Source organism: Pimephales promelas, chromosome 21 (genome assembly GCF_988280905.1).
Source record: "Pimephales promelas chromosome 21, fPimPro1.hap1.1, whole genome shotgun sequence".
Lineage (NCBI taxonomy): Eukaryota > Metazoa > Chordata > Actinopteri > Cypriniformes > Leuciscidae > Pimephales > Pimephales promelas.
In genome coordinates this window covers 12,669,160-12,957,400 of record NC_142789.1, presented here as the reverse complement: position 1 = coordinate 12,957,400, position 288,241 = coordinate 12,669,160, and the positions used below count along the sequence as shown (strand labels likewise).

At 37.6% G+C, this 288,241-nt stretch overlaps 16 protein-coding genes, 2 long non-coding RNA genes and 4 other non-coding genes across 30 annotated transcripts; 11 read left to right on the top strand and 11 right to left on the bottom strand.

Moving 5' to 3' along the window:
* Nucleotides 1-430: 430 nt before the first annotated feature.
* Nucleotides 431-43,318, top strand: ly75 (lymphocyte antigen 75). Of its 2 annotated transcripts, none has more exons than XM_039657533.2 (35): nucleotides 431-709; nucleotides 5,215-5,583; nucleotides 9,411-9,584; nucleotides 10,202-10,360; nucleotides 12,081-12,197; nucleotides 18,939-19,073; nucleotides 19,154-19,354; nucleotides 19,453-19,610; nucleotides 19,707-19,814; nucleotides 20,011-20,099; nucleotides 20,399-20,568; nucleotides 21,934-22,145; nucleotides 22,229-22,371; nucleotides 22,485-22,563; nucleotides 22,719-22,790; nucleotides 28,553-28,676; nucleotides 28,952-28,987; nucleotides 29,078-29,247; nucleotides 29,884-29,951; nucleotides 30,078-30,139; nucleotides 31,662-31,798; nucleotides 31,878-31,986; nucleotides 32,079-32,242; nucleotides 33,748-33,877; nucleotides 33,966-34,186; nucleotides 35,677-35,839; nucleotides 35,971-36,129; nucleotides 36,379-36,501; nucleotides 37,015-37,203; nucleotides 37,686-37,909; nucleotides 38,000-38,183; nucleotides 38,275-38,433; nucleotides 40,437-40,559; nucleotides 40,700-40,882; nucleotides 42,083-43,318. In XM_039657533.2, the coding sequence occupies exons 1-35, from the start codon at nucleotides 616-618 to the stop codon at nucleotides 42,253-42,255; spliced, it is 5,181 nt and encodes a 1,726-aa protein (XP_039513467.2). In that variant the 5' UTR covers nucleotides 431-615; the 3' UTR covers nucleotides 42,256-43,318. The 2 variants fall into 2 exon arrangements, with proteins under 2 accessions (XP_039513467.2, XP_039513468.2); XM_039657534.2 differs by having other exon boundaries at nucleotides 432-709; nucleotides 19,157-19,354.
* Nucleotides 15,527-18,295, top strand: LOC148970437 (uncharacterized). Its single transcript, XR_016148566.1, has 3 exons — nucleotides 15,527-15,958; nucleotides 17,027-17,139; nucleotides 17,316-18,295. It is a non-coding gene; the product is annotated as an uncharacterized LOC148970437 (long non-coding RNA).
* Nucleotides 43,319-48,098: 4,780 nt separating the features above from the next.
* Nucleotides 48,099-73,594, top strand: myom2a (myomesin 2a). Of its 2 annotated transcripts, XM_089125148.1 has the most exons (38): nucleotides 48,099-48,193; nucleotides 50,137-50,229; nucleotides 50,388-50,523; nucleotides 50,720-50,871; nucleotides 51,530-51,622; nucleotides 54,418-54,506; nucleotides 54,599-54,640; nucleotides 56,375-56,539; nucleotides 56,616-56,777; nucleotides 57,531-57,672; nucleotides 59,247-59,440; nucleotides 59,810-59,866; nucleotides 61,207-61,334; nucleotides 61,582-61,765; nucleotides 61,905-61,922; nucleotides 62,196-62,370; nucleotides 62,482-62,603; nucleotides 63,791-63,808; nucleotides 64,169-64,356; nucleotides 64,493-64,619; nucleotides 64,738-64,916; nucleotides 65,796-65,910; nucleotides 67,356-67,515; nucleotides 67,788-67,894; nucleotides 67,978-68,022; nucleotides 68,121-68,257; nucleotides 69,378-69,522; nucleotides 69,639-69,698; nucleotides 69,797-69,864; nucleotides 69,951-70,064; nucleotides 70,177-70,264; nucleotides 70,637-70,675; nucleotides 70,776-70,881; nucleotides 71,028-71,191; nucleotides 71,464-71,500; nucleotides 71,599-71,621; nucleotides 72,478-72,533; nucleotides 72,666-73,594. In XM_089125148.1, the coding sequence occupies exons 1-38, from the start codon at nucleotides 48,114-48,116 to the stop codon at nucleotides 73,161-73,163; spliced, it is 4,506 nt and encodes a 1,501-aa protein (XP_088981274.1). In that variant the 5' UTR covers nucleotides 48,099-48,113; the 3' UTR covers nucleotides 73,164-73,594. The 2 variants fall into 2 exon arrangements, with proteins under 2 accessions (XP_088981274.1, XP_088981275.1); XM_089125149.1 differs by lacking the exons at nucleotides 61,905-61,922; nucleotides 63,791-63,808.
* LOC148970436 (small nucleolar RNA snoR97) lies at nucleotides 52,937-53,044 on the bottom strand. Its single transcript, XR_016148727.1, has one exon. It is a non-coding gene; the product is annotated as a small nucleolar RNA snoR97 (small nucleolar RNA).
* Nucleotides 73,595-73,782: 188 nt separating the features above from the next.
* On the bottom strand, nucleotides 73,783-78,086 carry lgsn (lengsin, lens protein with glutamine synthetase domain). Its single transcript, XM_089125222.1, has 3 exons — nucleotides 76,759-78,086; nucleotides 76,488-76,654; nucleotides 73,783-75,179 (listed from the first exon to the last, which is right to left on the bottom strand). Exons 1-3 carry the CDS (start codon nucleotides 77,435-77,437, stop codon nucleotides 74,001-74,003), a joined length of 2,025 nt encoding a protein of 674 aa, XP_088981348.1. The 5' UTR covers nucleotides 77,438-78,086; the 3' UTR covers nucleotides 73,783-74,000.
* Nucleotides 78,087-78,896: 810 nt separating this feature from the next.
* On the top strand, nucleotides 78,897-82,830 carry ptp4a1 (protein tyrosine phosphatase 4A1). The gene is made up of 6 exons (XM_039657597.2): nucleotides 78,897-79,033; nucleotides 80,720-81,212; nucleotides 81,362-81,454; nucleotides 81,538-81,668; nucleotides 81,754-81,828; nucleotides 81,918-82,830. Exons 2-6 carry the CDS (start codon nucleotides 81,108-81,110, stop codon nucleotides 82,033-82,035), a joined length of 522 nt encoding a protein of 173 aa, XP_039513531.1. The 5' UTR covers nucleotides 78,897-79,033; nucleotides 80,720-81,107; the 3' UTR covers nucleotides 82,036-82,830.
* A 574-nt stretch (nucleotides 82,831-83,404) lies between these two features.
* On the bottom strand, nucleotides 83,405-100,626 carry col9a1a (collagen, type IX, alpha 1a). The gene is made up of 32 exons (XM_039657596.2): nucleotides 100,537-100,626; nucleotides 99,959-100,033; nucleotides 99,775-99,813; nucleotides 99,631-99,693; nucleotides 98,277-98,330; nucleotides 98,039-98,074; nucleotides 97,743-97,766; nucleotides 97,574-97,627; nucleotides 97,431-97,484; nucleotides 97,293-97,325; nucleotides 96,745-96,801; nucleotides 96,600-96,653; nucleotides 96,391-96,444; nucleotides 95,461-95,514; nucleotides 95,325-95,378; nucleotides 95,074-95,127; nucleotides 94,209-94,262; nucleotides 94,074-94,127; nucleotides 93,933-93,986; nucleotides 93,773-93,817; nucleotides 93,093-93,146; nucleotides 92,955-93,008; nucleotides 92,821-92,874; nucleotides 88,273-88,344; nucleotides 87,615-87,650; nucleotides 87,193-87,237; nucleotides 87,058-87,090; nucleotides 85,627-85,773; nucleotides 85,340-85,394; nucleotides 85,059-85,247; nucleotides 83,744-83,821; nucleotides 83,405-83,619 (listed from the first exon to the last, which is right to left on the bottom strand). The coding sequence occupies exons 1-32, from the start codon at nucleotides 100,609-100,611 to the stop codon at nucleotides 83,420-83,422; spliced, it is 2,058 nt and encodes a 685-aa protein (XP_039513530.2). The 5' UTR covers nucleotides 100,612-100,626; the 3' UTR covers nucleotides 83,405-83,419.
* Nucleotides 100,627-101,332: 706 nt separating this feature from the next.
* hyls1 (HYLS1 centriolar and ciliogenesis associated) lies at nucleotides 101,333-108,924 on the top strand. Of its 3 annotated transcripts, none has more exons than XM_089124962.1 (12): nucleotides 101,333-101,447; nucleotides 101,675-101,774; nucleotides 101,882-101,998; nucleotides 102,094-102,167; nucleotides 102,600-102,844; nucleotides 102,948-103,003; nucleotides 106,943-107,097; nucleotides 107,967-108,012; nucleotides 108,111-108,174; nucleotides 108,342-108,423; nucleotides 108,532-108,558; nucleotides 108,650-108,924. In XM_089124962.1, the coding sequence occupies exons 2-12, from the start codon at nucleotides 101,675-101,677 to the stop codon at nucleotides 108,779-108,781; spliced, it is 1,098 nt and encodes a 365-aa protein (XP_088981088.1). In that variant the 5' UTR covers nucleotides 101,333-101,447; the 3' UTR covers nucleotides 108,782-108,924. The 3 variants fall into 3 exon arrangements, with proteins under 3 accessions (XP_088981088.1, XP_088981087.1, XP_039513514.2); XM_089124961.1 differs by having other exon boundaries at nucleotides 106,937-107,097; XM_039657580.2 differs by lacking the exons at nucleotides 101,333-101,447; nucleotides 101,675-101,774; nucleotides 101,882-101,998; ... (1 more) ...; nucleotides 102,600-102,844; nucleotides 102,948-103,003 and adding an exon at nucleotides 103,356-105,843 and having other exon boundaries at nucleotides 106,937-107,097.
* Nucleotides 108,894-114,042, bottom strand: mrpl4 (mitochondrial ribosomal protein L4). The gene is made up of 9 exons (XM_039657607.2): nucleotides 113,871-114,042; nucleotides 113,684-113,765; nucleotides 113,064-113,232; nucleotides 112,934-112,985; nucleotides 112,722-112,839; nucleotides 112,527-112,633; nucleotides 111,452-111,561; nucleotides 109,203-109,276; nucleotides 108,894-109,084 (listed from the first exon to the last, which is right to left on the bottom strand). The coding sequence occupies exons 1-9, from the start codon at nucleotides 113,916-113,918 to the stop codon at nucleotides 108,939-108,941; spliced, it is 906 nt and encodes a 301-aa protein (XP_039513541.1). The 5' UTR covers nucleotides 113,919-114,042; the 3' UTR covers nucleotides 108,894-108,938.
* A 1,378-nt stretch (nucleotides 114,043-115,420) lies between these two features.
* Nucleotides 115,421-119,015, bottom strand: c21h6orf120 (chromosome 21 C6orf120 homolog). The gene is made up of 2 exons (XM_039657523.2): nucleotides 118,856-119,015; nucleotides 115,421-116,496 (listed from the first exon to the last, which is right to left on the bottom strand). The coding sequence occupies exon 2, from the start codon at nucleotides 116,456-116,458 to the stop codon at nucleotides 115,898-115,900; it is 561 nt and encodes a 186-aa protein (XP_039513457.1). The 5' UTR covers nucleotides 116,459-116,496; nucleotides 118,856-119,015; the 3' UTR covers nucleotides 115,421-115,897.
* Nucleotides 119,016-119,606: 591 nt separating this feature from the next.
* Nucleotides 119,607-119,894, top strand: LOC148970435 (signal recognition particle RNA). The gene has a single exon (XR_016149021.1).
* Nucleotides 119,895-122,643: 2,749 nt separating this feature from the next.
* Nucleotides 122,644-122,942, top strand: LOC148970434 (signal recognition particle RNA). Its single transcript, XR_016148840.1, has one exon.
* A 946-nt stretch (nucleotides 122,943-123,888) lies between these two features.
* On the bottom strand, nucleotides 123,889-127,225 carry LOC120468895 (keratin, type I cytoskeletal 19-like). The gene is made up of 8 exons (XM_039657520.2): nucleotides 126,428-127,225; nucleotides 126,186-126,268; nucleotides 125,290-125,446; nucleotides 125,030-125,191; nucleotides 124,725-124,850; nucleotides 124,402-124,622; nucleotides 124,291-124,304; nucleotides 123,889-124,172 (listed from the first exon to the last, which is right to left on the bottom strand). Exons 1-8 carry the CDS (start codon nucleotides 126,917-126,919, stop codon nucleotides 124,051-124,053), a joined length of 1,377 nt encoding a protein of 458 aa, XP_039513454.2. The 5' UTR covers nucleotides 126,920-127,225; the 3' UTR covers nucleotides 123,889-124,050.
* An 858-nt stretch (nucleotides 127,226-128,083) lies between these two features.
* LOC148970433 (signal recognition particle RNA) lies at nucleotides 128,084-128,382 on the top strand. Its single transcript, XR_016148785.1, has one exon.
* A 2,060-nt stretch (nucleotides 128,383-130,442) lies between these two features.
* LOC120468896 (keratin, type I cytoskeletal 19) lies at nucleotides 130,443-133,476 on the bottom strand. Its single transcript, XM_039657521.2, has 8 exons — nucleotides 132,921-133,476; nucleotides 132,684-132,766; nucleotides 132,433-132,589; nucleotides 132,188-132,349; nucleotides 131,872-131,997; nucleotides 131,229-131,449; nucleotides 131,110-131,123; nucleotides 130,443-130,697 (listed from the first exon to the last, which is right to left on the bottom strand). The coding sequence occupies exons 1-8, from the start codon at nucleotides 133,386-133,388 to the stop codon at nucleotides 130,636-130,638; spliced, it is 1,293 nt and encodes a 430-aa protein (XP_039513455.1). The 5' UTR covers nucleotides 133,389-133,476; the 3' UTR covers nucleotides 130,443-130,635.
* A 28,275-nt stretch (nucleotides 133,477-161,751) lies between these two features.
* On the top strand, nucleotides 161,752-167,692 carry krt98 (keratin 98). Its single transcript, XM_089125366.1, has 8 exons — nucleotides 161,752-162,116; nucleotides 163,542-163,624; nucleotides 163,703-163,859; nucleotides 165,636-165,788; nucleotides 166,519-166,644; nucleotides 167,153-167,382; nucleotides 167,490-167,500; nucleotides 167,604-167,692. Exons 1-8 carry the CDS (start codon nucleotides 161,802-161,804, stop codon nucleotides 167,690-167,692), a joined length of 1,164 nt encoding a protein of 387 aa, XP_088981492.1. The 5' UTR covers nucleotides 161,752-161,801.
* Nucleotides 167,693-167,992: 300 nt separating this feature from the next.
* Nucleotides 167,993-170,619, bottom strand: krt15 (keratin 15). Its single transcript, XM_039657518.2, has 7 exons — nucleotides 170,060-170,619; nucleotides 169,690-169,772; nucleotides 169,444-169,600; nucleotides 169,118-169,279; nucleotides 168,908-169,033; nucleotides 168,327-168,547; nucleotides 167,993-168,223 (listed from the first exon to the last, which is right to left on the bottom strand). Exons 1-7 carry the CDS (start codon nucleotides 170,558-170,560, stop codon nucleotides 168,100-168,102), a joined length of 1,374 nt encoding a protein of 457 aa, XP_039513452.2. The 5' UTR covers nucleotides 170,561-170,619; the 3' UTR covers nucleotides 167,993-168,099.
* Nucleotides 170,620-192,086: 21,467 nt separating this feature from the next.
* Nucleotides 192,087-202,994, bottom strand: krt99 (keratin 99). The gene is made up of 9 exons (XM_039657579.2): nucleotides 202,710-202,994; nucleotides 200,047-200,175; nucleotides 199,264-199,346; nucleotides 198,283-198,439; nucleotides 198,015-198,176; nucleotides 197,197-197,322; nucleotides 193,040-193,260; nucleotides 192,804-192,919; nucleotides 192,087-192,707 (listed from the first exon to the last, which is right to left on the bottom strand). The coding sequence occupies exons 1-9, from the start codon at nucleotides 202,992-202,994 to the stop codon at nucleotides 192,601-192,603; spliced, it is 1,386 nt and encodes a 461-aa protein (XP_039513513.2). The 3' UTR covers nucleotides 192,087-192,600.
* Nucleotides 202,995-205,053: 2,059 nt separating this feature from the next.
* On the top strand, nucleotides 205,054-205,898 carry LOC120468925 (uncharacterized). Its single transcript, XM_039657576.2, has 3 exons — nucleotides 205,054-205,108; nucleotides 205,466-205,693; nucleotides 205,773-205,898. Exons 2-3 carry the CDS (start codon nucleotides 205,468-205,470, stop codon nucleotides 205,844-205,846), a joined length of 300 nt encoding a protein of 99 aa, XP_039513510.2. The 5' UTR covers nucleotides 205,054-205,108; nucleotides 205,466-205,467; the 3' UTR covers nucleotides 205,847-205,898.
* A 1,709-nt stretch (nucleotides 205,899-207,607) lies between these two features.
* hap1 (huntingtin associated protein 1) lies at nucleotides 207,608-224,221 on the bottom strand. Of its 3 annotated transcripts, XR_016148374.1 has the most exons (16): nucleotides 223,667-224,221; nucleotides 220,968-221,044; nucleotides 220,757-220,873; nucleotides 219,676-219,767; nucleotides 219,490-219,598; nucleotides 219,310-219,388; nucleotides 219,085-219,215; nucleotides 218,925-218,999; nucleotides 218,594-218,805; nucleotides 217,468-217,683; nucleotides 217,048-217,367; nucleotides 215,984-216,178; nucleotides 215,677-215,779; nucleotides 214,234-214,283; nucleotides 214,035-214,136; nucleotides 209,078-209,211 (listed from the first exon to the last, which is right to left on the bottom strand). XR_016148374.1 is itself a non-coding variant. In XM_089124868.1 (15 exons), the coding sequence occupies exons 1-14, from the start codon at nucleotides 223,809-223,811 to the stop codon at nucleotides 214,250-214,252; spliced, it is 1,905 nt and encodes a 634-aa protein (XP_088980994.1). In that variant the 5' UTR covers nucleotides 223,812-224,218; the 3' UTR covers nucleotides 209,077-209,211; nucleotides 214,234-214,249. The 3 variants fall into 3 exon arrangements, 2 of the variants coding, with proteins under 2 accessions (XP_088980993.1, XP_088980994.1); XM_089124868.1 differs by lacking the exon at nucleotides 214,035-214,136 and having other exon boundaries at nucleotides 209,077-209,211; nucleotides 223,667-224,218; XM_089124867.1 differs by lacking the exons at nucleotides 214,035-214,136; nucleotides 214,234-214,283 and having other exon boundaries at nucleotides 207,608-209,211.
* Nucleotides 224,222-232,051: 7,830 nt separating this feature from the next.
* Nucleotides 232,052-250,930, bottom strand: LOC148970432 (uncharacterized). Its single transcript, XR_016148375.1, has 3 exons — nucleotides 250,761-250,930; nucleotides 242,813-242,956; nucleotides 232,052-232,191 (listed from the first exon to the last, which is right to left on the bottom strand). It is a non-coding gene; the product is annotated as an uncharacterized LOC148970432 (long non-coding RNA).
* Nucleotides 250,931-256,077: 5,147 nt separating this feature from the next.
* Nucleotides 256,078-287,606, top strand: jupa (junction plakoglobin a). 3 transcript variants are annotated; one of them, XM_039657571.2, is made up of 16 exons: nucleotides 256,078-256,277; nucleotides 274,237-274,291; nucleotides 276,859-277,023; nucleotides 277,169-277,422; nucleotides 277,572-277,810; nucleotides 278,052-278,253; nucleotides 278,762-278,906; nucleotides 279,206-279,309; nucleotides 280,024-280,362; nucleotides 280,870-281,022; nucleotides 284,472-284,591; nucleotides 284,730-284,880; nucleotides 285,323-285,444; nucleotides 286,296-286,335; nucleotides 286,462-286,616; nucleotides 286,725-287,606. In XM_039657571.2, exons 2-15 carry the CDS (start codon nucleotides 274,279-274,281, stop codon nucleotides 286,611-286,613), a joined length of 2,199 nt encoding a protein of 732 aa, XP_039513505.2. In that variant the 5' UTR covers nucleotides 256,078-256,277; nucleotides 274,237-274,278; the 3' UTR covers nucleotides 286,614-286,616; nucleotides 286,725-287,606. The 3 variants fall into 3 exon arrangements, with proteins under 3 accessions (XP_039513505.2, XP_039513506.2, XP_088980969.1); XM_039657572.2 differs by having other exon boundaries at nucleotides 256,122-256,277; nucleotides 276,862-277,023; XM_089124843.1 differs by lacking the exons at nucleotides 286,462-286,616; nucleotides 286,725-287,606 and having other exon boundaries at nucleotides 256,122-256,277; nucleotides 276,862-277,023; nucleotides 286,296-286,340.
* Nucleotides 287,607-288,241: the final 635 nt, after the last annotated feature.

The window sequence follows — 288,241 nt, the reverse complement described above, 5'->3', positions numbered from 1 at the left end:
TTATACATTACACACACACACACACATACATTACACACACACACACACACACACACACACACACACACACACACACACACACACACACACACACACACACACACACACACACACACACACACACACACTATTGCAATTATCATAATATTTAAAACTGTTTAAATTAAAATATGAAAGCACAATTGGGCTGATTAAATAGTCAAATACACGAATATGAATTATTTTAAACCGTACTGACTACGTTACTAACCCCCCAAGCTAAAGTAATACAAAAAAAAAAAAAAAAAAACAGCTTTAATAATCAATGTGGCTAATATACAAAGAGGTCGATGAGACACACGAAGCACGATCAATAAGCGCAGCAGCACTTGCTATTAAGGGCGTGGCGTTTGCACCATGACGTAGTCTACTTGACAGCTGACACACACACAACCGCGGCCCCCGTTTGGATAGCAATAAACAGAAACAGAAAATGTTTCAGGAGAGTCGAGGCAATATAATCAAGGGGGATTTTCTGCCGCTTAAAGCGTGAGAGAACTAACCGGCTTTTACAGGCATATGTAGTCTAGGGAAACGTATGACTGCAGTCAGGAGGGGTTGTTTACATTTCTCATCATGGATTGGAGCACACAGAAGTTGTTTTACACAATTATATTCCTACTTTTAGGAGAAAGCGTAGCTCCAAGTTACGCATCAGCGGTAAACGGCGGTAAGTCTGTCTTTCTGTTCTGTATACTCACTGTAATATAATCTGTAACATCATACTAACTGCCGTTACAAATATTGGACCATTTAAAATTTAAAACTTGAAATGCCTAAAATGACCGAAGGCAGTCTGACTTATGGTGAAGGTGCTGTTACCTTGAGAGGGAGTTTAGAGAGGCAGGTTTCAGTTGGTAATGCGTTCTGAAGCATATAATACACTCCATTTGTTAAATTCAGTTTACATGTGTGAGTTCGTGGGTGGGTCTGGTGTGGTGTGTCGTTCACATGCTGTTTAGACTCGGGTTATGACCAATTTTTGACATTGATACACATTTTTTTTAACTGCACCACTGACTGACATATTAACCCACTGCATTGCCTCGTGCGATCACGGCTCATATTCACCTTTTGCAAAACACCTCCTCATATTTCTGCTTGATGTGTGTGTGTGTGTGTGTGTGTGTGTGTGTGTGTGTGTGTGTGTGTGTGTGTGTGTGTGTGTGTGAGTGAGTGAGTGAGAGAGAGAGAGAGAGAGAGAGAAAATTTGCATTACAACATGTTTTGCCCTTTAGCCTTCAAATTATGAAGTCCATATTCTTTTTTATATACCACATCCGCTATATTTACTGTGTCATTTATGTTTAAGTTGTCATTATATACCCTATATGTAGGCCTGTGTATTTATAAATAGCCTAATTGATTAAATATTCTAATGAATTAAATATTTGAAATGCAATATGTATATTACGTCGTATAGTTATATTGAATACATATTTATATATTTATAAAATATTTATTTGAGTTAGTGGGGGAAGTGAGACATAGAACCACTTGAACTTTAATGACACTTTTTTGGCCTTAAGCCTTTAAACTGTTTTCCTTCAAGCCTTCAGGTTTGCCTAGTATTTACTAGATTATTTTTATTATGCTCATAGACAAAATTCAAACACATCATTAAAAACAGTTTATGGTATTATAATAAATATCAAAAAGTAAATATGATTACTTACAAGCATTTGTTTATATCATATTGTATTAACATTTTCAAGTTAATTATATAACTATAATAATTTTTATTTGTTATTAAATAATCTATAAATTTAGAATAAGATTATGTTAACATTAAAATGTGTACTTATATTGAATATTAGTTAACTAACTGCTTCAGTTAACTAACTGAACTAAGAATGAAAAATACTTCAAAAAAAGTATTGTGTTTGTTAACAATTAATGCTCTGTAAGCTAACATGAACAAACAATGAATGATTGTATTTTTATTGACTAATATTAACAAAGATTTATAAATACAGTAACTCACTGTATAGTTGTTAGTTAATACATTAGATAATGTTAACAAATGAAACCTTATTGTAAAGTGTTAACCGAATAGATTATTAATTTCTAGCATGTCCACACATATTGGTTAAATATGTAAACAGACTGGTTAAATAAACAATCAAACAAAGATTTGCAGCCGTGTTCTTCAGAGAAATGTTGATGTAGTGTTTGTTTTGTTGGGCCTGCAGTGACGCGCCACCCTCAACAGAGCACTCCATGACTCAAAAAGCCCTTTGTTTTCTGCCTGTTGTTCCAAACAGCAAAGTGCAAAGCAGAGTGCAGACACCGTTATGACACGACTATGACACTTGATCAGATGTTGTGGAAAATAACTTCACTTTGGCAAGAGAGAAATGCCAATTTACACAACTTTTTGCCAATAATTTGCCAATAACACAACACACTGCTGTATAAACATACAGCCGACTCTAGATATTCTGCACATCTATACAAATAGATATGTCTTGATTAACCCATAAACGCATACCTCGGGTCTTTAGTGGCTCGGGACAGTCACTATCTTTCTCTTCTTTAGTTTTTTTAAAGTTAGACATCATCCTTCTTCGTATTCCTCAATCAATTCATTCTAATATAACAAGAAAAATAATAAAATTATGTTTTTTTTTTAATTCATTGTTTTTTGTAAAAACGACCCAAGGTGTGTAAAGAACATTTTTTTTCTGCACAACAATAATTGAATCTTTGCAATTCACCTTTATTCCACAAGGTGATACACAATGATGAATTGATGTTTCTCTTATAGTAATCGCAGGCAGAAAACAAAAGAATAGGAAGTATCATCAGCAAAACGTGAAATGGCTCAGCGATCAAATATACGCAATCAAATATTAGTGTCACTGTCATTTGATGGTGGAACTGGTGAGGAAACTGAAGATCATTTTGAGAATATGTTTGAGCCATATGCTGAATGTACTGGGAAATGAGCTCTGACGAGGACAGTGATGATTGTGTAAAACACATGCTAAAACTGAACCCTTCCAAACTCCAAAAGTTAAAGGAGCTGTTTGCAAGAATTGTTTTTTCAATTAATCATACATTTTCCCTGATATGTCACTAGACATTAAGAAATCATGTTCATTTCAAATATTTATATCACTGACAACAGTAGTCCGGCCAGGATATTGTCATTTAAAAAGTGAAGTTGCAGCCCACAACTGATGTTGATGTTGTCATGTTGTGTTTTGTTCTGATGCTCCACCCTCCACCGATCTACCAATCACGGAGTCAGTAGTGTTGTGGCAATCAGGTTGCCAGCTCTTCTCTAGTTACCACAGCTGCAGATACAAACAAAAAATGTCTAACGTTGCGAAACCCCAAAAAATGGGTCGAAATGGATCCAAAATACTTTGTGGCAAAGTCCGAAATAAAGAATTAAAGGGTTAGTTCACCCAAAAATGAAAATTCTGTCAGTATTTACTCACCCTCATGTTGTTCCAACCCCGTAAGACCTTCGTTCATCTTCGGAACACAAATTAAGATATTTAAGATATTAAGATCGCTCCTGTATACTAGTCCATAGGCTTCTTGAGGGAATGACTTGCTGGCCTCGAAAAGTCATTAAAGGACATCGTTAAAATAGTCCAAGTGACTACAGGGGCTCAATTTTAAGTTCATCAAACGACGAGAACACTTTTTGTGCACAAAAACAACAAAAATAACGACTTTATTTCAACTATTTGTTTATTTCTCCCTCTGCCTCGAGTCAGGTTACTAGTTTAATAGCGTAAGCTTCTGTTATTGTACGTCACACGCATCACACACATGACCAGCGTCGGCCAATAGTGATCACACTATCGCTATCACGCTACGTTAACTGACTAGAGGCTCAAAGAGAAGGAAGTGAATAGTTGAAATAAAGTCGTTATTTTTGTTTGTTTTTGCGCACAAAAAGTGTTCTCGTCATTTGATAAAGTTAAAATTGAGCCACTAGTCACTTGGACTATTTTAACGATGTCTTTGATGACTTTTCAATGCCAGCAAGTGTCATTCCCTCAAGAAGCCTATGGGACTAGTATGCAGGAGCAATCTTAATATCTTAAATATCTTAATTTGTGTTCCGAAAATGAACGAAGGTCTTACGGGGTTGGACCAACATGAGGGTGAGTAAATACTGACAGAATTTTCATTTTTGAGTGAAATAACCCTTTAACAGAAAAAAACTCACTGTGTAGGACTCATCACTTGCCATAGAGTGCCGAAGTTATGACGTCACTTTGTAGGCCAAAACGCGGAAGTGAGTTAGCATTTTACTCGCTCTAAAGTCTATGGGATTTTTGAATGGGTTTTTGCTAAATCGCCTGAAATAAGGTCTGTGGTGAACAAAGCCTTTAAATATTTTCACGTTTTGAGCTGACATAAAACACACCAGTTATAACCTACTTGTGTTTTTTTAAACTTTATTGAGTCAGCTTATGTTATTTTACTTTATATAGGCTTCAAAATATGTAAATTTTGGATTAACTTGTAAAGATTATATTGATAGACAAAACGTGTAAGGGTCACAACTCTTTGTTGAACACAAATCTTATTTTTTGCGATTTTCCAAAAGTCTATAGGGAGCATAGCTTTTCGATCAAGGGAACCCATGCACCGCTAACTTTCGAGTTGTCCTACAAAGTGACGTCATCACTTCGGCACGCTATTGGAAGCTTCTTGTAGCAACCAACATTCCTACTGGATCCTACTGGCAACCTCGAGTCAAGGGGGAAAGGGAAGGAATTTGAAAGTGATTGCAGTACCAGTTTTGGCCACAATCTCGCATACGGCTCCTTTAACAAAATATGCCTTATTTTATTCTTCTGTTATTGTTACTCTAATATCAGGAAAGTTTTATATTATCGGCACATGTAGAGGAGATCCATCCATGTCAAATATAGACCCGAACATATAATAATGATTGGCAAAACATTCATTCATTTAAGGGTTAAAAATGTGAATATGTGTGAATAATGTGAATAAAAAGGGCATCTAAGGACAATTGGATCTTAATTATCTTTGTTGATTTAACTAAAGCAGTGATTAAAAGCACATAGTGGTTATGAGACATAATACAGTGTTTGTTTTTTGTACGTTAGATTTCAGAGTCGATTTCTCTCCACTGTCATCTTCTCTCAGATAATCATCAAATTACAAACTGTTTTATTTACGCAGGAGATGACACGTTTACTATCCAGCACAATGGGAATGGGAAATGCCTCCTGGTCCAGAATGAAGCCTTGATGTTGGGAGATTGTTCATTAGTCCCAGCCGTGTCGTGGAAGTGGGGTTCGGCCCACAGGCTGTTCCACGTGGAATCGTCTAAGTGTCTGGGCCTGGAAGTGCGCTCCAAAACGGTGACCCTGTCCAGCTGCGACTCCACGGAGATTCTGCGGTGGAAGTGCTATGAGGACGTCATCTACACAGAATACCAAATGAAACTCAGCGCCGGGCCTAACAACTCCGTAACTGCCAAGAGGGATGGACAGGACACTTGGAAAAGAGGAGGGAGCTCGGATAACATCTGTCAGTGGGCGTATCAAAGTATGACACTACCGCTTTTTTTATATACCTACGTTACATGTTAGTAGTTTTTGAAAAAAAGTCTTATGCCTGGTTCAGATTACACGATTTTAGCCTGATTTTGGCATGATCCGTTTGATGTAGGGTGTCGTGGGGATTCGTATTATCTCGTATAGTGCCTCATAGTGGGCGACAACCTATGTCGCGTCTGCTATGCTTCACGACATCACGACAAAAAGACTAGCATGTTTAATTTTTTTAACCGTCGTCCACGACGGTTCCGTCACATGTATGAGGTTGACCAATAGGAGGACAAGCTTTTCCGTACACAACTTTCAAAAATGGCGAAAAGAAAAGGGAGACGAAGGTGCTAAAAGTAAAAATATATAAGAAGACAATATTTTACCTCAAGTTCTCTTTGGAGGATTGACAGCCCATACTGTCCTCTTCGAGCAATCCAGGAACGTGTCCATTGTCGGGTTTTCTTTCTTTTTTACTTTTTTTCTGAACACAGGAAAGCCAATGCAACACTCACCGCTAGAGGTCGACCGATATGGTTTTTTTTCACACCGATACCGATCTTTTGAAATCTGGGTCGGCCGATGGCCGATTAATGCTGCTGATTTATTTTGGCCGATATTTGCTTGGTTTTTAACCTCTATTTGAAAGATAAAATGTAAAAGAAATGATAATTACTTAACATAGACAAACTTTCTCAACAAAAACGTTTTATCCTCTCAAAAAATGTCCTGAAACATGTATTTTTGGTTTGTTTTGTTTGTTGACAGACAAAGACAAATGGACATAACCTAATTATCACAAAAAAGGAGAAAAAAAACTTAAAATGATTACATTTTATTTTATTTTTTTTATTATTATTATAAGATTATAAGATTTATTATATTTTATTTAATTTAACTTCTAACAATAACGTATTTCTGCTGCTCACTCGGCTGGAAAATGACTCTAGCGGCAGCGCGCGTCAAACACGTGTTCCACGATAACACTAGGCTGCCCACAGATGCACCTGCCTAATAATCGGCTTGATATACTTGGATATTGGCCGATGCCGATTATGTTAAAAAATGCCAAAAATTAATCGGTTAATCGGTCTACCTCTACTCACCGCTTCATCCATTGTTTGTTTACATATGTTTCCGGAAGTCACTCGCTACTAGTTTCGCCTTCTCGATGACATCACGCGTGCCGTTAAAGACGGCGATGACTGGTCAGGAAGCAACGTGTAGTCTGACATGTCTTGTCCACGACACGACAAGATTTTAGGAGTCAAAATCACGTAATCTGACACAGTGACTATCGTAACAGACAAAAAAAAAATCGTGTAATCTGAACCAGGCATTATGCTCACCAAGGTTGCATTTTTTTTTTTGTAATCAAAAATACTGTAAAACATATAAAAACATAAACATAATACATTATGAAATGTATAAAAATAACTGTTTTATATTTTCTATTTCAATATATTTTAATATGTAATTAATTCCTGTGATGGCAAAGGTGATCCTTGATCCTTCAGAAATGGTGATCCTTGATCCTTCAGAAATCTGAAGGATCATGTGACACTGAAGACTGGAGTAATGATGCTGAAAATTCAGCTTTGCTCTCACAAGGATAAAGTATATTTTAAAATATATTTAAAATTGTATAATATTTCACAGTGTCGCTCGCTGTTTGCACTGCATTGGTGAGTATTAGAGACTATTTCAAAAACATTCAAATACTTTAGGCTTTAAGTGGTCATGCTGTGAGCGGGTAGCTGAATGGTTGTACGTTCAAAGCCTTGAAAAGATGATGCATGAACCGTTGTGCCTTTGAAAAGGGTTGACCAGGGTGATTGACCTTATAAATCATTTTAGATAAAGGTATCTGCTAAAAGATGCACAAAAGCTCTTGATCTTATCTTGCAAGCTCTTATCTGATTGTCTGAGTCCACAACTTATTGAATTGAGGCCACACAGTTATTTATTTATTTACTTGATCAGTTTGCCTGAAAACAAAGTTGTGACTTCCTGTCGCTACATTGATGTAGAGTAGGTACATTTCGAAACATTTCTGTGCTTGTTGTGTTTATGTGGTTTAATAAGGGGGAGGATTGTGGTTTAACGGTTGTTCAGATCATCCAGTTCATCCGATTTCCGTTGCTCTGCCCTCCAAGAATAATTTCAGGTTTTGCTCTGGATGTTTGCTTACTGGTTTAACCACTGTTGAATCATGTGACTGTAGCAATACAGGAGTGGAGTTCATGGGAAACTCCACCTGCTCGTACAGTTTTATGTGCACAGCGATTGCTTAATATCTGGCAGTATACAAGTTAATAACGACTCGTCTGGACGGAGTTACTTTCTGTTTTTCTTTTGACTAACTTTTGTTGCCATGTGCCCAGCAAATCTGCACATTCTCACATAGTAAACATTTCGAGAGAAAAAAAAGAGAGAGAGAATTTGATGTCACAGCTGCAGAATGTGGTTGTCAAGTCTGCTAAATACGTTTCTATTTTTATCTTTTAAATATGTTCCTGTTCAATTCAACACCATTCAAGTGTTTTTTTTTTTCTCACTACCATTTAAGTTTCTTATGCTCACCAAGGTTGCATTTATACAAAATACAGTAAAAACAGTAATATTGTGAATATTACATAAAATGTAGTCTATTTCTGTGATGCAGGTGACTCATTACGCCAGTCTTCAGTGTCACATGATCCTTCAGAAATCATTCTAATATGCTGATTTAGTGCTTAAGAAACATTTGTTATTATTAGCAGTGTAACACAGCTGCTTAATATTTTTGTGGAATTTTAGGGATTTCAGGATTTATTTGAAACAAATCTTATGTAACATTATAAACATATTTACTCTCGCTTTCGATAAATTTAATACATCCTTGCTGAATAAAACTATTAATTTCTTAAAACAAAAATCTTACTGATCCTAAATATTTTAATGGTGGGGTTATTTTAATTTATGTTATATAATTTTAATTAAAATAAATGTATTGAATTTTATATACAAAATTAAAGTAGTAAATTAATAAAATAATTATTTAAATTAATATATATTAGGGCTGTCAAACGATTAATCGTGATTAATTGCATCCAAAATAAAAGTTTGTGTTTACATAATATACTGTATGTGGGTGCACTGTGTATAATTATTTTGTATATATATAAATACACGCACACACACACACACACACATGCATGTTTATTTAAGAAAAACATATTATTTTTATATATATATAAAATATTTATATATAATATAAATTATATATAAATCTATATACAGTATATACATGAAAATATTTCTTAAAGCATGTGTGTGTATTTATATACCTAAAATAATTATACACAGTGCACCCACACATATTATGTTAACACAAACTTTTATTTTGGATGCGATTAATCGCAATTAATCAATTAACAGCCCTAATATATATATATATATATATATATATATATATATATATATTTTATGATGATTATTATTATTACTTTAATTTTTATGAAAGTTAATTTTACTTCATTTTTTTTAAACAATAGATTATTTGAATTTTATATTGTTTATTTTTATGTAATTTTATATAATTTATATGTTTTGGGGGAAAAGACTCAAACTAGATTTTTAAACAATTTTTCTTTTTCTTTATTTTGGATCCTTTAACTTGTTATCCTTTAATTTTGTCATATATTTCGTGGTCTGTTTGCGTCACTCTAAAACTAAATTTACCCCATGTTTCTACCCTGAGGAACATTTCCTTTTATGTATGAGTCATTTATTCTTTTGAGAATAAAACCCACAAACATTATAAGTTCCTTTTCTTCTGTCTCTCAGGAATGCACACAAGCGGGGGGAATTCTAACGGGGCACCCTGTGAGTTCCCCTTTCTCTACAATGGGACCTGGCACCACAGCTGCCTGCCTGGCACTGGCGACAGAACGCTGGACTGGTGCTCTACTACAGCAAACTATGATCTAGAGAAAAAGTGGGGAACTTGTCTGAAATACGGTAAAGTTTACATCCACCACAGCTTCTGGGGGATTTCCAGAGAGCAGCTGAAAAGGAGAAAAAAGTGCATTTAAACATGTGACTCATTTTACAAAACAATGTGACATTAAACTACTGACTATTGGAAACTTTTATTTATTCATTCCAATGCAATTACAACTGATGTTGTATCATAACATTGGTATAATAAAGGGATAGACTTTTTGTAATTGGAAGCTGTTTTTCATTTATTCATTTCTTAATAAAAAAAAATAAAAAAAAACAATGTGTGGAGATAAACAAACAAATACATTACCCTAAATTAACTACTTTTGTTAACCGTTTTCCCACAAACACCATGCTGACCTACTTAATGTGGTTTTAAGTGGAACCCATGCTGGTTTAAGCTGCACTTACACTGTTCTGTTCTTGCAAAACCACTTTAAATACAGTATAACTCCTGTTTGTTGCACATTCCTCTATTGTGGCTTCCAATAATTTCTGAAAAAAATACGGAAAACGATTGCAGAGTTGAAGTCAGAGACAGAATGAGAGAATCACAAATGTGAGACAGACAGATGGAGGTCTGAACAGTGAAAGAATTTGAACTAACCCCACACCTGTTTTCTTTTATTTAGTGGAAGGATGTTCCACTTTATGGGAAGAAGGCCCAGTGAAAGGGCGCTGCTATCAGGTGGTGTCCACAGCGGTGGTGTCCTGGCACGAGGCACGGGATGCCTGTCGGAGTCAAGATGGTGATCTGCTTAGTGTGTCTAGCCCTGAAGAGCTTGAGTTCTGTAAGACTCAAATCTCATTTTCACTTGCTTTCATGTTTTTTTTCACCAGCTCTATTTCTGAAACTCTAATCTGCAGCTATAGTATTCTAATATATATACTGTATATCAGTGTTGTAGTACTCGAGACTCGGACTCGTCTCGGACTCGGTCTCGAGACCATATTTTAATGGTCTTGGTCTTGTCATGGACTCGTGTCCATTTGGACTCGGAATTGACTCGTACTTGAAAAATGTTTTTTTTAGGACTCGGAATTATTCCCGAGTCCACTCGAGTTCAATTAAAAATATTTTTCATGATTATTAATGTATGTTAATAAAATATTTCTTTAAATTGATTGACACGCCCAGTGATTGGTGATTTTCTAGTGCGCAACTGCGCATGACAAATTGTAATAAAATTACTTTTAACACCACCTACTATGTGGCCTTTTTACCCTAAACTGATCATATTTTTTAAACTCTAAGTAAATTCAGTAAAAAAAAAAAAAAAAAAAAAGGATTTCTCTAAGTAAATAAAAGTAAATTAGGTAATCAACCCTCACTTGTCTCGGTCTCGACTCAGACTCGACCGTCTCTGGTCTCGGACTCGACTCGGACTCAACTCTCTCTGGTCTCGGTGTCGACTCAGCCTCGAGTGAGGTGGTCTCGACTACAACACTGCTGTATATATATAGTACTTTTACTCTATATAGTACAACCACCCAGAACACTATCCAGAAAACCATAGAAACACTGTAGCAACCACCTATAAAACCCTAGTAACCTCACTGCAACACCCTAGTTACCAAAACACCCTATCAACAGTATAGACTCCTTTTTCGCCGACGTCACAGTTACGTTACGGCGCTAGCTGGAGGCAAAACAAAGTGAAAACTGGAGGCGGCCAACACAAACCAGCACAGATTCGGCTACATAATAAGGAGCTTAAATTATTGTTACTATTATTAAATGTCATCTTGGTGTGTTGTTTGGTGCCAGAATTGATGAAAAATTAATATGCTGTGTTTTTATTTCTAGAAAATATTCACATCATTAAAATCGCACCGTAATGTCACTCTTTACATTGTGGTCGTCTCGGCACTGGCTCGGCAGAACTGCAGATCATACACACAAGTCTTGTACAGGACCATTCAGCACATAGTTATAGGCATCTAAAGATTTATATGCCCTCAGTTTCTCTTTACGATCGGTTTCTCTATAAGGTAGGTGTAGAAGTCAGGCCACTCAACCGAGGTAACGTAACGTAACGTCAATCCTCAGATCGTCCATGCATTGAGTGAGCGTGTAGGCGGCTACGGGTCAGCCAATCTGGTTCCGTCCGTTAAAGATAACTTTTGGAAATAACAATCGCGGTCCTGGATACTGAGTGACCTTACAAATTAAGATAAAATCTGATTTTCCCAAGTCGTTGTTAAAAAAACAAGCTAACAATACTTTCTAACTACCGGCCAGAGGTATCGTTCTGCCTCCACCTAAGCTCCGCCCACAAAAAATGTCACCATGTTTACCAACTGAAAAAGGGTCTATAGCAGCCAAATAGAACACCCTAGTAACTGGCTAGCAACACACTAGCAACAACCTTGAATATTTTAGCAACCAAGTCAACAAAGTTTGTCAGGATCTAGTTATTTTTGCAATTCCATTTGGTGGTGCAAAACACTGATCTCGAAGTTTGTATCCATGCTTTATTTATTGTTCATTCTCTATCTCTCTCCCTGCAGTTAAAGATCGGAAAGACTTGCCAAGCAAGCTGTGGATTGGCTTAAACCATCTGGACTGGATGCAGGGTTGGCAGTGGTCAGATGGATCAGCTTTTTCTTTTGCCCCTTGGGAAACAGGTGATTTCAAGCACACAGTATATAATAACTAATATTATTGTAAATTATTGCTTTTTATTCTATGGTTTAAAGAGATATGTCAACCAAAAATAAAATGATGTCATCATTTACTCAACCCCTGTGTTGTTCTGGCAAACTTCTAGGAGAGGTGAAATGACTGACATACAGTAATACATCTAACATTTCTCTCACTTCTCATTTCTCTCTCATCTAACAATTCACCTTCTGTTTGGCCTTACAGTACATCTACATTATATTTAATGTGTGTCTGTTATTCAGTTTCACAATGATTTAGGTTTAGCAGATCACAGAGGATCTATTCTCCATCTTATCTTAACACGAGTCTGCCGTTCACACTGACAAAGACACTTCTATCACTGTTAATGTGGCAGTGTGTATGGGCATACAATGAGATTTGTTTTGCTGAATAACAAGCTAATGAGTTGAATGGCGTCTTTATGCTGTAAACACAGGCAGAATCAGTCTCTGTCTCTGAGGACAGTGATGACAGCATTGTGTTTGACTGACGGTCAACTGTATGATGTGCTTGTTCTATCTCTCTTCACCCCATGTGTGTGTTTTCAATGTAATGAACTGTCTATAAACACTTTTTATGACAATTATTTGCATAAATTATTGGAGATGTTACTGCAATAATGCAATCTTAATCTAGATAACTAGATTTGAATGGCATTAAAAGTTTTTTTTTTTTATGTTAATTGTCACTAAAATGATAGACACCAAATTGTCATTTCAGTTCTCAATGCAGTTGAGACCTTTTTAAACCTGTATTGTAATATTATTAAACGCAAGCATTATTCTTTCAGATTAAAAAAATTGTAAAAAAGTATAATTCTATGTTTTTGAAAAACTTTTACTTTTAAATTTATTGACTGAAAATATATGCTTGGGCCATCTTGTAAAATAACAACTTTAGTACATACACGTCTGAAAGTTAATGTTTTCATAAATACTATTGATTTTTGGAGAATTGCAACATGTGATATTTTACATCCTAAACTAACCTTACCCTATCATAAAAAAAAATCTGACAATTAAATTGACTTTTAAGATTAAGTAAACTATTGTAATTGATTATTTGGCTAATTCTGTTGCATTTACAGTATTGTTTATTAATGTGCACTGGCCCTGCTAAATAAACTAATATATAAATAAATAAAACGTCATTGACATATTTAATAAAAAAATAATGTATTTAGGGGGATATTAAATTTAGGAATAATACTAAATAGTACTTTTTCGCCATAAAATAAACATTTTTATTTTTAAAGGGGTCATGAACTGGCTTTTTATTATTAATAATTTTATTATTTTGTTGTCTGAGGTCAACTTCTAACGTTCGCTTTGTTTTTGCATTCAAAAACATCAAAATGAATAAGTAATAGGCTATTTTGTACCCAAGTTTTGAACCTACCTGAAAAACGCTTGGTTTTTATGGGCGTCTCGCACTGAAGACTTGGAAGTAAACGCCCACTGCTGTGAATGGATAACAGTTTTGCATATTATAATGAGTTTCAATTCACCCGTCAATGCACTTGGGGGAAATTGTTCTGAAAACGTCCATTGTTGTAAAATGGCTACCGGAATGATTCGACCCAGAGTCTGTGTGTTGCACAATTCCTGTCAGATCCAATATAGACGGCACAGCACCATTCTTTACTCTTAATCGGTCTGCAAATCCAGTCTTGTTTGCAAAACAATCCTCAGTGAAATGAAGCGAACAGACGGACAATGTTTCACCCATCACGAGGTAGGAACCTATGTTATTTCGCTATGCGTGTAATGCGCGAATCGGTGGGCGGGGCTAAACCGGCCGTGTTGAAGTAGGCGGGGGTGGTGTTTTATCCTCTTTGACGTCAAAGTTCACCACTTTGAAAAACGAGTCATTTGCTGCTGAGGCTGGTGTCAATAAAAGCTTTTATTGGACTAACAAGGACGTTTTCAGTTCTGAAATTTACAGGATATTCTTATAATATGATGACCTCTTAGATGTCAAAAGCTCAAGGAAAATTTGATTTCTCAGTTCATCACCCCTTTAAATTATATATATATATATATATATATATATATATATATATATATATACCCAGGTGAAAAAGACGTTGTATTAAATGTATTAAAAATATATTTGAAATACAAATAGTGTGTTTATAATACATTTGTATTTACAACATGCTTATTTAAAGTGTACTAAAAATGTATTTTATTGCATTTTAGTATATTTCTAAAAAGTATACTAGAAGTACATTGGTAATAAATATATATTTAATTACACTTTTAAGAAATATACTATAGAAAAGCATACTTTTAATGTATTTATAAAAAGTATATTAGTAATATATTGGTAATAAATGTATGCTTTATTATATTTTTAATAAATATGCTAATGATAATTATACTTTAAATGTATTTCTAAAAAGTATATTAGAAGTACATTGGTAATAAATATATGTTTAAATACACTTTTAAGAAATACACTATAGAAAAGCATACTTTTAATGTATTTCTAAAAAAGTATATTATTAGTACATTGGTAATAAATGTGTGCTTAATTATATTTTTAATAAATATGCTAATGACAATCATGCTTTAAATATGTTTCTAAAAAGTGTACTAGAAGTACATTGGTATTTAATTACATTTTTAAGAAATATGCTAAATACAAACATATTTTAATTATATTTAAAAATGTTTTACTAGAAACACAATGATAATAAATATACACTTAATTACACTTTTAGAAATATGCTAAAAACAAACATAGTTTTAGTGAAATTTTAGTGTATTTACAGAAAGCATACTTGTTGCTAAATTAAAGTATTTTTGTGTTCACTTCAAGTTTAAAAATTTAAGTCCCTTTAATTCCCTTCCTAACATGAAGGCAATTAAACATGTATCGAAATTAATTGTATATTTCTACAAAGACTAGAAGTAGCACTTTAATTATAAATATGTGCTCAGTTAAGCTTTTAAGAAATATACCAAAAACAAACACACTTTTTGTAATACTACTAACACTTAACTCAATGCATATGTATTTCACACTTTATGTGTTTTAGGTTTAACTTTTTTAAATTAATTTGTTATAATTATGAAAAGCACTAAAATTTGACTAACAAGTAATGCACTTCTATACTTCTGCATTAATTAATCAAATAGTCTTTTCCACAAAACAAGTGAATACCAGTACTTGCACACATCAACATAAAAGATCAGGTGTACATACTAGAAAAACAAAATTAATTTCTTAAAGCTTGACTCTTACATTTGTTTAGCCAAAATGAATAAAAAAACTTGTTATAAAGCATGTTATGTTTATATTAACAGAGTTGTTTCTTTTTTGTGGATGTTAGTTAATATTTCCAGTTGCATTCATTTGGACCAATCAGAGCCAATCTTTTCAAAACAAGCTTGCCGGCAATTGTCCAATCACACACTGCCATTTGAACTTGCATGTTGGGCGGGGCGCGGACAACGGATACTGACCGTCTGTGGTATTCCATTATAGCTTCGGATATTTCAACAGAAATCATGTATTTTCCAAATTTTGCTTTTTTATTTCACTGACTCGGACCTAGTGAATGTGGATAGCACCGATCTAATATTGAGAGAACACACGAGCAGATTACCAGGTCGTCAGCTCCCGCGAACAATTTAGCAGTGAAGAGGACAACGCAGATGTGCGCCGCCACGACATGGACAGAGCAAGATACTGCCAGAAAAGATCTTACTTCTTGGTGGTAAGTTTATTAGTTTAAGTGATTAGTGTAATTGGCTTTATTCTCACTTTGAGTTTAGAAAATATTTTCAGAAGTTGATGACGATGTTGTGTGGATTACTGGCGTTTCTGTTGATTTGACACTAAAGCGAGTTAATCCATTGACGTCTATCAACTTAATTGTTATAGATCTAGACAGTGACATAATACAACTATAAAAACATTGCACACTGTGTTTTCAGAAAAAAGGTTATGGTGATTACACGACAGGCTTGATTGTCCCTAAGTAACTTCTTGTGTTTTAAATATTATAATATATTTTAAGCTCTAATAAAACTTTCACATTTGTGATATTTAATTCATAGTAAAATCTAATTAACTATTAGTAGGCTGTCAGTTTTCATGTCAATTCGATAAATAAATTAAGTTGTAATCACCAACTATAAGCTTTCATAAAACCAATTATTAAATATCTTGCACTGAGAAATTAAAACGATGTTAAATAATGAAATGAGAGTTTTTATATTTAATATTTAGCCTAACCAAGGAATTTGCACATTGCAAAGACATTTTTTTATATTAAACCTAACCGTGAGTAGATGAGGTCAAGTTGAGTAAGTAGTAGTTGATCCTCTTGATTTGTAACTTTTTGTTGGTGAAAAACAACAAAAACAGTCAATAGTGTGTCATGTAGCAGCTAAGTAGCTAAGTGTCCTATATATATTAACACTTATTTGAAAAATTGCGTCCCCCGCATGAATATGTATTTTGCCTGATTATGCATTGAATTATGCAATCGCATAATCGTGTTTTTCTCGAGGGACTGATTTATATGATTTTATGTGTGGTATTCAGCTTTTTTACATTTAATCAAGTCGTTATCAGCTGTCACCAACTTGTAACTTTCAATAGAATGTTCTGTCTTTATTAATAATGAATAATTACTTTAATAATAGGGTGGAAGTTACAGTAATGGTTCATTAAATATGTTTTACCATTTAAACAAAATACAAATTATATATGAAGAACACAAACTAGTGTTTGTTCTGCCATAACTTTGTATAACATGCAACTTTATTTTTTCTTGTAGAGCTTCCAGGGATATTAGAATCTCTCAAAGAGGCCCTGGAGTCCTTGAAACGAGGTTCATTCCGCTCAAGCCCAAGATCATCTGAGCTGTGTCTTCCTGAAACCTCAGAAATGGTTAGAAAATTCTTTATGATAAAGAAAAATCCTATTTGTTATAATAATTATATCTGACTTTTTGTGCATTAACACTTCAATAAGTGTTCTGAATTAAGTAACAAAGTGACAGCTTTTTATTAGAATTATAAATGAACAAGTTTATACTAATGCTTGTTTTTTTTTATTCTTTCCAGATTTCCCTCGGTGGTTCTGATGTCCCCAAAAGAGTCTATGGCAGACTGAACAAGTCACGAACTTCTCTTTTTACTCACGACTTGGCCACTTTACTTTTTGCTATTGTATTTCACTTTGTTTGACTTAAAGGATTAGTTCACTTAAAAAAAAAAAAAAAAAACTTTTGCTGATAACTTACCCACCCCCATGCCAAGATATCCATGTCATTCTTTCTTCAGTTGAAAAGAAATTAAGGTTTTTGATGAAAACATTTCAGGATTTTCTCCATATGGACTTCATTGGGAACCAAACGGTTCAAGGTCCAAAAGGCAGTTTCTGTGCAAACTGTTCAAAGGGCTTTAAACGATTCCAGACGATGAATAAGGGTCTTATCAAGCGAAACGATCGCTCATTTAAAAAAAAAAAAAACAACGTTTAAGTTTTATAAGCTCAAATGGTCGCCATGCTCTGTTCTGTTATGCATGTTCATAACTCTCCTATTCAAACTCGTTCATCAAAATTAACAAATCTTTTTCTGAGTCATTAGGTTCATTCAACGAACGAAATGAATGAATTGACTTGAAAAAAGATTTGTAAGGGCTGCCAACTCTCAAGCATTCAGCACGAGACTCTCGCAATTGAGCAATTCTCATGCTTTCACGACAAATTGACTGTTAGCCATTGGACCTTGAACCGTTTTGTTCCCAGTGAAGTCCATTATATGGAGAAAAATCCTGGAATGTTTTCATCAAAAACCTTAATTCCTTTTCGACTGAAGAAAGAAAGACATGGACATCTTGGAAGACATGGGGGTGAGTAAATTATCAGCAAAAGTTTTTTTTTTAAAAAGTGAACTACTCCTTTCAGTTAGTTTATTTATTTATTTATTTTTTGTTCTGTTTAATACCTCTGCAAATCATTGTATTTTATGTTAATGTATTTTGTTTAGTTTTCATAATGCTTTACTGATGTAGTGCATTAAAGTTTATCTTTCAAAGAGTGTTTGTGTGTTTTGTAGAAATATTTTTTTACTGGGTTTTGTTGAATTAAAATGTTTAACTGTATTTTTAATACATTAAAATATATTATTTTTATATTAAATGGTTTTTGGAAAAAATATATTTTTAATATGTTAATAGTGGGTCCTATAGTGTTCTACAAATACATTATTAATAAGCTGAAATTATATTTAAAATATACTTAGAACGCATTAATGTGAAGCTAAAATATACTAATGATGTATTTCTAAAGTCGATTTAAAGTGTATTAAAATACACTTTAAATAAGTGCTATTATATTACATTAAATGTACTTAAAATGGTTCCATTTTAGCACAATTTAATATAATAAAATATATTACTATTACCTTAAAATTGAACTTAAATACATATTAAAATACACTTAATATACTTGAAGTTGTTTCAATTTAGCACATTTAATACATATTTAATACGGTGCACTTAAAATACATTAAGTATATCAAAATAAGTACAATTTAAATACATTTCCTTTTCACCTGGGTATACATACAAATACGCAAACACACACACACACACACACACACACACACACATTTTATATGAATACAAGTATTTTATGGTTGCTTGAATTGGAATTTTTGTATGACATTTGCCATATGTTAGGCATCCCAATAAGATCACTTTTGTCGGATGAGGACTGTGGGGTTCTGAAGGAGCCGCTGACTTTTGGCGCAGAGACGTGTGAACATCGGCTTCCATTCATCTGCATGAAGAATCACAAAGACAATGCGACTACAGGTCAGAGACTGTTCTCTCTGTACTGTTTTCTTCTTTTCTTTCTCTCTTTCTCTGCACAGTCTCCCTTCCTCTCGTTTCAGCAGTCAGGGAGGTCTATAAGCCCACGTTGTGTAAAGATGGTTGGATCGGGTGGAAAGGATTCTGTTATAAACTCCACAGTGCAACGGAGTCAAGACTGTCCCAGCATGAAGCTCAGGACGTGTGTAAGATGGAGAGATCTCAGCTTGCCAGCATTCAGAGTTTAGAAGAAATAGAAATGCTACACACATACTTTCACGCAGGTAAACACGTCTTATACACATTAGGTATCAACAACATGTTCAACAACAACTCTTTTTTTTTAATATCTGTCCAATTGACATTATAAACTGTGTGACAGATCTGAAGACCGATGTATGGATTGGTCTTTTGGGTAATGGAAGCACCTCAGTCTTCGAATGGGTCGATGAAGTACCAGTGTCTTTCACATACTGGGCCAGAGCTCAACCTCCACCACTTCTACCAAATACCATCAACTGCGTGTACTATGCTGGAGAGGTGCGTGTGTGTTTCATAAAGTGAGATTTTGATTAACCGGTCTCACATGAACAATACAGTAGCGCTGTTCTCTGATTTCTCTATGCATGTTTGTAGCATCACACATGGTCTGTGTCTGACTGTAAAAAGTCAAAAGCTTACATGTGTAAGTTAAAGGGGGATGTGAATGCGAGCGCCCCAGAGGAAGGCTGCCCTCCAGACGGGGTGAGTGACCATTACTGACTGACACATGACAGAGAGGACCACTATTGAACAATTCACTGTAACTCCAGGGGAAATGCATCAATCATGTTTGTGATTCATGTTGTTGTTATTGCCATCCATTTAGATTCCACATGTGAATCTGATTCAGATATTACTGTATAAGCAGACATCTGTTTTTTTTTATTCTACTCTCTAGAACTGGAAGAGACATAGCAATGCTTGCTATAAAGTAGACACTGAGCCTATGTTCTTCAAAAACAGCTGCCACATCACCATTAATAACAGGTAACTGTTGAGTAATTTGCTTAATCGATTAATCGCATCTAGGATAAAAGTTTGTAAATTATATATAGATATATATTGAGGTTTTTGTTGCCACAGTAGATAGTTGCTTTCTTCTCTAAGTGAAAGAAAAATCATATTCTGGTCTCTAGAAATGAATGATTGAACACTTTTGTTCAAATCTCTAACCATACCCAAGTATGATCAATAATAATAGTGAACCCTTAATTACATAATAGGAGAACTCATGCTTATGTTTCACATTTTCTAGTAACATGAAGATGTTTAATCCACTTATCTAGGTTTGAACAGGCCTTCATTAACAGTCTTCTGAAAGAGCATATCAGCTCTGGGGTTTTGAATTTCTGGACGGGCCTTCAGGACACTAAAGGGTCCAGGGAGTACCAGTGGATCAGTCAGGATGGGAGAGCTGATCAGGTCACCTACACCAATTGGAAATGGCTAGAACCAGGTAGTGCATATTATGGATTTGGCTGTTACATTTACAATTTTTTTTAACATTTTTAGCATATTTAGGGCCATTAATGGACAATTTTGTTACTCGTGATTAATCACACGCTTATCGTGATGTCATCAATTGCTATATCCAGCAAAGTAAACCATCAGATTGAATCGTGACTCTCACAAAACTGTATTGTCTGCAAGCTTTTCTAAAGGTAGATTTAGGTGTCGTTCTAAAAAAGGATAACTTGAGACTCTAAAAGGACACCAAACAACCAAATGACGTAAGGAGTCCTTATATTTCATAAATGTATGCACACTGAAGCATGTATTAAAAAAGAATTAACTGTGTATAGTATGTGTACAGTGCAACAGCAAAGAGCTTGTTCACATTTTAGACAAGTCAAGTTACAGAACCCACAGAGATGCCGAAAAACGAAACCTAAACCAATAGCCTTGAATATTACAGTACACTGATCCATTCAGAATTACTAATCTTTGATCTGTCATGTGTGGAAACAACATGAATATGGTGAAATGTGTGCAATATGCATGCAGTCTTTAATAAATGCATCCATTAATGTGTTAATGTTGACTGTGCATCTTATTTTTCATTGGGATATAGGGTAGAGTGGGGGAAAACGGCCCCACCCGTTTTTCCCAAAATATTATTATTATTATAGCTTGTCAAAGTTGCCCCTTTTTGGGTGTGAGGGAAAACGCTCAGTTTTTTTGTGTGTGTCCTTTTAAATGCAAATGAGCTGTTAAAAACTTAGCTAAAAACACTTGGTTCTTTCAAAAATATATGTGCTCATTAATGTACATTTACTTCGTTCAAGTAATAAAGTATTCTCGTGAGTGTATGATATGCCATTGAAAATACATACGGGTAAGGGGTTCTAATGACGGTCGCCATGTTGACCCTCCATCTTGAAAGTACATTAGCCAAAGAGGGACATAGCCGTTAATTCAAGCTTCGCCTTTCGCGTTTACGTTTGAGTTAACACTCATGGACGAGGTCGAACTGGAAGCCATGTTAATCTTGGACTACATAGGCCACCGTAGGAGTTAAAACGAAATCGGAATTGAGAGGAATAGAAATTAATATTCACTGGATGATCATATACCTTTTCACCGCTAGATGGGGTAAAAATCACACAGTGTAGCTTTAAGTTCCTTGTTAACCTGTAATTTTACACGTTCAGTTAATTCCCATATATTCCCGTTAATTCCCATGGAAAGTTTCCAATTTAGAAAATTAACGAAATTTTGCCTTGATAATCAATATATATTTTGGGGGAACACAATATCCTAAGTTTTTAAATATCATACATTTTGATTTTGCATTGAGTTTGAATGTGAATATGTGTTCCAGCTTTCGCCGGTGGCTGTGTAGTGATGTCTACTGGGAATCCTTTGGGCCAGTGGGCTGTCAAAAACTGCACTTCTTTCAAAGCTGGTAATATCTGTAAGAAACCCATACAATCCATGCCAATCCAACCCACCCCAGATCCAATTGTGCCCAACCCCAATGCTTCCTGCGCGCCAGGATGGGTCTCAAGGGAAGGCCTAAACTACTGTTACAAGGTGTGTAGGTGTATTCATCAAGACAATGAAGACATTTTCTAGTAGATCTAACATCTTTTTGAATGTGTTTTCCGGGCCTACAGGTGTTTCACGAAGAGCGTTTGAGCCGGAAGCGCTCGTGGGAAGAGGCGGAGCGTTTCTGTGAGGCACTAGGAGGTCATCTGCCCAGCTTTGCTGAGCCGAAAGATATGCAAGCGTTACATTTCATCCTGAGAGACTCTATCAGGTACAGATCACATAGTTTTTTTTCCCCCATAAATTCCTTTATCATACCCACACACAAACCAAATACTGTTAAATGCATTGATTAGTATTTGTACTGTTTGTTTGCCTTTACAGTGATAATCGTTTTTTTTGGGTGGGACTAAATCGTCGAAATCCAAATAACAACAACTGGGAGTGGAGTGATGGGCGTCCGGTGAGTGATTGACATGTGATGTTTCCAGAACAAAATAAACATATAATTAAGTTGTGAATCAGAGCCATCATTTGCTCCTTTAATAGTTTGTGTAGTAAAACTAATGTGTGAAATGTGTTAGGTGTAGTAGTTTGTTTCTGTGTCTTGGTTAACAGGTCTCCATGATGATCTTTCCTGAGGAGTTCAACGAAGATGATGCCTATAACAGGGAATGTGTTGCCTTTAAGGTGTGGTAAATTGCATGACCTCATTATAATGCAATATTAGCTAAAAAACACACACAAGAAATGCCATTCTGGCCTCATAATTACCATGCTAATACAATACATAATTACAAGTTAAAATCTTTAGTTACTTGACCATAAGAGATATTTGGGTGGCTGTACTCTTTGATATTTCAAATAATTGTAATATTTCAAATTTAATATTACAATGTCTTAATAAATATGATAGTTTTATTTGATACGGATTCATTTTTCTAGATTCATTACAATGAAGTAACAATTAACTATAAGGTTGCATTAGTTAGTTGTATTATTTAACTAACATTGAAAATCTTAGTCAAGGTTCATTTAATTTTCAACACAATTTACTAATGCAACCCCATTTCCACAAAAACATTGGGACATTTTGTAAAATGCGATAAAATAAAGAATCTGTGATTTAAACCTAATTTACCTGACAAAAGTACAAAGAAAAGATTTTCACTTACAGACTTCGGTGTATTTTGTAAATACATACAAATTTTGATTTTGATGGCCCCAACACACTCCAAAAAAGTACTGTTTCACATCTTTTTTCCTTTTAATTACCCTTTTTAAATATTTTGGGAATTGAGGATACTGTTAGATTTTGCTTTATTTGGCCAGGCAGTGGTTTGGGTGGCTCGCCAATGTATTAGATTTATCTAATAAATAAAATAAGTAAGCTTGAGTTCTTTTGGGGAGAAGAATTAATTTAAGGTTTGTAGTGTAGCAGTCCTTAAGCAGTGATGTTAGCATGTCGCATCTTAACCCAAAGTTCGGTCTGTGAGACAAAAGTTAATTAAAGAGTAACTAAACACTAAAACAACTTTTGTAGTCAATGATCTGTTAGAATGGATCTTTATTAATACCAGTCATTGATTCGAGTAACTTTTTTGACATTTGTGTATAAAGTGTTTTATTTCTACAATATATGGTGTATAAACGTCTTCAGGTTGAATGGTGGCTACTGCAGTTAAATTTTCCTATTGGATGTTAGCGGTTCTTTACGCACGTTGAGCTCACCATGCTCTTTGTACGAGCTACGCCCTTGGCAGTATAAAAACCAGCTTGTTTCGTCAAAACCACTGTAGCGAGTCAGGAGTTGGAATTGCGAGTATTGAAAACGACCAGGATAGAGTGTTTTAGCATCTTTTAGGTCCCCTCTATCTCCGCTGGGGTCGGCCCACTTTTTCAGCATTTTTCAAATATTGCCAGTGGGCGGAGTCAGGCTCTGACCAGGGGTTTAGTTACCATTTAAAGTTAACTAAAAATACTTTTTTCGAATTTTTCGATATTAATTGTTACGGTTTGAGTTTTTGTCCAATCTTGCCTGATACAAAACAGCTGCTTAACAGTCTGTGGTCGTCGTTGCCTGATTCTCCTTTTCATGATTGGCCTTGCAGTTTCAGTTGGAGACAGATCTGGACTGTTAGTCAGACACATGGACTCTATGGTGTATTAGAGTGTCTAAGAAACCGCTCGACCACTAGAATGAAGCCTGCCATTATTTTGCTTCCCATGAAAGATGTCATCTTGATGACAGTTTATGTCTCTATACAATCCCATTTGAGAGTGAGGAGTCACGTTCCGATTTGGGTTGATTTGGTCCCAAATTTGATTTGATTTGATTCGATTTGATCCGGTCGGCCACGATGGTTGCCAGGGGCAACGCCTTCAGAACTTCACAGAGGCGCGACTAAACATGCCAGAAATAGCGAAAGAGAGACAGTGCAGGTTGGTATTTACATTTTAGCGATACGCCGCAGTTTCTTTGGAAGATATAGAGAAGATGGAAGAGAAATGAAAGGGGTTCTCTATCAGGAGAGACTAAATAGCAATGCTAGCCAGCTTTATTTAGATAAACTGCTTGTCAATAAACTGAAATCCAGCAACAGGGAGCATGATTTTAAAAGCAACACATTTCAGCACAGTTAACATTTTATTTAACACAGACGAACGAAATGAATACTCTGTTATTCAACTAGAGTTGTTTAATTTGTTATAGATATATCTGTACTGCGAATTGTTTTACAGTTTTTTTTCCAATTGCTAACACACTAAAATGACATGCACAGCACAATTATTTAAACGGACACACAGAGAGCAAAATTTCTTCTCAAGTTTCCAAAAGTCTAAACACATTTTCTGCTTTACACACATTTTGCATTTCAAAATGCCACTTTTTAAATGCACTGAACACGGTTCTCTGCATAAGACAACAATCTGACATAAAGTCACATGTTTGCCATTTCAAAACACTACCATTCAAAATGACACTACATGAGCTAATTGGCCAATTACATGTGCCACCTGGCCAAACACCTCAATGGTTAATCAGGATGTAAGCACTATAAAAACTCAAAAAAATTACTTTTTTTACTGTAATATATTTTCTTTTTCAGTTTACTGTTTTTTGTAAGAGATTTTTGTTTTTCAGTCCCATGTAAATATTTCTGCTGTGCATATGTTGCACTGACTTGTTTACTGTAGTGAAAAAAATACATTACTGTAAAATGAAGTTTCAACAGCATGTGTGTGTCTGCAAATATTTCTGTGCATGTGAACAATCTGATACATATTATTTCATATTATGGCAAAGCATACTAAAGATATGAGTGCTTTTCATTATGCCCAACAGTGTGTAGTTGTTTAGGCAAAAATGTGTGCCATTTCATGCAAAAGTTTGATTTTGATAATGCTATGTGTAGTTTCGGTTGCAGTGCTTCATTTTGCAGGATATATGAGGTATTTTGCAGTTTGGGTGTGTGGTTTTGTGAATTGTGTTAAGTATTTTGATAAAATCAGACTACATGTAGTTTGCAAAATTGTGTGTTAGCAATTGGAGAAAAAACTGTAAAAAGACCCTTTTTAATGACGTACGACTCGCATTGAAAAGGAAATGTCCGATCTGTCCGCTTAAGGTGCAAATGCATGTATCTGATTCATATCATATTTATTCCCACATATGAATGAGGCCTGAAACATCAAGTAAGACTGAACTCTCGCAGTTTAACGTTACAGGTTTGGGAGTTTCTAAGTCTTGCACCCAGCCACAGCAGAATTGTTCATAAGCTTTTAATGACTTAAAGGTTCTGAACTCTTGCATTGTGTAAGCACTGATACCATATTTCAGATAATTGACCATGTCAGGGTATGTGAAAGGAGGGAGTGCTTTGGGTCTTTCGTCCATTCTGTAGCAGGTCGTACGGGTCCATGTTGTTGATGTCAAGTAGTTTCTCTAAATAACGCTGCTTGGTGTTGTTATTTAGTCTCTCCCGATAGAGCCTCTTTCCTTTTGCTTCCCCCTTCTTCATTTATTCCCAAGAAACTGTGCCTTATCGCAAAAATGCAAACAAATTTCAAGCTGCTCTCTCTCTCTTTCGCTATTTTTTTTTGTTCTCATTGTCGAAGTAACCATGACAAAGGCAAAGGATAGTGTATCCTTCCAAGATGGCGACACCTTCCCACAATGAATGAATTGGAGATTGTAATGGTGCCTTCACACCCATACCGTTTGCCCCCCCACACATGACAGATGTTTGCTTTTGCACCTGTCGCTGATGAAAGTCTGGATGGTCCCTTTCGTATTTGGGACTGATAAATCAATTTCTGTTTTTTCCCCTAAAAAAAGCTGAAACGTGGACTCATCTGACCACAGCACACATTTCCTCTTTAGACCATCTGAGATGAGCCCTGAGGCCCTGAGAACTCTCTGTATTGTATAGTGGTATCTCTGTATGGTATAGATTTCTCCTTGTATAACAGAGTATCAAGTTGCATTTCTTGATGCAGAAGGAGATGTGTTAAGTGACAACGGTTTTCCAAAGTATTCCCGAGCCCATGTGACTATTGTTTAACACCAAAGTATGATGGTTTCTCATGCGGTGTTTTTGAGGACTTGAAGGTCACACACATTCAACAGAGGTTTCTTGCCTTATACAGACTGAGATTCTCTGGATTCCCTGAATCTTTCACATAATTATGCATGCTAGATGGTGAAAGACCTAAATACTTAGCTTTCTTGCATATAGAAATGTGCTTTTTGAATTGTTTGACAATTCTCTAATGAAGAGTTTTGGTGGATGTTCCTTTTATACCCAATCACTATAATTTAACCTATTACCGTTAATTGTGGACTGTTTCAAAACTTGGATATTCTATAATATAACTTGATATTCTGTAATCTTTTCACTTTTAGTTTGCCTTTATTTTGTACGGAAACCCTCAACCGCAAAGTGAGAAAAAAAAGAAAGAAAACTTATCTCGTTATTTCGACATATTTCGTTATTTTGACATAATATCTCATTATTACGACATATCTCGTTATTTTGACTTAAGTCGTTATTACGACATAATATCTTGTTATAACGACATAATATCTTGTTATTACGACATATGTCGTTATTACGATATAATAAGTTGCTATTACAACATAATATCTCATAATAACGACTTATGTCAAAATAATGAGATAATATGTCGAAATAACGATGCTGTTATAACGAGATATTATGTTGTTATAACAAGATATTATATCGTAATAACAAGATATTATGTCGTTAATAACGAGATAAGTCGTAATAATGAGTTATTAAGTCATAACAACCAGATATGTCTTAATAACAAGATATTATGTCGAAATGACGACTTATTAAGTCGAAATAACGAGATTTCTTTCTTTTTTTTCTCACCTTGCGGTTCAGGGCTTCCGTAATTTTGCATTTTTGGAGTGTGTTGCAGCCATCATAATCTAGATTTGTTTATATTTCCAAAATACTATTATTTTTGTACTTTCGTCAGTTAAATAAGAGTTCAAGAGAATTAACAAATCACAGATCCTTGCATTTCTCTGCGTTTTAAAAAAAACTTTTCTGAAATTTGGGTTGTACAGTACATTATAAAATCAAAAGTTTTATATTAATATTATTTAATGGACCAGTTGTAGCATGAGCTAACAATTAACACTTGTATTTTTATTAACAAAGATGAATAAATACTGTGGCAAATGTATTGTCCATTGTTAATGTTAGTTAACTTGCATTAACTAATGGGACCTTATTGTAAAGTGTTACCAATAAACAACCTAAAATATTACATAAAACACTAAATTGTATAACTGATCACAAAAAGTAATAAGAAACATAACTATTTAAGTAAAATGTAGTGAAAGCCAATGCATTAAAAGTATGTTTTTTGTATGTAAAAGCTAAAATAGTGCTTAAGGTTATCACATTTTTTGGTTATATAACTTACATTGAACTACATAACAGTTTTTTACTGTGGTATTTTATTCTTTTTTCATTAAAATAACATTATAATGTAACTTATGCAATTCAAACATGCCATGAAAACAGGGTATAGTTAATGAATATGTGAGTTTGAAGTTTTAGTTTCATTGGGATGTGTAAATGTTGAGGAGGGGGCAGTAATTGACACAAAACAGCCTTTCAGCGTTGGCAAACAACAGCCAATCAATAATCAGAAACCTAGAATAGTCACAGCATGACCTACATATGGGCTCCCCCATCTATTAGGGAGTAGATAGAGATGGGAAATAAATCAATCGATGTATTGTCATCAAACAAGATTCAAATACTCAAAAACACATCAGTTATCAAAATGCCAATAATATTAAGAACAAGAAAAACCTGGACAGTAGATGTTACACTGTAGAAATCTAGAAATATGGAATGAAGACCGCTGGTGATAATTATTACTATTCTGTTTTTGTGTTTTATTGTCAGTCTTCGAAAGGAACCTACAAGCCGTTTCTCCTCCTCCTGTATTATAAGATTCTTCCACGGTCTTTTTATCCCAGCACCTTTCACTGTGACGCCAAACTGGAATGGGTGTGTCAGATTCCACGAGGTAAACAACACCCAACACTTTTAAGAACGCTTCCTGGCAAAGTGTAGATTATAGTTTTTGTTAATACTGCTAACATAGATTCTATATTGGCTTTGCAAATTTTTTATTTAAATTTGCAATGAAATGAGTTTGAAAAGTTCAGTCTCCTTCATTGTAATACTGTAAAAGTGTGACAAGTGCGTTCAGAATTGATATGTTCTAAGGAAAAGGCATCTGCATACAGGTTTGGAACAGTTTTTAACAAAAGCTTTTTTGTGATTTGCATAATTCTTTAGGTCAAACACCTAAAACTCCAGAGTGGTACAACCCAGGTAGTGCATTTATTTCAAATTTTTGGTGTGGATTGTCTTTTTTTTTGTGTGTGCGGAGATCAGTAGCATATTTTGTTTCACTACTAACAGATGGGCACCATAACACATCAGTGTTTATAGACGGCCAGGAGTTCTGGTTTGTAACAGAGCCACAGCTGTCGTTTGATGAGGCCGTTTTATACTGCAGCAGCAACAACAGCAAACTCGCCACACCCACCAGCTTTTCTGCTCTCCGCCTCCTTCAGGAACAACTTTTTCAGGTACAATACCAGAGAGGACAGATGTTTGAATTACAGGGCAGTTCAGGGTTGGACTGAGCCCTTAAAGGGACACTCCAGCCATTTGCATTAAAGGGTTAGTTCACCCAAAAATGAAAATTCTGTCAGTAGTTCCCTCATGTTGTTCCAACCCCGTAAGACCTTCGTTCATCTTCGGAACACGAATTAAGATATTTTTGATGAAATCTGAGAGCTGGATCACTCCTGCATACTAGTTCATACTAGTTGAGGAATTGAAACTTGCCGGCCTCGAAAAGTTATTAAAGACATCGTTAAAATAGTCCGAGTGACTTCAGTGGCTCAATCTTAACTTTATCAAACGACGAAAACACTTTTTGTGCGCAAAAACAAACAAAAATAACGATATATCTGTAATGCATATCTGTAGCAACACGTAGCTATGGATGCATTTATTATTATTATATAGTGTACATAATTGGGTCATTTTTATATACTTAGTGTATCAAATTAGACAAATCAGTTTGTTTCTGTTTTTTAAGATGATTAGATTTTAACACAAGAAAGTAGAAAGTCTGTTGGGTAATGGATTAAATATGAGTGAATATGTGATTGTTCATATCAGCCAGTAATGAATTTAATTGTCATGACCTGTTGTAGCATGCAGGAAAAGAGTTTGTGAGGTGGTGGGCAGACCTGCGTTATCCTGGTCCTCATCTTCCCTTCATGTAAGTTGGCTAAGTTGATCCCTTAACTAAACCACAATTACAGGCATGAACCTCTCTTTTATTTATTTTTACCTAGAAGGTATCCTTTATTGTCTTTTTATATGTGTCTATTGTGTGTGCTTGCAGCCCCTTTCATCCAGCGTTCCTGGGCAGATGTCCTTCTCTCACTCCCATGTCTCTTGAACCCGGTATGAGAATCTTATTGTGATTCCTAAAGTAATTTTTACCATCTTATCTTGTAGAAGCTTGATGGGTTTTTCATTTGAAGATGTCTCATGGCTCATTTAAATGTCCTCCCTAGTTGTATAGCACAATAGTAAATGTCTGTGAATGTCGTAAGACCCATAAATCACTTCTAGATTGGTCAGGCTAGTGATTCCTTTTTTTTCTCCTTTTTTTTTTAAAATAGAGAGCCTAAGTCCCACCCCTCTCTGCTTACGGCTCATGGGACCTTATTTGGGTAAAAATATGTATGGTAGTCAATGGCGAGAGACAACTTATCTTTTTATTCCGTCTGAACTGTGACCTGAATTACACATATGATGTTTGTCAATTTAAAAGATAATTCTGAAAGTCAAAAATGTCGCAAAATCGTTTGTCATAAAACAGAAGAGTAGCATTTAGTTTTATGTTAAAATCGCTCAATGAACTACATCTCCCGGTAAGCGAAACAACGAGCAAGATTTCTCAAGAGAGAAAATGTGCGCCTTTGGGGTTTGTAGTCTTTGTAATTAACGTATTTTCACAGTCTTATACCTCAACGGTTTCACATCAAACTACGACTTTCTTTACTTCAAAATGTATCTTTTAAATTGACAAACATCATATGTGTAATTCAGGGCACAATTCAAACGAGATCAAAATATTTGTTGTCTCTCGCCATTGACAACCAAACAATATTTTTCCCAAAATAAGGTCCCATGGTGGTCGACCGGAAGGGGAGGGACTTAGGCTCTCTATTGCCTTGGTGACATTTTCACTGACCTCATACAAAAATTAAAAATGTTGAGTAAATATCATTGTAAATTTGATAAAACATTAAGAGTTTTTAGGTTGTGTTGGTTTGTTTAGTCCAGACGAAAAAGAAAACACATTTAGTCTTGGTCCGCTTAGCATTCACAATGGCATATGTTCACAACCTGATTGGTCGGCTTGTATTGCGTATATTTTCCAACGGATCTTTCTGATCATCCAAAGCAATGCTGTGAGTTGGGCTAATTGCTCTCATTTTATGTATAAATATTTGAATAAATTGTATAAATAAGAGTTTAAATGATTTATTTTCCTGTAGCTCAATAGAGCATAGAGCTAGCAAAACGAAAGTCATGAGTTCCCAGGAAGAGCAAGAAATAATATAACGGCAATGTCTAGCTTGAATCCAATGTTAGTCCCTTTGATTAAGTGTAAATAAATATTTATAGTAATTATTATTTTTCTTTCAGACACACTACTTTTTCTTTCAGAAATACTACATGACCCCTCCCAAATGTTATTTATTAGTTCTATTAAATCATTTTATGGTCTGTTTTGTACAAGAAAAGCCAATAAAGCATTTTTTGATTGCTTTCATAACAGAGAATTAGAAAGACAAACTGAATTGTAAAAGATAAGAAAATTTTCTTAAATAATATCTCTCTGAACTGAAAGCAACGGTTATGATTTATGAAGCAACTCAGATGAACCTCTTTAATCTTTTTTTTCCCCCTGAAGGTTATACCAGAAGCTGTAATGAAAGACAGCCGTTTGTGTGCGAGACCCTGAATGTGACTTCTGCGGAGAAAGGAAGCCCAGAACCGCACCCACCCGGCACCGCATGTGGGGGAAACTCCCAGCACTTCAAAGACAAGGTCTGACATGCCAATCACATCCCTTGAAATTTGAAGATGTGTGTGTTTTTAATGCCATCATTGTATATGTGTGTTGCAGTGCTACTTTATTTTGTATGAGTCTTATTTCCATAACTTCAAAGATGCCAATGAGTTCTGCAAAAGACTGCAAGGCTCGATGCTCACTATATCTGACCAAGTTGAACAGGGTTTGTTTGGTTTTATATCATTAAAATCCACCGAGAACATATTTAAATATATTTAACACACTTAACAACTTTTCCATCTTGCCTCCGTCTAGACTTCATCACTACAATGTTACCGCAGTTATCTGGGCAACCTCAGAAGGTCTGGATTGGTCTGAAGTTCAACCTGCATGACACTCAGTGGGTGGATAACTCGCCAGTTGAATATCTGAACTTCAATCCTCTCCTGCATGGCCAGTTACGACCCATATTCATCAATGCAAGTGTCCATCTGCTTTGAAAGTCTTACTGTAAATTATATTGTTGACCACAAAGATCTGGTCCAAAGAAATGGCTTCCTCATTTTATAAAAACAGGAAATATGTTTAGAATAGTGGAACAATGGAAACCTAGCTTCTTCTTTAAAGGTTAGTTTGCCCAAAAATTAAATTAATGTTTTAGCAAGGATGCATTATATTGATCAAAAGTGACATTAAAGGCATTTATAATGTTACAAAGATGTCTATTTTAAATGTTAAAAAATGATATTCATCAAAGAATTCTGAATTTATTTATTTTTACACAATCCACAAATTATTAAGAAGCACAACTGTTTTCAACATTGATAATTAGGGATGCACGATATATCGGCCACATTATCGGTATCGCCCGATATATGATCATTTTTAATGTTATCGTTATCGGCCCAATAAGAACATTTAGCCGATATCTAAAAGCCGATGAATTATGTATTATTTCTTTCAGCTGAGGCACTTTAGATGTGCACTGTTCAACGTGATGCTTTTGAATTGCTTGAAATATGATTGAAATCACTTTAAAAAAGGAAAATCCAGTTAAAGTGCAAAATGTGCTGCGCAAGTGTGTCATATCATTAAAATAAGAACATCATAATTGTGTTTGTATCTTGGCTTTCAATGAGGAAAATCGAAAATTGTCTAAAAATTGGGATTTAGATTTATCGGCCAAAATATCGGTTATCGGCTTTCAAATATAAAGAATTATCGGTTATCGGTATCGGCCAAAATTGTCATATCGGTGCATCCCTATTGATAATAATAAGAAATGTTTCTTGAGCAGCAAATCAACATATTAGAATGATTTCTTAAGGATCATGTGACACTGATGATGCTAAAATTCAGGAATGATGGTGGGAAGGAATGATGCTAAAATTCAGCTTTGTTACCATGGGAATAAATTACACTTTAGTGTATATTACTATAGAAAATGGTTATTTTAAATTGTAATAATTTTACTATTTTACTGTATTTTTGATCAAATACATGCAGCCTTGACTTATATTTCAAAAACATAAAAAAAAGTCCCTAGTCTTTAGAATGGGACTGTAAAAGCTACATAATATTGATTCATCACATTTGAATGGTATTCTGAAGTCATGCAATAACTTGAAAACAGAAAAATTGTTGTAATTTTTGAAGCCTGACAGCCTCAGTCCCCATTCACTTTTCACTGTATGGAAAAGAGCATCATGAACATTCCCCAAAACATCTCTTTATTTGCTTAATGGGCGAATGAAAAGTTTTCATTTTTATGTGAACTAGTCACTGCAATATGAAAAGTAGAGGAACGCATTTTGTTTTATTCATCTCCCATATGCCACGTCATGTGTTCAGTTGGCTTTACTTTTGATATCATAAGCAAACATTTCATTCAGGATTTTGCTTCAAAACATTTCGAGGCCATAGAGTACTCACAATACATTTAATCTGACTTAATTTCTCCTTTTCCTCTTGAATTGCTTGGCAGACGTTTGAACAAGACTCCCTGGAGCTCTGTGCCTACATGTACAATGATGATCATTCAGACATGATGGGCACCTGGGACTACACCTCCTGCTCTGACCGGCTGAATCTCAGCATCTGCCAGCATTATGCAGGTACGAGCCGCCAGCGACAGTCTCAGTCATCTGAATGTTAAATTAAATAGCGTTCTGTTGATTAACATCCAACTGACAATTTCCCCAGATAAACCGGAGGAACCTAAACCTGAGGATAACTTCACCGTTCATAATCATACATTTAAGGTGGTACAGCAGGACAATTTAACATGGTCAGAGGCTCTTCTGGTGTGCCGGAACAACGATATGGACTTGGCCAGCATACCGAATGCATATGTCCAAGCAGTGCTTACAGTGCAAGTTTCTCGAAGAGGACAGCCACTCTGGATTGGACTCTTAAGTGAAGATGTGAGTGAAAATCACACACTCCCATACACTTCCGTTCAAAACTTTGGGGTCGGTACGATTTTTGAATGTTTTTGAAAGAAGTCTCTTCTCAGCAAGGTTACATTTAGTTGATCGAAAATGCAGTTATATCTTGAAATATTATTACAATTTAAAATAACTATTTCTTTATATTTTACAATGTAATTTATTATTTTGATGGCAAAGCTGAATTTTCAGCAGCCATTACTCCAGTCTTCAGTGTCACATGATCCTTCAGAAATCATTTGGACCATTAAAAAAATGACAAGTTATAGTGCTGCAGAGATATTAACCTGAATTAGCATGCTAATTTACTAGCCCCGGCCCACCAGGCGTCATAATACCAGTTTCGGCCATGGGAAGTGGTATGCGGGCGGGCAACATAACCACAAGTCAAACTGCAATACATGAATAACTCCCACGGCTTGTGGACGTACTTGAATCTGATGTCACTCGTGTGGAAAGTACAGCCCAATACTACATTTCAGTTCAGGGAAGAGTTAAAAAAATGATTGGTGGATATTATGCATGAGGAATACATTCTGGTAAGTTGTAACATACTTTATCTTTCAACAGTGTTCTTTTACCATTATCTAGTAGAGATGATCGGTTCACGTGCGCTGGGATCTGTCGTGTAACATTTACAAGCGCCAAAAGTGTATTTATTGTTTGAATTGAGTAATAAAATTGACAGAATCTGAAAGCTGAGATTTATTTATACATCATAACTAACCTGCAAACTGACTCTGTCAGTCTCCGTATCCTTTTCTGTGCGCAACATAATTGAAATGTGGCGTGATAGCGTGTGAAAAGTGTCAATTGCGTGTCTCACGGTGAATTCGTGGGAGTTGGCCGCTCTGAATGGCGCTAGCTTGGTCAATCAGCGAATGCTGTCTGTCAAATTAATTCAAACTAATGATAAAAATGTAATATGAACAAAACAAATACCATAAAACTACAAATTATAGCCTGGGCTTTTATTTCCCCATATCGTCGAAATGCACCGGCTTGATACAGGCGTCTATGAGACGGCCTTTATAATTTAGTGTTGAGATGTTGTTCATTGAGTCTCTAATATCTAAAAATCTTCAAATGCTCCACGTGAAACTGCGGTCTTCCAACCTTTTACTATCGTGTCAAATGATTTGATTAATATGCACGAGGGAGAGAGAGCAAAACAGTTTGAAGACGTGAGAGTGCACGCGAGCGCGGCCGTGGCACAACTCACTTTCTGGAGGTATGCTGCCCCCATCTGGTATGGAATATGGAGTATGATTTGTTTGCTTTTTTTTTGACAGATGGCACCTTTAAGAAACATTTCTCATTATTATCAATGTTGAACCGTTTTGTGAGTTAATATTGATATTATATAAAAAAATGTAAAAAAAAAAACGTTTTTTACGGTAGTTTATTACATACTGGAACAGTTCAATGTCATGAATACCTTTGATTAATATTTGTTTTTTAACAAGGAAGGGGAGCACTACCACTGGACAGACCACAGCCACACTGAGTTCAACCGCTGGTCCTCTGAAGCCACTAAAGGGGCCTGTGTGTATCTGGACACTGATGGTTTCTGGAAGGCCACTGAATGTGAAGAAGAGCTTTCAGGAGTGATCTGCCACATCCCACACAGTGAGGATCAAAGCTAATTCAATTCATAAATGCTAACTGCTGACCTTATCTGATGATGTTGGCATTATTGGAACTGCTTTTCATTATTTACACACATATGTTTTGCTTTAAAATGCATTTTCCCATAACAGATAAGACCGTCACTCCTGAAGTGCATTCTGTCACATGTCCCCACAAAAGCAATGGACAGAGCTGGATAAGCTTTAAGAACAACTGCTACACGTTACTGCTGGGGTCCTCAAGGTGGGGCAACAACAACGTCAGTGAACAGCAGATCTGCAAGACTCTTGGTACGGATGGTGCTTAATCGTATCTGGGACTTAAAATGGTAGATGAACTATTCTGCAAAACATTATGTTTACTTTTCTGCTGTGTTTTTAAAGTTGTATTGTATGCAGAAACAGGAAGTCTAATCAGCCGTGGTCAAAGCTGTTGTAAAATGCTTATACGTTAGACATAAATGCCCATGTTTAATGATTTCTAAGGAGCATTACATGAATCTCATGATGTTTAATGGTTATCCTTCTTGTATGTTTTAGCTGGGTATGGAGAAATCCTGACCATTCGTGATGAGGCCGAGAATGATTTTATCAGGATGCAATTTGAGCCGTTCAGAAACTTGGTTTCGTTTGTGTGGCTGGGAATAAACCAAAACAAGACCGGTAAGATGATCACTCGTCAAAGTTCAATCTTGTCAGTTGTGTTATCTTAATAGCCTATTATCAGACTAAACATTCACAATTTTTGTACTCTACACAACATTTTAACTGATTTTAAAACACTAAACTTGATACAGTACATTTTCTGACTTTATGAATGGTTAGAAAGAAAACACACTTCCAGACCTTCAAGTAATTCCAAATTCCTGCACAAACATGTGCCTTTTTGCTAGGAGACGAATGACAATTGAAAATAGTTTGTGTTCTAAATTCGGGTAAAATATCAAACCCAATCTCCTCTGGATGGAATCATTCTCCAAATCCCAAAAAAATCTGAGCCCATCATACAATACACAATTTTCTTTAAAATGTGTCAACTCTGACAGGCTGCAGGCTAGCTCTGACTTTTGCTAACTAGCGTTGACTCCTCGAGACTGTTAACTAGTCATGCCAGCCTTTAAAGGGAAAGATGAGTAAGAAAGTATCAAATACGGTAGCTGTTAATTTTTGTTTTAGATGAGCAGCTGAAATGGCTTGATGGAAGCAATGTGCAGTTCTCCAACTGGAAATATGGTGAAAGACCAAACATCACAGAACCCTCAATGGCTGGCCTCAACGTGATTGGAGAGTGGGAAATAATAACCAACCAACATCTTTTCAATGCCTTCAAACAGCAAAGTATTGTGGTGTGCAAGATTGAAAATGGTAAAGCAACACCAATGAGTTTTCAACTTGTTTTACCCTTTATATACTGTACATAAAAGTATATTTTTACATAAATCTTTTTTTTATTTAGGGTTAATCTGCAAAACGAGCAATTGACAAGCAATCCATCTATTAATCAACAATCAATAATAATCAATTATTATTTTCTATTTTTTATCATTAGTATGCATGCCTTTTTCAGGACCTCATATAAATGAAGAAACAACTAAAAAACAACGTGAAATAGAGAGCCAAATGTTAGTTCATTTGTTATAAAGTTTATGCAACACTGCAGAATATTTAAAGACCTCATGAAACCATAGTAGTAATTTTGTAGCTTTATTCTAGTGGACTACTAAAAATGGACAAAACAAACTTTTGATGTTTGAAAAATGGTCGTGGACCTACCCTTACATCTATGTAGATAGCAAGATTATTGATATAGCTTGTAAATTGTCAACTTATGAAGATGTATTTGACAGATCCCAAAGATGAATTCATGAAGGGTGTGGTTGAGGTTAATACTCCAGATGGCATAAGTTACCGTCGAGTGGCCAAGAAAATGGACTGGTATCAGGCACTGCAAGAGTGTGGCAGCAATGGAGGCCATCTTGCCAGCATTGGTGACAAAACGACTAACGACAACATGGCTCTGATCGCCAAAAGGGACGGCTTTTCACTGTGGATTGGCCTCTCCAAACAAGATGTACACAGTTTTTTGTGATAATAGCAACAATTGACAGCACTGTGAGCTCTGAATTGTTATCATTCTGAATTTGTATGGCTTTTTCTCTAGGTAAGCGGATGGCCCTTTGAGTGGTCAGATGGGACCGCGGTAAAATTCCAGCCTGATGGATTTGTAGCTGATGGCCATGAATCAGAGGAAAAGTGTGTGTTTGTTGACTCCAAAGGCACCTGGTCATCTGTCAACTGCCATGCAGCCCAAGAAGGGGCCATCTGCTACAACAGCATCAATGAAAGTAAGACAAGCATGCAATAACACAACACAACACAAAGCAAAAGTTCAGTCCGAAACTGTTTTTTTCTTTCGTTCTTTTTTTCTTCTTCCAGGAACTAGTGCACATCTCCCTTCTCAGTCCAGCAGTAGTTGTCCTGAGAGTGATAGTCAGACCTCTTGGGTCCTCTTTAAAGATTACTGTTATGCTTTCAACATGTACAACTACTCAGTCTTTACCATGGAGGATGCCAAGAACGTGTGTCAGAATCTGGGTGAGTATTCTGCTGGGTGTTTTGCAACTTTCACGTAGTTTCACATTCAGTTGGCAATTTTTTTTTGGCTTTGTTAGAAAGGAAGCGACAACACGCATATGAATGACCAGTTTGTCTAGTTTTACTTTTAATGTATGTTACCATGATAACAGACCAACATGATAAAACACGTTTAAATAACTTCATAAAGGTTTCTACCAGTGGTTTTACACACAAAATCTGCCCTTAAAGGGATATTCCACCGTTTTTTCATATTAAACTATGTTATTCCCTTAACTAAGTCGAGTTGATACGTACCTCTGTTGTCAATTGCTCTGGCGCGCAAGACACTTTGATAGCCCTTAACTCTTTCCCCGCCAGCGTTTTAAAAAAAAGTTGCCAGCCACCGCCAGGGTTTTTGACGATTTTCACTAAATTTGAATGCCCCGCTGAATATTTTCTTCCATGAATATATGAAGATGATATATATAAAAATAAAGATCTGAGCCTCTGCTTTTAGGCAAAAAAAACGTTTTTATTTTATCTTCATCTGTTCTTTTTTTATTGCCTCTTGAACAGAGGTAGGTTTTGTCAAAAACACAACATTTTGGACAAAAAACTGAGAAAAAGGTATTTTTATCAAACAAGTGCATTTAAAAGCAGAATACATTCAGATGTTGTTTCCTTCATATATAAAACTTTCCAAAATAAATTAAAAACATAAAATAAATGTAAAATATATCACATTTCCCAGGATGTAAGGGAAATGTAACTTTTGCAATAAAACTTCTGCCTCTGCCTCTCTGTGTTCTACCTGTGAATAATGAATAATTGGAATTACAATAAACAGGCCTAGACACACACACACACACACACACACAAATACATATTACAATGTGGTAAATGTGCACAAAGAGAGAACTAATTTGACAATTACACCTTCATATTTAGACAGCCACACATAAATGCCTGCACACACACACATATTATAGTGTCATAATATTATACGATCTATCTGCGGCACGTCCACGGCTAGAACTTTCTGTGACAACATGTGCATCTCTCTCACTGACTACTTCGTCCCGATCAGATTCAGAATTATCAAATAAAGAGTGATCGGACTCCGAGTCCATTAACCTCCAGTACTTCAGCCATATACCTCTGCATTGTCTGTCTGATACATTCTCACTACTCCACTGTTTGAGACGATTGCAATCTTTTTCTCTGATCAAAGAGTTGCGCACTCATTCAGGACATGCGCGCGGGTCTTCCTTACCGTATACCACCTAAAACACGGATACCCGGAAAATTCTGTGTTTGGCGCAGATGCGTTTTTTCATTAAACCCGGAAAATTCCGTGTTTGGCGGGGAAAGAGTTAACTAGTCCAGTCATGTAAAATGGATAACTATGTTGTATGGCGGAATAGCACAGCAAGTGCTTGGGAGCACTTCGACTCGGCGCAGTAATATCATCACTCGTGAAAAGTCCTCTTCCCCCTCTCACTCTCCGGAGTGATGATATTACTGCGCCGAGTCCATAGAAATATATGTGCCGAGTCACTTGCTGTGGTATTCCGCCATACAATATAGTTATCCACTTTACACGCTTAGAAAAGTGCAACGTTTTATTTTGTGTCACCGTCCTAGGTCGAGTTACATTACTCGTGTATTTAAATAGGGAAAACGTGGAGGTGTTTGGTCGCTTCTCTGATTGGCCCATATTGAATGAACTGGGCTAGTTGAATGCTATCAAAGTGTCTCGTGAGACGACAGAGGAATGGATCAACCCGTCTTAGTTAAGGGAATAACATAGAAAAAAATGGTGGAGTATCCCTTTAAAAGTTGCAATTTCAGCCAGCTCTTGCCATTTTTCTGTGCAATAGGCATCGGATGATGGGTGAACAGATTGGTTACATGACATAGCATAACAAAACATACAACAACATAATCACTAATATCTGTACAAACCAACCCGAAAATCAACCTGAAAGTGTCTAACAACATCTTGCATTTTTCCTGTATAGATTCTTCGTCCAAGCTGTTAACCATCAAGAGTAAAGAGGAGAATGATTTTGTCTCCAACTATATGATTAACAACCCTTCCATCACCAGCAGAGTGTGGCTGGCGCTCAACTTTGACTCCAAAGGTAAACTAATGATTCATCTACCTTCAAGCTCACCATGTCCATTCTTAGGACTTTTTAAGAGAAATGTTTTCAAATGCGAAGAGATAATCTTTGTGGACTTATTTTAGCTCTGTAAATCTTTTTTTCTTTTTTCTTCTAAGGTAAGCCCAGTGGCTGGCAGGACGGCAGTGAACTGGACTTCTCCAGCTGGGATGAAAAATTAGGGCCGCAATTATCACAGGACACATCGGAGATCTGCGCAGTCATGGTCTCCAGCAAAGGCATCTGGACCCGAGCCAACTGCTTGTACAGTCGCAGCCGGCTCGTCTGCAAAGCACCTGCCTGTGAGTCCTCACAACTTCTCATCTAGAAAATGGCTCATAATATACATAAAATTAATAATATGCACTAAATATAAAATATAATAATATACAATAAAGTTAAGATAATATATTTTATGAATAATTCATAATTTTATTTATAATTATATATTATATATTTTATTTAAAAGATTTATTTTAATTATATATATATATATATATAGAGTTCAGATCCAAAAACCTCTAAGTGCCATTTGAAATTTTCTTCTAGAATGATCATTTTTATCAAGCTTGTATATTTAAGTTCAGTAATTTCACTTAAATGGGAATGAAAATTACCTATGAATTGTCATTTAAGTGAAATTACTGAACTTAAATATACAAGGATGATAAAAATTATCATTCTAGAAGAAAATTTCAAATGGCACTTAGAGGCTTTTGCATCTGAACTCTTTATATATACATTCATTAACTGTATTATAAATATATTTTATTTTTGAAAGTAAAGTGGATAAAAAAATTCTACACACCCATATTAAAACAGCTGTTTTTTGTGATGTAAAAAAATAACATCACATGCACTTTTGCACATTTAATGTAAAAATTAAAACCTATGCAATGCCACTGAAAAAAAAAACATTTAAGAGAAAACCGATAAAAATTAAATTAAAATAAAAACTTAAAATGATTACATCATTTTTCTGAAGTGTGTAGACCTGTTTTTTTAAAAATAAATGGATATGTGGTTGTGTTCTTAACTAATCATCAAGCTCATGTGAAATATTGTACAAAATCTGATTATGTGAATCTGATTAACTCCAACAGGCTGCAACTAACAATTATTTTGATAATTGATTAATCTGTTGATTATGTTTCTGATTAATCGGATGAAAAAAAGTAAATATGTTATTCCACATCCTGCCCAAAGTTGTCCCCCAAACAATGTGTAATATAAAGGCATATTAAAAATCAAACATAGTAAATGTATCTAGGTAGGTTAAGATGTAGCTTATAGGCAAAAAAGGGTTCAAATTCTAACATTACAATCAAAACCTAAAAACAAATGACTAAATTAAAAATAATAAATAAAAACAATATGATGTATGAGGAACACACATTTATTTGACTGTTGATTGTTTTTCATCTATCTATGTATTTCAGTGGCATTGCAAAGTCAAAAAAAAGCATCATTATGGTATAACATGTTGTATATTGCATGTGCAGATCCAGGTAGCCCTGTGGCTTTGATCTTCTTCATCATTGTACTCCTCTGCATCATCGTCGCTGGCGTCTTCCTCCTATACCAGAAAAACAAGCATCGCTTCCATTCGACTGTACGTTACCAGCGCAACTTTGATGACGCGGACAGTACGAGTATAATTAATAATGCAGAATAATGCCTCAAGTGAACGATGTCAAATTAAACGGTAGCTACGATGTGCCTTTTACTACAAACACTCTATGCCATCAACATGAACACCCGCTTCAGTGGTTCAAACTAAGGTTATTTATTATCCACCTCACAGCATGGCTTAAACGGATGACTCGACAGTTTTTGTAAAGGAAAACAGGAGTGGTAATGTTTGAGGTTTTAATGTTTAAATTAAAATGTCTGGGTATATTTTAATAGGAGGACTGCTGGTACTTTCTGTACTATAAAAATTTGATTGTGTTACTTTGGCTTTTCTTGAAATTAAGTCATCAAAATCAGGGTTTTTCACTCCTCTTGAGCTGCACTGAATATTAACTTGCTCTTAGAGCTGGGAAGATTTTAAGATTGTACATTTTGGAAGATTTTCCTCTTTTCTTTTTGAAGATGTTATTTTATCTGAGCGTCAAGGATCCCAAACCTAGTTATTTTTTTTCTAATTTGATTTCTGAAAGCCACTCTTTAAAATTGATAGATTTATTAGTCATCACTCAATAGAACATTCCTATCAAACTTGCCATAACAGTGTTTTGTTTTCCAATGATGATTACCATGTACTTCTCCTTGTATAATAGCTTGGTTTCTGTACAACAGCTTATAGTAACGCAGTGCACTGAGTGCAGTGCAAGATGCTAATGATACAATTACATTCAGAGATTATATCTATGCACTCTTTTGCTTAATTCACTCAAACTACTGAAATCTGATGCACTTTAATGAGCTTTTTGAATCGAACTATTAGTAAAGGAAGTAGTACATGCTTTGTAAATATTTTATTATATTTTTGTTGTTGCTGTTGATTGTTTGTTTGGGTTTTTTTTTTTCTTTCTTTACTCCAAACTACACCAAAGATGATTGGGATTTGATGGTAATATATTGCAAACCCAAACGTGTTGACTAAAGCTGCTTTTGTAAAAAGATTTTTTAAGAGAATCTTTTGTGATCCTTGTCTTTTGATTTGAATACATATCAACTTTCCTCTGTTTTGACCACAGCAGAAGATGCTCAATAAAACTATGTACGTCTTCTAATAGTATGTCCTTTGTTGGTGAATGTTGGTTACACTTTATTTTCATGGTCCCCTTTATACATTCTGTGTGTTGACTGTATTAATGTTGCACCTAACCCAGACACATCTGGTATGCGTTGAATACACATGCACCAGATGTGGTCCGGATCTGGGTCGACACTGTTAGTTGCTTTCTGGGACATGTCTACTAATTCTAATTAGAGTGTTAGTAGACTGTTAGGGTTAGATGAACAAGTTGACATGTAGTTACACTCTAAAAAAATTCTGGGTTATTTCAACCCAAATGTGGATCAAATATTGACAAACCCTAACCTGGCTAACGCCAGACCACGTATCATTGAGAAAGAGACGTGGTCTGGAAACCACATGTTCTTTTTCTCGTGTTTGAGGCGTGGTTTATGAATGCCCAGAGCCGTATTATTGGGTGCTACGAATGTCTATCAAATGCGCCTAGCCAATCGGTTCAATGATATCAGATGACGTATGTAGAGCGACAGAAAATTAGACGATGAAAAAGACGATGGGTCAGAGATTTATGTATACACAAAGGCTGTATCAAAAGGTAACTTCGCGTCCGCTGCCATGATGAATCCATAGATATAAACAAACTGCTTCGGTGTGTCGCATGTACTGTACGTCGTCATCGTCTTGCTGCTCACTCCCCGTTCTGTGATTGGTTCCCTATCTCAGGCGAAAATTAGGTGTCTAGGCTGCATAGCAGCGTGAATAAAATTGAGCTGCGGCAGCATGGGGAAACCCAATTAGACTAACCCAGTAATTGGTTTAACATTTCAAATGACATTTTTAACCCAAAGTTGGGTTTGTCCGCATTTTACCCAAAATTGGGTTAAAACAACCCAGCATTTTTTAGAGTGTACAAAGTTACTTATAGTTAGTAGAATGTCTTTTGGGGGAGCATCAAAATAAAGTAAAACCGAAATGTTTTTGGGTCACGGTGTTAAATTAATTTATATTTTAGTTGCAAAGTTGCAGTATTCATTAGCTGATTTAGTATTTATCCAAGCTGCCAAAAAGGCTGTATTTAATGCACAAGCCATTCACACTATAGGAAACTAATTGTTGAGGGCAAATACTAAAGTGAAGAACAGATTACACAGATGTACTTAAGGTGGCTTGTATGTCTTTCTATTGTGTGTCATTCATTCCGTCATTCATACTAAACTGAATGTTATACAATGCAAATAAATTGCATTATAGAAAAAGCATAATGTAGATAGGTAGGCAGGTGGCACATGTCAAATGTACCTCCACATGAATGGCTGGACCCTGGGTTCATCCAGATCTGACGTTCATGGGCCCATTGGACACCGTTTAGACGGTTGACGGGGTTCATGGGCACTCTGATTGGTCTGACCAACGCATTCTCATCCTTTAGCGTCATATAAACGGTGCTATACTACGAACATGGCACCCATTATCGTTAATATAACACGCGCTGTGATGGTTAGGTTTAGGTGTGGGATAGGGTAGGGTAGTCTACGCTAAAGGATTTATGACGCCTTGGGTTCGCGTGAATATTAACGATAAAGGGTGCCATGTGCGTAGTATAGCGCCGTTTTGTCATATAGCGTTCTATGTGACGCTAAAGGATGAGAACGGGCTGGTCTGACGCTGCCACAAAAAAAAAAACATCATTAAGATTTTGATATGACTTGTGCCACATGTTGACCTTCTTTTGGGTCAAACCAGATGGGACACTCTGTCGCCGGTTTGTAGTTTTGCCCCTCCTCAGACCAACTGTTGGTAAATTCTCTCCACTGTTGACTGGGAGCAACACACAAGCCTTGTCATTTCAGAGATACTCTCACCCAGTCGGCTGGCCATAACAATTTGTGCCTTGTCAAAATTGCTCCGATCATTATTCCTGCATCCAACACAGTGAGAACAAGAACTGATTGTTTTCTTACCATCTAATCTACCCAGACCTTAAAGGGTTAGTTCACGCAAAAATGAAAATTAAGTCATTAATTACTGACCGCCATGTTGTTCCAACCCCGTAAGACCTTCGTTCATCTTCGGAACACAAATGAAGATATTTTTATTAAATTTGAGAGGTGGATCACTGCTACATAGGCTGCCTAAGGGAATGAAACTTGACTGCCCATAAAGTCATTGAAGAAAGTGTTTAAATATTCCATGTGACAACAGCGGCTCAAGTATAAGTTTATCAAGCGCCGAGAATACTTTTTGTGCGGAAATAAAACAAAAATAACGACTTTATTCGACTATTCCTTTTCTTCCTTCTGGGCCTGAACCGACAGTTCGAGAGATTTCCACGATGCAATAAAGTCGTTATTTTTTTTATTTTATTTTTTTCCCCCCCACAAAAAGTATTCTCGTCGCTTAATAAACTTATAGTTGAGTTTAAACATTTTCTTCATTGACTTTCTGGGCAGTCAAGTTTCAATCCCTTAGGCAGTCTATGTAGCAGTGATCCACCTCTCAAATTTAATCAAAAATATCTTCATTTGTGTTCCGAAGACGAACAAAGGTCTTACGGGTTGGTACATCATGGGGGTGAGTAAATAATGACTTAATTTTCATTTTTGGGTGAACTAACCCTTTAATTCGTGGCCTTGTTAGGAAATGATCAACGATATTCGCTTTACCATTGACTGGCCATAATGTTTTGGCTCATCATTATTCTGAATTATTTATTTTTTTCTGGTCTTGGTCTACGTCTTACAGGGGTTTGACAGGCACCATTAATTAGTTAATGTCATATGTAGCAGTACTGTAACTGCAGGGTGTTATTTACAGTCTCTCTCTCTGTTTTATCTCCTGTTAAAAATAGATTTCGGCAACTGTAGCCCAGTAAGAGGGAGGGTAGATTAAACCCCTAAAAAGGGTCTCCCAAGATGCCGACTTAAGCATCATTTTGGAAATCACTTAAAATTTCAAAACTGATAAGAATCTGCCTTGTCATCAACCCAGGGCTTTTTGAATATTTACAAACCCTTTCAGAATTGTGCAGAGGGCTAAAAGATCCTTATTTTGAACAGAACTTAAACCCAAAGTTGCCACGAATGTGCTTCTCTCCTTTAGAAGTTAGTGAGGATGTACACTTGCTTACAACGTCCCAGTGCCGATCCCTCTGAGGTTGTGATTCCAGGTAAAATCCTTTCTTACCCTATTTGTATGTCTCAAGAATCATCAGATAAGTTAAAAAGAAACAAATGAACATTTACCCCTGATAAACTAAATCTGTTGCCTTGTCCTCTTTCAGTCGGTAAAATGGTCTAAAAATTGAGGTAAATGCTATATATAGTCTTAAGAGTATCCTTACATGGGGTGGCTGAGTGAAGGCATTCCCTAAGTGAGCGCATTATTTTTGTTCCATCAGCAGGAGCTTTCCGACTGCTCTCAGGCTGCTCTTCCAACACTCAAAGCTCTTCTTTTCTCTTGGGGTAAGTGCAGCTTTATTTTATTAATCTGTTAACAGATATGTATTGGGACACGTACGTTGTCCAGGTGTGTTTCACATATTGAATATTGTTATAAGATGTTATTGAATACTTGGGGGTGGAAAGACTGTGTGTGACATTATTCTAGACTTAAGATCATTACCCAAACATCTGTGGTCACTTTTGATTCTTCCATATAATATTCATTTTAGTGAGGGGGGGGTGGGGGGGGGATGGTGGTATTACTTTCATAGGTTGAGCTCTAATTTTGAAGAGTTAATGTAAAGCAGAAATATACTCAAGCCCTTAATTTGTTTATTGATTTGTTTGATTCCACATGAAACATAGTCGCCATAGTCATATTCTGTGCAGGTCAAAGGTCAAATCGTAGGGATTTTGCTCAAATTCTTGCTCTGACTTGGATTCTGAGATGTGTGTGTTTGTGTCCATAAGTTGTGCCATTTATTCTTGGGTCAGCTTTTCACTTTCTGCCTGTAATGTGATGCACTTGAGCTCATGGGTGTTGCTGATGGGCTGGAATGTGGGTACAGGCGGTTTTGGTGCTAGTTTACAATAACCAGTACACTGTAGTAAAAAAAAAAAACAAAAAAAAAAACAAAGAATTAAAAAGTTGGTTTCTGCAATACCTTAATTTTTTTTAAGTACTAAAAATTTGGATGTTTAAGTAATTTCAACTTAAATTAATTGAGTTGAATCTATAAATTTGTTGATCTGTAACTAAAAATTGTAAATTGATTAACTTATTTTGATGAGTTAAAGCAATGTAAAAACTCATTGTCATAACTTATTGATCTCATAATTAGATAAAAGCTGAAGTAAAAAATAAACAAGGAATATAAAGTTTGATATACAGTTTATATAGTGATTTATTTTGGGCTGGCAATTCGGTTTTGGTTTTATCTTTGTTTATAGGGTTATTTCCCTTATTACTTTATTATTATAGTATGTAGGTCAGAATAATTTGAATGATCAAATCATACACTCATAAAAAAAATCCCCAAATGTTTTTTTGAAGCTATGCCAAATAAAATTCAATAAACAGTTCCTTAAAGACATTTTTGTTGTTATGTGAAAAACTTTTTAATATCTAAAGAACATTTTTGTCCAATTTTGTCCAATGGAAAGGTTTTTTGGATGTTCCCATGCCAATGTCAATGTATATCATGATTACCTGAGTTATCAATATTACCCAATATATATTCGCAAGCAAAGTAACTCTAGCTCTGTTCCATATTCAGCTTCAGCATTCATATCTGTACATTTTGTCCAATATAAACCCTTTTAAAGGTGATTTAGATTGCACAATGAGTATTGGTGTGGTCATTAGGTCTTTTTCAGAGTGTTCCCGACATGCCTGCGAGGGCCATAACACTTTATCGGCAGGAGCAAACGCAACATCAAAGCTCAAAACATGTTGTCCATCACTCAAGGTATGGGATGGATGTGTTTAAACTCAGTTTGATCAGCCGAGCATACGGATAGCCTTGGCGTGAGCTTTGCTCAGAGGCTTTAGCTGGCCTGAAGAACGGCTTCGCTTATGCTAATGCCGCTTTCTTTGTTGCTTCATAAGACATCTAAAGGTCAAGTGACCTGAATGGATACTCAGATGGCTGATTTGAACCCACAGTAAGGCGTAATGATTAGCAACGCTTGTGTGCGCTGTAAACAGATTAAAGGTTACGTCATGCGTCACTCGTGAGAAAGGAGAAACTGTTGCTTCGCAGTACGGTAGGAAAATACGATGTGAAGCATGGCATTCAAGCTTCTCAGCTGTCGAGAAAGAAAATGGTTTGTATTCAGTGCACATTTTGGGTGAAGAGAAATTCAGATTTGGTTTCCTTCAGGTTAATAAGCATGAATAAATCAGCTTTTACCACATTATAGGGACTGATTCTTTTGCTGTAATTAATTTGGCCCTCAAGATTTTGAAATAATTTGGTATATGGATCCAGACAGCATACTTGGCAGATTAATGACCATTTAATCACGTAATATGCAATTATTTGCATATATTTATTTATTTATTGTTGAAGAGACATTGTAAAAAGTGATTAGTTGACTTAACTTAAAAAAGGGTTTTTTCAAAAAAAAAAAAAAAAACACGTCTTAATTTTTTTAAGTTATATGCAGAACTGGAAAAAATAAGTTATGCGAACTTGACAATTCCACATAACTTAATTTTTTCAACTACGCATGAAGTTTATGTACTTATTTTTATGTACTTACTTTTTTTAAGTTGTCAACTGATCACGATTTACAGTGCAAGATTAAAGCTTTGCTGGCGCTGTTGAATGAAACATGCTGCATTTGTTTAGCATTTCCTGTTAGCATCTGTTCACATGAGCTTATTAGAGTTGTTTAAGAACTGTAACACGCTTTCATATGTTAGTCAACACATCAAAATAAGTGTTCTTTAAAGCGCAACAAAATATTATTATAACATAATTTGATTTCAAATGTGCTTAATATACACTTAAAATTACTAGACATTTGACCTTCCAAAATGTACTTTTTTGAAAACTCATGAAAATGTACTAGCATTAAAGCTACACTGTGTGATTTTTACCCCCATCTAGCGGTGAAAAGGTATATGACAATCCAGTGAATATTAGTTGCTATTCCTCTCAATTCCGATTTCATTTTAACTCCTACGGTGGCCTATGTAGTCTAAGATTAACATGGCTTCCAGTTCGACCTCGTCAATGAGTGTTAAATCAAACGTAAACGCGAAAGGCGTAGCTTGAATTAACGGGTATGTCCCTCTTTGGCTAATGTACTTTCAAGATGGAGGGGCAACATGGCGACCGACATTAAAACTCCTTACCCGTATCTATTTTCAATGGCATATTATACACTCACGAGAATACTTTATTACTTAAACGAAGTAAATATACATTAATGAGCACATATATTTTTGAAAGAACTAAGTGTTTTTAGCTAAGAATAAACTAAAAGAGTTACACAGTGTAGCTTTAAGTACACTTAAGTGGAATTGTATTCAGTACGTATTATATTGTCTGCCAGTTATTAGACACTACAAGTTCACAATCAATACAATTAATTGGACTTTTTTTACAAGGATTAATTTGGTACTAACCTTAAAAATTATGAAAGTGATGTTGGAAATACTGTTTAAAAAAGGTCAGACATTTTTGCAAGCGAAAAGGCTCTGTTGGGTTTATAATATTTTGAATATATAATACATTGCATTTAATACATTTATACTATTAACCACCATATAGTAAATCCCAAAATACTGTATACTACTATTATAAATCAATAATCCATCCTTCAATGCTGTAAGTAAAATGATGGTCACCTGCTGTCACAAAATGCAAACATGACTCAAATGCTGTTCTAATGTGTTTGTCAGGAAATCAAGCTCTCAGGAAGTGAAGAAGAAGCAGGTCCAGGCCACTGAGGCTATGGCGGAACCAGCCTACACAGTGCCAGCCTTCAGGGAGAGGTAAGATTTTACTGGCTCCTGCATCCATTACAGTTCAGAAGGCTATTTAAAGACAGTGTAAACCAGAAGCCCGCATCCATATTAACAAATGATAGTGTCACTTTACTCTTAAGACTAAACCTGTACAGTATGGAATGTCATTTTTTGTGTGTGCGCAGGGCTCCCGAGGGCATGCAGGAGTATCAGAGAATGGCAGCTCACTTTGGAAGAGATTTGGGTCATCTGCAGCAGGAGCTGAACAGAATGAAAGTTGCCACGCATGAGCAAGTGAAAAATATCGAAATTTCTAGAGAGGTGATCATCTTCTTAAATCTCTCGGAAGAATATCTCTACAAAATGCCTTTAAATGGCAAAAATGAAAATGCTCATGCCGTTCCAAACCTCTTGTGGAACACAAAAGAAGATATTTTTAACAATGTTCTCCATACAATGAACGTCAACAAAAGCAGAACCTTTGACTCTTTACTCCGTTCTTTCTGTATTTTATCAGGTGAAAGGAATGTCTTTGAGGAAGGATGTTCCTGTTGAGGTTCCCAAAGCACCAGACTTCCTGGTCAGTCTGAGATCTCACACTGTGTGGGAGAAGACCCCCGTCAAGCTGTTCTGCACTGTGTCCGGCCAACCCAACCCTATTGTTAAATGGTTTGGATTTCCGTTTTAAATTCCGAAACCGTAATCTGTTTTTGATAATGATTAGATGACTGAAACTTAAAGTCCCCCTGTAGTCGATAATTGTACTATCCCTTAAAACTCATCTTTGATCGCCAAAATTACATATTTAAATGTTTTTTTCCTTGAAAATAGCTTGAATGGAACACTACACCCTTGCCTCATTTAGCATACTTGGTACTGTGAATATGCAAATTAGCCCCGCCTCCACTCACTCACACCAGCTCAGAGATCCACTCGTTGACGATCGCACATGATGTGATTGGTTAAGGCAGTTTGTGATGTCAGAAACACCAGCGTGTTTTTGAGACTGTCTTTGGTGGTGTTAATTATGAATTTGCACATGGTTTGTCTTAAAGCATATTAAAAACACCACATAGACATATAACATGTAACATTAAAACCTTAATTTTCACTACCGGGGGACTTTAAACAACATAAACTGTTTGTAATATTATTTGAATATTCTTAGCAAAAAAACAACAACAAAAAAACAATGAAATGAAGACATTTGTTTGTAAATTGTTTGTAAAACCAAGCTTAATGAGGTCCATTATCCGTTTACTGTTACTGTACTTTGGCTCTCTCTTAAAATTGAGTGCAACTGAACTTTATTTCTCTGTATTGGCAGGTATAGGAATGATGTTGCCATTGAACCCTTGAGTGCTCCTGGAAAGTACAAAATTGAGAACAAATATGGGGTTCACAGTCTGATTATTAGCAGGTATGACCTCACACACCCTCAGTTTACAAGTAGGCCTCTAATAGTTTCCTTTTTCTATTTTAAACGAACTTATAGTTACAAAATAAGCAACATAAGTTGATCTTTTTTTACACATACTAATAGTTACTCGTCCTTTATCTTTTGGGACGAGTACCCATCTTTTGATTTCTTTCTTCCATGGAACACAAAACAAGATATTGAGAAGAATGTCCAAGCTGCTCTCTTCCATACAATGAAAGTGAATGGTGACCTGCAGGGCTTGACTCATTTTCCACAGAATAGATACACGATACTAGCTGTGCTTTCTCGCGCTCTCATCTCTCTGACAGCGAGTTGACACACAAACCCGCCTCGCCTCTCTCACTCATTTCATTTGCTATGAATATTGTTAGTGTTACACCACGGTTTGAGTTTTGGAGGGGGATTCGGAGCTGCTTCTTGGACTTAAACAGTCCAACACACAGAAAATAATGTCAAAATGCCGGTCTTGGAGAGTATTCACGTAAACACAGATATGTTTTCACTGAACGTAAACAGTACAATGGATTCATGTGTCTTGTCTTAAAGTGACTGCAGCCTAATATACCTGCTGCCAGATAATAAGGTAATATAAAAAATTATGAGAGCATTAAAAAAAAATCTATATAGCAGTTTTTCTCCAAGGTATTGATGTCAAAATTGTGGCCAGTGAAATTGTGATAGCTAGTAACTTTGGAGAACCACAAGCCACAGTGGCTGGTGGGCAAAAATGGTGGCTTGTGGGCATTGCATGTAATTTCGTATATATGTAATTATACTGTAAATGACTGTCAAATGCGGGTATTTTCAAGAAAAAACTATGAATGTCCTTGTAATTTAATGGTGAAAACAGTAAAAGTACAGAAGGTGTTGATTACCATGTGCTAACTTGTTAGGGCCATTGTGTTGGCCCTATGCTAACATTAAGCAAATACCTTCCCAGAAGTCCCTACTTTCCTATAATGTCACAATATATATTTTAATTCTCTCTCTCTCAAAAAAAAAAAAAAAAAAGGGGGGGGTTTTCATACATTTAATGGAATTTTTTTTTACAGGGCAAATAATGACCATGTCCATGGCTGTGAAGCTAAATTTTCAAGCCAACATTGTCACTTTCTAAGAACTCAAATTTCATTATTTCACTTTCACAAAGCTATCATATAGCTTAAAGGGATACTCCACTTTTTTTGGAAATAGACTTATTTTACCATTCCCCCAGAATTAAACAGTTGAGTTTTACCGTTTTCGAATCCGTTCAGCCGATTTTCAGATATTTAGAAGAATATCAGTAACCAGACAGTTTCTGGTCTCATTGACTTCCATAGTAGGAAAAAAATATACTATGGAAGTCAATGAGACCAGAAACTATCTGATATTCTTCTAAATATAAAAAAAAAATCATCTGAATGCATTCGAAAACGGTAAAACACAAATGTTTAACTCGGGGGGAGTGGTAAAATGAGCCTATTTCCAAAAAAAAGTGGAGTATCCCTTTAATGTAGCCTACAAGCAATATGATCTACTTTTATAATGTTTTTTTTTTTCATTGTTGAAAATTGACTTTGTTGGAGCCCCATTCACTTTCACTGTATGGAAGAGCGCAACTCACCCCTCCCTGTTTGTAACGCCCTGGGAAAGTGAATGAAGTGCTTTTAAAAGTGACACTTTCCTATTTAGTCCCAGTGAGGTTCATCTTGAAGAAGTCTCAGCTGTCGGTTCTGCTCAACTTAGCTATGCGTCATTTGATCCTGAAACGCCTGACGCCAGTGAAGACTCAGAGCCGCCCACCTCTCAGAGATCGCAGGTCATCGCAGTGGCCACTGTTTGATCTAACCAGACACTCGTTCATTCTCAAAAAAAGCTTGTTGCATATTTTACTACAACTCTCAGAGAGAAACAACAAATGCAAATACATAAGAAAATGTCCTTAGTTAGGGCACACATGCCCAATGCATTGCAAAGGAAAAGGAGTGGCTCTAAAATAGTCCACAGGGACTGAAGGTCACATTTCGGTGCTCTGATGATCACACTCCTTCAAGGAGAGCACAGCATGTCTGAGACCAACTCACGGCTGTGAGATCATGTTCTGGATGAATAAGTCTCTCCACTCGTACCAAATAGTTCATGAAATATGTGTGAGGAACACATAGAACACTTTTTACACCCTGTTAACTTGCCATACAACCAACAGCAGATCTTAAAGCAAACTTTTTGTCTCACCATTTAAATACTTTTCTTGTCCCAGTTTAATATGCGTAGACAATTGTCATACATTCGTAAAACGATTTAGCCAAAAAAGGTCTAAAAACTATGGCTTTGTAGCACTTGTAACACTAAAAAATCTGTTTTTTAACATTCTGACCAACCTACAGTAGCATAGCAACAGTGGCTCAACCAATGGCGTGAGTTGGGGGCGTGGCTATCTGATTCACCAATGGCAGAGAGGGGGGTGTTCAAGGAAACCTTTTTGAACACAGTCAAACTTTCCAACAAGAAATTACACACTTGACCTTTAAATGATCTAACAAGTCACTTTACAAAAATGGAATACTATTTATGAGTTTATGTGTGTTCATGTTGTTGTTGATTCAATTGCTTGTTCCTTAAAGGGTTAGTTCACCTAAAAAAAAATCTGTCGTCATTTCCTCGCTCTTATGTCATTACAAAATTTGACATAAAATGGACGTACCATATGGCCACTATAAACTACATTTTGGTTGGAAAACTCATGTTCAGTTTGTTGATTGGTATTGTGAAATCGTGTTGTTTTATTGCAGATGTGCAGTTATTGATTCTGGAGTGTACAGTGCCGTTGCAACCAATCCACAGGGAAAGGCCACCTCCAAGGCTACTGTCTGTGTCAGGAGTGAGTGTCTCTTCTTTTATCCTAATATCTTTTCTCATTCTCTTTTGGTAAATGGTCTTTTAATGATCTACCTCACTTGTTTTTCCATGTAGGGCCACAAGGGGGAGGAGAGCTCTCCCATCTGCCGGGACAAGGTAAGATGGAGCTTGTGTTTGGCTGATGCCCAGGTCTGAAGGACCTTGAGATCATGAGCCATAAATATCTGTTCTGTTCCAAGTGCTAAGTCTTGATAAGACATGGAAACAATGTCACATTTTTTTCCCATGGTTCATTTGTGCTTGTAAACAGAAGGCAGTGTGGTAAACACATCCTAGAGTTGTCAATAAACAAAAAAGTACATATATATTAAGTATGCACAGAACAATTTTCCCTTGTTATGTGAAATTTGATATGAAATGTAATAAATATGAAATAGTGAAATGTGAAAACAGTTCTATAACACAGATGGAGGGATTTACCTCTTGGGGATTTAAGAAAATAAAGTATGGTTGATAAATAAATATAGAAAATTATTTTTTATTAAAATTAATTAAATAATTAATTACATTTTAATTTAAATTAATAGTTAAAATCAATTTAACTTTCAAATATTTAAAAGTCATGGAAATCCCATTAATATTTCGGTAACACTTTACAATACGGGTGCACTTATAAGCATTAATTCATGCTTAACTAATGCACAGATAATACTGAATTAATGTGTTACTAATGATTATTTAAGCTATTCATTAATGATTACCACATTAGGAACTAATTAAGAGTATGTAAGGTTAATGTATTAGTTCATACATGAATTGTTATTAATTAAATATGTAATTGTGGATTAATTCCATAATAACTCATTTTTTTAACTAATGGTGTCAATGAATATGTTAATTACCAGAATGAGCCAAAGCCTTGTATTTCAACTTCCAGATAATATGACAGGTACACTAATATGCATTAATACATGATTAATTACTTCATTGTTCATGTGCGAATTACTACAATTACTAAATGACTAGTTAATAATGATGTGCCCCAACAAGTAAAGTCATAACATAATGATACCTTTGCAAATCGTTATCTAATGATTAATTCAAGCAGACAACTTGAAGTTGAAGTGACTAATTTGACTAATTTGTGGTAATTAACACACTATTAGTTTATAAAATATGTTATTAAGGAATTAATACACAATGGCACGTTGAATTAATAGAAATTCGTGTATTACTTAATCTATTAATCATATAGACTCTTTAGTAGTTGCTGATGCAGTAATCATTAATTAATGGTTTAGTTCTTCATGAGTTATACATTAACTCATGATTATCTGTGCATTAGTTAAGCATGAATTAATGCATATTAGTGCACCCGTATTGTAAAGTGTAGGCTAAGAATTGATAACAGTGAGTGTAATCTCTATAATTTTTATAAATCCTTATCCAATTACCATGAAAAAAAAACCATTCATGCAAATTCATCAAAATGGGTTGGAATAAGTAAATACATAAATAAATATGAGGATTATCTAAACGATTTATATTACGCTAAAACATTTGCAACATTCAATTCAATTCACATGTATTTGTATAGTACTTTTCACAATATATTGTTTCAAAGCAGATTTACAGAAATGGTGTCTACATTACAGTTTAGAGTGATCTGTTATCAGAGGTGACTGACTGTGTCCAAGTTATGTATCTCAGAAATGTACATATACTGTACAAATCACAACATAAGCTAATGATGTATTCATTCAAGGCAGAAACAATGAGAACATTGAAGAAATAATATGTTAATAAATATGTTTTGCAAAAGCCTTTAATGTGGTTTGGTTTAAGGAGCATAACTGATCAACTGGGGGTCTTGGGTTGTGTTTCCCATAGTTCCTCTGCTCAGCGGCATTCATCCCAGTAAGCTTGAGGTGACCCTGCTGGACTCTTTTGGAGTGACGTTTGGTACCGAGGGAGAGTCTGTTAGTCTGGTGGCCAACATGGTGGTGGTGCCGGACCTGCCAAACCTGCCACCTGAGGCCATGTGGTACAGAGATGGTGAGATGCTGCATTTCTCAGTTTAGAACCACTGAAAAAGTTTAAGCAGATTCTAAAACTTAACATATGTGTGTAGATACTTTGCTAACGGCATCCAGGTGGGCTGAGATGTCTATTGGTGGTGGAGTCGCCAAGCTCACTCTTCCTCACCTGAACAAGGATGACGAGGGTCTTTACACCCTCCGCATCTGGACCAAGGATGGAACCACAGAACACAGCGCTTACCTTTTTGTTAAAGGTAAAAAAATAAGTGATAAGTACAGAGCCCCTAATGGGAAAAATATGAGATAGGAGAAACACGTTTTCAAGCAAACACAAAAGTTTCTTGGGTAAGGAGCCACTAGAGAAACATGATGATGGGAAAGAAAATAGAAGATGGAAGAAAAAAGTATTATTTCAATGCTTTGCGTTCGCTCGCAAAAGTCTCCCATTTCCCCAAGAAGCTTTAAGTTCCCTCGCAAAACTTTTACGATCCCCTATGAAACTTTGCGTGCGCTCGCAAAGAACCCTCAGGGAAACACAAAACATTTGCTAGAGAACGCAAAAGCAATTACATATGATTTTTCCTATCATGTTCCTTTAGGGACTCCGTACATGGACATACTGTACATGGACGTACATACAAATAATATGAGATGTAAGGAAAATGATCACGTTCCCCCAAGAACCTTTGTGATTGCTTGCAAAACGTTTGTGTTCCCCTGAGGGAGTGAATGCAAAGTTTCTTGAGAGACTGAAAAAGTTCTGGTGATGGAAATAAATTGAGTTTGGACAAAAAATGGCAAATGCAAAGCTTTTCGAGTCTACACAAACGTTTTGTGAGCAAACGCAAAGGCATTGAAATATAATTTGTCCTATTGTCTCAATTGTCCTCTACCATGTCCACTTAGGTGTTCCATGGAGGTATTACGTTTAGTGTAACACATAAATGAAAAAGAGATTCATAAATGTTTTGATATTTTATAAATGTGTGAATGTATTTGTTTCACAGATGCCACTCCCACAGTGGCCGGGGCCCCAGGAGCCCCCATGGATGTTACCGTCTCTGATGCCAATGCGGATTACGTCCTGGTCTCCTGGAAACCTCCAAACACCACCCATGAGGCTCCCATCACTGGATACTTTGTAGACAGGTAAACATAGATTTAATTTTAATGTATAAATAATTCAAATGCATTCAATAATTTAAAGGTGCATTGCGCAACATTTCAAGTTAAAAATACCTGTTTTTCTAACCCATACATGCTTAAACAATTGCCTGATGGGCTGAATGAGCCCGTCTCTGATCACTGCGGTTGCCTCTATAATCTTGTACAGTAAAATAAATAAGAGGGATTCGGGACTGGGCGTGACGTAATGCGCGTTCACGCTCACCTGGCAATCTCTGGCAGGTTTGTGTATTCACCGCCATTCTCTGTATCAGCGAAGACATCTTGAGCGAAAAAACTTTAGTCAACTTTCCACAAAAGTAGAATATGGATTCAAAGAGACCCGCTTCCAAACCCCAACGTAAACTCCACATAAGACAAAGAAAATAAAACTTTTGTCTAGTGCCAGGCGTCGGAATAAGACGAGAGTCAACATCGGGAAGCTTTCAACAAACGGAGAGATCTCCGGTCTCCTCTAGGGCTCAAACGGGATCCTATACAAAGTAATAACTTATATTGTTCATGAACGTGTTCCCATAATAATAGATCATAAGTGGATACAGTAAGCACATAAAACAGTTCAACATGGAGATAGATGGAAACAAAAACCGAAATTTTCTACTACCCCCGTTTCCCCCTTACACATAAGTGTGTAATACTCAAAATGCCTTTCCTCTCATATATTTAAAATGACTTGCAGATTTATAACTTTATTACCTCTGAAGACATTATGACTGTAGTCTGTAACAAAAGATGTGTGCGGCTGATGCTCCTTTGGTTATGAACAGCTTGTGCAAGCGTGCGTGTGGTCCATGCGTGTGGTGCATAGGGTTGGGTATCGTTTGAATTTGAACGATTCTGATTCCGATTCCGATTCCTTGTTTCGATTCCGGTTCCTAACGATTCTCGATTTCGATTCTTTTAAGAGGCAGGGTCAAAAAAGTTTAGCTAACCTTGCTAACCAACGGTCTTTCTGAAGGAAATACTCCTTCTGTCACAAATACTTGTCACAAATTTTGCATTTTGCCGAGATTTCGTTAATTTTTAGAAAAGTGAAGCCACACTTTGGACCGCCGACGTAAGCTACTCATGTTCGACTCGCGCGGTTATGCCAACACTTCCGGTAGACGCTTCTTCGTTGGTGTTGTCCAGCGGTTTCTAAACTCCCTCGGCGGACTGTGAATATCGAAACTAGGAATTGAAATTTTAACTTTTGAACGATTCCGGGAAAAAAGAAAAGTTAGTCCCGGTTCCAATCGATACTCGATTCTCGATACCCAACCCTAGTGGTGCACACCTCTGGTTGCAGTTTCCCTTGTCGCCAGAGGGGGCGTAGTTCTGCAAAAACTCAGAGACTTGCGGAATGCACCTTCATTTGAAAATAATTTCAATTATTTAAACAAAAACTAATTTATTTTTTAATAACTCAAATTAAATAAAAAATATAATTCAAAAAATACAACTTTACATTGTTGTTATTTACATTAATAATAAATTCATAATTATTTTTGTATACTAAAAAAAATCTTGTGTGGTCATTTTTCTTGTTGTCTTGGCAGACGCAAGTCAGGAACTAAAGACTGGGTCCAGTGCAATGACTCCCCTGTGAAAGTGTGTAAGCTGCCCGTCCACGGCCTGACCGAGGGAGTTTCCTATCACTTCAGAGTTAGGGCTGTGAACAAAGATGGCATCAGTCTGCCTTCTAGGATGTCCTGTGGAGTGACCGCTGCAGAAGTGGAGAGTGATGTGGAAGGTAGGACTAGAAACTATCAGCATATAACAATATCTTGTGCTGAAACAGGACCAATAGCCCACACACGTTAAGAGTTGATACTGAATGGGAGCAAAGGCTGCTCCTTCCTTCCTACTGTACATGCTCAGTTAGGTTCTCAGATTCAAGTGCCTTTAATAATGCATTTCTATATTGTGCACAACTGTTAGTCATAGTATGTATTTGGTATCGTTTGAAATGCATTCGGTAAGTTCGCTATAAAATATATCTCACATATATATATATATATATATATATTTATATATATATATATGTATAAGTGTGTGTTTAATGTGTTCAAATGGAATCACCCAAGCTGATGGGAAAATGAATGTTTATGTATTGACACAGTGATTAAAATCGAAGGGAAATATGACATTGCAATTCGACAGGAGGAGCTACAAGGAGGTACTTTCGATTTCAGGTTTCACTGAGCCATTAATATCATCTCTCTCCATCCACCTATACTGCATGCTGTCTTGGTCAAAGTATCTTACAACTTAACACTCATTTCATTCATTCATACCATGTAGTAATTATTGAAACCGAAAGGGGTAAACATGAAGCTTTAATCTCTTTTTTTTTAAGATAGACAATTCTTACGTATACATATACATGCAATTGGTGTCAATAGGACATTAGGATAAAGAAAAAGGTATGACACTTTTTTCATCTATTTGAGTAAATGGTCCTAAATATTTTTTTTTTTTTAAACAAAGATATTACATGTAATCTCTCAATTAATATGAGGTTATATAAACTGCAAATATAATAAAATAATATAATTAGAAAATAAATAGTAAAATGCTGTTTTTAGATGAAGTACAGCATGATTTCCTAAAGGTATTTAATTTTAGCTACCCAGACCTCTCTGGCAAAAAGTAATTAATAAATACTTGGCAATAATAATAATTTATGATAATAATAGTTGCATATTAAGTGTGAACTTCTTAACCAGCTAACCAGTAAAAATGCTGATTTACCATCATCACCGCATTTAACCCCAAACATGTTTTCTCAGTTTGACTTTAACCAGCAAATAAACGAGTGAAATAATCCGCTAAATGAATTTCATCATTCTGAATTAAATTAATCCAATTAATTAAAGGTCAACGTATTAAACAATTTGTTTTTACTGCAGTGCGGTCAATCAAAATTTTTAATTTACAAGGATATGACACACTGAATTTTTGGCTAAAATATATTTTCTTTCTCTTACAATGCTCAAAATATTCACATAATATATTCACAGAATATTCTGAGGAAATTTCAATTATGTCTTTCAGTTCTTTCTCTACAGTAGCCTACTATGTTTGTCAGCATACAAGTCCTAATAATTTATTTAGTTATTTTGCCAAAAATTCATGTTGTCTCAACACATTAGCACTAAGTCCAGTGTTGGGGAAAGTTACTTTTAAAAGTAATGCGTTACAATATTGTGTTACTCCCTAAAAAAGTAACTAATTGCATTAGTTACTTTTAGGGAAAGTAATCTGTTACATAATATTTGCGATACTTTTACCTAAATTCACAGAGGTTAACAAATGGCAAAACAAAGTAACTTGCGTTACTTATTTGAAAAGTAACTATTTTGTTGTAAAAAAAAAATAAGTAATCAGATTACATAACTCTAAGTTACTTGTTATGCTTCACCCCCAACACTGGCTACTAACACACTGTGAATAAGAGTGTAGTAGATGATGTTTCAAAATAAAATCTAAATAAACATCTGATTTATTCCTGTTTAGTGTATGTTACAATACCAGATCCACCCACCAATGTGCATGCTACAGAAATTAACAAAACATATATCGTTCTGAGCTGGACACCACCTAGCCCTCGCGGACGGGCACCTGTGTGTTACCTCATTGAGAAGGTGTGACTTTTTTTCTTGCATAATGTTAAATAATGTACATTTGTAAATAATGTAAAATAAACATAATTCCACATTTAAAACAGTTATTAGTCAAGAAAATAACCTGTAATATTGTTAAGTATTTATACATGAAGATGAATTGCACAGAGTCATCATATTTTGTAAATAGATTGTTTATCCCATAATTCCTGGGTTTGTAAGGGGAAACTGTCCTCATAATGGTCATCTATGACTCTCCACGGCTTAGTGTGAAGGTGACAGTCACATCTGGCAGAGAGTCAACACTGCGGTCCAGTTACGATCCCCCCGTTACCCAGTTTTCGATATGGAGGACAAGAAATCTTACCGTTTCCGCATAATCACTATCAACAAGTATGGCTCAAGTGAGCCGTCAGAGCCCACAGCACCCATCAAAAAGGTGGACCCTTATGGTAAGAAGGCTCTAACTTTCAGACCTGCTGTTGTAGTTGTCTAACTGTGCGATGCCAAAATAAGCTGTTTGAAAGATGTTCAGTGCAAAGAATTCTACATATGTTGCTTGTGTAACTACTTCCATGCTGTATTTTGCAGGTGTTGTTCTGAACATTGGTATGTATGTTTATACTTTCACAGCCTTCTGCTTTGCGACAAGGAAATCACTTCTTCTCGTTGAAAGTCTCAAATAATATGATCTGAAATGCATCGCTGTCTCCTCCACTTTGTTGTTGTTGTTTGGCTCACATTTGCTGTTTCGGTTCCACTTCCACATCCGTCCACCATAACATGTTCACTTTCAGCACTGCAGAGTTCACTTCCTATTAAATCTGTGGCAAAATCGTATGACGAATCTGATTTTTAAAATAGTGTGTTTGGTTTGTGCAGGTGTTCCCTCTGCCCCGGGACAGGTGATTGCTTCCAGAAACACCAAAACGTCTGCTTTTGTGCAGTGGGAGGCCCCAAAACATACCAACAACCTGATGGGTTACTATGTAGATGCCTCTGTGATCGGCTCCAAGGCCTGGTTCCCTTGTAACCACAGACCTTATAAACATAACAGGTAAAAAAATATACACAAAAATGTACAGATTTAGTTCAACTTTGTCACAAAAAAGTTGTTTCTGAATGTAGGTTTACATTGGGCCTGTCTGTCTGGACTTACATTTGTCAGGTTTGTGGTCCACGGTTTGATCCCAGGAGATACTTACGTGTTCCGTGTGCAAGCCGTGAATGCTTACGGATTGAGTGAAGAATCACAGGAATCTGCTCCCCTCTTCATTGATGCTGCACTTTGTAAGTACACAACTGACATCTTTGTAATGGCTTTATAAAAAATAGTAATAAAAGGAATGGAAAGTTAGTATGAGACAACTAATTAACCAAAATCGTGACTATTTTAATTTTTGAGGGATTCATTGTTGACTTAAATAATTTAATAATACTTTTTTTTTCCACTGGCCAGAATACAACAGTGATCTTGTGGTTTATACTGACATCTAGTGGCGTGAATGTATTATCATGCAAAAAAAGTTTCAGTTGCAGATGCGAAAATATGCAAACGTATCCAACAACAGTGGACATATAGTATAACATTGAAGGTGTATATAATTCTAAGCATTATATATATATATATATATATATATATATATATATATATATATATATATATATATATATATAAGGGCTGTGCAAAAATTTATTGCGATTAATTGCATCCAAAATAAAAGTCTGTGTTTACATAATATATTTGTGTGTGCTGTATATAATTATTTTGTATAAATACACACGCATGTATATATTTAAGAAAATGTGTTATTCATATATAAAATATTTATATTTATATAATATAGATTATATATATATATATATATACAGTATATATATACATACAGAATTTAAGCGCAAATAATTCTTAAATATATACATGCATGCATAGGTATTTATATATACAAAATAATTATATACAGCACACACAAATATATTATGTAAACACAGACTTTTATTTTGGAATCGCAATTAATTTTGCACAGCCCTTATATATATATATATATATATATATATATATATATATATATATATATATATATATATATATATATATATATATACTGTATATAGTCAAACTGTTTTTAAATGGAAAAAGGATAGCACAGGTAGAGTTCTGGAAAACATCTGCAGTGTAAATACATCTGATAAACATCTTAGAAAGAGTAGTTTCTTCTAAATGTCTTCATGAAATCTAAAAGGAGATGTCTCAGAGACATATTGCAGATGAGCAAACACTCTAAAAATACATCTTGCTGACAAAAAATAGAGGTCTCTAAAATGTTTGTGTGCTATCAGGGTAACTTTGTGCATTGAGTGCACTATTGTTTGATTTTTGAAACCTGAAACCATGCAATGGGTGGACATGTAAAATTGCTTAAAAACACATTTAAATAAAGTGTTTTAGCCATAAAAAACTGTGTTATCTTATACAGCAGGTGCAGTGGATTATGGTATGTATAATGTGATATATTTCATTTCTATAGTAATTTAACACATCCACTCCTGATATTTACCCACTAGCCTAATAAAATCAGCTCTTCTTTTACTCAGTATGCAGTAAAGTCATTGACATACACAATAGAGGCACAGTCACAGTCTAGCCTGTTTGTGAATTTATGTATGCTAACCATAACCAATCACTCTAACAATAATATCACAGTATCTAAGTGATTATGCTATCACAGTAAATGATTTTAATCACTACACTTGATCATTATTTGATCCACGGCCCCAGTCCCTTATGCTATATGTGATCCTCGGGACCTTTATTCGTCTCGCTGAATGATTTTCTCTATGTCCCACATAATCAGCTACTCCTTCCGCCCCATACGGCATCAGTCTGCTGAACTGTAATGGATCCTCCATGACCCTGGCCTGGAAACGCCCCAAACACACGGGCGGCTCTAAGATCACGTCTTACTACCTGGACAAGCGCGAGGCAGAATTGGTTGCATGGAAGGAGGTTAGCCCGAGTCCGGCTGTCCACAGGATCTTCACGGTACGCTTTACATGAATATATTTCTTGTGTATTTAAACTACTTTGAATATGAAAATAATATTTACTGATGGATTAAAAATGTACTCTAAATGTATACTTTTGGTGTGTGTTTCCTGGATTTTCCTGGATTTCACAGGTGGAGAATCTGACCAGTGGCGTTTTCTATGAGTTCAAGGTTCAGGCTGTTAACTTGGCCGGAGTCGGCCTGCCATCTGAGCCCAGCAAAGCTTTTGCTTGTGTAGCCTGGACGATGGCTGAGCCTGGTCAGTACCCCGTTTACTCCACTACACTATTGTCTCAACATCAACACTGTTATTGAACTAAAATAAATCAAAATTGAACTGACTCTTCAGTTGTCTAAATTCTTCTCTTTGTCATCAGGCCCAGCATATGACATCAGTTTCTGGGAGGTGCGGGATAGCTCCATTCTTGTGCAGTGGAGGGCCCCTGTGTACAGTGGAGAGGGTCCCATCACTGGATACTTTGTGGACATGGCTAAAAAGGGCTCATCAGATTTTGTCACTGTGAATGCTGAGCCAGTGGGGCATTGTTACCTGAAGGTATGAAACAAAACGGTAACACTTTACAATACGGGTGCACTAATGTGCATTAATTCATCCTTAACTAAATCACAGATAATCATGAGTTAATGTATAACTAATGAAGAACTAAACCATTAATTGATGATTACTGCATCAGCAATTAATAAAGAGTCAATATGATTAATAGATTAAGTAATACATGAATTGCTATTAATTCAATGTGTCATTCTGTATTAATTCCTTAATAACATATTTTCTTAACTAATAGTGTAAATTAATGTGTTAATTACCACAATTAGTCAAAGCTATGCACTTCAACTTCCAGTTGTCTGCTTTAATTAATCATTAGCTAATGATTTGCAAAGGTATCATTATGCTATGACTTTACTTGATGAGGCACATCATTATTAACTAGTCATTTAGTAATTGTAGTAATTCGCACATGAACAATGAAGTAATTAATCATGTATTAATGCATATTAGTGTACCTGTCATATTATCTGGAAGTTGAAATACAAGGCTTTGGCTCATTCTGGTAATTAACATATTAATTAACGCTATTAGTTAAAAAAATGAGTTATTATGGAATTAATCCACAATTACATATTTAATTAATAACAATTCATGTATGAACTAATACATTAACCTTACAGACTCTTAATTAGTTCCTAATGTGGTAATCATTAATGAATAGCTTAAATAATCATTAGCTACACATTAATTCAGTATTATCTGTGCATTAGTTAAGCATAAATTAATGCTTATTAGTGCACACGTATTGTAAAGTGTTACCAACAAAACTAATTCTGTTACAAAATTCAAATAGTGAAGTGGCACAACACAGAGGCTAAAAACATAAAATAAATGTGATTCAAATGTTTATACTCTGATATGTAGGTGACTGGACTAGAGAGTGGAGCGTCATATGTGTTCAGAGTGCGGGCTGTGAACGATAAAGGTGTTGGAAAACCTTCAAATGTGTCTGATCCCGTATGTGCAAAAACACTGCCAGGTAACAACCATTCTTTAACATGTAATATATAGATAGATATCATTCCAAACCCATATTTGGGGGAAATATTTTTATAGTGCCAATAACTTTTGCTGGAAGTATCTGCTTTTTGTAATGTTCACACCGCAGGAACTGGGAATGATTTTAGTTATAGACCATTTTGCAAGATGTAAACAACACTGGTCCAGAAGCACTTCCTGTTTCAGTTTTTTAACACTACATAAAAGCTGGGATAAAATACAACCAACAGAACATATAAAACTGAATCAAAAATTTAAACAAACATCTTTAAGATTTTTTCTTTATGTGTGAAATAAAGAAAACAGTTACAAACTGAAACAGGAAGTGTTTCTGGACCAGTGTTGTTTACATCTTGCAAAATGGTCTGGTGGGACTAAATTAGTTTAAACTTCAGAGTAGGGTCAAACTCAGCACAATAGGAGCTACCAGTGATGTAAGTGTGCATTGATTGGCCTAATGAATGCCTTAGAAAAAAAACAGTACTCACCATTTTTAAAGGTGCTATATGCAACTTTTCTTCTAAAATGAATGAATCCTTTTTTTATTGCCTGTGTGTGAAGGGGTTGTAATCACACATTACAATGATCCACTTTTTGGGTTTTGCTATAGAGCATCACAGTCCCGCCCACAGCCCGAGAGAGCGTTGGTGCCTGAAGTAAATTTCCCATTCATTTCTCTCATTGACATTTTGTAAAATCCTTCTGCCCCATATATATCTGCGTCTCATTTGATGCTAAAGGGTGCCATGTGCGTTGGATGTCTATGCTTTGGCAAAAGACACATTGGGATGAGAACGGGCTCGAGTTTCCAGCATGTCGTGTGATGCTTTCTCCGATATGTTGAAAGTCTCAGTGTGGCCGTGTACCGTGAGGCTTGCTCCTGTGTTCGAGCACGGCCAAGAGCACGAGCGCTCTTGTAAAAATTGGTTGCAATCTGAAACATCACCGATAGAGGCCCCTAAAAAATACATATAACACCTTTAAAAAGCCATGTAAACACACAATTTATAAATACTCAACCCCACAAACATGAAAAATAGCGATAAATGGACCAACGGCGAATCCCGGGAACTTCTCAACCATTGACGTTGTAGAATGCCTCGCTTAAATGGCGTTGCTGTTTGCCAGTTTACGTAACTTCAGAGTTCCTACTGGTGGTGCAAATGCAACCAAGCATATGGCCCTAGGGGAACATTAGTTTTTGGGGACCCACTCTGGTGACTCGTTCCTATAACTACCCAGTCTGAAAGCCCCTTTTCTTTCTTGCGTTGAACTCAAAAGATGTTTAGCAGGATGTCCAAGCTGCTGTTTTCCATACAATTAGAGCGGATGAGAACCAGGGGCAACCTTTCACTTTCATTGCATGCCAAAAAGTGGATTATGATACGTTTACGTTGTTATTATTATTATTATTTTTTTCTTAAGGTACAAAGGAGATCTCATGTGGTGTGGATGAAGAGACTGGAGACATTTTCCTGAACTTTGAAGCTTGTGAAATTTCTGAAAGCTCTAAGTTCAATTGGTCAAAGTCCTACAAAGAAATCACCGAATCAAGCAGGGTCTCCATCACGTCCTCTGGAAGACAGTATGTCTGTTCTGTGTGAATTTGTCATTTTATTCAACCCAATCTCATGAGAATTTGTAGGTATTGAACAAGTTGGCAATTTCATACAATCTGACTCGTGTGATTTGAAGATAAAACGCTATCATGAAGGCGTTTCATGAAGGAGCTTAAGCGAATCATAGTGAGATTTTTCAAATCGAAAAATATAGGAATAGTCATGAGACTTTGTTGCATTTATTAACACAGCATCATAAAACAACGTGGTGTAAAAAGCTGCAACGTTTTCTGCTAAGGTCAAAGCTGACATTTGTAAACCCTGAGACGGAGGATCTGGGCATCTACTCTGTCTCGGTGACTGACACAGATGGAGTTTCATCCAGTTACTCCATCAATGAGGAAGGTCAGACATGATGATCTACTTATCTCCTTTATTTACTTATAAAGATGAAGTTTGATCAATATGATGCATGTTTTCTTTTACAGAGCTCAAAAACGTGCTTGATCTGAGCTACAACATCAGACATCCTAGTGAGTTGCCTGTGGATTGTTCATGGTCTGTGATTGCCATTTCATGAGGATTTTGATTATCTAAGAATGATTTGGTGTTTTTTCTCTTTTTTTTCCAGCTGTTCCACTGAAGACAGAGCTGAACTATGAGATTCTGGAGAAGGGTCATGTGCGTTTCTGGGTCCAGGCTCTGAAGTTGTCCTCCTCTGTCAACTACAGGTTCATCGTCAACGATAAAGCCATCACGAGTGCTGAGGTACAGCCAAACACTCCACTGCTTCAAAATCACACAGAAGACACATAACAGCAAATTACTTTTTTAATTTAAGGGACAAAATAGGCTATTATTATTGTTGTTGTTGTTTACAAAACATAATAAATGTATAAATACTAACTAAATTAGCCACAGTTTGTTATTATTATTATTATTGTTTGTTTCTAATTGTTATTATTTACAACATAATTAACATTTGCATTCAATAACATTTACAAATATTAAAAAATTACCCAGTTATTAATTGTTATTGTAGTTGTTTATAAATAATAATACATTTACAAATAATTAACAGAATTACCCAGTATTATTTATTATTATTTGTTTATTAATCTTGTTATTTAAAAATAATACTAATAAATTTACACATTTAGAAATAATCAATAGAATTACCCAGTTATCATTATCATCATTATTGTTTACTAATAAATGTACAAATATAAAACAAATTAGCCCTAGCTACTTATTGTTTATTATTATTTGTTGTTATTATTTACAAATAATAATATATTTACAAATAATAAATTTAAAAATAATAATAATGCATTTACACATTTACAAACAATTAACAAACTTACCCAGTTATTATTGTTATTATGGTTGATGTTGTTTACTAATAAATTTGCAAACAATTAACAAAATAACCTAGATATTTATTATTGTTGTTGTTGTTGTAGTTTACGAAAAAATAATACATTTACAATTAGTATCCAAATTAGCCACAGCAAGTTATTATTATTTATTATTACTATTATTAGTATTATTGTTATGTATTGTTTGTTTGTTGTTATTATTATCATTATTTACAAATACTTATATATTTACAAATAATTAACAATAATTACCAAAATACTAGTAGTATTTAAAATAATACTAATACATTTACACATTTACAAATAATCAATATAATTATTATTATCATTGTGGTTTACTAATAAATTTCAGATGTTAACACAGCCAGTTATTTTTTGCTTATTATTATTGTGATCTTTGTTATTGTTGTTGTTTACAGTTATTTATTATTGTTTTTGTTATTATTGTTGTTGTTGTTTTAGTCCCATTTGAAAAAAGTACATTTAAACAGATTTTACTGTGTGTTTAGGGGTGCAAAATCAGCCATGATGTATCCACTGGAACCATCCAGATGACTGTTGAGAACTTCACCAAAGCCAGTGAAGGCACTTACACCATTCAGATCCAGGATGGCAAGGCCAAAAGCCAAAGCTCACTGGTTCTTGTGGGAGACGGTAAGGACTGAACAGCATCCAGCCTCAGAGCAGTTATGGGATTTCTGTATAAAAATAAAAAAATAAAAAAAGCAAATGTTCTGTAAGCAAATGTTCTTGGTATGTTTTCATTTTAGCATTCAAAGCTGCTCTGAAAGAGGCTGAGTTCCAGAGAAAAGAGCACATCAGAAAACAAGGTTTGTGAAGCTACACAAACCCCCAAAATCTCAGTATTGTTTGTACTTTGTGGCCAGTTTTCACTTATTAATCCGTTACATTTTTCTGGTTCTCTCAGGCCCTCACTTCTCAGAATACCTGTCTTTCCATGTGACCGATGACTGCACAGTGATCCTTGTCTGCAAGGTAAATGCAACACAACAATTAAAAGAGACTGAAAAGTTGATATCAGAGTCTCAAATCATAATCCTTGTCATATTTTTACACTGTAGCTGGCCAATGTGAAGAAAGAGACGACATTTTCCTGGTTTAAAGAAGATGATGAAATAACTGTCGACGTTCCACCCAACCCAATGTCTGGATCTTGCTCCCTTCCAATCCCCATGGTATGATCACCAGCACTCCAGAGATCAAAGTTTATAAAACATTAACATAACAGTTTAGAGCTTCGTAAATCTAACTGTTCAGTTACAGTGGAAAAATATTTTGGTCCAATAGTTCTCTAGGAAAGACCAGGGAATTTACAAAGCTGTACTGAGCGATGACCGTGGAAAGGACACCTCTGTCTATGATATTTCTGGCAAAGGTATTTTTTTAATATATATATATATATAGTCTGAGTCTATTGTTCAAAGGTTAGGGGTCAATAAATTATCGAAGCATTTATACATGGCTTACTATTCAGCAACAATGCACTAAATTGATCAAAAGTGATGGTAAAGACATGTATAATGTGGGTCATAATGTTTTGGCTCATCAGTGTATATTGAAATAGAAAGTTTGGTTAAGTTAAGAAAAAAGTTGAATTAAATTGAGAAAGAAAGTTGAGTTAAGAAACCAGAATTCTTGGAACGGTATGTTGTGTGTGTATAAATAGGCACATTATGTTATATACAAATTATATTTAAACATTATTTGTCATGTTATTTGATTATTTTTTGTATTATTTTTTTGCCAGTGTTTGAGGATATCATCAATGCCCTCGCCAGTATTGCGGGTAAGTTGGACAATTTTATGAAAATGTAACATGAATTAATTTACTATTATTTTAACACATTGCAAGTACAGTATTATTATTGTATTGTGTTTCACGACAGGATCCTCTGCCTCTGAGTTGGTTCTTCAGTGCACACCAGAGGGTATCAGACTGCAGTGCTACATGAAGTACTACACAGAGGAGATGAAAACCAGCTGGTTTCATAGGTACATCCACATGAAACGAGACCATCCATCTGTTCAGAACTTCAGAATATACTAATCAAATGATGCTGAAATGATATTCATGACAATGTTGTGTTCGGTGGGTTATCGCCAGTTGAAGAGATTTTCTTTTGATGTTTTGGCTTTAGAGACAGTAAGATCTCCTCCTCAGAGAAGATGAGAATTGGAGGCACATCTGAGATGGCCTGGATGCAGATCTGTGAGCCCACAGATAAGGAAAAGGGCCATTATACCATTGAGATTCATGATGGGGAAAAAGCACACTCTCGTACCTTTGACCTTTCTGGACAAGGCAAGTGGAAACTATAGGCTCAGAATTTACATAAAAAATGCAATTCATACATACATTTATTGTCTATGATTGGGGCATAAAGTCTGGATAAAAATGACAGGGTAATTAAACTGATATGATAATTGGAAAGAAATCAGGACAGTTATGATAATGGGTAAAAAAAAAACAAGGACAAAATATTAAACGGTATTTCAAACTATGTTTAGAAACTTTTTTTCTTTATCATGGATTCTGCAATGTGTTACTTATTGTGTTTTCTTCCATTCTAACAGCATACACTGATGCCTATGCGGAATTCCAAAGACTGAAGTAAGATAATCGACATTGCTTAAATTCATTCTCTTTACAGACTCCTATGTTTTCCTATTGATGTTTTACTCTGATATTTTCTCCTCTTCTTTCATCAGAGCTGCTGCTTTTGCTGAGAAGAGTGAGTATTTCTGAACCAGTCACATTAATCCAGTATTCATGCATACTTGAACTCAGGCAGTAATGGAGCATAAAAGCTTTGAGCAATGAAAATAATCTCATTAAATTAGCTTAGGTATGTGTTCAGACCAGAGCCCATCTAACGGAGAGCCTTGGCACTTCCTATTAGCCCCGTTGTGTATCATCCTGGTTGCAGTTCCATTAGAATTCCACTGGAGGTGATCGCGGGCGAGAGCAGAATGAATGGGAGTCTATGGGGCTAAACGGCTAAAAGTGTCTCTTTCACCTGCTTGTCGTTAAAATAACATAGACTTTATTGTTGATTACGCAAGTTCAATATAGATTATAGGCCAAAAGTCGAATGAACGAGTACTTATGTCCTTTTGATTTATTACAGGTTAGGCTGTTGTTGGCCGGAACACGCTAGCATTCTGCTATTGTGTGACGTCATCACATTTTTGAACTGATTTTTAGAACAGATAAGTGAACTTAAAAATGCAATTTTCAGCTGAGTGTATTATCTTAGCCCTCCCTTTTGAATGCAACTTTCAAATTACTTGACAAAAAATTACATCTCGAGAAAAGTGGATTTCTGGGGGTGAAACCCCATTGACTCCCATTCATTCTGCACTCGACCGCGAGCGCCCCCGCATGGACAGAGACGAGTTACTGCAGCCAGTCCAGAACCCGGAAGTAACCAGCCAGTGCCAATTCTATTCAATTAGACATTCTCTGGTTCAGACCAAAATTTTCATACAAGTGGATGTAACCTGTTTATTATTAAATAGACATTATTCCAAAAAAAAAGGTTGGGAATAGTGTCCAAATGTGTTAAATGAACTATTTGCCCTCTGTAGACCGTGGTAGAGTGGTAGGTGGCCTGCCAGATGTTGTCACCATTATGGAGAAGAAGGTAGTATTTCCTTCACTTTTCCCATATTCCCTAGAACTACACTAGATATTTCTTTTTAATACATGCACAACTGTGTTTTCATATTTTATGGACTAATTCGTGCACAATATTTGTGACCTCTCACCTCTGCAGAGCTTGAGTCTCACTTGCACAGTGTGGGGTGACCCCAGCCCAGAGGTCACCTGGTTTAAGAATGAGCAGGAAGTTCTGTCTGACGACCGCTACAAGATCACCTTCGAGGGCGGCAAGTTTTCCAGCCTCACAATCAATAGTGTTTACGTGGAAGATTCTGGAAAGTACAGCATCAATGTGCGGAACAAGTACGGCGGTGAATTTGTGGAGATCACAGTAAGTGTCTACAAACAAGGCGATGAGATCCCTGAGCCCAAACTGGGACAGATGTCCAGGCCAGCCGCCACCCCCAAGCCAGCTACACCCGCTCCACAGTCCGCGAAGACCCCGACTCCTCAAACTCCTACGCCCTCCATAAAGTCCCCCACCCCTACTCCACCTCCCTCCGTGAAGTCTCCCACTCCAACTCCAGCTCCTAAATCACCCACCCCACCAAGGTCCATGAGATCCCCCACCCCGCCAAGATCCATGCGATCTCCCACCCCTACTAAGAAGTAACTAGTAAACTATGGCTTATAGAACCTGAAGATACGTCAAGATAGATAAAGTTAATTTTTAGTGTTTCAAATCAGCCGAAGATGATCGGTTTTAGTTTGCTGCAGAAGTCTACAAATCAGGATCTGTCACTGGTACAATTGCGAGATTAAAGATAATTGTAATAAGATATCTGAGGGAAGAGTCCTTTAAGATCAGCTTCAGACTCCAATGTACTAGTTCATCTCTGAAATTGAGACAATAGGAAAAATAGGAAGATTGTGTTTTATGTGTTGCTTTCGCAGCCAAAAGCTAATGAAGGTTAAATAAATTGCTGTTGGGCCAGTCAAAAATCATCACCAAGGCCACCGCTGTCTTATCTGTCTTTATTCTGTACCCTCCAGATGCTTTTTGGTGCCAATAAAAATCAGCCATCTCCTCTCTGGAGTGGATCTTCAGTAGTTGAATTTTGTCCCTGTTTATTTCCCATAAGGACTTGATTAAGTTTCACATAATATAGGCAGTCTGTGAATTAGTGTTTGACTAGTTGACCTCAGGATTATGTTCAAGGTAATATTCAGCTGTGTGTGCCAAGCCAACCAGACTAGACGCTTTATACCAGGGGTGTCCAATTCAACTCCTGGAAGACCAAGGATGCATATACGAAACCTTAGGTCCAAACTCAACAGATTTGGAAAGTTGAAACTTCAAAGTCACTATTTACTTCTGAAGTTTTAAGTTGAGACTATTCAGACACAGTCAAAATCAGTCAGACAGTGTGCTGAAGATACCAGTCAGATTTTATTTTCAAGAAAGGTATTATCAGATATTTGAAATCCACAAAATTGACCAAATTCCAAGTTAAATAAAATACTCAAGTCCCTTGTTCTTGTCGGCATCCTGCTCTTGGGTCTCAATCTCTACGCGCTTCATGGCAATAAAATACTGCACGAAAGGCTCTCCCAATGCACCACAAATCACACTGTCCTCTGACAGAGCCTCTAAAGCATCGTCCAGTTTAACAGGGATGGGGAACTGTTTCTGCTGAACTGGAGCTCTGCTTAGAACCTGTTCGGCATTGAGATTACGCCTAATACCGTCCAGTCCCGCTGCTATCGTGGCCGCCAACACGATGTAAGGGTTGGCCATTGCCGAACCCAGCTTGTTATCGATGTGCATCTCCCGTCCACCATGAACCTTCACGTTAAAGGCACAGCTGTTGTCATTGCAGCCGCATGTGGCGTAAAGATGTTTCTTGGAATCTTTCTTGCCGAGGTTTCGACAGCTAATCCCTGGAGCCAAGAGGCAGCTCAGAGCGGCTGAGTGCTGGAGGAGACCTGAAAGCCACTTCCTGCCGATCTCCGAAAGTTCCCCGTTGCCTGAGTGGAAGAGGCTTTTTCTGCCACTGGAATCCCAAAGGCTATGGGATAGTAATCCTGAATTGTGGATGTTTTCATCCATGAAAAAGGTGGCGATATAGTCAAACTTCCTGGCCATCTCTTTGATTCCCGTTCGGAAGGTGAAAGCGCTGTCGGCGGCATCGATTCCAAACCTGGATTTGAAGCAAATCTCCATCTGTCCTGGTCCATTTGCAGATGAGAAGCTCTCAACATCAACTCCCATGTAGTACATCCCCCTGACTAACTGCTGAAGGAAAGGTAGATCGTAGTTGCTCAGCAGTGTGGTGGCAGGGAAGAACACAGCTTTGGGTCCCACTCGTTCAGGGGCTCCGAAGATACAGCACTCGTACGTGAAAGATGAGTGGAGAGAGAATCCCATGCTCTGGAGCTGGCCGAGCATCTGCTTGGCTACGAGGCGGGGTGATGTTCGCAGTGGTACTCCTGTGACTGTGCAGGGGTCACAGATAAGACGAGCGGTCTGGTCCGCCCAGGGGAGGATTTGGAATGTGGAGAGGTCTGGGACCAGGAGGACATCACTGCTGAAGTTGGCTGTGCTCTGATGGTCAACTTCATTGACTTTGGGACTTAGGGTTAACTCCAGGTAGCTTCTCGGCATAGGGATGCCATATACAGCTTTTTCCTGTGGCGTCAATAAAGATTCATGTTTAGTATTGATTCAACATTTTAAAAAAGACTATAATTATTACAAAGGGACACTAAACAGTCAAATTTAATACTAACATTAAAGCTGCTGTAAGCAAAGTTAGCCATCTTGCTGACCCATCAACCTCACGCCCTCTTCTCTCCCAAACCCTGCACTCTAATGACATGTCAGCAAACCAAATCACAGTAAACCCAAATGTGCAAATTGATAGATGACCGAGAGGTGCCTTCTAGTTTTCTTATTGGCAAACATATGAGGGGCAAGTTCAATTGATTGATTTATTTACGTCGGATATGGCTGTCATAGAAACTTCGGGTTGATAGCATTGATATCGGTAGCCATTTTAAATTTTGTCAAATTGGTGACTAAGTCACATGATCTGACAGTTTGGTTTGAAAGTGGGGTTAGGGATCAATGAAATTCATATGAAATTGACACTTTGTAAAATACCAACCCGATCGCAAGGCAATTTGTACGCGTTTTCTACGAGGTGGCTAATTCGTACGAATTCATGACATCACTTGTACGATTTGTGTTAAATCATACATATTTTACGAGTTGCCCAGTTTGAATGAATTCGTACGAATGACTTACCCCTGACTCCGCCACTAAACCTACCCATCACTGGGGTTTAGACAAATTACACAAATTCATGCGAGTGAGTATAACCCCTCCACCCAGGTTCAACTCGACCCGCTCCGAGCGGGCCTCGAACCCGGGTCTCCGGCATGAGAGTCGGGCACTCTAACAAGGAGGCTAAAGACTGCAGCCTCTAGTGCTAGAGCGCCTATTGAGATGAGGGAATGAGGTTTACTCGCACAGCAACTACTAGCTGGCCTCCGTTACACTCGCCCCCTAAACCTCACTCTCATCCGGGTCACGGCACCAATGTAACCCCTCCACCCGGGTCCAACTCGACCCGCTCCGAGCGGGCCTCGAACCCTGGTCTCCGGCATGAGAGTCGGGCGCTCTAACAAGGAGGCTAAAGTCTAAAAATCTGTCACTAGAGCGCCTATTGAGATCAGGGGAGTGAGGTTTACTCGCACAGCAACTACTAGCTGGCCTCCGTTACATGAGGTCATGAGATAGCTTTGAAAATAGTTTGACTGAACCAGTGCAAAATTATGCCAGTGTACCATTATAACAAAATACAATTATATTCAAGATATAATGTATGAAAATTCTTGATCCCTTATACAGAGTTAATGTTTTACAGAAAACAGCAGCTTAAGATTGTACCATCATATACCAACACACTCAATAAGAGGCATTTAAAAGATTTACGTGAAAGAATCGAGCCGGAACGGTCTTGGATCGGGCTACGCCATGAAGATCGGTGGCCTCAAAGCGAACAAAGCTTATGTTTTCCCGGGCAATTTGCTGTTTTATTTTCTCAACGTCAGAAATGAAGCTTTGAGATGCAAAAGAGTATGCCTGTGAGCTCTCTTTGTCTGTTGGAAAAATGAAATGATTGACAGAAGGGTGAAAGACAAATTAAAATCAGACAACCATAAATATCCTCAGAGAAGAAGATGACCCAAAGGCGCATACTGACCTGAATGTGATGTGCCAGCTTCATCCCAGTGAGATGTCTCAACAGTGGGGGATTTCACACCAGAGGACCTGACTGGAGGCCCATCAGTACTTGAAGACCTGCCTGAATCCAAATTAGAGCTTAGTCTGGATGCTCTCCTAGCTTCTGAAATTGGCTTGAACGTGCTGAAACTCTTAAAAGGCACTTGGTCTGGCTTACAGTCCACTCTTTGACCAGGAGGGTAGCTCCTTCTTTCACCTTGCACTTTTTCACTCAGTAGGGAGCTCTCGCGCAACACATTTTTCAGTTCATCCATTGTTTGCTTGGGGACGCCACCCTCACTAGTTGGCATGTAATATTGCACGTTTTCCCTTCTCCATCCATGCCTGTTGGCGTAGTCGTCCTCTCTCTCGAAACCCTGGTACTGGGACTCGCTGGAGACAGAGGGGCAACGATGTGGAGGCCCAATGGAAATAAGGATGGTGTCATTTTTGGGGCCTGGAATTGGTGGGTTTGATGGCACTATGGGTACAGATGTCCCTTTTCTGTCCCAGTTAGAGGAGGATAGATGCTTCTCTCTTAGATCTGCACCCTTCTTTCCTGCACTCATACTTCCTCCATCCACTTGGTCTGGAATGTTTTCCTGAAGATGAAATGTATTGCATTCAGACAGAATATAACTCATAATACAGTAACACATAATTTTCCAAAATACAATTTTACTCAACCGTGCATTTGACAAAAAACATTGAAGTAAAAAACAAAACAATAAGTTTTACCGTATCTTTGGATTCCTCTGATTCTTGCATTATGATCGTTTTTTTTTTTTTTTTTTTATGTGAATGTGTGGAAAGTCTTAACCATCTCCCAATCGAAGTGGCTCACACAACTGACTAACAGAGACTGGAAACAAACCAATCTGCTCCCTTTCTCCCCAACCAGATGCATGAACCGTCCAGTCTGTTCAGTCCCACTCATCTATTGTGAGCTTCTGCACATCAGCTGTTTTCAACAGCCCACAACACATCATTCATCAAATCTCTAGAAAGATGCTGTTATTTGACTAAAGGTTATTTAACAGAATGCCAAAGCCATTGATTATAATGTGAACATAACTGAACACTTTGCACTGTTAGTAAATTTGAACTAATAATGGAAGGCATATTTGATAAAAGATGGCTACAAACAAAGATGTATTTTATTCTAGAAAATTATGAGATGATAAATAAACCAAATCTTTGAAAGGGTCAGATGAAAACTTGTATACAAGAATGTTAAATGTAGATTTGATTGCCCTAAATGAAGACAAGACCCATGTTTAGGTCATAATCTTCCAATTTTAGAGTGAGCACCATAGTTGTAGTTAAATATTGTAAATATTCTGGATCTTTATGCGTTTGTTAAAATGATGTTAGTTTGGACTGCTCCTAAAATTAGGCATTGTTAATAGTTCCTTTGTGATTAATTGTTTGTGATTTTCCTTCATTGGAAGTACTTTTGGATAAATGTGTCGGCTACATGAATAAAATAATAGAATTAACTTTTATTTTTAATAATACAAAGTTCTGTCATGAAAACTAGATTGGGCATGGTTGATTGGTTCCAGTTGAATCCGTAACCAATGAGTTATCTTAACCTTCAAATACTTGCTGTAGTAGTTGAAGAGCGCTTTCAGAAAGCTCCACCTGTATCTGCTATGGGTTACTTACAACAGCGCGTCGTGTATGTATAGAAGCCCTTGCCTTGCAGCATCAGCATAGCAGAATTGCCAGAATTATTATTATTTTAATTAAATGTAATTAAATAACCTTTTTTTACATTTATTTAATAACATTTTGAATAAAAGTGTTATTGATAATAATAAATATTATAATGATTTGTAACAAATATAAGATCTTTAGAATTGTAATATATATTATATATATATAATTTTTTATTTTACTTTATTTTTTATTATTACAATTGCAGGAAATGTTTAAAATATATAACTGAATAGAGATAATTTGGGACCCTTTTGCCATTGAGATGACTGTGAAAAAGTGTCCCAATCAACCTGAGTGATAATAAAAAGATGTATGTATGTGTAAACTGTGTAGATGGTAAGTGTGTCAGGCTGTGTGTGTGTGCAGTAGAGTGTGTAGTTGGGTGCGGTTTCTTGAGTCCAGCTGTAACCGGTTACCGGAGACTCTCTCATCATCACATACACGGCAGCGCTGTATGGTCAAACACCACAACAATTATTCTCCGGAGCGGCTTTATGATTAAGCTACAATCTTCAATGAGTAAGCATATTCCAGTAAGTGAAGCCTTTCAACATATATATACATTTAATTGTTTTTCGCGGATTCAGGGTTTATTTGCGTGAAAAGTGCTTATAATCTCGATCTATTGTGAGCTAACGTTAATTGACACGACTAGCTACTAGACCAAAACAGATTTTGTTGTCGACCACAGTTCAACGTTATACATTAATTCGTGTTTTGTTTTGTTTTAACTATCTACAAATCTAAAACCTTGTGTGTGGTTATAAATATTAGATTGCATCGCTATAATGTCGTCTTGGTGACGATGTTAGGTTCGGTTAGCCTCACAGCTAACTTAACGTTAGAACGACATATCGGTCTTTTATTTCTCGTTAATCGATTAGCTACATTAAAAATTAATCAAAGTGTTTAGCTGGGAAGAGAGTGTGTGTTGTGGTGGTGGTGGTGTTGTTGAAAATTACGGTAATATGTGAGCTTTTGCACTATTGCAAATATTAGCCGAGCGGACGTCTTTGTGTCGATCAAGTAACGTTAGCATGTTGATGATGTTTTGGATATGATGTTTTTATAGACGTTTAGGATAATTCGTCGTTTGTACAATTCAAACATTTTACCGCATTTGGTAATTTTAATGGCCTCGTTCGGGGCCTTTACACTTGATTTCCATAAAGTCACGCTTAAAAATAACTCAACCAAACATCTGTGTCTTTCATTTGTATGACGTAGATTTGGGTTACGAATACATGAGGCTTGTCGCGTTTTTTTCTTTTTTTTTTTTTTTAAAGTGGTTTGCTAAAGAGGCTTAGCATCCGATAATCCCAAAGAGCTGATGAGACACGTTTGTGCCTTCACGAGACTGACATGATGAAGATTTCAGCCTTCCCGGAGAACATCCCATCGGAACCGGTCAAGTGTTTTCTCTGATGACCCACATATGCTGCTCATTGACTCATCTCTGAGTCATGATGTATTTATGGAAGGGAAAGAGGGATATGGTTGATTTTTAAAGCTGACACAAATACACAGGTTCAGTTCTTTAGGCTATAGGGAATCGGGATGCATAAGTATTTTTGTGTTTATGAGTGTAACGTTATCAATTTCAGATTATAAAACTGAAATTTGCTTCTGATTGGTAAATATTGTCAGATCTAAAATGATATAAGCTTCTCTGAAAATTTCTTGTTTTATATTTGATTAATATGGAATGTACGTACTAGATGACATGATTCAAAACATACATTTCATGACTTGTAAACTTTTTGTTTTCTGTAGCTGTAAACGAATGGTTGTTAGTTTTTGCCTGTCAGGTTTTGCCACGAATCAGTTAACTTTTTGTAGTACTTTTCTGTATAATTTCCAGCAATTATGGTGCTTTTTTAATGTTTTGGTCTCTTATTCTCATCAAGTCTGCATTTATTTGATCAAAAATACATTGAATAAACAGTAATATTGTGCCTAATATGCCTATTTAATATCAATTTTGGAAACAGTTGTGTTGCTTAATATTATTTAGGAACTTGTACTTTTTTTCAGGATTTTTTTCATATATATATATATAAAAATATGTGTGTATGTGCACACACACACACACACACACACACACACAACTGGACCAGCTGAAAAACATCTTACTGTTTTACGCTTTAAATCAGGAATGAAAAAGCTAAATGAAGTTCTGTTTCCTGACCGCTTGTGCTTCTGTTTTTGTGTTCTTGCAGCAGTTCTGTGGTGTTTTGGGTCACACATTTATGGAGTTTCTGAAGGGCAGTGGGGACTACTGCCAGGCTCAGCACGGCGTTTATGCAGAGAAGTGAACGGCTAGCCTCGCTACCTCATCAGAAGAGAGACTTGTGTTACAGTTTTAACGTTGGCGGGATCGGGCTTGGAGAGCAGGTGTCCACAGCGGTCGGCGGTTCTGGATGGGGTAAAAAAAGTCTCTTGAAGTGCACTGCCCTCGCCGGCCCTACGTCTTTACTCTCACCAGAGAACCAGCCTTGTTTTCTTTAGTTTTTTGGTTGTCTCCTCTGTTTTCCCTGTTGTTACAAGAGAGAGTTTCTCGCACTTTTCTTTAAGATTTTCAAGCTGTTTTATTTTGAAAAGTCCAAAATGGCTCGTATGAATAGACCTGCCCCAGTGGAGATCACTTACAAAAACATGAGATTCCTCATTACCCACAACCCCACTAATGCCACGCTTCACAAGTTCATTGAGGTGAGTGCTGGTTAAAATGGCTTGAACACACTAAAAGTGATGTTTTGGATAGATGATAATAAAAAGCTCATAATGAGGGTCTATTACAATTGCTTGTAATTACAGTAACTGCAAAATATCACTTACATGACATCCCTCCCATCCATTAGGAACTGAAGAAATATGGTGTGACGACTATTGTTAGAGTGTGTGAGGCCACGTATGATACAAAGCTGGTTGTTAAAGAAGGCATTCAGGTTCTGGTACGTCCGTATGAACCAATTAAATGAAAATGAATCATTTTAGGTCATGTTTTAAGCGTTTTTTTTTTTTTGCTGTTGTGCAGGATTGGCCCTTTGACGATGGCGCTCCTCCCTCTAACCAGATCGTTGATGATTGGCTGAATCTTCTTCGGCTCAAGTTTAGGGAGGAGCCAGGCTGCTGCATTGCCGTACACTGCGTTGCAGGCCTTGGAAGGTTGTTTTATTGGACTCAAGATATCATTGCTTGTATCATAAGGCATAAATATGGGTTAAAATATGTTTTGTTTTCTTTCCCATAGAGCCCCAGTTCTGGTTGCCCTGGCCCTTATTGAGTGTGGGATGAAATACGAGGATGCTGTTCAGTTTATACGACAGTGAGTTAACGTTGTACTTGTGAAAATATTATAATGATAGTCCGCATGTTATCTCCATTTTTAAAGAGAAAAGTTTATTTTAATTCCAGAAAGCGCCGTGGAGCATTTAACAGCAAGCAGCTCTTCTATCTGGAAAAATATCATCCCAAAATGCGTCTTCGATTCAAGGACTCCAACGGCCACCGCACCAACTGCTGCATTCAGTAAAAGCTTGCGCATCAGCCTTTATCAAATGTGTAATGGAAATTTGTATCTAGCATAAGTAGTTTGTTCTATTAATTGGTGTGAAAATGGCGTTACAAAAATGAAGCTTATTTCATTACAAGTGTCCCGCTCCCTCCTCTTTGTTTTCTGTATTTTCCTGTGGAGAACCTATCAGCAAGGTGAAGTGCTTGTTTGAACTTTGAGCTTAGTGTTTTGTGATGATGGTGAACATGGTCAAATCTCACCTCTGCCAAACACATAGTATGCTTTATAATCTAAATTGTTTAATTAAAAATACTTCACTTTTTTGTTATCGATATGATTTTTAGTCTCTGTAATAAATGCCTGCCTCCAAAAAGATCTAAAATAAATGCCTTATTACAGCAGAAAAATGCCGTCTGGTGGAGCAGTTCTCAATGGCATTTGGAGAGGTTTCTTGATGTCTTTAGGAAGAAAAGAATTAAATAGAGGAAAATAAAAATTCTTTATAGAAATATATTGAAGGTTGGGGTACTAGTTTTTGTTGTTTATCCAAACTTCGTTTACCTATTACTGCCATGTCAATAGTGTGATGTTTGTTTTGGCTTAAACTGGACCTCAATGTCTGCGGTATTTTTATGCCTTTTTATTTGATGTGCGTAACTTAATATTTTGATAATTGATTTATGTATGGTATTTGAATGTGTATTATTAAATCACCTATTTATATCAGTGGATATGTGTTTTATCATAGCGAGAGACAAGTTGCTACATGTTCGCCAATTTGAGAGTACAATAAAGATACACTGAAGGAAATAATTGTCTCTTTGAAGTCTGATTTTCAATTAATAACGTGCAGCATTTTATCAAAATTATTTTATTTTCCTCCATTTTCACAACTGCAGGTGTCACAGCAATCCTTTCTACAATAAATAAAGAATATAGAAATTCCTAACATTTTTAAACAGCCCCACTGCAAAGAACCGCAAACATTTTCACAAAATCGGAGAATGTCGAGGTTTAAACAATCTGAAAACGATTTAATAAAATGCTTACAATGCTTATTTTTAACTGAATGCAATATTGACAAATTTACAACGTTTGGACCCCCTCTGATATAAAAAGTTTTAACTGCAATTCAATGTGTAAATTGACTAGGGTGTGATGGCATGATTTAAATACTATATGCATCCAAAAGTGTCACAAAAAAAAAAAATGCTTTGTAAAATGGGCCTGAATGAGACTGGGAATCGGATCCAACTTCACACCTGATCTGAAGTACAATAACACCTGCATTTACCAACAACACAGAAATCTCCTCGTAGAGGGAGTCACTTCCATTAGTCTCTCAAGTTTCCCTGTCCAGAGACGCTGGGCTCTGATGTGTGGCTCGCTGATGGCTGTCAGCTCATAGACTGTCTGGTCCCTTCATGTTGGAATCTCTGATTGACGTTGGACCTGCTTGAAGCACGCATTGAGATGACTCGCAGTATCCGTTCAGGCCGGGCGGGCCAGGTGGTCCCGGCACACCTGGCATTCCAGGAACACCTGCTGGTCCTCTCAGGCCGTCACGACCATTACTGCCATATGCGGGAGTACCAGGCATACCTGAGATCAGGTGGAAGAACAGATCAGGTCAGAGCGATGATATTTACAGATTTGCCAACGTCATATAACGCACAGTGATGAAGTAAATTATGGATATTAGATAAGATGTTGGCCTTGCTCTTACCTGGGAGCCCTGGTGGTCCAGGTATACCTTTAGACCCCTCCAGTGTGGGCCCTCTATCTCCCCTGTCACCTTGGTCACCTAAATCAAGAGGAACAAAAGTTTAATAGTGGGCTTAAGGCTCTCAACTGGTGTTTGATGGCCCAAAAACTAGTCCCAGTTGCGTTCTGGTCACAGACGTTAAACGTAAACAAAAACAAAGATTATTGGAGTATACAGTATATTACAATAAAATTAGGGCTGTGCAAAAATTAATAGCGATTAATCGCATCCAAAATAAAAGTCTGTCTTTACATAATATATTTGTGTGTGCTGTATATAATTATTTTGTATATATAAATACACACACATGCATGTATATATTTACGAAAATGTGTTATTCATATATAAAATATTTATATTTATATAATATAGATTATGTATTTATATATATATACAGCCAAAATGTAATGCAATCTTCCTTTGAAACTGAAAATGTAACCACACCTTAAATTTATACCAAAAACGTCTTAGATTACTATAATAACCTTAAGAGGCAGGAACGAGACATTGCGTACCAACACTGCTTGGAACAGCTGGCCAATTTTCACAAAGTATGCAAATACTGACATGCTCGCGGGCAGTATAAATTTCACGGACACAACAATTGCGTCAGAATCACGACTGAGCAATTGCAATGTCGCGTTCCCGCCTCTCAAGGAACCGAGGTTACGATAGTAACTTGAGACGTTCATTTTTAAGAGTGGTAACTCTACATTGTGTTAGCAACGCTGCAGGACTATATTAAAACCCGCCATGAGAGAAGTCAAGAGAAGCCCTGGTCAAGCTACACCAGCCACGGAAGAGACAGACTGTCAGCCAATAGCCGCACTGCTAGGAGTGCTCGCATCTGATAGGCTGACATAGACCATGAGACATTAGCTCCGAGCCTATCCAAATTTGCATATCCAGACACAATTAAAGCGAAAGGGGGGTGGCACAATTATCTCTCTCAGATCCGTGAACCAGGGCTGGTTCGGGCAGTCCGGGGCCTTGAGGATCACTGACGCTCTCTCCTCCCTGATTTTGCATTAAGCAAAGAGCTCTGGAGCGCAAGCCGCCCAGGCGTTTTATGTAAGAAATAACAGACATGTTGTCAGTTCGAATCAGTTCATGCTGCTTCTTCAACCTCGACCGAAAAGCTTCCAGGGCTAAGGACACCGCCTTTAATTCCAAACGGTTTATGCGCCACACACCTGAGGAAGGCGCGCCCAAGCACACTGAACACCGAGTTACCGCTCTTGAAAAGGAACTACAATCAACTTCAGTCTCTTCGTACCTTTGGGTCCTTTTCTCCCCAGAAGACCTGGGGGCCCTTTGAGACCTGGCAGTCCTCTGCTTCCGGGATGACCAGGGAAGCCATTGTCTCCAGCAGGCCCTGTAGGGCCAGGGGGACCAGGAGGACCTGGCAACCCAGAGATGCCCGACTCAGGCCTCGTCAGACTGGCAGCCAACTGGGCAAGCTGCCCTGTGAGGAAAAACGAAAAATCGAAGAACAAGGATTTAACAATGAGTTGAGCTTCCATTTGTAAATATCTGTTCGGATACCAAAACACTTACCATGCAAAACCCTCATGCAGACCTGCTTGATGTGTTCATCTGTTGGTGCTCGGCCCTAGAGGAAAATTAAGTGGACACTATTAATATTGCAAGTGTTTTCCTGTTGTTGTTCCTCCTTGACTGGATGTAAAAAGGGCTTTGGTGGAAAAATCCCTTTAGAACTTGACAAAAACACACATGGTCTGCCAACCATATAATGAGTTTAATACAGCAAAATCAAATTGGAATGACACATTTAATAAACTTTGATTAAGCCGTCAATATTAAGATGATTAAAACAGGCGTACCGGTCGTCCCTGTCTCCCAGCCAGTCCAGGCACCCCTCTGTCTCCTTGCATGCCTCTTGGACCAGGCTCTCCTGGTGGGCCTTCGGGTCCGTGTTGGCCACGTCCACCTTCTGGCCCTTTATTTCCTGCGTCCCCTGGTTTTCCAGTCTGAGCACAACAAAAGATAAACTCGGACTCATTTTCAACAAGGCCAATGTAGAATTTTGTGCACTTTTTCACATTTTATGGATTGAACATCTAGGGAAATATGGACTCCCTGTGAATGTCTAATTTGATCTGCTCTCAAACACTATAGCTCTAGCTGAGGCCTGGAAGATTTAAGTCGAAATCCACTTTTTATGCACTTACAAATGAAAAGGACTCAGGCTCAAATTAATATGGTACAATCTGACGCCATCATTAGGGTTCGTATTACTACATGTGCCATGGAGCGGAAATTCAGATATATTTAGTTTCCGGTGAACTGTAAAGTGGTAGAGTCACAACAGATTCTGCCAACTGACCAATCAGAGCACAGTAGGCTTTCAGAAAGGAACGGTTTATAAAGATCGGATCCTTGGTTTCAGACACTGTGATAAAAGATGTGATGCTACAATGTGTATTATGAGAAAATTAAAGTGTTTTTTGACCTTGGATGCTTGTAAACCTATTGTAGGAGACCTCCAAAACAAAATGAAAATCGAATCATTTTTTTTTTTCAATTAACATTAATTTTATTTCAAGAAACAGAAACATTTTTTGTTGTGGTTTTAACTCTTTCCCAGCCATTGGCGGAAATGTCCGTCATTTATGAGATAACGCTTCCCCGCCACTGACGAAATTTTCCTGATTCCTGTGTTTTCACTGTTATTCGGTAGGGGGTGCTATTACGCATCTTCTAAAAGACTCTTCATCTCCAGATCAAAAGACATGTATAAGAATAAGCAGAAACCAGCAATATCATATGTAAGCAGATGCATATGTAATCTAACATGATGGCATGTAAATCAAAACTGCATTATGTTACTGAATGAAATATTGACCCAGGACGAGCTGTAGGACTGTGAAGCTTTGGGGGTGTTTATGGACTCGATCTACTTCATCTATGTTTTAAACATAGTTCTCACCTCATCTTAGCTTTTTGCTCAAATGTTACTTACCCACATTGATGATGTTGATAAAATAAGAATGCATAAAGCTAGAATAAAAGTTTTTTGTTGTTTAAAAAAGCAGAAGGTCTGTTCTTTATTTGACATATTGCATGTTCAGATATACAACAAAATATTGGGGGCCATGCAAATTTTGTGAAAATGATCAAAAATGCTGATGCAGACTTGCAACTTTTTTTTTTTTTTTAAAAGTTGCTGGTGGGGAAAGAGTTAATTCACTATAAAAACCCTGGAGGACAGTTCGAGAGATATCCACAATAACATCACTTCTAAGCAAACTCACCGATCCTTTCTCGCCTGGCTCCCCGTGTTCACCCTGGGAATATAATTGGACATGGAGTTTTAGATCAGCAAGGGGGTCTAAATGCATAACCAATACATTCTGTGACAAATAAACATCTGCGCTGTTTTTACTTACAACATCTCCTTTGTCTCCCGGTGTTCCCTCTTCACCAGATGGTCCCTAAACAAACATGCATTAAAATAGGTCTAGCTTAGATCTAATTATTTATATTAACAACATCTATAAAATCTATACAAATCTATACTTCTTCACTGTAAAATATAATAATATAAAAAATATTGTTGGTTTATTTAAAAAAAATAAATACCGGTAGGTTAGCTGATTGCCTCAATATTGAGTTTATTGAAATGAAAAAAATTATAGAATAAAATGGAGATTGGTTTAATAAAAATAAACTCATTATTTGTAAATATAAAAAAATGTTATGTTATCTGAGCCATATTAATTATTTAAGTTAATTTGACAAAAGAAAACAACAAAAAATCATGAAAATATATTTTTTTACAGTGTATAGAATATAAAAAAATTTGGCTTACTTGCTCTCCTTTTGAACCAGTGAGACCCACAGCGCCCTGAAGATTTATAAAGATAGGATTGTGTTTTTAATAGTAATTGGAACACATCCGATCCAAACTACCCTAAACATGACTATGTAAAATATAATGATTTTGATTGATTGATATTTTTTTATTTTGCCAGCTTGTTTCTGAGATAACATTGTTACACGATAAAGAGAATAATAATTTTACTCAATTTAACCAATAACAAAGCTCATTTCAACCAAGTGTCTGAGATTCAGAAGTCACATGACATCGCATCACCACATTACATATTTAATTTGGCAATTAAATTAAACATTTAATTCACATTATATAAAAAATACAGGAATTTAGCATTTTAAATTCAATTTGGTCTAAAAATATTTTCAAATTTGGCAGCCTGATCAAATGAGTAAAGAAATAGATGTCAAAAATTGATTTTACTTCCAGGTAATTTGTCACACAGGAAATTGAAGGCTTAATTGCATTATGGGATGCAATACCCAGTGCGTTTTAGCCATTGTTTAAATAGATTTCTATGCGAATTTGATGCAGGTATAGTACATAAAGTAGATAAATAGAGTGAAAGTATGTTGTTAGTAATGTTAGAATGCTATTCTGACCATACAGAATTGATTAGCTTTTTAAATCCTACCCTGTCGCCTTTTTGCCCAATGAAGCCAGCGGGCCCTGGGAGACCAGGGAGGCCCGGATCTCCTTTAGCTCCCTGTAGGATACATAAACACACAGACACACATAAGTAAATACAAATTCATGAACACTACACGGCCTGTGCCTGTAGCTGCCTTACAAACCACATCTGCGCTAAAAAAAACAGAGTCGGCAGCTCGGCGAGCAGGGTGCTGGTGGGGCACGTCTAAGGTGTGTGGATGGATATGGACTATGATTAAGCCTGATGCCCTTCGTTGGCTGCTTGAAGGAATGCCTGTAAGACAGAGGGTTCATTCAAGCCCCCCCTTCCTGCTCTGAATATCCCCTTACCAAAGAAAATACCCCCAGCTACTAGGCCTCAATAACAACAGGCTATTCATGCCCCTACCAGCCGATTACTGTACTAAAGCACTCCAGCGCTTTCTAAGGAGATTGTGTTTCGGTTTGGAGCACTATTAAGCTCCTCGGCATGAGAGTAAGCACATAGGACAGGAATCTGAGAATGAAGACCAACAGGAACATATATCTGATTGTGTTATATTTGTTGTGGGACATCTGAACAGTGTTGTAGTACAAGTCTAAATGTAAGTCGTTGGGTCCCAATATAGTTCCCTACACTACAGGCAAAAACATTGCTTTTTCATGCACTAGTCAATTGTGAGACATTTCCACAACAAGTTTTTAAGACCTTTCTTACCTGGGGTGTCTTTAGAACTAATAATATAGAGCTTATGTCTCAATATATATTGCAATATGACTTTATAGAGTGCTTGTTAAAATAAGATTAACCCTCTGATGGTCTTCCTTTATGAGTCACGTCCTGGGCCTTCCCGGTCAGAAGTGACCGGAGGCCTAAAAATGAAACTTCTTCCATCCCAGTAAAACCAATGCAATTTATTTTTGTTCTATAATATTTATTCTTTTCAATTTAGTATTTTGAGATAATTTGATTGAATTTATTAATATTTATGCAATATTTATGGTATATTTTTTCAATGGAAATTTATATATATATTTTATATATATATATATATATATATATTTATATATTTTTTTTTTGGTAGATTTGAATATATAATTGAAACAATCTCAAAAACTATTTCTTATATAAATTTTTTTTTTAATTTTTACTTTTGTAAATTGTGAATTTTTGTGTTTTTGTCAATTTCCCATTCATTTCCTATGGGGGTTATTTTTGACCAAAGACCAAAATCGTGACTAATTTTTTTACGACCACTTGGCTTGCTCGGATCACAAACTCAATTTTTTTATGTGTTCACATACCTAATGCCAGAAATGTCACCAGGTTTCGTAACATTCAGATGAAGCTGTGATTTTTAAAAATTCAAAACAGATTTTTTGTAGTCTGAATTTATTGGTGTGTATGCGTATAAAAGTGTGTTTGTGTGTGTGTTTTTGTTTTTGCACTCTTGGTGTTGTAGATTGTCACCCCTTTACTGCGGTATACTTCTTTTAAGAATCGTGGCCGATTTGTAGATTGTACAAACAAAAATTCTAAGAATTTTAGTTTTTTTGTAAAGTTCCCATTCATTTCCTATGGGTCGGTCATTTCTGACCGAAGACCACGAGTGTGACTATTTTTTTTACGACCACTTACTTAGCATGCTCGGATCATGACCTCAATTTTTTTTTTTTGTATTCACAAACCAAATGCCAAAAAAGTCACCAAGTATCATAACCTTCCGATGAAGTTGTGATTTTTAATAATTCAAAACAGAAAATTATTCGGTCAGAAGTGACCGAGGACCATCAGAGGGTTAAAAGTGTGAATTCAAGTTGAAGTGATTTCAAATTGTGCAGTGTTATTTGAAGTATTATTTTGGCCTGTCCCAAATTGTTACATCAGCTCTCTTTAAGGTCCCGTTCTTCGTGATCCCATGTTTCAAACTGTAGTTAGTGTGTAATGTTGTTGTTAGAGTATAAATAATATCTGTAAAATTATAAAGCTCAAAGTTCAATGCCAAGCGAGATATTTTATTTAACAGAAGTAGCCTACATCGAACGGCCCGTTTGGACTACATCCCTCTACTTCCTTCTTTAATCACGTCAGTAGAACAGTTTTTTGACTAAGGTCCGCCCACAGGAATGCTCCCTCAACTCCCTCAACTTGTGCACTTCTTATAACTTACTGTGTTTACTCAGCACTTACAGTGATTTTCTGAAATAAAACTGACGCTTTACCTTTTGTGTGATGTACAGTAAACTTTATTGAAGTCATCAGTATATGTTTGATCATAATTCGGACCTGGTCCGAAACAGCAGACTTGTATGTTATTAATAAATAATGGATAGGCTACAAGCAGATGACAAATACGTTATAATAACCGTAATTAAACTACTAAACTATACCTGTTCCATCTCTGTACAGCACTCTGTAGGCATTATTGTCCGACTCGAAATGAACACCGCTATTTAAGAGTTTCGGATATTATCATCATACCGTGAGATGAAATTGAGATGAAACATTTTTCAAAGTTATGAACAAATGTCCTTCCAGTAACAATGTTCTTCCAGGAAAAAAAAATCGTTCAAAAGTTATTTTGTCTTTAATAATGTTCTCAAACCATTAGCACAAAAACGTTATTTATTCATTATTCATGGAAAAAAATTTTTTAAACGTTTTAGTTGGATGTTCGTCTATCGTTTTTTTTTTTTAATGCTACTTGTTTCAGAACGTTCAGAGAACATTCAAAAGTAACGTTCCCATAATCTTTGGAAAATTATCATGGAATGTTCCCTTAACATTCACATAACCAAGAAAGGGAACGTTACCAAAACGTTCTTAAAGGTGCAATGTGTATAAAAATTGAGTATCTATTAACACAAATGCAAAATGACATCCATAACTATGTTTTCAGTGGTGTGTAAAGAACTTACTTAATAAACCGTAATGTTTTTATTACCTTAGAATGAGACATTTATATCTACATAACCGCGGAAATCCCCTTCTATGAAGGTCGACATATTGTGACGACGTTTCTACCGTAGCCGGCAGCGAACAAACAACGCTACAGAGCACGTTTTGTCACTAACGTTACCTTCCCGTCCACACTATTGCGTTTTTATTTAAAAACGGAGACCTTTTGCTACGTTTGCACCTCGCGTCCAGACTAAAACGGGGAAAACGAAGACCTAAAACGGAGAAGTTTAGAAACGCTGCAGCTTCGTTTTGCGTTTTGAATCTCCGGAGGGCGTTTTAGTGTTGACAGGACAAAACGTAGGACTTCAGAAACGCTGACGCAGGGGCTGACGCTTGGCTCCATGATTGGGTGTTATCAGTCATGACGTAACCTTCCCTGATTCGTCAACCACTGTTTACACCGGCACGCACATGCCCAGTGTTGGTGAATGGTCACGTGATCCGCGTTTTCAGTCGTTTTAATGTGGACGGAGATCAATTCTAATACACAGATAAAACGCTGGTGTGGACGGAGATCGTATTCGTTTTAATTGTCCGTTTTTAAACGAAAACGCAGTAGTGTGGACGGGGCCTGAAAGAGAAGCAGCAGAAAACTGGAAGCTACCCAAAAACACCGCGAGTAGTGACTTTTCCCTTGTCAAGTGGTGTGAAATATGAAGTTGGATTGTTTCACGTAACTTAGTTCTCCCTCGCTGTGTTATGGATAAATGTGCTGGTTACGTTCGTGAGACAGCTGATTCGTACTCTTGTCATTGACCGTAAATCAGTAACTTTACAGGAGTCACCAACCCGTCGATCGCAGTCGACAAATCGATCTTGGAAGCATTTTAAGTCGATCGCGAAGAGTTTTCAAAATCAGATTACACCTATACTACACCTTTTGTGTGTAGTAAATGGTGTCTAAAGGATGCGGAGACGCGCATGCTGTTACAATCTTGTCATGTTTGCCGTGCGTACCTTTGGGCTCATGCGGACACGTCGAGTATAAACAAGGCTTTACGCTTTAACCAGCATTTTAACAGCTCATATTAGCCAGCTAAACTTTTACTACCCTGTTAGAAAATAATTATACCTGCATAGTTTCGTGTGGTTCCTCTACCTCGCTGTATTATGGGTTTGCTATGTGGGGAGAAATGTGCTGGTTACGTTTGTGAGACAATCAGCTGATTACTATTATTATATTATATATTAAGACCCTCACCTAATCCTCACCTGACTATAGCTTTGTAAACTTCATCCATGATGTGGTTTATAATGGACTGTGGTACAGAAACAGTGACAATGTTACACACTCTTGGCTTACTCTGGCTATTCTCTGCTGTCTCGACTACATGTTTGTCCCGTTTTAGCCACCGTAGCTTCTTCGAAAGGGAGGGTTGAGTAAGGGCTGAGCCCTTAGTGCAAACTCGCGACTGAACCGCTAGATGTTGCTAAAAATCACACACTGCACCTTTAAAACATATTTTTGTAGTGGCGAGGTTATTCTCAGTGGTCATGAAGCTTCATCTAAGAGTGTTACAATTGTCTAAATGTGTATTTTATAGTTATATAATATAAGGTTAAATTAAATTGTGGATCCTGATAACTCACCCTCGCACCTGGCAAGCCTGCAGGCCCATCTGGACCTCTTACTCCTCTCTCACCCTGGAGAAAAAGAGAGAATATTATAGAAGTGACACATTTCTTTATATGACACGATATGATGTAAGAGGAAATATACTCACTGGCCCACCTCTTGCCCCGACTGGTCCCACTTCTCCCTGCTCACCACGTTCACCCTGAAATCACAACACCAGAAGATGTTCATCCATCCACATGGGCCTGTAGGCTGTGGTGAACAAATGGATAAACGGCAGACTCACTGTTTTCCCATTATTTCCAATCAGACCTGCCACACCTGGATCACCAGTGTTTCCCTGGAGCAAAGACAACACAGGTTATCCTTCCTACTAATGGACACACACTCATCATTTACAGCACTTCAATGAGAATTTTATCATAAATGAGCTACACTACCGTTCAAAAGTTTTTTGTCACTTATTGTCTTATTATAAACTCATCTAGGCTGCATTTATTTGATCAAAAATATAGTAAAACATCAATTTTGTGAAATTCTATTGCTAAATAACTGTTTTCTATTTGAATATACTGTAAAATGTAATTTATTCATGTGATGACAAAGCTGAATTAGTGTCTTATGTCTAATATCTAGTGTCTAATATGCTGACTTGGTGATTATTAGTAATGTTGAAAACAGTTGTGCTGCTTAATGTTATGTGTGGACACCATGATACATTTAATGAGTTGAAAATGTAAACGGACATCATATTTTTTGTGAAATAGAATGTCTTGGTAACAGTATAAATGTCTTTACTGTCACTTTTGATCAATTAAATGCATCCTTGCTAGTTTCTGTATGAAAAATAACCCCACTGATCCCAAACTTTAAAGTAGTTTTTCTCAGCACACTCTTAAAACAGGAATCTATCTCGGATAAACCAAACAAAGATACACTCTAACTCACTCCATTTGAATTACCTACTTTTGCACCCATGTGGCCTTTTGCTCCTGAAATTCCTGGCAAACCCTGCAGGAAAATAAATCAATAATCAATAATGAAAAGTATTAAACCCAGTTATCTTACAAGCAGATTTCACTGCATATTATTTGCATTTTGAAAGGGGGTCAAGGGTCATACGCACTGGAAATCCCTGAAGTCCAGCGTCACCAGGTGAGCCAACTTTCCCAGGAAGACCCTAAAACGACAACAGGCGTATACAGATAAATTCACTTCACGAATAAAGCAATAATAATAAAGCAAATGCACAAATTAAAGTGATTACCTTTACTCCAGGTAGTCCTGGAATACCGTCACGAGCATCTACTGCAGGCAAACCCTACACCACATAACCGTTCAATTAAAAACAATACAATTTGATGGTTTAATAGGTCATTAATAGGCAGCACAGGTGACTTACAGCTTCTCCTTTCGGTCCAGGAAGACCCATAAGTCCCTGCAACCCCGGAGGTCCCTAAAAGGAAGAAGTCACATTATAAATGATTACAGTAAATCAAAAAGTTATTAGAACTTCCCATTTATTAGAACTAGTGCCCATTCACACCAAGGACGATAACAGTAAAGATATAGTTAATAACTGTAAACATTGTCATCAAATGAGTTCTAAAAATTGTTCTAAACATAAAATAATAGCAGAGTCCACACGACAACTATAACGATAACAACACAGAGAAAAAAACGTAGAAAAAATTTTTAGAAGGATTTTTTTTTTTCATCTGATGAAAGATAAAAACTTTGACAGCCAATCAGAATTCATTTAGAATCATGTCAAGCTTATAAAGTGACAGATGAAAAAATGGCAGTGCATGCTTTAGAATAAACAGAACAAAGTCGTCCGCTTGTGTGGATGGTAATAACTAAACTACATTTTATTCCTGGTGTGAACGGGGCTTAAAGGGACAGTTCACTCAAAAATGGAAATTCTGTCATCATTTAGTCACTCTCAAGTTGTTCCAAACCTCTATGAATTCTGCCGAACACAAAAGAAAATTTTTTTTTTTTAAATGTTGGTAATCACACAGTTGACTCCAATTGAAATGCTATGGAAGTCAATTGGGTCCATCAACTGACATTCTTCAAAATATCTTTTGTGCGACAAGCTTTTGTCAACTTGAGAGTGAGTAAATGACAGAATTTTCATTTTAATGTGAACTATCCCTTTAAGGGACTGAAAAAAATATGGCAAGCCTGTTGAATGTTCATGAGCTGTTGATATGACATTATAAAAATAATGTATGTTGTTTTGTAGCTGTATGAAGTCTCACCTGAGCTCCTTTTGGTCCAGTCTCGCCTACTTTTCCTCTTTGGCCCCGATCACCCTTTAAAAATCAGATAAAAAAAAAAAAATGTCTTTATTTACAAAAACAAATCAAGCAGCCTGTAAAGATAATACTACAATGAATGTGGATAAATGGCAAGAATAACTGATGCATATTTTGAAATGAGGTTAAAGGCCAAACCTTTGATGTGCATTTTTATAGGATAAAAATGACATCATTTTGATTTTGCCACTTACAGGAGCGCCCTGAATACCCTGAGAGCCCAGGTCGCCAACATTCCCACGAGCTCCCTAATGGAGAAGAATATACAATTGGTCATTTCAAAACATATCCTTGTTATTGTATTAGATATGAAAACCTTTTGACACTCACCCTGTCGCCTTTAGAGCCCATCATCCCAGTGATTCCTCTCAAACCCTGCCGACCCTACAGTAACAAAACAAGCGACACACTGAACAGGAACACATGGGTAGAAAATATACAAACAAACATCATATGAACTATTAGTATATAGTATATTAGATAACATCAGTCAAAAAGGTAACACTTTACTTAAAGAGGTGTGCATAAGACTGACATGACACCTTCATAACCATGTCTTGAATATGAAATAGGCTGTATGCATGTTTATGACAACTGTCATTAAGTGTATTTCGCTCAATAATGACATTTTGAATGCAAATATGACATTGTTTAAGATGTCTTTGTAATGACATCTTGACATAAACCATCATAACCTATTAGTGTCTTTGTCATGACAACTTGACAATTAATGAAGTTAAACTGTCATGTGGTTGGCTTTGACATTAGCTGTCATGAGGCCATTATAACTGTGTCATGAATATTTTATTTAACTACAGTAGTACTATTTGAATTTGTCATTAAAAAAATTATAATGGCTTCATGACAGCCAATGTCAAAACCAACCACCTGACAGTTTAATGTAAAAAAAGCTAAGTGGTTTCTTAAGTTTGATAATTAATCTGCTATGTCATGTTTATGACAGGTTGTGTTGTCTTACTAATGTCAAGTTGTCATGACAAAGACACTGACAGGTTATATGATATATTGGTTTATGTCAAGGTGTCATGACAAAGACATCTCAAACAATGTCATATTTGCATTAAAAATGTCATAACTGAGCTAATGACACTTAATGACAGTTGTCACAAACATGCATAAAAGACATATTCATAACATAACATATGGCATGATTATGAAGGTGTCATGTTAGTCTTAAGCACACCCCTTCAAGTAAAGTGTGACCGTAAAGGATATTAGATAAGTAATGTATTTTTTTACAGGTAATCCTTGTGCACCCGTCTCTCCATGTGGTCCCTGGTCTCCTTCTTCTCCCTATAAGAAATCGATACAATTACACACCTAGACATGATCTTTGCTCTATAACTAGCTTCATTATTTTAACAATTATGTATTTATGAGCCACCATAAATTAAAAGGTCAACAAATTCCCTAATTGTTCAAAAAAACTTAATTTATGCAACTGTCACCTTATGTCCTTGCCTTCCTGGTTCACCTGATTCACCTTTGACACCTTTGTGACCCTAGAGTGAAAAACAACCCCATTGTGTGTTAGACATCCTTGTGTTTGGCTGGAAGTATATATGAATTGAAATAATGCCATTTAAAAGGCACCTTCATGCCAGGGAGACCTGTGTAACCATTCAGGCCGGAAGTACAGGCATTTGGACACTAAAAAACATAACAAAGACAGAACAATTATTGATGCATACAAGTGATTGGTCCATTGAAATTAAGAGTACTTACTGTATCTATTTTAAAACATTTATCACGTCCTGAAAAAAAGATCAAAGTCAATTTTGGCATGAAATGTGATGTTGTAGAATTGTTATAGTGTGTGATGGGTCATCATAGTGGACAGAACGTTTTTCCTAACCGAAGAATCCCCCAGAAATATAAGACTCTAAGTAATATAAGTAATATATAAGTCCTAACATGTGATGGCAGTTTTGTTGTAGCAATTGAGGAAGTAACCAAGTAGCTGAATTAATTGTCAATACCTTTAACCAACACAAATATACAGTAGAAGAGCAAATATGTGTGGTTGTTTTTTTTTTGTTTTTTTTTACAGAAGATTGCTCAGTTTTTGTTTCCTGAAATCTGAGGAGCAAACACTAGATTTAGTGCAAAGGTAACAGGATATGAGACTTGAGGACACATACCAACTCCTTCCCATCCCAGACTCCAGGAGGGCCCTACGGATAGAAGGAATATATACTTTTAACAATTCTGTTTGTAAAGCCATTTATACATCATGGACATGAGTGAATGGTCATAAAGATCTCAACATTAATACTTACTCTGGGCCCTGGAAGTCCTTTTGCACCAACAGAACCTCTCGGTCCACGACTTCCCTTTAAAGCAGAACCAGAGACGGACCCTTCAAATTATTATTCAACTATTTTATTCTAATTTATTGGATTAATGGAGTAACATTACATACAGGAGGTCCAACTTTGCCCAGCTCTCCAGGTAATCCATCTTCCCCATCAGCACCCTTCAGTAAAAAAAAAGAAAACAATACAGGAGCCGATAACAACAGAACAAAAAAATTATCAGCAAATCCCGCCATTAAAAAATAATAATAATTCAATCAAATATTAAGCACTTACAGCTTCACCATCCTCGCCAACACCCTGTTAACAAAGTAACAGATGTGCAATGATATGAACTTAGCATCAGCCCAGTACAGTACAGCCTTGTATCATTACATCATGTATGGGCTAGAAGGTCAACTTGATCAATGACTGACTGCCTGCAACAGTTCAGAGTGTGAACAGCCATCTTATAATGGGAGGTCACAGATATTTCTATTCATAATAACAAACTAATGGAAGAGAAATCAGTATATAATGATTATTCTAGTGGCACACTGAAATTGTGCAGAGAATCTGAATGATTTACTTACAGGGGCTCCTCTTAGTCCTGGCTCACCCGGTTCACCCTAATAAAGAATATCAACCATACGATCTTTTAAATGAACTTTAATGATTAACTTTTAGAACTTATGTAATTGAAGCATCAGTTATAATACAGCCATTCACAGAATATATCATATATTCAAATATATGTGTGCACTTGCACTTATTTTTAAGAGAAAAGGTGGAATAATACAAAAAACGTATTATTATTAAGTGGAAACTTACTTTCTGTCCAGGAGGGCCAACAGGGCCAGGTACACCAAGGGGCCCAGTCAAACCCTTAGAAAGGCAAAACCATTTAAGAGATACATCTGCAGGATCGCAGAGCTAATTATTTATACTTATTTAATATTTGTATTCAATTAACTGACATACACTGACAATAAAATGATAACCGCTTTCAATAAGAAATGACTTTTACCTTTCTCCTGACTTAGATAAATATCAAACCATGCCCACATTTTCTCTAATATATGTACAGTAGAGCACGATGGACACCTGTGTTCAATAATTCATTACAGGGAACAGGGAACATCTCTCCAAAATGATAGTCACCAAAAACTATTTTCTTTTTAAATAGAATTATGCATAATAGAATGGTTTAGTATGAATGTATTGTTCCCTTTACATCATTAATACCAACATTTAGAACCAAAATCCAGCAAATTTATATTTTATGCTATATACAATTTTATTTATACATACATACATACACACACACACACACACACACACACACACGCCCCTCCCACACACACACACACACACACATATATATATATATATATACTGTATATTTACTTTAATAAAGTTTTTGGGGTTTTTTTTGCAAAGTAATGCTAACATTATATGCTACAATATCAAGCAACCTAGTAACATCGGTATATTTAACTGATGCTAACATAATAGATTATTATGGACAAAAAAATAAATAATTTCCCTTTCTTAATCAGTATTTTTTTTCTTGATTTTCAGGAAACTTAAAAAAATATTTTAAACCATATAAAATTACTTGAGAATTAAAATTGAAGATAATAAAAGATAGTAAAAAATTGTCTTTCTTCATGCGTTAATTAAACCAGAAAATATATCTGCCAGTGGTGTATGAAAAATAAACTTAACCCATGATATAGTCTCTGAAAAAACACATCCTAAACAAGCCTGCTTCTCAAGAAAATGTATCTTATATTAAGGATGCATGGATATTTTTACTGAAAAACATGACTAAAAAACTGATTAAAAAAAATGACTCAAAAGCACTAAACCGTAAAGCTCAGAGGAGTCAAAAAAGAAAAGGTGTTCTTCGTTTTAATGCTCCGTTTCATCAGTACTAGTACACATTTCTGCTCCTGTGGCTTCATACTTGCACAAAAAGGTCTCTGTCTCCACCAGGAAGCTAATATGGGCTTTCTCCTTACTCTCTTCTCCAATCCTTTTTTCCATCTAGGATTTTTTTTTTTAACTCAGACCCCTCCAATACAAACTACACTTGCTCTGATGGTGCCAGTGTTACTTAGAAAAGAAAAGCTGGTTTTATCTCGGTTTCCAGACCTCAACAAAACTAAACAACAATACTCACATCCGCTCCAGGTTTTCCCGGAAGGCCATTTAATCCATCTTTGCCTTTGTCCCCATCAAGGCCCTGCCGAATTAATCAGATTAATGAATTGTAGAATATAATTTCAACTGTGTATACTCATTTGTTTCTTGAAAAAATACTCACTGGAGGGCCATCAGGGCCGGGGCCAGGACCCCTCTCACCCTAAATCAAACAAAATACAAAAAAGGCATCATTCATGGCTACAAACATACCTTGTATATAGTACTTTACCATTTTACTAATTAAAGGACAGACCTTTCATTTGTTCCTGAGAAATTGTTAACAAAATAACTGAATTGTGACTCACATCAATGCCGTCAACTCCAGAAAATCCAGGAAGCCCTGGAGGTCCAGGCAACCCTCTAGGGCCAACTAGCCCCCTCTAAAAAAATAAATAATATTTAAAAAAAACACACACAAAACAAAACATACTTAAAATCTGTCCTAAAATGAAAATATATTTTAAAAGTCCTTAAAACAATGAAGTCATTGTATGCGCGCCTGATGCTGAATTATCATAATGGCTTTTCTCTTATGCTGGGAAAGTGAAAACAGCTGTGCACACCTGGACTAATTTACAGAAAATACCTTCCATATGTCAAGTAATGTTCTGGCTGGCAGATACTTGCAAATTCAGATAATATTAATAAAGAATCTTGGCATCAATTAACATTAGAAATATAAGACAACGTTTGTGAAAATGTATTTGCTGCTAGCCTAGTGGGCTGTTTATTAATTAACAATCTCACATCAAAACACATTCCTGTTTCTGACTTTAGTTAATGTTTTGATATTTTAAGAGCCATACAGTGACTCACTCAACCCATGAACCCAAAAGACCCACACAGTCCATCTCAACTGCTAAAGAAATCCCTTGTTTCCTACCTGTGCCGAGATGACCAGGACTAACTGCAGGAAAATCAGCAGCACGGACATGCGTAGAGTCCCGGCGTGCGCCATAGTCACCTCCGACGACTTGGAGGCAAAATAGTCCTTTTTAGGAGTTTTGTTGGGGTTCACGGGCTTTCTGTCAATATTCCCCAACTAAACCACACCATCTACCAGTCTCTCGATGCAGTATTAAAAAGTCATCCTTATTCATGAGCAGTGTTGGGAACTTGAAAGGTGATTGGATATAAGTTCAAAGGTTTGTGTAAAATGGGCGTGGCTCAAACTCCGGGTACCTGCTGTGGGTACCGCTCGTAAACCCAGATGTCTCCTAGATTTAGATCGGATTCGGTGCTAGTAACTTTTTTTTTTTTTTTTCAAGTACCAGGCTGTCAGTATTTCAAATGTGCAAAATTAATATTGTAAGAACCGTCACCGCCGAGATTTCAATGTAAAACTTAATGTTTTATGCATAGGAAACATTGATAGTGCCCACTAACTAAAAATAAATTCACCTAACTTTTATCAAAAAATAAATAAATAAATAAATTCTTAATCTAGTTGGACGAGATGCCATATATTGTGGAGAAGATTATATTTTTTTACTTGACAATAAAATAAATAGTATATTTGCATCAGACGTTTCCTGATTTTTCTTAAAATATAAATAACCGTCTAAAAAATAAAAAAAAAATTAAATTAAATTAAATTAAATAATTAAATACAATTAAATTAAATTAAATTAACTTGAATTAATGTGGCTCATAGTGTCTCCCAAACACCAGATAGCGCTCTAAACTTTAATTGAAGCGCTTTCTTACTCTGTTATCTTTTTATTTTGAAAACGGAACCGCCGCCGTTGTCCTGGTTTTGTGAAGACAACAACTGTAAAGTCTGACCATTTAAAGGTGAGGAATAATAATTATGCTTTAAACTTCACTTATGCTTTCTTTTCATATGTTGCACAACAGCCTTCTTATTTCAGCACTATGAACGTTGCTGTCAGTGAGCCAGTTTAGAAAGATTTTGTTGAGTTTTGTTTAAACTTAGCAGATAAGCTAGATGTTTTCTCTTGAGTAACGTTAAATACGACGAATTTGACTAATGTCTGATATTTTTATTTTGTTTTTAAAAGATGGAGAGTCTAGACTATTCTGAGGAGGAGATTCAGCTTCAGTTAGCTGCACTTGGATACAGTAATATTTCCAAAGAAAGACTGCGGGAATTCAAGCGAGGTGAGCTCATATTTTGAACTGTTCCAGTCTATATCAGTGCATTTATTTGCGTTTTATAGCATGTCTTGCCTTGAAGTAGAGCTGTCATATTTATGAATCTCCGCCAGATCTAGATCAGCTGATTCGTCATGAAAAGTCAAAGAGTCACAGCTCCAGTGGATGGACTTCTCCAACATCTCACAGCAGTTCCAGCAAAAGTCCACCAGCGCTCATTAAGGAAAAGGGTAAGCAGACACTCCGGCTTTATGCTGTGCAATTTCATGTGACTTTAAAGCATTTTTAACGCACTTAACCTGTTAAAATTGTGTTTTTGCCGCAGTCCAACTGAACAACATTGGTCCCAGTTGTAACTACGTTCTCTTGAACACCAGCTCAACAGGGCAACGGAGAGAGGTATGATGTTTTAAAGAGACAGAAGTTGTGAAAGTGGTTTCTTCATTATTGTGATGTATGTGGGTAAACCAGCTTCTCAAATTAGATAGAAAATGTAGGGCGGAACTTCATTTCGTCCACCGGGAATTGATTGAACTTGTGGTTTGCTATTGCTATGATGTCATGGTTGGTGAGTGACAGGTTGTTCCACCCTCATGCCGGTAAACGCATTATCAAAGAAGAGGAGAAGGGGAGTTATTTTGATCCAAATTATGAGAATACATGAATTAAAAAAGATGGATAAATCAATATAAACTGAAATATTCCATTAAAAAACAAGAATCGAATTGAACTATTTTGATTTCATGGTGACTTAAACACGTCAAAAATAATCATTTTATGACTGTGTACGCACAAAAAGACATGCATGTTTTTCCTATTTTCCATTCCTAGATTTTCACCTCCACTTTTAATGAGGATGATCACAGAGACACTGGTATGAATCACTACTATGATTCATATTCACGGCACTCAGTTGCTCACAGACCAGCTCGGCCCTCCACTGCACCCAACAGGCTGGAGACTGAGGAAGGCCCTTCTGAAATATTTCACTCAGTTTTGGATGGGAGTGAGACAACAAGTCCTGATAGAGATCATCAGGCTCATTTGAAGCCTGTGATTAAAAGGAAAGTGTTAAGGTGGGGACACACATTTCTTGATTTGATCGCTAAAGTTAAAAAAAACAACCTCATCATCCATGCGCATGTGTAATAAAACATTATTTTCTATCTTCTTACATAGAAAGCATCAAGGTCGGTCTCATGTCTGTGATGAGTCCACGCATAGTGAAGATTCTGGTAAGTCCAGTCAGTATGTTTCAGGAATACTAATAAACTACATACTGAATGTTGCAAAGTATCTAATGATGTATACCTTTAAAAAAATAATATGTGAAACAATGAATTATATAACTTTTAATTTCTGACACACTGAACAAATATTCTAATTCTCACCAAGTCTGCATTCATTAGATTAAAAATACAGGGAAAAAAAATACTGACCAACATTTGAATGGTAGTGTACAGATTATATCCTGAAGAGTAGTAATAATACCTCCCATACACCAGGTGGTGCAATTAGTCTATAAACCCAGTAATAATAAACCCAGTAAAGTTCTTATCAGTAATCTTCTTAGTTACATTCCCCCTCCCTCTCAGCAATCTGCTTTGGCCTAGAAGAGGATTTCATTTTCTTACTGAAGGCTAAAAGAGAGATCTGTCCGTCTACCCCAAGATGTATAAAGCTTTTGACAGCCATTTGGAAAATGAAAGCAAGGACGAAGAAGGATCCCTGTCCTCTTCTTTCTGGACGGATCGGGAAAGTGAGGGGGAAGACAGGGACTATGTTAAAAAAGAAAACAAAAGGACTGAAAGAAAGCCTGAAAGAGACAGTAATGATGAGAAGGAAAGATTTGTAATCGGAGATAATAAAAAGGAGAGGATGAAGGAAACTCTTCAAGGGAATGAGAAATATGTACTGGCTGAAACAAATCCCAAGGCAGGTGATGAAGGAAGTGAGGTCGATAGAGAATGTTTCGTGGAAGTTGAAATAGAAAAAGGCATAGAGGTAACAAGAACGGACCAAAAAAAAGAGGAGGACGAGGAAAAAGGCAAAGAGAATGAAGAGGAAGAAGAAAGTGAAGATGAGGAAAGAGAGCTTGATGAGCAGGAAGACAGAGGAGATGAGGAAAAAGAGCTTGAAGAGGAGGAGGAAATGGGACTAGAGAATGAAGACGAGGAAGAAAGTGAGGATGAGGAAGAAGAAAGTGAAGCTGAGGAAAGAGAGCTTGATGAGGAGGAATACAGTGGAGATGAAGAAAAAGAGCTTGAAGAGGAGGAAGAAGAAAGTGAAGACGAGGAAACAGGACTAGGGAATGAAAAGGAGGAAGAAAGTGAAGATGAGGAAAGAGAGTTTGAAGAGGAGGAGCAAAAAGGAAAAGAAAGTGAAGAGGAAGAAATTTTAAAAGAGCTTGAAGAACAAAGTCAAGTGGAGGGAGAGGAGGAAAAGAGAAAGGAAAGTGAAGAGAAAGAAAGTGAAGAGGAAAAAGGAGAAGCAAGTGAGGAGGAGGAAAAGGAAGAAGGAAGTCAAGAGGAAGAAGGAAGTCAAGACGAGGAAGAAGAGTTTGAGCTGTGTAAACAGGGAAAAATGAATAAAAAGAAGGAAGAGGATGATCTAGAAGAAAGTGAGGAGGAAGAGGATAGTGAGGAGGAGAAAGAGAGCTCTGTCAATGGAGAAAACTCTGAGGAGAACAAAGTCCAAATCAATGATTCAGAGAGCGAGAAAAATCAGGTGAGTGTGGAGGAGAGTGAAGAAGAAGAAGAAGAAGACTCAAGTAGTGAAGAAAAGTGTACAGATGAAGATTCAAACAGTGATGAAAAGAAAGAGGGTCTCACCAAGGAAGGTGAAAGTGGGGAAGAAGAACAAGATGAGGAGGAAGGAGAAGAAAACGAAGAAAGAGATAATGTATGTTGTGTATCAGACGAGAATGAAGGCATTGAGGACAAAATAGATGGTGGCAAATCTGTTTTGAAGAAAGAGAGCTCAGAAAACTCTGGAAGTGAGAAACCAAATGAGAGAGAACCTAAAAATGAGGAAGACATGAATGATGACTTTTTCGCAAAAAGGAAGAAAACGGAGGAAAACCCTGACAGCAACGAGGAACAGGAGAGGAATGGGATTGGAGATGGAAACAGTGAAGAGGAAGAGAGAGAATGTTTTATCAATGAATATGACAAAGAGATGGAACTTGGAAAGAGTGATGAAAAAGACGAAGATGTCAGTCTGGCAGATGAACATGAAAGTGGGATGGAAGAGGAGGAGGAAGTATCTAAAGGAAGCCGTGAGAAAAAAGAGGAAATAGACTGGTTTTTTGATGCACCTGTTGGGGAAAAGGAGAGTTGGGACCAGGACAGGAAGTCATGGGCAAGTGATGATGATTATGTTACAATATCCAGTGGCCATTCGCAGAAAGAAGAGGAAGACGATCATAACACGTTACCTGCTTGGGGAGAAGAGCGTGCTGATGTACGGCAGAAGGAGGAAACTAGAGACATCTATGATGAGGATTTTCACGAAAGTCTGGGCAGCCCTGCCGCAAGCATTTTAACGTCCGGTTATGGCACGTACAGACCTGACTCGTCTAAAGATGGAGACCCAGAGGAGGTGGACTATAGAGACGACTGTACTCTGGCTGGTTTAGAAGAAGAGAGCGAGTCGATCTTAGATGCTCATGATTATGAGGATAACAGCAGTCTGGTGTGGTTCGGAGACGGTCCAGCATCTGATGGAGGAGCACCTGCAAAATCACCAGATGATAGGAAAGATGTAGCCGTACACTATACTGATCAAATGCATGATGCTCATCAATTTTCTGACACGCCAAGCAAAGGTCATCAAGCTGACCCGCAGCAGACTCCCACAGGGAATGACATTGGAGCTCAGGATTCAGGCTCTCAAAATGTGGCATATTTCAATGATGGTTTGGAGGTTGAGGGTTTGCGGGACAGTCTTGACCACCCATTTAATTTGAGGCACAGCAAGGGCAGAGTTCAAAGGAGACCCGAGGAGAAACAGAATGATGATGGATATGATGACGGATCAAAGGGTAAGAGGGTCAGAGCTTATACTGGCTGCCTTGGTGTGTTACACGGTTTACAGGGATTTATACTTTTTAGTATAGCTGCAGATGATGTAGAGGGGAGAGATGTATGATCTATTTTATTTTAATCGGAAGAGTCATTATTGTGATTATAATACTCATTGTGAAAATGTGTTCACTTCTTTGAGGCGTGTAACATCCTAAATATTTATATGGTACTATTTTGATCAAAAATGCAGTAAAAAATAGTAATATTTTGAAACGTTATTACATTTTGAAATAACAGTTTTCTGTTTGAATATGTTTTAAAATGTCACAATTCTTGTGATGGCAAATTTACATTTTTAGTATCATTAGTCCAGCCTTCAGTGTCATAATCCTTCAGAAATCATTCTAATATGCTGATTTGTTGCTCAAGAAACAATATTTTCAATGTTGAAAGCAGTTGTGTAGCTTAATATTTTTATGTAAATAATTTTTGTCAGGATTCTTTGATGAATAGAAAGTTGAAAAGTACAGCATTTATTTGAAATAGATTTTTTTTACATCATTAATGTCTTGACTATCACTTTTGTTTATATATATATATATATATATATATATATATGTGTGTATATAAATATATATATGTATATATGTGTGTGTATGTATATATGTGTGTGTGTGTATATATGTGTGTGTGTGTGTGTATATATATATATATATACTGTATATATATATATATATATATATATATATATACACACACACACACAGTACTGTGCAAAAGTCTTAAAGATGTTAGTATTCTCACCAAAAAATGGTTTTAAGTTAGTTATTTATATAGTTTGCTGTAGTGTGTCAGTAGGAAATATAAGTTTACATTTCCTAACAGATCTCCGTGTAGATCTCCATCAGACTCCGTGGAAAAAATCTCACTGGATTAATAAAATGAATGGCAAAAGGAATGTTTGGAAATGTAAACTGATATTTCCTACTGACATACTATATCAAAAGATAACTGGCTATAATGTATATTATTATAGATGTTTAGGATGTATATTATATAGATGTATATTATATGTATATTATATGTATTATATGTTATATGTATATTATTATAGATGTTTAATCATTTACTTATGTTTTGTAGGTACAGTTAGTGAGCTGGAGGAGCGTTTGGACCACATGCGGATCGGTGCATCTCGTGTGCAGTACGACTCAGAGAGTGAAGAAACAGGAAGTTACAGTGGCAGATCCAGCTCTGTGACGGAGGAACCCCCGAGTGCTTTCCAGGAATACATCAGACGCATGGTCAGTACACAGACACCTTCCTACTTATCAGTCTTTTACAGTTTTAAGCTGGAATTTTTTTTCCAAGGGTGTTGGTTTGATTTGAACTGCAATTTCATGCCAAATAAAGACATTAACTAATGATATAGGTAGGATCTCACTTATAACTCTTAACAACTAAGATCGACTAAGGTTTTTAGCTCATATTGACAATTAGTCAATTCTGTAATGTTTATTTTAAAGGTAAGGAATGAAGACAAGGAGGCATAACATAGACTTAACTTTAGAGTAGCCTACATCAGAGTACATGCATATAATGTATGTAGAGGACTTAAGTTACAGGCAGGGTGCTAATTACACAGGTAATGACGTTTATTTGTAGATTTATATTTGGCATTTTTGGGATATGGGTCAGGTTGGTGAAAGGCCTCCGAGCCGGGACTCAAACTCTGATTATACGTTGGAGCGCTGCTGCCCACAAGGCTGTCGGCTTCAACTCATCGCTTTATTTTAATAATAAAAATGAATTGAACCAATGAAAATTCTGAAAGAAAACAAGACCAGGAATGTACCGTTGCTAAAGAAACGAACACAAATTTCACGCGAATCTGTTTGATACATAAATTGGACAATATTTTAAGTTAAGGAGGATAAACTTCAACTTAGCTTATATTCTGTTCATGCATTAAATGCGTGCAGTTTTCTAACTAATTTACTCAGGTAATGTCAGTGGTATGACCCATTTGAGATGCGACAACATTAATTGCATATAAATATATTTTAATAGTTTGATCAAAGTCATTGCTAGGGACAATTCAGTAGTCACTGGATATCGGTAGGGACATGACCCTAGCGTTCCTACTAAATTATACGCCCTTGTCCTCCAACAGACACGATCACAGAGCGAGAGTGACATTCGCCCTCGTCCAAAGTCATGTAAGTTTCATTTTCATGTCTAGTTTCAAATCATACCCGTTTCTTTGACCCATGACTGTCAGTTTGCATGCATTTACAGAATCCAATTCTCTTCACAGTTATACGGCCAGTTTTTGATCATCCTCACACGAGGAACTTGAAGAAAACTGATCCAGTGGCAAAGTATGGCATCCTGCATTGATCTTCATAAATAAACGATTCAAGATTTGAATCTCTTGTGATTGGTTCAGGCTTTTACAGTTACTGTTTAAGATCTAATAATCCTGGAAGGAATTATCCTGGAAATGTGATCGCAACATTGATCTAAATGTGTTTGACTGCTTTTTCAGGTATTTGCAATATAAGCAGGACTGGGAGATGTTTAAACCTCCAGGAGAGAAGAGCAGGAAGGAACTGCACTGGGCCATCAGGGTAATCCTGTACTTGTTTTAATAGTGGCTGCTTGCTAAAAAAAAAAAAAAGAGTATTAATGTGTGCAAGTTTGATTTTTATAACAATTTTTGTATTTATTTTTCTCAGGAACAACTCATGTATCAGCCTCCACCAGTAAGACACACACATATGCATATATAAATTTATTTTTGTAAAGGACCACCTAGATTTTCTCAATCTGAGTGTGTTTTTTTTGTCTTTACAGACGAGACCTCAGAAGACATTCATCCCCAACAATTATGTGGTTCCAACAGAGAAGAAGCGATCAGCTCTAAGATGGGAGATCCGACATGATTTAGCACACGGCATTATCCCAACAAAAATCTCCTATCCCTGAGATGAAGAATGTTTCACCGATGCCTTATCTTTTACATGCTCTTCTTAATGTTATTTATTCATATGATATTGAAGTCTTTTTTACCAAGTGAAATGAGACAACTTGATCACTGTTTTTATGAAATAAACATTTTAATACTCTGACATCAGTGCTGTGTTCATGGCAGGTCTCTGTATGGGAGTTTAAAGGGATGCAGGGGAGTGTAACGCACATCATGCCAAAGAAGCTTCTTTTCAAGAAATTTTACAGCTTCCAGAGTAAGAACCAGGCTTTCGTGTTTCAACATGCTGTGGACATTTAGACCTGTAAAAACAAATAGCATATAATGTTTTTCAACTTCACAGAAGCTTTAATACAAAAGCCACATTCCTTTATGTTCGGTCTACAATAAATGTGCGCTTATGTGGTTAAGTTTGTTTACCTATAGCTGGAATAATATTCACTGTTTTCAGATGTTCAGTTGCCTTGAGAATGTTCTGAGGGAATTCTTCACCTCTGGAATGCAAGCATGCAAAAAAAGAAGATTTTTTTTTATTATTATTTATTTCGCCCTCGTGTCATTCCACAAATAAACACCTTTTTAATGAAATTGGAGTTATTTTAGTCCCTTCATTGACAGTCTACACAACTAACACTTGAATGCTTCAAAAAGTAAAGTGATCATAAAACTAATCCATATGAATTGAACAGTTAAAGGAGAACTCAGGCACAAAATGAACCTTTGGTCTGATAAAACATCGGTACCTAGTCAACCGTTCTCTGAGATTTGTTTTCATGATAATCGAATGTAAAGATCTTTATCTCTAAAAACTGTTTAGCGTATAGGCTATGTGCACAAGCGTAGTTTCAAACTTCCGCTTTTGTCAGAAGTCGGTGTATCAGTTTCCGGTCTACGACTGGTCATCCGCATCCACTAATAAACAAACAAGATGAGTGCTGGCTGCTGTTGTACAAAAAAAAAAGAGTTCTTAAACACATCTAAGTTTCTCAGAACTGTAGGTGGATCTAACGTCCGTTTCACACCCCTTTGCAGTGTGTGTTGCGGTGCAGGAGCGTGCTGTTAGTAGCCTACGTTCACATATTATGATGCGATTCCAGTGAATAACTGATCCGCGGCTGTACAACAAACACATATTATTATTTTTTCGCGTCGCCCAAAATGTCTATTTGGTGCAGCCACTGTGCACGAAGGTTGGTGTTTATCAGGAAGCAGTAGAAGCTCAAATGGCTGTTAGTGACTTGAAGCAGAGGAAGTGCCGCACAGCAGTCTCCTACGCACCATGTAAACAGGTTAGGGCTTTCACTTTTCACTGGCGTGGTACATATAACAGCAGAACAGCGACATTTCCACACTGAGTCTATTTCTGCTGTGCTGCAAACGCTGGTGGTCAAAATGATAAAGATTGAACTGAAAATGTAGTAATTTCATCATAAATGCATCTAATTAAATAAAATGTAGTAATTTCACCATAAACGCACATTTAATCAAGGAAAACTACAATTTACTTCAACCAGGCGACAGAATGAACAACACTCGCAAAAGATGCAAAAGAAAAGGCAAGTCGGCTGCTTTTGTCAGTTTCAAGTTTTATTTTAAATTATTTGCGATTTTAATATAGTAAATATTTGACCACTTGCTTGAGCAACTTAGTAGCCTAATGCATGGAGTAATAGCCCTAACTTACATTGTTTAAATTGTTTTTAAACGTGCAAAGAATCGCATTGCTGACTCAACTTTTTGTTTTTAAAAATAAGTTGCAGCATAACTTCTGGACTTTAAATAAAAATAATAAGTATGTGTTTGTTGTACAGCCGCGGATCAGATATTCACTGCAAACGCATCATAATATGTGAACGTAGGCTACTAACAGCACGCTCCTGCACCGCAACACACACTGCAAACGGGTGTGAAACAGACGTTAGATCCACCTACAGTTCTTAGAAACTTAGATGTGTTTAAGAACTCTTTAAGTGTACAGACCGTTTAATAAGAAGGTACATTATAAAGACAGTTCACTTCGCGTATACAGGCAGGAGCCATCTTAGAAAATAGTCTCGATAAGTCGATTCCCGAATGCCGTTCATACAGTTCAGAAGTTCGCTGAACTTCATACAGTTCAGCTCACTCAGCACCACATTCGTGGTTTGACTTGTTTGACGTGACTGTTTTCCAAGATGGCTCCTGTCCTGTCTGTATACACGAAGTGAACTGTCTATATAAAGTATCTTCTTATTAAACGGTCTGTACACTTACAAATTTCTCAATGCTTCGTTTTGTATGTATGGAGCCTCATTATGTTACTGTGTTAGTGTGGGGCTATTTTGAGCCTTGTTAGTGGTATAAACTAGCGATTTATTTTTACTTAGTAAATGCCCCCAGTACTAGCGTTATACGCTCAACAATTTTTAGAGATAAAATCTTTACATTCGATTATCATGAAAACAAATCTCAGAGAACGGTTGACTAGGTACCAAAGTTTTATTATACCAAAGGTTCATTTTGCACTGGAGTTCTCCTTTAAGTCCAAATTTCCTTGATAGCTTTATATGATGAACTGATTGGAACGACATGAGACTGAGAAATTAATGACTGAATTACTAAACTATCCCTTTAAGGAAACAAATATATCAGGTTTTCAACGGCATATACATCCACTCTTGCAGACTTACACGTCAACGATGAGGACTGAATCCCCCCACTGTCTGTGTTTGACCAGGTCCTGGAGATAGTGGGGGTCTAGAGTGGGAATCTCTAGTGAGTCCACAATATGAAGGTAATCCTGGAAAAATAAGAGACTATTTTGTCAAACAGAACATTTATGAACCAAACCACTTACTGACAAACATATCAGTTTTGCTACTGTTAACTAAAACTTTAAAAAAATGTTTGTTAACTGAGATAAAATAATTACATGAAAAAAAAAGTTTAAGGAAGTCAAACACCGTCGAGTCCCTGGCCAAAAATAGTGGTAGGATGGCATAAATCGGTAAACACGCAACACAGAATAGATAATGTCAAAGATGTCCGTTCTACTTTCATTGTCATTCATCAACTATTTTTTTAACCATGACGGGATGTGTCATAGTGATGTCTTTTTAACTAACATGACATCAAGACTTTTGCATAAACATACACGTCACTTTCGAGTCAAGTGGCGTGTTATCTAAACGCATTTTGAGCTATCCGCGTGTATGTCTACACCGTTAAATGTCCGAGTGATTCCACGTGTATGTTCACGCCGTTAAATGTCAGAGCGAAATGAAGCAAAATGTAGATCTACATCTAGGGAGGGATATTTTTTTTTCCTAGGATGGTAAGGGAACACTCATAAATGGTATTAACCCCAGTGACGGGTAGGTTTAGGGACGGGGTTGGGGTAAGTCATATTTATAAATACATTAATGTAACGTTAAGTCAACGGCGTTGACAAACACGTCTGAAAAGCGATTATGCGTGTTGATAGCACGCCAAAAATGGAAATACGAATTGGCGTGTCATACACACGCTATTTCATGAGATCAGTCTGTTTTAACGGTAATTAAACATCCAAATGTTTGCTGGGTAAAAGCTAAATAGAGCTATAAAAATAAAGCATAAAACGCATAATATAACAAATATTTAAAATTGAAAATGACAACTGACCATTTAAAAATTTAAAGCCTACAAAATATGTAATACTAAAACAGTATAATACTGAAGTGCATTCCAAAGAAAGCAAGACTTTTAGCGCACAGCCCTTCTCACCTGAGCCAGTTTGGCAGTTAGGGCGATTTTCAGCCCTTGCACCCGCACCTTCATGGGCAACATGTAATAATAGCTGGTTGGTCCTCGTGGACCATGAGCTACTCCTCCTGAATGTGCAAGAGGAGCATTTGTTTAGTGATTCAGAGGGTTCACTGCTATCTATGCCTTTAAAACTAAACTTAAATTATATCTCACCTCCCCTCCATAGTGGAGAACGAATGCTTCCTTGTCGTGCCCGCCCACTTCCTTTTTGTTTCCAAGGTTTCCTCCCTCCACCGCTGACTTCAGCTCTTGACTTAACTTTTGCATGGCTCTACAGTAATCACATTACATATATTTATTTAATTTGCAACGATTCAGTATAACTGTAAACCAGAAAGCATATAATGCTCCTCACGGTTACTTACTATCCGTTTGAAATTACGTTGCCAGACCTCTACAGCATGGAGAATGTCCAACCTATTAATAAGAACAGAAAAAAAGACCATTTGTTTGCAGCATAACTCCTGAAATGATTCAGAGGATTAAATGGTTTACCTAACAGGCACTGAGAAGACATCAGGGTGTAGGTCAACCACGCCAAGCGGTTCACTGTCAAGACTGGCCAAAGACTCGAGCCATGTTTGAGTGGGTGCCAGGTGAGCTGGGATATTGGCGTCACATCTGCGCAAAACTGGAAGATCAGAACCGGATGGAGGAGCCCTCTCTGAAACAACAGTTCAGACATGCTCAGTTTGATAACACACGCCACATGCATTTTAAAATGGCATTGTTGCACTTTCATTAACAGCTTAAAAAAAATAGCTTGGAAGTCAAAGTTCCTTCCAATCATTTAATTATTTAAGTTGTTATTACTGTGAAACTACATTAAATGAATATAGGTTGCAACTTGCCCTTGCACTCCATCTGTCATTTGGTTGAATAGCTTTAATTAATAACGGAGAATATAGAAAGATAGAATAATAGAAAGTTCTCAGATTTATTGTGGCAGCTGTTGGTATATTTTTTTTTAAAAACTATTTTTTTTAAAGTGGTGTACTTTTAACTCAAGGATGTAAGTAGGCGTGTAAAGCTGCAAACGCTTCAAAGACATTATTTTTCTTCTCACGAGAAGAATGCATTATAATTCTCTATAAAGCAAACAAAGCTTTGCCTACTTTGTCCTGCGACTCCGATGAGATTTGATGGAAGTCGTAGATTTGATGGAAGCGCGCTTTCTCCAGAGACCGATGAGATGAACTGGTTTAAGAAAAATCATGGGGTAACTTGTCAGTGTGTATCAGCATGGACAGAAATATTGTATGCACAAACGTTTAACATGATGAATTGCATGCGCACACTTACCCTTTTAACAACTGTTCTTCCACATATTGCCAACGTGGTACGAAACATGATGCGGGCTGAATAAAATAAATACTAAAAGCACTGGTGTTATAATTTCAGCTTATTACATTGTTTAGTTTTCCTCAGGAAGGTCGTGATGGCGTGCGCACGCTTCCGTCGCCATCATATGACGTAAGCCACCACGTTGTTGTCACATGTTCCTTCAGAAATCGTTCTAATAACGCTGATTTGTTTCTCAGTTATTATCCATGTTGAAAACTGTTTTGCTACCTAATGTTTTTTTAAAGAACCCGTAATGTTGTTTTCAAGATTCATTGATGAATAAAAAGAACAGTGTATTAGGTATTAGAGTGATTTCTGAAGGATCTCGTGACACTGAATACTGGAATAATAGCTGATGATTCAGCTTTCCTTCACAGAAATAAACAATATTTTAAAGGATATTAAAATAGAAAACCATTAATTTAAATTGTAATATTTCACAATATTGCTGTTTTTTATCAAATAAAATTAAATGCAGCCTTGGTGAGCATAATATACCTTTTTTTAACACACACACACACACATATATATATATATATATTTATATATATAATTTTAATATTTATACATAGATTGAGATGAGCATATGTTATTGTATATGCAGGTGTCTTCACATTCTAAAATATACTTACTGTACATTGTTTCTAAAACAATAATGTAGTTATAATATAGTTGATGTGATTTATTCAGAGACACAGCTGTATCTAATTAAGTATTCATGGAATACTAATTAAAGGGATAGTTCATTTTAAAAATAATTTTTGATATGTTTTAGCTTGCCTCAAGGGCATCAGTATTTTCAATTTTGATATTTTTCGGTCAAACCGTTGTTGTCTTAACAGTCATATAATGGAGGTTTATGGGGTCCACCTCAAAGAGCATGCACAGAGAAGTCCAAATTAAACATGATTTAATGACTCGTAAATGTAAGTACACATTGATGGCCTAAGACATGAAAATGAACACTATTTATATTGTTTTTACCTCTCGTAATCACAGTCACGTCCCAATACTCTGAGGGCGAGGGCACCTAAGCTCGTTGCATTGAAACACATTGAGAACCACTCATTTCGTGTCTTAGGCCATCAATGTGTACTTACATTTGCGAGTCATTAAATCAGGTTTAATTTTGACTTCTCTGTGCATGCTCTTTGAGGTGGACCCCATATACCTCCATTATATGACTGACAGACAATAACGGTTTGACCTAAAAATATCAAAATTAAAAATACTTTGGAAAAAAGATACCAACATCTTGGATGCCCTTGAGGTGAGCTAAAATATATCAAAAATTAATTTCAAAGTGAACTATCCCTTTAAGCGACCAAACCTAAATGACCGTTTTTATCTAGCTCATTCATTTGGTATTTTTGAAATGGAAACCCCACCTTTGTTATTTGCACAAAAAAACATATATCACAAAAGCTGAACACAATCCTAAGTAATGTAGAACACTGTGAAATTTTCAAAAATAAGTGATTCTTTAATTTGTATCTTACAACTACAGGTGCAGAAGTTTTTTTGCTGTTTATTAGCCAACAGACTCTTTACAATAGGCACAGCCATACAGCCTTCATCACAAGGTGATTTGTGTGATTGCATAGTGCAGTTTAAAACCTAGAATTTACATCCCAAGGTCAGTAAAAGACAAAAAAAAAATGCGCCACACAACATTTTTTTTTAACTCAATCAATAAAATGTCAGAAGAGAATAAATCAGGTCAAAAGAAAGACCCTTGTGTTTAACATATCAAGTTGTGTTGATATGCAAATTATAAATGTTAGTCAAATTAGATGACATATTAAGAAAACTATGGCAGAAATGAACATAATCCGTATAGTAGTTGAGGTGCCGCGCAATATTTAAACACAACTTCAGACAAAGAATTTCTAATCCTCTGTCAAAAAAAAAAAATCTGTTTATTTGATCTAAATGGGAAGAATGTTGTGGCAAATGTGATATTTTGCCAGCTGGCACATCAAAAATCAGAACAAAATTTCAAGTATGATCTTAAGAATCCCAATTAGAATAGTCCACAGGATGGATTCCTCTTCTTCCATCACATCATCGGGGCCCTGAGAGTGTTGAGACTGACCAGGAGTCTCATCTGAAGGATAAGAGTTTTTCTCAATTTTACCTTCTTTCAGTGCTGTCTGGTCATAAAACACCTTCATCTCAAACTCACTCTCCATGTAGGAGGGATGTCCATAGATCCCGATTCCAACAGGCCTGAGAAAATCCCCCGGGACGACCACCACATCCTGGCCGCAGGTGGTAGACTGAAGCTTGTAGGAATCAAAGTTTGGCCGCAGCGTCTTGTCCGAGACGTAGAGATCCGCATCCCCTTTAAGGCTTTGCATGTGCAGGATAATGCGTCCTTCGTGGTTCAGACGCAGGTAGCTGTAGTTTCCCGCCCCTATGTGGCCTTGCACGACATGGAGAAGGGCCCATTCTTCTGGCACAGAATGCTCCTCTGAAAGCTGCAGAGAGCCCAGGGCCCGGGACAAGGCCGCCAACACCAACAAACCACCCCAGCACAGCGCCATGTCACTGCTGCCAGACCCCAGCTGCACCTGTAACCTGCCTGCAGTCAAAAACATATATTTTAGTTTAGTGTCATCAGGGCCTAGCAAAAAAAAAAAAAAAAAAGAAGAAGAAAGAAAGGAAAGTATTGTATTTCAGCTATTGGATTGGATCAAATCATGTAAATAGATTGTTTAAAAGAAGATAAAAAGATTCTGAAATCAGATTAGAACACTAAATCTAATCTGGATTTTGATCTAGATCTAGAACTTCAATATGCGTTTAAAACCTTTTTTATAGGAGTGGGATACAAAAAAAAATTGATTATCCTGATCCAACTAGAAGAATGGATATCAGGAACAAAATGTAATATAACTTTACTATTTGTTAACTAATACAGTACTTTAAAATATAATGGATTTATGTGATGCAAAGCTGAATTTTCAGCATCTTTACTCCAGTCTTCACCATCACTTGATTCTTCATAAATCATTCTAATATGCTGATTTATTATCAACGTTTAATGTTTTTTTGGAACATGTGATACTTTTTTTCAGGATTCATTGATAAATAAAAAGTTAAAAAGAGCAGCATTTATTAAAAATATAAATATTTTCTAACAATATCAAGCTTTACTATCACTTTTTATCAATTTAACACATCCTTGCTGTATAAAAGTATACATTTCTTTGATGAAATCTAATGACCCCGAATTTTGAACGGTAGTGTATATCATTAGCCTACAAAGGATTTCAATTTTAAATAAATACTGTTATTTTTTAAATTTCTTATTCATCAAAAAAAGTAAATACATACATATATTCGGAGGGATCATTCATGTGACTGTTTTCTGATCAAAATATAGGTTAAAAGTACATTCAAATAATAAACCATTATTTAAATTGTAATAATATTTAACTATACACAGACACCCATATATATATATATATATATATATATATATATATATATATACACACACACACAGCACTTGATTTAACCATAACAGTACTAAAGTACTGTTTAAAGTAGATAAAGTAGAAGCAGGCTATATATTAAGGCTTTTGTTACCCAACAGCTGGACAATTTCAAACAAAAGCAATACATTTCATTTTAACTATCATTAATTACTATTAATTACAATGACACAAGAGAGATGAACTCTTAAAACTAATTTCTAACAACTGCATCCACCTTCTTTGTGACACAAACAGTTCTCCATGAAGATTTTGATAATGTTCCAGTTGTTTGGTTTGAAAGGGACTCGTGTGTCTGTGTGTGTGTGTGTGTAGTGCTTAAAACATCACTACACTATTGACAATGGGCCTTTTTCTTGTCTGCAAAATTCAACCAAAATATTGCTAATGTGGCCGCACCTTTATTACAAATTATTGTGATTGTTTTTATTATTTTGTTAGAGGTCAGAGAAGGGTCCTGACTGTTTAAAAGAATTTGAAATTGAAAGGGGATGTTTGAACGTTGTTTTTTTGTGCTGTTTTCTGTCTCTTCAATAAAAAACACAACGAGACCCAATGTTGACTATTCTATCTTTATATTATATCTTTATATACATTGTGACACAAAGTCTCACTTAGTTTGTCTGATCATCTGGATTTGGTCATCTGGGAAAAATATGTTATCTGCAGAAGTGTGATTCATTACAATGTTGTTTTGAAAAGCCTTAGAGTGATCCGTTTCCTATAACATATGACCAAGAGACTTTCTCCCCAGAGGCATTCTGAATCTAAACCTTGCATAATGGTGAAAGGGCACCATTTGACACGTCATACATCTGGACTGACTGCTAAAAATATCTCTCTCTCTCGCTATTTTTAAGCAGCCACACACACACACACACACACACACACAGAGCCAATGGTCATGGTCGTGTACTGTCAGTCCTGCCAGAGAAATATGCTTTAAGACCCCATATTCAAATGAAACTGTAAATACTAACCGAATTGTGCAACTTCGTTTCAGGCGTATGCTAAGCAGTCTTAAAGTAGTTATTTTGTTTTTCTTTTAGATAGCTTTTGTTTCATACACAGTCGAATGTAAAAGCAGACATTTAAAGGTGAATTTGTATAACGTTAACAGCGATGTTAAAAATAGACACACGTGTAGCCTCAAAATACCCTAGTATATATATATATACATACATAAATATATATACATACATCAGATGAGTATATATATATAACGTTACTCTACAAAAATTATTTGCACAATGCCACATACTATACACTCTCCGTTTCTAATTTAAAACGGCATCTAATTCTTGAAACTTGCACAAAAGAATAAGTCAGCTATTCAGCTAGCTGGCTAGCAGACCAGTAACGTTAGTTTTTATGAAACTGGAACAAAAGAACTATTCGTCATTCACATAGGTTCTAACAGAGACATGTATTGTTTTGAGTTACCGGTGCATTGTCAAAAATAATCCATGAGGAAGGAGAGTCGGCGTCGTTTTGTTTGGAATTTTCTGTTACAGGTGTTGTTGAGTTGACTTCTGCACGTTCTGGGACGTGATGCCATTATAACGCGCCGCAGCGTCCTCTGTAGGACAGGAGGACAGCAGATCTGCAATGATACACATTATTACACAAAATAATCAGAATTCTCATGTGAGATTTGGATTTAGAAAACATTATTAGCAGACGAGTTCAATAAAATAGTGAGTGGAAAAAGTGTGCTTGTTCTTAAAAAGTCACAAGAATGGTTGAACAATTTTCAGGTTATCAAAAGAAGCACATTATAAGCATTAGGCTAGTTTTATGTGTAATTAGAGCCACCTGACTAACTGGTCTACGGATATCTGAATGTATTTAAGCAATAGGCTTTTTAGAAAGGAACATTTAAAACATGAAAAACAAACAAAAATCATTGTGAATAATATTATAGGCCTACACAATTAAAAAGGTAACTAAAGTCTGATTAAGAGTATTTTAAATTGAAATATAATCTAATTACAATTACTTATTTTCTTAATCTGATTATGTAATTCAGGTTACATGTACCACTTACCTTTAACAATAGCTAGCTACCGAAGAGATTGTAAAATGCTTTAGTTCATCAGATCCTGCCTAATCATTCCCTGGTAATTTGTTTTCATACACTAGAGGGCGCTGTGAGCCACTGGATTCAGTAGCAGCGCTGATTCTCACAGCTCTCGCCGGGTGCAGTGGCGCGCGCCTGTTAGTCCAAGCTACTGGGAGGCTGAGGCTGGAGGATCGCTTGAGCTCAGGGGTTCTGGACTGCAGTGGACTATGTCGATCGGGTGTCCGTGCTAAGTTCGGTATCGATATGGTGCTCCAGGTCGCCTAAGGAGGGGTGAACCGGCCCAGGTCGGAGACGAAGCAGGTCAAAGTCCCCGTGTCGATCAGAAGTGGGACCGCGCCTGTGAATAGACTCTGCAGTGCAGCCTGAGCGATACAGCGATACAGCGAGACTCAGTCTTTTGTGTGAACAGTTATTCTGTGGAATCTAATAAACAACAGCAACAACAAATGAACACAAAATAAAGCCCTTAATGGCCAAATAAAATTATCCAATCCAGTCTTTATTTATTACTATAATAAAGTACATTTGTTATATATATATATATATATATATATATATATATATATATATATATATATATATATATATATGGCTTCTCTCTTAGATACATACCAATGCGTTATATTTTTTGTAAAGTATCGCAAATGTAATTTAGATTTCAGAATTTTACATATAGCCTATAATACGTATTTAATGATCAAACAGCTGAAAACCTATTGATAAAGCAAATGATTAATTGGTTAAACTAAGATCACTTATTTTTAAGTTAACCAATTAGAATAGATTAAGATAAATAGGCTAGTGCTACATGTGTATGGAAGGCATTTTCTGCCGAAATTAAATAAATAAATTAAACGATAAAAAGTAAAAAATAAAACAAGTTTAACCATTTCATTACAGAAAATGGTACGCAGAATATGTGACAAAATTGATAATGAAATTAAATGATTTCATTTTCATGGTGATAGTGCATCATCCCTGTCAAATTGAAAAATAAAATGCAATTGGTGATTTCACGTTTCATTTTCACTACAATCTCGAGACAAGACTGCCAATATTAAAATGAAAAGGCAAAAGTGAAAAGAAACTGCAAATACAGTTTTCACAAAGCTTTTTTATTAACATTCATGCTATAATAGTATGGAAGGCATTTTCTGCCGAAATTAAATAAATAAATTAAACGATAAAAAGTCAAAATAAAACAAGTTTAACCATTTCATTACAGAAAATGGTACGCAGAATATGTGACAAAATTGATAATGAAATTAAATGATTTCATTTTCATTTTCGTGGTGATAGTGCATCATCCGTCAAATTGAAAAATAAAATGCAATTGGTGATTTCACGTTTCATTTTCACTACAATCTCGAGACAAGACTGCCAATATTAAAATGAAAAGGCAAAAGTGAAAAGAAACTGCAAATACAGTTTTCACAAAGCTTTTTTATTAACATTCACGCTATAATAGTGACAGAAATCAAATTCAAATGTAAAGTTTAGTTTTAAATTTTAATCATTTTATTTCCTCTTTTATTTCACAGTTTTGATTTTCGTTTTCATTTTCAAAGACAACCTGTATGCAAATTATATGTTAATGAGTGGGTGTGGTTCGCAACAACGCCGTTGCGTGGAGGAGGGAAAATGTCGGTTATGACCAGTATAGCAGCAGAGTTAAAACCAGCTTGCAAATATTTCGGATGATGATGACTTCATTTTGCTTCGAGTTGAATCTATCTTAGACACACTTGGGCACTTTGCAGCCGTCACAAACTCCGATGTCGATCATCTAGTTGTTAATAATCTAGGTGAGGTTGTGCAGTGCCTTCAGGCAGTAAATTGTCCGGGGAGTCTCGTTTAATGTAGGCCTACATTAAATTACAAATACAGTGCACAATATATATTTTACATGAAAAACGCTTTGCTGACTTTTACGATGTTACTACTAAACGTGGAAATGTAACTTAACCAGTCCGTGAAAACTGAAAAGGGTCCATTTTAAATATAACGTTACGTGCAACAAGGTGAAAGCTGTTCGCTTCAGTTCCGTTACCTCATATGATGCTCTTTCATCCTCCGTCTGATGGTTCTCTCGCTCGCTCCGAATAAGTTTGCTACCTCTTGAGCAGTAAAACCATTTAGAAGATACATTCTTAGCGTTTCTACTGGGATGTCATACCTTGGACGACCCGGGCCGACGAGACTCCCCGGACAATTTACTGCCTGAAGGCACAACCTCACCTAGATTATTAACAACTAGATGATCGACATCGGAGTTTGTGACGGCTGCAAAGTGCCCAAGTGTGTCTAAGATAGATTCAACTCGAAGCAAAATGAAGTCATCATCATCCGAAATATTTGCAAGCTGGTTTAACTCTGCTGCTATACTGGTCATAACCGACATTTTCCCTCCTCCACGCAACGGCGTTGCGAACCACACCCACTCATTAACATATAATTTGCATACAGGTTGTCTTTGAAAATGAAAACGAAAATCAAAACTGTGAAATAAAAGAGGAAATAAAATGATTAAAATTTAAAACTAAACTTTACATTTGAATTTGATTTCTGTCACTATTATAGCATGAATGTTAATAAAAAAGCTTTGTGAAAACTGCATTTGCAGTTTCTTTTCACTTTTGCCTTTTCATTTTAATATTGGCAGTCTTGTCTCGAGATTGTAGTGAAAATGAAACGTGAAATCACCAATTGCATTTTATTTTTCAATTTGACAGGGATGATGCACTATCACCATGAAAATGAAAATGAAATCATTTAATTTCATTATCAATTTTGTCACATATTCTGCGTACCATTTTCTGTAATGAAATGGTTAAACTTGTTTTATTTTTAATTTTTATCGTTTAATTTATTTATTTAATTTCGGCAGAAAATGCCTTCATACATGTGGTTACAGCTCTAATTTAAATGTATTGTGCTAAAATAATTTAGCATTTAAACAAAAATATAAAACAAAATAAGACAATGAATGTACCACTTACCTTTAAAAATATAGCTAGCTACCAAAGAGATTGTTAAATGCTTTAGTTCATCGGATCCTGCCTAATCATTCCCTGGTATTTTGTTTTCATACACTAGAGGGCGCTGTGAGCCACTGGATTCAGTAGCAGCGCTGATTCTCACAGCTCTCGCCGGGTGCAGTGGCGCGCGCCTGTAGTCCAAGCTACTGGGAGGCTGAGGCTGGAGGATCGCTTGAGCTCAGGGGTTCTGGACTGCAGTGGACTATGTCGATCGGGTGTCCACGCTAAGTTCGGTATCGATATGGTGCTTCTGGGGGAGCCCGGGACCACCAGGTCGCCTAAGGAGGGGTGACCCGGCCCAGGTCGGAGACGGAGCAGGTCAAAGTCCCCGTGTCGATCAGTAGTGTGATCGCGCCTGTGAATAGACTCTGCAGTGCGGCCTGAGCGATACAGCGAGACTCAGCCTTTTGTGTGAACAGTAATACCCTGCGTCAAATAAATTTAATTACAAAAAATAATTATTTTTATTTTTAGAGTTTCAATATTGTAAATTAGATGTCAATGTTTTACAACTATGATAATACCAATATTTAACAAACAACATCTGTAAATCTACTTTGATTAAAAAATAATCAGATGTGTTAAAATAGATGAGAACAGGCGAAGAAAAATACGAATGTGAAGTGTGCGTTATATATGCCTGTAAACTTGGTTGTGGTTATTGTGCATCGTTTATTTTTTTAGGCCTAATCTTTTTTAACGTATGTAGGCTTATACCATAAAAAAATTACTCCCCTTGGTTTCCTGTCCTGGGTTTGGAGAGGTTCGAATCACGGGGGGCACCTGAAAACCAGTGACCCTCTAATCGTAACCACATTTCTTCTGCCCCTGGCTGTGGTATCGAAGAATAGGCTAGTTTTTTTGTTTGTTTTTTCTTATCTGAAAAACTATCCTATCCGTAACCCAAAAAGCATTATGGTCTGGATCTCGAGTTCTATGATCCTTTGCCCACCCCCAATGGTAAGTGCACACTATGAAAGGTAAACGATGAAAGTTATTTAGATGCGAATTAAAGCTATATGGTTAAACACTTATTGTTTGATTTCGTTTATTGTGCTTTGTCAACTTTAACCACAAATTTGAGAAACAAAATGTTCTGACGAAAAGTACCACATACTTTTGTCATTGATGTAGCTAAAAGATTGTAAAAGCTTTCAGTTCACCCTGTCTATTTGTAATTGAAAAGTCAAATTAAGCTTGATTAATGATATTCTGTGACTGATGTAAAATAAATTACAGCATCAAGAATATGACTCCCATGTGTTTTGCATCATTTAAAATTTTTGTCTTAGTGTTTATGCAAAAAAACAAAACAAGAAATTATTACTGACAGCACTTTTATTTGCAGAAACAGATTTTTCTTTTACACAAAAATACAACAGTGAGTGTCTTTCAATGCTTTTAAAATAACACTTGTTTCCTTGTTCTTTATCATATCACAAATTATGTACACACTCGTTTTGAATTAAATGTGTGAATGTGTTTTAAATACTGTTTCACAGAGCAGAATGCTGTGTTTAGTAAGTGCGGTGTGAAGAGGTGGTGGTTTGCTTTATTTGGATTGTTGGTCCACCAGTTGAGATGGTGTGGGAACCTGATGATCCAGAGTGAGATCCACCAGAGAAAGAGACAGATCCACCTGAAAGCCAAAATCATGAATGTTATTAATGTCTTTAATACTTAAAATCATTAACGCTTAATGTAAAGCATGCCTAAAACTGACCACACCACCATAAACAAAGATCAATTTCAATTACCTGGTATCTGAGTCCTGGAGGAGTAGAAGGAAGAAAGAAAAAAACATTGTGAACCCATTCCAGGATAAAATCATGTAATTCACATCAACTTTTATACATAAATGCCCTTACTTAATGTCCTGATTTTCCAGGAGGCTTCTGTAGGTGGCGATCTCCTGCTCCAGACGGCTCTTGATGTCCAGCAACATGGCGTAATCTCGCCCCTGTTGCTCAATGCTAGCCCGCATTTGACACAGCTCGGCCTCCAACATGTTGATTTGGTTCTGGTAGCCTGCTAGCATACAGCTGTACCTGTTCTCTGTTTCTGCCAGTGAGTTCTCCAGTGCTGCTTTCTGTTTGAGTAAGGAGAACAAGCACAAAGATCTTAATAAAGTATACTTGGTCATAAAACTGCCTTTGGGTCAGATAATAATGTCATTCCACTTGTTTCTCACCATGCTGAGTTGAGACTGTAGCTCGATCTCCAGACCCTGCAAAGTGCGTCGCAGATCTGTGATCTGTGTCTTGGTTGTTTGTATGATTTCTGTGCTCTGGGTCACCTCTTTGGTCAATCCTGCCGTCTAAAAGAAAGACAGAAACACACAATATGAATTCAAGTATGAATATCGTATGTTGTTTTACCACAGTGCCACTGCTATAAGACACCAGCTGGAATATGTGGTTTATTCTTCAGTAAAGTCAGTTTTTAGTATGGTAGAATTCACAACCACAGAATTTAAAGAGACAGACGGGGTCTTACCTGGTTTTTAAACCAGTCTTCCTGTTCCCTGCGGTGTTTCTGTATGATGTTTTCATAATGAGAACGAATCTCGTCCAGAACCTTGTTCAGGTCTTGCTGAGGAGCAGCATCAACCTCTACATTGACTGTGCCTGTCAGCTGACACCTCAATGCAGCCAGCTCCTGAAATGTCATAATATAATATAATTAATATATTATAATGGTCCTAACTTTCAGGATCAGTCATATATAGCTGATTCTCTCAGTAAGCTACTACAAACCTCCTGGTGGTTCTTCTTCATAAACTCCAGCTCTTCAATCAGATTCTTGATCTGCATCTCCAGGTCGACCTTTGCCCGGTGTGTCTGTTCCAGCAAGTTCCTCAGGTTAGCGATGTCGGACTCCACGCACTGGCGCATCACCACCTCGTGCTCATATCTGATTGGTGAGCAAAGTTTAAACATGACGAGTAATAGGCCTATAGACCTTGTTCAGAGCAGCGCCATGACAGGTATGAAAGTGAGGTTGTGAGGGATAGATTTACCGTGTTTCCAATGGCATCCGCAGTAAAAAGCTGAATAAAGCTCATAGATTACTTACAATTTTCCACAGCTTATATTGTCGGGAGTTTTTTGTCAACTAAAATTTCTTGGAAAGATATTTTTTCCAGTGTTTCATGAGCAGAACAATCCGAAAACACATTAAATAGCAGTACAGCACATTGAAGAGATGCATGTCTATCCCTCACAGCCTCGCTTTCATTCTCATTAAAAATCAAAGATGGCGCTGCCGTGAATAAGGCGTATACACACCATTCAAAATGTTGTGGTAGCTATGATTTTTTTAACGTTTTTGAAAGTCTCATGCTCACCAATGTTGCATTTATTGGAAAAAAAATACCGTAAAACATTATTACAAATACTATGTTTTCCTGTGTCTAAGTTGAATTTGCAGCATTGTAAGTCTTCAGTGTCACTTATTGTTCATAAATCATTCTAATACACTGATTTGGTGCTCAACTTAAGATTGTTATTATTAATATCAATGTTGAAAACAGTTTAATATTTATGTTGAAACCGTAATACATTACATATGGCAGAGATAAACACAGTGAAGCTATTGCATTTTAAGCATCAACAGTTATGTCTAAGTTAGTGGCCAACACTGTTTAACTTACTTCATCCTGAAGTCATCAGCAGCCAGTTTAGAGTTGTCGATCTGCAGGAGGATGTTGGCGTTGTGGATGGTAGCATTTTTAATCTGAAAGGTAGAATATTGATATACAATTTTATTGCATTAGAACGCATAATTCTGGAACATTGCTGTAGATCATCAGAACCGGAAGTGATTATCTGCGTCTGCTTTTCAGCTGCTGTATGCAAAGAAACGTCAGTACACTTCATTTAGAGATCACTGTACCTTGTCCTTCAGGTCCTTGATGGTGTTCCAGTAGGCGCTGTAGTCCCTCTGTGCGATCGGTCCCTTCTTCTCATAGTACTCGCGGATCTGCCTCTCCAGAATGGCATTGGCAGCCTCCAGGGAGCGCACCTTCTCCAGGTAGGATGCCAGACGGTCGTTCAGGTTCTGCATGGTGGCCTTCTCATTCAGCTGGAAGTCCTTTACAACGCAGCCTCCTGCTGTAAGTCCAGCATATCCTCCACCATATCCTCCACCATATCCTCCACCGTATCCTCCGCCAAAACCGTGTCCTCCACCGTATCCTCCACCACATCCAATTCTGGAGTTCAGCAAGGAGGAAGAGATGCGGGTGCTTCCACCATAACCACCTCCATGCACGCTGAAGGCTTTATGTGGGAAGGCGGACGAACTGCTCCGACTCTTGGTGATAATGGACTTTGAGGTCACAGTCTTGGGACCTTTGGAGGACACCGAGCGAACAGAGACCGACATAGTTGAATGGATACGGAGATGAGACAAACCCAGAGAGGACACGGAAGGAAACCGTTAGAGTTGTCCTGGCGAGGATGGCACGTTTGAGCCCAGCTCGGACCTCTTATAGTGATGGAGATCCAGGGTGGCTCCAGCACTTTGTGGGTGGGTGAGGGATGTAAGGTGTGTGTGAGAGAGTGTGTTAGTGCCAGACCCAGCTGTCACCACCAGCATAGCTGAAATTAGTGTTCAAGCTCCACCCTAGTGAGAGAACTGCGAAAGAATTTTATACTCCTTAAATGTACTCACCTTCCAGACTACAATGGAGGGAGTGCAATAAGATGGCTTTCCACACACAAGTTGCATGTGTGTGTAAATGAGCGTGTTTGTAAGTGTTTTGTGCCAGGGGGAAATCGCTTTGACAGTTTGAGGCAGAAAAAAGAGGCTGAGCTGGTCAAGCAAGGATTGAGAATTTATAAATTCAACATTTTAATAATGATAAAGAGGGATTTAGCTGACAGGTAACTCCCTGAGGTGATGTGAGATCATCTGAGACAGTTTCACCACCCTTTTACAGGTCATACGAATCAGCTTGAGTACTTGCCCAGTTTGTTTATTTTATTTTATTGTATTTTATTTATTTTATTAAGACAATTTTATTTTATTATTTTAGGATATTTTAGACTAGTTTATGGTGCATGTTAGCTGTGGTGTATGGTGTACTGAACTTGTATTTACCTATGGGTGCATTGTCAACATTTTTTTTTTTTTAATCAAACTATTAACACAAAAACATGAGTAAAAAGTACAAAAGTTTACACTTTTAACTCAAGTAGCTAATTAAAACTAAAGAGTAAACTTTTTTGAACATGTGTGCATGTTTGTCTGTCTTTAGGATTGGTTATCATTAAACACAATGCTTTAGGTAAAAACGATGGGGAATAATGAGAAATATTGTGGGAGAATCACAAAGTTGTGGTTAATAATATTTAATCATGCTTTTATTCATATAAATTATTTTTTTTACATATTTAAAAAAAAATGTTTGTTTTTTTTAAATTACTGTAAAAAATGAATTTTCAGATTTGAGGAGTAATCTGTTTTCCTACACTAGATGACGCTGTAAGCCACTAGAGTCAGCATGTCTATGTAGATTCAGTAGCAGCGCTGATTCTCACAGCTCTCGCCGGGTGCAGTGGCGCGCGCCTGTAGTCCAAGCTTCTGGGAGGCTGAGGCTGGTGGATTGCTTGAGCTCAGGGGTTCTGGACTGCAGTGGACTATGTCGATCGGGTGTCCGCGCTAAGTTCGGTATCGATATGGTGCTTCTGGGGGAGCCCGGGACCACCAGGTAGCCTAAGGAGGGGTGAACCGGCCCAGGTCGGAGACGAAGCAGGTCAAAGTCCCCGTGTCGATCAGTAGTGGGATCGCGCCTGTGAATAGACACTGCAGTGCAACCTGAGCGATACAGCGAGACTCAGTCTTTTGTGTGCATATTTACCTTTTTGTTTTAATGTAAATGATACTTCTGATAATTATGTTAGACGGCAGCATAATGATGAAAGTTTCAAGTCGCTATTTATTTAGAAAGGTGATTTCAGGTTTGCAGAACGTTTTAGTTATGTAAGAGGACTGAATTACAACTTTGATGTGTAAATTTAAAGCAACATGTGGCACTGGCAACTAACAGAGCAGGAAACAAACAAAACAACTAACAGAACAGGCCAAAAAAAATAGAATAAAAAGAGCCTCCACTGTCTACTCCATCCAATGACAGACTTTTAGTAGCTACAACCTGGTGTTAGGAGCATAAAACGTAACTTCTGACCAATACATAAATAAGTTTTTGTGATGTGTAGGCTACCGCTCTGCTCTTTTGCACTTTTAACATACAGGTAGCTTTTAAAAACAATGGAGAATGTGCACACATATAATCCCTCAACATATTTACATTATCTTACTCTGTCATAGTGTGTTATTAAAATACATTGCCTGTGTATATAATGCTTGAATAAAACATGTTCACTTAAGATACGGGTCATCTTAATATAAATAATTCTCCCTGCACAAACACACACACACACACACAAATTACAGTCTTCTGTTTTAGTTTCATGACTGTTATGTGCATATTTTAAAATACTGTGATATTTAAAAATATATATTTTGGTCACTACTTTTGAAAGGCAATTAGGACAATATAAGTGCTGATACTATAAATATGTGAACAGTAGTTTTATCTTAAGATTCAATTTTAGCATTTTTGAAGTATCACTTTTTTCATCTTTTTGAATGTCTTTCAAAAAGTTTAAATCATGCAGTCCACAAAATTTTCAGTTGTCGATAGCACGTCTCTCATTTCCTTGCCATCTGGGCATGAGGATCAACATTCAACATTTAAATGTGATACATTGTTTCCTGTGATTGTGATTCCAGTACAAATGCATTATGCCACATTAACAAGAGTAAACGAACAACTTCTACCGAGATAAAGGTAACAGCTCTTTCCAGTTATTATAAACTTTTTGCAACACGCAAAGAACTGAAACAGTTAAAACTGAAAGAAAACAGAAACAGTGAAAACCGGCATATAAGTAGGATTTCATTATATTGATGTTAATGATGTAATGAAGTTTACTGTAAGAAATCAGGTACCAAAATCACAGTGAACACACTGAGCAATACACCACTAGCACTTCAGATATTTTGGGTGAAAGTGCAGTAGCACACCCAGCCGAAAACCTCTAAGCATGATTGCAGCAGCTCGTTTTAGGCTTTCTTTTAAGACAGATGATGAAACAATTTTTAACTCAACCGCACTGGAGCAAATGAAACGGTAAAATCTCAGCATGCCCTGAGCAATAATAATGCCACTCTATGTCTGCCAATGAGTCTGCATTTCATGTATAGACATAGTTCCATGAGTTCATTTTATGGTATCTATTGACAACTCTTTTGTTCTTGTTTCTCTCTTTATGAAGATATGACAATTACAGGTCATTCAATGACTTGTTACATCCTGCTTAACACATAAATGTTAGTGTAGAACAAATTTGTGGTTAATCGTATCCAATGCAGATTAAATGCATTCCAAATTGCATTTTCATTAATCCAATAAATGTGTATTAAAAATATAGGCCACATAAAGGTCTTTGGGTTTAATCTCTTTCTGTGCATATTCCTCGTTTTATCCAGTTTACACAATTGCAATTGTTTATAAGGGTTGAAGGTTTTTGCAGATGCAGAGGAAGTCAATGGCCAGCCTTTTTTAACCTTCACTTCACTTTTGTGATGGATCTGTTGCCAGGCAACTTAAACAATATTGTTTCAAGCCTGTTATGGAAGGAACCCATGAGCAACAACCAGGAAGACTGACCCCAAGTTCATTTCCCTCAGAGACTCTTTTCTTGTCAGTAAATATATTATTATGAAATGTGTTACATGAATACGATGTAATCAGACTCATTTTGTTTTAATGAGTATTTGACTCATCTTATATTTAAAACAGACCGTGTGTTCACATAAAGAAAGACAATTAAGTAAAAAGTTATTCATGACAGCAGCATGCAGCTTTATTTTCGGAGACGGGTTTCATCACACACAAAAATACGAATATGAGTATCATCTCTTTCAGTTACACAGGTTTCCTTGTTCTCAATAATACTTTCAAAACACATTCAAAACCAAATGTATGTGTGTGTCCAGACGATGTCTCATAAAGCAATGCGCCCTGCATTTAGTTAGAAGGTATGCTGTGTCTGCTTGATAGTTGTTCCACCTGTGGTGACGGTGATTGTCCCACCTGAAGGCCGAGAGAAAGAGAGTCAGTGAAGCATGATGTACGGCATTCACTACGCTATACCTACGCTATCTCACGACCAATTCGTACGAATTTTACGAATGATTAAAAAGTGGCTAATTCGTACGACCTCATTCATACGAATTCGTACGATTTGTCTAAACCCACGTGATGGGTAGGTTTAGGGGCGGGGTAAGGGGTAGGTCATTCGTACGAATTCATACGAATTGGCCAATTCGTAAAAAATGTACGATTTAGCAAAATCGTACTAATTCGTACGAGTGAGGTCGTATGAATTGTTACGAATTAGCCACTTTTTAATCATTCGTCGAATTCGTACGATTTGGTCGTGAGATCGGGTTGGGTATACTTGAAACTGACCATCCCACAATATGCAAAAACAGATTTCACTCACCTGGAATTTGAGTCCTGAGAATTAAAAAAGAAAAGATGCATTAGTGAATTAATTCCAGAACAAGATCTAACATGATCCACAGATTTTGACAGACAATTATATAAAAGAAATGCCCTTACTTAATGTCCTGATTTTCCAGGAGGCTTCTGTAGGTGGCGATCTCCTGCTCCAGACGGCTCTTGATGTCCAGCAACATGACGTATTCTCGTCCCTGTTGCTCAATGCTAGCCCGCATTTGACACAGCTCGGCCTCCAACATGTTGATTTGGTCCTGGTAGCCTGCTAGCATACAGCTGTACCTGTTCTCTGTGTCCGCCAGTGAGTTCTCCAGTGCTGCTTTCTGTTTGAGTAAGGAGAGCAAGCAAAAATGAAGCCAATGTGTATTTTGAAAGTGAAAAGGGTTGGAGCAAAATGAGGGGTTGTAAATTATGACAGAATTGTCAGCCTTTTTACACATGCTTGGTATCGAAAAACACCAATGTGCTAGTCCACAAATGGACCCTTCCCTTCATATTTCCAGATGTTATATATGGCTTCTCCACATTCCTTTCATTCTACCTCACTTACTATCTGGGATTTGGAGGACTTCAAATAAAACATTCTTGACATATCTCACACTCCTTTCCTTGTTTTTCGCCCATCTTTGCCTCTTCTTGGCCTGCTTCCCTAACCTCTTGCGTAAAATTTTCCTGCCTTTGGTTCAGATAATGAAATCTCTCTCTCTCTCCACACTACAGATCCTCCATTCTACTCGTTTCTCACCATGCTGAGTTGAGACTGTAGCTCGATCTCCAGACCCTGCAATGTGCGTCGCAGATCTGTGATCTGTGTCTTGGTTGTTTGTATGATTTCTGTGCTCTGGGTCACCTCTTTGGTCAATCCTGCCGTCTAAAAGAAAGACAGAAACACACAATATGAATTTGAATATCGCAATCTAAGATATGTTGTTTTACCACAGTGCCACTGCTATAAGACACCAGCTGGAATATGAGGTTTATTCTTCAGTAAAGTCAGTTTTCCAGTGTGTAATGGGAAGAATTCACAACCACAGAATTTAAAGAGACAGACGGGGTCTTACCTGGTTTTTAAACCAATCTTCCTGTTCCCTGCGGTGTTTCGTTATGATGTTTTCGTAATGAGAACGAATCTCGTCCAGAACCCTGTTCAGGTCTTGCTGAGGAGCAGCATCAACCTCTACATTGACTGTGCCAGTCAGCTGAGACCTCAGTGCAGCCAAGTCCTGTAAACCCACAAGGCTCAAGCATCAGTTCACTGAATGGATTCACAAGTTCTGATAACAACTGCATGCAAGCTACCACAAACCTCCTGGTGGTTCTTCTTCATGAACGCCAGCTCATCCTGCAGAGTCTCGATCTGCATCTCCAGGTCGGCCTTCGTCAGGGTCGTCTGGTCCAGCAAGCGACGCAGGTTGCCGATGTCGGCCTCCACAGACTGCCGCATCACTAACTCGTGCTCATATCTGATTGGTGGAGATGCAGGAATGGGAATAAGCTCACCAATCATGTCTTAAACATGACCAATATCATTGGTAACTATTATTTGAGAGAAATTACTTTATCCTGAAGTCATCAGCAGCCAGTTTAGAGTTGTCGATCTGCAGGAGGATGTTGGCGTTGTGGATGGTAGCATTTTTAATCTGAAAGGTAGAATATTGATGTACAATTGTATTATATTAGAACGTATAAAGCTGGAGCATTGCTGTTTCAGAACCGGAAGTGATTATCTGCGTCTGCTTTTCAGCTGCTGTATGCAAAGAAACGTCAGTACACTTCATTTAGAGATCACTGTACCTTGTCCTTCAGGTCCTTGATGGTGTTCCAGTAGGCGCTGTAGTCCCTCTGTGCGATCGGCCCCTTCTTCTCATAGTACTCGCGGATCTGCCTCTCAAGAGTGGCATTGGCAGCCTCCAGGGAGCGCACCTTCTCCAGGTAGGATGCCAGACGGTCGTTCAGGTTCTGCATGGTGGCCTTCTCATTCACCTGCATGTAGTCACAGTCCCCTGAAACTATGTGTCCAGAGCTGAATCCTCCACCATATCCTCCGCCGTATCCTCCGCCGTATCCTCCACCAAAACCATATCCTCCACCACCGCCAATTCTGCTGGAAGAGATGCGGGTGCTTCCACCATAACCACCTCCATGCACGCTGAAGGCTTTATGTGGAAAGGCTGACGAACTGCTCCGACTCTTGGTGATAATGGACTTTGAGGTCACAGTCTTGGGACCTTTGGAGGACACCGTGTGGTAAGAGATCGACATGGTGAATGGATGCAGAGATGAGAAGAATACAGAGGGGACACTGCAGGAAACTGCTGAAGTTATCCCGAAGAGGATTGGTGCCTTTGAGTTGAGCTCGGCCCTCTTATAAAGATGGTGCTCGAGGGCGGGTCCTGCTCTTTGAGGACGGGAGGGGGGAAGGAGGGTGTGTGCCAGACCCCTCTGCAACCTCCAGCTATGTTGAGACTCGAGGACCAGGGTTCAGTTTCCACCCTAGTGAGGAAACTGCAAAGGAATGTCTCTGTGTCTGTATGAACAACTGCAATGTTCTCACCCTTGAGAGTTCAATGAAGGGAGTGCAATTTGACACACACACACACACACACATAGACACACATAGATGTGTGTGTGTGTCTGTGCAATTGATTTGGGCAAGTTTGCCTTTCTCTGTCAGCTTCCAATAGAACAAGGACACTTAACCATGCAGTTATGTGAGGATACCAAGTAGTTTTAAATTCAATATTTAATTATAAAAGTCGAAGCAATCACACATCAGAGTTTCAGAGTTCAAATGTTTGTTCTCAGGAAGCAGTAATGAAAAGGAAAGTCATCATTTGAAACCAAGAGGAGACATGTGCTGGGTCCTGTTTGCTTATAAAGACTCATAAAGACAAATAAGAGCGTCCATGATTAAAAAAAAGTTTTAAACACATGTCTGTTGAGGCAAAAATTCAATAAACAGACATCACTGCGTAAGAGACACTCAGAGACAAATTAATAAAAGGAAAAGAGGTTTATTATTCTTGCTAGAACAATAAGGCTCAGTCACCAACACAGATTACTGAAAAGTGAAATGATTCGCAGAACACAGGCCGGACTTCATTCTTATATCTCTCTCAAGGTTATTTACTTCAGGCCAAGCCTTCTCTGTAAAATTCCACAAGCCATAGGATTCACTTGCTAGGTTAGATTTACCGATAACCCCCTCTATCCTCTCCAGTCTAAGATGACCTCTCTGGTGCCTCACTCCACTCTTGATAAAGGAAAGACAAATTACTTCCTTCACGGATAGCTATAGCTGAAACATAAGACATTCCTCCGTTATTACATATAGGAGAACAGATAATATATAGAAAAACATAAGACCCAATAATGATATGTAATACATGTCCCAAGTTAAATATATTCATGTTGGTTTCATAATTTTTTTTGTCGCACCATTATTGTCTGTTGTACTGAATGACTTTGATTTGTGGACAAAAGATGCTTTCCAAAAACGAATTAACTGTATAACAGTTCGTTTTTTGAGTTACAATAAAATTCAAATGTAAAACAAGTTTTTAAAAAAAACTAATTTAATTCTCCTAATGTTTGAATAAAAATATCAAAATGTATAACAAACTAATACTCTAATGAGAGTTACTTGACATGTAGTTGAAAAGTTACTTAGAAGGTGTAGGGTGGACTATTGAAAAAAGACCATTGGAATTTTTAAATATGAATACATCCAGAAATTAATACATCCATTAAAAAAATAAAAAATAAGATAAAAATAAAAAAATAAAATACCATCATTTCATCCACCATCATATTTTGATGTTTGTAAGTTCATAATTTATTTTTTTTAAACGCCTGTTTATCTGAGCAAGGACAAGCTCAGGCTATTTGACATGACAGTGTTCTGTGATGTTGTGTTGGTTGACAGACTGTTGCTATCCAGTTGCTAGGGTGTTCCAATTGTTTTTATTTATTTCTTTGTTTCTTGCTATGTTTGCCTAAGCACCGGTAAATGAATGTGTTTTCATTGGTTACAGGTCAGGAGAGAGATTTGTGTGCAAAATTACATCATGTGCTTGTTTAAAGATTTGTAATTTAGCAGCTTTTTTAAACATGCACTTGATGTTAAGGGTGGTGACATTTGTAAGATTGTAAGCATGTGTTTTGTGTCAGTTGATGTTTGGAGAAGATTTGCTTTCATTGTGGGCTCCCTGGGGGGGATGTGACGTCATCTGATAATTTCACCATCACCCTCTTAACAGGTCACATCTGGAACTTTGCTTGGATACCTCACTGATCAACAATAGAGAATGGGGAGGGGGCTTTGTTCCTGCGAATTGTAACAATACACGAATCATACAATACACCGTGAGATTGTACCCAGAAACCAAAGGGAAAATGTAAATACATTTACAGGTAAATGACTGCAGTGTGATTTAAGAGACATACAACTATAGCAGTGTGAAATAGGCTACAGTATATCCACGTATAAGTTGTGCATTTGACGCAAGGCTGCTCTTCAGTTTCCAGTTGGGGAGATTTAAAGCGGAGGTATAAGTGGGATTATGGCAGAGTCTTCAAAATGTCCTCCCGTCTTTGAAACGAAACTTTAATACGTTTAGATGTTCTTTTATATATAGTTACATTATGTTTATTTAATATAATAAACAAATAAGCATAAACAAAATGAGGGGTGGCTGTTTTGTCTGTTTTTGTGTCTAATGTTCCTTTAGTATAGCCATAGAGTATAGAAGCCAGTATAGACCAATTTCCAGCTGACGTCACAGTTACGTCACGGCGCTAGCTGGAGGCTAGCCTGACTTCGTCATACTCATATTCTTGTCAGAATGTGAGTCTGAAACTGCTCCATTGGGCTTTGATTATGAGGCGTGTCTTAACCGAACCAGGAAAAAAAACTCTGCACTCAATTGGATAGTCGGTAGACCTACAAGCAGTCAGAGCAACGCAGTCAACTACTTTGCATAGCGCAGATTTCAACTATAGAACTTACTTATTTTAGAAGTAAAGCAAGGAGTGTTGCTTCTTTTACTTGGTCCTCCATGAGTGCGACCAAAGGAGAAACCACAACGACCACAGGCTTTTCATTACGTCCCATCTTCTTAGCGACCGTCAGAGCCAGATGATAAGTTACACTTTTGCCGAATCCTGTAGTAAGGACGGCAAAAATATCTTTCCGATCGACAAATGCCTTGATTGAGTCCAGACCGAACTTCCCGACCAAAAAATGTTGTGGGCGGGGTTCAGGCTGAAATCCAGGCTAGCTGGAGGCAGAACAAAAGGAAAACTGGAGGCGGCAAATACAAACCAGCACAGATTCAGCTACAAAATAAGGATCTTAAATTATTCTTCTTATTATTAAATGTCATCTTTTTGTGTTGTTGGGTGCAAGAATCAATGAAAAATTAATATGCTTTATCTGCAATTTTTTATTTCTATAAAATATTCACCTGATTGAAATTGCACATAATTTCACTCTTTACATTGTCGTCTTCTTGGCGCTGACAAGGCAGAACTGCGGATCGTACCTCACTTTTACTGCGGATCGTCTTTTACATGGCCATTCAGCACTTATGGTATAAGATTTATATGCCCTCCGTTTCTCTATCAGGTAGATGTAGAAGTCAGGCCACTCAACCGGAGGTAATGTTAACGTTAATCCTGTCAGATCCTCAATGAGTGTAAGGGCCGACCAATCTGGTTCCATGAAATGAACTTTTGCAAATAACAATCGTGGTCCTGGACAGTGAGTGACCTTGCACATTAAGATAAAATCGGATTTTCTCCAGTCATTGTTAAAGGGATACTCCACTTTTTTTTTGGAAATAGGCTCATTTCACAACTCTCCCAGAGTTAAACAGTTGAGTTTTACTTTTTTTTTAAATCCATTCAGCCAATTTTTTGATATTTAGAAGAATGTCAGTAACCAGACAGAAACTGGTTACTGATATTCTTCTAAATATATATATAAAAAAAAAATCGTCTGAATACTTTCGAAAATGGTAAAACCCAACTGTTTAACTCTGGGGGAGTGGAGCCTATTTCCAAAACAAGTGGAGTATCCCTTTAAAAACAAGCTAACAAAACTTGCAGACTTTACGTAAAGCTGCCAAAGGGATCGTTCTGCCACCACCTAAGCTCCGCCCACATAAAAATGTCACCATGTTTACCAACTGAAAATTGGTCTATAAATTCTCGGTATAGCATAGGACATCCTTAGACCTTCACCGGAAACACGTCATGCACTGCCATGCATAGAGCCTATTCGCCTATTCACAGAAAAAAATCACAGTCATCAGAATCAAGATTTTCTTAATGTTGTTTAAAAAACTGAATTTTGCATTATTTACACATACAGTCATGCTCAGAATTAATGGCACCCTTGGTAAATATAAAAACATTAAATATCCAACGGTTTATTATATTTTCCACATACTTTCTATCCTTGTGTGCACCCAACCCATCTAGAGTGTTTGCTGCCTTTTTTTTTTAGTTTCATCTGACAGCAGAACCCGTCCCGTTTGAAGTTCCAGTCATGTCTGACAACTGAGTTTGCAGGAGTTTGTTCTTGGATAAGCCAGGAGTATTTTTCCTGAAACCCTCCCAAAAAACATGTGGTATGTAGGGGTTCCTGACAGATTCGTAACATCTTTAGTTGATTGGAACTTCTTAATTATTGTCCTGATGGTCAAAATGGGGATTTTCAGTTCTTAAGCTATTTTTTTTACAGTCACTTTCTATTTTGTACAATCTTTTGATGCTCATCCGAACTATATTCTTTGGTTTTACTCATTGTGATGGATGATTAAGGGAATTTGGCCTTTGTGTTTCCTCATAATTCCTGTGAAACAAGTCGTGTCACAAGTCATGGCTGGACGACTTTATGTTACTATAGTCCTCCTGGTGTGCTAAAAAAGATAAACATTAATGGGAATATCCTTCAGAGATATTTTACTTGTAAAAAAATGGGGTGCCAATAATTGTGGCCAACGTGATTTGGAGAAAAACACTTATTTCATACGTGATAATCCCCCCCAATTTCAATTTTTTTGCTTCAATTTAAGGTTAGATTTTTTTTGCAATTTTTTTAATGAAAGATCAAAAGGATAAACGATGCAGATTTATTTTTTACAGCCAGTTTTGATCATATTTACCAAGGGTGCCATTAATTCTGAGCACGACTGTATGAAGCTTTCACCACTAGCATGTATCTACATGATCTGGTTAATCTGTTCTTCTTTTTGGGCTCAAGTCTTGTCTCTTTTGTGAGGACTTTAGTCTGGTTGACTCTCAATCATGACTCACTGTATAAACAAACCGATCTCCACCCCACCAATCTCTCTCTGCTGAATGAGCTGTCCTCAAAGAGCTCATGGGAGAGTTGATAACTGTTATTACTCATAAAAATGAAAGAAATAGGCTGTTCTGTCCAGACGAGAACCAGCTTTGTCTCAGTGCTGGCCTGCCGCGGCAAGGGAGAGACAATTACTGCAACCTTGACTATTTCATATTTTCCTTTAAGCTATTATTGTTTTATTTACCTGTAATATTTTACAACATTAGGGTGAATTAGGGTGCTTATTCCGGACAAATTTCAAATGTTCTGTAATATCATCAAATGGCTTCTTTTAATATTATCCTTTAATTTACAAAAAAGAAGCAAAATGAAATACACGCAAAAGTCATAGCACAAGTTTAGCTACTAATACATGTAAACAATAAAATGTAAATAAAAATGGATGCTCTGCATTGTAGAGATGACCTGATGTAGATACAGTAAAAAAAAAAAAAAAACCTCTTAATGTCACTATATTCTAGCTTCGTATAGTAGTATCATGGTAATGTAATCTAGATAAGTGCCAGATTGGTCATGAAATGGGTGTCACTAGAGTATTGTGTCTCTACTAAATGTAAGAACTTATGCGTGTATGCAAACATGTATACCACAACAAAAACTACTAGCCTAACTAATAAAGTTTTAGGCCTAGGTCTAACAGTAGTTAGCTATTCAGGTAAGAAAAACTGAAATTGAATGAAATGAATCCTTATTAAAGCTTCAAAAGTTATTCAGTCAAATCAGTGAGAGATTTTTTTTTATCTTTTTCTAACATTGACTGATTAAGATTAAATCTCTGAAAAGCCACGCCAAATTCTCGGTTTATTACGAGACGTGTCACGTTCTCTTATTGCCAGCAGACTTATTTTTTGACTTTTTTTTTTAAATGGGTGATTCCTGTATGAGATTTAGCGTGCTCCACGCCAGCTTTCTTGCTTGGTATGCCAACTAACTTATGCCACTCCCACACCATACACATGTATGAATATGATGAGACACACATGCGTATAAGTGACGTATACATCATTTTCCCACAAAAACCATCCCACCAGGTCTAAAATGATTAGGCTATAGTGAATCAGGGTAAGACAAAACGACGTTTAATGAATATAATTTGTTTTTCTGATGGCACTCCCTCGCTTCCTTGGGGGAATGAAATGCCTCTGTTTAATGGATGTTTAAACAGAAAAGCCATTAAGGCTTTTAATAATAGTTATATATACACAGAAGTGTGTTTTACCATATGCTTACTATGTGTATATGGCTTAGTTTTTTTCTGGTGGCCCATAAGAACATTGCTTTCTTATTGTTATAGGCTATGTTTGCTCAAACTCTGATTCATCTCATGCTGTCAGCTTGATATTTTTTGGTCACCTGGATTGTCCTTTTTGTGTTCAGATCCATTTATTCGGTACAGTACCTCAGCACCTTGGAAGAATTTCAAAAACATGCATGGGGCAGAAAGTTATTTATTTTTATTTATTTTTATTTCAAACACAACCAAATTCTTTCTTACCTAAATGGTTATTTTTGGAAAAGGAAAAAAGACACAAAAGATCTATTCTTGGCCTGAACAATCAACAACATAAGGCAGGAAATATGATGTGTTCCTCCCTTATTTCTGTTACCTCAGCTTTTTAAGGCTGCTTCATCACTGAAACATCTGTGGATCATGAAAAAAAGCAAATATAAAAGCCTTTTCACACCAAAGGTGAACTCAGGCTGAAGGAAATGAAAATTCAAGCCTGTATAGTATGAGCGCAGCTCAAACAAACCTTTCAGATGTGCTATTATTGGATTAGAAGAATAGGATGCAAAAGAAGAAAATTCAACACTCTTACTTATGCAATGAAAACTAAAAAATTAAGATGTTTATTTCAAGTCATTTTTGCTTGTATGGTTGAATTGAAGGTTAGCAGCAAAGACATTGGCTAAAAAAAGAGATTAAATACACAAAGTTAATGGTTAATAAAGGCTTTGAAAGGAAAAACATCCATATTTACAACTGTATCGACTAACTAGCTTCATGGCAGATGGCAGTACCCATCGCGTACGGCCAATATAGAGGTAGATGCCCCCCTCACCCTAAAAAAAACGGAACAATTCATTATAAATCATTATTCCCTGTGTTTTGGGGTAATCTCATTAAACAATGCATTCTCATCCCAAGGCGTCATCTAACTGACGCTTTTGACCACACAGACATCAAGAATTAGTGTATAAATCTCAGCAATGGTGACAAACAGATCACCTCTGAACATAAGCTCATTATTTATTCATGCAGCAATGCATGATGGGAGCCATGAATGAGTTTTGATTGATGCCATCCAGAATGCACTGCAACATGCTTTATAATTGTCACCATTGTTGAGATTCACAGGCTAATTATTGATGTCTGTGTGTCTTAAGAATTTTTTTAATTGTATAAGAGAAGCTTTTAATAAATTATGTTGATTACATGGTAAATATTAAAAATATTATGCTGTACAAGGTCACTTAAGCTATAATTATAGTCTATATAAATTCAGTGATTAAGGTCAAATGATTGTGAAACAACGATTATGTTAAAACACAACCATTACCATCAGATCACCTTTTCTATTTGTTCATCTGGCTGTTATAACATGTCTTGCAGCCAAACAAATTCTAAAGTTTATAAATTAAGGGTCAAGAGCCCAACTAAAGCAAACACTAATCACCATAATGGTGACTTAAAAATTCTGGTTTTCTCCTTCAACGATTCTGCTTGTTAACATCAGGTGTCTTCAACAATGCTCAGTCATCACTCAATTATTGACTTAATTATCTCATTAACTTTAACACTGCTTCAAGGTTCATTTAACACTCTGCTCAGAGTTTATATAATTCACACTTTTAAGTGTTAATTTAACAGGATTTTGCTGTGTAGCGTCATCTAACTGATGCTAAATGGGTGCCTAAAGCGTAGGATGTTGAGAATGCGTTGGACGGGCTACAAAGTGGCCCCTTATATTGCCATGACCCTTATTCAAAATTAATTGAATAGCCTTGTAGGCTCTGTATCGACTATCGTATTACCTCATAAGGCACATGTCTAGCCTTTTAGTCTATCCTAGAAAAACTATATCATGTTCACACAGGGCACACAACGGCTCTGCACTTACTCGAGATTTCTTTCAACATGGAATTGACATAACGGGCGAATTATGTTATACTGAAAAAACACTTTGACATGCAAAATGATCTGGCACATAAACCTACAATAGGAACATCGTCACGTATGCTACTTCCAATCACAGAAAGCCATATGACGGGAAATCTTTGAACTCCTGAGATAGTTGGGGTGACTCAACTTACCCACTGGCATTGCCCATCTTACATTGCTTTACTACAGTGTACATTTTCATTTCACTCCCTCCATCACCTCACTGTGTAACACCCTTAATTCTTGTGTGAGCATCACCTGAATGAAGTCATGAAGTTAATGTTAACACCCATGTTGTCTTCAGAAACCCTGGCTTGAACTTGTCCCACTCATGCACTAATGCCATGACAACAAGGTAAAGTGTAAACATTTGCTTGTGGATGTTTTTCAAGGTGTGTACCTCCTGATGCCCCTCTATCTATCTCTGTCCTATTTGAAACTTCCTATTGTTTTGTTCAGGATTTATCAGATTCCTGGCTTTACAGGTTTCTATCATAAGTCAAATTTCATCTGGTATGTCTGCCATGCAGACAGATTGTGTGCTTTTCTCACGATGTCAAACATCTGATGACTTTTTACCATGTTTTCACCTGTTGTTAAAGGTGTGGCTAATGATGAGTTTGTGACATGAAAAGACAAAGGAACATCTTGTTCTCTAGCTGGCAGCTCTATAATGCACTTGCTTTGAGTAAATCAGCACGTGTTTTTTTTTTTTTTTTTTTTGAGAAAGACTTTTTATAGATGTGTACTACTGGCTGATAAACTAGGATGTCCCTGGGCGACAGACAGTTGCCTTGTGTCTATCTGTTTTGGCTGCAGTTATTAAAATTTAAGTACCCTCAAGTTGTTCCAAACCTGTATGAGTTTCTTTCTTCTGTTGAACACAAAAGAAATATTTTAATGGAATGCTAGTAACCAGAGGATATTTTTTTTTAAGTTTTTTCCTACTTTAGAAGTCAAATGCTACTGTCAACTGTCTGGTTAGCAGTCTTTAAATGATGAACATGAACTATTCCTTAATGTTTAATTATTTTTCTGTTGGAAAATTTAGAAACTACACACACACACTCATTACATACATTGCAGTTTATTATTATCTTTAGTGTTCTAAGTTTTTAACTGTGACCTTATTCCAGTAAACGGGTGATTAAGGGCATGCATGCACTTGATTTCACCAAGTGTTTTAGGGATAATTTATGGGTAGGATTACACCGTAAAAAATTGTTGGTTTAACTTAAAAAAGTAAGTAACCTGGTTGCCTTAAAATTTTAAGTTGATTGAACTGGAAAAAGTGAGTTAATACAATGAATGAGATTGATTTACTCATCAGAAACTCAAAATAATAAGTTATCTCAACTAAATAATTTATTTAAGTTGATTTGACAAAAGAAAAATGTTGTGATAACAAATCTTGAAAATATATATTTTTTTTTACAGTGGGTTTAGGATATGGTTATATTGTTGGACTGTTGACCCAGGAACATGTCTAACTCAGCAAATTCAGGACATGCGACTGGTCTATGCATGCGCAGTAATTGAATGAGAATCAGAAAGAGCTTTTTTGCCCAATATTTTGAAACAAACAAGAAATTTGTCTTGGTTACAGGAGCTTCCAGTGCAGAAAAAAAGTACAGACAAAGTGCAGACAGGGATTGGTCAATACAAATGAAATATAACACAATAATAATATTAGAAAAATAAATAAATAATGCAGCATAATATGGTTACACTTTACAATAAGTTTCATTAGTTAACTAATGTATTAACTAACATGAACTAACAATATGAGCAATACATTTGTTACTGTATTTTTTAATCTTTGTTAACGTTATAAAGTAACACAGTCTCATCCCAAGAAGTCATATAACTGACGTCTTGGGACGTCTTTTGACCATACTTCAGTATCCGCCTTTTTAAGGCCCCCTTAAACTTCGGTAGATGGCGAGCTGTTCATTGTTTGTTCATGATAGTTCACAGTGCATTAACAAATGTTAACAAATACAACGTTTGATTTTAATAATGTATTAGTAAATGTTGAAATTAATTTGAACTGATTAATAAATGCTGTAGAAGGATAGTTCATTCTTAGTTCAGAGATTTGTTTTCATGATTATCGAATGTAGAATGTTAACCTCTGCTGTGCCTTTTTCACTATATGAGTCCATGTGAGTGTCCCACTTCAGACCTGAGAGATGCTGGTGTCCAGGAACCTGAATGACTCCACTGCTGCCAAAGTGCTGCTCATGATGGTGATTGTGTGAGTGCTGAGGGGTTTCTCCTGAAGTCCACTATCATCTCCATTGTTTTTACCGTTTTCATTTAAGGTTGTTACGACTGCACCAGACAGCCAGCTGTTCAACCTCCAGTCTTTAAGACTCGTCACCCCATTGGATGAGGCCGATGACTGCGATGTCATCTGAACATTTCAGGAACTTGTCTTTTGCAGTGCACTCATTCATGCAGGGAGAAGAGAAGTGGAGAGAGAACACAACCCTGGGGAGCACCAGAGCTGATAGTGAGGGGTGTGAGTTTCCCCAGTCTCACTGGCTGCTGCCTGTCTATGCAGGAAACTGTCTGACAGATTGGAATTGACATGGAGACCTTGGTCAGTTTGGCTGAGAAGATATTCAATGATATTGAAGGCTGAACAGAAGTGCACAAATAAGATCCTTGCACAATGCTGTAGGATGTAGTTGATGGCAATGTACACTGACAACAATGGAAAATGTTTTTTCAATGGTTCAATTTTACCTGCTTCAAAAGACAAAATCTGTCACATAGCATCACCTGGTGGCTAAACACCTCATGGCATCACGCATACACATGTACATGGCCACTGCAACACAAAGCCTCTGATTCACAAACATTTTATACATTTTGAATTTATATTATAAACACATTTTTTCTGTCCACTGACTTGAGATTGATTACGATTTCCATTCACTTGTTTGTGTCTCATTTTTCATGTCTGAGTAGTAGAAAGGAAGAGTAGTTTTCCAAGCACTCCCATTAAGTTGCACCCACCTTAAATTCAACAATGAATCACTGCGACACCTCAAGTTCACACTGGTCTATGATCAATGATCAATGTCTATGACCTGTTCACACTGAAATGTGTCATGTTTTTTTCTGTTGACACCTGTTTAACGGAATAGTTCACCTAAAAATGATTTGTCATCCTTTACTCAAACTAATGTGAGAAATGCTAATGAATGAAACCCCCCTTTCTCTTAAACATTTCATGTTGTAGTTCAAGACAATGGTTTTACTTGGTAAGCTAACTGAAAGACTTTTTTAAAGAAGATTTATGGTTTTTTACATTTTCAACTTTCATAAGTGTGTAATGTTGCTGTTTGACCATTAAAAAGGTCTGGAAAAGTTACTCCAAAGGGAATTATTCTCATATCAGTAAGCACATTTAACAAGTTTGTTTGCCCATACAATCTTTAAGAAAAGGTTAAAATTATTTGGCTTGCTGTCCACTGGAGAGGGGCTCGATGAAGCAGCTTCAACTAGAGCTCTGATAGGGGTATATCAGAGTGGCTAAATGTAAATGATTAAAAGGGTGAGGTACCTAAGATGACGGGGGAGCTTGGGGAGGTGGAGGGATACTGGAACAGCTGATGCTAGGGAAAGGTAAGCGGCTGCTTATATACTCAACCTGTTTATTAAAAGATTATATTGGCTTACTCCTCCCTAACTTTAGGAACGTCTTCGTCTCTAAACGTTTCTTCGTCTTATCTTCGTCTTTTCACCATTGGCTTTTGGCTTGCTTAGTTGGGGACATTTAATTTTATATTTAACAATATTATCACAATATTATTTTCCTGTTATCTCTGCAAAGCTGCTTTGAAACAATCTGTATTGTAAAAATCTATATAAATAAAGATGACTTAACATGACACAAGTGTTACCGACAGACTGGGAATTATTTATAGGTGCAAATTTTACAATGCAAAATTTGTGAAAAATAGTATTTTTGAACATTCAAGCATTAAAACGTCTCAGTTACTAACTGAGAGGAAACGAGTATTGTGAAAGTTAGCTTACGCTATGGGAAAACTCCTTTTCTCAAGAAAATTAAAGCCAAATTTTTTAAACAGCAGACATAGCTGAGCGTCTAGCACAGCGTCAGCTAAAATGCGCGAACCAATCAGGTCACGTTATGCCAGAGCGTGTCAGAGCCCGCCAGTATGATCGTGGCTTATAGCTATATAAGCCCCCATTTTCGCCATAGAATTCAGAGTAAATCAGCTGAAGCGATCCCCTGATCAAAGCACAGTACACGTGGGTTATTACTAGGGTTGGGTATCGGTTGGGTTTTATCCGATACCAGTACCTACTCTGTATTTTTTAAACGGTTCCGGTGCCTAAACGGTTCTTGAAACGGTACTTAAGAAAACGAAACCGCACACATTTTGTCAAAAAAATAATAATACCCCTTTATTTACAGGGCCAAACTGGACACAATATTAACTTACAATATAAATACAAGTAACATATGGTAATAATAAATAAACCAACATAAAATAAAAGTTCATATTTACATAATATCAAATAAAACAATATTATAAGAAACAATGTAATTATACTGGAGATTAATAGAGATTACTACCAGGGTAATATAATATCGACATGGCTGCAGGTTTCCATGTTTTGTCTGCTTCATGTAGGCTAAGTTATCTTGTCATTTACTAGTTAAGCTCTCAGCCAGTTTGATATTTCATTCCCACTGCATCTTATACGCAGCTTTGAGTATATGAAAGAGAACGCGCTGCCGACAAGCTTCCTTTTTCGGCAGAGAACTCTGAGGAGCAGATGATGCGGGCACTAATATAATATGACGAAGTGAGCGTCAACGCGGCACAAATGGTGATTCTTCTATATCCATAGACAATCGTTATTCTGACGCGTAATTTTACACGTGAAATGCAGCCAAACATTTCACGTGTGTTTAATCTCCTCGCTATCAGCAGACGTTCCAGGAGTCTCCCGCATATTGATAACGGCTCCCGGATGATCGCAAATTAGTTCAAATCTCCCGGAATCTAGAGCGAGCTAGCAAGAGCGTGCGTGCGAGACAGATCAGACAGTGCTTCAATAAACCGTATAGTGCGCACGCCGGAGAGGGAGACAGCGAGAGACTGCGTGTGTGCGCCTCATGCCAGAGACTCGGGTATTGAAATCAGGCCCCGAAATGTTCATTCTAATTCGGTCTGGTTACTACCGTTTACGTCAGAACCGGTTCCCTATTGGCACCGAGTTTCGGTACCCAACCCTAGTTATTACGCAATAGTGTTCCTTACTCTCAAGGAACCGAGGTTACAATAGAAACTGAGACGTTCCCTTCGAGAGGTCTCTCATATTGCATAAGTTAGCTTGCGCTTTGGGAACCCCTTTCAAAATGGTGTGCATGATTAACAACTTCGCCCCATACTATCGCCCAGTGCCAAGCGCCCGAGGCTCATAAAATAATAAAATTATGAGTCCTGATATAGGCCAGATCAGTAATGAGCCTCATATAGGGACATATAGGAATGGGCCTTGTAAGGGCCAAGCTCCTTCTTTATATGGTATATAGAACTGTAGTTCAGGTTCACCCAGGACCAGACAGACGTTGTGGAAATAGTTGTGGAAATTGTGCCTAGACACTTTATCTATACGGAAAGAACCCTTGCTTGCAAAGCAGGAACTTCCGGGTTATAAAACCTCATAAATGTGGACGATGCAGCCACAAATATCTTCAATTGGTATTGCACTTAACCATGCCTGTGACAAGGCCATACCGAAAAGGGCCCCTTTCATGGCCTCCAGGACCGTGGAGAGGTCCCAGATAGGTACAGAGGGGGGTCGAGGCAGATTTAGCCCGCTGGCCCCCTTGAGGAAGTGCACGACTTGGACGTTTCTTCCCAGTGATTGCCCGGCCACATGAGTGTGTGGAGTGCTGCTATTGTCGCCACACATACTTTGAGCATGGAGGGGGTAGACCCGCATCCAAAAGCTCTTGTAGAAAGAAAGTACCTCTGTCACTCTGCATGAGAAGGGGTCCTGGCTCCGTGATGTACACCAGCCGGAGAACACTGATCATTTTAGAGCATAAAGATGCCTGGTTGAAGGCGCTCTTGCTTCAGTAACGGTATTTAGCACCGTTTTCGGAAGGTTCCCGGATACCCATTGAGGGGCCATACATGGAGGGCCCACAAGTTGGGACAGGGATGCCAGATCATCCCATTCATCTGTGTGTAGAAGTCTCTCCTTAGTGGTACTGGCCATGGGGCTGATTCCAGTGATTCCAGTCAACTCGGAGAACCATAGCTGGTTTCTCCAGAGAGGGGCTATTTAGAGCACTGCACACTTGCTTTTCCTGATCCGTTCAATGACCTGAGGTACCATCGGGATCAGAGAGAATGCGTACAGCGGGCAGCTTGGCCAGTGCTGGCCCAGCACATCCCTGTCTTTGGAGAAAAATGCTTGGTAAAGAGCATTGTCTTCTGAGGCAAAGAGGTCGACCTCTGCCTCGCTGAAGATGCTCCATATCAGCTGAACTGTTTGCGGGTGAATAGACCATTCCCCCTGGGGGGATATTGTCTCTGGATAGCATATCTGCACCCTGGCTCAGAATGCTTGGCAAGTGTGCTGCTCTCAGCGAGCACAGCAGGTTGAGCTGAGCCCATAGCAAGAAGTGTTTGGCCATTGTGTGCACCTTGCATGACCTGAGTCCACCTTTGCGATTTTTATATAGGAAACCACTGAAATGTTGTCCAACCGGACCAAGATGTTGTGACCTTTTAAGTATGGGCGGGAAGCTGCCTCTCAGGACTCGCCCAAAGGCTGGAGATGTATCCCCATGTATCCCCCAACCTCTGTTGGAAGCACCTGTCGATACCAGTCGGCTGCTTTTCAAGGAGCCAGGGCTCTGACACAGCTGTGGTTCACTTTGATGCGTAAGTGGCCAAATAGCCCAGCGTGAGCTGGCTGGAAAGGACGCATATACAGTAGACCCAGCTGGAGTACTGATGATGCTGAGGCCATGAGATCTAACATCTGAAATCTCTTGAGATGCGTGCAAGCTCCTGCTCTGAACAATGCTGCTAGACGCTGGATGGTGAGCAAAAGCTCTGATGTAAGCTGCGCTCTCATCTGTATAGAATTTAGGACTGTCCCCAGAAAAGATATACTCTGGCTGGGAGACAGTATGCTTTTTAAAACATTGATTCTGAGACCTAGGCACTCTAGATGGCTGAGGAGCCAGGATCTGTGAGTTATTAACTGCACCTCCGATTGGGCTATAACTAGTCAGTCGTTGAGGTAGTTCAACACTCGCACTCCCCGGGGTGAGGGTTGTGTCAATGCACTTTGTAAACGTACGGGGTGCTAGGGATAGACCGAATGGTAAGGACTGTGTTCTGATGAGCCTGCCCTTTGAAGATGAATCCCATGGCCTGTGATGGGGTGTTATCTGAATGTGAAAATAAGCATCTTTCAGAGCCACTGAGAAAACCAATCCCCTGGACAAATCTGCGCAAGGATTTGTTTGGTTGTCAGCATTCTGAATGGGCGCATCATGAGCACTTTGTTCAGGGGATGGTTGCATAAACATATCTATTATGTTAAGACAATGTCTGAAGTTCTAGTGTGACCCACTATCAGTTAGTCTGGGGCAGTCTCACTTTTCATTATCAGATTAGGCTAATCTACATTTTTATATAACTGACTTAAAAAAAACTATAAACAGTCTTAAAAATATATTTTTTATGTCTAACTCGTAAGACTAGTCTTAGCGGTTTATGCAACCGGCCCCAGGTGTCTGAGTTTTAAAATGGGCCTGAGGCAGTCATCTTTCTTTGGAACAAGGAAACAGCGACTTTGAAAGCCCAACTTGCTTAGTGATAAAGCAACTGGCTCTACAGCTAAATACACTGTATAATATACATTTTTTATCCAAAACACGGATGCACCAGATACATGTGACATTAGCAGCGTCTTACGTCATCAGCGTCACTGCGGACTTGTGAACGCGGCTTGAGAATACAATGCTGAATAAAGTAATAGTTTTTGTTATTTGTAGAGTGTCTGGTGGTCCCTGTCAGTTGGGACTGTCCACAGTTTACTTTGTGTTAACTTAGTTAACACAAAGCCTTCCTCCTGTCCAGCAAGAACCGAACGTTGTGTACACACACACAGACACACACTGTCACATGTCTGTCCTGTCTTGTGTTAAACATGGATGTTTTGTTATGTTGGGCCATGTGCCTCTGTCATTGTTTGATCCCGCCCCCTCGTTACCTGATTAGTGTTTGAGTTTCTCCACCTGTTCCCTCTTGATTTGTTCCCTATTTAAGCCTCCTCTTGTTTGCTGTCTTTGTCGGATCTTTGTCTATTGTTGCCCGTATTCCTTGCCTTGTTCTTGTTTAGTTCAGTTTTATGTTTCATTTATTATGCTTTATCCCCCTTGTGGGTTTTTTTTTTGTGTTTTGGTTTTCAGTTGTTAATAAATATTTCACTTTTTGCACTTGAGTCCTCCTCTCCACTTTTTGTAATCCACCCGTGACAGAAAGATCCGACCACTGAGGACTCAGCAAAATGGAGGACGAGGAGTTGGGATGATAACTGGGATAGTAATTATATTGACGACAATTATTTGGATTGCCCGGACTATTTCGTCGCCACCTTTGGGGCGTGGAAAATGCCCGTCTGCCCAGCGAGAGATTGTTCACGTCCCGTCTGCCCAGCGAGAGAGTGTTTACGTCCCGTTTGCCCAGCGAGAGAGTGTTCACGTCCCGTCTGCCCAGCGAGAGAATGTTCACGTCCCGTTTGCCCAGCGAGAGACTGTTCACGTCCCGTTTGCCCAGCGAGAGACTGTTCACGTCCCGTCTGCCCAGCAAAAGACTGTTCACGTTCCGTTTGCCCAGCGAAGACTGTTCACGTTCCGTTTGCCCAGCGAAGGATTGTTCACGTCCCGTCTGCCCAGCGAGAGACTGTTCACGTTCCGTTTGCCCAGCGAAGGATTGTTCACGTCCCGTCTGCCCAGCGAGAGACTGTTCACGTCCCGTCTGCCCAGAGAGAGACTGTTCACGTCCCGTCTGCCCAGCGAGAGACTGTTCACGTTCCGTTTGCCCAGCGAAGGATTGTTCACGTCCCGTCTGCCCAGCGAGAGATTGTTCACGTCCCGTCTGCCCAGAGAGAGACTGTTCACGTCCCGTCTGCCCAGCGAGAGACTGTTCACGTCCCGTTTGCCCAGCGAGAAACGGTTCACGTCCCGTCTGCCCGACGAAAGACTGATCAGGTCCCGTCTGTATCCCTGAGCTGGGACTATCTGGAGCATCTGATTAAGACGTTAGAGAGACCTGTCCCTGAGCCGGTGTCTGTCCCTGTGCCGGAGCTCATGTTGGTTCAGGACCCAGCGTTTTTGTCTGTGTTTGTGTCTGTTCTTGTGACTGTGTCTGTTTTAGTGTCAGTTCCTGAGCCAGCGCCTGTTCCCGAGCCGGAGGCTGAGGCAGCGCCTGTCCCCGAGCCGGAGGCAAAGCCAGCGCCTGTTCCCGAGCCGGAGGCAGAGCCAGCGCCTGTTCCCGAGCCGGAGGCAGAGCCAGCGCCTGTTCCCGAGCCGGAGGCAGAGCCAGCGCCTGTTCCCGAGCCGGAGGCAGAGCCAGCGCCTGTTCCCGAGTCAGAGGCAAAGCCAGCGCCTGTTCCCGAGTTGGAGGCAGAGCCAGCGCCTGTTCCAGAGCCGGAGGCAGAGCCAGCGCCTGTTCCCGAGCCGGAGGCACAGCCAGCGCCTGTTCCCGAGCCGGAGGCAGAGTCAGCGCCTGTTCCCGAGCCAGTGCCTGTTCCCGAGCCGGAGGCAGAGCCAGCGCCTGTTCCCGAGCCGGAGGCAGAGCCAGCGCCTGTTCCCGAGTCGGAGGCAGAGCCAGCGCCTGTTCCAGAGCCGGAGGCAGAGTCAGCGCATGTTCCCGAGCCGGAGGCAGAGCCAGCGCCTGTTCCCGAGCCGGAGGCAGAGTCAGCGCCTGTTCCCGAGCCGGAGGCAGAGCCAGTGCCTGCTCCAGAGCTGGAGCTCATGTCGGCTCCGGACCCAGTGTGTGTGTCTGTGTTTGTGTCTGTGTTTGTAACTGTTTTTGTTCTAGTGTCTGCTCCTGAGCCGGTGTCTGGCCCTGAGGGATCTGCTCTGCCCTGGCCACCTGAATAGTCTGCTCTGCCCTGGCCAACCAAAAATGTCTGCTCCGCCCTGGCCACCCGAGGAGTCTGCTCCGCCCTGGCCACCCAAGGGGTCTTCACCGCCTGGCCACCTAAAAGATCTGCTCCGCCCTGGCCGCCCGAGGGTTCTTCGCCACCCTGGCCGCCCTATGGACTATATGATTCGCCCTGGCCGCCCTATGGACTATGTGTCCCTCCCGTCCCGCCCTGGTCTGTTCCCCCCGTCCCGCCCTGGTCTGTCCCTCCCGATCCGCCTGATGTTTCCTTCCTGCCCCGCCCTAGCCTCTTGGAGCGTCTGGTAGCCACTCCGTAGGGAGGGGGTTATGTCACATGTCTTTCCTGTCTTGTGTTGCACATGGGTGTTTTGTTATGTTGGGCCATGTGCCTCTGTCATTGTTTGATCCCACCCCCTCGTTACCTGATTAGTGTTTGAGTTTATCCACCTGTTCCCTCTTGATTTGTTCCCTATTTAAGCCTCCTCTTGTTTGCTGTCTTTGTCGGATCTTTGTCTATTGTTGCCCGTATTCCTTGCCTTGTTCTTGTTCTCATCCAATTTTTGTGTTTCTAGTTTAGTTCAGTTTTATGTTTCGTTTATTATGTTTTTCCCCCCTCGTGGGTTTTTGCTTTGTGTTTTGGTTTTCAGTTGTTAAGAAATATTTCACTTTTTGCACTTGAGTCCTCCTCTCCACATTTTGTAATCCACCCGTGACACACACCGGCTCAGGGACAGGCACCGCCTCAGGGACAGGTCTCTCCAACATCTTAATCAGATGCTCCAGATGAAAATGATAATTCTGAAAATGATATATTCCTGCATACCCATGTGTTTTATTATCATTTGAGTATAATCATGACTTCTCTACATTTGTTAGACAAACTCTAATGACCTAATGTTCCAGATGTAACAAATAATATAAGCAGAATAGGTCACCAGTGTGGCATATCAACGCATTCTCACCCCAAGGCGTCACCTTTGACCATGCTTTAATATTTGACGCAATCCTACGGCGTCATCTAACTGACGCTAAAGGAAAGCGTCAGTTAGATGACGTGGTTAGGTTTAGGTCTGGGGTGGGGGTAGGGTTACACGCAATCCTAGAGCGTCATCTAACTGACGCTAAAGGGTGCCTAAAGCGTCAGATATTGAAGCATGGTCAAAATGCTTCCCAAGTCAGTTAAGTGACGCCTTGGGGGTGAGAATGGGCTGGGCATATTCAGTCTCTATAACCTGGTACTGTGAAGATCGGAATGACTGTATACATGATATGTCGATAACCACAACACACGAGTATTAAAAGGATCTTTCAGTTCTTCATCGGCTAACAATGTAACTTTTCATGATCCCTTCCCCAGGGATCTTTTCTTTGTTTGTTAAGTTTTGTTTTTCCTTTTTCGTATTCTACTATTTTTCATTTCCACAGATGAGTAAATTAACTTAGCCTGAATAGTTTATTTGGTAATTTACATCAAAGACCTTTAAACCTTAAACCTTCTTTGAAACTCCACGCTCCGGACCATCCGCAAACCACCTGACGCTCCAACGGGACACACAGGACACGGGGCCGCTCAACACGCGCAACCTTATTCAGCAACATAAAGTGAACCATTTTATGCAAGTATATATAGTTTATAGAGCTTTCAGAGCATTAGGATTGTGTTCTTCCGTATTGTCTTAAAGGTTTAAACTGTCCAGGTGAATTTTGCCAAACTGTGAGCCAAACGGATCTCTCTCTCTCTCTCTCTCTCTCGCTCTCTCTCTCTCTCTCTCTCTCTCTCTCTCGCTCTCGCTCTCGCTCTCTCTCTCTCTCTCTCTCTCTCTCTCTCTCACTTCCTGTTGCTTTTACTTTCAATCTCTTTCCATGTTTTGTTCCGTGTCTTGCTGGACAACGGATCATCAGATCACAAATTAATTGCACAGGGACTAACCTTAGAGTTGATATAATATGATAGACCTAACTGATTATTAATATTTAATTATAATCCATTTTGATTAAGTAGTGATTGACAATTGAGATAATTTTAACCTGTCTGTAAAATACATGGGCAATTAATTATATGAATGCAGATGCAGGGAACATATTATCCCTTTTTGGGAGATTCTGAACGGGCACATCATAAGCACTTTGTTCACGGGCTGGTTGCATAAACATAGCTATTATTTTAAGAGAGTGTCTAATGTTCTAGTGTGATCCACTATCAGTTTTAAAAGTCTTACATTTCAGTATCAAATTAGGCTAATCTACATTTTCATATAACTGACTTAAATCACTATAAACAGTCTTAAAGAATTTTATGTCTAACTCGTGAGACTAGTCTTAGCGGTTTATGCAAAAGGCCCCAGGTGTCTGAGTTTTAAGATGGGCCTGAGGCAGTCATCTTTCTTTGGAACAAGGAAACAGTGACTTTGAAAGCCCAACTTGCTTATGGATAAAGGCAAGCAACTGGCTCTACAGCTCCTTTCACCAACAGTTTTGACACTTCAAGGGGACTGGGAGACACGTGAAAGGCTTTTAAAGGGTGGTCCGATCGCAGCGGGACTCGTGGCGACTCTCTTTTCTTTCCTGACATTCAGGCTAGGAAGGCTTGTCTGATGGACAGCACGCCGTAAACAAAACAGTCTCCGCAAACATGTCTAAGGATTTCGACACAGAGGAAGGCTTGCATTTTTTGCCAAGCTATAATTATTTGAACCCAGAGACACAGACGCGCCAGATACACGTTAGCAGCGTCACTGCGGACTTGTAAACACAGCTTGAGAAAACAATGCTGAATAAAGTCGTGGATTTTGTTATTTGTAGAGTATCTGGACCCTGTTAGTTGGGACTGTCCACAGTTGACACTTTCATAGGAAACTATAGTTAACACAAAGCCAATAATAACCGAAAAACAATAACCGAACGTTGTGTACACACACACATACACAGCCGGGAGTCAGGTCTCAAACAGAGCGCTATCCCAGGCAGCTCTCTCCAAAACTCACACACATAAACAGACATTCCTTCATTGAAATCTCTCACTGTTGCTTTCACCTTCAGTCTCTTTCCATGTTTTGTTCTGTGTCTTGCTGGACAAGTGATCATCAGATCACAAATTAATTCCACAGGGACTAACTTAGAGTTTATATATGATAGACATAATTGATTATTAATATTTAATTGTAATCTGTTTAGATTAAGTAGTAATAGACAATTGAGCTAATTTTAACCTGTCTGTAAAATATATTCTACATAGGCAATTACAGTAATTATAATCCTTTATGGTTAACTGTCTGGGTACATATATGAATGCAGATGCAGGGAACATATTATCCCTTTTCGGGAGATTTAATAAATGTAAAGTTTATCTAGTTCTAAAACCCATTTGAATGTAACCAAACCAAAATGTATTTTCGATGCACTTCAAAAAATGCTAACTAACCCACTGGTGTCACATGGACTACTTTGATGATGTCTTTATTTCCTTTCTGGACAAGGACAGTGTACCATACATATATTTTCAAAGAAGGGACAGAAAACTCTCGGACTAAATCTAAAATATCTTACGCTGTGTTCCAAAGATGAACGGAGATCTTACATGCTTGAAACGACATGAGGGCGAGTCATTAATGACATGATTTTCAATTTTGAGTGAACTAACCCTTTAATAGCCAAAAACATGCTTTCACATCCACGCCACTAGCTGCCAGTAAGTCCAAGACAGATACCAGTGTAAAAACTTGTAGTTTATAGTCCTCCTAATATGATCAGAGGATCGTTCTTGGAAATCTTGTGCCTAAATATGTGTAAAAAGTAACCTTGTTAAAAAAGAAAGAAAAAAAAATTGTGTTAGGAGGAAAGGTGTTTAGTCAACTCGACAATGAGCACAATTATTACTAAATATTATAAATTGTTCTTGTCATTCTTGTCAAAGTGCTCATAAAGATTTATACACAAATTGCCTCTCATATTTTGTGTTGCCCTTCCAGTTGTATCATTTTATTCCCTACAACTGAGTGTGTTATTTTAGATATGCATTTCATTTTCAGTTTAATGGAATGAAATGTTAATCATTGATCATTCGGTCTAGGACAGGAAATGTCACATTTTGACTTTAAACTGCACAAAAAAAATGTTAATGCTCAGGTTCCAGAGGGCAATGTACATACTTACCTGTTTATTGGAAATGAACATTCGGTAACACTTTATTTTACGAACCGCAAACAACTGTGTAAGTACACTGAAATTACGGTGTACGTTTCTGTAATTATAATGAACTTCCGTGTAGGTATAAGGGAACAATATGAAGAGTTCAGATGCAAAAGCCTCTAAGTGCCATTTGAAATTTTCTTCTAAAATGATCATTTTTATCAAGCTTATATATTTAAGTTCAGTAATTTCACTTGACAATGAAGATTACCTATGAATTGCCATTTAAGTGAAATTACTGAACTTAAATATACAAACTTGATAAAAATGATCATTCTAGAAGAAAATTTCAAATGGCACTTAGAGGCTTTTGCATCTGAACTCTTCATATGTTAAAGGGTTAGTTCACCCAAAAATGAAAATTATGTCGTTAATGACTCACCCTCATGTCATTCCAAGCCTGTAAGACCTCTGTTCATCTTCGGAACACAGTTTAAGATATTTTAGATTTAGTCCGAGAGCTTTCTGTCCCTCCATTGAAAATGTATGTACCTTATACTGTCCTTGTCCATAAAGGCAATACAGACATCATCAAAGTAGTCCATGTGACATGAGTGGGTTAGTTCGAATTTTTTGAAGCATCGAAAATACTTTTTGGTCCAAACATAGCAAAAACAACAACTTTATTCAGCATTTTATTCTCTTGCGGTTCTGTTGTCTTTGCTCGTTCACGATTTCAATGACGCTGCTGACGTGTTATCTTGTGCGCCTGATTAGGGCGATTAGGACATCCGCGACATGCACACTTACGAACCATTTTTAAAAAATATTGCAATACCAAAATACAAACAATGTACAAAAGCTTGTATACAGCGCACGTCTCCATCAGACTGTAAACGAAGCTCGGGCGCACAAGATAACACGTATTGTTCCCTTATACCTACACGGAAGTACACTATAATTACAGAAACGTACACCGTAATTTCAGTGTACTTACACAGTTGTTTGCGGGTCGTAAAATAAAGTGTTACCAAACATTCTCTTCTTTAGTCTTAGCGGTTTATGCAAACGGCCCCAGGTGTCTGAGTTTTAAGATGGGCCTGAGGCAGTCATCTTTCTTTGGAACAAGGAAACAGCGACTTTGAAAGCCCAACTTGCTTATAGATAAAGGCAAGCAACTGGCTCTACAGCTCCTTTCACCAACAGTTTTGACACTTCGAGGGGACTGGGAGACGTGTGAAAGACGCACACACATAAACAGACATTCATTGAAATCTGTAACTTGACTAATTCGGAAAATGATATATTCCTGCATACCCATGTGTTTTATTATCATTTGAGTATAATCATGACTTCTCTAGATGTGTTAGACAAACTCTAATGACCTAATGTTCCAGATGTAACAAATAATGTAAGCAGAATAGGTCACCAGTGTGGCATATTTGGTCTCTATAACCTGGTACTGTGAAGATCGGAATGACTGTATACATGATATGTCGATAACCACAACACATGAGTATTAAAAGGATCTTTCAGTTCTTCATCGGCTAACAATGTAACTTTTCATGATCCCCTCCCTGGGGATCTGTTCTTTGTTTGTTAAGTTTTGTTTTTCCTTTTTCGTATTCCACTATTGCTCATTTCCACAGACGAGTAAATTAACTTAGCCTGAATAGTTTCTTTGGTAATTTACATCAAAGACCTTTAAACCTTAAACCTTCTTTGAAAGTCCACGCTCCGGACCATCCGCAAACCACCTGACGCTCCAACGGGACACACAGGACACGGGGCCGCTCAACACGCGTAACCTTATTCAGCAACATAAAGTGAACCATTTTATGCAAGTATATATAGTTTATCGAGCTTTCAGAGCATTAAGATTGTGTTCTTCCGTATTGTCTTAAAGACAATTTCACTGTCCAGGTGAAATTTTGCCAAACTGTGAGCCAAACGGATCTCCTCTCTCTCTCTCTCTCTCTCTCTCTCTCTCTCTCTCTCTCTCTCTCTCTCTATCTCTCTCTCTATCTCTCTCTCTCTCACTCCCTGTTGCTTTTACTTTCTATCTCTTTCCATTTTTTGTTCTCTGTCCGCAGAATAAACACAAATGAGAATGGACCAGGAGGTCTCGGTATGGTTATTTGATACATTTATGTACTTATAGAGTTGTAATCGTGTCCCCCTTGAAATTATGGATGTGCAACACAGACACACAAACACTAACGTTGGCGCAATTTTTTGAAACTACATACACATACTGTGATAAAGTTTGCTACATACAAGCGAAATTACATTTATGCGAGGGACCTGTTGCGTCATGTTTACATTATTTGTAATACAGATGCTGGCAAATGTGAGAAGATGGCTAACTTACAGAACAAGAACATATATGAAGAGTTCAGATGCAAAAGCCTCTAAGTGCCATTTGAAATTTTCTTCTTTAATGATGATTTTTATCAAACTTGTATATTTAAGTTCAGTAATTTCACTTAAATAACAATTAATAGGTAATTTTCATTGCCATTTAAGTGAAATTACTGAACTTAAATATACAAGCTTGATAAAAATGATCATTCTAGAAGAAAATTTCAAATGGCACTTAGAGGCTTTTGCATCTGAACTCTTCATATGCAGTTTGTAAAACAATATCTTTATATATATATATATATATATATATATAAACGTGTGGTTACACACTATACAAACAATTATATACACAGACATCCTACGACGACGACGACAACAACCTTTGACGATGACGCATTTGTTGTTGAATTGGCTGACATCGACTGAATGACTATTTGCTCAAAAATCATAAAATACACTTACTGTTACTGGAGGTGTTGTTGGATCGCAAACAGTAGATGACGTTCCACAGTTGAGGATTAACTTTGAAGCAAGACCTGCTTTCAATTGACCCTCGTTCACAAAACAGTCAGTCAGAAAATGATTCGCTCAAACATAAATTACATTATTTACGAAGGAAGGGCGCCACTTCCAAAATACAATACATCCACTGTGTTTTCAGAGGCTCTGATATCGGAAATAAGTGAAAACTACTATGTATGTCATTATTACATCCCATAACACTTATGATTCTAGGAGACATTACCGGCTGTCGTTGCAACAACGGATGATGGTGTACAGATCACCGAGGGCGGGGTCTATCCCACAACCACACTGTCAATCAAACCCCTTGCTCAATTCTACGTCACAAAGACCTGAATCTTAGAACAGCTCGTTCTGAGACAGTGCACATGATTTATTGAGATTGTAAAAAAACACTGGGTGGATTTTTATCATTCTAGGGTGGTTTTGCTCACACACTGCCAACACACATTCATGTTCAAACATCATGTAAAAGTGAATTTTTCCATAATATGTGCCCTTTAATTATAATCCATTTTGATTAAGTAGTGAGTGATTGACAATTGAGCTAATTTTAACCTGTCTGTAAAATATAGTCTTCATAGGCAATTAATTATAATCCTTTGTGGGTATTTGTCTGGGTACATATGAATGCAGATGCAGGGAACATATTATCCCTTTTGGAGAGATTCTGAACGGACACATCATAAGCACTTTGTTCACGGGCTGGTTGCATAAACATAGACAGTGTCTGAAGTTCTAGTGTGATCCACTATCAGTTTTAAAAGTCTTACATTTCAGTATCAAATTAGGCTAATCTACATTTTCATATAACTGACTTAAAAAACTATAAACAGTCTTAAAGAATTTTATGTCTAACTCGTGAGACTAGTCTTAGCGGTTTATGCAAAAGGCCCCAGGTGTCTGAGTTTTAAGATGGGCCTGAGGCAGTCATCTTTCTTTGGAACAAGGAAACAGCGACTTTGAAAGCCCAACTTGCTTATGGATAAAGGCAAGCAACTGGCTCTACAGCTCCTTTCACCAACAGTTTTGACACTTCAAGGGGACTGGGAGACGTGCGAAAGACTTTTTAAAGGGTGGTCCGATCGCAGCGGGACTCGTGGCGACTCTCTTTTCTTTCCTGACATTCAGGCTAGGAAGGCTTGTCTGATGGACAGCACGCTGTAAACAAAACAATCTCCGCAAACATGTCTAAGGATTTCGACACAGAGGAAGGCTTGCATTTTTTGCCAAGCTATAATTATTTGAACCCAGAGACACAGACACGCCAGATACACGTTAGCAGCGTCACTGTGAACTTGTTAACACAGCTTGAGAAAACAATGTTGAATAAAGTCGTGGATTTTGTTATTTGTAGAGTATCTGGACCCTGTTAGTTGGGACTGTCCACAGTTGACACTTTCATAGCAAACTATAGTTAACACAAAGCCTTCCCCCTTTCCGACAATAACCAAACGTTGTGTACACACACACACACACACACACACACACACAGCCGGGAGTCAGGCCTCAAACAGAGCGCTATCCCAGGCAGCTCTCTCCAAAACTCACACACATAAACAGACATTACTTCATTGAAATCTCTCACTGTTGCTTTCACCTTCAGTCTCTTTCCATGTTTTGTTCCGTGTCTTGCTGGACAAGTGATCATCAGATCACAAATTAATTCCACAGGGACTAACTTAGAGTTGATATACGATAGACATAATTGATTATTAATATTTAATTGTAATCTGTTTAGATTAAGTAGTAATAGACAATTGAGCTAATTTTAACCTGTCTGTAAAATATATTCTACATAGGCAATTACAGTAATTATAATCCTTTATGGTTAACTGTCTGGGTCCATATATGAATGCAGATGCAGGGAACATATTATCCCTTTTCAGGAGATTTAATAAATGTAAAGTTTATCTAGTTCTAAAACCCATATGAATAATTATTAGTTATCAATTATTAATCATTGTATACATATTCCACAAATTGACCGGAAATATACATATTTTTGGACCAAAATGTATTTTCGATGCTTCAAAAAATTCTAACTAACCCACTGGTGTCACATGGACTACTTTGATGATGTCTTTATTTCCTTTCTGGACAAGGACAGTGTACCATACACACATTTTCAAAGGAGGGACAGAAAACTCTCGGACTAAATCTAAAATATCTTACGCTGTGTTCCAAAGATGAACGGAGATCTTACATGCTTGAAACGACATGAGGGCGAGTCATTAATGACATGATTTTCAATTTTGAGTGAACTAACCCTTTAATAGCCAAAAACATGCTTTCACATCCACGCCACTAGCTGCCAGTAAGTCCAAGACAGATGCCAGTGTAAAAACTTGTAGTTTATAGTCCTCCTAAAATGATCTGAGGATCGTTCTTGGAAATCTTGTGCCTAAATATGTGTAAAAAGTAACCTTGTTAAAAAACGGAGAAAAAAAATAGTGTTAGGAGGAAAGGTGTTTAGTCAACTCGACAATGAGCACAATTATTACTAAATATTATTGTTCTTGTCATTCTTCTCAAAGTGCTCATAAAGATTTATACACAAATTGCCTCTAATATTTTGTGTTGCCCTTCCAGTTGTATCATTTTATTCCCTACAACTGAGTGTGTTATTTTAGATATGCATTTCATTTTCAGTTTAATGGAATGAAATGTTAATCATTGATCATTCGGTCCAGGACAGGAAATGTCACATTTTGATTTTAAACTACACAAAAAAATGTTAATGCTCAGGTTCTAGAGGGCAATGTACATACTTACCTGTTCATTGGAACAGGCAAGTATGTATTTACCTCCCCTCCCACCCTCCACCCCCCGTCCTGGGCAAGTATTTAAAGATTTCGTCGAACCCGATAAAACCACAGCAAAGCATTTGCTTTTGTGTCTTGTTCTCCACTTCTACATTAGACCTTGTCTAGGATAGAACGATGTCTGTCAGCTCTAATTTCAGAACCATCAGTGTTTATGGAGGTGCCGGTGGGCAATCCTCATCCCCTGATGGGTTTCTTCACTCTTCTCCAAGGAGATTGAACCTGGGTGATGCTTTTGACTCATCCGCTGGCGAGAAGACCACCATGCAGGATTTGAATAGCCGCCTGGCCTCTTACATAGAAAAGGTCCACTCACTGGAGAATGCCAAAGCTGATCTAGAAACCAAGATCAGCGAATGGTTTGAGAGTCGCACTGGTGTCACGTTTGATCACTCCATTTTCCAGGACACCATCAATGACCTGAAGAATGAGGTGAGTTCAGAGTGGAGTGGGGATCTCAGGGTCTTCAGTGGATCACCTGACATGTTAATGTATGCAGACATGGCATTAGTGATGTAATATACAATAATAAATATTAAGGTCTCAAACTTAAAAATCTTGAAATTTAAGTTGAAAATCTGAATTTTAAATTGAAGGAGGCCTATTCAAATTACTAAACCTAAAGTTACATTAAATAAAACATGTACAGCGTTAGATTCAACTGGGCAGCGTCTTATTACTTGCATGATGTTGTCCTATTGTTAGTTTAATTTTATTTTTATTTATTTTTTATTTAACCTTTATTTAACCAGGTGAGCACATTGAGAACACATTCTCATTTACAATGGCGACCTGGCAATGAGTTTAACTGCTTCTAATGTTCTCATTTGTAAATTGCTTTGGGTTAAGCATCTGCTAAATGAATAAATTGTAAGAGCCATGTGTGGGGAGGTTCTGCTTGACTCTCTTCATCGCCGCTTTCTGGGTTTGATTCTGTCTCATACTGATACTGCAGTATCGACACCATTATTTACATTTGACAGGAACACATATGAAACTTTCGCACATAAAGGTAATGGGCGTGAAGTATCCGGACAACGTGCACTACAGTTTAGCCAATCACAACACACCGGCCCAAACTAACCAATCAAACCTATTACCTGTTTCTGAGGGAGTGGTTTCATAGAATTAGGAAGTCAACCGGTGGTTCAAATGACAGAGGAGAAAGCGGCTTACAATAAAGGTGAAATTTATGAAAAATAAGACTTTTTGAAAAAAGAAAAAACACAAATACATGTTATATTGCACCCCATAAACACAATCATCCAAAGAAAAAAAGCAGTAAACCACCCCTTTAAAGGAGCATTTCACCCATTTCAACATTAACCTTTATTGAAAGTGGATCATATATGTAGTCAAAATGTAAAAGAATTTTTGAATTTGGCGCCCTCTTGACTGAGAAAAGACCGAGAGGCGCATTTGTATGTAAGACAACAACTCCCACAATGCACCACATTGCACAGCTCCGCAAGCCACACCCACTAATCCGGAACTGCGCACACATCAGAGAAATCACTCTTCCGTCTACAACTGTATGCTATAATTGTAATAGACGTGTATACTTGGCGAAGTGGTTCTGACTGAAACAGTTTTGTTGTCAGATTTGGCTTTTGTTCCACATACTGTAGTTGTAGTGAAATTCACAGATACCGAAAACTAGTTTTGAAAATAAATTGACTCCAGGTGCCAGACTGTTTATTGTGCAATTAGACTGTTTTCCTTTTCTCTCATTTGGAATTCAGTGTTCTGGGGGCATATTTTCTGCAACCTTCTCAAAAGACTGACATCTTTGACATCTCTGACATCTTTGACTTGCGTAATCTGTATAATACTCTTCTTCTTGTTTTTTAATGGCAGATTCAATCAACTACTCAAGACAGAGCCTCAATCATCCTGAATTTGGGTAGTGCCAAACTGGCTGCTGAAGACTACCAATTAAAGTGAGAAACGAAATCAACATCTTCTGAACTGATTGTTTTCATTTATTGGCTAATTGATTTTGTGAACCATTGCCTCAGGTATGAGAATGAGCTCGCTATGAGAAGGAGCGTTGATGCTGACGTCGCCAGTCTAAGGAAAATTCTGGATAAGCTTAGGTTGAGTCAGTCAGATCTGGAGATGAAGATTGAGGCTCTGAACGATGATCGCGTCATACTGAAGAGAAACCATGAGGAGGTACAATAGATGACACACATTTCCCATCTTAACCTGTCTCATTGAAGAATCAGTTGGATTATGCCTGTTCTGCCTCTTATTTTTGTAAAAACTCTTATTTCATTCAATTAAAATGGACAGAACACAGTCGATTGGTGTTCCGTTCCATAGTGTATTATTATATTCTAAAACAGCAAATTCTAGCTTGTAAACAGCAATGACATATCCATGACAGGATTTCAATTCAGGGCTTTGCCCATGAGACTGGCCATTCAGATATTCCAACCACAAATTGATTCCTGTTTTACTCAAAGCTGTTATATAAGCCCAAGTAAGTTGGAAACATTTCCACTGAACTGTATACAGTAAATATCACCATGGTGGGGATGTGGTGTGAGGGTGTGATTATAAAGCATAGTTTGCAAGCTAACATACTAGCATACAGCTAGCTGGCTTAACATGTACAAGTTACACTACTTCACCACCATGATTTATCCTAATTACTCCTATAGCTTCCACTGCTACAAATTAATGAATATTATTATATTTAGAAGAAGATATTGCATGGGGTTTTGAACTGCTGCCAACACTGCACAGCATCGGTCCTGAATTTTCAGTGGCGTATAAAGACAAACATATAAAGATTCTGTTTCATATATGGCAGGTCTGAAAGGCCCATTTAATTGAAAAGTAAAGACATGGATCTTCCACCACTCCTCACATTCCAACCTTCCCACAAACAGAAGGGCACACACCCTGGTACACACCGAACACAGGGCAGCTAAATACAGGCCTGAAACTGATATCCAAATATAAGATTACATTATATTGAAAAGTAACACACACACACTTCAAATACCACAGTAAATATGCAGGAAGTTTTTCTTTTATCACAATACAGTAAATTGTGAAATAATGTTCTTTCTATTTAATTTTTTCCCTAAATATGGCAAAAATGAAATTTGAAAAGATATGTTTTTTGTTGTACTCAATAAACCTTTATTATTATTATTATTATTATTATTATTATTATTATTATTATTATCACAGTTTAAAATGGTTATGCTGCATGCGTAAACTATGATTAGCAACACTGTTTTTTTAAGGATTTTTTGATAAACATCAAATTTCTGTAAAGGTATTTATGTAAAATTACAAAAAAATGTCTTTGTTGTCATCAATTTTAAAATCACAGTGATCCCGAACTTTTCAACATGTTTTCTAAACTAAATGTTGATGGAAAGAAAGTCTGTATTTTCTTTTGATATCTTTTGCTTTAAAACAATTGAAAGGCACATTCTGAAAATGAGAGGTTAGGTCACTTTAGCTGGACAAGCGTGTGTTTTATAGCAGTTTCCACACCAAAACACACGGGGTCACATAGTGTTCCTTCCTTCCTTTAATTTTTCTCTTTTTCCTCTAGTTCTTCTGCTGCCAGCTCTGCTGGGGATTTTCCATCCCATTACATCATTGTAAACTAAACAGTAATATCACTAGGTCTACGAAATGTCATCATTCATGTAGTATAAACACAACTAGGCGCACACATAAACCTAAAAAAAAAAACTTTTAAAACTGGTAAAAATATTTTTTAGTAAACAGAATCAACAAGGGGAAGCTACACTTTCTCCTGAAATCGTTCAGACATGTTTGGAATTAAAAGAACAGGCTTATCCCACCACTCCCACTTCTTTTTTATTCCCATTAAATAGAAAATGAATACCATGTCCGGATCATAACACAATCCATCTCTGTCTCTGTGCCAAATCCCATACTTTTTGATATGTGCTTTCACAGAAGATGTCCCTGCTGGCTGGGGTTCAGCTGAACGTTTGTGAGGATGCAGCGCCCCCTACGGACCTGAACCAGGCCATCGACGAGATCGGACCAGAAGATGAGCCTATCACTGAGAAAACCCATCAGGAGCTTGAGTCCTGGTTTGAAAACAAGGTGAAGTTAAAACATTATTACCATTAATTATTGTTTTGGGGGAATTGTACCGTGCTTGACTACTATAAACCTGAATACTTGCCCTTATACTGCAATTCCAAGGAAATAATTTTATTTTTTTATGCATTCAAATTACAAGGGTACATATTTAGCAGGTCATAATGACTTTAAATGACTTCTTATTAGAAAAAAAAGCATCATTTTAATATTTTAAATACTTAAGAACAATTTAATTTGGACATTTTGGCACAAAACCCATGTCTGAAAATAACTGATTTAAATATTAATCACAAAGCTCGTTTTTGATTAAAGGGATAGTTAACCCAAAAATGAAGATGCTGTCATAATTTATTTACTCACCCTCAAGTGTGTCCAAACCTGTGTGAATTTCTTTCTTCTGCTGCACACAAAAGAAGATATTTTGAATAATGTATGCAACGTATACAAAGATGATGGGCCCTATATTGACTATGGCCCTATTCCATACTATGGAAGTGATTGGGGTTCATCAACTGTTTGGTTACCCATATTCTTCAAAATATCTTATTTTTGGGTTCAGCAGAAGAAATAAATTCATACAGGTTTGTAACACCTTGAAGGTGAATAAATGATGACATCATTTTCATTTTTGGGGGGAACTATATCATTAAAAAAATGCAATATTATTTTATAGTGGGATGTTAGGATGCGTGTGATGTCATGATTTTGTTGGTGTCGGTGTTAACTGCAGATCACCACAGTGCAACAGGAGGTGGCCACACATAATGAAGAGCTTCAGAAAAGCAGAATAGAGCTGAGGGAGTTGGCGAGGTCCTTCCGAAGACTACAGACTGAACTGCAGACCAATCAGAGCACAGTAAATCTGCACCTTTACAAACATCGATTTTTATATTAAAAAAATAGAGTTGTGGTTTAAATCGAATAAGCAATGCAGAAAAAACTCTGTGGCAACATGTCTAGGAAGAACAAGTGTGCCAGGCTGTTTTTTTTTTTTTCCTGTCCATGAGCTCCAGCCTCTCCCCCTCTAGTTCACCAACCAGCACTCTGCCAGCTTTAAGACTTTAAGAGCAGTAAGGGGAAATGTCGTGTAATTTCCTATGCTTACACATTTAGAAGAACAAGAGATCGACTGTTTAAATAGAAGATAGGGTCTCAAAAGTGTGGGTTATCCTAATGCACCCAATAACATCAAACAAACACTGTGTGTGCACAGCGAAATAAACATAATTCAATAATTTATAAATATATTATGCATAACAGTATATAAAATATAAAGTATATATAATATAATATAATAATAAAATATATTATTTAATGGTATTATATATTTAATTATTTATATACTTATTTATGACTATCCACAGAGGTCAGCTCTTGTCGAGGAACTGGAGGGCACACAGGCCCGTTACGGAAACGGGTTGGCTATGCTTCAGGCCACTGTCACAGGCCTAGAGGACCATCTTAGTCAATTTCGTGCTGAAATTGGCCAAAACAAACAAGACTACAAAACGCTGCTGGAGGTAAAGAGCAAACTGGTGCATGAGATCACTGGATGGACTGGAGAGTTCAAGAGACTGCTGGATGGAGATGAAAGGTGCTGCTCATTTCTTAATTTTGATATCTTGTGATTTAGAGCATAGACTGATTTAGAAGTTAAAGCTTTACTGACACCAGCTCTCTCTCTCTCTCTTGTTTTTACAGAGAGTCCCACTGTAAGTGATTTTACAATAAATGTATATATTTTTTGTATTGCATCACTATGAAGCTTTGTAGTGCACTGCTAATTGACTATCTCTCATTGTCTGTTTTTAGAAGTTGCCCCAAAAATGATCACAGTGGAAACTGTTGTGAATAGGAGGGCTGTGGAGAGCAGCGAGACCGTGGATGTTAATGAGAAAAAATGACCAATCTGCTAAAAAAACACATTGACTTCAAATGACGACGTCACATGTCTTACTGTGCACAATTACACTATTAATGAAGAATTTGGAACTTTACCTTAGATTGTGAACATGATTATATGAAAGTAATTTAGTTTTTTTTTCCTGTGCAAACTCTTTCAGCTCTTTGTTTCCAAGTGTTAAATGACAAGCATGTATGCCTGATGTACTGCAAGCATCCACAAATCTCAAAATGTATAGGGATCAAGAAACAATCATTTAACAATAAACACTAAAAAGATGAGACAAATCACAATCACAGTGTTTCTGCTCCATCAATGATTTTATTCTTAACAATAGTGCAGCACAAGGCCTGAAGACTGGTGTGACAGGGTGTAGATGGCTGGGCACTCTGTGATGGTGTTTGTTGTTTATTTTGTACTAGATGACACCACTTTCCCATCAACAATGTCTTCAACAATGGTCTTCACCATGACAGTTTTGGTAGAGCTGCTGCTGCTGCTTCCTCCTCCTCCTCCTCCTCCTACACTGAAACTGATAATGGCGACAAAGAGAGAATATGTTGATCCACGTTCCTCAGATATAATAAAAACCCAGTGACAAACCCACTCATTTTAGAGCATCACTATCAACCTACCTGCTTGCTTCTCCATCCATCAGTCTCCTATACTCAGCGATTTCCATCTCCAGTCGGGCCTTGATGTCCAACAGCATTATATAATCCTGAGACTGTCTGTCTGTGTCAGCTCTGACACGAACAATCTGCTCCTCCAAACTTGTCACGTGAGCCTGCAGTTGAAGCAGTTGGTTGGAGAACCGAGATTGTGTGTCCCTAAGAGTTGCCTCAAGAGACCCTTTCTGTAAAATAAGAGTGGAGGTGATGATATTTATTAGTGCAGAGTGGAATATGTATGTTTTGTACAAAAATGGTAGACGTTCAATCAGGCTGCTGAAAAACTGTATAGAATTGCCATTAATTTCAGGTCCCCCTGAATGGTCAGGATTATCTGATTTGCAGGTTTCAGAGGGGTTTTGGGCACTTGTCGACCTGGCTGCTGGCCTACTAAATAAACAAACAGAACACAATCTTGGCCTTGCTGGGTGACCAGTTCGCCCAATGTAGCTTAAAACAGCCAAGACCTGCTTAGAATGGTTTAAAATGTTTTATTTCAGCAGCCATTACCACATTGCTAGATGTATCCCAACACACACACTTACTTTACTGAGTTCAGATTGTAACTCGATCTCCAGGCCCTGGAGTGTGCGTCGAAGCTCTGTGATTTCAGTCTTGGATACTTGTAGGGTCTCTGTATTGGCCTCAACCTCCTTAATCACCGTCTCTGACTGCAGATAAATAACATTCAGAGTTTAGTCGAGCGTCTCTAAAGAATTAAACTTGGTTCTAGACTAGTCTTGGCCCTCTTCTACCTTGGATTTGAACCAGGACTCGAGTTCACGTCGGTTTTTGGCAGCGACACCTTCGTACTGCTCACGGATCTCAGCCATCACACGGCTCAGATCTTCCTGAGGAGCCGCATCCACCTCCACGTTCACCGAACCAGTCATTTGAGAGCGCATGGCAGCCAGTTCCTACAAAGAGAAGAATTCAAGATGCTTTATGTGAACCCTGAGGCGCATACCTCAAATTTAAAGTGCTTTTTAGACCCACATTTGACTGCCTTGTTAGTTCATCTCATGGCAAGGTCAAAGGAACAAAAGATCAAAAAATTTGGACATGTTTTTAAGTGGTTTACCTCTTCGTGGTTCTTCTTGAGGAAGATAATCTCCTCCTTTAAGCCCTCAATCTGCATCTCCAGGTCAGATCTTGACAATGTCAGTTCATCCAGGAGTCTCTTCAGCCCAGCAATATCTGCCTCCACAGACTGACGCATATTCAACTCATTCTCATACCTGAATGGGTCAAACCAGAGAAGCTTATCAGCAACTTTTCACCAAAGTAAGAGCAAAAAAAGTTTCATAAACTGTAGGCTTGGATTTACTTGTTCTTGAAGTCGTCAGCGGCTAATTTTGCATTGTCAATGCCCAAGTAGACTCCTCCATTGACACGGGTGGCATCTTGAATCTGTCAGAGACAAGAGAGGATTCAAACAATGAGCTTTTTGCAAATGCACAGCACATTTAGCTTCCAAAACGCAAATACTGTCAGATACACCCATGTAATTGTGCACTTTTAAGCAAAATTTTGGGAAGCAACCGTGACACACATATCTGTACAATGCACTCGAGTGGCTTTGTTTCATTTTGACATGCAGAAAACTCAATGAGCACATGACCACACCCATCATCCTGCAGCTATGAAATAATGCATTTCTTGTGCAAGATATGTTGCAAAGTTTACAGTAGCAGTACCTTATCCTGCAGGTCGTTGATTGTGGCGTAGTAGGCAGAGTAATCTCTTGCAGAAGGTGAGGTTTTTTTCTCCAGAAACTCTCTGATCTTCAGTTCGAGATCTGCATTGGCCTTCTCCAAAGAGCGCACCTTCTCCAGGTAAGATCCCAGACGGTCGTTCAGGTTCTGCATGGTTGCTTTCTCATTGACGGTCACGTTGAGGTCCATATCGCCACCGCCACCACCAAAGCCACAGAAGCCTGCTCCACCACCAAAGCCATAACCTGCTCCACCACCACCTCCACCACCAGCTGAAAAGGTGCTTGACGCAGAAGAGATACGGACACCTTGGCCTCCTGAACCCCCATACATGCTTCCAGCACGCATGGCGCCTGAGCGGCCACCTCCTCCGAAGCCGATCGATGAAGACTGAGACATGCGTCCTAGAGAAGCACCCCGCATGGAGCCTCCACCGAAGCCCCCTCCAGAAGACACAAAACTACGGCTGCTGAAGGACGTCATTGTTGAGGAGCAGAGGAGAGAGCCTTTTTCGTGGAAGGAGAAGGAATGCGGTTCACTGACGAGGCTGATTGATTTTTATATGTTTGTGGGATGAGGTAAGGGGTGGGTGGAGGTAGAGATGGAGGAGGGGGTGAGGGGACAACATGAACTCAAAACTTCACTCCCCGCCCAGCACATGCCTGGAGGGAGAGGATCTGGCAGGTGAAATGACATGAATTGTTGACTGATCTCTGAGAGCCCAGGGTTATGTGCAAAAGACAATACATATGCACATATCTTATCTCAAAATATGCATGCCGAAATAACTTGACAATGTTTTCACAGGACGTGATTGTTTTGATGTGAGGATTTTCCCATGCACGCCTGCATAGTATCTCATGTTACTGCCATACGGTCTGTGTTACAGGCTTCATAACATGTGTGCTGACAGGATGACCTGCGCCTGCCAGCGGCGTTTCCAGGACAACAGAGTGCTGGATGTGATAAACACTTATAAACAGCAAGCTAAAAGCACACAGTGAAATGGTCTCTTGCACGTGGAATGCTGCCAGCTTCCCCAGTACAGACCTCCCTTTGTCTTTTCAAACATGAACAGAACAAAAAAAAAAAAACATTCGAGAGAGAGAGAGAAAACATTTTCCAAAGTGAACTTTTAAATGACTCAAGAGGCATCTGGAGACGTGCTAGCATGGTACCGCTCGTATTGCGTAACAGTATTTTTCTGAGAGCTTTAAAAATGAGTCAGATATACACCAATCCAGAAGGCTTCACTTCTATCTGAGGAAAATTATTGCATGCATAAGAAACTTTCAATTGAGGCCTGAAGCTTTGCTTTGGAAAGCATGAAATTAAACTACTTCAGTTTTATCTTCAGCTAAAAATGCTGCTGCATGAAGTAGTAGTACATTAGTTGAGTAATTGCTAGTTTGAATGCATTTACAGAGGTTGCATTGTACTTTTGTAAAGCTGTCATTACACAATCAAGCGAAAACAATGCGGCAAGCATAACTGAACACGGATCTAGTGTACATGTCAAGTAATTCATCAATTTTCATTGAATGTGCCTGCGGTTATAAGGTGATGAATGATAGGTTCAGGTTAATTTCATTAGATACTGAAGATAAATCTGACCCATCTGTTGATTTCAAACAAGCTCTTACCTGCTTTCCTGTAAGCTCTGCTTTATTCAGATGATAAATGCAAAAGAATTCGGATTAAATGATCACCTTGTTACTGAAAGAATGCTAGCTTTTTGATTTAAAAGACATTTTTATGTGCACGCTTTTGTGAGCATGTCATGCGGGAGTTAATCTATGTCAGCCTTATACTTTCACTGTGAGAATATACTGCTTACAAAAGCAGCAAAAAAAGACGTTTATTCATGTGTGCTAGCTACTTCTTTAAAACAACAACAAAAAAAGAAAGGATACTTTCAGTTTACTTTTTACGTATACGTCTTTCACACTTAAATATATTTGACTTATACTGACAGAAAAGTCTATTTATATTTGGCCTATACTTGTAGCCTAATCAATCTTTTAATCGAGATTTATTAGTGCTACTTTAAAAGTATAACTAAGTATTGTAAGTATACTTGGCTTGTAGTTAGGTTTACACTTTTTTCACATAGTTTTACATAATGTCTTGTAAACTACTTGGTTACTCATGGTTACCTGAGTTAGGGAACAAATTGCGTAGCTTTATTTATTTCATATATTTAAACTCATATATTTATGTGAATGTGACTGTTCACCATAATATTAATGACACGACCGGACACATTCAGGCCCAAATCGTACCGAAAGCACCTTCGGCTGTGGGGAAGGATCCTCCATATTATAGAATTTCATAAACGTGGAAGGCGAGGACCAACCGGCCGCATCACAAACATCCTGAATGGGATAGCCAAATGACCAAGCCCATAATGAGGCCATGCCTCTGGTCGAATGGGCCCTGATCCTGACCCTGAGGTAGAAACCATCACGATAGTATCCACTATCCATTTAGACAGTCTTTGCTTATTGACTGAATCCCCTTTGGATCTACCACCAAACCAGAAAAAAAAGCTGTTCTGATTGTCCAAACGACGCAGAACGCTCCAGATAAATTCTCAGCGCCCTAACAGGGCAGAGAAGATTAACCTCCCCATCCTCTTAGAAGGGGGAAGAGCCAATAACGTCACCACCTGTGCTCTGAAAGGTGTTGAGAGCACTTTGGGCACATACCGAGCTGAGCTTGAGGATGATCTTAGAGTTATCTTGAGCAAACTCCAGACATGCCAGGCTCACAGAGAGAGCCTGCAGATCCCTCACTCGCTTAGATGCCAATGCCAACAGGAGGGCGGTCTTCAAAAAGAGAGGTTTAAGATCAACTGACTGGAGCGGTTCAAAAGGTGGACCCCTCAAAGTCCCCCCAGGACTGTGGAGAGGACCCATGGTGGCACAGAGGGTGGTCTGGAGGGGTTGATCTTCCTAGCACCCTTCAGAAATCTCACGACCAGGTTGTTTCTTCAAAGTGATTGGCCAGCCACCAGAACATGGTGTGCTACAACGGCTGGCTTATATACTTTGAGCGTGGATGGGAGCTCCAGTAGGAATGAGAGAACCACATTTGATATTTCACATGACTCTGGGTCTACAGTATATGGTTTTTCGAGCACCAGCTGGAAAAAAAAACAGCTGAGTCGACGGGGTCCAACTTCAGATATAAGTAGTGTTCAACACCTTTACAGGAAGGTCCCCGGATACCTGTTTAGGGGTCACACATGGAGGGCCCATAGATCGGGCCAAAAACGCCACATCGTTCCCTTCGCTTGAGTGAGGAGGTCTTTCCTCATTGGACAGGCCATGGAGTTGTGTCCAATAACTGAACCAGCTCCAGAAACCATGGTCTGGATTTACAGAGAGGAGCCACCAGAAGGACTTGGCACTCGCTCTCTCGGACCCGTTTGATGACTTGTGGAATCACTGAGACGGGGGGAAAGTATACAGGGGACGGTTGGGCCTTTGACGAACATATTGCAGTGGGCTTTCATATCAGACTGACCGTCTGTGAGTTCATGGACCACTCGCCGAGGGGAGTGTTGCCCCAAGAGCGCATATCCGCACCCAAATTCTGGACTTGTGAATTCAATTTGTTCTGTGCCCATAAGAGAGATTTCTCGCCAAAGCATGCAGGTCACCTGACGTGATGTCCCCTTGCAATTTATGTAGGCCACTACTAGTGTCCATGCAGACTAAGACGTGGTGACCCCTGAGGTTCGACAGAAATGTCTTCAGGGCCAAACCAACTGCTTTCATTTCCAGACAGTTGATGTGTAAGCTCTGCTACGTGCTTGACCAGAGGCCGGATGCAGGTGCGCCCTCGTTTAGCACTCCCCAACCCAGGCTCGATGCATCTATACTGCTTTCCTCCTGAAAATTGTCCCCATTGTCACACCTTCTTGGTACCAGTCCTGAACCCGCCAGGGAATCAGGGTCCTTAAACAAACGCAATTCACCATGATCTGCAGTGGGCGCGTGTGCAGTAATCCCATGTGGAGGACTGGCGATGCTGCTGCCATTAGACCTAGCAGTTTCTGAAACTTCTTCAAGGGATTGCACGCTCTGAACAAGGCTGCAAGAGCTTGCACTGAGACCATTTGCTCTGGTGTGAGTTGCGCTTTCATCGTCACCGAGTCTAGGACTATGCCCAGAAAGATCGCACTTTGGCATGGGGACAGCTTGCTCTTTGAAATCTTAATTTGTGAAACCCCTGGCTGAGAATCAAATACCTGTGAGCTAGTAGCTCGACTCTTGACTGTGCCAGCACCAGCCAGTCGTCAAAATAATTCAACACGCGCTCTCCCCTCTGTTTCAGAGGAGAAAGTGCTGCATCCACACACTTTGTGAATCTGCAGGGTGCCAAAGACAAACCAAACGGCAGAACTGTGTATTGATAAGCCTGTCCCTCGAAGGTGAATCTCATGAATGGCCTGTGACGAGTTTTTTTGGAATGTGAAAGTAAGTATCTTTCAGATCCATTGTGACAAACCGATCCCCCAGGCGAATTTGCATGAGGATAGTAAACATTTTAAAGGGTCATCTCATGAGAGCCTTGTCCTAATGCCTCAAATCTAATATGGGTCTGAGGCGGCCGTCTCTTTTCAGAATTATAAAATAAAGGCTGTGAAAACCTGTTTTAGCGCAAGGGGGACAAATCCTATCGCACCTTTTGCTAATAAATTATGCATTTGCGAAGCACATGACCCATGTCGCTTCTGTTGGGGAAAATTTTAACCTTACATGTATTACATATGATTATTGGATCTTATGTTTTCTTATTTCTATATTATCTGTTCACCTCCAATATGTAACCACGGAGGAATGTCTTATGGTCTGAAGGAAGTGATTTGTTTTCCCTTATCAAGAGTGGAGCTAGGCACCAGAGGACCGGCCGGGTCAGAGGTCATCTTAGACTGGGGGGGATAGAGGGGGTTAGTAAATGTAACCTGACATCATGAATCTTATGGCTTTGTGGAAATTTACAGAGAAGGCTTGGCTTGCAATAAATAACCTTGGGGGAGAGCTATTTAGACTTCACCCCAGCCTGTGTTCTGCACGTCTTCACTTCACAGTAATCTGTGTTGGTGACTGAGCCTTATTGTTCTTGCAAGAATAATAAACCTTTTTCCTTTTATTAATTTGACTCAGAGTGTCTCTTACGAAGTGATGTCTGTTCATTGAATTTTATTGAACACTTCTCACTGAGGTCTCGATAACCACTTGAAACTTTTGGGGTTTGCGAGTGAATTGGAGCGAGTAGCCTCACTTTATAGTGTTTATGACCAAACTCAACACATCAGGGATGGCTTGCCAGGCTAGAAACCGTGTGACTGACACACTGATTGGGACGAGCCGCCTAACATAGGGGGACCTGATACCCTTATAATGTGATTTTTGCATACGTTGAGTGTTTGATTAACTGTAAAGGCATTTGTGTGTGGGGGAGTCAGTGTTACAACAGGGGAGGGGCCGCCTAGTGAAGGGGGACCGTGCTTGTGAAACATGCTCTTTTTTTGAAACTTACTCTTTTGTACTTTATTTGGTTCGCCGTGAAAATGGCGTTTGTTTGTAAAGCTCCCTTGTTGCGGGCCTGTTTACGAAAACATTGTATTATTGTTTGTTTTTACTTAAACAAATCAGACGATGCGCCAGTTGCTTCTCAACTCCATGCTTTTCGTTTATTTCCTGTTACGTCATTCCGTAGTACGTACATGTACGTATTACATGTTACACAGAATACATTACAAACATAAACATTTGCAATACAATGCAAAAACACTGAAATATTTGTTGATATTCGGTATATCACAATGTCCCTTTGAAGTAAATTGAAAGTTTGAACTTTTTTTTATAAATGAATGCAAAAACATTTAAATATAATAATACTTCATCCATCTTGTTTACTCACTTCGGTCTCCACACATTAAGAGTTCAGACTTTCTTTTCAAAATAGTAGTCACAAAACGGTCCACGCATGAATACAACATTTCCCCCTTTTTAAGAACAGAATATTACATCAGAGATGCATCATCAAGAACACAGACACATCCACACATCAGATCCAGAGCAGAACATCAGATCTAAGTGAGGTCCTTCAACCAACTAGGCTTCCAGACATTAGGTCTAGTGTAATGAGTGTGTCCAGTGTGTCCTGTGTACTCAGGAGTAGTTGGTGTGCATGGAAAAGCAGTGAAATGCACCATTTGGTGAACAGTCATGTCAGTTTAGCGCACAGGAAGACAGCCTTGTCTCTCTCTACAGCACCATTACCGACGGGTATTAAAGAGAGGAACGAGGGTGGTCAATATTCCATGAACACCTTTATCAGTAACAATAGTCAATGGATGGTGGTTGAAGACTGATGACAGAAACTATAAACCACAGAATTTGTGGCAATGATGTCACGTTCTTAGATGGTAATGTCATCCAGCTAATTTTCAACCCCTGATAAACCTGTCATCATCTTCTGAAATGCCGTGGCTGCTGAAACCAATCCCAAAGCAGCAGCACTTAGTAAGCATTAGTCAGGTTGATGGTTGAGAAAACAGTAGAACGTTTTAGAGGACAGAGTAGTTCGTCCATGTGTGGCAATTGAAAGAGTCCACGATCATTGCTTTGTTTGGCTCTCTGAGGTCTAAGCACATCCTAATTTTACCAAACTTTTTCTTCGTAACAACAATTGGTGACACCCATGTTGAGGCGACGATGTGTTCTATCACCCCAACTCTGAGAAAGGCAAAGTTTTGGCAAAGATTTTAGGCAATTAAAGGCAATTAGTAGAAAAAAGGGTGTCCCACTGTACTAAGGCAGTGAAGGCCAGGCATCCCCTGTAGTATCAATAACTGTAAAGATCCACTACCATGCGTTGAAAAAACTCGGGCATGCCATGTTAGCGACAGCCATCTTTGTGAGCATCGACAGTGCAAAAAATGTAACAAGGCAAGGCAAATTTATTTATTTATGTAACCCCTCCACCCGGGTCCAACTCGACCCGCTCCGAGCGGGCCTCAAACCCCGGTCTCCGGCATGAGAGTCGGGCGCTCTAACAAGGAGACTAAAGACTGCAGCCTCTATCATCTATTGCTAGAGCGCCTATTGACATGAGGGGAGTGAGGTTTACTCGCACAGCAACTACTAGTTGGCCTCCGTTACATAATTATAGCACATTTCATACATAATGGTAATTCAAAGTGCTTTTCATAGAAGACATTAAAATAATCAAAACAATTAAGAATAATTAAAACATCTTAATCCTCAACACCCATTTGTGGTGTCTGTCAGGAGTTATACAACAATGAAGCATAAGACAAGTGTTAGCAAGCTTCATCCATCTTGTTTACTTATTCGCTTCTGTTCTCACATACAGTTTAGACTGCCTTTTCAAAATAGTATTCACAATACACAATATATAACTGACGCATGAACACATCTGTCTGACTTAGGCCCTGTTAACACCTGGTATTAAGATCCGTTTTGGTCGATCGGATCACAAGTAGATGAGGGAGACACATACCCATTTACAGCTGGTGTTTTAATCCATCTCTTTTGTCCACTTTCAACCTCTTGTGTCCTGATTTCTTCAAGGGGAGGATCTATAAATGTATGTTTGTTTTTATAACTTTCAATCTTGGACAAAATAAGCTGGCATAAATTACAGATGATATGACGTGAATGCTCCCGGAGATGACGGAAAAACATACTGAGAGCTGCAGCATTTGTTTCTGTGTTTAGATTTTTCGTCTTCAAACCAAACTTGGGTCTTGCTCCAATTAAGTTTAAATCCCATCTGGCTAGCTCACTTGACTTCCCATAATGTTTACATGTTAGGTCAGTGGGCGGAGAGTCGGTGGTCTTTTGTGGTTGTTCGAACACATCCACACTCGTCTACACTGCGAAAGCAATCTGGTCGAATGCGTTTCTGGATGCGTTTCTGGCTTCTGGAAGTGGTTGAAAGTGGACGAGAAAATTTTTAGACTCCGTTTACACCTGTATTTAGAGTCGTCCACATGTGTTCCAATCAACCAAATCGCATCTTAATACCAGGTGCTCTAAGTGCTCTTTCTATCTGCTCTTTACTGAATGTGTTTCAGAAGCTCAGTGTGTTTATTTTAGCAGGGTGTGGCACAATCTTCTTTTTAAAGAAAAAAAAATATTTCTCTTATTAATATTAATATTTTTTCTTACATTATCATGAAAAATTGTCTTTATTGGACTAATTTAACACTATTTTTATATTTAAACTAAAACAATACTTCAGAGTCAGTCAAAACCAATGTTACATCAGGATTTTTTATATCTAAATTGAGAAAAGCAATTACATCCTCTTTGGTTCTGTACAGCGTAGGATGCTAAAACTTACATAAACATAGTGTCATAGTTTTAAAGTAGACAATGAAAACTCTGTCATTACACAAAAGAGGGATTCATCCGAAACTCAAACTTTAGAGAATCAAACTGGTTTTTCTTGCCTTGTAGTAGCAAAACAGAAAAAGAAGAATGAGTGCAGAGAGGCCATAAAACAACAATATATTTTTATATGCTCTGCTCACCCCTCTGACCTCTGAGTCTTTTACAGTCTTGATGAAAAATTGCTAAACTTCCATACATCTTGTGTGTAAATAGCAAACAGTTGTGGTTACCATGCTAGATAAATCTAATACTGTAAAAATGTGTTTGGTTTTCCTGTTTTACGTATGTAATTTAAATGTTTATACACTTACTTGTGAACCATATCATTAAAAATTGTTACCATTATAGAAAAAGCAGTTGTATTAGTGTAAACGATGGTTAGACGTGTTAAAATGAATGAGAACAGAAAAAAAATTGATTTTCTGAACTGTCTGTTAAAAAACTAATAAAAAAATATGCTTAAATTTAAAAAAAAATAACTTCTGAATAACTTCAGTTCTGATAACTTGAGATTAGTAATATGATTTATTTCAAAATTTGCAAAATAAGAAGGCATACTTTACTTTGCAATACTCTGCTTTGAGCATTATAGTTATTTAGGTCAGAAAACAGGTTTAAAGGGGGGGGGGGGTGAATGTGATTTCACTTTTTTATTTTAAATAGTGTATAATGTTGCTGTTGGTGCATGAACAGTATCTGCAAAGTTGCAGCGCTGAAAGTTTAGTGTAGATATCGTCTTTTAAAAATCAGGAAGAATAATGCCTACAAAAACGACTCGATTGGGACTAGTTCCCTAGTTCCAACTTTAAAACAAGAGGCAGCAGTTGTTGGGCCACAACCTGTAATTAGGCTAAGACGTCATCATTTTAAATGTATTTGCATGTATAATTCCAGACGTAGCCTTGGGTTTTATTTTTTTCAAATGCCAGCGCTGGCTTTATAGCCACTAGGCTACTAGTTATGCTATTGTGTCAACAAACACGTACAAACATTATGGACCTGAATTTTGTTTAAGTACTAATGTTGTAAATGTATTTTTCATGTATATATGTTGTATGACGTTATTTTCGATTTGATCAAGAACGGAAACTTGCCAACGCTGTTTGAGTAGCCAGTCAGTTGCTATTGTTGCCAGTCAGATGCTATTGTGTAAAACAAACGTGTATAAAGTTAAAAAACTTAGCAAATTATCATTCAGAAATGTTTGAGCCATGTGTGGTGAGTTTCTGCTTGACTCTCTTCATCGCCGCTTTCTCGGTCTGATTCTGCCTCAAACTGATACTGCAGTTCGACACCATTATTTACATCTGGACATGCTCATGACATGCAAGTTACGCCCGTAAAGGTAATGGGGTTAGAATCCGGACAACGCACACTACTTAGTTTAGCCAATCACAACACACCGGCCCAAACTAACCAATCTGAGCCCACTGCCTGTTTCTGAGGGAGTGGTTTCATAGACTCAGGAAGTCAACCGGTGGTTCAAATGACAGATGAGAGCGCGGCTGACAATAAAGGTGAAGTTTATGAAAAATAAGACTTTTTAAAAAAGAAAAACCACGAATACATGTTATATTTCACCCCATAAACACAATCATGCAAAGAAAAAAAGCAGTCAACCCCCCCTCTTTGAACAGTTCAAATATCTCTTCTAAGAGTGCAGTAAGGAATATGACCCTATCTGCCCTGCCCTGAATGAACCACTGTTGCCTAGAATTACACATATCTAGGATTCTGTTGTTTGAATGACAGCTATTCCTTTTGTTGAGGTATCCACCCTACTATCGCCTGCAGGATGCAAATGTTCATGACTCACCGCAGACTGAGCTTCCTGTTTTGTTCACCCAGCAAAGTTCGTGCCAATACTCGTTGTTCTCTGCAGCACTGGCAAAACTCCACACTCAAAGGGCTTGAGGGTTGAATCACACACATGGTTATTAATATGGCATGAAAAGTATATCATCTTATTATGGTCGGTCACAGTCTATTTTGGTGCCACATTACTAGGGGTATTGCATTATTACAGTCAATCTGTGAATATAAGACATCACTAATGCAAACACAGATGATGATTGAAGAACATGGGGATTGTATCATCATAATGTGGACCTACGATGGGAAAAAAATGGGATGGGAAAACAAAATATATGATTGATAGCAGAGAAAAGCGCTATATAAATGCCCACATAGCAACATTGTGACGTCCCAGATCCGGTCCACATCTGGCACACCTGGAAAGATGTTCTGACCCATATGTAGAGTGGAATGTTTTTTGTACAATAGCTCATATGCATCTTTGGGGTCATATACGTAGACCCCAAATGCACTGAGTGTAAACAGGAAACTAAGAGCATATAGCTTTCGTCTTGTTTGGCTGCTGTGACAGTGTGATTGTTAAACATATTTGCAACAGCAAAGAAAGCTAAAGTCAAACAAGATCAGGTGATGGTGGTTTACCTGTTGATGGCTTTATAATCGGCCGATAGTGTAACCTCGGCTTCAGGAGGAACATGTGGTTGTCATCCAGGCCGTGGAACACTGGACCAGCTCTACACCCTCTACAGGGTGCTGGAAGGTTCATGGGAGTTTGCCCAACCAAACCACATGTGCTTTGTGGATTTGGATAAGACATTACAGGGTGCTCTTGGAGTATGGGGTCCGGGGTCCTTTGCTAAGGCCTGTCCGGTCCCTGAATGAGCGAAGCAGAAGCTTGGTTCGCATTGCCAGCAGTAAGTCAGTCTTCTTCCCGGTGCATGTCAGGTTTGGGGACCACACAATTTCGTCTCTGCTCTTTCTGGATTATGTTGTCGTGTTGGTGCCTTCAGACCAGGACCTTCAGCATGCACTGGGACGGTTTGCAGCCGAGTGTGAAGCAGCTGGGATGAAAATCAGAACCTCCAAATCCGAGGCCATGGTCCTCAGTCGGAAAAGGGTGGCTTGCACACTTCAGGTCGGTGAAGAGATCCTGCCTCAAGTGGAGGAGTTTTAGTATCTTTTTTACTCTCGATTTACCGGTCAATCTACGTTCCTACTCTCACCTATGGACATGAGCTTTGGGTCATGATCGAAAGGATAAGATCCCGGATACAGGCGGCCAAAATGAGCTTTCTCTGCAGGGTGGCTGGGCGATCCCTTAGAGATAGGGTGAGAAGCTCGGTCACTCGGGAGGAGTTCAGAGTAGAGCTGCTGCTCTTCCACATCGAGAGGGGTTAGCTGAGGTGGCTCGGGCATCTTTTCTGGATGCCTCCTGGATGCCTTCCCGGGGAGGTGTTCCAGGCACGTCCCAGTGGGAGGAGACCCCGGGGAAGACCTAGGACACGCTGAAGGGACTATGTCTTACAGCTGGCCTGGAAATGCCTCTGTGTCCCCCCCCCCCCCCCCCCCCCCAGAAGAGCTGGAGGAATATTGTCTAGGGAGAGGGAAGTCTGGCATCTCTGCTTAGACTGCTGCCCTCTCGACCCAGCCCCAGATAAGTGAAAGAGGATGGATGGATGGATGGATGGATGGATGGATGGAAGGATGGATGGATGGTGGATGGATGGGCTTTAAAATCATCATGAAATTGCCTGATTCACCTGATGTTTTTTAATCTAACGATTATGTTGTTCCGTTAATACATTCATATTACAAACCCTGTGTTACAGCAGCATAAGATCCAGCAGTATCATCTGAACTATATTCTTTGGTTTTACTCATTGTGATGAATGATTAAGGGAATTTGGCCTTTGTGTTTCCTCATATTTAAACTCCTGTTAAACAAGAAGTCATGGCTTGACAATTTCATGTTCCTATCCTCCTAGTGTGCTAGGTAAACATTAATAGGAATATACTTCAGAGATATTTTATTTGTAAAAAATTCAAAAAATTGCCAATAAATGTGGCCAACGTGATTTGCCCCTCCCCCTCTGCTACGCATCTAAAGCGGTGACATTTGAGTGCATAAAGTGTCTAAAGTTCTACACCTTGTTTTTTTGGGTACTGTAGTGCATCATCCATGTATTTAAAGTGTCTTAAATCTGGTTTCCGATCCCATCACAGCACAGAGACAACGCTCATAAAGATAATAATATGCGCTTAAATACTGATACAGGCAAATTAACAGTGCTGGTACTACTCGACCTCAGTGCTGCATTTGACACTGTTGATCACAACATACTTCTTGACAGGCTGAAAAACTGGGTGGGGCTTTCTGGGATAGTCCTAAAATGGTTCAGGTCATACTTAGAAGGGAGAGGTTATGTGAGTATAGGGGACCATAAATCTGAGTGGACATCCATGACTTGCGGAGACCCTCAAGGCTCAATTCTTGCACCACTCCTGTTCAACCTGTATATGCTCCCAATGAGCCAAATAATGAGAAAGAACCAAATTGCTAACCACAGCTATGCAGATGACACACAGCTCTTCTTAGCCAACGACTATAGCCCCATTGACTCATTGTGCCAATGCATTGGTGAAGTGAATTGTTGGATGTGCCAAAACTTTCTTCAGCTAAACAAAGACAAAACTGAAGTCATTGCGTTTGGAAACAAACATGAAGTTCTCAAGGTGAATGCATACCTCGACTGTAGGGGTCAAACAACAAAAAATCAAGTCAGGAATCTTGGTGTGTCTCTAGAGTCAGACCTTGTTTCAGTAGTCATGTCAAAGCAATAACTAAATCAGCATACTATCCCCTGAAAAATATTGCAAGAATTAGATGCTTTGTTTCCAATCAAGACTCAGAGAAACTTGTGCATGCTTTTATCACCAGCAGCGTGGATTATTGTAATGGACTCCTCACTGGCCTTCCCAAAAAGACCATAAGAAGAGTTGCAGCTCATACAGAACACTGCTGCCAGGATTCTGAGCAGGACCAGAAAATATGAACATATCACACCACTCCTCGGCTCTTTACCTTGGTTCCCAGTTACATTTAGGATTGATTATATAAATTAGTAATTATTACTGGTAAATAAATCTTAAATGGCCTAGGACCTCAATATATTGCAGATATGCTCACTGAATATAAACCAAACAGATCGCTCAGATCATTAGGATCACATCAGCTAGAAATACCAAGGGTTCACTCTAAGCATGGAGAGTCTGCTTTTAGCTATTATGCCAGCCACAGCTGCAGAAAAGATCAGGTGTGTTTCTACAGTAGCCACATTCAAATCCAGACTCAAAACACATCCTTTTAGCTATGCATTTACTGAATGAGCACTGTGCGACTGCTCGCCCGACTGTTTTTACTGTACTGCTTCAATTGCTTTAATACTGCTCTGACTGGAAGAGATTTTGAAGGAGAGCGGGAGAGTCTTCACTCCAATGAGGTGAGTGAAGGAGTAAGTTATATTGCTGAGAGTATAAGAAGTCTCTGAGAGCGTTGTTAAAGGTTTGCCAGTGAATGCAAAAGTTGTGAGTGAACGCAAAAGTGCTGTTTACTTAGAGATATGACCAAATGTAAGCGTATACCTGATCACAACACCATCCACACCCTTATCTGCTTTCTAAACATTTGATTTGAAAACATGGGCATTACAGGGAGTAGCTCCTCCCTAACTGCTTTTTCTCTTTTTTGAAGGCTTTACATAGATGTTGGAACTTGGATGCAGGGATTTGCTCCCATTAAGCATAAAGCATATAGGTCCGGCATTGTTTTTTTTTTTTTGTTTTTTTTTTTTTTTGTGTGTCAGCTCGCAGTCAGTGTTTAATCGCATCCCAAAGGTGATCAACGGGGTTCAAGTGTGGGATTTATGCAGGCCTGACTAGTTCTTCTTGATTTTAGGGTGATTGCTTTATGAAACAAAACATTGACAGTTAGAAGCCCATGGATGAAATTGTATTTACTAGCATTAAGATTTGTCTATAGTGGAATCATGAGCTTAACCAAACCGTTAATTAGAAGGGGGTGTTCACATAATCTCATATCAAATTTAATATAAACACATGCTATTTTGTATGAAGTGCTATAAAGATACAAATAATTATAAATATAAAAATAAAAATTATACACCTTTGGTGATAACTGGTCTTAGAGTTTTTCATTTCTCATGATCTGAACATGTTTTGTCAAGGATTTGACCTGTCATGCACAACAAGCACAATTCATGCAAGAACCATGGGTGGATTTTTCAATCTATTGTTGAGAGGATTAACTGTTCAGAGGCATGATTAAAGACTAGATCATTTATAGCAAGTGTATTCAAATTTTTATTTTTTAGTGGTCACCAAAAATGCCTAAATGAAAAATTAAATTAAATTAAATTAAATTAAATTAAATTAAATTAAATTAAATTAAATTAAATTAAATTAAATTAAATTAAATTAAATTAAATTAAATTAAATTAAATAAAATTAAATATTCAGCATGTGTGAATTAAAATTAATGATAAAGAAAAGGCCAAGAAATAAAAGGAGACAATGACAAAGTGGGTCTTGGCTGGGGCAACATCATATTCAATACCAATAGTTTACCAATAGTAAAAAAATTAACCTTAAAATAAGCAACAAAAATATGTCAACTGAATTAGATTAACAAACATAGTAGTGGCCAAATAAAAACATTAATTGTTTTTATTGTTTTAAAGACTGCAAGTTCAATTAAAAAAATTTCAATATGGGGGAAATACTTTATATATTTTAAATATTTTAAATAAAATAATAAAATACTAAACTTATTTAAGGAATTATCTGAATAAATTATTTTAATTTTGAAAATTGTGACCTTTAACTGACTTCGGAGAACCACACAGATGTATTGTTGGATTATTGACTTAACTATTAACTTATTACGTTAAAATCTCTGAGGGTATCCTTCAAGTTAAATATGTCAAAAAGTTTCGGGTGACAAAACAATGTTTGCGAATCCCTGTACATGAAAATAAGAAATGATGTAAATTTAAATCCATTTGAAAGACAAAAGACATGCATATATTCCATATAGTTAAATTACCCACTGTGTGATAATACAAACATTGGGTGATATGTGTGTTGTTTATGACCTCCACAAGCAAAGGATTTGATATCTGGACCAAAATGACTGATTTCCTTTGCAAACTGAATGATCTGAATGATCTTTTAGGACTATAAGAAAATCCATGGCTTCATAGATCATTTTGGTTTGCCTGTGAAGCAGAGCAGCTGTGTTGATAGTGAGTCTGTCATGGGTGTGGCATCTTACCTCTTACTAAGTGTGAGAGCTTGAATGAGCTTGACAAAACTAGTTCTCACTGGTGACTCATTTATCAATCTGATGCCATCTCAGGGCTTTTTAGCCAAGGGCCTGATGATAAGTCACTTTACGTTCCGGATAATGTTAATTAAATTATTTAAAATTGACAACTTTTTAAAAAGATGTCAACCACAAGGTTTTATTCTTTCGACAACCATTCAGCTCATTGTAAAAGAAAAAATGGGAAGAGACATTGGAACATCTGGCCTCTAATTTCTCTACACCCATTATATAACAAAATTAAGAAGGCCAGGGCCAAACCAAAATGTGCTTTGAGAGAAACTCAATAATGTTTGTAAAGGCATAAATCAGAATTAAGATAAATAATAGTCACAAGAGCTCTTCTATCGAGGAACCTCAAAGTCTTCATATGAAAACTGAAGGTTGGAAGACTTGTTTATCATTCTGCAAAAGGTTTTCATCCCTGCCTCATTTATCAAAAAAACAGTTAACCAGTGCACAGCATATAAATAGAATAAAATAAATTCAACTTGATTCCACTTCTTCAATCTTTGCAAGAATTTTATTTTATTTTCTTTTTTTTACATTTAATGATTTACTGTACTTGAATGCAAGCAGGTTGTGAATGCAAAATGAAACCTGGTCCTTATCACATATTCAGAAATATTATTTTAAAGTGTGTATTATTTTAACACCACATTTAGAATTAATTTATCCACCATCCAAACCCTTTATCTTTATCTTTGTAATCGTTTGGATTTAATCCCTTAATATGGAAAACATTAAAAGATTGTGGTATTTAATTAGCCAATTTGTAATACATCCTTTAATCCTATAAATTAGGTGGTTTAATAATAATCTGGATAATGTGTTTGATAGCATGTTCATTAGTTCACATCTACATAATTATAACGGTTATGCGTACTTGGCATGCTGTCCGGGTGGAGTTCTCTGAGCACGGCATTTCTGCCTGAACCCAGTGCACTCCTCCCGTGGGTAAGAGTAGATTGAACTAGAAGTGAGGAGATGGGGTGGAGGTGGGATGCTGATAAACTGTCAAGTAACAAAGGTGTGTTCTTCTGTTATTTATCTTGTCCTGAGTTGATTACTAATTGATCTCCACTTATGCTAATTGGGTTAATTATCTGCACCTGCTCCTCCCGAACTTTGTTAATTAAAATATCATTTAAAATGACATAACATTCAAACTTTTTTAATTTTTAACCTGTGTAATTTAAAAAGGTTTTTTTTTTTTTTTTTTTTTTTTTTTACAAATGTTTAGTAGAAATAGTTTTTACACAGGTACTTTTCAGCAATTTCCCAGCAAGATTTTTACAGTTATGGCTTACACAAGGGTGTCAACTTAATGTTGATATTTTTTACCCATCTTTGGAGATTTTAGAAATATTCTTTAACTGTAGCAGAAGGAACCTTTTCTGTTGTTTTCTGTTGTTTATCAACCGAAGCCACTTCCTGGAGGATGATGTCATCCACAGGTTTTTGTTTGTTAAATGAATATTACTTAAAGGATAAGATTGATGGAATGTGAAATGAAGGATCACACACAAACACAGAGAGAGAGAAAGAGAGAAAGAGAGAGAGGTGTTTCATAGGGACTTTGCTTAGACATGATTTTTATACTGTACAAACTATATTTTAATCTAATCTATCCCCTACCCCCAAACCTATAACCATCACAGAAAACTTTCAGCAATTTTACACTTTCAAAACACGTCATTCATTTGATTACTATGATAAGCTTTCCAAATGGAGACCAAAAAAAGATTCTATCCCATACCCTAACCCTTAACATAGGTACCAGCTCTCAGTGATATGTGTCGGGTCCCCGCTATGATAACAGTACCTTTCTCAAATATTTACAGAACAAGCGGAAACCCAGTGTGCCTGAATCTTTTTCTATTGCTGTTCTATTATATGATAGAAAGTCTAAGGCCTTCAAAAGCTGTACAGCAAACATCTAATTGGGTGCCTATTACACGTCAAACTAAGTTTGCTGTGCGATAAAAAGTGGAGAAAAATCCTGGAATGTTTTCTTCAAAAACCTTAATTTTCTCTTTTCCCTACTCTTTTCGACGAAAGAAAGAAAGACATGGACATCTTGGATGACATGGGGGTGAGTAAATTATCCGCAAATGTTTTTAAGTGAACTACTCCTAGTTAGCCCTTTTTTAAACATCACTTAAAAACAAATCACTTCTAGTGAACGACATAATAACCACAAACAACCTGGATTTTTTGTTTCTAAATTAAACTTGGTTAGAAGACAGCTGCAGTGCAACAGTCCTCAATGAAACATCTACTTACCTTTACTTCTTTGAGAGGACAGGTGAGGGTGTAGTAGCTCTTTTTAAAGATGTCTATCAATTTAAGCAAATATCATTTGGAATCACTTTGAATATTTGGGTTTCGTGTTAAACTTTATCATTATTTACAGGCCTCCAAAATACTCTCTAGCCTTTTCTGAGGACTGTTATCAACAATTACCTCAAGGTTTGACTGTTTTGCCATTTCATCATTCACATAATGCAGAAACCTATACGGCAAAATAAATCAAAACTGTTTTAAAAACTTGATCTTGATCCCACACACAATCGTGGACACACTCTAGATTTACTTATCAGTAAGGGTCTAAACATTTCATCGATTGTTATTATGTACTGTCTGATCATTTCTGTATTTTCTTTGATATATTAATCTCTCTTGCCCTTGAAGCTAGATCTGTGCCTGTCAAGAAAAGATGCTTAAATGAGAACACTAGTGTACCATTTATGAAGGCTATATCAAAAAGCACCTTGGAGAGACTCAACAGCAGTGCAAAATATGAAAAGTCAATGCAGAAAAGCAGAGTGCATGCGAAAGACAAAACTTATAGTCCATTATATCATCTACAAAGACAGAATCCATGCTTTTAATATGGAACAAGGTAAAGCTAGACAGACTTTCTTCTGGAATATTATAAACAGCAACTTAAACTACACAAGCACTTTTTTTTACTGTAGAGAGACTGACAAACCCAAGTCACAATCCCAGAGAGATGCTTTCAGAAAGCAAGTGCAGTGAGTTTGCTTCCTTCTTCTCTGAGAAAATCAATAATATCAGAAAGGTGATCAGCACATACTTGAGTTGCGCTGGGGTTAGACATATCAGACAAAAACCTGAGAATGTAGTTACTATGTCTGATTTCGAAGAAATTGATGGCAAAATTTTGCAAGAAATCGTACACTCTCAGAAAAAAGGTACGAAAGCTGTCACTGGGGCTGTACCTTTTCAAAAGGTACACTTTTGTCCATTTTAGGTACTAATTTCTACGTTTTATGTGCTAATATGTACATTTTATGTGCTAATATGTACATTTTTGGGGCTAATATGTACATTTCAGGTGCTAATATGTACATTTCAGGTACTAATATGTACATTTTAACTGTTAATATGTACATTATGTGCTAATATATACATTTTATGTGCTAATACGTACATTTTTGGTGCTAATATGTACATTTCAGGTGCTAATATGAACATTTCTGGTACTAATATGTACATTTTAAGTGTTGATATGTACATTTTAGGTGCTAATAGGTGCTAATATGTACATTTCAGGTATTAATATGTACAGTTTAAGTATTGATATGTTCATTTTAGGTGATAATATGTACCATTACGGTACCCATATGCACCCTTAAGGTACAAAAGTGTACCTTTTGAAAAGGTACAGCCCCAGTGACAGCTTTTGTACCTTTTTTTTCTGAGAGTGTACCGCCCTTGATGCACTTCCCACATCTTTTTTCAAAAGTGTGTTAAACTGTTTTGAAGCAGATCTCCTAGAAGTGGTAAATGCCTCACTTCACTCTAGGAGTTTTCTGCACTCCCTGAAAACTGCCGTTGTCAATTCCCTCCTGAAAAAGAGCAATCTGGATAAGACCATATTAAGCAACTGTAGGCAAGATCTTTGAAAACGTTGTCTTCAATCAGCTGAATACATTCTTAAGCTCAATTTTTGGACAAGGTTTTTATGTGAGTATAGACCATAAATCTGAGTGGACATCCATGACATGCGGAGTCCCTCAAGGCTCAATTCTTGTGCCACTCCTGTTCAACCTGTATATGCTCCCAATGAGCCAAATAATGAGAAAGAACCAAATTGCTAACCACAGCTATGCAGATGACACACAACTCTACTTAGCCAACGACTATAGCCCCATTGACTCATTGTGCCAATGCATTGGTGAAGTGAATTGTTGGATGTGCCAAAACTTTTTTCAGCTAAACAAAGACAAAACTGAAGTCATTGCGTTTGGAAACAAAGATGAAGTTCTCAAGGTGAATGCATACCTCGACTGTAGGGGTCAAACAACAAAAAATCAAGTCAGGAATCTTGGTGTGTCTCTAGAGTCAGACCTTGTTTCAGTAGTCATGTCAAAGCAATAACTAAATCAGCATACTATCACCTAAAAAATATTGCAAAAATTAGATGCTTTGTTTCCAGTCAAGACTTAGAAAAACTTGTGCATGCTTTTATCACCAGCAGGGTGTATTATTGTAATGGACTTCTCATTGGCCTTCCCAAAAAGACCATAAGACAGTTGCAGCTCATATATACAGAATGTAGCTGCCAGGATTCTGAGCAGGACCAGAAAATATGAGCATATCACACCAGTCCTGAGCTCTTTACACTGGTTCCCAGTTACATTGATTTTAGAGTATTATTGCTGGTATATAATCATTCAATGGCCTAGGACCTCAATATATTGCAGATATGCTCACTGAATATAAACCCAACAGATCACTCAGATCATTAGGATCCCATCAGCTAGAAATACCAAGGGTTCTTATTTCTTTTGATTTTAATGTATTCTAAGTAAAGCACTTTGAATTACCATTGTGTATGAAATGTGCTATATAAATACTTGTCTTAAGTGGCTTTCCTCATGGGGACTAAATAATATCTTTACAAGGACAAGGATATTGCCATCTTTATCTTTACCTTTTGTCTCCACAACCTATATTATAACATATGTCTCCTACCTTAACCACACACACACAAACAATGAATCACAAATGTTAATTTTGAAACATTTTGATTAAAAGGGGTGCAAAAACTGAAATATTTATTAGTAAATTGTTGGTTTTTCCTGCATGACAAAAATGGCAATATTCACATTGACTTGACATCAAATTAAAGTGTTTTTATTTAAACTCATGAACTTAATTTTACTATATTTCCATCTTTACAAACTGTGAATTTAGTATTTTACCTAATATACGATAAGGATATGAAATAGGCTACGTCTTGGGACGTCTTGTGACCATACGTCAAAATCCGCCTTTTTAGGGTACCCTTAAACATCGGTTCGATGACGTTATCGGATCCTAACCCTACCCCAGACCTAACCTACCCCGTCACCTAACCGACGTTAAAGGTAAAGCGTCAGTTGTATGACGGCCCGGGATCGTCATGTAACCGACGTTTAAGGGTACTCTAAAAAAGGTGGATGTTGACGTATGGTCAAAAGACGTCCCAAGACGTCAGTTATATGACTTCTTGGGATGAGACTGTGTTAATCACAGAACATGCAGTATAATGGATGTATTATGACACCTAGTGCATTTGTAGAGGAGTACAAATAGAGGGGTACAGTTTTTTTTTTTAAAAATATTTACTTAAAATTATGGTAAGTTATACATAATATTTTTGAGTAGTTAAGGCTCAATTTCTGTCATGGAATCTAAAATACTTCATGTAAAATACCCTAAATTATTTAGTCTATGACAAAATGAATTTAATATTTTTAGTGAAATGTGTTTTGTTTTTTTTTTGTTTTTTAAGTTGACGCTCTAAAGTGTGAATTAGAGTGTATGGAAATAACCTTAAAAACCTTAAAAAAAACTTAAATTAGACTTTGAGTTATATTGTATTATTAGAAAACTATTTACTGCTATCACAGCACAGAATCAAACTTGTTGTGCACAGTTATTGCAGCAAAGTTTTTTTACTTTATGATCGAGGGAACATGTTTCAGTGTCATTACATGCAGTTATTCACAACCTAACCATAAGCCAATTTACAAAATGTAAACTCTTATAAATGTCAAACTTCCTCTCCATTTCCAGCTATGTGCAAAGCATGCTGGGAACTAATAATGGTGTCTCTAAATAAAACTGCATAATTGAGCTACCGTAATTCTCTTAAAATAAATAGGTAGCCATTTTTCCTTAATTTGATCGGCTTAATCGGTTCCTCGATTCAAGCCTCAAAATTATGTTTCCTTAAAATAATTAGGAAAATGTATCTCTTGATTTCACCCATGATTCATTTTTTACAGTGATATGTCAGACATTTAGACATGCTGCTCAAGTGATTTTCTGACGCATGTTCTGATGCCATGAACAATCTTTATTATATATATATATTACAAATGCAAAGAATAATTTCCTTAAAACCTTAAGAGTGTGAAGCAATAGCACAATTTGCATAAAGAGTCAATGTTTCAAATTTAAAAAACGGGTATTATTTGTTTATCCATTATCCATTATTAAACATGTTTTGCACTGACTCTTAGTCTTGTTACGTTCAAACAGGGTAGGCCTATGTATTATTTAATAAAAGTTTTTCACTGTGAGAAATAAAACCATTCCCTGAGTGTCAATGTTCACATCTGATTTTTGTTCAATAAAAAAAAATCTTTTCTTTGCCCCACACTGACCATGTCACTATCTCAATCTCTTACTTGTACTTTAGTTTCAACCCTTACCTTGAGTTAATTTAGACTACGGCTGATCGTTTAATTGATGTACAGCGACACCTAGTGGCTATTTTCCAAAACACAACAAATCAAACACCATTTGTCATTAGAGTCTACATATAAGATTATTTTTGTTAATGCACTATCTTCTCAACTAATTTCATGGATTTTCTCCTCAACAGAAGAAGATATGACTTTGCCATCCACGATCTCCTCCACAATGACCTTCACTCTGCGCTGGACGTGAGGGTTATACTCTGTAAGGGTTCAAAAGACACATTTATTACTAGTCCTTCATTTTAGCTTCATGTTTTGAATGAAGGGACCAACATAAAATATTTAATTTCACTCACCTTCCTCTTCCTCTTCCTTTATCTCCATTGTTGTGGTCACTGTGTCTATCTCTGTCATGGAGGTTTTTGTCACGGAAGTTTGAGTCATGGAAGACTCAGACGTGCTTATGACGGTCCTACAGAACACAACGACACACTCTGGGTCTCAGCTGATACAGTACATAAGCTCAACAACTGAATTGACACATCAACTCACATACACCTGAACAGAGCAAATTTAAATAAATCTGTCCTACGTTTGAGCTTCTCCTCCCAGCAGCCTCCTGTATTCAGCGATCTCCATCTCCAGCCTCATCTTGATGTCCAGCAGCAGATTGTACTCGGAAGCCTGTTGTCGGATGTTGGCATTGAGTCTCTGTAGCTCCTCCTGCAGGCGGTCTATTTGCAATTGCAGCTGACTCAGCTTGGCAGCATGGCGTATGCCCACATCAGCCAAACTCTGCTCCAGGTTTTGTTTCTGGAGAAAATGATTGAACATCACAATAGGAGATTAAATACTCAAGGGAAATGGCATATTATAAACCATGTTAAGTGTTTGAAAAATTTTTTTAAAGCTACTTTTATTGATTAGGATATGGAGAGAGAGAGGACAGGAAATGATTCGGAGTAATAGCACAATTGTGATTGTCATAATGCTTTTATGTCGCTTAACAAACAAGAAATGAACACTGAGCAACTCACATTTTAGACACAATATATTGCCACAGCAGAATGAACAATTTTGCATCTCCTGGCAACACACGCCAATGGATTTACCTACTGTTTTTGAACAGATCGAGTGAATGAATAATTCAATGACTCACTCATTCAAAAAAAAGGTCCAAAAGCTTTCAGAAAAAAAGGTACAAAAGCTGTCACTCGGGCTGTACCCTTTCAAAAAATACACTTTTGTACCTAAAGGCTGCATATTGGTAATTAATGGTACATATTAGCACCTAAAATGTACATATTAGTGCCTAAAATGTACATATTTCACCTAAAATGTACATATAAGCACCTGAAATGTACATATTGGCACCTGAAATGTACATATTAGCACCTAAAATGCACATATTAGCACCTAAAATGTACATATTAGCACCTGAAATGGACATATTAGCACCTGAAATGTACATATTAGCACCTAAAATGTACATATTGGCACGTGAAATGTACATATTAGCACCTGAAATGTACATATTAGTACATGAAATAGACATATTAGCACCTGAAATTGACATATTAGCACCTAAAATGTACATATTGGCACGTGAAATGTACATATTAGCACCTGAAATGTACATATTAGCACCTAAAATTGACATATTAGCACCTGAAATGGACATATTAGCACTTGAAATGGACATATTCACACCTAAAATGTACATATTAGCACCTGAAATGGACACATTAGCACCTAAATGGACAAAAGTTTACCTTTTGAAAAGGTACAGCCACAGTGACAGCTTTTGTACCCTTTTTTTTCTGAGAGTGCACGTCTAGTAGATTTTACTTTTGGTTTGAAACTTACGCCTCGCCTCATGAGATATTCATCAGAAGCCCACTTTCAAATCTTAAGTCATCCTGGTACTTTTGCCAACTGTTTTATGAATACTATGAATTCAAATATACTGCTTGTCTCACACACTCTTTTCTGCCTATGTTGTAGGGAAGTCCTAAGTAGGCAGATCATTCCTACGGTTTGGTGGATTTTGGACTGAACAGGTTTGTTGATAAAACTTTAAATTCATCTATTTTAGGTCAACACATTAGTCTACATTCTATGAAGGTTTTTCACCCTGTTACATGAAATTTTACAATGGTTACAACGGTGAATGGACGTTTTGGGTGGACATTTTATTAACCCCATTATTAGCTTGAAAGGAGTAACAGGCTAGCAGAAGATTTACAATTAGGAAGAATTTTAATAGATATAAAATATATTTGAAACACTAACAAATATTGTCATCCAGTAAATTGATATGGATATACAGTATATGTTTTTACACTATTAGATAAGTTTTCTAAAAACGAGGAAAACAGAGAAAAGTTTATGACTGAGTCTTACGTTGTTGCTTTGTTACCTCCAAGGAAATGATGTCACCACTAGTATAGCCAGTCATGGGATTTGGGGCATATGCTCAAGAATTTAAAGGCCAAATAGCACCAATGTAACAGGGTGGACTGGAGTTTGATGGACATAAACTAATTTTATGGATTTACAGATTTAAAAAAAAAGGTAATCAATTTTGTGTTTACATTTTATACAAAGAGAATACTAAACCTTTATTTCAATATTTACCTTTATTTTTAACCTTTATTTCAAAGTGAGATTGAGAAAAAATGATTGGGACAAGTTTTTATTATTATTACTAATCATTATGAATTTGTGTTAATTATGATCATCAGACACATGATCATCTATGCATAAAAATCATGTGGAAGGAAAGTTGATTAACATTTCATGTAAAATATGCAGTATTGTTTAATGGGGACATGAAATTCTACAAACTGTAGGATTGAACGAGGGATGTCCAGACACAGGGAGTCACTTGTTTCTTTCCGGAATTAATCAGTGTTTTTGTAATCATTTGAACGATTCAATGAATCATTCATAAAATGGTCAATTAAATGTCTGGATTTCACTCACAAAATTAGGTCCAGTCACATGAGTAAAATTTGGGCAAAATGTAATGGCTAGAGAAAGTCAAAAGGTCAGTGTAGCAATGTATAAAAAAAAACTCACACAGAAGTTGCTTTTTACGCTTTTCCAGATAAAAATGCAGCAAAAATGCGCGGTCACATTTAAAGTGCTGTCAGTCGGAGCCGGGAACACTTCCCACAAATCCTGATGTACTTGTTACATCATATGAAGGTTGGTGTCTACGCTAATATTAATGAACTCAGGCTTTCCTAAGGTTTACTGCAGTCCGAGGACCTGCGCCCGTACACGGCAGGACCTGCGCCCGTACACGGCAACACAACGCATTCTCACCCCAAGGCGTCACCTTTGACCATGCTTCAATATTTGACGTTTTAGGCGCCCTTTAGCGTCACTTACATGACGCGATCCTATGGCGTCATCTAACTGACGCTAAAGGAAAGCGTCAGTTAGAGGACGCGGTTAGGTTTAGGTGTGGGGTGGGGGTAGGGTACACGCGATCCTAGGGCGTCATCTAACTGACGCTAAAGGGCGCCTAAAGCGTCAGATATTGAAGCATGTCCAAATGCTTCCCAAGGCGTCAGTTAGGTGACGCCTTGGGAGTGAGAATGGGCTGGGCAACAACACAGTCCTGAAGTGCCAACTACTGTAGTCTCTCACCTGTGAAGTCCTCCCTCCCTCCCTTCCCTTCCCATCCCTTAACCTCTGTACAGATAAAACGTTGTCGGGATAATTCCAGTTTATGTGGCTACGCGGAAATTCTGTATTATACATTTTTCAAAGCTTGTACCTTTGAACCTATTTCACGGTCTGCGGTCTCAAGCCACAATGCACTGTTGTTGTGCAAATGAGCAGCCGGATCGCATTTAGGGTTTTCTGTTAGAACGGTGTCGTGTTAGCAGCCTCTAAGTTAATAATTAATGATCGTTGCGACGGAAGTGAATAAATCAAAACTAACTTTAGCTGGAAAATAACTTTATTCTAGAGCTGCTGTAAAGCCAAAACAATATCTGTTACTTGAATGTCCTATTATCACTGTTAAGCCAACCCGATCTCACGGGAATTCGTCCGAATTTTACGAGGTGGCTAATTCGTAACAATTTGTACGACCTCACTCGTACGAATTAGTACAATTTAGCTAAATCGTACATATTTTACGAATTAGCCAATTCGTATGAATTCGTACGAATGACCTACCCCTGACCCCGCCCCTAAACATAACCGTCACGTGGGTTTAGACAAATCGTACAAATTTGTACGAGTGAGGTCGTATGAATTAGTACGAATTAGCCACTTTGGAATCATTCGTACGAATTCGTACGAATTGGTCGTGAAATAGGGTAGGTAAAGCTGCTTTAAAACAACCTCCATTTCGTTAAAAGCGCTAACAAAATGAAGGTGACTTGACATAGGCCTACTGTTGTTTGGTGACAACATCCTTTAATTTTAATAGAAATCTACACGATCGGGAATTTTGTATCAGGGCAAAAGACAGAGATTTTGCATCTGGTTAGTCAATTCGCAGCGTTGACCATTAGAAAGCTGTTTGATTTGATACGGACAAGTGGAGTGATACAAATAGTGAGTAGTCACAGTGCTGCTGGACTGTTATCAGGGCTTGGAATGCTGAACGCTGCTCAGCCAATCACATTCGAAGACCAGAACTAACTGTTGTATCATGAAAACTAAGCAGATATCTTCGTTTAACTTCTGCCAAGAGAAAGGTCAGAAAGAGCAAGAGTAAAGTTATACCATTGTGAGAACCCCCTGTAGTTCTATCTCCAGGCTCTGGAATGTTCTCTTCACATTAGTGAGCTCAGTCTGAGATGTCTTGACTTCAGTATAGCTGGTGGTCACCTGAGTCTGCAACACCTCCGTCTAAATATTGAAACCCAGAAAGTAGGAATACATAACAAAAAAAAGGTAGTTCTGGTCAGTTGGACTCTGAATATTGCAATATTTTGAATATTTTGACCCAATGCAAACTCATGAGACAATGTAACTACATTAGAATTGGTGGCGAATTTGAATTGATACAATTTGAGTCATATGAAAATGTATAATCTGCATGAATATTAGCATAAAGGTCCACCCGTAACCTCACTTCCACTCCAGATTGTGCGAAAACATTTGAATGCAAGCATATTAAAACTTCGACTAATTTGCCAATAGGTCTGAATTGCCATGAGAGTGTGTTGGATAATCTTAGGCAATCTAACAGACTGAATTAAAATACCTTTGCTTTAGCAGTTCCTGCCCATACAATTTACTAAGCCAGGAAAAAAACAAAATATGTCAACAGGTTTGACAGCTGAAAGAGTTTAATGATTACTTGAATATAGCAATCACATTCCTACTGACACAATCATTTGTTCTAAAGAATACCATCAGACAGTTGGCATCTCAATCATTATTGGGGGATTATTTCTTTTTAAAGCAACGAGACAATGAATTACATTCCACTCAATGAATTACATTCCTCTCTTTTTGAAATCCTTTAAGAAAGTTCACCCGGCTCTGCTCGGTCTATATTGTTTTCTTTCAGAGGAAGACTTGTGTTACTGGCTCACCTTGCTCTGGAACCATCTTTCAGCCTCCCTGCGATTTTTCTCAATAAGCATCTCATACTGAGCTCTCATCTCCTGCAGCTCCTTATCAAGATCTGACTGAGCAGCACAGTCCATCTCCACGTTCACAGAGCCGCTTTGCCTCTCTCGCAACAAATGAAGATCCTGTGGAGAAAGAAGAGGAGGGAAAGAGCGGTTAGTCTTCCAAAAATTTGATCCTTTTTGTGAAGTAATTCAAGACCAAATGATTGCAGTGAAATGGTAAGGTGACCTCCTCATGGCTCTTCTTCATGTACAGCAACTCCTCTTTCAGTCCAGAAAGCTGGTTCTCCAGGTCTCCAATGGACAGCTTCATCTCTCCCAGAATCCCTCGCAGTCGAGCCGAATCTGCTTCCACAACTGAACGCAAGTTCAGTTCAGTCTCATACCTGCCACAGCCAAGGAGGAAAATTATCATTTGCTAGTTTAAGATCATATCCAAGAACGCAACATAGTGTTGGCCCAGATCCGGCCCACATCTGGTACATGTGGATTCAGTTTCACTTTATTTTGTTGGCCCCTTTAACAAAATCTGTTGACTATAAGTAACGTTGCACGTACATGTTTACTAACTTAGTGTTAGTAGAGTATTAGCAGACTAGTAGGGTTAGCGTTACAATAAGTTGAAATGTATTTGTAAAGTTACTAATAGTCAGTAGAATGTCTGTCGGAGGGCCATCACAATAAAGAGTTTGCAGATATTAAGCAGACAGTCCACTAATACTCTAATGAGAGTTAGTTGACATAGTTGCAAAGTTACTAATAGCTACAACGCAAAATGTTCAAAATAACAGCCCATTCTCACCCCCAAGGCGTCACTTAACTGACGCCTTGGGAAGCATTTGGACATGCTTCAATATCTGACGCTTTAGGCGCCCTTTAGCGTCAGTAAGATGACGCCCTAGGAACGCGTGTACCCTACCCCCACCCCACACCTAAACTTAACCGCGTCCTCTAACTGACGCTTTCCTTTAGCGTCAGAAAGATGACGCCGTAGGATCGCGTCATGTAAGTGACGCTAAAGGGCGCCTAAAACGTCAAATATTGAAGCATGGTCAAAGGTGACGCCTTGGGGTGAGAATGCGTTGAAAATAAAGTGTTACCATGGGTTCCATACGTATCTGGACCGATACTATGTTGCTGTCCGTTATACTATTTCAACCAACAGTAAACATTCAATACTAGATGCAAAATTGGTTTACACATCACATACTTCAAGTGGAAATCTTCAGAGGTGAGCTTGGTGTTGCCCAGCTTCAGACGGAGCTTTGCGTTCTCCATAAAACGGTCGTGAATCTTTCAAGGACAAATGAGAATGTGTGGTTGATCTAGCGATGTTACTGTAAGGTGATGATACACAGGGCAACTTTTTGAGCAATGTTGCCATCAACGGGCAACCAGATGAAACACAGTGCCCACGACCGATTTAAATTATCCAGATAGAAATGTATTGTCCATTTTTAATGGGAAAGTGCCCAAGCAACAATTGCACAAGATTGTCAAGCAACATTGCTCAAAGAGTTGCCTTGTGTATCATCCCCTCCCCTTTAGTCTTTCAATGAGCATAATAACTACACTCTAAAAAATGCTGGGTTGTTTCAATCCAAATTTGGGTCAAATATGGACAAACCCAAATGTTGGCTTAAAAATGCAATTAAAAAATTACAGTTGAATTTGAAAGTTGAAGTTGGGTTAAAATTTTAAATTACATTTTTAACCCAACATTTGGGTTTGTCCATATTTGACCCAAAGTTGGGTTAGAAGAACCCAGCATTGTTTAGAGTGTAACTATCTGAATGAATTAAAAAAGAGAAAAAAATGACTTGAAATGAAACTAGATTGTAGGTTTTGTTAACAGCTAGACAATGATGTTAAACAGCTCTAAACAGAACTCATGTTGTATTTGTGATATTTGAAACACAAAACATGGCATAATGGCATAAGTTGAGGGTTCATCTGCCATTATGGTTATTTCAGTTATTTACAACAGCTCTACCTGTGTGCTGAGCTCAGAAATGGTTGTCAAATAACCACTCATGTTTTTGCTCTCCATCGGACTCTTGTTGTCATAAAACTCCTTAATTTGCAGCTCGAGTTTCTTGTTGGCCTGCTCTAATGAGCGCACCTAAAACACAAAACATGCACAATAATTAAAGTCAAAGATATTAGACAAAGCCCAAAACACACCACCTTGGTTACACTTTATTTCGATAGTCACTTTAGACGTTCTACTAATTATAATTATAACTTTTCAACTACATATCAAGTAACTCTCATTACAGTATTAGTTTATTATCGTAGATTTTCTTTAGACTGTTAGGTTATGGTTAGGTGTTAGGCTTTGGGTTAGGAGAATAAGTTTGCTTGTAGTCGCCAAGTTAGTCAGCAGCCAAACGCTCTATCAAAACAAACATCTAACGTTAGATACTATAGCCTAATACAACAATGAGCGACTTCTTTATTATTTCTTTTAACATCTATATGGCAACTTTGACGACTGGTATGCTGTAGGTCGACTCTCCGATGCTGGACTGGAGAGCCGTCAAATAATGTCGGTGACAGGCCATCGATTCGAGAGCAGTCTGCGGGCAGCTCCGTCTCTCCGTGAGAGACGAAGCTGGAGCAACGTAGCCTACTGTCTGCATCAAGTGCCCATCATGGGCAGCAGTAATGCCAGCTTTTGTGGATCCTCCTGACTGGCCGACTTTTTCAAATTGCACTATAAATGGAAACGTTGAAATTAATTGTAAATAAAAAAGCTAGCATGTAGACAAATGACCCTCTCTTTGATCTGATTAATTTATTGCCCTATAAGCGCAAATCGCAGGTGCTCAGAAGTAATTGTTTTGGGGTTTTTTGTGTTTTTTTTAATCTTTGTTTGATTAATTGTTTTATGTGTAATAAAAAAAAATAACTGCCTACCTTTGTGTTTCATGAAAAAAAAAAATGCATTTTAGAACCTGAAGGGTCCTGAGCGGGTTGCTAACGTTAAATAAACCGTCAGGCAAGTTATTTTTTGTAAAAACTAGATTTAGCCTAATTAAAATATAAACTAATGTTTTAAAAATGTTTTATTTGGCAAGTGGCCATGGTATAAGCGGGTTAATGCCCTCCAAGGTGTCCATTTTAATGGACTTCGGCGGGTACCGTCCTCCGCTGCGCGTCGGCCGGTTCATGCCTCGCCGTCGTCCATTAAAACCTGACAATGGACACCTCGTCGGGCATTAACCCTTACTTATATCCTCCCGGGACGCGGGAAGTGGACATTATATTTGAGTGAATTTCTATGACATGTCACAGTCTGGATGTCCTGCAAAGAGCACATTCAGGGCTCTTCAGAGATACCACGTTTTATTATCTTTTTTGTGCTCAATTTTTATTGTAGGCCTATTAAAGGGTAAAAATATATAAGTGGTATTGTAAAAATTCAGATACAATAGCAACACTAACACCACCGTCCGTTGATCTTGGCAGAAGAAAGTTCAAGAAAACGAATCTCTAAGAATGTATTCAGACAATGCTTATGGGCTAAGTTGTGGGGTGGAACTCAGACTTGAACAATGATCTTCTTGGCTGCCGTTAGCCCAACTAACCACATTTTTCTAGACCTTTCATTCATGCGTTTAAGTTTTGAGTTAATATTTAGTGTAAAACAGGGTCCATAGAGAGCTGAATATCAATCAGATCAGACAATGATTGTAACACCTTATTCCAAAAATCACAAATCTTAGGGCACATTATATGCTTAAAAGTCCCCAAAGTATTTTGTGAGCATAAAGAACAAAATGGGAGTGGATCTTGACCAATTAAGTGTCTGACACTAGGGGTAAGATATGCCCTATGAGAAATATCCATATGAATAAACTGATGGATTATGAGAGGAGCTACACATGTTATCCTATAGCTTCCATCCCAAACTATTTCTCTACCCCTGAGTGCCATTGAACGATCCCATGCCAGTGTACTAGGCTTAGGAGACAAATGGCATACAGAAAAGAAACAACACCTTTTGGGCCCACATGTATCCAACTGAGCCCCATTCAACATGTGCTTTGAAAGCTGACTTAAGTCTGAAGTAAAAAAAAAAAAAAAAAGGAGTGTTTAGGGATACCTTAAAATTAAACCAAGTCATTGAAGTTTAGTAATATATATATATTTTTAGTTTAGTATATATATTTTTTAAATGATTTATGATTTTTGGGATTCTGGACAGGATTTAACAAGATAACACTTCTTAAGTAAAATAGTTATGGATTAATATATAAACAACCTTAGACAATGACTAGTTTTTTAATATATTATATTAAAATATATATTAAACGTATACATATACACTCTAAACAATTCTGGGTTGTTTTAACCCAAAATTGGGTAAAATATGAAAAAAAAAAAAAAAAATTAACCCAACTTCAACATTCACTTTCAACTGTAAATTTTTTTTTATTACATTTTTAACCCAACATTTGGGTTTTTCCGTATTTGACCCAAATTTGGGTTGAAATAACCCAGCATTCTTTAGAGTGTATAATTATTATTTATTTTTTACAAATATGTGTTTTATAATGCATTCCTCGGGATTCTTTGTAGAAAAAGACAAGATTCAATTGTCTTCATGTAATTTCTGTTACATTTTCAAGTTAACCAATAGAAATATGTTACCCGCTCCAAGTAAGATGCCAGTCGGTCATTGAGGTTCTGCATTGTCTGCTTTTCATTGGGATACAGCTTGACCTCGTTAACAGCCGTCGTCAAGGATGAAGTGGACAAAGATCTGGAGAGGCGGGCTCCATAGCCCCCAGCGCTGCCATAGTTTTGAGCACCAAAAGACAAATTGACCCCTGAACTCCCCAATCCATTCATGACCAGTCCACCAGAGGAACCATGGCCGGCTGACCCGAACACACTCCGAGTGCTGAACGTCTTACTACTGCGACGGACCGACATGGCTAATTCGGAAGATCTGTGGATGGATGTCTGCCAATGTCGAAATTAACTAACTAATTTCCACCAAAGACTGACTTATATAGCCCTGCTGCATCCAATGGTGTCAGGTTTCCAGTTCCAGTGAATAGGTGGACCCGCCTGAGCCCGGATTCTTCTTAAAACCATTGACTTCAAAAACCTGCTATCACACCCTTGACCTTCAAAACTATGTAAAATGATTTGTGGCTTAAAGAGATTACATCTTTCTTCAACTGCTGTACTATTGTGTAAACTTGTATTGGTCATGTGCCAGTTATAAGTATTAACAGTGTTTTTTCTTCTTTTAAAAGCAACCATTAATTATACATATATGTGACAGTATTAAAGAATAACTCTTAAAGCAATATTCTTTTTTGTTCATTTTGTGTATTCACCACAACATTCATCAGGTTTGCTTTTCCGCTCTTCTGACAAACATTGTTCTTGCGCTCAAAATGTCATGTTCCTGAACTATAATAACCATTAATTATCATGATGAATGGATGTATGGTAAAAACACATCTCTTCAGTACATTTTTTTCTCCATCAGTAGCCTAACACCAGATCACCGTCTCTAAAAATGTTGTCGTAACTTGTAATTACACAGATTGTCTGGTATGTTTGACAGTAATGGGGATACATATGTTGACATGTCTTAAGAAATCAATCATCATGTCAAGCTATTCTGACTGTCAGAACAAATTCCTGGCCCGACCCATTCTGATGAAAATATTTCACTCAGTGTTTTCACTTTTAATTGCATGTACATAGTTCCTTTTGGCAGATTTCTTTTGAGAAAGAAAATAATTTTGTCTAATTAACTTTAACAGTTTCCAAGGTAAAATGTATTGTTGATATGCATTATTAATCATAATTCATATTAACAATACAATTGTTGTACAATACAACAATACAGAAACTCGCCCTTGATGTTGTTGTTTTTTCATTTATATATATATATATATAATACAATGAAAGTCTGTGAAAACCAAACATTTTTGGTTACCAACATTCTTCGAAAAATCCACAGAAAGAAAATCATACAAGCTTGGAATGACATGAAGGTGAGTAAATGATGACAGAATTGTCATTTTTAAAATTCCTTTTTTAGTTATTCTTTTTTAAAAGAGTTTCATCCTTGCTATGAAGCTGTTTTATTTATTACGATATAGGGATACTTGTATCATCAGCCTGACATTCTTACTTTATATCCCCCCAAAAATATCAAAATAACATATCAAAATTACCTTTAAATCAGAAATTTAAAAAAAAAATGCTTATCATAGAGTGGGTGCATTTAAGTAATTCTATGTGTGTACGGAACATGAGTTTATAGATCACATCATTGTCCCATTATGTCATCAAAGCTAATACTGAAGATATTGAAAAAGTGGAATACTAGTAATAAAGAAGGATACAACACATCATCTGATGTCATATACCTCAATATAGGCTATGCTTTTAAAGGTGAATTGGCAATTATTTGTTCACCTCAGACACATGATAGCAGAGGATTGTGATCTTGGGTAAAATCTTTAGGTACATACATCTAATGTTCCTGAGAGGAAGCAACAGACTCCTCTCCAGCAATAAAATCAAAAGCACTGCATCACAGCCTCTCACAGTCAGTTCATTTGAATCAATACCATCGTTTTATAAAAAATAAAAAAAATAAAAAAATTGATGGTAAATCATATAATATTACATTAGAACAAAAAATTTGATGACAACTTGGGTGCTGACATGAATAAAAAAAAATCCATTGCTAATTCTTTTTCACAGGCCACGTACACGTTAATGTTGTTTCCCATTAGTTAAGTGCCGTGACTTTCCTGATCATATGGTTTTGTAATGTTTGCTATGTTGAATAGAACAAAAACTATTGAATTTCCCATGTCATGTTCTGTTTACTGTCATTTCTGACGTATTTAGCTTAAGCAGGCTCCTCCTCTTGAACAATAATTATCCAAATCCATTGATTACCGCTTATGTTTTTTTACCTGCAAATTAAATATAAGGGGCCTGACCAGATATTTTGTATTACAAGGTTTTAATCTTACACTCTGTTAAAACGTTTCTGGCTCAGCACTATTCAGGTAAATCAGTTTTTACTTCAATATCCATCTGAAGATAGTAGCCTGAATCTGTTTGGAATATGATATTTGGTTTCTAGCTGGTCGTTAGCTGGAATAAGTTTGTTTTTTTCTGATCTAAGTTGGTCTGATCTATTTGCTGGCACACCATCTTGGATTAGCTACAATTTAAACAAGCAACCAGTCCAATATCACTTCAGTTGGCTTTAGGGACATTGTGACTGGCTAATAACTAGCCTGAACCAGTTATAAACAAAATTTGTTTTATACTAACATGGATTTCCAGCAGAAATGGGTCGTTTTTATTTAACTTTATTTTTATTTACACTGCTTTTAAATTATTGTAATAATTCTTCACAGATATGATGGCCAAGTGCATTGTATTGACCGCTATAGCGATGCTGGCAGTGGCGTGTGTAGCTTCTCCTCTGTCCAAAAACAAACCTGCGGACACAAAGGAAATGGTAGGACTTCCGGAGAGACCGCCTGAGACACCTGAGAGACTGCAGGCCCTTGTGAGGCGTTCACTGCAGCTGTCGGAGGATCAGCGCGAACTCATGTCCCGGCAGCTCTTACAGGCACTATCAGGTGCGTGTCTCTGAAGATGAAAAAACATGAGAAGAAACAAAGCCTCGCTCTTACTTGCTCTTCTTCGTGTTTTGGGCAGAAATCATCCAGCGAGAGGACTGCGTTACAGATTACCAAGGCTGGGTTGATTTTGGGCGCCGAAGTGCAAACTGAGACTGTATGCAAAGCAGTAAAAACTCTGTACTGTGATCTGTCAATAAATATATTTGCAACTATATGTGTTTGTGTCATCAGATTGCGAATTAATTTGAAAAATGATGTACACTCACTCACATAGATAGATAGATAGATAGATAGATAGATAGATAGATAGATAGATAGATAGATAGATAGATAGATAGATAGATAGATAGATAGATAGATAGATAGATAGATAGATAGATAGATAGAGCAGCATAGAGTAAAAAAGTTTTTTATAAAAATAAATAAGTATAAAAATAAAAATATGAACCTATATCCTCATATAGCCTACACATACACAGCATTCAAATACAAAACATACAGGCTACATATACGCACACACCCACGCAAGTCTCAAGTGTTACTACAAACTTCTAAAGAAGAGTATACTAAAGTTCACCAAAAATCTCAAACGCTTGAAATGACTTAAGTGTTTGGTTGCATAAGTCATGATTAGATCATGTAGTAACACTTTAGTCATTACTAGTTAGTTCCAATGATCTTCACTTTAGAATACAGATCCAAATAATTAGTAATTCCCATAGAAGTATGAAGAACGACTCTCATCTGTGGGCTATTACTTACTAATTGGCTAATCAAAGGAAATAGAGTTTTTTAGTTAAGAGTAGTTACTAGATTGTTAAAGGGATAGTTCACTTTGAAATTAATTTTTGTTTTAGCTTACCTCAAGGGCATCCAAGTTGTACAGTAGGTGTCTTTGTTTCCACAGTATTTTCAATTTTGACATTTTTCGAGACATACAAAATGTGGGTCAAACATATCCTTATTATGTATAATATAAACCTTATTTAAGGCCTTAAACAAAACAAAACAAAAAAAAAACATTGACTTTGGGACCATAAAGGCTAACTTGCTTCCAGGTTTTGGCCTACAAAAATATGTCATCCCTGCAGCTCTCTATTTTTCACTGTGCTTTTTTCAGACCATTTTAGGACACTTTTTATACTCTCTTTACTATCTCAAAATGTAGGTTATTTCAATTTATGTGATTATGTACATGGGGTGGCAGTGGCCCAGTGGTTCATGTAGGTTGTCTAAACCAGAAGGCTGGTAGTTCAATCCCCGGTTCCACCTGACCAAGTGTCGAGTTGTCCTTGAGCAAGACACCTAACCCCAGCTGCTCCTGACGAGCTGGATGGCGCCTTGCATGGCTGACGTCATCGGTGTATGAATGGGTGAATGTGAGGCAAATTGTAAAGCACTTTGGTGGCCAAATTGTAGTGCTTTTGGTGATGGGTCTGTGTGAAAGTGCTATATAAATGCATTCCATTTAAAACGAACAAAAAACAGAAAAACAGGTCAGTTCATAAACATACAGACATGTTTCAAAAAACACTGATATCTTTATTGCCATGTAACACAATATCATATCAGTGCCCAAAAAAGTTACTTTAGATATAGTGAACTCAGTGGCTTCAATTCATTGTGAGACTAAACCATGTTCTAGTGTAAAAATACAACCATTACTCAACCTTTTTCCTTCTTTAAATTAATAATTCTTTAACACAAAATTCATTATCATTTTTTTTAAAAACAACTCTATACATATTCTACAAAATTATTACCAGGCATTGTGTTTTTTAAAGTGGTATTTGTAGATATGTATATATATATATATATATATATATATATATATATATATATATATATATATATATATATATATATATATCTCAGGTATATATATATAATAATTACCTGATTATATATATATATATATATATATATATATATATATATACTACTTTTTAAATAACCATTTTGTCTGAGACACTAGATCAGTAAATACTACACTGCATTATGTCCCTCCGAAAATCTCAAATGCATAGAAGGCTTTCCACATACATATACAGTATATTCCCATGTTTCTTTTCATTTGGCTGACCAACTCTAGTGGACATAATGATGAAATACGTTGATGGAAAGACAGGTTGTTGAAGTGAAAATAAAAGCTATGTTAAATGGACAATGCACCCAAGTGATCTTGTATCCAGTGATATAAATTCCCAAGACGACTGTATATTGTAATTACCTGATTGTGTATTTACTATGTATGGCTCTAGAGCACTTAATTCAAGCAGAGCTGCACCATTGACTTTATTACTGCATCCCTGATTCTGACAAAACACAATCATATGCATTACAAACTTTACAATTGGGTGAAAATGTGTCTGTGACATTAAAGTTACATTACATACAGTACATATGTGTATGTGTGTAAGTGTGTGTGTGTGTGTGTGTGTGTGTGTGTGTGTGTGTACCATCACAAGAGGTGTTCTTGCATTAAAGCACAGTGAAAATAAAGCACAAGATCACTTCTATTTGCTCAACAAGTCTGTATAATGTTCCCTAAATTGACCACCAACAGAAATACAGCTTCTCATTTATACAGTGTTCAGACTGCAGGTACGGTACATAACCTCACATAATGTACCCTGCATTCCCAAGAAAAAAGGGGTCCAAAAAAAGGGAAAACTTATTTCTCAGGAAACAGAACGCACTACTGACATTGATGCTTGGTTGGCAGCAAGCAAAAAAGGAGGCCACATAGTGCATTTTTCTGTAGTGTTGCTACAATTTCATAACAATAAAACTGTGATTTCAAGACTGATGGTGACAATGTCATGAAAAAATAGACAACATGTTAAAAAGTCAACAAATGTGCAGCTATTCTCTTCTGAAGAGTGTTCAAAACACCCAATGACAATGATACAAAACATGTGTTTGACTTCTTAATGAAATATTTTGAGGTGCAGTTCATAATTCAAATTCCTCGTGACGCATACATTAAAAAGAAAATTTGATATGTCATTCAACTGGTATGGCTTCTGGAACGCCCCATAACAAATGGGGGAAGTTTAGCTGCATGCCAAAATGAGTGTGATGCACAAAATGGCACCGTTATTGATGAACAGCGTGAACAGATCTGTGCGTTTCATGGGGGACTATTGTATGGGTCTGGTTTTTCTGTTCGATAATAATCCATCAATCCTCTGGCAACCACTTTGTACAGGCCCAGGCTTCTGAGCTTTTCCACAAGGTTGACGCTGAAAATGTTTTTCTGCCGTTCCTTTTCTCTTTTTACTTCACTTGTATCAAAGGCTTGTTGTCTTTCCTCTGAGGATGCGGTGAGGGAGTGAATGAGAGGAGGGCGAGGATAGGCTGCGGCTGAGATGCCATGCTCGGATACAAGTTGGAGCAGTCCGAGGGAGGAGGACGGGTGGAGGTGTGATGTGGACCCAGAGACGCACTCGAGGCCTGATGACTTCCTCAATTGCTCACAGCTCCCACAAGCGGACGCGCTGCGGGGCCGAAGGCTGGGGAGAGAACAAGGAAGAACAATGTCAGATGCTCCATGGGAAACTTTAGTCAGCTACACTAAACCACACCATGCTTAGGAATAAATGGATGTGAAGATGAGATTTGAACAAGTTGGTTAACCCTTTAAGACCGACGGGAGCGTCGGCGCTCCGGTTTGCGTGTGTCTGTTTAACAGCCTATAGAAACTGAAACCAAGTGGCTAGCTCAATCATTCTTTTTGCATACAAAACTAGAGATGTAAAATGGTCAGATCAAGCCTCCAACATGCGCATGTTGCGTTGTTTTCACCCTCTAATGAGTCTGTACAAAATGCGCAAAATGCGTTTCTCAAAAAAATCACAAAAATGCATTGCACGTCTTTGCACACATGATCTGTAGATCTGCGATTGATAGTAACGCCTTCCGATGGCGCATTGAGGTATCACGTTCGGTGCACATGGCAGATCAAGCCTCAACATGCTCAAGTTGCGCGGTTTCCACCCTCTAATGAATCTGTAATAATGCGCGTTTCCAAAAAAACACACAAAAATGCATAGCACGTCTTTGCACACATGTGCTATAGACCCGCAATTGATAGTTGCGTCTTCCGATGACGGATCCATGGACTGATCACGACATCACTTCCTGTGCACTTTGACCCCAGCTTGTGTCGCATGTAGTGACGTCAGAAGCAGCGTCTTTTGGCCATGCGTTTGACTGAATATATAATAGGTTTGACTCGCACTTGACTCCCATCTGCTATATGTTGATCCTTATCATTATTGTCTTTTTACCATTGCTTCATTCTATCATTTCTTTCTCGTTTATACACTCGCAAATACAAGCACATTCACACACACACACACACACACACACACACACACACACACACACACACACACACACACACACACACACACACACACACGTGCGCGCATGCGCGCAACGTTATGTCAAAATGAAAGTACACGGACGCACCGATTTCCTTCTGCTCATCGCCTTTATTTATTTATTTTATATTTATTTTATTATTAATTGTTCTGACAGGGTCTATTTAATTTATATTCTAACCAATTCAATGTTCAATCAATGTTCAAAAGCAAAATGTTATCTGTTTGACCACAAATGTAATTGAATATTTTACATATGGCATTTTACTCCCCTTTTTTAAATGAGTGTATCTTAAAAACTAATTGATGTAAACAGTTCAAATCAATTCTGTATAGTTTTAAACTGTTTTATGCACATTTTTCTCATTGACAAGTTTGAGGTTTACATTTATCATTTTTTTGTATTAAATAAAATATGTAGAATTTTTGTAAAAAAAATTGTTTTTCTTTTTGTTTATTGCATTTTTGAGATATTTATCTAGCTACTATTGATTTTTTACAAACATAGCCTTCAAGTAGAGAAAGTAAGGATTATTTTGATGTATGGCATATGAAAATGCTCAAAAGAATGACAGCACAGCATGTAAAAATAGAAAGATATACTCTGGTGGAACTGTTCTATGGCAGGTCATAAAGGGTTAAAGGATAATTCCGGTATTTAACACCTTGAGTCTATTTTGTAGTTTGTTTTGAATGAAATAGAGTGGTGGACGTAGAAATTTTGACAATTGTTCCTGTCTCGACTTTTTGACTATTTTAGAATCGCCTGTGAGAGCTTTAGACTGGTTGTCTATGGGCATGCACAAACATGTCCTTAAAACAACCCTTAACGTTCATTTTCAAAACTGTGCAACTTACCGAGGGGTTGGTGGTGTTCGTTGATGATTAAAAACAAATATATCGGCGCAATGTATGCTTTCAATCCGTTTAGTTTGTTATAGTGGAACTATTTTTTCAGATACCTCACAACCGCGTTTAAACTTCCGCTCGATATTTGAGTCTGAAGCGTTAGCACACTCCCGACCACTTGATGGCGACAACCAGGGCGCGGTACGTAACACGGTGTCTAGCGCACCGTAAAAAAAGTTGCTCTGCTCACGCTAGCCTTCTGAGAGACGGAGAACCGAGCGAAAAGACTACAACCAAATGTAAACAGACCCCTTTCCTTTCCTGGTTGCTAGCGCAGTAATATCAACGAGCACTGAGTCCTCCAGCAGACATCAATGCAATTTTAAAAAATGACAACAAAAAAAAACACGACAGAAACGGTATTTCGCAACGCTACTTGTTTCAGAACATCAACGAACACCACCAACCACTCGGTGAGTTGCACAGTTTTGAAAATGAACGTTAAGGGTTGTTTTAAAGAGTAACTAAACCCCTGGTCAGAGCCTGACTCCACCCACTAGCAATATTTGAAAAATTCTGAAAAAATGGGCAGACCCCAGCGGGGCCAGGGGGCGTGCACCTGAGACCCGCCGTGAGTGACAGCTGCTGTCAGACTCTAAAATAGAGCGAGACTGGAGTGACGCAAGTAGCTGCCTTTGCAACAGAGCGGACATTTGAAGTCGAGGACTTTTCTCCCTCACCTTCACTCACCTGAAGTGGATGAGGGTGAATTGTATGTAGACACAGGGCCAAATCCATTCGAGCCGCTGGCTCAAACTGCGGTCTTAACTCCCGCATCGCGACCGGCATCTGATGAGTTTTGTCGTCGAGTTGATCTCAATAGCGCACGCTCTGTGGGCATGTATTCATATTTATATTCTGCCGCTATGTGAAAAAATCCAGCAAAATACACCGGCTCGTTTGTCGACCCCAGAGGATTAACTTTATCCTAACCATAAATTGTGATTAAAATATCCATGATCACTCACATCAAGACGCCGTTGCCGTGGAGGAGTCCATGCAGGACGAGCAGTGTTTGGCACTGCGTGTGGAGAAGCCCATGTCCACCTCTATTCCGTTACTATCCTGATCACTGTACTAAACACTGATAAGTCTATGCTAACTTGAAGCTATCCTAACCGTACTATGCTACTAGCTACACAAAATAATCTAAATTATCTATATAATGCTATGCTAAATAGATGCAACAATACTCTATCCTGATTGTTTTCATAAATAACTATATAAATGCTATGCTAACTAGATGCTAATATATGCTATCCTGATCGTTTTCAATACTCATAAATCCAACTCCTGACTCGCTACAGTAGTTTTGACGGAACCAGATGCTTTTATACCAGGGGCTGCCAAGGGCGTGGTGAGCTCGCACCAAGGGTGTGACAGAGTGGCGTCTGAGAGTTCGCTACGTCAGAAAGTACCCCTACTGCAGGAGCTTTCCGTTTAACCTGAAGAGGGCAGCACTCAGACGTTTTTACACCATATATTTGAAAATCAAAACACTTTATACTCAATTGTCAAAAAATGTACTCGAATCAATGAACAGCATTTATGAAGCTCCATTCTTACAGATCATTAACTAAAAAAAGTTGTTTTGGTGTTTAGTTACCCTTTAAGGACATGTTTGTGCATGCCCATAGACAGCCAGTCTAAAGCTGTCACAGGCGATTCTAAAATTGTCAAAAAGTCGAGACAGGACCCATTGTCAAAATTTCTAAGTCCACCACTCTATTTCATTCAAAATAAACTACAAAATAGACTCAATGTGTTAAATACCGGAATTATACTTTAACAGGTTCAACAGCATTTAGAAGAAGATTTGACATGCACAGTCTAGTATTAGTAAGTCATTCTCAAAAAAATATTTCAGTCATGATAAGGATTTGAAATATTCAAGAAACCAATGACATTTTAATGATATGGTAAAATCTGAAAGAAAAGTTCCCGGGTGAAGCATTGCTGAAAGTTTACAGAAAAGCAAAGCAAATTGCAGAGTTAAAATAATTCAAACAATTTGAAAGAAAAAAAAAGAGCAAACAATTATAATAACGCAAACAATTAAGAAAAAAATGTCAATTTTTTATGTCAGTGTTAAAAACTAGTGTTTTTAAAGTACAAACATGTTTAGGACTTTCAAAGTCAGAAAGTTATATTGTTCTATGGAGCCCATAAAGGGACTGGTGAAGGAACAAAAATATGAGATGGGAGGAAAAATACTTGTCTATGCTTTTGGGTTCCCCCGAGAAACTTTGCATTCACTCACAAAAAAAATAAATAAATAAATAAAAAATAAAAATATTTATATATTTATATATAATATAATATAATATAATATAATATAATATATCATATTTTTTCCATTACAATGTCCCTTTAGGGGCTCCATACTGTTGCTCCAAATGTAAAAAAGGTGATTTACCCATGATGTTGAAAATTATTAATATACCTTTAAATGTATTTTTTCCCACTTGGTCCTGAATGTTAATGTAATATATTTTATTAGAAAATGATTTAAGGAATTCAAATTTGTATAATTTTTCACTGGCGTAACAATCCTTGTTTAAAAAAAATAAACAAGGATTGCAAAAATAAAATCGACTCAAATAAAATAAGTGAAACTTTACAAAAAGGTCTCATTTGTTAACATTAACTAATGCATTAACTAATATGAACTAACTGTGATCAATGTATTTTTACAACATTTATTAACCTTTGTAAATGTTAGTTAATAAGATGCTCACCATGCAATAACATATGTTAACAAACACAACATTCGATCTTAAAAATGTACCGGTAAATGTTAAGATTAATAATAGCTAAGAATAATAAATGCTGTAGAAGTATTATTTATTGTTAGTTCGTGTTAACTTATGAAACCTTGAAATAAAATAGTCCAGATTAGTAATGTCAACTGTATTTCATAACTTCAGTGTTTTTTGAGAATGACATTAGTACATTCATTTTCCTTAATAAAACATGATCTTTGCAGAAAAGCGTTATGTTAAAACAGATGTGCGATGCATGAGACATAACAGCACTCATACCTAAACCTACTGCATATCTGAACAGGAGAGAAGACGGAATCAATCAAAACAAAACGTCATGAATCTGTTATGCTACGATGTTTTTTAGCATATGAATGAAACCTAAGGTTAGAGAGAAAGAAAGTTAGTGAATGGATTTCACAATTGCACGGATGATCCTAGTAAAGGGATCGAAAAGATCATGCCTGACACGTCTTACTTTACGGAGGATGGTATTATAACTGTACAAAGAGCCGGTTCCAGCGTTTCCTGTTACAGAGGGAAGGAGGGAAAATAAGCAGGAAAACTAAAATATAGTCCTAAAAACTAAAAATTATTTATGATTGAGAAATTTGACACAGACATTACAAATATCCCGCTGTGAGTGCCTCGTTTTGTTTTTAAATGTAACAATTTAACCAATTTTCTAGTTTTATACTAGTGGTGGGCATAGATTATTTTTTTTTAATCTAGATTAATCTCACTGTAATCTTGGAATTGATCTAGATTAATCTAGATTAAAATGGCTCATTTGAATTCTCCCGAAGGCATTCAGAATATGTATGCTACACAAATAAATAACTTTCCAGGTAGTTTGTAAGATGGGCAGGGGCGGAGCTAGACTCTCAGTACAATGGGGGCAGAGCTTTATCGTGAAGTCTTTTTAAAATTAAAACGTGAAAAAAATGCATATGTAATAATGTGTCACTTCTTGATGAAGTAAGCTTATGTTAAATATAACACAAAAACTATCTCATTCTTTTCCTTTTAATGCCCCCCATTTATATTTTCTCTCCATTTTCGCAATTATACTCTACAATATACATTCACACCTCACTGTACTCCTGAGGCAAGTAGCCCTGCCTTATATGCTGTGTTTCGGTTGATTTATGACTAAGACGAGCTTCAGTTCACGCGTCGGCGACTCTGTCGCGATTATCTATTGTCTGCAATATTTATTTCTTATTTATTAAATAATGAAACACTGATTAAAATTAAGGCACAATTAATACAAAACCAAATTCACCTTAATGAAAGGCTTTGTGCTTTATGTTTGATGTTAAATTTTTAAAGCAGTCTTTCAGTGGCGCTTTCAGAGTGGTCAAGACCGTAACAGGAACTGTCACGTAACATTGTTTTTCCCTCATAAATGCGTACACGAAAAATAAGACAAAATTAATATTTTATGTTCTGTGGAGAGCCAACCCTTTTTCATCCGGTGGGTAGTATTACTTTTTGTACTTTTGCCACCTAAAAGTATTTTTTTTTGTGTCACATCCGTTACGGATGTGTATTTCCCTCATATTAAATATAAATCGCATAGACTGATAATTTACTAATATCTGGATAAACAGATGTTTCAATATATTGGTATTAAATGCCACTTACAGTGCAATTCGGCTAGGTAGGCCTATACATCTGCGCTAAAATATCAAGGTGAAAGTCATCATAGCTTGCGTAGTATAGACCCAGCTCCCAACCCAACTTTGAGAATAGATTAATTGCGATATTTTTTTATCGCCCGATAAGAGTCTCACGTTAACGCAGCACGATAACGAGCCACCACTATTTTATACGAATGTCTGTTAAAAGCAAGAGCAGGAGAATTTTGATGGATGAGTGACACAGTCCTATAATAATCACTGTGTGAATCATGTCTTACCTGGTGGAGAAGGAGGAGAGGAAGACAGAGGGATGGAGGATCTGACAGCTAGTGGTCGGGTGCGTGGGGGAGGTCTGAGGGACGCTAGGTCTGGATGAACTGACTGCAAGTTTATGTGAGAAAACACAAACACACGCTAAATCTCAGCTATGCAAGACAGCACTATAGCAAAAACAGGGTGGGATTGCTATGAACTAAAGCATGGGGGACAGGATCAATTTGGTCATTTAAAAGTACATACATACTGAAATCTAAACCCTTTTTAAAATTAAATGTGTTGCTGTACAGTAGGTGACGCGGTTCTTACCCACAGTGCCGTGCAGGAGATTGGGAAATTTGGACAGATCAGGCTCATCCTCCTCGAGGTCGTTGAGGCTGTAGACATGCTGAAAATCCCCATCCAGCTCTCTGAAGTCTTTGGTGAGGACACCGGGCCGTGGGAGCAGGATACCCCCCAGATTGGGCTTGGCCAGCTGCTGCCACTGGTGCAGAGTCACTGAGCCTGTGGGCAGTGGAAAGATTAAGAAAATGGAAAAAAATTAAGAAAATTAAGAAAATGTCAAATTAAAAACATCTCTGAAGACTTTGCAGAACATTTGTTATAATGGCACTAAACGATCACTAAACTTTTGCCATTTGCAATTCACTCTGCTAGTATTATACATTTATTAGTAGAAATTCTTCATTTTATATTTTAAAAATAGAATATAATCGCCTAATATTTTAAAGCCAGACAAATATTTTTCCATTCTCGCTTTTCTTTCTTTTTTTCATACTTATCTAGATCTGGAAATTGCTCGAATCAAATTACATACTTTTCAAAAACTGGGAAAGAACTCTGTATTTTAATAAAGAAGATGCTTATAAGTTTCACTGCTTAATAATATTTGAAAATCTACCTCATCAAAATCATGTGGGGCAACCCACATGCAGAAACATGATGGGAAAAAACATCAAACTGGAAATTATATTAAACAGAGGATCCCTGCATCAAATGATATCATACAGAGGATCCCTGTGTTTGAGTCAATAAATCTTATTTTAAGAATCCCCTAATTTGATAATGGCAAGATTAATTTTGGTTGTATAATTGTGCAACTCCTCAAAAATGTAAAGATATATATATATGCGTTTTTTTAATTTTATTTTTTATTTTTTTAAAGTACAATGAACTGAAGAAATTCAGCTGAACAACAGCCGAAATGCCTAATTTTTCCTGTTTATCACTGTAAAGCTGCTTTGAAACCATCTGTACTGTATAAATATATCTGTAAATAAAGGTGACTTGACTTTTTGGCTTTCCAAACCACAAAATCAGGGGTTGATCTAAATGTTTAGCTTTCGTGACTACTTGTGTGCGTATCTACTGACCCTCCAGCGGCTTGACTATCTGCAGCCGTTCGGGCAGGTACGAGCGGGAGGAGCCTGTGCCTGACGAATGCGTGGAGGTGCCAGAGTAGTTAGTTCCTGTGGATGCAACGCTGCCATTGGGCGTCAAGAAGCCGCTGGACCCGCCGCCACTGCCGCTGCTTCCACTCTGCAGAGCGCGCAGTTTCCTTTCTCGCTCCACCTCGAAGAACGGACGCTCTGATGTGTGGCTCTCCTGGCGCTCTGAGAGAGACCGTAGCGCTTCCTCTAAATCCTGCCCACCGGGCGTACCTGGCTGGCCCAAACGCTTCAACTCCAGCAACCTATGCATGAAATAAGTTCGAATTCATTAATAATTGGTTCATTCTTAAAAGTGAAATTTTGTGAAAAATTTAAGAGAAACTAATTGTAGCAGACACTGACCCATGATCCTGAGTGTGTGTTGGAGACGAGTGCTTATCCTCCAGGTTGACGCTAACATTGTCTGATTCATAATAACTGGTCCGTGGTGTACTGACTCGACTAGAGCGCAATGATGCAGGGCTCGAACCCGCAACCTGGGGGGAGAGATTCTGGGAACGTAGCCGAGCCGCATGATTGACCACTTTCACCGTCTCAAACACCCGCAATGGATGATTCCTGCACAGCAAATTCAAAAGAATCACATCATATTGTTTCAGTCCATGGTTATTTTACAACATCTATATATACATCATGTACACTACACGTCAGGCACTGAATAAACAGAATTTGTTTTTGTTTCCCAAAAAATATATCTACACGTTAAAACAAAAATATGTATTATTTGAGATGCAAAATAATCTGAGATAATTAATAAAGCATATAGATAATAATAAAGCAACCTTTTTTAAGATTTATGCTAAGATTTGAAAATAGTGGAATGAGTGGAATCAATAAAATGTAATAAAACTATTAAAAATGCTCTCCTGATCAAAAGTTTTTTTTTTTTAATCTTACGTTTTTTTAAATCTTTTAATCAGCCTTGCTCACCGAGACTGCATTATTTGAAAAAAGATACAGTAAAACAATAATATTGTGAAATATTATTAAGCTTTAAATGAACGTTTTCTATTTTAATTTGATGTATTATATAACACACATACTGAATATTATATAAACACAAACTTTAATGTTAGATGCAATTAAACGTGATTAATCAATTCGACAGCACTAATTTTAATACATTTTAAAACACACTTTTTAAAATGTAAAAGAAAATTAATATTTCTTATTATCAATGTTGAAAAGAGTTGTGCTGAGAAATATTTACATATTATTTTTAAACCGTGATAGATTATTTTCTATTTGAAAAGCGAGTTAAAAAGATTTTTTGGAACATTATAATTCTCTACTGTCCCTTTTGATCAACAACAACATTGCATATTCTTCTGAAAATCTTACACACTTAATATTTTATTAATATTTATAAAATTATGTCTTGTTTAACAGATATTTAGATATTAAAAACGAATCAAAACCGCTGATTTTCAATATATGAACAGCTGTTACATGTACTCAGGTGACTAACTTGTACTCAGTGGGTGCTGGGCTGTCTAGGCCCTTCCGGAAGGTTCCTTCAATCTCAGCAGCAAGTGAATCCATTGGGAAAACCGCTGCCAGGGTGCTATAGCGCTGCACAGTGCTGTTGGGCAGACTCTTATTGCGCAGGTTTTTAATGTCCTCTCTGGCTTCATGGAGCATGTCCTCACTTTCCGAGTACCTCTCCTGAAGTTCCTTCAGCTGCCACCAGAGGGAGACAGAACATAATAAATCGACCAGAACATAATAAAGCCACTTCTTGAAAACAATAAAAGGGAGCAGAATGCTGTGTGAACACAGTGATATTGTGAGGATTATACCTCTGTTTTAAGCTGCGCCTGGGATTCCCGGGAGGCATTCAGATGTTGCGTTAACTCCTCATTCTCAGCAGTGAGCTGAATTTGGAAGCAAATTTGATTTATTTATATAAATGTATTCTCTAACTGGTGTTAAAGATTAAATAGAGTTTGCGTGTCTAACCCCTTTGCAGCGCTGCTCCAGGTCGACAATCTGTCCCAGCAGGGCACTAATCTCCTCTTGTTGTCTTAGCGAATCTTCCACCTTCCGGGCCAACTCATCTGACAGAGATACGGCCCGCTTATTCGCTGACGCTGGTGAGAGAGGGAAGAAGAGGAAACTTTAGTTTTTAGTTAACTTACTTGAGATATCGAACGATGAGATGGTCATTGTGGGTAATTTACTCACTGAGTTCGTCCACACACACCATCATAAGCCGTTGCTCTTGTTCTTCGTAACTGTTGGTCTCAAATGTTAACTCATTAGCCTAAAAGAAAGTGTAACAGGTGTGAAAACATGTTTCTAACTGTAGCACAACTTTGATATTTTTTGGTGAATGTATGTACGTTAATACGTGTTAGAACACACCTCTGTGCGCAATTTGAAGTTCTCCTCTTCCAAACCCTTGAGTTTCTGTTGCAGAAAGTCGTAATTGACGTAATTGCTGAGAGATGTAGACGAATCATTCCGTATAAGCCTGAAGGAGGACACACTTATCAGAATGAAGTCATTGAGCACTCTGTCTCTGTGTGTGTCTGTGTGTGTTTGACTCACAGTGTTTCTGAGGCATGCTCTATATCTTCAGTGCTGGCATAAAAGTGCAGGAGATCATCTCTCATGGAGAGCTCATGACGCAGCTGAGAAATCTGTAAGAACAGACCCAGAATCAGTGTTAAATTCCATGTACCACAAAACACTAAGTGCATTTTATCTATTATATCATTCCTAAATTAGGAAGTATACTGCTTTTAAACTATATATATATATATATATATATATATATATATATATATATAGAACTATATGAAGAGTTCAGATGCAAAAGCCTCTAAGTGCAATTTGAAATTTTCTTCTAGAATGATAATTTTTATCAAGCTTGTATATTTAAGTTCAGTGATTTCACTTAAATGGCAATGGTAATTACCTATTAATTGTCATTTAAGTGAAATTACTGAACTTAAATATACAAGCTTGATAAAAATCATCATTAAAGAAGAAAATTTCAAATGGCATTTAGAGGCTTTTGCATCTGAACTCTTCATATACTATATATATATATATATATATATATATATATATATATTAAAATGCTTCTTTAGACAAAATACTAATACCTTATAACTGTTTAAAAGAACATTTTCAATAAAAAATATTATCAGTATTTGTGCACTCTCAATTCATTTAAAACCTGATTGTATACAGTATATTCTTTCATTTGACCAAACTAATTTTTTTGAAGATTTTTGAACTAAACTCTTGTCAGACCTGTAAAGTTCTTAAAAAGACCAAAAAAACACCATAAATGTGTCATAAAAAGATGATGATCAGCAAATTATATATAGTCACACTATAGTATGCTTGGCACACATATGTACAGAAAGAGGAGTAAATGCAATAAAATCATTTACAGTTGAAAGTGAAAGTTGAAGCTGGGTTAAAATGAAATTACACTTTTAACCCAACATTTGGGTTCGTCCATATTTGACCCAAATTTGGGTTCAAAAAACCCAGCATTGTTTAGAGTGCACAAGCTTACATATTTGGGGGCAATGGGAAAGAAATGAAAGATTTAAATGTACGTATGCAATATGCCTTTAAAACAAGTTGAAAAATACAATATTTTAGCAATAATAACCTCTTCCTGGGCAATTTCCAGCTGTTCGTCCAGTAGTTTGTTGCGTTCAGTCAAGGCTTTATTCTGCTTGAGCAGCGATTGGCCAATCCGGGCTGCCAATTCCAGATCCCGCTCTTTCTGAGGATGAAGACAAGCATGTGCGGGACTTTTATTATATCATCAAGGAAATACTGCAATTGTGACTATTGTGACTGTGAAGCAAACCTCTCACCTCCTCAAGCAGATGCGTAACTGCCTCAATGTCATGATACGTCTTTGTGATTTGACCAACTCTCTCTGAACACAGCACTGCAGAGGAAAAAAGATAATGAGAGAGTATGAATGTGAGAAAGACACATAGGGTTGGCTGATGTGCTCATGATAATTGACCAGAAACAATGTAATAAAGATGATAGATTTCAGAATAATGTCACTACAGTATGTGTGTCAGAAAACACCTCTGATGTTCAAATGGATTAAACACTGCTTATAAATGTGTGATCTATGTGGAACTGTCAATGTGACCCAACCTCGACGGGACAGGTAACAGAGACGTCTAGGCAGTCAAGAACAAGAGCCTCTTAGCCTGATCCTCATTAAGGATTCATTCTCGTTTTCATCTCTACTTATAAATCTACTGGCCTGCGTTACAAACATCTTTCCAGACCACTGGTTCCCCACTAGGCATACTTTTTCAAAGGATTTTCATTTTTCTTTTATGAAATCTTAAAATATAATATAATTAATAAAATATAAATTAAAAATATATATTAAAATATCTTACAGATTTTTTTAATGTAAAACACAATGAACATTTCAAATATAATTCTTGATAAATACATATATAAATATAACAAATATTATAATATTATTAAAATATACATATTAGATATGTATTTAATATTACAATCTAATATTTTTATTGTTGTTTTTTTAAAGGAAAGTAAACCAGCAAGATTTATATATTTGCTAAAAGATATTCAGTATAAAATGAGTTATAAGGAACACAAATAGCCAGTTTCCATGCAAAATTGCTCAAAACTGGAATATCGCATAACACATTTGCGGATGGTTTTCATCCCATGTTTTTGAAGAGAACAAAATCGTCACTTCCTGGGACATTGGTGCAAAATATCTTTAATAAAAATGGAAGTGGCTGCAATCAGGAAGCCACTGTTTTGTTTTGTTTTTGTTTTTTTTGTTTTTTTTCCACAAATGTTGTGCATCTTTGCATATCCATACTTCGTTTTTTTTTTAATCTGATTAAAAAAAATGCACAAAAAAAAAATAGTTGATGGAAACATAGCTAATTGTACTTGATGTAACTGTCAGTATACGTGTCCAAAAAACACTTCCCCACATGAGTCACATTCCCTGGACACAGATCCAAGGCAGGATTTTTGGGTGCTGCTCTTAAATATAGACACTGCTTACTTTTATTTATTTATTTTTTAAATAATAAATCCAACCATAAGTGCAATATATTCTGCTGTTTTCTTTCAGACAGGTATTTTCATTTGGTTGGGTCTTGTTTTTCCTTGAGGCATAATCAAATTTCAACTGGAATGAGACGTGTTTGACTTTGCTAAAATAAGAGCTTGGCAGCGCTTCCCAACTCTGCAAACGAAGACTTGGCTCAGAAGAGTCCACATTAATAAAGCTTTAACCTTCTACACCAGGGACAGTGAAAAGCACAGCAAAAACTGTGTGATAGCAAGTCAAATAACAAAGATCTGCTGTGGCTTGCAGCAGATAGTGTTGCAGACAACAGGGAAATTGGGAAAACAAAACTAAATGTAAATAATTATATGCAATTGACCACATTAATGAACAGAGTTTGGAAAGCAAATCAAATAGCCCAAAAAACCTTTGAAAAATCTTTTTGTTTTTGACTATGCATCTAATGAAAGTCTAGTGTTTTGAATTATTAAATAAATGAAAATACAACTTTGACTTAATTAAATATGTGGTTACTTGGAATGACAATAATCAAGATTTGTGCAATCACAATGTGTTTTGGATGGGAATACCATGAAACCACTGAAAGTCAAGACATTTAGAAACTTAAACTAACTATTTTTGTTCATGCGATGACCAATTTTCGTATATTTTTTGAGAAGCAGTTCAGCGCAAGAGCGAATGTAATGATTATTGTCAGCATGTGTCCTTTCATTCAGTCCTCCACAAGCTCTGGCCAGTGACGGAGCCGCTGTAAATCTGGAGTAAATCTGCTCACCTGGCCTAAAAAGAGGTTCAGGTCTGCTGTGATTTACGTCAATGACAGAATTAAGAACATTAAGGACAGTAAGACAGTAGTCTGTACTATGTGACACTGGACTGAGCTTCTGTGGGCAGGATAAAGTGAATGGACAGATTAAAGTGATTGAGCCCTTGTGAAATGACAGCAATGGACCCTACACCCTTCAAAGTATAAATCAGGAAAAAATTGTGATGAAATGTTTTGCTATGATTAAAACACAGACTTAGATACAGAATTCAGAGTTCTGTAAATGGGATGTACAATTTTAGTACAATACATATAAATATAGACCTCAAATGTCTTTAAAACACACTTTTAAAAAAGTTAGTAGCACACATTAAACAATTATCTGCAAGCCAATTTATCCATCTACACTTATAGTGTAGAGATGCTTATCAACGAGGTCAAAACTCCATAACCTTGTCCATCACTATGAAAAACGAGGCAATATCACACAAGGACAAAGACACTGTAACCACATATTTGAGGTGAAACAACACTGACATCTTCAGAGAAGCACAAACCAATTCTTCTGCAGATGATAATGAGGATTTATTGACATGCTGTGCATGTTGATCAATACCATCTTTAGCAAATAAAGACCTTCACGATTCACATGGTGATGATGACTGCTGTCTTCCACTATTTGTCTCTTTATCTTTCTCTGTTACCTTGTACCAGCTCCCTGCACAGTCCCTCAGTGTCGGGTTCCTCTTCGTCCTCTGGTTCTTCATCGTCTTCATCGTGGCTTGTGCTGCTGTCTCTCTCGCTCTCATCCATTCCCGAACTGCTCCACACCTCAATTTCTGCACTCATCCTTTGATATGATCTGTCTCCTCTGCAATGCGGTATGTCTCTCTCGCTCTCTCTCTCTCTCACCACAGTCTGTGCCAGGCTGATTTAAGACACGTTAAACAATCCGTCTGTGTTTCTTGCGACTGCGAGTCACCACGGCTGTCCCCTAGGCTTTCACTGATGCACCTCTACGCATGCTGATGTTGTTATTGAATCTGCTGTGAGTGTGTGTCCCTGCAGCTCATGCCTGATGGCAGCTCAGACTCACCTGGCTGCTCTGAGAACAGGAGGACACCAACTCTGAGAGGAGGGGCGGACGGCTAGTGGAAACTTAGAGGAGTACATGAAAGACCAGAGGATTTGTGCATGTTTTTGCAGGCATTTGGAGTCTTGGAGTATTGCATCATGTTTATTTGTGAGAGATTTTTGCAGATTTGATTTGAAACAGCTTGTGTTATCGCACAGATGGAACACCCTCCCCTGTTCGAACACAATATGGTACCTTCCAGATTAATGCCATAATACTGCAGCACAACAGACGGACACTCCCACACTCGCAGGATACATCAGTGCTGTTATTTTTAACTAAAAGAAAAACTATTCAAAATATTGAGTTTTTGGTAAGTGACATAAAGCTGAAATAAAATAAAATATAAATATTAAATGAAAAACCTTAAAACAAAAATTAGAAATGTTGCCTTCACAATAAAGTGTTCCAGACTTGCTCCAAATCTGTAAGAGTTTCATTCTTATGTTGACACAAAAGAAGATATTTTGAAGAATTTTGGTAACCAGACAGTTGACCATATAGCCATTGATTTCCATAGCAGGACAAAAAATACTATGGAAGTTAATGGGGTGTATCAACTGGTTACCAACATTCATCAAAATATCTTATTTGTGTTTTATTTGTGAGCAGAAGAAATAAATTTAAACAGATTTGGACCAACATGAGAGTGGGTGAACAATCCCTTTAAGCTCTGTAGAAATATTTTAAAATAATATAAAAAATAACAAAAGGCAAAAGCACATACAAATTAAAACTAAAAATACACAAATAAAAAGGTTTAAATATAAAAATGTAAATATAAAAATTAAAAATATGAATAAATACAATATACGGTAATAGTATATAAATAATTATAATAAAATGACATAGACAAATGATTTTTAGTCTATGAGTCCAAAACCTCCATTTATGATTAAAGCTGTCAATCCCTCCACCCCAAAATTCATACCTAGGTACCACTGTTGAATGCCAAATGACAGTGGCGATGTGAAAACATGGTATCGAACACTGTATATCTTTTACTCTTTTTTCTTCAGACATGATGCTAAAATAATCTGGGCCAAAAGGGCTCTATCAAATATTAAACTACACCAGAGTACATTTTTCATTGTGGTCAGTGGTTTGCAGGTCACACCATCATCACCACATGGCATGATGCACTTAAAATCTGACCCAGAAGACACTGAGAGTGAGAGTTCAAAAAGACAACACTTTGAGGAAACTTTACCAAGATCACCACAGTGGGAAGAAATAACCATTTCCTATTTGTGCTACAGTATACCACAAGTTCATTTATAATTAATCAACCTGGTGCAACTAAACACGCAATAGTTTCCACTTTCCAGACCCGACAAAGCCAAAAAGATTCTAATTTAAGTAATTGGCCTATAACCGAATCAATTTTGCTTAAAAAATATGAAAAATAAATAATTACTTCCTAGGTCAAATCTTATCAGATGTTTTAGAGCCCGACCGATAAAGGCTTTTGAAGGCCGATACCGATACAAATATTTTTGGGTTTTAAAATCCGATATTCCGATATATCGGCCGATATTTTATTTATTTATTTATTTTATTTTTTTACCTGGACATGATAGTCACAAATTTTGTCATGCTTATTTGAGTTAAGAGAACTGATGGGGATGTTCTTTTAATTGTTATTCAAGCAATGTACTGTATGTATCGTGCCCAACTCAACGAGTGTTGCCAACAGGGATGGTGTAGAGTGCCCTCTGGTGGACAAACTATACAACTCCAACACTCATGACATGGTTCAAGCATGTTTCGTCCGTTTTTATTTTATTTTTGAAATATTCATTTATCGGCCATTATAACTGCCGATACCGATAGTATGGAAAATGCCTAATATCGGCCGATAATATCGGTCTGCCGATATATCGGTCTGGCTCTAGATGTTAGTGAAACAAACTTGATAACACAAATATACATTTTCGAATTTTACATCACATTTGTCTGAGGCTAGATGGCTTTCTAGCTCAGAATGAAACGCAGGTGTCTAAGGTTACTAATTTATGCCAAGCCAATCATTTACAATCCCATAAATATCCGTATTCTGCCTTCAGTGAAATGATAACCATAGCAAATAAAAATACAAAATGGCAAATACAGTGAAACAAGAAAGACTATAAAAAACAAAATTGAAATCTCTAATAGAATACAGGCTTAAAGTGAACGTGTTAAGATAATTAGGCTAGAAATAACAGCTGTGTTTGGGCTGCAGCCCACGTGAAGAGATCAGTACACTGCAGGCAGGTATGAGAACACATTTCCATGCCAAACGGATTAGAGCTAAATTAGCAGCAAGTCCATCAGAGCAATCTGTTTCCTTTTCCATCATTTTAAATCGGTAAAATAAACATTCAATGTAAAAAAATAAAATAAAATTGCTGCCTTCAATTTTTAAGTACAATCGACTTAAATGTTTAAGTCATTTCAACTTACATTAAACTGACTTAAAAAAATAGTTGCATCTTGTATAATTTATTTTAAAAAGTTTACTTAACTTATTTTGATTAGTTAAAGCAATGTGAAAACATATGTAACCGTATCGATCATATAATTTTTTACAGTGTACAGTTCAAAACTTCAAAACAGATTTAGACTTCTCTGCTCGTCAAGGGCCGACTATTTATTTGATTAAAAATTTAGGAAAAATTTTGTTAAATATTATTTGTATTTAAAATAACTTTTTCCTATTTTAATATGTTTTAAAATCCCTTTCAATGGATCTCCAGCTGCGTTTGAGACGCGGTGGGAAGCCCATACCAACTATGCCATAGTGATCAATGCCCGTTCTGTGTGAAGTCCTTGCGCACACTAAGAAGCAAGCAACCTAGCCCCAGGAGAGGAGAGGTCTAGGTTATAAAACCTGACAAATGTGTGCAGAGAGGAACATCCTGTTGCATTACAAATGTCAAGAAGGGAAACACCCGAAATTAAAGCCATAGAGGCCACCATACTCCTCGTAGAATGGGCCCGCACAGCCATAGGTGAAGGCTGTCCGGCCGCTTCATAAGCCAATGAGATAGCCTCAATTATCCATTTGCTCATTACCTGTTTAGATGCAGGGCACCCTCTCTTGAGTGACCCAAATCAGACAAATAACTGCTCAGACTTACGCTACAGGGCAGCTCTATGAACGTAGGCGTCCAATGCCCAAAGTGGACATAACAGATTAAGTTGTTCCTGATCTGGGGTATTAAAAGGTGGAGGACAGAAGGACTGCAACACTAATGGGCCCCCAACATTAGCTGGGACCTTAGGAATATAACCCGGTCTCGGGTAAAGAAATGCTTTCACCATACCAGGTGCAAATTCCAGGCATGAAGGAGCAACCGACAGGGCATGCAAGTCTCAAATTATCTTGATAGATGAAATAGCAAGGATAAATAAAGTTTTAGGAAAGAAAGGATTTTTTCTGAAATCTCTTCAATGGGCTCAAAGGGAGCCAAAGCCAGACCCTCAAGTACAATGGCCAAATCCCAAGTCTGTGCTCTAGAGTGCAGTGCGAGCGAACGCTGGACCAATATTGATCCTCGTCCTGCCTTTTATTTGGTCAATCTCCCTTTTTCTCTTTCTACTGTCCTCCGACAAAACCTTTAGCAAGTTCTCATCCCAAGGTGTCATATACTGACACTTTTGACAATGTGTTTACATCCAATGCACATGGCACCCTTTAGAATTAATATGAGACTAGTGGTCTAACCCTAACCCTACACCAGAACTAAACCTCCCCATAACCAAAGAGTGTTATATTCATGCTAAAGGGTGTCATGTGCTTTGGATGTATACGCATTGTAAAAAGCATCAGTATATATGACGCCTTGGGAAGAGAATGCATTGAAAAAAAGTCTTGTTGGGCTCGCACGTTAGAATTTGAGGAAGCGGGGGGAAGTGATGTATGCCGTAAAGCAGTAAAATTTTGTCGTTTTTTTTTTTTTTTTTTTTGTGCGCGGGTTCCTACCCGAAATCTGAAGTTACATAGTGTCAGTAAAAAACGATACAGACACCGTCAGGCTATGGCAGACCTGTCATTCAACCTATTGTAAGTCGATGTACCATCACAAGGGTTTTTGAAAAATATTATAAAGTTTGAAAAAGTTACATAGTGCTGCTTTAATGCAATTTTATTTGTCTAGTTCACAATACATAATGTTTCTTTTGTAACACAATAATGTCTTTACTGTCACTTTTCATAAATTGAGGGTGGCCTTGCTATATAAAAGTATCAATTGCTTTATAAAGTATTCATTTCATAAATTTAAAAAAAACTGACCCCAAACTTTAGAACGGTAATGTATATCTGAGTCCAGCAGGTATTTCTTGTCATTCACAGATAATTTTGTGACGCTAAAAAAATAATTTAATAAATGCACTTTATATCACAACCATGAAACAAACTAATTTTTTTTTTCAATCCCGTTAAATCTCAAAGAACGCCTGTCTGAGAATCCAAAACTTTAGTTTAGCGAATCTGAGCAGCAGATAGAAACTGCAGTGCTGGTGTAACTTCAGAGCGCCTGACAGTTTGCCAGGTCGTAGAGAGAGAAGTCCCTGAGAACAGCAGAATGTCTCATTATCCTTAAGTAGTAAGGAGCTAATCCTCTTGATGGCATTTGCATCTGTGCTCCAAGAGGAAGGGATGTGGCTGGGATTACAGTATTGCTTTGGCAGGGTCAACAGTGGCACTAGAGCCTGTAATTGGTACAGTGAGCTGACGTACAGCCATACATTTTAATATATCATTTAAGATATTATAAAGACAACATGTTGTTTCCCAAATAAAATAACTACGTATCTTTCAATTGTCATTGCAGTACAGCCAAAACGCATGACTGAAATCATCAATTGTGGTGACATACATGAGGTGAGTAAATGATGATGACATTTTATTTTTGGGTGAACTATTTCTTATTCCCTGTTTTCTTTTCACCCCCAAGTTTTCTTAAAAACCTTATAAGTGGTTGGATTTACCAAAAATGGAAATGAAGTAGGCAGTGCCAAAGTACGCAAGTTGCAAAGGGCCTCCCCCTGCTAAAAAAAACAATAGAAACCATTACAGAATTCCTAATGGTTTTAATGGTTATAAAGGGAAATGTATTGGTTTTAATGGAAACTGTAATGGTCCTAGTAGGTCTCTATTGGTAATTTGCTTTCTTCTATTGGTGGCATGTTTTGTCTTTTTCTCTGTATTGGTTTTAATTGAAACTGTGATGGTCCTAGTAAGTCTCTATTGGTAATTTGCTCTCTTCTATTGGTGGTATATGTTTTCTATTGGATACCATTAAGGACCAATAGAACACCTTTGAAAATTATCGGTTACATGTTGGTTTCTACTGGACACCATTATGAACCATTAGGACTCCAATAAATGTAGTGTTTCCTTTGGTTTGATAATAATGATTTAATGTAGGCTACACATGATTAATAGGCTAGATACAGTTTTTAAAAACTGGTCATAGCCATTGGTCAAAACATTGGTCCCATGTGATCAGTGATCAGGTCAAAACCTGACCCACACACATAGGTTGTCCTAACCATTAAATATATTCAAATCATGACCAATACAAATTTTTAATGGAAACCATTAAATATGTTCAAATTATGACCAATATAAATTTTTAATGGAAACCATTAAATATGTTCAAATCATGACCAATACATGTTTGTAATGGAAACCATTAAATATGCTCAAATCATGACCAATACATGTTTGTAATGGAAACCATTACAAATCAGAACCAATACAAACTGTAATGGAAACCATTAATATCATTACCAATACAAATTTGTAATGGAAACCTATACAAACTAATACATCCTAATAGAATATGGCCCAAAACACACTACGTAATGGACACCATTTTGTAATGGTTTTAATGGTTAACGAATGATGGTTTGTAGTGATGTAATGATGGTTTGTACCATTTCTGTAATGGTTTCTATTGTTTTTTTCAGCAGGGCCGAACCACCAGAATTTTGAATGATAATGAAAACATGATGCTACATTCCATTCCTATCCTTTAAAGCAGGACGCTGATGCCCTTCCTAGTACATAACATCAAAATCAGTCAAATCATGTACTGTAACACGACTTTTGTAATATAGTCTCCTGCCAGACGTGTGCAATACTAAAAAAAAGTCAAGTTAAAAGCATATTGAGCTGTGAATGAAATGCTGTTCCGTAGGTGCAACACACAGAGAAGTATAGGCTTCGTTGGGCTTTGGGTGTTTGCTTAAATGTATATCAAAATGCCTGTCTTGGAGAGTTTTCACTTTAAAAAAGCCAGTTATGTCTTGGCCGGTAAACAACGAAAGAAAATGAGAGGATCATTCACTGAATAACTTTAATAAAAAAAATAAATGTACATTAAATTTAGAATAGCCAATATAAGACTATGCAGATGGCACTGCACTGGCAGTTGGCTATATTATGGGAGAAAGGTGTGGACTCACAGAAGTACTTGAGTGTCTCATCGATCTGCTCATGTGTAAGTCCAAGAGCGGCCTCTGGTGGCAGTAGAGGTGTGTGCAGCCAGTCGTCATGCTCGTACCCATAAACGTGGTCTGCCCGCAGAGTGTATTTGGGCAATTCTTCTGTAAGCAAGCTGACGATCTCCACCTCTGGCAGATCCACACTGGAACACAGATCTGTGAGATGAACAGAAAGACCATTTACTTTCACAAATCTTAATAAGTTTATCTGAAAATATCGAATTCGTTATTTAAGGTAAATGTACGTTACATCATTTAGAAGATTGTATTCGTTGATGGAATGAAAAAAATAGGCTACAGATTGAGAAATATAATTAAAATTACAGTGCAGATATGAAAACATCTGAGCTGCAACAGAGGCCAAAACAACTGTCTTTCCAAGTCAAAAAAGAGCAAGAGTTATATATTATTAGTCAATCAAAAATATTAGGTCTACATTACTGATACCGGCTCACATGTGACATATGAAACATATGACTGAGGTGTTTCAATCAAGAAGCTGATTTAAAAATCATATTTGAGTGTTAATAGCTATCATAAATCTACAGCAAACACTCTTGAGCTTTCAGAATAGTCCATAATTAGAAAGCAGCACACATAGGTACTTCCTTAGCCACTATGGTTGGTTTGTACCACCTTTCCTCCTTTTGTCGGCATTTTTCCTGCCTTTGTCTGATTTGATGCTCAAGATTTCTTATCATTAGCAACATTGAAAACGTTGTGCTGCTTAATTTTCTTTTTTTCCATGATTCTTTAATGTAAAGAAAGTTCGAAAGAACAGCATTTGTTTGAAATAGAAATGTTTTGTAACATTAAAAAATAGCTTTACTATCACTTTTGATCAATTTCATGGGTCCTTGCTGAATAAAAGTATTGTTCCCCAAACACTTAAAGGGATACTATACTTTTTTTTGCAATAGGCTCATTTTACAACTCCCCCAATGTTAAACAGTTGAGTTTTACCGTTTTTGAATCCATTCAGCCGATATTTACAAGAATATCAGTAACCAGACAGTTTCTGTTCTCATTGACTACCATAGTATATATTTTTTCCTACTATGGAAGTCAATGAGACCAGAAACTATCTGGTTACTGATATTCTTGTAAATATCGGCTGAATGGATTCGAAAACGGTAACTGTTTAACTCTGGGGTAGTTGTAAAATGAGCCTATTTCAAAAAAAAGTGGAGTATCCCTTTAAATGGTAGTGTATCTGCTAAACGTAGACTAGCATATCGTTGGCACTACAGCAAACAGATGCAACCTGGGAACAATCGCACACCAACAAAACCCCTTCCTGTACCTGTGAGAGTTGAGACATCATGGAAGCCTTGTGCTGGCAGTGGATCCTCCCTCAAGTTCCCAGGAGTGAGGCCGATCTCCTGGGTGAGGGTCTCGCATCCCTCTCCCTGCTCTCCATGGAGGGCGAGGGGCCCTGTGGGCTCCAGTGAGGGCTGAGGGGGGCGCGCAGGAGGTGAACAGTGAGACAGTGTGACAGACCTGCTGGAGTTCAGGGTGCTTGAGGTCTTTAACAGACTGTTGTGCTGCCTCTCCTGGATCAGAGAATGGGTGTGGAAGCACACGTCCTCATGTAACCTGGTGGAGACAGACAGAAAGAGAGATAAAGTACAATACACTGATATTAACAAACTGATTATAAGAAAAGAGTGTATTAAAAACTCCTATATCAGTATCTAGTTAAATGAAAAAGGCGTATGAAAACAATGTGCTCAGGGCACAGATCATGTTCATTGAAAGCAGGCCATTGATTGTATTGTGCTACTGATGTGAAACTTGATAGGCCCTCACGTCACCACAGCAGTGTTACTTTCAGCTCGATATATTCCAGTGAAAATGTCTATCAGATCCAATATCAAATGACATGACACTTCTAAATAATTCAGCTGGTGGCATATAAAGTCATTCGTGACTTTTTTGAGTCGTGATATTCTCAAACAAATACCCTGTGGTGAGAATATATCACATGTTTAATCAGGAATTTTAGTAGAGGATGTGTTATGACAATGCTAAAATATGATTGAACCAATACCATTGCTCCAACCGTGTTGAAGGGGTCATGAACTGGCTTTTTTGAAAAATGTATATTGTTGTCTGAGGTTCGCTTGGTTTTTACAATAAAAAACATCACAATGAATCAGTAATTGGCTATTTTCTACCCTAGTTTTGATCCTAGCTCAAAAACGCTCAGTTTTTATGGGCGTCTCGCACTGATTTGCTTCCAAGACTTGGAAGCAAACACCCACTAGCTGTGAGTGGATTACAGTTTTGCATATTATAATAAATTTCAACTCACTCACGTATGCAGTGACTGTCTTCTTCCACAACCAGGCACTGCACAATATTTTGTATTGCTCGGTAGCTCGATCTGGTTTGACATTACGAGGTAGGCATCTATGTTATTTGGCTATGCGTGTAATGCGCGAATCGGTGGGCGGGGCTAAACCGGCCATGTTGAAGTAGGTGTTGATCTGCTTCTGCAGGGGTGGCGTTTTATTCTCTTTGACGTCATAGTTTCTCACTTTGAAAAACGAGTCGTTTGCTGAGCCTGGTGTCAATAAAAGCTTTTATTGGACTAACAAGGAACTTTTCTGTTCTGAAACTTACAGGATATTCTTATAATAAGATGACCTCTTAGGAATTTCAAGGAAATTGTAATTTCTCAGTTCATCACCCCTTTAAGCTCTGCCTTCTTTGTTACTGTTTTATCCAATAGGATTGGAGGAATGAATTGGGGATATTTATGAATGGTGCACACATTTTAAGCAAACTGTACTCAAAATTGGATATTAAGTGTGATTTTTTTTATTATTATTATTATATTGTGCAATAAGCCAAGCATTTGTATCTACCACTTTTCTGCAAAGAAATTAAGTAACACAAAAAATCGCCATGATCCATGAACAATTATAATACCGCTTATAAGTTCTCTAGCAATCTTGTGTCAACATTATAAATGCCTTTTTGTTTTTGTATAATTTGTATAATTTATGTAAATTCACAATAAAAATGTCCAAATACATGGACTTGCAATAAAAAAGCAAAACTTGTCTAAAAATATGGCTGCAATTGCTATGGTAGGATTGGTCAGTAACGGTTTAAGGCGGGGCTTAGTGTAAATTCAAAAAAATCAATTTTTGTATTTTATTTTGTTTTTTATTTTAATTTTAGTACTTCCAGTTCTATCATCCAGAAGTCAATGGGTTTTTAAATGTGTTTTAGGTTAAATGCCTGTAATAAGGTCTGTGGTTAACACCAGCTCAAGATATCATATTTTCACATTTTATTCTACGATACAAAATACATCATCCCCTGTGGCCTGTTGCTAACAAGTGGTTAAATGGGTAAATAGATAAACTCAACTATCGCCAGTTCATTTTCACAGCCTTGTTGTTAGAATTGCACTAACTAATTCCAAACTATTCTAACTCAAACTTTCAGAGAAAATATTCACCATGGTGTAGTTTGTTTATAGTCCACATTTAGCTTTTTACTTCTGCCAATTGTATTTAGACCTCAATATTTATAAAAGTTGTGTTAATTTGTAAAGCTTATCATCATGACCAAACCTGGTAAGAATGATAAACCGAGTAACTGTGAGCTTATTTTCTGCAATACCCGAAATCCAAAAATCCAATGGGATTTTTATCAAGGGAACCAGGGTTGGCCTACAAAAATACATCATCACTTCAGCGCCCTATGTAAACTTAGCATTCCAAAACAAATTTGCTATATTGTTGATTTTTAAATATTGACCAAGGTTTTAAGTCACTCTCACTTTTAGCCTAAGATTACAGACAACCTCAAGGTGACTGTGCACAAAACCGGACTCACTGCCAACCAAACTCTTGCTGGAGGTGCCTACGTGTGTCCTTTCACATAGTCTCTAAGGCTCTCCTCTTCTCAGAGAAACAGGGACACCAAGAGAGAGTGTGATAAAAGCAGAGAAAGTGGGAGAGGCAGAGAGAGGGGGAACAAAGAAAGTCTTTTTTCAGCCTATCAGAACGGACACACTTGAATTACGGTTTAAGTTAGGGGGAGGGGCACTGTTCAATGTTCAGAAAGCATGTGTTTGGCTGAAAGCAGTGCACTCTGAACCTAGCGTTTCCTAGGAGACCTGAGGACTGTGAACGTGCGGCTTGGTCACATGATGCGTCTGTCAGAGGGCTTTTATGGGCAATTAAGGGCTCATGCAAAGTTGCAAACACGCACACAAGGACATCAATATGCAAGTATATACAGTGTTCCTTTTCCACACCAATTTAGCAACATTGCCAAAGTTTGTTTACATGTGTCCCTACAGTCTCACTCTTTAGTATAAATCGTATCGCAAACAACACAAAGAACACATTATTGCAATTCCCTAAGTCGCAATTCCCTTAGTCCTGAGATAAACAATTATTACAAGGATAATCACTATTTAAAAATTGAGCTCAATCCACTTTTCTTTGCTACAGGACACACTTTAACTGTAACTTTCCATACAAAATTTATTTCCATCGAAATAAGTGCTATGCAAAAAACTTCCTACAAACTGCTCAATGAGAATCAGTCATTTGAGGAATATACATGCAGTTCAAAAGGAAAATCATAATTTGAACAGTTTTTCCCTGATAAAGGTTAATGCAATTGTTGTTATATTAGATGACCAATATAGTTTTTAAATGACCAGTGCCAATGCCAAAATATCTTGAGGTTCTAGAAACCTAATATAATGGCAGTATTAAAATAATGCAACTTACTGATAGAAAATGAGGAATGGACATTTAAAAAGTTTTAAAAACATTTTTAAAGCAGCATTATGTTATTTTTTTAATTTTGCTCTCGGGGCCCCCTACAGTTGGGAAACAGTATTGTCTTCTCCTACTGTCGTAAAATATGTCATGGTTACACTATGGAATACCCCCCAACTCTGCAGGAAGGAGTTCTCACATCGTATGAAATTTATTTTTTTTCAAACGACTAAAGATCGCGTAGCTCCCGTTTACAAACCAGCGTCTTTATAGTATTGTTAGCCTATTGGCTACTGTTTTACATAATGGACATGCTAATTCAATTCAAAGTTTGTTGGTATATTATAGCCATGTTGTCAATATTATATCAAGTTACCATAGATGAATCTGCAAATTTGAAAAATTTGTATTATAGCCTGAGGCAAGACACTTTCACCAGAAAAATAAATAAAAAACATGAATATCAGCCTGCAGAAATAGGATAGCTATCCAATGTCTGACTGATTATTTTGTTCGTCTAATCATGTATTATTTACTTACAAGAATGTAGCCCCTACCAAACTCAGTAATCAGTATACTTTCACGTCTCGAGCTGGCGCGAGCTGCCCGCCCCGGCTCTACAGGGATGCTTGAGAGTGTTAAGCGCCCTCAAAATAAAGCAATGCAGTCTACATTGGATGCAGCGAGGGGCGAAGCTACACAACACACTGCCAACAGTAAACTGATCGGCCATGCGCTCTGTTTCTGACGCACTTCACAGTTGGTTTTACTTGTTGCTTCAGCCATGACAGCATACAGAGGTACAAAAAAAAAAAACACTCGTTAGGCTCGTGTCGGAATTTGAGGAAGTGGGGGAAGTGATATATGCCGTAAGTAAAGCAGTCGAATTTTGTAGTTCTTTTTGTGCTCGGGTTCCTACCCGCTCCCCAAAGTTACAGAGTGCCAGTAAAAGCGATACAGACACTGTCAGGCTATGGCAGACTTGTCATTCAACCTATTGTAAGACAATGTATCACCACAAGGGTTTTGGAAAAATATTATAAAGGTTGAAAAAACTACATTGTGCTGCTTTAAAAAAGAAATCAACTACATATACAGTATAATAACATTTAAAAATATATATAATAACATCTTCTCTTGTTCCAGTATTATAAGTGCTTTGACAATAATGATGATTTACTGTATTTTAGAATAACTTGTCAATAATTCTCTTTAAAATTATTCTGCTATACAACACTGAACACTTACACACTTATGAGAAAAGAGCAGAGCTCATCAGGCAATATGGCAGATGGCAACAGCTGCTAAAGCAGATCAAAATATTTGAAAACTGCATGTGTTTTATGAATTGAAAAGCCCATTGATATTTTGGAAAAGACATAAAGGAGAACTCCTCATTGCAATATATTGAAGCATGCGAATCGTCCAATGCCAAACATCTCAAAATGGTCATATATCCACAAATTAAACAGCCTGGTTGATATACTGTAGTATCAGTCTATCAGTGAACAGAAAGATTCACACCAGAACAAACAACCAGTGGAAAGAAAGCACATCAAGAAAACAAGGAAGCAAATGCTCATTTTCTGTAAATTACTGTCAGTTACAAGAATCATTTCCAATAATTTGCATCAGCCAAATCATAAACCAATAAAACGCAATAACCCAGGACAATTCAGACCAACAAAGGTGTGGTTGGATACAGATATTAATGAGTGCAATAAGGCAGTCTACTCTTCACAATCAAAATCAGATTAAATAATAATTTTGGAGGATCTTTCAAAAACTACACTATCATCATGCAGAGATGCAGACAATTAAAAGTGCATGAGGAATAATCCATTACCTTCTGCTTGATGATCCACAACTGCTAAATTTCAGTTTCAGTTTTCAAACACGTCTGTACAGTCTGAAGTCATGTAGGCTAGTCATGATGTTGGCTCTCAACAGCAAGATCAGGTGCTTCTAAAAGAAATCTAAGGGAAGAAATCTGTCTCTGCCCAACAGGTGATAGATAAGTTTCTCCTATCAATGCTGTATTTGATCATGTGTGCCGACTACACATACAATCACCATTGCCTACGAGCAGTCCTGCACACACCCTCTCAAGACTTAAAAGGACAAATAAATCATAAAACTACAAACAATGTACAGTAAATAAAACTTTGATGATGCAATATGCAGTTGAAATAAGCATTTTTGCAATATTATTATATTTAAAAATTACAAGATTTAGCTTAAAAAAGACAGAGACTGTCACTGCAATGTAAGATAGACTGCAGATGTAAAATAGCCATATGGCTAACTCTGGTACAATGCATCAAATGGCAAAATTTATGTTATAGATTGTACATGCGGACCCTAATAAATAAATAAATAAAAATCTGTTGTTTCTGTTGTTTCAAACCAAATGCAAATTTGCGCCTGTACAGTAGAAGGAGCACCTCAAAGAAATGTTTCTGATGTGCAGCCATTCTGGATTGCAGAAAATCCAGAAAAAGAAAGTGTAACACTCTTACTTATGCAATAAAAAAAAAATTAAAAAAAAGCATTTTTGCTTATGGCTGAATTGGATCATCGCAGGTCAGCAGCAAAGACATTGATTAATAAAGTGAGATGAAATACATAAAGTTTATTTGTGTAATTTAACATATTTAATTATTGCATGTTTGTGTAATATTCTAAATTTGCAATATATTAATCACTGTTTTTATTCAGTTTAAGAGATACTGAAGCTGTTTTTGTGCAAGTGAGATGAGTAAATGCATGTTCACCTTTAGTCTAGAACTACAATAATCATCATGTTTACATGCACTTACTCTCTATTTCTAATGGGGACCGGAGAGGTGCCAGTCAATAAATGAGAAAACAAAATAACTTGCATTATTTATTTGAAAGAAGTATATTATGTTCTAAATTTAAAACTAGGTATCTGATTACGCAACTTGCATTACTTGTAATGCGTTACCCCAACACTACAGAATATAGGTTTTGAAAGATAAAAACACTAGTAAATGATATAATACTTCCTTTAAAGGGTTTATTATGATTTCACTTTTCTAACTTTAGTTAGTATGTAATGTTACTGTTTGAGCATAAACAACATATTCAAAGTAGATATTTGCTTTTAAAGAAATTATTGCTTTTTAAAGGGACACTTGACTTCACCCATTTGCATTAAGCTTTGTATCTTTTGTATCTTTGTATCATATTTTTGAATGATCATAGTTTATTTCCTTATTTTCCCCTGAGACGGGAGAAATAAGATTTAAGTTTAATGTTTTTATGTTTTTTTTTGTTGTTGTTTTTTTTTTGTTTTAGGTGTGACATCAAGATCTGTCCAGGGACAGCAGATGTAAAATAGCCTACTGGCTAATTCTGGCACACTGTACATTTAATCATGTATCATTAGTGTGCATTGTCCCTGTTAAATAAAACTGAAATAAATAAATAAATAAGTGTTTTACTTCCTGCTTATTATGACGCAAAAATCGTCATTTTGCATCATAATAAGCAAGAAGTCACACTTCATTAAAAAGTGTAGAAACTACAAACATTAGCTCATTATTATTCAAGGGTGTGGGACCCACTCACCCTACAGGCCTATTACAGATCAGTGGGCGGGACTTCACTTACAGATACTGAAATCAAGATCAGCCATCTTGTTTGGAAGCTAAGCTAACAAGCACTGTGGAGAAAGGAAGTATGATAATGATGGAAGAAACTAAACATGATATGGAAGAAGAGGATTTTGAAATTCTGCTGCTGAATCAGATGTTCGTTGCTATCTTTACGAGCCGCAGTATAGTGAAGAGCAGCTGAGGCTAATGGAGGAACAGGAGGCGGCTGCCTGACGCGGTCGGTCGAGGAGCCCGGACTGGCTCGAGCTGAAGCGGACTGCTGGTGCATGTGCTCTCGCTGTGAACTACGAACACAGATAAAACCGTCTGCTGCAGAGAATTTCAACGATGGCAATTTCCCCTGAACGAAATCTCTGAATCAGACGAGCACACGGACGTTTGTATTGTGATGTGAACCATCCTAGTTTCGCCTGACTGAACATCCCGGTATCATGCAGTAATCCGCAATATAGAAATAAATACAAACGAGGTGTAATTCACTAATGAGTTTGCCAATGTAACGTTAACGGGGTTTGTTGTTGTGGGAAGAAGGAGCCGGCGAACATTTAAACATTTTTATAGTAAAATGAAAAAATACAAAACGAAAGTATACGCCAGCAGCCCCTCATTGACGACTGCTGTAACGTTACACACGACAGAAACAAAACACAACATAAAATCATGCCTGTTTCTCTCTCGATCTGCCGTCGTAGCTCCTCATTTTATGCTTTCGCTCTTCCGTGAGAGACGCGAGACCGGCACGCTGTGTCTTTCATTATCACTCACGCCACCGGCTTCGCACCGTCCTCTTACGTCCCTCGCCCTCGATCGTCCTGCTCGCCACAGCCAACTAACTAGAAATTTTGTGTGAAATGAATTTCAAACTCTGGTGGCAGCTAACGTTAGCCTTGTAGACGGAAGAGTGTTTTCTCTGATGTGTGCGCAGTTCCGGATTAGTGGGTGCGGCTTGCGGAGCTGTGCAATGTGGTGCATTGTGGGAGTTGTTGTCTTACATACAAATGTGCCCCTCGGTTATTTTCTGTCTTTCTCGGTCAAGAGAGCACCAAATTAAAAAATTCATTCACATTTCGACAACATATCCACTTTCAATAAAGATTAATGTTGAAATGGGTGAAATCCTCCTTTAAGGACTACAACAAATGGCTGGTAGGGACTTAGTGACATCCACAACCCTAGACTTTACATAAGCCCCCTGAATACGATCAAGACAGAATATGCTAATCAATCACAAGAACTAACCATTCAGACTCCGTTGACATCATCTGACTCCGGTTTGAACATAAAAGGCTAACATTTTTTTTAAATTTTCAACTCTGTGTGAGGTAAAAGGACACAAGCTGTTGAAGCTCCACCCTCTGTACCGGGAGCAGCGGCTCATTTGCATTTAAAGGAACAGACACAAAATGGTGTGTTTTTGCTCACCCTCAAAAAGTGCCAACTTTAACATGCTATATAAAAATATCTGTGGGGTATTTTGAGCTAAAACTTCACATACACACTCCAGGGACGTCAACATATTTTACTTCTTGTGAAAAGGGCATTATACCACCCCTTAAAACTGTTCCTTTAAGGCTCTGCACAGATAAACTGTTTGAATATATATTAAATGGGCATATGAGACTTTAGGACAACAATGAAGTTAATTAAATATGTACAGAGACCATGTGAATTCAAAAAATGAGAGGCGACAATCACAGTAAAGTATATTTGCTTGAAACCGAACACTGACTCTCCACACAGCTCTGAACGCCAGCTAAAGACTTAATGGCTCAGAGTCATAAATATGACATCACCTCTCCACCGATCCACATCACCAATCTTTCCAGCCCCTCCCTTTCTCTCTGACAGGTGGTTTGTTCAGGTTTTCACCTCAATGTAAATCATGCCTAGAGTGGACTGGGTGCGTGTTATATGTTAACCTGAGGACATGAGTAATATAAAACTTCCTATGGGTCATTAAAATTTCTTCCTCGAAACATGTTTTATCAGAGATTATGTAGTTATATGAGATTGGAATATGAGAGATGTCAGTAGCAGGAAAAAGAAAATGTGATGTGTGCTGGTAAGCTGGGCAGGGATCTAAGATTAAGAGGTCAAGTTATGTTCATGTATCAAATGACATCAGTGCATATAAAGGTGATCATGTGATCTGCTACAATGTCCTTTACTGTTGCCTACAAGCAAAAACAAAAGAGAAACAAATAATATCCCAGAAAACTTTGGTTTTCTGTGCATTTGGCCAAAATAAGCTAAACTGGATAAAGTAACTTCTAAAAATTGCTGGGTTGTTTTAATCCAACCTTGGGTCAAATATGCACAAACCCAGCCATTGGGTTAATTTTTTTAATTACATTTTTAACCCAACATTTGGGTTTGTCCATATTTGACCCAAAGTTGGTTTAAAACAACCCAGCATTCTACTGCAATGTCTCACTCCTTAATAAAATAATAAATCTTCATTTAACCTGACTAGAATAAATCACATGATCATTCAGGTATCTACTTTGCTGATTTGGTGCTCATAAATTATTTGATTAATGATCAATTGAATGCATCCCTGCTGAAACAAAGTATTAATTTCAAAACTTGCTGACTCCCAACCTTTGATCATTAATGTATGTATATTTTATATAATCACACTGAACAAAGACCTCAATGTTCGGTACTCACTGAAGTATCCAATTTTTTATAAAACATTTCCTATATGTCACAAAGAAAGTTCAAAATTCTAAATAGAGCAAACTTACACATTAGTATATGCTGCATAATCCAAACTATATTTATAGCAATGTATGCACATTGCACATTTTGGAGATTACTATGCTCTTTGATTCAGAATTTGTCCAAATATCCAGTCATTTTAGTTATTAAATAGGAAACATAGGAAAGCTGTCGAGGCATTGTCAATCTCTCCTGCCCCTTCTATTCTTTGTGGAGACAAAATTACAGGAAAAAAACAGCATGTTTGTGAAATAAGAGTTTACATAACTAAAAAGATTTATTCAGCTAAAGCATACTAGTTAAAGTGATAGCTCATTAAAAAAAAATCTGTCATAATGTACTCACCCTCATGTCATTCCAAAACTATATGACTTTCTTTCATCAGAGCATAAAAGAAGATATTTTGAGGTGCGTTTTTTCATTCATTCTATGGAAAACAATGGGCGCAGAATACTGTTTTGTTATCAGTAACCTTCAAAATATCTTCTTTTGTGTTTTGACTCATACAGTTAGAAACAACATGAGGTTATGACAGACTTTGGGGGAAACTATATCCCTTTAATCCCCAAAAAGACAAAATTGAGACAAAAATCTACTTGAGGTATCTTTAGATCACAGTCCTCTGAATATTTGTTTAAAATTGTTATGCTAACCTCCTTCATCACACAATGAGCAATGTTGTGGCGCATAACAACATGCAAATTATTGACTTTAAGAACAAGGCATGTGTTATATGGTATTAATACGTTCTTAAATGATATGTGTATTGTATTGTAATGTCTTCCTTTGTAGTGTTACACTCAACATTGCCTAAAAGGCTTGTAAACAAACTGTAGATATATCACATTTCACAGCAGGACTGATATCGGTTAAACTCACATCTTGTCTCTTTTCAATTTAGGGTTTCTATAGTCTCTTTAACATTGTAGAAAACCAAACCAGACTGCACCAAAGATGTCATGTCCATCTGTGTCATATCCCATAAACATCTACAGTATAACAGCAGCAGGGTGAAGCACAACTGATGGTCCCGTAATAGGGTGTACGGACAGCTGTAGCTAAAACTGCGAGTCAGGCACATAAAAGAAGTCTAGAGCTACTTACAGCACCTGATAGATGATCTCTCTATTGGGTGAAAGCAGAGTCGGGGATCTAGACGTGGAGCCTGTGTATTTCTTGAAACTGTCCTTTACACCTGCTCAAGGTTGCCCTGTCTTGTTCTGCTCACTCTATCGACTGGCCTGTGCACTTAGAAGAGTAGAAAGGAGCGATAGAGAGGGTGGAGTAAGAGGAGTGGGTGGGAGCAAAAGAGAGAGAGGCAATCTGTGAGCCGGCGCTCTGCAGCTCATACAGCTAAAAGCAGTTTCACCACTGCCAGATCAATTTAATCAAATAACTTAATTCATCAATTCATGGAACCAACAGATTTACTGATTCATTTAACCTAATCATTCATTTTACACTCAGGAATGATTTGATGACACCTTTGATTATTAAATTGCAATGCTGTATTCATTTGATAATAATACTCACTGAACTGAATCACTCATATGTGTCAGTGATTTCCAGTCATGAAAGATAAGTGTCATGATACGGCTGTATGTCACAGAGAGTGACACTTGATTTTTTTTATATAAACTTATATAAAACAGGATCATAACATGAGAAATCAAATTTGCCTTGATCTTTTGACATATAAGCGGTCTTTGTACCATTAAAACATCCTGCAAGATTCATAGCATAAAACACTATAAACATTGATTTGATTAAGCTCCAAAAACAACATTTGGATATTGTGGGATTTGTGACATCACACAGGCAAGTACATTTGCATATGACTGCCTCCAGAGCAAGACATTGACGAATATTTTTTACATCATCACACCATAGGCCCCGCCCACCCATTATAATTATTGACACTGCACTTACATGCACACTCATAATGCGATTATAAAAGGATTTTGGCAATATTGCGATTAAATTTGACCTCATGTAAACGCAATGCTTTGATCAAACTATTGTGATAAAGCTCATAATCATAGTAACCTTACTAACGTCGTATTAAACTATGTGGTGTACGCCAATTCCGTTATTCTTTAATAAATATAGTGTATTGTTTTGTGTATTGTAGTGTCAGGGAGAGACTAACAATGACGGATTATTAAAATTAAGATGGTAACACTTTAAAATAAGGTTCATTAGTTAAATACTCTGTTAACATTAATGTCAATTTTAACTACGTAATACCAATAAAGCTGCAGTCCGTAGATTTTTTTGGTTTTTGAAGATTATTCAAAATACATATTTGAGAATATATCTGTCATATCCGGCGCGGTGACTGGCAGCTGCACACTCAACTAAAACATTGTGTTCATCCGCACTGTGCCGTGTCGAGAGTGTTGAAGAATAGTAAAGTAAAGTTGATAATTCCGTGAATGACTGCAATTGCAGATTTCGAACAGAGATGGCGACAAAGAGGGAAAACTGCGGACTGCAGCTTTAAGGTAAATAAGAGAATTTTTTTTATCATGAAATCCTTTTAATACATGAAATACTACCTCTGAAAAAGTCAGAAATTTTCCCCCAGAAATGATCAAAATGTCACTTCTGTCACTTCTATATATATACATTTCAGTCAGAAGTGACATTTTGATCATTTCTGGGGGAAAATTTCTGATATATAATCTAAACTTGAAGTTTGCCCAACATGAGGAAAATTCGGTCATCACTTTGTTTGTGATGACCGAATTTTCCTCATGTTGGGCAAACTTCAAGTTTAGATTTTTTTTTTAAGGTCTAAGAACCAGAAAATGCCAATAAATAAAACTACCACACTACCATCATGTTCATGAAATCTATTACAAATTGCATTCATAAATTGCTTAATTGAGAACCAAAATATTGGATTCAAAACTAAAATGTTCACAACAGCTGACTGGAACACAGACAGAAGCGAGAAAAAATGTTCAAGGCCATTGTTAACCTCTGATTGTCACGGGGTATGGTGCAGGAGAACGGGAGTGCAGACAGAAGGAGCGGGAGGAATCCAGATAACCAAAGAAACGTATTTATTTTCCACATACAGGCAGGAGGACGGGGTTTCACAGAGGTAACATTCAACATCGACCGACAATCATAGAGTAACACAAAGGGAACTAAATACACAGACTAATCAAACATAATGGGGTGAGAACAGGTGAAACAGATGATGATGACGAGGAACAGGTGGCTGATGAGGGAGTGAACACGGGATAGGGTGACGAGAGGATCCTGGGAAGTGTAGTGTTGAAGACAAGACAGACTGGTGCAGACGGAGGACTGTGACAGAACTCCCCCCTCCCGGGAGGCGTGACCTCACGCCGCGGAACAGAGGAAGGAGGGGGGACGAACTGGGGCCTGAGAGGGGCGTGGCCAGGGCGGAGCAGGCTGAGGACGTGGCCAGGGCGGAGCAGGCTGAGGGCGTGGCCAGGGCGGAGCAGGCTGAGGGCGTGGCCAGGGCGGAACAGGCTGAGGGCGAGACCAGGGCGAAGCAGGCTGAGGGTGTGGCCAGGGCGGAGCAGGCTGAGGGCGTGGCCAGGGCGGAACAGGCTGAGGGCATGGCCAGGGCGGAGCAGGCTGATGGCGTGGCCAGGGCGAAGCAGGCTGAGGGCGAGACCAGGGCGAAGCAGGCTGAGGGCGTGGCCAGGGCCGAGCAGACTGAGGGCGTGGCCAGGGCGGAGCAGGCTGAGCGGTCTCTGGCGCTGGCTGGACGGTCTCTGGGGCTGGGCTGGTCGGGCCCAGCGAAGAAGAGAGCTCGGGCTCGGAGGAACTGGACGGAACCAGCAGTGACGAGCGTTCAGTCTCTGGAGGGCTGGGCGGAACCAGCAGTGATGAGCATACAGTCTCTGGAGGACTGGACGGAACCAGCAGTGAAGAGCATTCAGTCTCTGGATGGCTGGACGGAACCAGTAGTGAAGAGCGTTCAGTCTCTGAATGGCTGGACGGAACCAGCAGTGCTGAGCATACAGTCTCTGGAGAGCTGGACGGAACCAGCAGTGAAGAGCATTCAGTCTCTGGAGAGCTGGACGGAACCAGCAGTGAAGAGCATTCATTCTCGGGAGGGCTGGACGGAACCAGCAGTGAAGAGCATACAGTCTTTAGAGGGCTGGACGGAACCAGCAGTGAAGAGCATACTGTCTCTGGAGGGCTGGACGGAACCAGCAGTGAAGAGCATTCATTCTCTGGTGAGTGGGACGGAACCAGCAGTGAAGAGCATTCATTCTCTGGTGAGAGGGACGGAACCAGCAGTGAAGAGCATTCATTCTCTGGAGGGTTGGGCGAAACCAGCAGTGACGAGCATTCATTCTCTGGAGGGCTGGACGGAACCAGCAGTGAAGAGCATACAGTCTTTAGAGGGCTGGACGGAACCAGCAATGAAGAGCATACTGTCTCTGGAGGGCTGGACGGAACCAGCAGTGAAGAGCATTCATTCTCTGGTGAGTGGGACGGAACCAGCAGTGAAGAGCATTCATTCTCTGGTGAGTGGGACGGGACCAGCAGTGAAGAGCATTCATTCTCTGGTGAGTGGGACGGAACCAGCAGTGAAGAGCATTCATTCTCTGGAGGGCTGGACGGAACCAGCAGTGAAGAGCATACAGTCTTTAGAGGGCTGGACGGAACCAGCAGTGAAGAGCATACTGTCTTTGGAGGGCTGGACGGAACCAGCAGTGAAGAGCATTCATTCCCTGGTGAGTGGGACGGAACCAGCAGTGAAGAGCATTCATTCTCTGGTGAGCGGGACGGAACCAGCAGTGAAGAGCATTCATTCTCTGGAGGGCTGGGCGGAGCCAGCAGTGAAGAGCATTCATCCTCTGGTGAGTGGGACGGAACCAGCAGTGAAGAGCATTCATTCTCTGGAGGGCTGGACGGAACCAGCAGTGAAGAGCATACAGTCTTTAGAGGGCTGGACGGAACCAGCAGTGGAGAGCATACTGTCTCTGGAGGGCTGGACGGAACCAGCAGTGAAGAGCATTCATTCTCTGGTGAGTGGGACGGAACCAGCAGTGAAGAGCATTCCTTCTCTGGTGAGTGGGACGGAACCAGCAGTGAAGAGCATTCATTCTCTGGTGAGTGGGACGGAACCAGCAGTGAAGAGCATTCATTCTCTGGAGGGCTGGACGGAACCAGCAGTGAAGAGCATACAGTCTTTAGAGGGCTGGACGGAACCAGCAGTGAAGAGCATACTGTCTCTGGAGGGCTGGACGGAACCAGCAGTGAAGAGCATTCATCCTCTGGTGAGTGGGACGGAACCAGCAGTGAAGAGCATTCATTCTCTGGTGAGTGGGACGGAACCAGCAGTGAAGAGCATTCATTCTCTGGTGAGTGGGACGGAACCAGCAGTGAAGAGCATGCATTCTCTGGTGAGCTGGACGGAACCAGCAGTGAAGGACATTCAGTCTCTGGTGGGCTGGACGGAACCAGCAGTGAAGAGCATTCATTCTCTGGTGATCTGGACGGAACCAGCAGTGAAGAGCATTCATTCTCTGGTGAGCTGGACGGAACCAGCAGTGATGAGCATAAAGTCTCTGGAGAGCTGGACGGAACCAGCGGTGAAGAGCATACAATCTTTGGAGAGCTGGACGGAACCAGCGGGGAAGAGCATTCAAACTCTGGAGAGCTGGACGGAACCAGCGGCGAAGAGCATTCAATCTCTGGAGAGCTGGACGGAACCAGCGGTGAAGAACATTTAGTCTCTGGAGAGCTGGACGGAACCAGCAGTGAAGAGCTTACAGTCTCTGGAAAGCTGGACGGAACCAGCAGTGACGAGCATACAGTCTCTGGATGGCTGGACGGAACCAGCAGTGACGAGCACACAGTCTCTGGAGAGCTGGACGGAACCAGCAGCGGAGAGCATTCAGTCTCTGGAGGGCTGGACGGAACCAGCAGCGAAGAGCATACAGTCTCTGGAGAGCTGGACGGAACCAGCGGTGAAGAGCATACAATCTCTGGAGAGCTGGACGGAACCAGCGGGGAAGAGCATTCAAACTCTGGAGAGCTGGACGGAACCAGCGGTGAAGAGCAATCAATCTCTGGAGAGCTGGACGGAACCAGCGGTGAAGAGCATTCAATCTCTGGAGAGCTGGACGGAACCAGCGGCGAAGAGCATTCAATCTCTGGAGAGCTGGACGGAACCAGCGGGGAAGAGCATTTAGTCTCTGGAGAGCTGGACGGAACCAGCGGAGAAGAGCATTCAATCTCTGGAGAGCTGGACGGAACCAGCGGGGAAGAGCATTCAGTCTCTGGAGAGCTGGACGGAACCAGCGGTGACGAGCATTCAATCTCTGGAGAGCTGGACGGAACCAGCGGTGAAGAGCATTCAATCTCTGGAGAGCTGGACGGAACCAGCGGTGAAAACTCAGGCTCGGCAGGGCTGACTGTGAGCGCAGGCTCGGCAGGGCTGACGGTGCGCGCAGGCTCGGCAGGACTGACAGTGCGCGCAGGCTCGGCAGGGCTGACGGTGAGCGCAGGCTCGGCAGGGCTGACGGTGAGCGCAGGCTTTCTGGGGACAAGTATCCAACGGGGCCGGCGGATCGGGGGTAGAATCCCCTGGAAGCTCCCGGCGTCCATGTTGCTTTAGGTGGTCGGTCGATCTGTCACGGGGTATGGTGCAGGAGAACGGGAGTGCAGACAGAAGGAGCGGGAGGAATCCAGATAACCAAAGAAACGTATTTATTTTCCACATACAGGCAGGAGGACGGGGTTTCACAGAGGTAACATTCAACATCGACCGACAATCATAGAGTAACACAAAGGGAACTAAATACACAGACTAATCAAACATAATGGGGTGAGAACAGGTGAAACAGATGATGATGACGAGGAACAGGTGGCTGATGAGGGAGTGAACACGGGATAGGGTGACGAGAGGATCCTGGGAAGTGTAGTGTTGAAGACAAGACAGACTGGTGCAGACGGAGGACTGTGACACTGATAAAATAAGTTAATAACAAATATTTTGAGCCATTTTGTATTGTTCACATGATATAATGACAGCACATGATACGTTTCAAACTAACAACTGCTATTCAAAACAGGAACACGGATATATTTCTCCTCAATATAATGTTTTCCATGAGTCCAGAATCAGACTCTACCCTCTGAGTCACACTTATTTTAACATCAAACACTCTTTATGTCCCTGTTCCTTCTCTTCCACAACAATAGGAGCATGAGCACAAACTACAGAGTTCTCTGTTTTGCATTTGATGGCATAGCTGGCTTTATTTAGCTGAGCAGGACTGACCACACTCAGCAAATCTGAGAACAGGTGCAGACAGACTTGGAGAGCACTGATGATAAATCCCATGCTGTATTTAAATGAATCCATTCAGGGGCCATTAAGTACAATGGCCATGTTTACAGGCACATTTTCCAATTAAAGTCCATATTCTGGTTAAAACTAGATGCCAGCCCGAACCCCGCCCACAACATTTGTTGGTCAGGAAGTTCGGTCTGGACTCGATCCATTGAGGAGTAATTATGATCAGTTCAGAAATGGTCGGGCCAATCAAATTGCTAGGGCAGGCTTTATACGATGATGGACAGATGATCCGCAGGGACGTAATCATCACGTTATCAAAGAGCGCTTAACTGGTTTCCCTCAAAGATGACTGCAGCTGGAGAATTGAGATGTAATAAAGTCCACTGTCGCGTCTGTTGTAAAATAAATCGACAGCGTATTTAATTTTAATAGACAAACAGAAAACTGCAATCAAGGCATTTGGCAAAAGTGTAGTTTATCAGCTGGCTCTGATGGTCGCTAAGAAGATGGGACGTAATGAAAAGCTTTTTAAATATTTATAATACTTTAATTTGTGAGAACACTTTCATAGATAAAAGAGTTGATATTCTGAATAAAGTGTTTACATGGGGGGAAATGTTTGATTATGACAGATTTCAGATTGCGTCAGATTTCCAGAAACTGGAATTTTGGCTTTTGGCCAAAAGGCATTTTACAGTATCAAACATAATAAGAATATGTAAACCCAGTCAATTAATCTCTTCGGGTGTGTCTACATCTATGGGTTGCTGTTTGTCATTTTCAATGGGAAAATCCACATAAGTCGGTCCTAAACTGCAGGGTAAAATCCATTTCAAACAAAGCATGCTGTGTAAAGGAATATAAAAAACAGCCTATTCATCATGTTCATAATATAGTCCACCTATAGTTGTATTTCAATTGATGAGTAAAGAGCTTCACAGAGCAAAGTTACACTGTCCTTTAATGTCTTCCCAGCAAAGAGTAAACGTTCTGACGACAAATTTCTTCCAGTAACGGTCTTTCAAAGTTATGGTCTTTATTAAACATTATTTATTTATAGCCTACATCATTCATGGAACTTCTTTTCCTGAAACGGTTAAGTTGGATCATGTCCATCTAACATAGATAGGCTATTACTACGTTACTTGTTTCAGAATGTTCAGAGAAATTTTGCAAAATGATGCACGTCTATATGTTTGCTCGCTAAACAATACGTAACTACAATACTCTGAGTAGGCTACAATAGTTTATTATTTTAGTAAAATGACGTCACTATAATCAACACTTTTACCAAATATGTATTATTTTTGAAAGAGCACCGTAGGGATTCAACTGCAAGCTGCCATTGCGGATGGCACCGGTAAGAAATGCCCTATGTGTCCATTCAAAAACTTTACTCTATTAAAAAGCACAGCAGTAAGAAATCATAGCAACATTTTCTTGTCCATAACTTTTAACCTTTGGTCGCCTAATGAGGAAGTGCAGAAGACGGATAAAGGAGTTAAATAAAAAAGAGTGGGGGAAATCACATAACTTTAGACTGCATTAAACAACCGTTACAACAAACATCACATTCAAGTGAACAAACTGTAGTGCTAGATGTTTGTAATCATCAAATGCATGAGTAGAGATGAAAAGTCCCACCCTGCCAAACAACGAGAACAGTCTCTTCTCTGTCCAACTTATTCGTTTCACGAATTCGCTGCCAAGTAGTTCATTCTGTTGACAGCTTATTATAAATGTGAAACTTACTTTATCTTGTTTGTCCTCCTCTATCCATGTTTGTATCGCTCATGTCTTTGGCCCGGAGTGAAGTTTGTCGGAAGCGCCTCGAGCTGTCAGGAGCCTGTGGGCAGATCTGTGAAGTGAACGCGCGCTGTGCTTGTGCTCCGTCAGAGGTCGCTCCATCACTGAGGAATGCTCAGCTGTTCATCTAAAAACAGTGACTCAGATGTGGTGTCAGGAGATCCATTTAAGTGGATTGAACTTATCATTTTATGTGGGTTTTTGGGTTAAAGAGTAAAAAAAAATCCAGTTAGAAGTCATGCGCATAAAGATAAAAACACATTTACCGAATAAATTCCCTCATAACAACAAAAACACATGTGACTTCAAAGGATGATGGGATTGATGGACTCATCAGAATCATCAAGGGGTTGTTTGTAATATTTTTAATGAACTGTTACACAACAACGCAAACAGCCATAACATCTAACTGTTTTAGCATGTGGGTTTGGAGTTAGCATGAATGCAATGCATCAAATTAAACTAGGCCTAAAAAAAATTCAAGATTTGTTATCACAACATATTTTCTTTTGTCAAATCAACTTTACAATAATTTATTTAGTTGAGATAACTTATTATTTTGAGTTTCTGATGGTTAAATTAAATTAATCTACTTCATTGTATTAACTCACTTTTTCCAGTTCAATCAACTTAAAATTTTAAGGCAACCCAGGTTACTTACTTTTTTAAGTTACACCAACAATATTTTTTTTACAGTGTAGTAATCACAACATTTTTTTCTTTTGTCAAATCAACTTAAATAATTTATTTAGTTGAGATAACATATAATTTTGAGTTTCTGATGGTTAAATTAATCTCCCTTAAACTAAACTAAACTCACTTTTTCCAGTTCAATGACCGTAAAATTTCAATATTCATCAATATTTTTTTACAGTGAAAACGGCTACTTTAGGCTATTTAAGTCAAATTGTATCTACAAAACAATGATTGCAAGATCCTTAAAATCAGCAGTTTTTTCCATAAACAAAATGTTGCTCATGGTCACATCACATTCCACTTCTTCTGTGACCTTAAAAAGGAGATGTGAGTGTATGATATTGATGACATCACAGCTCTTTTCTGACATGTCAAGCTGACAGTATTACAACTGACTGTGTTACAACACTCCCCGGTCTCCCACCTGAATTCACACTATGGAACTGTTTTATCCAAAGCTTACTATGCCTACATTTAAAGTAGGCCTATAAATTTTATCAGTTCGTGTATTTCCGTTGCTACTGTTTATTGGGCTTCAAAATCATTATTCATTTTATTGAATTAAAATTGGATTTCAGGTCATTGCATCACAGTTGAATTAATTCAGACGGGTCATGCAAGCCGCTAAAGACTACAGTTAAAACAAAATATTAATAATACAAATATTTAATTATATTTCACAAAATTTATTGTATTTTTAATCAACTTATTTTTGCTTTTTTTACCCTTGGTGAATATATTTCTTTTAAAAGCATTAAAAAGTCTTACTGACTAACTGAGTTGTTGTGTGTTGTTTCTAAGCACCACTCATCACTGCACACACCTCACTGTCTGATAAACACACACCTCAGTTCAGTCTACAGCCGTGAACCAGAAAATAGACCCAATACTGCCATCTCCTGATCTCCCGTAGCTGAGAATTGCAGCAAACTTACCTTTGCTTCTCCCTCGTGTTTTGAGGTTTGCTCTCTGTTACTGTAAGAGAAGGACTTTCATTATTATCATGCATCATTTGCAAGTTAATCATCTGTTTGTTTCTGCATCCGCTCTGTGATCAATAAAGTGTTTTTGGATTAACCCTCAAGCTCAGTGTGTATATCCTGACATAAATCTTTTATTCCTTAGTCACAATTAAATAGTCACAAATCACTACATTAAATGAAATGTAGTAATAAAACACTCATAACAAAAATATAAAGTCATAAAACATTGGAAATTGTGTTAGCATTGACATTAACTGATCTATTAAAAATCCGTTTGTCAATCCGCCACCACTTTTCCCAGGTAAGAGGCTCAATTATTCTCTCTCAAGTCAGAAGAGGTGAGAAACATTCAGCTAAAGTTAGTCTGGATAGCACTGAATTTCTATGGTGGTTGAAGACAAAATGATACTCTTAATTCATAATTCACAATAATAATTAATGATTAATACTAATAATAATAATAATTAATTACTTCATCATAATTCACATTTGAATGAAAGTGACGAGGTAATTTATGAAATTATTTGCATTCTTTTTGCCACCATTTTAAATCCTCTGCATCTGGCTCCACAACATTAGAAGTCCCCTGCAAAACAAACCTTCACCGCTTAATCATTTAACGAAGATGGCCTTTACATTACTGCTTGCTTTCATTTGCGTTAAATACACTGGTTTGGATGAATGTGTTCCTCCAAACATCATGTCCATATGGCTTCTTTCTCTTTAAAACAATGGGGCTGTTCATGCAATGTCTTTCTCAGAGATCCTCTCAAAAGAGTATCGAGCTGAACTCAGTGGAGCAGTGGATGCGGAAACATGTGTGTGTCTGCTGCACATGTTGAGCTATTTTGGCTTCCTGAGCTAAGCATGAAAGGCAGCTTGGGAATGCTGACCTCTGACCTCCATTCAGACTAAGGCTTTTCTGAAATATTGACCACAATCCAGGGATATTATAATTAAACAAAACTAAAATTGTAACTAAAACCATTCATTTTTTAAAAACAAAATTTACAGAAATAAAAAAAATAAAAATGTACGTAATTCATTTTAAAAAAACTTTATACTTTTTTAATTAAAATAAATTACAAAAACACAATGAAATGACTCAAATTTTAACTATGAACTATGAATCATAAAAAGAAAAACTTTCAAAAAGGTTCCAAATATAAAAACTATAATATCTCAATTAGACTAAAACAACACAACAGTGTGTGTGTGTGTGTATTAGTACTTTTTTGTACAATGCCCCTGTGACAGCGCTGTACCTTTTTTCAGTGCTGTTTTCTACAGAGCTGCTTTATAAAGGATTTGAACTCGTTTCATATTTGACAGAGCCGGACAGTATCGGAGTACATTTATTTGAGTACAGTACAAGTACAATTTTGAGGGATCTGTACTTTACTCGAGTATCATTTTTAGGGTGTACTCATGACTTTACTCAAGTAGATTTGAGAGGGAAAATATTGTACTCTTTATTCCACTACATTACTATCCATAACCATATGAGGAAGAGTTACTACTTCTTAAAAAAAAGAAGTAAAAAAAAAGGAAATATCTCGGAAACCCTCAATTTGTTTTTTCCCTCTCAAACGTGATTGGATTGTGCAAGTGCCACTGATTGGGACAGCCTATCAGCAATCACCTTTAGCTTCAGTTGACCAAAGTCAACTCCATGGTCAGATTTAGATAAGAGACAAAACCATGGACAAAACAATGGATAAAGACGCAGCAGGTCCATCCCTTGAATGTGCCAACCCGTGGTCCCACCTCGCCAGATTTACATTTTCTGTATTTTCTAAAAATGTTCTTAAATGTTAAATAAAGCAACATGGAAAAAAGATGAAAATGACTTGATTTTACTGTTAATTCCTTTTACATTCTCCAAGGTACTGACATTAGCAATTTTCATAACTCCATGTACGTTTCTGTCCATAAATGTAAGCACTGTGGCAGTAGTTATGCACTATTTTGAAAATGTTCTCTTGTACTCTTGATAGTTTTAAAAACAAGTACGTCAGTACTTTTACTCAAGTAGACAACTGACTGACTTTTACTTGTACTTGAGTAAAATTTAGCAAGGGTTATCTGTACTTTTATTCAAGTAATAAAGCTGTGTACTCTGATATTTGATGATGTTTGTTATTGAACGGAACTGAATCAACACTGAACTGTCCTCAGCTGAACAATGAACAATAACCAATGACCAAAGGTGCGTTTATTGAATCATTATTTTCCTGTTTATCCCTGTAAAGCTGCTTTAAAACAATCTATAATTAAACAAAGGGACTTGACTTCTTCACTCAGTTCTAAGATCATTGATTTTTAAATATCCATTTGGCACTGTCCAGTTCAGAATCATCATGAATAGATCAGTAGTATTGATCTCAGTAGCAGCTCTTTGTTTGCAAATCTTTGCTCCTGGTTATGTGTCAAAAAGCAGAAGTATTTCGAATCCAAAGCAGTTTACATGAAACCAACATGTAATTTTATTCTTTGCTAAACTTCCTAATTTTTTGACCAATTGATTTTGACTTCTATTGTTACAGCTGTCGTGATTTAAGCACAAAGGAGTGTCCCAGCCCCACCCCTTTCCCTCCTCCACCCCTTTCTTGCATTTCACTCCCCCTCCTTTTCCTCTGAACTATGTTTTGCACATTGGTAAACAGTAATTTGAATCACTCACTCCATAGCAATTCAATCAAATGCATCAGTCTTCAAAGCCAAAACCAGAGTTTGTTTTTGGAGCATGACAGATTTGTTGAGTTAGTTATTTAGAACTGCACGAGCGCTCATTGTCTCTATATATTCCAAAAATACAAATATGTAAAATCTGTTAATTTTTTTTATCTTTCAGGAGATCTTTATTCTTTAATACAATATTGTTGATTCCTAACTCTGACAAGTAGATAATAAACAAACAAAATGGAGATTAAAAAAATCAATAATGGCTATGGGGACTGTGTGTAACCTATGAAAGCCTGAGAATTGTAGAACAAAAGCTCTTTAAATAAATTGGACGAGAGTTTAAGAGGTGATTAGACAGCAGGTCATTGCATTGTCTGAGAATAACATGAGTCATGACGCAGCACCCTGTATGTCGTAATGTCGAGGTGTGGTTGCTGTCGCTGATGTGCATGGGAATATGCCCTACAGGTAGAAGATCTCACTGCTTTTGAGAAGCAGAAGTTTAAGACAGATTATGAAAGCATAAATAAATACTTATCAATGATCACAGACCAGAAACGACAAATACGCCTTCCAGCCATCACTAGCCTATATAGCTATAGGCCTATATAGCCTACCTAGACACATATTATACTTTTAGATTGCAATTAATCATTTGTATAACAATTACATACATCCTTTTCCATGCTTTCAGGCCTACTGATGCTTTAAAGAAATATTTTATGAATATTTTGTTTTTACCGAAACCAATTAAATACTTTAAAGTTTATATATTTTGCATGTTTAAACCTCATGTGTGATGCATTTTAATTATATTCCAATGATGAGCGACTAAAACAATCAGCTTTCCAGTGAAAGTGTCCCGTGAGTGTTGGTAAGAGTGCGGAGGTGTGGGTTTGGGTGTGGTGCGGGGCTCGAATAGTATCGGGGGCGGAGCTCTGGAGGAGACTTTGCCCTCTCTCCCCAACGCACATTGTTCAGCCTCATCTGAATGCAAGAGAAAGTGTCGCACTCCCTGGAACTCTGTGCGGTCAGTGGGGAAAACTAAAAGACTCTTGGATCGTTGTCAGCAGCAGTGTTCGGAGACGAGCGTTTAAAGGTAAACTAAAATCGGATTTTATAATCGTATATTTAGTAAGAAGAAGCTTGTTTTATTGCGATTTTTTTGCCTTTGTTTGTTATAGTTAAACTTTATCTGTTTTTAATCCAGTCTATAACATCGATCCTATAAAGCAGTCATTAATTCGTGGATAAGTTAACGTTAGCACTTTGGGAAAGTGGCTTATTGTGGCGACCTGGGTTGTCGGTGTTGGTTTAACTTACCTACCTGTGCGATATTCGCTTCTACTTCCGTGTGTCTGGTTACAGCTGATCCAAACTTTTAGTGGATGTCTCTAAATACTCGCTATTTAATCGTACACCTCATAGTTTATATAAACATTCGGCTGTATAGCCTATAACTTAGGCTGTGTTTGTTCCCAACAAAGAAACACAAGCAACCCCCCTTAAGTTACTTTCGCTATGTCAACTGTTGACATTAAATATACGTAATAGCCTATGATAGGCCTATTCAGACTTACAAATTAACAATAAATCAAAATTTAAAGTGCTGTACGATAGATTTTAAGGTATAGTTCATCTAATGGGGAAATTCTGTCAATTCACCCCCTGTTCCAAACCTCTGCTAGGAGTTTTGTTCTTCTGAGGATACAAAGGGAGATCTGTTACCATTTGTTTTCATTTTAAAGTGCAATAAAAAGTAGTTAACGTTAACTTAGCGACTGAGGCTGTCACAGTGAAAGGTCAACTTTTCAAAATAATTTCCCCCAAGTAATTTCTGTTCTCGCTTCTTGCGCAACACAAATTGTCTTTTGGAGCAAACCAGTTAAGCGTCAACTATATTATAACAACATTTAAAAACATAAAATACCGATTTTTGATGTGTAAATGTATGTTAACTTGAAATATTTACGTTTATTGATGTACTGTCCGATACAAACAGGAATAGAACAACTGTTGCTATGGTTTCCATCTCATGCCAAGACTATCTGTTCGCGAGCTTTTAGAGTTTAAATTTGTAGTAGGCCTTTAACTTTTTTGTTTCCTGAAACATTGTAGAACATTCTGTTTACAAAATATTTTTTTTCTTCGACTTTTTAATATATTATGAGAGATGTTTTTTGGGAGAACTATCCCTTTAAGACGCTCATCACAAGAGTAACGTTAGCTAAGCTATCTCTTTCCTGTTGGATTTTGTATTTGATTATATTTCGTGAGGTTATATACAATGTATAGCTTTTGTTTGATCTTGTTGATGTGTACTGTTGACATATAATCACTCACTGGTTTTGACAAAACTAGCATGGTTTGAATGCTGGGCTGTTGCCACACCTGTAACACCTTGCAGGTCATAATTTTAAACCAAACTGTGTTATAGACCCTGATATGGTGAAATAAAATAAAAACAAGTTAATATAACAGGTTTATTTCTTAAGTTATTTATGCCTCTTTGTTTTACATTGTAACTCTGGGTTTTATTTAAGTTCATGTGTCTGGGTGGGGCTGTACTATGTTTTATTTACTTCCCAACTGTGACTGCACAGCTGAAAAGCTGACTTATCTTTACTTTGTTCAATCGAAAGAAATACGATACAATCAAGATTTTCTCATAATTAAGTTACCACTTAGGTTGATATGAGTGTTTACTACATGTAAAAGAAATAATTTGTGTATAATCTGCCTCGGAGGAAATAACGTTCCTTATGAAACACCCTTTCCTGTTTGTCTGGTTAGCAAGGAAGCAAGAAGCAGTGTCCTCTGTGAGTGGTAATCTCTTAAAGAAGCAACTAAATTCTGCAAAACTTAATGACATGGATTTAGCCAGCGTTAGTCCAGTGTTGGGCCAAATTGAACTCCAGTTGGGTTTTGGATGGCATCAACATGCCCTACTGGCACACAAAAGGAGAATGATTGCGAGACAAGGATATTATTATTTTTTTTCATTTTCACAAAATGTGAACTAAATATGGACAGATGAAAGACCATACGACAGTCTATTTATACATTTATATGGGTCAGTTGTAGAAAATATTAACACAGACAGGATGTGGCATTTGCTCTTTGTGGGAGTTCCTGAGTTGTGCACATTACTAGTGCAGTCAGGGGCCAGCTGGTTGCTTTACCGACTGACTGGCATTGGTTTTAGGATGAGACTTACAGCATTTGGGCTCACACATAGCCGTTAATCCCCCTACAGGCACAAATCCCTGATATTGTCCTACATTAGTACAGCAAGGGGCAGCGTGATCCCCTCTTCATAAATACACTTTCAGAGGGGGCAAAGGAGATTACCCATAAGTGCCATTCGCTTAGGATATCAGTTTGCTTGTATTTTACAGTTTTGTTAGAGCAATTAGCATCTTTATCTTTACTTCTCTCTTTCTACCTCTCCACCGTTCTGTATAATTCATGTCTGCTGCATTTCATGGCTTTAGTCCCAGCATATGCGGCACAGAGTGTTCCTTTACACACTCTCTCCATATCTATAATCCCTAATGTGCCATGTATCTTTAATGAATGTGGAGTGAGATCCTAGCTATATGAAATCTTTGGTGAATGGCCAGCTGGCTGAGATAAGATTGTCTGATAGCTTCATAATCTGGACATGGCCAAGCCAATTGCTCTTTAGGACTTTTCTAGGTTAATTGTTTTATAAACCTGAAACTCTTTGTAAAGGCCTGTTTATTATTCACCAAGGATGTTAACGAAAACTACATGGTTCGGGAAGTCCACACCACAACTATAATGACAACAACATGGAGGAACATCATTGGAATCACATTTAAAATACATTTTTTCCAGCTGATAAATAAACACAAATTTCATAGCCAATCAGAATTCACCTGAGTTTGAAGCGCTTGTGAATTTAAAACAGCAGGCAACATAATTGTAGCTCACGCTCGTTATTGTCCACTGGTGTGGATGTTAATGTCATGAACTACAGAACTGTCTGAATAATTTTAGCATGGTAATTAGAGCCTGACCGATAAATGATTTTGAAGGCCGATGCCGATACAATTATTTGTGGGTTTTAAAATCCGATATTCCGATATATCGGCCGATTTTATATAAATATATATATATATATTTTTTTTTTCAGAAACGCGCAACAAAACATTAACAGATTTCCCTAACATTAGTTATTCGTATTTATGTATGAGTTTTAACTAAAATAATATGATAATGCATTTTAAAAAGAAACTTGTTTCTTTTATTGAACAGAGGAATCAAAGCTCATTAATGTTAACGTTAGTGGTCTTAAACTGATGATAGTGGCATTAGCTAGCTTTGTGGTTAGCTAGTCTATGATGAGCCATAATTTAGCAATGGATAATGTACTGCAAATTGTATTTTCAATATAACAGGCCAAGGAGAGATGACATGTCTCATTGGTATAACTGTCATGTACTATTAAAGAAATACTTCAGTCACATTGTCAAAAGCTAAAAGGACAACTCATTCAACAACGTTTTTTTTATTTTATTTTTGAAATATTTATTTATCGGCCATTATAACTGCCGATACCGATAGTTTGGAAAATGCCTAATATCGGCCTGCCGATATATCGGCCTGGCTCTAATGGTAATGGATGTGACAATGTTAATATATTTGGTCTTGGACAACTAGATCTGTTATGCACACTGCGGCTGCAAAAAGCAAGATTTGGTACTGTCAATAGATTCACAGGCACGTTGCTGTGAGTGTGTAAGATATGCTGCTGCGTGGATAGACATGTATAAATCCCGTAGCAGATTTAGACAGGTGGAACTGGGAGAGGTAGAGGGTTCAGATTAACTCTGAAAGCCAGAGTGCAGTGAAAACTGAAGAATCAGCAGAGGCCAATCAGCGTGTGCCATAAAAGTAAATTATGTTATTGAAGATTGAATGGAAAGGACCTACAGTAACAGACATCTACAGCATTTCAGTTATTTTTATAGTTGCAATTCTTATTGTGAACGGGGTTTAATACTCAGACTGAAACAATGTGTTGTAGCATCGGTATAACTTAAGTGTGATTCACATTTAATTACCTATCTTTTCGCACACTGATATCTTTTCCGTACTTGGTGCGGTCAGCTCAGCTCTCATGAAATATTAACAAAGCTCTACTCAGATGTCCGTAAACACTCTCAACAACACCAGCACAGACCTACTGAATTAACACTGAGCAGTTACAAAGGAACATAGTAGACCATCTTGCCCCCTCCCCCTTGTTTTTTTCATTGAGTGGAATTTGGGGAGTCAAATTCCACTCAATATAAAACTAACCTCAGACCGTCATATACTGACAGACAGAGTAAGTTTAACACTGCATAACATGAATAATTGTTTATGTGATGGTAGCGAGTAGAGGAAGTTGCAAACCTCAAATTCTCAACTTGAAAATTGAGTGTGATTTGATCAGTTTAACAACCATTCGTGTGATATTCTGGGTGTGAAGTCAAAAAATAATGATGTGTTGTATGTTTCTGCATCAACACCACTTTTCCTGTCAAGAAGCAAGCTTCTCTTAACATGAGTCAAAAGTGGTAGGAGGTTCCGGGCATGTATCATCAAGACAGAACATCTCCACTCCTTAATTCAGGGCTAGGGAGGTGTAGAGTAACCAGGGAGAGGTGGAGAAAGGGGCTGTTCTGGGAATTTTCGCACACTAGTGACACAATCTCATGGTAATAGTTAATCATTCTAAAGAGGCCTCCATTTTATTCTACTCAGTAGCGAAGAACATACCCATTGTCCTTTGTAGTAGCGTATTAGTCTCAGTTGACCCCTATGAGTTGAAACAGCCTGTACGTGTTTTCAAGGCCAAAAGCACGTTTGTTCATGTTTGTACAGTTTAGAAGATAACATCACTGTACTGTACGTTTTAGTTTGTTTTTGCAAGTAAATAAATGGCTAACGTGAATTTATTTTTATATAGTCTTTTGTCTAAATAAGTTGCAGATTAAATGCTTCAAACTATAATCAATCTTAAAGGGATAGTTCACTTTGAAATTAATTTTTTTTATATATGTTTTAGCTTACCTCGGGGGCATCCAAGATGTAGGTGTCTTTGTTTCCACAGTAGTTTCAATTTTGATATTTTTTGGTCAAACTGATGTTGTCGGTCAGTCATATAATGGAGGTATATGGGGTCCACCTCAAAGAGCATGCACAGAGAAGTCCAAATTACAAAATACAGTTTATTTTAAGGTGTATTTACTAGTAATAACACTGTAAATTATGCATAATTACAAGACACTAACCCTAAACCAAACCCTGATCATAGCTCTATATAACTATAACTATCCTGACTATAACTCTATAGTAATTTAATTAATACGCAATACTTATTTGAGTTGGTAAAATGTAAGTGTCACCTTAAAATAAAGTGTAATCTTAATTTGTTAGTGTTTTTGTAAGATTTTAAATTTACAATCTTTCTTTTCAGCTAGTAACCAAGTAGTACCGATATATATCTTACAGCTCTGTAGTACATCTTGTTTCTGTTTATTGTCTATTTAGACTGATCTCATGAAACTTGACTTGAAAGTGGCGTGTATGTTTACGCAAATGATGTCATGGTGGTCTAGTGCAAGTCAAGCTATACTCCGACTCTTCATAAACCAGTATCCTCATTCAGTCTCTACTCCTGTCAAATATTAACCGGGTTGTCTTCCTGGGTTAATCGTGCTCTAGAATAGTGTAGTATTCTTTCAAATCTTTTTTCAGATCTATCCAGTACCAGCCAGGTTTCCCTCAGGATATCTCAGACCAATGAAATATTAAACAACTGTCACATTGGCTCAGTTGTGCTCTACAAACTCAAGCTGAAGCAACTTGCCTCCTTTCTGTGGAAGAAATTGCTCAATGTGCTTTATGAGAACCACACACAAAATGATGAACTTGCTTCTTTCTATTTGAAATGATGCGTTTCAAAAACCAAGAGGGGCGGATGTTGAAACTTAGTCCTCAGAATGCTGGTAAAACGTCAGAAACTCTGACTCTGTCTCAGATAACGCGCCACTTACCGTTAAGTGCCTTAGCTAATGACTCAGACGAGAAACGTCAGACAAGAACATGAATTGTTAGTGATAGTCCATCAAGCCACAGGCAGTCACACAGCTGCCCACATTCAGTCAAGTGCTCCATTCAGATGGAATGACCTCTTTCATCTCAACTGGCCTAAAACAGAAGAGGGATTATGGGATAGTTGACGACATCTGAATATTTACATGATACTGGAAACTGGACTTTCCCACTGGTCAGAGTCTCTCCTATCGCATATCTTTCAATCTATCGCATCGAACTGAATGGAGACACAAGGATGTAGCGAGCACGAGCAGACAGAAAGGGTTTGCTAATGCCCTGTCTCATCCTGTCTGTGTTAATCTAAGCACTTACTGCAAGTAACACCCGTGACCAAATGCCCATCATTTAGTTTTTAAAGCATGTAAGTTTAGTATGGATCATGTGCAGCATTGTGTCAGTAACACTGATTCACAGATAATCTTAGCTAAAACTGTACTGGGCTGTTTAAATGCTCAAAAAATGTATGCATTACAGATGGATTACATCCAACAAACGTTTATCTAGTTGTTCTTTAAAGGGGTGGTTTACTTCTTTTTCTCTTTGCATGATTGTGTTTATGGGGTGCAATATAACATGTATTTGTGTTTTTTCTTTTTTACATAAATTTCACCTTTATTGTAAGCCGCTTTCTCCTGTGCCATTTGAAGGACCGTTTTACATCCTGGTTCTTTGAAACCACTCCCTCAGAAACAGGCAGTGGGCTCAGATTGGTTAGTTGGGGCGGTGCGTTGTGATTGGCTAAACTGTAGCGCACGTTGTCCGGAAACTTCACACCCATTACCTTTACGGGCGAAAGTTGCATTTGCTCCGGTCAAATGTAAATAATGGTGTCGATATAGCCAGAATCAGACCCAGAAAGCGGCGATGATGAGAGTCAAGCAGAACCTCCCCAAACACGGCTCTTACAAAACGTTTCTGAATGGTACATTTTTTTAAATTATTATTATTCTATTTTACTATTATTATATACGAATTTCGATTCGCTGTTACATGAAAATGCTACTGCTGCTTGTTAGCTTTTGAGATACGTTTTTCTCCGGATTAAACATTTATTATATCTGAATAAATGACTGAGTAATACCGCTTTTTAAAGTTATTGTTCGAAGTTTGCGGTTACGATTATGTATATATATTTTAACTTTATACACATTTGTCTTACACACACAAAATAGCATCGAACTAACTGGCTACTATAAACAAACAGTGTTGGCATTATGTTCTTGATCAAATCAAAAAAATACGTCATAAAGTATACATGGAAAATACATTTAATTGGTATATAATTACAAATTCAGGTCCAAAATGTTTGTACGCGTTTGACACATGAAATAGCTAAGTAGCTACTCAAGCCAGCGCTGGCATTTGTTTACATCCTTGATAAAACTAAAACATTATGTCTGAAATGATGCATGCAAATACATTTAAAATGATGAAGTCTTAGCCTACTTACAGGTTGTGTCCCAACAACTGCTGCCTCTGGTTTTAAAGTCGGAACTGCTTCATGTTTTAATAACAGTTTCTTGTTGAATCCGGCATTGAATTTGTGGAGATTCTGGAAGCTGTCTTCGTAAAATGTTCAGCACAGAGAGCTAAATTACAAATGTAATTTTCAGGAACATAATCAAACATAAATTTATAAAACTACAGCGTCCAAGTACGAACACAGAAGACCTGACAGCTGGGTAAAAATAACACGCTTTCGACGGCATGACAGCTCTCTACACTCTTCCTCTTCGACTAAGCCTCAGAAATATGGCCATGCCCCCCTTTTTTGCATATTGCCGAGGGAGGGTTGATGTAAATTTATGGGTTAGTTACGTATAAAACCCAGGAAGTATCTCATTGTAGTCCTATTTGAGTCGTTTTTGTAGGCATTAAACTTAACTTCCTGATTTTTAAAAGACGATATCTCTGTTTACGTTGAACTTTCAGCGCTGAACTTTCAACTTTGCAGATACTGTTCATGCACCAACAGCAACATTACACACTATTTAAAATGAAAAAAGTGAAATCGCAATAAACCACCCCTTTAATACAGTTTCACCTGTGAAAACTTGAGCTACAATACCTTGATTAGCATGCTAACCGTGTGCTTTTATACCTGCTAGACTGTTTGTATGGAAATATTGTGTTTTAATTTTTAACATGACATGTTATCTTAAAATATTGTCTTTTACAAACAACTTTTAAAGCCCATTCACATCACAGATGATAACTATAATGATATACCAATATAGTTTTAATAATCATCCCCGTTCTATGAAAATAGGGAAGTCCACAGCTATTATAACAATGACATAGAGGAACAATTTTAACTGTAATCACTTTCAGAGCTATTTTTTTCTATCAGGCAAACAATAAAATCATTGACAGCCAATCAGAATCCACCTGACTTGAAAGAGCTTAAGCATTAAAGGGGCAGCTGACAAAAAGCTGCAGCACACGCTTATAATAAACAGAACATTATTTTCCATTGGTGTGGATGCTAAATTAGTAGTTGTTATAGTTATTGTACTTTGTGTGAAAACCTTTTAAAAACCATGTCTCAAGTCAAGATTTTCATTTAGTCTCATTTAGTTTTTATTCCTTTACACTGTGTACATTTTCATTGCAAAAACTTTTATGCATTTGTGTACTGATGTTTTTTTTTTTTTTTTTGTCATATTATGTGTTACCACCATGGGAAGTGCAATTTAAATTTCGTTGTTATAGGCAATGACAATAAAAACGCAAATCAATGTGACACCCAATAAAATGGTTTTGGTCCTTAAGACCAATTAATTGACAAGTCACTTTGAAAATGTGCTGTTTTGAACATTTCTCATATCTGTATGTTGTTATCAATCGTCAATCTTTTTTTTAGACATGCGTGTTATTTAATATTGCTAATGTTTTAGCTTGAGGCTGAAATAGCACAGCCTGTTTGAACACGCCTGGATACCTCTCTGGTGTTCCACATCAACTGGTTCCAGAGGAGTTTACCTACTGCTGCGTATTAATCGTGATAATGTATTTATCTCATAATTACTTTTCAAAATAGACAATCTACTTTGCAGTAACAGTGCTGTGCAACATGAGCAGAATTTGGTTGGTTTTGTCACAAGAAGAACAAGTTCATTAAAGCAAGTGATTGTACCATAGTGAAATTTTGCATATTGAATATTTAACAGTTTTCTTAAAAAGTAGCCTGCCAGCTCCAGCATTTTTTTTTTATTTATTTACACACAACTTTCTAACCCCCAAATTATTTAGTTTTATGAACATGTAAAAATTCAATATATCAAAAGAACAATTCTAGCTTCATTCATTCTTTTCTTAAAGGGACAATGTGTAGGAATTTCTACCATCTAGCAGTGAAAATGTATTTTGCATTCAAACTAATTGTGCTGTCCAGTGCCTCGCTTTTTCAAATGCGTGTTGCATCAACGGTAGCCATTATGTACCAAAAAGCTTTCTGCGTAATTATTACGAGGATAAGTCAGATAATTGGCAGAGGTATTTGTACACCATTGAGGACATATTTATGATTACAAATATTGATTTTAAATAATAAAATACATAAAGTACATATTGTCCCTTTAACACTTTTAAAAACAATTTTGAACCACAAGCTGAGAAAATTGTGTTTTTGTCAAAGACATCATCTGGATTGGATTCAGAATGATGATCAAAACCAAGACTGAGTCCATCAACACCCCCAAAGAACAGTCGTATACCAATTTGTGGGTTCAACATTTTATTTAATTTTGTAACATTAGGGAGTTTTGATTTATATGCTGTTTAATGTTTGAAGATCACATAGCTCAATTTTCCTTAAGCAATCTTTTATCCTCTCCTGGAATACGCAGGTATTTTTCTTCGCTTGTTTTTAGATCCGAAAGTTGCTGTACTCTTTCAAACGATGAGTAGCAGTGCCTCGGTGTTAAAGTCAATTGCAGGGAAGCATTGTGTCACAAATGATGGAAAATTTTGTCTGTGGCGGAGAAAAATATAAAGTTGGGCGCAATTTTAATAACATTTTCTGCAGGGGTCCATTGTATCACTGTAGAGGTCTAGAGTGAAAGAAAAAGTGAGATGAATTTCCATATGCAATATTATTCACACTCAGAGCAAAATTAATATTTCTTAGGTTGAACGAAAATAATTTACTGTGGTACTATAGATAGCACAACACTCATTTCTGGTCAAAGGGATAGTTCATCTTTTCATTTTATTCACCCTCATGTTACAAATCTGTATGAGTTTCTTTTTTCTGTTGAACACAAAAGATCTATTTTGAAGAATGTTAGTAACCAGACAGTTGGCGTAGCCTTTGCTGTAACAATTGCTTACAAACATTTTTTAAAATATGTTCCTTTGTGTTCAACAGAAGAAAGAAACTCATACAGGTTTGGCTTAGGCTACAGGTGGTAACTTGAGGGTTAGTAAGTGATGACAAAATTGTTATTTTTGGGTGAACAATCCCTTTAAGAAATATATAAGTTAGCTCTATGCTAAGCTAGTAAGCAAAGATGTTAGCTTGATAAGTTAGCCAAAAGCTATGTGAAAACAGAGAACCGGAAATGTTTAATATGACCAGTTTTAGTGTCAGTAATATAATGTGATATGTAATTTAAAATTTAAGTGTTAAATTTAGGTGTTATGATGTCTTATCTAATAGCTATCTATAGACCATTTTGCAAGATGTAAACAACACTGGTCCAGAAGCATTTCCTGTTACAGTTTTTTAACAATAGCTAGGATAAAATAAAACCAACAGAACATATAAAACTGAATCAAAAAGTTAAACAAACATCTTTAAGATGTTTTCTTTACATGTGAAATAAAGAAAACAGTTACAAACTGAAACAGGAAGTGTTTCTGGACCAGTGCTGTTTACTTCTTGCAAAATGGTCTATTCTGGGGGTAGGCGGCGGTAGACAGAAATGTACATTATAATTTGCTGTGTTCATTTGACCTCCTCTGATAACTGTATAATTGGATGTGCTGGTTGATGGATCTACATGTTCAGAGGCCTGTGTGTTCATTTCTTCTGGGGTTAAAGAAACCCGCGGGGCCGAGCCAGTGCAGACCACCTGCTCGCCCACTTGCTATCTCCAGCGGAAGCAAGCTGAGCGTCTGGGGAGGTCTCAGACACAGCAGGCTCTCAGCAGCTCTCAGCTGGTGACTACCAGGTCACAAAGTCATTAATAGTGTCTAGTGTGTGTGTGTGTGCGCGTGTGTGTGTGTTGTACTTTGTGTGGGTGGCTTTGGATTTCATACTAAATGAAGGCTATGAGAGGCATAGCAGCAGTATAATCTCTGGAGACGGACTCTGAATCCAAAATGGCTGCTTTTTGGCAGTAATTCAGATGTAAATATGGTAATGGCTCATTATGGTCACCGCGTAAAAATAAAGACTACTGGCCACAGCCTGAATATACTGTGATATTATCATGATGAATGACGTTATATATGTGTAGAAGATGTAAAAAATAAGGAAAACTTTTTCTTTTTCCAAAACGAAGTTGTCAATTAGGAACATAACTGCTAGTTTTTGTATTCATGTTGGTTTCATATGATTTTGGCAAACTTTTTTTATTTTTTATTAAATTACTCTAAAATTGCCATGTGGTGTAACCATTCAGTAAAAAAGTAATGTTTTCTTTACCCCTTAATATGTTTTTTTATTTATTAATACATAATTAAAAACAAGTTTTTGCTTTTTCGTACTATATTTAGCAGTTATTGACCTGTATAGTCTTTTCCTGTTTTTTTTTCTTCGTATTTTGGTTGCACCACATGAATTATTGTTATTTTGATATGGTGAATAAAACCTTTGCACTTATTTTTAAAATGTTTTAATAATATAAGTTTGTCAAACTACTTGGTAAGATGTTCTTTTCAAGAATATCATTATTTTGTAACGAGATGTTTTTCTTCATGTTTATATTAGCACAGTTATATCACCCTGACGTTTTGACTTGCCAAAAAATATCAAAATTAATAATAATAATAAACCTACAGTGAGGAAGTATTTCACCCGGAAAAAAAGTAAAAACACCATAATTAGTATAACATAATTTAAATATGAAACCCACTTTAAAATTAAAATAAAAAATATAATGAATATGCATAAAATGTGAGTATTTAAATATATCAATTAATTTGAATTCAGACATTTAAAGAAATGCTTATCTCTGTGTATTGAAATCATTGCATGTATTAATTGGATTTTAATGTACTTGTAAATCAACTTGGGACAAATAAATCTTTAAATATCATGAGAGGTGTTAAAAGAAGTTGACTCAGACACAAACACACAAACCTGAGTCTTATCAGTGGCACTCCCTGTCTGTCCCGAGGGTAGGGCAGTGAGAGAGAGATTATGGTGACTGGCTGCACTGTCAGTACTCAGTATTGTTGTGTGAATGAGCAACATCAGCACATCTGATTCTGACATTCTTTAGCCTTCAGGTCATGTGAGAGCGAGGCACAGGTCAATGGGAGTGATTGAGACAGACAACAAGCAGTTTGTATACATGACCTAAAAATTATACAGTAGGATTCTGTAAACAAAAAGTTAACAAATAAGAAGTTTCAAAAATTAGGAGAATCGCACCAAGATGTAAACACAGGAGTGAAGAGAAAAGGTGTTTATTACAAGCAGATGTGCAAATAAATATGATCGAGAGCAGAAATAAAACAGTCTAAAAACAGAACTGGTATGAAAACACCAAGTCTCCTCTTCAACCAAAGAGGCCAGTTTTAGTGCACTTTACCATAATCAGTCATCCAATCCAGTGACGGCTTCCTTATATAGACACATTTTCCCAGTTACTGTTTGGAGCATACCAGCATTTTTTTTTTCAATTAACTCTTGCTTCACCATGATTAATTAGTAAATAAATACACAAGATAATTTAGAACAATGAAACAAACAAAAAAATAAAATAAATAGGACAGATAAAACCAGCACATTCATTTGCCCAACAGTTTGTGCTTTCTTTAATAAGCCTACATAAATATTATAAAATGCATAGGAACAGTAAGAACACAGTAAAAACCGTGATGGAAGACAACTTTGCGAGGTCTTTCCTTCACATTTACTATTTACACATTTATTTATTTTTTCAAAAGAAGTTAATGCAGCAAGATTTGTTTATACTGTGCATACTCTTTTTACACATGTTTGCATTAAGATACGTTTGCCGTCATCTAATGCTAATTTAAAGGCGCAGTAAGCGATTTCTGAGAAACACACAAGAGTGTGTTCATTCACTCCCCGCACCTACATTTGTCTAGACGGTATTGAGAATTGAACCCACAACCTTAAGGTTACCAGTCTGACCCCGACTGATTGTCAGTGAGTTTATACAAATTGTTTGTATTATATTGCACAGTTATGAGTGGAAATGTCAGAATTTCCAGAAACTTGTAATTGCAAGAAAAAATGTCTGAATTGTGAGTTTGAATCTCGCAATTCTGACTTTATAACTCGCAATTTATATCACAATTGCGTTGTAATTATCTTTTTTATTCCCGGGTGGAAACAAGCTTCAATACCATTTGGTTATCATCCATAATTTTAATATCACTGCATTACTAGCTTCTGATATGATTGTCATTTTCAATGATTCAAAGAGTGAGTTCAGTCCCACATAAAACTGAAATCAAAAAAATTAATGCAATTAAAATAAAAATGATTTGGATTTGTTTTAAATCTAATTTAATTAATTCATTTTAGAGCAGGTTGGTTTGGTTCACAGAATTGTATTGGATTAAAAAATGTTTATATAGTGTTTATATGTGCCAGTACATGACAGCAAGTCATTGACAGGGTGTGAATAAGTGAAAGTGGGTGGGAGAGGTTGAACACCATGGACTAATGTGGAATGTCACACCGGGATTAGAGTTTTGGGAATCAGTTCTGGGAATGTGTCATATCCACAACTCATTCTGACTCAAACACATTTCAGAAACAGCTAAGTCGACCGATGCCCTGTGTCCGTTAAGGGATAGGTGGGGGTGGGTGATCATTCTGAAGGGCGTGTGATTTGTAGCTCGGTTTTCTCAGTGCGAAATTGAATGTACAGTAATAAACCTTTACTCATTAACTAATCATCATCCCAACTGCGTGTGAAGTCCAAAGTAGAGACAACAGTACATGCCTCATAATATGAGCTCAGAAACAGCAGTAAATCAATGGTTCATAAATCAGTCTCCCCTCAGCAGATAGGACACTAGATGTAGATAATATTGTCAAAAGAGCCCAATGTTTCTAGATATGCCTCAGGTTGTTTCTTTAGTGTTTCTGTTGGAATTTTTTCTTTTATTTTTGGGTGTGTCACTGTAGATGGCGTGTGATTGACCTCACCCTTTAAAAAAGACCTTGATTCTGATTGCAAGTATCTACTAGTAAGACTTACTAACTGTTATTGTTTAGTCCATGACTAAAATCAGAAAGGTGTAGAGCTTATTTTAAACGAATGTATCATAATCTGCTGTTTTATAGCTTCTTTTTTTTGCAAATTACAGTACAGTGTATCTACATACCAAAGTGGGTGTGTAAATATGAATCTTGAGAAAGCACCCACACCCAGTTTTCACACAGGCAATTGCTATCGTTCACCTGCAGGCCTGGCAGAAGTTGCTGCTTGTTGTGTTTTACGTGTTTTGACAAGTTTTTAACTTGGCTACACCCAGCTAGGTGTGTACTCATCCCATAGCAATAGTAAAAGGGAGTTACCACTCACTGGACCTTTATATGAGAAACCTCTTTACAGTTATGACCACCATGAATGAAAACTAGTTGAATAAATAAATTCTAAACTCTAAAGAACCGTTTCAGTGTAGTGTAGTAACACTCCGAAGACTATTTTTGTCAGCGTGAGGCATATTTTGGCAAGTAAATGCTCACAGCAGTTGCAAACCAACAAACATTGCTTAGCAATGTTGTTTGTGCTGTTAAGAGAAAAAGGTTTCCAAAAACTCTTTAGGGGCACCACTGTCTTCAAGTGTGGACATGCAAGGCATCCAAAATATGTTTTCAATCTGTTCTCATGATTTTATGTTGAGTACGGCACATAAACAGGCTTGTTGATCATGTGATCTTTTTACAGAAGCCCCAGCACGTTGAAATTGCGGTAAAATTGCTAGAGCACCTTCTGTGTGAATGCAAACAGGTCACGGGATCTATGCCAGGATGGGAACCTAGTAACGGGGATCAGTCCTGGAAAGCGCCCTATGTGAATGCACTCACAGATTCTGAAAAATCACTGGCAGTGTGAATGAACCAAAGTCAAACGATCCCGGGACAGATCCCAGGACACATTATCCATGTATTTTCCAGAATCTCTGTGTGAAAGGGGCTTGATTAAGCTAAAAATGTTACTAGCTTTTATCTCTTTGCTTTTTGGTTGTAGGGCTGTGGCCAGGCGTTCTTGCTGGTTGGGGAATGTCAACTCTCTGATTAGTGTATTTTGAAAAGTTTATTGGATTAAATCCATTAAAGGGTTAGTTCACCCCAAAATGAAAATGATCTCATTAATGACTCACCCTCATGTCGTTCCAAGCCCGTAAGACCTCTTCTTTGGAACACAGTTTAAGAAAATTTAGATTTAGTCCGAGAGATTTCTGTCCCTCCACATTGAAAATGTATACACCCTTTATATACCCTTTAAACCACTTCACTGATAATTTAGGTGCTTGGTTAATACATAGTAATGTTTTATATAGAATTCTGTTGTACTATGATTATTGTGATTTTTAAGAATTGTGATTCTAGGTATTATGACTCGGTATTGCGATTTTTGTTTGTATCATTCAACTTTTCCCCATGGTCTTGAGTTAAAAAACCACATACATGATGGTGCATGTGGTATATCTGTAGATGTCTCTGTCCGCCATTTTTCACTTTCTTGTGTCCATTAGTAAGAAATATGATGTCATATTACATTACATGACTCATGTAATACTCACTGACACAACACTTATCACCCTCTCAGCACTACTAAGGATAGGACAATACTAAGGATTTTTTTCCTACTTCTTTCTACAGTGATTCAAATTTGCATTTGCCCTGCAAAAAAATCCACTGGCCCCACCCCTAAAAAAAAGTCACGAATAAATAAGATAAATAAATTAGTCATATTTATTGCCTTAAAACTACTGGTCTAAAGGCCTGTTCACACCGGGACGAATTTCGCGTGCGTTATTCGCAGACGTTTGACTAAACAAAGGGCGCCAATGTGAGTGTTCAAACCGCGCGTAAAACGCCACGCGTAAAACCGTCATTTTTTTAAAAACGCCTCGGGTTCGTTTTTTTAGTTTGACGCACCACTATCCAACCAATAAAATTGGCGCTTTTGCTCACGTGTTTGGAGCTTCTGAAGAGACCGAAAAATACAACTTTGGGGCGCTCAAACACAAAACGGTCTTGCCGAGCACACATATGCAACGGCGAAGAAGATATACGCCAAGTAGCGTCGCCGTCTACACAGCCAGGAAGAAATAAGACGCGGAAGATGCAAGGCAAGATGAATGTAGAGCTGCTGTTCTCGTTGGTGCTAGAACCTAAAGAACTACATGACAAACGCGACAGGGACTACAAACATCTTGAGAAAAGAGAACTGTTATGGAGTGGTATTGCATGGCAAATGAGCGCCATCTAATATCAGGGAATGAATTTGCATGTTCACTCGGCTCATCGTCAGCGAAAAACGCTTGGGTGTGAACACAAAAAACGAATAATGCGCGCTGATATTCATCCCGGTGTGTACGGGCCTTAACTCATGTAAATTTAAATAAATAAATAAATAAATACAAATACAACAAACACTGCTTTTCATGTTAAAGGGATACTCCACTCCACTGTTTATATTCACTTAAGACATAACAGACTATGTTTACTAGGATGCTTGCAGAGACCAGAAGTTTCTGACGTGATTTTGTGTGAATATGTCGGTTCAAGCGGAAGAAGACATGAAATAGAGCTCAATTCAGCATTGGCACGCTGTCTGAGAAGCAGCTTTCTGTGCGCGCACAACTTCTGCATCTTCTTGCGCTTGAATATTTAAATTGGCAAGGCTTAAAATCATGTGCAAATCTGGCCATCGGGCAGTCCTTATTGTCTAGCTCTGCTGAAATAATAAAAGATTTAACTTTCCTAATCTATCTGAGTTATTGCTAATAATTTATGTGGGATTAACAGATTTGTAAAATACTTGGTATAATTGGTTATGATCTGTCTGTCTTCTATGGGTGTATTCTTTGTAGTTTTATGCGTTCGTAGTACCTAGCCATTCCAGTCATGAAAAAAATAAAACGTAAATGTCTTTTAAGATGGATGGCAATCCAATCAGTTAGACTACCTCATAAATTGTTGGTATGAGGTACAAGATGTGACTTGAAGTGGAAACTCAAGTGCTTTTTTTTTTTCCTGGCTGTTTTGAGAACAAGGTTTTTTTGTTGCCTTGTTTTTAAATTAAAAATGGATTTTAAGAAACAATACTGTTCCCATAGTGTGCTTTTACCGGAAATGGATATTGTTGTTGTGTGTTCAAATATTTGAGAGTTGGAGAAAGGGGAGGGCTTTGGTGTGAAAATGTCGAAACACGCAGAGCCGGTTTTGTGAGGTTGTTGTGCTTGCAGTCAAGCATTAGCTCACACGCCTTGTTTGAGAAGCCAAGGGTCAAAATCTACCGCTGGCATTCCCGCGTCACTACCGCCTCCCTCCCTCCCTCCTTGCTTCTCTACTTCTCCCCTTCTCCCATGATCCTCTGCACCAGTTTCAATTGCATGTGTTTGTTTGAACTTCTATATATCTAATTGTGTTTTGTCCTGCTGATCAAGAACAGATTGCAGGGTGACTTAATTACATTTTTTAATGAGCTTCAGCTGCTTTTTTAAAAAATACTTGTTTAATCCATGATTTTTTTGTTTCACAGGTTTTACTTTTGGGCTGTTTGGTTTGAGTCCGGGAGGCCAAAATGGAAATGCACTGTAAGTACATGTAATTATTACAATATTAAAACTCTAAAACGTAATCCAATTAGACTATTATTTTAAAACTATGACTGACAACATGACTGGGTTTAAAGACACTTAATATTCAGTAATATTATCGATTTGTCCGCAGACTCTGCACTCACACTCACACAAAATTGACTTTTGCTACAATGAAAATAATGAACTGAACAGCTGAATTAAATTAAAGAATTCATATTTGATGAAGTTTGTATCATTAATAATTTTTTTCCTGTTAATTATTTTGAAGCTGCTTTGAAACAATCTACATTGTATAAAACGCTATAGAAAGAAAGGTGACTTTATTTTTGAAGAGCCCGACCGATAAAGGATTTTGAAGGCCGATACCGATACAAATATTTGTTGGTTTTAAAATCCGATATTCCGATATATCGGCCGATATTATTAGTATTTTTTTTTTTCAGAAACGCGCAACAAAATATTAACAGATTTCCCTAACATTAGTTATTTGTAGTTAATTATGAGTTTAAACTGAAATATTATGATAATGCATAACTGGTTCTCTCTGCCCGACTCTGGGTGGATCAGAAGGTTGCAGGATATGGCGGGTTATACACGAGTGTTGCCAACAGGGACGGTGTAGAGTGCCCTCTGGTGGACAAACTATACAACTCCAACACTCATGACATGGTTGAAGCGTGATTCGTCCGTTTTTTTTTTTAATTTTTGAAATATTCATTTATCGGCCATTATAACTGCCGATACCGATATTTTAGATAATGTCTAATGTCGGCCGATATATATCGGTCTGGCTCTATTTATTTGTCTAATTGACTTGATAACCACTAAATGCCCAGTATTAAAATCATCTTTGATTTACTATTTTATGTTAATAACAGTTAAATAAATAAATAAATAAAATCTTAAAGGTATGGTAGACTAGGCAATTGTCATAGCAGATAGAAATAGCAAGATAGCTTTGAAAGCATGAGATCCCTCTCTCCCTCCAGTGTCTCCAAAACCACGCCCTCTTCAAAACACATGAACACACACGCACCTCAGAGTTTGCAAAGCACCATGAGATTAATTAAAATACCTAATCTCTCAAAGCACATAGCATTACAATAATAATGAACTTAAACTACTTAAAGAGCACTGACCTGTACCACCTGACTGCTGCAGATTTATTTCAGTGTTGATAGTGTTGCCGTTGAACTGCATAAATTCGAACACTCCGAGTATAGCGTCACAGGTTTCCATCTCTTAAAAATTACAATAGTCATGGCGTGAACGCTGCATAAGCTCATTGTTTTGGTTCTGGAAGAACTGTACAAGTACAACTGTACTGTTTCTGTTGTGGTACTCTGTTGTGGCATAGCATTAAACGTTCAAATGACGTGTGATGTCTGCGTGAGCAGGTGTGCGCGCTGAGGTACGAAAATACATACGTTGACAGGCAGGGAGGACATCGTATGCATTGGATCGAATACAGTGATTGGATGAGCACTTTATGCTCCTACACCTTCCACAGACAATATACATGCTTTTAGACATTTAGAATTAGTGATTGCTATCAGTATGTGAAGAGAATTTTAACCAACAAAAAATATTTTTATGGAACGAATCTCCTCCCCTGCCTTTAAATAAATTGTTTTAAATGCTACAAGTGAACATTATAATGCACAGTATAAAATGTACATTCATTTTGAGATTTGAAGCATACATTTAACTGTTAAAATTGTTTAACTGATGCATAAGAATCGTTAAAATATGCAAATTACAAATTTAAAAAAAAAAATCATCTTAAAGGGATACTCCACTTTTTTGGGAAATAGGCTCATTTTACAACTCCCCCAGAGTTAAACAGTTGGGTTTTACCGTTTTCGAATCCATTCAGCCGATTTTCTGATACTTAAAAGAATGTCAGTAACCAGACAGTTTCTGGTCTCATTGACTTACATAGTATATTTTTTTCCTACTATGAAAGTCAGTAAGACCAGAAACTGTCTGGTTACTGATATTCTTCTAAATATCAGATCATCGGCTGAATGGATTTGAAAAAGGTAAAACTCAACTGTTTAACTCAGGGGGAGTTGTAAAATGAGCCTATTTCCCAAAAAAGTGGAGTATCCCTTTAAGATGATTTTTTTTTTTAAATTTGTAATAATAAACTGCCCACTAGGGGGAGGAGCCCGCCAAAAGGAATTTTAATGCAATTTCAATGGTAACACAATGTCTGTCAATGGTTTTCACAGGATGAATACACAGGGTGTATGTTTTTGACTGAAACCCAATTTATGATGATTAATGAAATATGTGATGGAGCAAATAGATAAAAGCAAATTAAAAAACAGTGCCAAGTGTCCCGATATGGGACAGTTAATGGGTTAAAATGAAATGAACATTGTTTTGTGTCTTGTAATCCACGTTTATTAGCTTTGAGGTCATCTATCCCCCTTTTTCCTATGTTCCATGATGCTTTGCATGAATATTGGAGTAACTTCAGGGGGATTTTTTTATGGTTTTGACAAAACAGAGGTAATAGATCAACTCAAATCTTGTTGTGTTTGTGTGTGTATCAGTAGCAGAGGCCCCAGGCGCGGTGAAGGTTACAGAGTGGCAGCAGTCGTATTACGGGACAGATTCAGGCATCCAATCAGGAGCCACTACGGTTCGCTCAGACGAAGATGGTACAGAGTACAGCAAGAAATTCACCTACACTACCACATTCACAGAGAACCCTGCAGGTGAAAAAACATATATCAAAATTATTTTATTATGTAGTAACTTTAATTTCCTTTGCCAGATTTCCCTCCAAAATAAGCATAGAAAATGCAAAAATAAGCTGTTTAGTTCAGTTTATAATTCTTTCTGTATAACGCTCTCCTATAGAGGTGGAGTCTCAATTAAATATGACCCGTGCCCAGCGTGTGAGGGCGGCCATGTTTCCTGAGACAATGTTGGAGGGATCGGCCGTCCTTTCCACACAGATCGATTCGTCCCAGCAGACCAATGTTCAGAAGCTAGCCGAACCATCTCAGCAACTCAAAGCCGCCATCGTTCACCTCATCAACTACCAGGATGATGCTGAGCTCGCTACACGCGCCATTCCAGAGCTCACCAAACTCCTCAACGATGAAGACCAGGTACTTCGCTGCTTGTATTAAACATCTGTTGAGGTCATAACACTCACTCACTGTTCTCTACGTCACAAAAATGTATATAAAAAAATAAGTACATTGTTTATGTACTGTTGCTTCATGTCCTGACTGTTGACCCTCGCTCTCGCCTTTAGGTCGTGGTGAATAAGGCAGCTATGATCGTGAACCAGCTGACCCGCAAGGATGCGTCCCGCCGGGCTCTGATGCAGTCCCCGCAGATGGTGGCCGCCGTAGTGAGAGCCATGCAGAACACGTCCGACATGGAGACGACTCGCGCCACGGCCAGCATCCTGCACAACCTCTCGCACCACCGCGAAGGGCTGCTCGCCATCTTCAAATCAGGGGGCATTCCAGCTCTGGTGCGCATGCTGAGGTGAGAGAGACTGGAATCCTGAAGTAATATTCCGATATTCCGTCAATTGACTTCAGTCAATGAGACCAGAAACTGTCTGGTTACTGATATTCTTCTAAAAATCAGAAAATCTGCTGAATGGATTCGAAAATGGTAAAACCCAACTGGGGGAGATGTAAAATGAGACTATTCCCCCAAAAAAGTGGAGTATCCCTTTAAGCCAGCACTTGATTTGAACCACCCAATCCATTTCTTTTTTCAGTTCTCCGATGGATTCTGTTCTTTTCTATGCCATCACCACCCTGCATAACCTGCTTCTGCACCAAGAGGGAGCAAAGATGGCGGTGCGTCTGGCTGACGGTCTTCAGAGGATGGTTCCCCTGCTGAAGAAAAGCAACCCCAAGTTCCTGGCCATCACCACAGACTGCCTACAGCTGCTGTCCTATGGCAACCAGGAGAGCAAGGTGTTTATGTCGTGCATGTTGATCATATATATATATATATATGAAGAGTTCAGATGCAAAAGCCTCTAAATGCCATTTGAAATTTTCTTCTTTAATGATGATTTTTATCAAACTTGTATATTTAAGTTCAGTAATTTCACTTAAATAACAATTAATAGGTAATTATCATTGCCATTTAAGTGAAATTACTGAACTTAGATATACAAGTTTGATAAAAAGCATCATTAAAGAAGAAAATTTCAAATGGCATTTAGAGGCTTTTGCATCTGAACTCTTCATATATAAATATCCTATTGTATATAAATGATATAATTTCTTTGTAAATATAGTTATGCGTGTATATATAGGTTTGAAAATTTATAAATGATAACTATTCTTATTATTTTAATTTATTAATAACATTACTATCTTACAAAATAATACAAATAAATGTATTAGTCGTTTGTTGTTCTTGTTCTTTAAGTTGAGTTTCTTTCAAATGTGATTGTCATGTCTGATTGTCTCACAGCTGATTATTCTTGCAAACGGTGGCCCTGAGGGTCTAGTGAGCATCATGAGAACCAACAACTATGAGAAGCTGCTCTGGACCACTAGCCGTGTGCTCAAAGTGCTCTCTGTCTGCCCGAGTAACAAGCCTGCTATTGTAGATGCTGGTAAGTCAAAGTGGTAAACCAAGTTTCAATCCACTATGGATATGAATGATGGTTGAAATTGTGGCTTTTTATAAAAATTGTGGTTGCCTGGCGGACTAAGTGTCATTTTAGTATCATTGAGATACTATTATAGTTACTATATATGTTGAATTAGCTTTTATGTTTTTCATTTTCATTTTAATTCAACTAGCTGAAATAATAGTTTTTTTGTTCAGTATTTAATTTCAGTTTTTTTTTTTTATTATTTCAAGTTACAAAGATGTTTTTTTTTTACAAACGAATCTAACATTTTCTTTTAGGTGGAATGCAAGCTCTGGGTAAGCATCTGACTGGCTCTAGTCAACGTCTGATGCAAAACTGCCTGTGGACCTTGAGAAACTTGTCCGACGCTGCAACCAAACAGGTCAATTTATGCATCTAACACCATCTTAACTATCTTACACATACACATATCTTACAAACTCCATAGTTTATGAGGACTTTCCATATACACAATCATTTTAATACTGTCCAAACTTTTTATTCTATCCCCTTGCACTAGCCCTATTCCTAAACCTTTTACATCATGGCAAAAACATCACTTAGTATGATTTATAAGCTTTTTTTCTCATGGGGACCAAAAAAATGTCCCCACAAAGACAAGGAATCTGGATATTGCTTTGTGAGGCCATTTTTGGTGGGACATACATTTAGACATAATTATTATCGTACTGTACAAACATGCTGTTCTCGAAACAAGAATCATGAAGTTATCGAATTTTGGTTAATGAATTGTGGTTAACTCATTTAATATAATGTATCGACTCTCCTAGTTTCTGTTAATTTAAAAAACTTTGAAAACTAGCATTTTCATAATTACAGCAGAAATAATAGAAATATGCATATATATATATATATATATATATATTTATATATATATATATGCATAGTTCAAAGGCCTTAAGTCTATAAGGCCTTTGAATAATGTATTGGACAGTGGGAGGCCTTTGAGTCAAAAAGATTGAGAACCGCTGCTCTATACAAGTTGTACTCCAAATAAAATGGCAAACCCTTGCTGATTTAACAGAACTTGAAAATTTCATTGGTGCCAATGCATGCTCTCTGTCGACCCCTGCAGGACGGAATGGAAAATCTTCTCCAAGTGCTAGTTGGTCTGCTGTCATCTGATGACATCAACATGTTGACCTGCGCAACAGGCATCCTGTCCAACCTCACCTGCAACAACACACGCAACAAAACACAGGTGACCCAGAGTAACGGTGTGGAGGCACTGATTCACACCATCCTGAGGGCCAATTCAAAACAGGACGTGATCGAGCCAGCTGTCTGTGCCCTTCGCCACCTCACCAGCCGGCACCCGGATGCTGAAATGGCACAGAATGCCGTACGAACCTATTACGGCATCCCCGCTATTGTCAAATTGCTCAATCAGCCCTACTACTGGCCAGTCATTAAGGTGAGTGAGAGGAAAGCAGAGAGAACTGTCAAATTAGCACCTCAGTGAGCAATCGATGGCTTTGCAAACTATCAAAGAAGATTTATTTTTTATTCCTAAACGCTTTCAGACACTTATTGGTGTGGATGAAGCATTGAACCAGTGCCACTGTAGAAATACCCCATTCACAGGAGCTTTTGTCGACTTTAAATTAATTATTCCACAATTGAAAGTGTCCAAAATAGTAAGGTTAAGTTAAATTAAGTAAAATTGACATGATATATAGGGGCCGTATGTCGAGTAAAACAACTGTGAATAAACCGCAGAATGTAAAAGCATTTAATTTCCTCGGTTGATTAATTGTGTTACATGGCTGTTGCTTAAATTCACAGACCCTGGGACAATATTTTATGGGTGTCTCCCTCTCTATGAGTAGTTTATATCATAGAGGGCCTTTTTGGGGGTTCCTGTTGTGCAGTATATACCGGTAGACATATCTTGCTGACCTCACGTTTGTCTTAATCACAGGCTGTGGTTGGTCTGATCCGTAACCTGGCACTTTTACCAGCCAATCAGGGTCCTTTGAGAGACGCCGAAGCCATTCCCAAACTGGTCGCTTTACTTTCTAAAGCTCATCAGGATGCACAGAAACATGGTTCATCTGCTCAACAACAATACCAGGTATGCATTCCTCACCTGTCGCTGTAACATGGACACATAATTTGGGTGGGGAACCAAGTTTTTAACCATTTAAAAAAAAAAAAGGACTCTCCTGAAGAATGACGCTTATGTGCCAGTTGTTTTTATTGATTCAGAAATATGTAGCACAATCAGAGAACTCCAATTCTCAAACGAATTATTAAGTGCTTTTAAGTTTATTAAAAAACATGTAACCCAACTAGTATATGTTAATTTCTAAATGAATGACCCTATTGAGCCAGCTTTTTTTGGTGAATAAAAAAACATGTAGTTCACCTAGCATATTCCAATGATTTTTTTTTTTTAATTATCCAACACATCCAGCATTCAACTAAATCTTGAGACATTAATCAGTGCACATACTGACTGATTTTTCATATGACAGTGCATAGTAAAAATATTAATATATATATATATATATATATATATATATATATATATATATATTACAAATATTAAATATAATATATATAAAAAATATATAATATATATATATAATATAAATATATAATATAAATATTAAAATATTTTCTAATTATTATAATCCTTTCTTAAAAAATAATTGAGAAAATAACTAAATAATCTAAAAAAATAACTATTTAAAATAGTTTAAATTCTGTACAATTCCCATTATTACACGCATGTACAATATACAGACTACTGTTTCACGTTTACATTTAAAAATTTAGCATACACTATCCAAAGCAATGTACAAATAAGGAGAGCAGTAGAAGCAATGAAACTAACAATAAGGCAACAATATGCAAATGAATAAAAAAAAAAAATTGTATATAGATTAGTAAGTGTTAGTATAAATTGGTCAAATGTAACTGAAAAGATGTGTCTTCATAGCCTGGCATGCCAGACCTACATCAAGATGTTAGGTCTGGGAACTCGTCATTGACAGGGCTCAGTCCGAGGGGCGGGATAAACGGTTGTCTTTCAAATTCTCTCCGCACGCAATTGGATAGCTTACAACCAATCAGAGCAACGAAGAGCAACTGCTGAGTCCCATGTGTTTTCCCACCAGCGGAGCAAGTTGATATATTAAACTTTTACCGTATCCAGTCGGCAAAACTCCGAACACATCTTTTTTTTCGAATGACTCAAGTGCCGTTCTTTGTTCTGGTTTCAAAGAAAAGCTAAAGTTCAAATCATCCAGAGTAGCGGCCAAAGCCGAATCGAAAGACAGCTGTGCGCCAGTTTTCAAGTAGCTGTGAATCGTCGCAACTCTGTCGTCATTGTTTTGTCCGCCCGCCGACTCTATACACAGTGGCCCTCATTTATCAAAAGTGCGTACACCACATTTCCAGCGTACACCTTGCGTACACTCAAAACCACGGTGAGTTTGAGATTTATCAATATGGACGTTGGCGTACGGCACGCTCGAATCTTACACCAGCTCAGGAGGTGTTGTACGCACGTTTTGAGTTAGTGAGGAAATGCGCAGAAAAATTCCTAACACCACAAAACGCACTGACATACTAAAAGATATGATATATTATGACCCACAGTAAAACAAACAAACAAACAAAAAAAACAACATAGAAATTATAAACTTCAGTTATTTATTTTTGTGTAACGTGGACTTCAATGTTTAACTTGTGTGACCAAAGCATTTGATTTGTAGCCTAAGCATATATTCCTTCAGTTGCGAGCCCACTTTACCCTGACGTTTCAGGATTATCAGGTGCGCACGGACTGGGTTCGGTAGCCTAATGAAAGGCTTTCAATGACCAAAAAATAATTCAGACTGACAAAATAATAAAAAATACATTCTTCTTCTTTTAAATGATAATAATAATAGAAATAATAATAACGACATCCTTCTTCTAAATAACAATAAGCATCATTAATGCAAATCATAATAATAAGAAGAATACTATTACAAATTGTCATGCAATTATTAATGTGAATGAATGGTACTTCACATCACATCATCATCATCATCATCATCATCATCACTATTATACATGTGACGTGATTCGAAATTGAATGCTAATTTCAAAAGACGTGCTGTAAAATAATGCATTGTGATAGGTCATTTCGGCTCCACGTCGGAGAAGTTTCTCTTCTTTGCCGTCTTCCGTGTGTCCATGGCGTAAAATAAGGGCGTGGGGGGAGCGGAGGCTTGAATATTTAGGGGCGTGTTATTCTAATGACGATCGTTTTCGGCCGCGGGATTTATCAAGGGCAGGCATTGCGTACACCTGGATTTCAAAGGTACGCACAGCTTCATAAATCAGGCGGTGAGAGGAGTGTAAGCATAATCTTACACCAAAATATACACCCGTTTCTACGCAAGATTGATAAATGAGGGCCAATGTGATTGGCCTGACCAGAGTTTGGTTTTTCCAGCTAAAACGTCTGTGGAGAGTTGCTAGACCACACTGGCTGCGAAATAATTATTGCTGCCGCTAGGGTGCCTCAAGATTTCTAGGCTAGCGTATTCAGCCATTTCTTGAAATTGGCTAAGAACTCAGCAAATTGGGTTGAGTTAGTCAGGTCATGCCACCAGCAGGGACTAGACCAGGTAAAGGTCTGTGAAAATGATTTTGTGCCCCTTTGACACGGCACCACATGACACCATTCACTCAAGCAGAACTCAAGCTTTTGGAGGGCCCATAGGTCTGAAGTAGTGAGTTAGGTATAGGTAAGGTATAGGGAGCAGAGTCAGTGGTTGCTCTGTAGGCAAACATCAGTTTCTTGAATTTGATGCGAGCAGCGATTGGCAACCAGTGCGAGTTTATGAGGAGAGGTGTGACGTTTGCTCTCTTCAGCTTTTTAAAGACCACTCTAGCTGCAGCATTCTGGATCAGTTGCAGAGGTTTGACAGTGCCTGCTGGAAAGGCCTGCCAAGAGAGCATTACAATAGTCCTGTCTGGATAGAACAAGAGCTTGGACAAGGAGTTGTGTTGCATTCTCCGGTAGGAAGGCCTTAAACCTCCTAATGTTGTATAAGGTAAATCTGCAGTACCAGGCAGTTCTTGCAATGTGGTCTGTGAAGTTCAAATGATCATCAAACACAACTCCAAGGTTTCTGGCTGTCCTGGCTGGAGTTATGGATGACAAACCTAGCTGAATGGAGAAGTTGTGATGGATTGTTGAGTTGGCTGGGACCACAAGCCAACTCGGAGACTTCGCAAGGTTTAGTTGAAAATGGTGGTCCTTCGTCCAGCCAGAAATGTCAGTCAGCCAGGCTGGGATGTAAGCAGCTACTGTCGGATCGAACGTCTAGTTGGAAGACAGGTAGAGTTCTGTGTCACCAGTGATAGAAAAAAACATGTCACAGAATGACAGATCCTAGTAAATGGGGAAGGGAATTGGTCCAAGCACTGAGCCCTGAGGCACACCCATAGCTAGATGTTGCGACTTAGACACCTCACTTGTCACTTAATTAATTAAATGACCCTTTTTTCTCTCTCTCTCAGGATGGCGTGAGAATGGAAGAGATCGTGGAGGGCAGCACTGGTGCTCTGCACATTCTGGCCAGAGATCCTATGAACAAAGCTACCATTGCCGGCATGGACACAATTCCTCTGTTTGTTCAGGTAACTCTTACACCTTTCCAATATACTATGTTGTGGCTGTTTTTATGCATCTAAATGAGAGCGCGTTTGTATGTAGTCTTTGCCCTCAGTCTAACATGCTCAGTGTATATAATAGACATCTGTTTTCTGTCCCTGCAGCTGTTGTATTCTCCATTGGATAACGTCAAGCGTGTGGCAGCTGGTGTTCTGTGTGAACTGGCTCTTGATAAAACGTCGGCTGAGATCATTGATTCGGAAGGAGCCTGTGCGCCTCTCATGGAGCTCCTCCATTCCAGCAACGAAGGAATTGGTGAGTGAGAGAGAAACATCAGGGAAACAAGCAGAATTATCATAACCAAAGCGTAGTAGATTTCATCTTCAGCATAGTACTCGAAGTAGTCTTGTTCACAAGCTGGCAACACTGCCCTGGGCCGTTGTTTCACGAAAAAGAAACTAAGGACTAAGGAGACGGGACAACAACAAAATACTCAAGACTTTAGACAGATTGACAAGCTCTTGTTTGAAGGGGTGAAGATAATCACGCATCTCTACTTTTAACGAGTACTAGGACATTGTTTATTGCTTATAACTGGAGAGAAGTTATGAAACTTTCTAGTGTGCATGTTTCAAGGGCCTGTGTTTGTGCATGCTATCAAATAGAGTTATACTTCAAGGTCTATGCGTTCGGCTGTGTGCATCAAATCTGAAGTACTTTGGGGTTAAGCATGTAACATAGCGTGTTTTTCTTTCAGCCACCTATGCCGCTGCTGTTCTCTTCCGAATTTCTGAGGACAAAAACCCTGACTATAAGAAACGAGTATCAGTGGAGCTCACACACTCGCTCTTCAAACACGACCCTGCTGCTTGGGAGCTGGTGAGTTTGCCCCCTGGTGGTGTGGAGGTTTTCAACATTTTAACAATTTTCTTCCGTAATATGACATATTTCAGAGTGAAACAGGATATTCAAAAAGAAAAATTAATATAGACCTTATTTTATATGGTATTTGCTCCTGAAAAGTGGTCTTTATAGTAGTGAAACCACATTTGTGAAATTGGAACAAGGGACATTTCTTACTTCAGTGGACGAAATATCATTTGAGATCTTGCTTTTATCTATGAATTAAAACAACTAGGGCAATTCATTTTTATGTGTTTTTTGGTTACAATTCATTGTGAGTTAAAAATACTATTAATAGTTATAATATTTGTGGGTCAAACTGACCCTAAAATTTTGGAGATTACGTAACAATTGCAAATCACAAACTGTTTAAAACATTATTGTAGCGTAACAAAAGTATATGTTTACATTTACACATTACACAAATAAATTATATATGAATATATAGGGTGAATAAAACCGTATTTAACAAATATTTGTAACCATTGTGTTTAACAATTGCTTTCACAAACTGAATAGTAACCGTACTGTAATTTCAACTTTAAAAAAAAAAAACTTAATGTTAATTTATTTTGTGCTTTTGTAAGTAGATATTTACTTTTTTATTTGATTACAGTATTTTGTAGTACACTAAAATGCTAATGTATGTCAGATGTCTATGGTACATTGGCCATAAAATAAGTCATTAAAAGTAATTAAATGTCATGCTGACTTTAAAACTGACATCAAATCCAAATGGTCCTTGTATTGAAATATGGTGATGCAAATCACTACAAAAGAGATAATAATCATCAATATGTACATAATCAATCCTTGTTCCATCTTAGGCACACACCACCATGATGGATCAGGGCCATCAAGAGGAAGGTTAGTATATCATCTTGCCATCTCTATGACTGTCAGCTATATCTTTAAATATTTGAAACACCTTGTTGGTTTTGCACATTGTGCAGATGGCTAACCTTTTGCATTCTTGTGCCTTGTTTCGTACAGATCTCGACGGCTATGGCCACCCCGGAGCATATCAAGTATACAATGAGAGCATGCATTTGGATGGCCTGCCTTTAGATCAAGAAATGCACGATGAATTTGGGCAACACATGGGTTACAACTCCATGGTCAGACCCTACCCTGATAACTTCTAACCGGTCAGTACTACTCATATACACCAGTTGTCCTTCAAATACTCAAATAAGATTGGACTTCCCTGCTGTCTGTAACTGCATTAAATTGAGTGTTTTCTTTTTATTTCACAGCCTGATGATGAATTGAGCTCCACTGAAAGAGGATTATAGAAAATACACTAGACAGAAACTCCCAGCAGAGTTTTTTTTTTTCATCGCTGGTTGCCTGTGGTCTAATTCTCAGTAAACACACACTGACACCACTGTAATATATGCAATTCTCTGTGTGCTGGGAGAGGCAAAATCGAGCAACTTTACCCTGCCTTTATACAAGGATGACAGCATGTTGCATTTTACATGTCTTTTTGTAGAAAATGTTATATTTTAGTGTTTCTAATGGGTGCATTAATACTTTGTTGGTAAGAGGAATGGTTAACTATGCCAAAGAGATTTTATTCAAATATTTTATAATGATAATCACGTTGCTTTTTATAGGTTTAAGATTTTGGAAAATGCGATCAATGATTTAGACTTCTGAGGTCAGCTTTATGGCTTCGTTCACAGTGGTTTTAGTCAGACGGGTGATCGGAGCTGATCAGAAATCAGCGTTAGTGAGTTGAAATGGCTGGAATGTTGATTTTCTACAGCGCTTGGATCTCAGTGCAGTGCATTATATTTCCTCCCTTAACTGAGTTCTTTTGAACTTTTCTGACTTGTTTTTTTTTTCCACTCCATATATTTGTTCAGCTGAAACTGTCTTGATGTATCGACGAGGAAATAGTGATTTTGTTTGTCTTGTAATGCAATGTGTATGGAGATTTTTCTTATTATTATTTGCGTGCTGAGTAAATGCTGTGCTGATTAAAAGGGACTAATTTGTAACTAAACGATTAAACCGTGTTATAAAAAAAAACTAGCTCCACGTTTGTTCACATATTAACTGACAAAGGGATTCTTTGTAGCATTTTTACTTCATACTTTGTCCAAAAAAAGAAATAAAACCATGTTATCTAATGCTTTGTGACTGGGATGTTGAAATTGTTTAAGTGTGAACTCGTGCGTGACAAAACAAAATTTTATTGGGATTCAGAGATGTTTTTTTTTTCCGCTCATTGTCTATTACAGTATACAACATAAATGGAAGAGTGCAGATATCAGAAAAAAATTATTACAAAATTTCATAGTAGATGAAAAGCACTAAAGAATAAAAGTTTTAATATGAACTTGGTATTCAACATAATACAGTACTGTTAATTACAGTACAGTAAAAAATAAATTATGCATCTACACCTTTAGCCAAATTTCATTACTGTATACAGTACTACAGCAGTTTCTTTTTCAAGACTTTTTCATTTCTCAGTTCTGCAAAATTACAGTACTACAAAAAAATGGCTACAAATTTGAGTTTACTGTGCATAGAATAGTGAAGAGACACCTGTGCTCCTATTTATATTATCCTGAGATTCGGATTGGTGTATCATCAGTTTTGCTACTTAATGTTTGTGTTTTTATCTAATCCTTGTGGTGTTAAGAAAATGATCCTCGTGAACTGGAAATTAAGGAACATATTGCATCTTGGAAGAACTTACCAATAGATTGCGTCTCCTTGGGAAACCTGTACACTTCCATCCAAAACAATACACTATATA

Coding starts and splice junctions, on each gene's coding strand:
- ly75 (XM_039657533.2), top strand. CDS start 616: ATGGATTGGAGCACACAGAAGTTGTTTTACACAATTATATTCCTACTT. Junction 29,952..30,077: donor GGTCCTCATCTTCCCTTCAT/GTAAGTTGGCTA, acceptor GTGTGCTTGCAG/CCCCTTTCATCCAGCGTTCC. Junction 38,184..38,274: donor CTACAACAGCATCAATGAAA/GTAAGACAAGCA, acceptor TTCTTCTTCCAG/GAACTAGTGCACATCTCCCT.
- myom2a (XM_089125148.1), top strand. CDS start 48,114: ATGCCTGCGAGGGCCATAACACTTTATCGGCAGGAGCAAACGCAACAT. Junction 61,335..61,581: donor TGTGTTACCTCATTGAGAAG/GTGTGACTTTTT, acceptor TCCACGGCTTAG/TGTGAAGGTGACAGTCACAT. Junction 68,023..68,120: donor CTACAACATCAGACATCCTA/GTGAGTTGCCTG, acceptor TTTTTTTTCCAG/CTGTTCCACTGAAGACAGAG.
- lgsn (XM_089125222.1), bottom strand. CDS start 77,437: ATGTGTTACTGTATTATGAGTTATATTCTGTCTGAATGCAATACATTT. Junction 76,655..76,758: donor AGCTGGCACATCACATTCAG/GTCAGTATGCGC, acceptor TTTTTCCAACAG/ACAAAGAGAGCTCACAGGCA. Junction 75,180..76,487: donor TTCCGGCTCGATTCTTTCAC/GTAAATCTTTTA, acceptor TTGACGCCACAG/GAAAAAGCTGTATATGGCAT.
- ptp4a1 (XM_039657597.2), top strand. CDS start 81,108: ATGGCTCGTATGAATAGACCTGCCCCAGTGGAGATCACTTACAAAAAC. Junction 81,669..81,753: donor TGCGTTGCAGGCCTTGGAAG/GTTGTTTTATTG, acceptor TCTTTCCCATAG/AGCCCCAGTTCTGGTTGCCC. Junction 81,829..81,917: donor GCTGTTCAGTTTATACGACA/GTGAGTTAACGT, acceptor TTTTAATTCCAG/AAAGCGCCGTGGAGCATTTA.
- col9a1a (XM_039657596.2), bottom strand. CDS start 100,611: ATGGCGCACGCCGGGACTCTACGCATGTCCGTGCTGCTGATTTTCCTG. Junction 97,326..97,430: donor AAGGACTTCCAGGGCCCAGA/GTAAGTATTAAT, acceptor TTCTATCCGTAG/GGCCCTCCTGGAGTCTGGGA. Junction 87,651..88,272: donor TTGGGCAAAAAGGCGACAGG/GTAGGATTTAAA, acceptor ATAAATCTTCAG/GGCGCTGTGGGTCTCACTGG.
- hyls1 (XM_039657580.2), top strand. CDS start 103,440: ATGTATAAAGCTTTTGACAGCCATTTGGAAAATGAAAGCAAGGACGAA. Junction 108,175..108,341: donor AAAACTGATCCAGTGGCAAA/GTATGGCATCCT, acceptor CTGCTTTTTCAG/GTATTTGCAATATAAGCAGG. Junction 108,559..108,649: donor TCATGTATCAGCCTCCACCA/GTAAGACACACA, acceptor TTGTCTTTACAG/ACGAGACCTCAGAAGACATT.
- mrpl4 (XM_039657607.2), bottom strand. CDS start 113,918: ATGTTTCGTACCACGTTGGCAATATGTGGAAGAACAGTTGTTAAAAGG. Junction 113,766..113,870: donor GAAGAACAGTTGTTAAAAGG/GTAAGTGTGCGC, acceptor TTCTTAAACCAG/TTCATCTCATCGGTCTCTGG. Junction 111,562..112,526: donor TAACTGCCAAACTGGCTCAG/GTGAGAAGGGCT, acceptor TTATTTTTCCAG/GATTACCTTCATATTGTGGA.
- c21h6orf120 (XM_039657523.2), bottom strand. CDS start 116,458: ATGGCGCTGTGCTGGGGTGGTTTGTTGGTGTTGGCGGCCTTGTCCCGG.
- LOC120468895 (XM_039657520.2), bottom strand. CDS start 126,919: ATGTCGGTCTCTGTTCGCTCGGTGTCCTCCAAAGGTCCCAAGACTGTG. Junction 125,447..126,185: donor GCTGATGACTTCAGGATGAA/GTAAGTTAAACA, acceptor CTCACCAATCAG/ATATGAGCACGAGGTGGTGA. Junction 124,851..125,029: donor AAGACTGGTTTAAAAACCAG/GTAAGACCCCGT, acceptor TCTTTCTTTTAG/ACGGCAGGATTGACCAAAGA.
- LOC120468896 (XM_039657521.2), bottom strand. CDS start 133,388: ATGTCGATCTCTTACCACACGGTGTCCTCCAAAGGTCCCAAGACTGTG. Junction 132,350..132,432: donor TGAAGAAGAACCACCAGGAG/GTTTGTGGTAGC, acceptor GTGGGTTTACAG/GACTTGGCTGCACTGAGGTC. Junction 131,998..132,187: donor AAGATTGGTTTAAAAACCAG/GTAAGACCCCGT, acceptor TCTTTCTTTTAG/ACGGCAGGATTGACCAAAGA.
- krt98 (XM_089125366.1), top strand. CDS start 161,802: ATGTCTGTCAGCTCTAATTTCAGAACCATCAGTGTTTATGGAGGTGCC. Junction 162,117..163,541: donor TCAATGACCTGAAGAATGAG/GTGAGTTCAGAG, acceptor TTTTAATGGCAG/ATTCAATCAACTACTCAAGA. Junction 163,860..165,635: donor TGAAGAGAAACCATGAGGAG/GTACAATAGATG, acceptor GTGCTTTCACAG/AAGATGTCCCTGCTGGCTGG.
- krt15 (XM_039657518.2), bottom strand. CDS start 170,560: ATGACGTCCTTCAGCAGCCGTAGTTTTGTGTCTTCTGGAGGGGGCTTC. Junction 169,773..170,059: donor TCAACGACCTGCAGGATAAG/GTACTGCTACTG, acceptor TGTCTCTGACAG/ATTCAAGATGCCACCCGTGT. Junction 168,548..168,907: donor TACAATCTGAACTCAGTAAA/GTAAGTGTGTGT, acceptor CTTATTTTACAG/AAAGGGTCTCTTGAGGCAAC.
- krt99 (XM_039657579.2), bottom strand. CDS start 202,994: ATGTCGGTCCGTCGCAGTAGTAAGACGTTCAGCACTCGGAGTGTGTTC. Junction 193,261..197,196: donor TACAGGGGGTTCTCACAATG/GTATAACTTTAC, acceptor CATTTTCTCCAG/AAACAAAACCTGGAGCAGAG. Junction 192,708..192,803: donor AAAGGAAGAGGAAGAGGAAG/GTGAGTGAAATT, acceptor GAACCCTTACAG/AGTATAACCCTCACGTCCAG.
- LOC120468925 (XM_039657576.2), top strand. CDS start 205,468: ATGATGGCCAAGTGCATTGTATTGACCGCTATAGCGATGCTGGCAGTG. Junction 205,694..205,772: donor GCTCTTACAGGCACTATCAG/GTGCGTGTCTCT, acceptor TGTTTTGGGCAG/AAATCATCCAGCGAGAGGAC.
- hap1 (XM_089124867.1), bottom strand. CDS start 223,811: ATGAGTGCAGAAATTGAGGTGTGGAGCAGTTCGGGAATGGATGAGAGC. Junction 216,179..217,047: donor GATAGTCAAGCCGCTGGAGG/GTCAGTAGATAC, acceptor CACTGCCCACAG/GCTCAGTGACTCTGCACCAG. Junction 209,212..215,676: donor CTCTCCTCCTTCTCCACCAG/GTAAGACATGAT, acceptor TTCTCTCCCCAG/CCTTCGGCCCCGCAGCGCGT.
- jupa (XM_039657571.2), top strand. Junction 278,907..279,205: donor GCCTGCTATTGTAGATGCTG/GTAAGTCAAAGT, acceptor ATTTTCTTTTAG/GTGGAATGCAAGCTCTGGGT. Junction 285,445..286,295: donor ACCCTGCTGCTTGGGAGCTG/GTGAGTTTGCCC, acceptor GTTCCATCTTAG/GCACACACCACCATGATGGA.